Here is a 249,013-nt window from a genome sequence, read left to right as displayed (position 1 = left end):
GCTGGACTTTTATTAGGAAAAGTCATTTACTAACTTAATGCCCTGGATACATCATTTAATTTCCCCATCTCTCACTTTCCTCATTTGTAAAGGGATTAGACTCTATGTCCTTTTTAGTTCTAGTCTACACCCCATGGTTACTTTGTTTGAAGGAATTCCTTACCAAACTTCTTTGAAAATAGAAATAGTTCTGGGAAAAGGAAAACTCTTACTTGATAAAAATGAATTTAAGTCATGTTCTTTCCTGATTGTAGAGGAAAGACAGTACAAGTGTGAGATCAAGACAACTGGGGGAATATTTGGGATAAGACATAACTTTCCACTGTATATTCTTCAGAAGGCTGATGTCATTAGTCATGCATCCTGCTTTTCAAGAGAGATGTGGGGGGTTGCTTATAGCAGAGATGGTAAATGTGTAGTCCCAGCATAGGTGGAACCAGATTAAAAGGAATTGGAAAATATTTGACAAAATAAATAAAAGCACAATAAAACATGGGAAAGCTTTATAAGTTAATGTGTGACCCACAGGGATCCTTAAGTACAGTTTAATCACTTTTAGTACATTTCTATTTAACTAGAGCAGCAGAATAAGGTACCATATACATGTTCAGATATGGTCAATATACTGCTTTGTTCTTCTACCCTGTCCTTTTGTTTTAAGGAAGGATTTTATTAGGACACAGGTAGTCCCTATGTGATGCAGCTAGATGGCTGAGTGGATAAACTGCTAGGTTCGGAGTCAGGAACACTTGAATTCACGTACTTACTAGCTGTATGACCCTGGACAAGTTACTTCACTTAATCCCTGTTTGCCAAATCTACTGGCAAACCACTCCAGTATCTTTGCCAAGAAAATCCCATATGGGATCAGGAAGAGGCAAATATGACCGAAGGACTGAACATCAACAAGTCCCTGGACAATGACTATTGGGGGGAAGAATGCCCAAACTCACAGTTCTTCAGCCTGGTTCCTTTGCCATGTACCTACCCATACAATACTATGGTCCATCCTGCTATTGCAGACACCAAGTTACCCACTAAACTGTCTTGACCAAAAATCTCCCCACTTACGATCCCTGCTCTTATTCTGGAGTCCCAAGACTTCATAACATGAGACTCTTCTCTCCTTAAAGGGTTTGGACTCCCTCATACATTCATCTGGAAAGAAAAATATATTTTCAAGGGAGAATAGAATGTGGGAAACTCTAGAAAAGTTGTTGTCAACTCCAACATATAGGGAAATCTACATTATGCAGACTCAGTTGGGTTTATCAGACTTAGTCTAGAGTTGCCATAGAGTGCAACAAAAGCCAAGAATCCAACTTCTCTGAGTTCTTAAGACAGTTTAAGTAGTAAGTTGGGCACTTCTGAAAATGATTAGCTCTTTCAAGACATTATTTAGTAAATCTAAGGTTCTTAAAATAGTAAAAATATTTCTTGATGTGACCAACGTGTGATCCAATGAGATTGAGAGCTCCATGAGGGTTTTTCTAAAATGTCTTCCCCCTAGTGCCTAGTAGAGTTTTCTGCACAAAACAGGGACTCAATGACTGCAAAACAAGTGAAAGGGAGCAACAGATTGAGAACAAAGTCATTGTTTAGAAACATAATCAGTAATCATAAAATCAAATATAGATCAAGGACCTCAAAACACCCAAGAATGATTTTTTATGTTCAAGATAATGATCACTCACACATGCACACACAGAAAAGATTTTGGGTATAGTTGTATATTTGAGAACTTGTAAGACTACTCCTAGAAGTCCCATTCACCCAGTAACATAATTTTATATGCCACATGACTATTTCTACAACTACATTACTGCACATCTACATCTAGTCTTTTTTATGGTTCCCAAAATAATACTATATCCATCTGTAAGGTAGTTTGAGAAACTGGAACACCATTAATTCAAGTTTTTACTGACTGAAAACTAGATTTTTCTAATTATTTTGCACCAATGTCTCCATCACGCCTCATTCTTTGTCTCCAATAAATCATACAAAACATGGCAGCTAGGTGGTTCCTTAATGCACTGAGCCCTGGGCCTGGAGTCAGAAATATTTGAGTTCAAATTCAAGCTCAGCCACCATCTGTGTGACCCTGGGCAAGTCACTTAACAGTTACCTGCCTCAATTTCCTCAACTGTAAAATGAGGATACTTCACAGAGCTGTTGTGAGAAGCAAATAGGAGAATATTTGTAAAGTATTTAGCATAGTATTGGGCACATAGTAAGTGCTATATAAATTCTTATTTCTTTCCATTTTCATATCTTTCTTTCTTTGTAACAAAAAAGACCTTATTAATAGATATTACCAAACAATTAAATGGATGGAAAGAAAAATCCAAATGAAAAGCAAGGTTTTAAAAACCATTTCAACAATTCTAAAAATTTCAGAAAATGGATATTAACATAAGACATAGGGGTACAGAAAGAGTGGGATAAGGGGCCCTAGCACACCCATGCCTCACATTATCAACGGCCCTTCTTCCCCAGTCCTCAATTCCAAAGGCTAATAATAAGGCCACTGTAGGGTGAACAAGCCCAGCCAACTCTCTACATGAGCCTCTGACTTAATTTAATCTAGGTAATCAAGGTTCAGTACATTATTTTCTGATATCCTTAGGTCAATCCTATGAATGGCTGTTGGTGATCAATGTACCTTTTTTGGACTATTCAAGGATTGATCAAATATGTCACATATATGAAAACATGAATCAGGAACAGGCCAAAAATATAATAGGTATATAAGCTGGAAAATTTTCAAATAAAAAACTGACCTTTCAGTTTATAACATTAATAATTCAAGTTTAACTCAATCAATATGTGAAAAATTCAGATTACATAGTAAGCATTCACTTTGCAAAATGATCTATTATGAAATTCCTAAAAAAGTCAAGATTCCTTTTAGTGAATTCAAAATATTTTGATTTGCTTGATCAAAAACTTGATTTGCTCCTACAGATCTACCTCCTTCTCCATATACATCAAATATATCTATTTTTAAGAATCTGACTATTGCACAGTGTGAGGCACACCTGAATGGAGGAATTAATTTGCTATGGCACAATATTTTCCAAGTGATATTCCAAACTGAAATGGACCAAAGTGATCTGGACTATTTTGTAATATATCTGTACTTCAATATTTATGCACATTATCCTGAATTAATAAACATTAAATCCCTTCCAAATAACATCACAAATGAGTAAAAACAAGCTTGATTTGAAATGGAGAAAAGAGTCTACCTTTTGTAACTCTCAATTGTAAGCACTTGGACTTCTAGCCCTAAAACATTCATTCCAGAGAGCAAAAAGGCAATGCCTTTTGGGAACAGGGCAGTAATGACTGCTTCCAAACAGTAAACAGTCTGCATATTTCTGCAGATGGTATGAAAGAAAGCTTTAAGATCAGACTGTCCTTATCACTGGAAGAGTCCTAATGAATATCTTTCTCCACCAAGAACAAGCCAGTTCAATGATGTTCTTTTTCTGTTTTCATCCGTTAAAAGTGTTCAAATAATTCTGATAAAGTAACATGACAGACAAACCCCCCCAAAAAAACTAAATAAAAAAGGAAGAATGTCAAATGAACAAACTTTTAAACTCTGTAGCTTTTATTATTAGATGCTATTCCTAACTTGTTAAAATTGATCAAATAGAAAGCTGTGAATAGAGAAAAAATTAAGCCAACTAGAAAAGTGTGACTTGGATTTAATATTTTATAATTGCCAAGGGACATACTGAGATCAATGAATTTTTGCCTGAGATGAACGTCAGAAAGAGATGTACTTCAGTCTTTTAGGGAACATTGGTCTATTTAATTCTTGTGTCTGATGCATGTGAAATATGCCTGTCTTGGCCTTCGTTCTTGGCCAGAGGCACTGCTGGAGGCAGACATTACCACTTTTAATAGGCCGCCATCTGAGGAATGGCGAGGGATCCAATAACCCATCCCCTCTAATGGAGCTGCCTGTTTATTCACTTACACCTTTTTTGTGTGGCTAATTTCAGTTTTGCATGCTGAGTTGTTTCACTTTGAATTAAATGAATAGAAACAAAGGAAAGAAGCCTGTGCAGCTAATAAACCATGATTATTTTCGAAGTTCCTCTCAACAGGATTCTCCATATACAAGGTATATCATTTGAGAAGAGATTCACTGCTGTGTTTTTCCACTTGTTGACGAAATTAATATGGGCTATACATTTTCAAATTTAGGAAGAATAAAGCAGGTTATTAAAGTCCTTTATTTGCAGTGTTATTGTTTGTAGTAGAACTACCTAGCCTTGAATCAGGAAGAGATATCTTCAAATTTCTTAATAGAACATGGTATATTCATCTATACGCTGACTAAAATATGATTGCTAAGTCTGGGAGTGGCCAGTAAATCCAGTTAGCTGGGTTACCTGCCCTGTGCTAAGGGATCACACACACAGAGGCATTATTTCTGTGCAGCCATGGGCACAGGGTGACTGAAAATTGCCCCTCCACTGCCATTTGGGGGGGAAAGTCACTAGCATACATCAGTCTCAATATCTGAGCCCCATTCAAGATAAGCAACAGTCATCCAGGTTTAGAACAAGTACCACCCTCAGTGAGACTGATGATGGCACAGGGGAAGCTCTCTAGGAGAATGCCTGCCAAGAAGAGGAAGAGAGAAAAGGACTCCCTGTAGAAGCAGCTAAAAGCAAAACAATTCTAGCCTCACCTGGCTTTCTAAACAAGAACTGTTTCCACCTGCAGGTGGGAGGGAAGCACCTGTGCAGAGCAAATCACAAAGCCAAGAGCATCTTCTCTTCAGGTAAAGGGAGGGACAATCCCCTGGAAGACAAGTCTGAACTCCACAGGCTGGGCAGGGCTGGGCTGGGCTGGGCTGGGGAAGGAGAGTTTGGGAGTCTCCCTACCCCCACTGGATTTCTTGGAAGCCAAGCAGGGCCAAAGCCTCCAAAGGGGCTCCTGGACGGTACTATTAATCAGACCCAGCTCATCCACTGGGGAGCCAAAGGACTCTAGGAGGAAAGACCAAGGCCAGACTTCTTTATCTGCTGATTTTGCTCATCATTGTTAGAAATGCTTTGGTTGTTTTCAAAGCCTCTCTTGGGTAGCTTAAAGGGAAGAGGAGTCATGGTGGCTACATTTAAACCGGGTCCACTGTAGGCCTTTTGTTCCTTGTCCTATCATATACGGGGGCATTAATATGGGAAGGGTTCTTTCTCTCTTCACTAAATGAAAACTTTGTGCCTTGGACATGTTGGTGCTCATTTAAGAAGCTAGTAGCCTTTTTTAAAAAGAGTCTACAGCTAAAAGTAATAGCCCTGAAGCTGCTCTGAAGGGGGAAAAAGCCTCTATCTGGATCATGTAAACCCCCAAATGCTGATCTGATCTTCACGTGTATCCATATCCGATTTCTGTTCATGGGATCCACAGATGAAAGAGGAGCCATAGAGGTCCTTTAGTCCAATGCCTTCATTTTTACACTCAAAGAACCTGAGGTCCAGAAATAATGAAATTCTTCTCTCAAGGTCACAATGGAAGCAAATAACAGAGACAATATTCAGATTCTGGTCTTCTGCTTCAAATCCAATCCCCTTTCTACTACATCATGACTTGGTAAATACAATATGAGAATAACACATTTACATCATGCCTCAACAGCTTGGTAGATAAATAGTATAGGTAGTCCTGCTTTACAGATGAGAAAACTGATTTACCCAAGGTCACACAGTTACTTAGCATTAGATCCGTTTGCTCCTGACATCAAATCCAGTGTCCTCTCTACCTTTTGAAAGCATCTTTCAGAAATACTCCATTAATTCAAGAATAAATAACTTAGCAAAATTTCCATCTATCTTTATTACAGATTAATAATTCTGCTTTTTCCTTCCTGCAAATTCACATGAAAGGAAGGTGGCATGTCCCCGTCATAGCACCCTTACCCCTTGCGATTCTCCTCAACAGTATTTCCAGCCCTGTCATTCTCACTTCACAGTATTCTGAGCCCTGCCTTTCTTTACACAAGCCCCACAGATTAGCCAAAGCAATATAATTATTGCTAAGGGATCTGTTTAAGAACAGTTAAAAAAAAATTTTGGTTGGAGCATTCCCAAATCTTCCATTTCTTTACAATGCTATCCAATCCTTGGTGTTTTAATGCAGCATCTAATGGGGTGTCTTATCACCTGAGTTACAATAAAATAATTTATGAGACTACAATACGTGCCTACAGTATTACCCTAAGTGCATCTGCAAAATACAAGATGCTATACAACTCCAGAATAATTATTTTTTTTTCCAAATAATGTTTGTAGACCTGGATCCTAACTCACAGACACAGTATGCAAAGAAAAATGGGAACAACAGACTGAAGTTGGGATTGATTTACTTCATTAGCTGGGATTACAAGTTTAACTTACAAACCAGAGGTCAAAATTTCTCATTAACAAGGGGGCCATGAATTGCTGCAGGCCTTGGTTCAAGAGGAGACCACTCTTATTACTAACTACACATTTCAATCTGTCTTTGATGTTCTCCTTCTACCCTCCTCCCTTTTATTTTTTGGCAGAGGAGTTGATTTTAATTGTAGCTATACAACACAGCTCCGTTTGCCCGAGAGCCAGCCTCCACATCTGCAGCAAGAGCAGTGCTGGGGATATTGGGTGCAGTCCATAGCTCAGGGCAAATTTTAATGGCTCCCCTTTTCATACAAGGCTCAGATTGTTTTCCACGTGATTCCTGTTAATTTAGCTGCAGGAAAGGGCATCGGTTTTCCTTCTGAGTTTCTGATCCATGCTCCTAAAATAGGTGAAATGTATTAGAAGAAGAGAGATGATAACTAAAAGGAAGGCAGCATTCTAACTTCTTAAACAGCACAGCCAAACCCTGGCATATTTTCTCAACACTGAACAGAAAAAATAAGATTTGACCCAGTCTGTTATTATCATTATATTTTTTAAATAATGCTCTCTGTTCATCACATTTTCATTTCCTCTAAATCAAAGGGTCAGTCTCATTTATACTCAGGGTTCTTTCTCTGCTTCTGCCATGGGTTAAAAAAAAGAAATAGTGGGATTTGGGGTTCCTTTTCTTTTAAAAGGATAAGACATTTGCATCCCATGGAAATCACTGAATTCAACAGAACCAAAGTGTGCCCCAAATAAGAATTTTGGGAAATAAAGAAGCAGATGGTAGTGCATGCCACAAAATAATAACATGCCACACATATACTTTCCATTTATGAAAACTAAGAAATAAAAGGAAACTCGCCCTAGAGTTAGGCTGTAGGAGCAGATTGCCCAGTCTGATGGACCCAAAGCTTTCAAAGGCGATGGCACTATTGGAAGGGATTAAAAAAATTTTTTTAATAAAAAACCCCTCCCTATTTAGAAGAAAAACAGTTTACACAAGAGGCAAAAGCACCATCCCTCTCTATTCTGCTAAAATGGTCACCTTCAAACAGCATAAATGCTGAAGAATCTTCATTTTATACTTATTTACCAGGAGCTTTGATGTCAGGAATTTTCCCTAAGTTGGGGCTAGAGTTGTTTGCGTTTTAATACCATCTGGACAGACAGGGGGGGAAACTTCAACGAGGAGGTGATAAACCCTTTTGAAATGCTCAAAACACTCATTAGAAAGAGACCCTAGGACCTTCCCCCATTTCACAAGGTATGAAACTCACTTTCAAGAAAGCAGCTTTTTTCATATTGGGTTCTATACACACACTCATGCTGTGATTGCAGGAAGGCAATCGGGTCTCTTGGATTCATTCACATCTTAGGTGAGACAGCTTTGCACAGAATACAGTCATACTGTTACGGAAAGTAAAACTAACATTTCAAAACAAGCAAGACAAATCGAGGCTGGTCCCAGACCAGAGTCATTATTCGGGGGGCTGCAAGAATCCTGGTTGGTCCAAACTGCTCTTGCCAGCTTCATATCTCCCCCTCCGAAAAGCCCACGTTGGGCTTCCAATCGCTGGCAGTGATTCCCTGTCTTTGTTTGCTCATAGTAATAATTACCATTAATTTTTCATTTCCCTGGGTTTTCCAACCGCCTTTAATAAAAACACTGATTAAAATCCAAGGGAGCTGCTTTGTACCCTCACCTCTCTGAATATCCACTTTGTTCTGGAGGTGAAGGCCACCCCCTTCTCTGTGAAAGGCGGCCATCTGAGAAGAGCCCGTAACCCATCTGCCCACTGGCACTCTGCAAAGCCTTTGTTGGCTTCTGGGGGCCAGGCTGCGCTGGAGAGGCAGGGCCCCTGCTTCTGGGTGGGTGATCCGTTTCCTGCCTCTTGGCAGCCGAGGTCAAGCCACTGGCCAGGCCTCTGCCGTCACCTTTACAGGATCTGCTGGAGCCTCGGCTGCATCGCTTGCACACGGGGGGCAAGGGGCCTCCTTTAAGTTTCAACAGGGGGTTATCTTAACAACGAGACATCTTAGAAAGGTCATTATTGCAGTCTAATTTCAAACTGGCACCAAAATGAAGGGTTGTCTTTGTGTGGGATTAATTTAAAAACCTCAGGATTTGATGTCAGTGGGAAATAACCAGCGTGGGACTCATAATGCTGCCTTCTCCTGCTTCTGGCCAGTGCCTGGGGCTCATTTCTTAGGAGATGAAAACTCTGACAAGCCCTTCAGTTAAGCTGAAAGCAGGCAGCGGTCCAGTAACACCCACAAGCCTCCGAGGCATCCTGTGACCCCCTTAGAAAAGTCACATTCACTTTGCTCTTGAGAAAGGAAAAATAATCCTGGAGGCATTTTGTTTTAAACCATGTGAAATAAGGAAATGTGAGGATGTGAAAATGAAGTGAAAAAAAGTTAGAATTCATTTCCTCCCTTTTCAATGGGCTTAGAAGGCAAACGGGTTCATTTTGAAAGAGTGTGTAAAAATCTGATACATCCACCAGTAGGCAAAGACTACAAAATGCTTAAGGTAAAATATGTAAATATGTAAAATAATCTCCTGAAAACCATCTCCTTTTGTGCTTGAAAGCATTTTTTAAAAGCATCTTTATTTCTCTGCTGCATTAATATACTGTTGGGCAGAAAAGTTACTTCTTGGCCAAACAAAACAACAGAAAAACAAGGTGCTGACAAAAAAGGATGATTCTGAAATGAAGTCCACAGATGAAGGGAAGGACAAAAAAATAAAATAAAATAAAATAAAATAAAGAACCACTTGGGCTTCACTGCCCTAGCTCTTTTAGCAATAATTTAAAGAATGTTATTAATATAACATAAATTACAGTCTCCACATTTCCGAAAGAACTGTTTGTTTAAACAGCATAGACTTGAAACAAAACTCATCTGTCAAGTCTCTGCTCTCATTTCATTTGGAAACACAGCCTCCCTTCTTTCCTTCCTTACTCCTTTCACCTCAGCCTGTCTTTTCATCTCATAGCAAAGCAGATCTAACCTAATTTCCTCTCTAATATGACAGGGGTCTGCACAGCTGCACATTCAGACACAGAATAATAGGGGGCTGGGAATTGCTCATCTGATCCCCAAATATCCTCAAATTAATTTTAAAAACCCATAGGAAGATCGCAGGACCAATGCACAGTTATTCCATTAATATTCATTTGGACTCATCTTCTCACCCTTGCTTTACCTCAGAAAAAAGCAACCCATGTGGGGAACACCTTCATGTAATTTCCACTCCCAGGCCTGGCCCAATCCAATCTTTCTGATGAGAGGTAGTCTTTCTATTACCATCACTGCTCAATTCAATTCAATTCATTAAGGGCCTCCTGGGTTGCTAAGTTCTATATTAGGTGCTGGGTAAATAAAGGCAAAGACAAAAACTAAATAGTCCCTGCCCTCAATAAGTTTACATTCTACCGAGAGAGGACAACTTGTACACAAAGAAGAAAATTAAATATAGGCATATACTAAAATATAGGAAAAAAACCCAAAAATATATTTATACATGTATCTTCTTATAACTGCAATATAATAATAATAATATATCAAATATATCCCAGACAGCCTTTTTTTTCTGTCTTTCTTCAGTGACAAACAATCAACCAACAACATAATCCCATGTATGGCCAACCTTATTCCAAGTTTGTGTTAACAAAAACAGAACCATGTAATGCCTCCGTCCGAAATAGCCAGAATGATCCTAGCATGGAGCCAATTAAAACAGGACTATGAATACCCAGCCTGAGACTAAGCCAGATCCAATAAGAAAAGGACTCATGGTGTGCTGCTGTAAAGAACATTGGATTTGGAATAGGAGAGTATGAATATGGCCTTGGGCAAATCACTTTTGTGGCCTCAGTTTCCTTATCTGAAAAATGAAGAGGTTGGTGTAGATGATCTTTAAGATTGCTTTCAGCTCTAAATCTAATATTTAAATCCAGATTCTTTGAGAACTAGACCTTAAATGCCCAGACTGACTATAGCCCAGAGCCAATGAGAACATAACTATGTATGCCTATATTAACTCCAGCTGGAAGCCCAACACGAATAGGACCAGGCTGCAATGAATGGGCACATGAGATTAATGAGATTAATTTGAGCTTTTGACTTTCTTGCTATATTAGGGTACCGAATGCTGTCAGATGCTGTGGGGGAAAGATATTACATTAAAAAGATACTTTTATTTATTACAGAAGCATTGTAAAAAAAAAGTATATACTTTTAAATTTTGAGAAATTTCTTGGTTTTTCAACCATTGGGTTGTTTTTGAAAGACCAGACATAGTAAACTATAGGTCTTATCAAAATACCTTTCAAACTCTAATTTCTATTTTAATACCCATCTTTATTGTTTTATAAGCATGGGAGTTATTGCTAGGTTTGTTTTTTTTTAATTTCTCTTTTCTCCAAAGGAGTGTCATCAAAGGACTTTGCCAAGGCTTCACAACCTTATCCACTGCCTCTTTTTCCAGAATAAGGCTAGAACACAGTAAGCAACAAAAATAAAATCTAATGTGGAGTGAGCAGGATCAAGAATGGTCTATACATTTCTAGATGATGTAGTAAGTCAATAAAGATGGAAGAGAAGAGATAAAGAATAGGGTGTGGAAGATAACCCAGTGTCAAACCCAGTGTGACTCCCAATATGCATGAGAAAAAAGGCAGTAACTAAACAAGTTAGAGAATTTTGGTGACCTCTCACCTGGACCCTAAAGGGTTCCTCAATTGGTCCACTGGTTTACTTTGGTAGTCTATGTTGATGTCTATTATTTTATCCAGCTCCCATTTTTTAGTGCAAACAGTTTGTTTAACAGGTCAAGTTGGAGTTTCCTTAATTGCATACTATATATTTTATTTTTATTCTTTCTTCTAGTTTGATATTGATTTTTTTCCATTATTCTAACAATAATAGCTAGTAATTATGTAAGGCTTTATAAAGGGCTTATAAAATGCTTTACAAATATTATCAAATTTTATCCTCACAACAACCCTGAAAACTAGGTGCTATTATTATCTTCATTCTACAGATAAGAAAACTGAGGCAAAAAGAGGTTAACTGATTTGCCCAAGGGTGCACAGCTAATAAGTATTTGGGGCCAGATTGGAACTAAGGTTTTCCTGACTCCAGATTCAGCATTTTATCCTCTGTACCACCTAGCACCTAAGAAGTGATTAGTATGAGTGTTCATATAAACCTAATTCAGAAATAATTCACATTAATACCCAATTATTCTAATAAAATACAATGAATTTAATTTTTTAATGCTATTCAGTACTAACATGTCCAGTACTTCCTTATTCTTTTATCAAATAATATATTCAATATATGGGTGTGATGCTTCTGCATAATCTACAAACCTTTGACTTTTCTTGTTTCTCACTATTGGATCATATTATATTTTAACTTCCCTCCTTCTGTCTCTTTTGCATTAAAGTAATGGAGTTTTGAAATACATATTAATTTGATGTGTGGGTCTTATGGTATTCTTCGTAGAATTCTTCTACCTCTTCATCTGCAAGGTTAACAATTGAAATAGTAATTGCAATTGTTTTCAGGGTGGAATTTTTGTGGTTTGGGGAGATTGGTTGCTTCATTTTGTTTTTTAGTAAATTCTTGTGAGCACTGGAATATGAGATGACCAAATGTCCCATGAAATTAATGTTTCTTGTTGCCTTTGGACGAATAATAAAACTAACTCTTATTGCCTGGAAAACCTGTAAACTACCCTTTCATTTACTTCCTTTTGTTTTTTGGCATTATTTATATAAAAAATGTCAAGACTGATAGAGTTCAGTCCTCCAATGGTATGTTTGTTCATTGGTCACTGGACAAGGATCTTACAACTAGGTTAATATTTATGGATGCTTTCAAAACTATGTGACTTTAATCACCTTCTTTTCCTTTTTCTGTCATTCTGCCAATTTTCCTTTAGAAATTATCCACACGAGGGGACCACAGAAGGCTGAGGACCATTATTATGTATCTTTCCTTTTTTCACAGCTTGCCAAGGCAAAAGAATTCAACACTAAATGGCTCATCTACTGGTGATGAGCCTCTCCTTACTTAGCTATAATGGTCCTTGGAAAGCAGACATTGTCTATTGCTGGGACAATAGTTAAATCTTTCCCATTCCTAACAGAATTTATACTCAGCTGGAATATTCTCAGCCTTTGAGAACCTAAAAGTATCCCAATACCACAATAAGGTGTTAGAGGACTTTCCGGAATAGAAATCTGTTTACCCGCTATTTCATATCTTTGTACTGATATTCATAAATGATAGTAACCTATAGTTTTCTTTAGCCTTATCTTTGCTTGGGTTGGGAATGAAAATCATATTTGGTTTATCAAAGAATGAAATGATTTTCAAAAGAATTTTGTAGAATATCTTTAACTTCCATTTAAAAGTAGTTTACAGAATGTAGAGGTTCTTCTTTAAGTGTTTGGTAAAACTTAACCAAGAAACCATTTGATTCTGGTGTCTTTTCTACATAATGGGATATAACATCTGATAATGTATATTAATAATTAATTAATGTATATGTAAAGAGTGTTGACCCTGGAGTCAGGTAGATCTAAGTTCAAATAACTTTTCCTACAGTTATTAGTTAAGTATTCGTGTACATTTCATTTAGTTTTACTGATCTTTTTTTTTTCTATATCTGTAAAATGATTTATAACCACTCTAGTTGTTACATCATGGGGCTGTTGTGAGGGTCAAATGGAAAAAAAATGTATGTAAAGTGCTTTATAAATTTCAAATTATGACATAAATGTCAGCTGTTATTGTTACTATTAAAATCCATTAAGAGGATAAGGAGAGATGCTGGTGTGATGAAAAAAGATGGTAGACATTGTTGTCCTCAGAAAAGTCTCTGGGACCATAGCTGTGATCTCATTAAGTTAAATGTCTGGTCAGCTTCACATCCACTGATAGAGAAAAGGGATCACTTCTCTAGATACTACTTCCCTCAGGTCATCCCACATATTGGTGAGGGTCAGCAGGATGTAGTGGATAGAGAACTGGCCTCATGATGAGGAAGATTAGGATGGGTTCAAGTCCTGCCTCTGACATATACTGGCTTCAAGACCTTGGATAATTCATTTTACATCTCAGTACCTCCAGACTACTCAATACCATTGTGGAGTTTTAGACCATATGCCAATCTGGGTCAATGGAGAGAGTTCCCTTGCCAGGAATTCTCTCATCGATGAAATCACAAGATTGGTCAGAAAAAAAAGGGAGAAAGAGGAATAGTGGCCTGCTACCAATCATTTTGGAAAAGAATAAATCCCTGCCAAGATAACACCTTCTCCCTATATTTTCTCTAAACCCAAAGCTTTTTTCCTGACCCAAAAAAGAAGAAAAGAGAGAAGTACTATCTCCTAAATTGTCCAGCCAGGTTGATCTCTGAAGGCCCAAACACAGACTAAGTTCAACTCTACCCTATAGGCATCTGTGGCCCCAAATGTATCTAACCCCAAGTGCCTGCAGCCAGACAGAAACTCATGGCCAAAGATCACCAAACATACTTTTGGCCAAATTTTAATAATTGGAATCCACCAGACAGGTTGAAAAATTTTTAATGAAAAATATAATCATGGCCCTATTTCCACTTTTGAATTCTAGCCTTTTCAGATAAGTTCTCTCTTGAGGTGACAAACTGGCAGTACCTGAATTCATTACTGCCTGATTAATTATGCTGCTTTTATACAAAGGAAAGAGAGACTTCAATCGGATGCAATAACCTTCTATGGTACCTGAACAGTGTACATCAGTCCATCAATACAAAGAGTCCTCTACTTTCCATTTGAGGAAGTAGCTAGCAGGGACGGAAGGCCAGGCGATTTTTCTATTACCTGTAGCATGGGAGAGCTGCGCTGATTAGACAAGGGACTAGGAATCAAGCAGCCCAGACTTTGCAGTTATTTTCTACTAAAATGGGACCCCGAAGCCTAGGAAAGGCGCCTGACCCATTCACCCTGTGCTCTGCATGAATCTAGCTGGATCTCGGGACAATCTGCTAGCCAGCACTGCTGGCCTAAAGGCTGCAAGCCCAAAGGAAGTTAGGTTCTAAAGACAACCCTGAATCTCTCTGCTTCTGGGAGGACTCTCTTCACCCCCTAATTAGTTTCTCCTTTGAAAATGACTCATTATCCAATCAGTGCAATAACAACCATAATGATACTCCACCATTCGATAGAACCTACCATGCAAGGATCTCAGAGCACACTGCTAATATACCTTGATGTCTAAAAAAGGGAGAACCTTCTCCCTTTCAGAGAGAAGGACAATAAAATACAGCATATATTTGGCATGTGCCTCCTAGCCAGTCAGAGGCAGAGCTTGGACTCATCTCCAGTTTACAGACTTTTCAGTTTTCTGCTCTCTTGCTACCCCTCCCCCTTTCCTTCCAGGCATTGCTAGCGCCTTCCCTCTGAGATTACCTTCCATTTACACTGTAAATATCTTGCATGTATGGAGTTATTTGCATGTCTAACCCATTAGAATGTGAGTTCCTTGAGGGTAAGGACTATATTTTTGCTTTTATCTGTATGCCCAGCATTTAGCCTAATTCCTGGTTGTTGTTGCTCTTCCATCATGTCCAACACTTCATGACCCCATTTGGGATTTGCTTGGCAAAGAGAAAACAATGGATTGCCATTTCCTTCTCCAGTTCATTTTGCAGAAGAGGAGGAACCGAGGCAAATAGGGTTGAGTGTTTTGCCCAAGGTCACATAGCTAGTAAATGTCTGAGGCCAAATTTGAACTCCTCATGGGAATAAGTCAGTCTTCCTCTCTCTCTCTCTCTCTCTCCTTAAATCTTTACCTTCTGTCTTAGAATTGATATTAAATATTGGCTTCAAGGTTGAAGAGCAATAAGAGCTAGGCAATAGAGGTTAAGTGATTTGCCCAGGATCACATAGCTAGGATATGTCTGAAACCAGACTTGAACTCATGACCTCCCATCTCCAGGTCTGTAGCTTCCCCTGAGAAGTTTTTCCTACTTCAGGGCCCAGCACTCTATGCATTGAGTCAGCTAGGTGCCCAGGGCCTGGTTTTGTTGATTGGCTGAATGACTGACTTACTCAAGTTAGAATTTGTTTTGCTTTGCTAAATCCCTCCTTCAATCTATTCCCGGCACTTAACATAATATCTTGTACATAATAAATGCTTAATGAATACTTATTAACTGATTAACCTATCCAGTAGCCCTCAATTTCAGATGTAATCCCTATCTGAAAGCCCATTGGTATGTGGACTCTCTCCTTCCTGGTGGAAATAAATGTCCTATCCTGAGTGAGGGGTGGGACAGAGTTGGTGAGCAGAGCTCCAGCCTTTGTCATTTCTTTTAGAATTTTGAGAACCTTTGGGTGCTTCTGGCTTCTACCTCTGAGAAGGAACTCCAGGTTGCTGAAAGGAAAGGACTCTGGGAGGACATGAGAGAAGCCAGTCATCTCCATCATGTCCTTATTCCTAGTTTGCTACAGTAAAGACTTCCAGGAATTTCCCTTTGGGTGAGATCTAGAACAATCTCTTGGGTGAGCTAAATGTTCTCCCTCCCAACTGGATAGCTCCTTTACTCTCTATTGTCTGGTGTACATTCACCTATTTGTACCTTCTCTTATTGCTGTTTGCTATGATTCAAATAAATGGGGTTCTTAGCCATTCACCATGAGTGTTCATCATGGGACTGGGATTTGGTGGAAAAGGAGTCAAGCCTTGGATAATAAAGAACTTGGAGTTCTCCTTCCCCGTAATGAGAACTTATATTGAACTCAATCATACCTTCTAACTAATGACATTTAAGGGAGTAGGCAAATGTAATTGCCCCCCTTTTTCTGATAAGAGCTCAGTAGCCTCTGCCAACTTCCTGCTACCCCTTCTGGCAGGAATTAAAGTTTCTCTTAGGGAAGGATGGGACAGAAGAGGCTAGGGATGTCTATACTGTCTCACCTTCAGTCACACAACCAGGCTACAGGTAGAGAGGTGGGGTGGAGGAGCTAGCCATGGCCATGCTTTCACTACATGAAAGACCTTTATAATTCACTTACAAAATTTAGGAGTTCATGGCACAAAAGGGAATCCTCTCATAATATGACTTGTCGAGTACATTTCTATCCCAAGGAGGCATGAGATGTTCTATGGAAGTATCTCACCAACCCCTCTAAACAGAGGGAGGCACTAATGTGAGGCAGTTTGTGATGAGGTAGAAGGCCACCTCTGCCTGCTTGCAGCAATCAAAGGCCACAGTAACCAGTGTCAAGGGCCACCCTTTAACACCACCAAGTATGGCAGATGGAGTCAAGGGCAAAAGCAGTAACAGAGCACAGACAGGAAAAGAGACCTACAGGAGTTGCAAATGACGAAACTAAAGCAAAGATTGGCATTTTCAGGAATCGACTTGACCACAGGGAAGGAATGTGGGTAAGTGTGGCTGTACTACTGAAGATCTGTGAGTCTAGATGGTAAATGCACCAAAGCTTTGTTTGTGAACTCGTCTGGGTTATTGGCTGTGTCAAAACACAACTTATTTTAAACACAAGGGAAAAAAAAGGCATGTATACTAGCGGCTCAGCCAAAGGAGACAAGAAACATTTTCAGCTTTCCTTTTGGGAATAATCAGGGTTGTCCTTTGGAGATTCCAGTTTTTATCTAGTTGGCAATTCCCTAGAATGTTCCCAAAGCACTGTAAATATTTACTAGTTACTCTGGATCAGGTGTGATTCCCATCCTAGGTCACAATGAAAGAAAAAAGGATGACAACAAAGGCAAGCTATGGTGTGGGTAGCACTCTAATAGATTCACTTGGTCTTTGTGTATTTCCATTTTAGTCTCCTTTCTCCTCCCTCAGTGAAAGTTCTTCAATTCTAGAAAACTGAGGGATGCTGAAAAAGCAAGTGAGGTGTCATCTCTGGGGACCTGGCTGGCAGCCGAGACATGGAAAAGGACTTCTTTGAGGAAAGTGCTCTGAAGACTTGGCACTGGGTACACTCTTCAGAAAGCAATCAGAGCTCAGTCATGCTCAGGCTAAAAGAGCTTAAAAATCTTTCTAGGTTGCAGTGTTCCTGACTGTTGCTTAGGTGATGTGGGGCCTTGTTACATGGGCTTTGGACAAGGCCATGTGTGACTTGCTATGTGCTGAGCAGAACCAAGGCCATTCCCTCCAGCTCTGGAATGAAAGGAGGGGGCCAGCCAGATCCTGTGTTCTCTACTGGCAGCCATCCAGGCAGCTCAAGGCCTGAGGGAAACCCTGCTTGACTTTCAGGGTTGAGATCTTAGTGGCTGGCTTCCTGTAGCCCCTCAAGGGGTTGTCTCCTTTATACCCTGGCATTCAGAGTAGGGAAAAGGGTCATAGATTTTAAGGTACACACTAAAGGATCCTTGACTTTATACTCCTAACCTAACAAGCTGACACAATCCCCTGAATCAGGAATCCTGACTGTGAATCAAGGTTCTGGGAACATTTACCTTTTATTTTTTTTTAATTTAATTAATTAATTTAGATATTTTTCCATGGTTACACAATTCATGTTCTTTCTCTCCCTCCTCTCTCCCCCCTCCCATGGCCAATGAGCAATTCCACTGGGTTTTACATGTGTCGTTGATCAAGACATTTTTCCATATTTTTAATATTTGCAATAGAGGGATCATTTACCTTTTAGAATCTCTGCTCCCCCCACTCATTCCTACAGTAGAATCTCTGCTCCCCACTTAGTTTTACAGAAAAGCACAAGTCCAACAACTGTCTATGAAATTTTCTAAGCTCTTTCTGAATCAAAGCTCTTTCTATATGCCAAAACTAGGGATATATTTTTATATTTCATTATTGTTGTCTGCATTTTTTGGTGAAGAATTGGTTTAGTGCTTTCTTTAGGAGGTGAAGGGGAAGCATAAAACCATCATTTAAATACATATTTTCAATAATTCTGCACCGAAACCTGGAAATGTCTGTCAGCAAAGCCCTGACAGACACAAGCAGGCAATGTTTGTGTTAAGGAAACTGGTCATGAAAAGACTGTCAATCATCTCTGTGTAGCCCGCCCATCTGCCCTCCCCTGGCCCCAGGCCAGCTCTGCCTGCAGCACTTCAAACCCATGGCCCATCTTCCAGATGGGGTATCAACAACAGCTGGGCCTCTGCTCACAGCTAATGCCAGGGGGAGATCAGGAGGAGCCAAAGATAGGGCTCAGAGTTACAGAAGCAAGGTGTGGTAAGAAGTTGGGCACTTATTTATCGTGGAGGAACAGGAAGGTTAAAGATAGACTTTCAGGGATGAGAGCTTTGAAAATGAAATCCATCCCTTTGAGAGATCTCAACAGCTGGACTACAGATAGTACAGCACAATCCAAGGCTGGAAAGTGGAGAGAACAGGAAAAGCTACTGGAAAAGTTGTCTTGGGTGCAGAGCTGGCACTAAAGTCTTGTGGGTCCTAGAGATATGTGCATTGATTGCTTTGGGACCCATGAGAGGGAATCTATAGAGCTAAGTATCCTTCAAGGTATGGTACAAGACTGCTACATAACTGATAAATGGTGCCAGTGTGTTCATTTATCCATCTGTCTCACTTCATCACTATTTCTGGATCTTAGGGCGAAACCAAGGAATTCCCAGGTGGGTTGAAAAGACTTCTAGTCTGGAGCCCCCTCTCTGTCCAGCAAACAGTGAATTCCTTTATCAAACTCAAAGGAATCCAGTTCAGATCCCTTTCCAGATCCTAAAGAAAGTAGTAATAGAAGGGGCTCTCTGAAGAGGAAAAATGTGCGTGTGTGTGTGCACGCACACATGTGCACATACATGTGAGAATCAGAGAGAGAGAGAGTCAGAGTCTCAAGGCCATACTGATGACATCCTTATTCTGGCTGCTAAACTTATGACCTTGGAGGTTTGAGAATGAAGTAATCTGCAAAGATTCAAAAGGTACAAAGCATTATTTAGTTTGTTTCTCAGTCCTCATGTTATAGATGGGTCAGACAAATTGAGTTTCCTAATGACAGTAAGTACTCAGCTAGGTGTAAGAGTAGGAAAGATGTCAACATATAAGCCCCCTGAGAAAACCCAAGTTACTGAAACTGAGACCCCATTTAAGCTGTTCCCCACATTTGCAGGATTTCATGACCTGGACTTATGGATTATGTAAATTCTTTGCAGTTCATAGAAGCCAAAATCCAAGAAAAGAATTCTCAATTAGACCACTGACTATGGATCTAGATACAAAGACTAACCAAGAAAATGGGGAAATCCTAAAGCAAGTAGATAATTTTGACTTCATAGATGCCTCTAAAGCTTGGTGGGTCTTGAAAGATATACCTTTTTCTGAAGATCCAGGAAAGGTATGGAGAGGTACAAAGTAGTACTCTAAATATTGCCCCAAAAGATAAATTCATATAAAGAAATGCAAGAACCAAAGGAAGAATGTATAATGGGAAATAAGGGAGGGGAAATAGAAGTAATGCTATCAGAGTGTACTATGTACCAACCAGACAGAAAGAAGAAGTGGATGAGAAATTTAGGAAACAGAGCACAGTTGGGCATAGAAGCATAATATAACAATGAAAGAAGATTTCAATTATTTATCCATCTATAGGTTCTCTCTCTTTCTCTCTCTCTCTCTCTCTCTCTCTCTCTCTCTCTCTCTCTCTCTCTCTCTCTCTCTCTCTCTCTCTCTCTCTCTCTCTCTCTCTCTCTCTCTCTCTCTCCCCCCTCCAAAGCAAATCAACTAATCATTTCACAACTTGCTTTAATGATAATTTTATCCCTCAAAATATGAAGAAACTAACAAGGAGAAATTCTATTCTAGATCTGATTCCAGTTATAGGGAGGAAATGGTTGCCAGAGTGATCTGTGGGAAAAGGAGAGAGGGAGAGACAGTCAGAGAAAGACGGACAGACATTCACACACAGAACATTTATTACCTGCTTACACGGGCTGGGCCAATTAGCCAACTGGCCACTGTTTTGTATTTCTCTGTAACTCTATCATTCCATTTTAGTGTTTGTAATAAAGGAGGAGAAGAAAGCTGGAAATAGTCAGACATACATCTGAGATTTGAAGGCAACATATTTCAAAGGGTTTAGATAAAGAGTCGGTAGGCTTCCCTCAACTAAAATTCGACAGCCTAGGAAAATAGGGAAACTCTTGAGAATTAAATTTTGAAGATACAAAGAAAAATAATTCTGATGAAGAGGAGAAAAAAAAGAGTTTTCTCAAGAGTGATTTGGATGCACATGGAACTCGACAACCAACCTAGATTTTAAAAAGACAGGTAGAGAACATCGTGGCAAGGCTAGGTATTAGAGGAAGAATATAAATAGTACTATTAGAATAGACCTAGCCAGGAGTGCTGGAGCTGAGGCAAGCAAAGCATGCTAAAGTCAACAAAAGAACAGATTCTTTTGTTTTTTTGCTTTTAAGTTGGGTTATGGAAAAGAGAAGGATTAAATAAAGGAGGGGACTGTTACTGGGTGGGTGGGGGGAATAAGATGGCAATAACTAAAGAAAAAGTATGCAGAGCTGCTCAATTCTAAATTTTCTTTTTATTTTCTTTGCCAAAGAAAGTGCCTTTTGCACTGGGATGGAGAGAACAAAATGACTAGTGGGAAGTTGGCTCCCAAGACAAGCAAGAAAATGGTAAGAGAACATCTAGTCCTTGATGAGTTCAAGTCACCTGGCCCAAATGAACTAATACTTGGACCCTGAGATAATTAACAGATGTGATTGCTGAACCATTGTCAGTAAAGGACTATGGAGAATTGGAGATGTACTACAAAATTAGAGAATGGCAAACACTGTCCCAATTTTCAGAAAAGGAAAGGGAAATGGAGCCTCTAAACCATGGGCCAATAAGCTTAAATGCAAGGCAAAATTCCAGAATATAGCATTAAAGTATTGTTTACTGAACATTTAGAAAAGGAAGTAGTGGTCACTAAGGGCCAGTATGGTTTCATTGAGAATAGGTCATGTGCTTGTCCCCAAAAAGGAGTTGAGAAAATATAACTCCCTCCCTTCATTGCAGAGGCAAGAGGCTTGCATATAATATCAGATATGGTTATTGGTTGGTTTTTCTGAATTATTTTTCCTTTAAAAATTCTTGTTGCATAGAGGGCTCACTGACTGGGGTAGGAGAAGGATATTTTAAAAAATAAATGTGATATAAGTTTCTTGAGAGTTGAGATTATATAACAGCAATAATTACTTATTAATTGTATGACCCTAGGAAAGCCATTCAATCCATTTGCCTCAGTTTACTCAGCTATAAAATGGAGTTCATAATAATCTCACCTCCCTTCCACGATTGTTGTGAGGATCAAATGAAAGAATAATTGAAAAGCTCTTAGCACAGTATCTGAAACAAAGTAGGCATTATATAAATGTTAGTTATTATTATTATAAATAATAATTGTTAAAGATAATAGCATTTATAAATGTTAATTATTTTAATAATTGCATTTATAAATGTCAGCTATTAACAACAATAATAATAGCATTTACATAGTATTTACTATGTGCCAGTCACTGTGGCTAAGCACTTCACAATTATTATCTCATTTGATCCTCACAACAACTCTGAGAGAGACGTGCTATAATTATCTCCATTTTACACTTGAGGAAACTGAGGCAAACAGGATTAAGTAACTTGCCTAGAATCATACAGTTAGTAAAAGTCTGAGGCAAGATTTGAATTGAGGTTTTTCTGACTCTAGGTCCAGCACTCATAATGCCCTGCCATTATACCATTTTATGTTTTTGTATTCCAAGTGCTTAGTATAATGCCTGGCACACAGTAGGTCCTAAACAAATACTGATGGGTTGATATAAAAACAAATGGCATCAATCTATCTATCTATCTATCTATCTATCTATCTATCTATTTTTTTTAAAGACGAGGTCATACCAGACTAATCTCCTCTTGTTTTTTGACCAGGTAAGTAAACGAGTTGATTCAGGAAATATAGTAGGTCTAGTCTAGCTAGACTTTGGCAAGACACAAAATGAAGTATTTCTTTTATTTATAGAAAAGATGGAATGATGTGAGCTAAGATGATAATCTACTTAGGAGGGAGCCTGAAATGGTTAAATGGCTGGCTCTGAAAATCAATTGTCAGTGGTTCAGTGTTGTCTTTTTTTTTTAATTCTTACCTTCCGTCTTAGAATCAATACTATGTATTGGTTCCAAGGCAGAAGGGCTGTAAAGGCTAGAAAGTGAGGGTTAAATGACTTTCCTGGGCTCTCAGCTAGGCTACATTTGAACCCAGGATCTCCCATCTCTAGGTCTGGCTCTCAATCCACTGTACCACCTAGCTAGCTGCCCACTCAGTGTCTTCTTAGAAGGAAGTTTTGCAGTGGAGTTTTTGGCTTGTTCTGTTTATCAGTGACTTCCATAAAGACAAGCTATGTTTATCAGATCTGTAGGTAACACCAAGCTGGTAGGACCAGCTAACATACTGAAAGGTAGAGTCAGGAATAAAATCTATCCAGATAGGCTAAAATGCTGGCTTGGATCTAATTAAATGATACTACAGTCAAAAGTAAAGTCTTTGACTTGGGTTCAGAAAAAAACAACTTCACACCTGTTTAATGGGGGAAGCATGACTAATTTTAAATAGGGCTAAAGAGATTGGGGGGGTTTTAGTGGACTGCAAGGTCCCTAGAAGTCAAGAGTGTGATATGACCATCAGAAAAGCTAATGTTATCTTGGGGCCTCATTAAGCCACCAGGGATCAGTCAGATCTGGTCAGACCACATCTGGAGTACTATGTACAATTGTACCATGTCAGGAAGAACTTTAAGTGGAGAACATCTGGAAGAATACCTCCAGTGGAGGAAGACCTGGTGATAAGACTAGAGTTCATGCCATATGAATACTGGTTGCAGGAACAGGGCACATTTAGCCTGAGGAAGCTATAATGTGGGCATGATAGGACAGCTGAAATCAAGCATTTGAAGCCTATCACATGGCATAAGAATTAGATTTTTTTTCTTCTCAGCCCTTCTTGGAGCAAGGAATGGTGAATAGAAGTTGCAAATAGGAAAATTTAAGCTTGATATAACAAAAAACCAAAACCAAAACCAAACTTCCTAATAATTTAAACCGTCCAAAGTGGAATGGGATGCTTTAGGAAGATGAGGGTTCTCCCCTATGTAAGGTCTTAAAGACCTTTAAATACTTTTTGAGTATAGGATAGAATTGATGCTAAGTCAGACACAAGTTAGACTAGATGGCTACTCAGGTGTCTTCTACTCTAAGATTCTATGATTTAGTGATTCATTAAAGGCTTAAGAAAGCATAAAAATGGCAGCAGACGCAGAGAACTGAACTCAATTTGCCCGTGGACTGAGACTATATTCAACAGTTTTTCTAAACTTTTGTGAAGTAGAACTACATCATTATACAGATGCATAGCTGAGAAGAAGAAAAGAGACCAAGTAGATTGCCAGGCAGAGGTCAAGGTCCCTGATTTTCTATCTGGGTCTGAAAGGTGGACAAAAGAGCAATAATTCCTCTGCACATGTTATGAGATACATATTTAATAAATTAGAGTAGTTGACTTAATAGTGAATTCAAACAACTACAAGGAACAAAAAAATACCAGCAAACCTTCCAGTTTAGCAAGTGAACAGGCAAACCTTCCACATATTTTCATAAAATTATAGTTAACTTTAGATTGGCCCCACCCCTACTGCACTTGCCAGCTGATAATAGCTATGCATCAGCAATGGATACTCAAAGAATGGAATATGAAGCTTAGACTCTCAGAAACACAGAATCTCAGATTTAGAAAGGGCTTCAGATCACCTAATTCAACCTTCCTCCCAGGGAAAAAATGCCCCCCACAGCCTCCCTGACTTTGAAGGTGGGTGTCTGCTGTGTCTTTAACCACTTATTAATCCAGTTGGCCAATGGTTTGCATTTCTCTTTAATTTCTTTTCCCTCCAGTGATGTGGCTCATTCTAAAGAGACTAGAAGACAGTCAACAGTGTTCTCACTATAAACCTTCAAGCACCAAAGAAGTGTGTTATTATTACTGAATCTCTCATTACCATTCCATGTACATTTACTAGAAAACTGGGTCCTCAAGCCAGAGGTAAAAAGCAAGAAGGAAAAAGTGGGTTCATAAGAGAAGCCAAAAACATTAGCTCAGGAGGAAATTCCTGTTACTGTCACTAGCTGCTGTTCAGCAGCTAGTTTTCTGCTTTTGAGCTTTAAAGCAGACATTTTACAAATGCCACAGAATTTCTCCCTGGCTTCTCATTTTATACATCTAAGCCGAGTTTACTGTAGGAAAATCTGTTAATTTTTCAAACATTTTAAATATAAAACTCTTAATGCTTTTTATTTCAGGAAGACGTCATATGATTTCATCTGTTTAGAAAATAATTTATAACCATGAATCTCCAGTTATGAAGAAATCTCTTTCACAACCTTTGCAGGATTAGCTATTTGCTCAACTAATGTACTAGGGAGACTCAGCCAGTTAGATATTTCTTTAGTGATTTCGCCATCTTGGGCTGTCATTCAACACGTTCCTATTGCCAACATGCATAAGCCTGGACAATGAGCTTGTTCCATCTACTGGTGTTCTTTTACCATGACATTTTCCCCATGAAACTTATGTTGTATGTGTCAAGATGATATGGTATAATTAGATGAAATGGATCCATCATAACCATGTAGGTTACTATCCCAGAGCAGAAGCCTCCAGCTTAAATCTAAGAAATTTCCAACAAGAGGCCTCTTGGAAGATACGATTTTTACACAAAACCTGACTAAGTCACTGAGGGAGAGGCAAGACTTAGAAAATTTAGACTCCAGCCTTGGCACTGCCAGCTGATTACCACGTGACCTCAAACAAATTGCCATACTTCTCTGATCTCAGGTTTCTAATCTACAAAATGAGAATATTTGCCCTAAATCACATCTGTTGTGAAGAAAGTACTTTGTAAATTGTAAATCACTATAGAAATATGAGTTACTGTTATTATTATTATTACTAGTCTATGGATCTATGATAATTTGGGATAATATGATGGAAGTTTAATTACCCTGATAAGAAAAGAGTTCAGGACCCTTTGCTTTCCAATAGAAGTAGTAAATAGGTAGGGATGATCTTGGAAAGATCTTCACTAGAAAGAAAGAACCATGTGGAATTATGAGGTCCTGAAGGATCTCTAGAAGAGGAAAGCAAAAAGGATTACCAGGATGAAAGATGGAGTGATTAGAGTATACTTTCTGAGTGTGCCAAACACTGCCACTAACCACAAGGAAAACCGAACTTGTTCTGTAACATGGAGTTGTTGTATACACTAATTATCCTGAGATTCTCTATGCACTGCAGCCTAAGAAAAGTTTCCAGGACAGGCTCTTCCATTTGCAAGAAAACACTCTAGGACCATACGGTAATGATTTAGAATAGATATGAAAATGATGGGTTTTCTAGATCATTTAGTCCAATACTTGATTGATGAGGAAACTGAGACTCTGAGCAATTATGTGACTTGTTCAAGGTAAGGAAGGAAGGAAGGAAGGAAGGAAGGAAGGAAGGAAGGAAGGAAGGAGAGAGAGAGAGAGGGAGGGAGGAACCATTTAAATATCAGAACTGAGATTTAAACTGGTAGCCTCTGATTCCCAATTTAATGCTCTCTCTGCCACATTATACTGCCTCTACCCATATTCTCTTATAGAAACCTTCTTTAATTTGGTCAATGAATGCAAATGATGAGCTTTTTTCCATAATAATGAAGTGATAGGGAAATTCTCAAGCAGGAACAGAATATCAAGTAACATAAGTAAACTTCTCCATCCCCTGATAAATGAGATGGTGTCCAGACTAGTAAATGGGACAACACTTTGCAGCTCATCTTGTAGGATAAAAAGAACAAACCCCTTTAATCTTGCAAGCTCATCATAAGTCATTTATCAAATGCAGAGATACAAAGATTCACATAATAAATTTTCTTTCCCATTCCTTTCTATTTCACTAATAATAATAGCAATGTTACCTTAAAATAATAATTCCAAAATTAAAAATAGGGATGTGGGGTATGGAGTAGGAAATTCTGTTTGCTTTACTGCCTGGGCAGGGCCAGAAAATACCAGTTGGTTAACTAATGAGTGGAGTGGGAAATTCTGATTTGCTGCTAAGGGGTAAATAAAATAAACCGAGTCTATAAGATGTAATTGAAAGTTACTATATACATGAAAAAATATGCTCCACTAAACTTTACATTTTCTTGTTTTTTTTCTATTTTTTTTTAACTCTTACCCTCCATCTTAGAATCAATACTGTGTATTCACTCTAAGGCAGAAGAGCCATAAGAGCTAGGCAATGGAGATTAAGTGACTTGCCCAGGGTCACCCAGCTAAGAAGTATCTGAGTCCAGATTTGAACCCAGGACCTCCTGTGTCTGAGCCTGGCTCTCAATCCACTGAGCCACCCAGCTGCCCCCTAAACTTTATATTTTAGACACAATTCAATGTTATCCCAAATCAAAATTCACTATAAGTATAGTCAAAGGAATCAGAACAAAGAGCTAATTTTAGCACATTCAATTTGGACCCATGTCCTCAGCTAGGATTGTGCTATCAATAGGCAATGTGAGGACAGTAAAGAAAAATTCTTGTTTTCCTTGTTCATTGGATTCTTTCTGAGCTAAGTAGAAACCCATTCAAGGAACATCCACCAACTTCTTGGGTAGTCTTATGTGACTCCAAGCACTAGGAATTATTGGTTCAAAGAATATTTTTAAAAAAGAAAGAGGGGTCAGCTGGGTGTTTCAGAGGACAGATAGCCAGGCCCAGAGACAAGAGGTCCTAGGTTCATATCTGACCTCAGACTCTTTCTAGTGTGTGACCCTTGGCAAGTCACTTAAAATCCATTGACCAGCTCTTACCACTCTTCTGCCTTGGAACTAATACACAGTATTGATTCTAAGATGGAAGGTAAGGGGAAATAAAGAAAAAGAGAGAGAGAGAGAGAGAGAGAGAGAGAGAGAGAGAGAGAGAGAGAGAGAGAGAGAGAGAGAGAGAGAGAGAGAGAGGAGGGAGGAAGCAAACAAGCAAGGAAGGAAGGAAGAGAGAAGGAAGGAGGGAGGAAGGAAGCAAGGAAGCAAGGAAGCAAGGAAGAGAGGGGGGAGGGAAGGAGGGAGGGAGGAAGGAAAGAAGAAAGAAAGAAAAAACAATGCCCATTAAAACTAAGTAAGTTCCCTGGAAAGGGAGGAAAGGGAGGAAAAAACCAATTCAGACACATTCTGAAGCACCAGTATTATGGTTTCTGGATTCTCTATATGGAAATGAACTTATAAAGAAAAGGACCTGTATGTGCTCCAATGGAACAACAGACTAGAAGAGCTAATCTCCAAGAAAGTACTGTAGTTTAAGACTTGCACCATCTAATGGAGAACAGAAGAAGGCCAGGATAGACCAAAGATCTGATGCATCCATTATGGAAACATGGCATCAGATATTCTGAAGGGTTGATGAATTTTATATTCAGTGTTAGATATAAAAACTGGTAAAACTCAGCAGAAATTATGGAATAAAAAACAACATGCAATGATGCAATGAAAAATATCTGTCCCCCAAAGAGGCCTGAAAAATCTGAAGTTTTATTAACATAGCACCAATGGATCATACAAATAATACCTGTTCAAATGAGTTCATGCTTGGCAATCTAAATCATTAGATTGATGGTTTTCAAATTTTCTGGTTTCAGGAAGGTCTTTCTTTAAAATTGTGGAGGACAGGGCAGCTAGGTAGCTCGGTGGATATAAAGCCAGACCTAGAGATGGGAGGTCTTGGGTTCAAATTTGACTTCAGATATTTCCTAGTTGTGTGACCCTGGGCAAGTCACTTAACTCCCATTGCTTATTACCATTCTTCTGCCTTGGAACCAATGCACAGTATTGATTCTAAGGCAGAGGGTAGTGATTTTATTTTATTTTTAAATTATGGAGGACCCTTTACCATAATCAGCAAATAATTTCTTAGTATTATTATAAAATAGTTTTGACTTTGTTAAGCCCCTGAAAGGGATGTGGAGGTCTGTGGACCACATGCATCCTTTCTCAAATGCCATTTCTGGGGAATAAAAATAATAATAATGATAAAACTAATAATACTAACACTTAAATAAGGTCTTAAGTTTTGCAAAGCACTTCCCATATATTATCTTATTAATCCTTAAAATAGTCCTGTGAGCTAGTTGTAATTACTAGGCCCATTTTACATGTGAGAAAACTGAGGCTGGCAGAAGTTATCAGACAGCTAATATCTAAGGCAAGATTTTAAGGCCCAATGCTTTATCCACTGTGCTGTCCAACTGTCTCTGTAGTTCTAGCATTTCACATAATACTTGACACAACAGAATATAATAAATACCAAGTGTTATGCTTCTGCTACGGGGCATCTAAGGGCACATCTCAGATATGGTGCTTTGTTCATGGATGGGTTGTGGAAAGAGGAATAGGAAATATGCTAGAGTTAAAAGAGGACTGGTCTTGGTGTTCAAAGATCTGGGTTCTAGCCCTAGATCTGTGGCTGAATAGCTGTTTGATTTTGGATGAGCTGCAAGTCTGGTTAGATGAGATGCTTATTAAACAGTGAATGAACCAAACCAAAGTTTGAGAACATATACATACATCCGCACACATCCACATATATATTATGTTCTTTTTTCTCTCTTTAAATTTATTTAATTAATTAATTAATTTAGAATTTTTTTCCATGGCTACATGACTCATGTTCTCTCCCTCCCCACCTCTAATAGCCAACGAGCAATTCCACTGGGTTTTTACATGTGTCATTGATCAAGATCTATTTCCATATTATTGATATTTGCACTAGGGTGATTGTTTAGAGGTCTACATTCTCAATCATATCCCCATCGACCCATGTGATCAAACAAATGTTTTGGTTTTTTTCCCTGTGTTTCTACTCCCACAGTTCTTTCTCTGAATATATTACATTCTAATGAGAGGAAACTACATATATACATAATTATATGTATATATTCAAAATAAATATAAAGAGAATTCATTTTCATTGTTCAGTTGTTTCAGACTCTTTGTGACCCTATTTGGGTTTTTCTTGATAAAGCTTCTAGAGTGGTTTGCCATTTCCTTCTTCAATTCATTTTACAGATGAGGAACTCGAAGCAAACAGGTTAAGTGACTTGCCCAGGGTCATACAACTAGTAAGTATCTGAGGTAGGATTTGAACTTATAAAGATGAGTCTTCCTGGTTCCTGATCCAGCCTTCTATCCACTGCTCTGTCCCCTTGCTGCCCAATAGAATAAATATAAAGTAGTTAAATATGAGGTAGGGCAGACACTCACAGTTGGCCAGGATTGGGAAAGACTTAATAAAACAGGAAATGAAGTGACAGGGGGAAAGAACAGAGAGAAGTTTGGTTGGCTGGTCTGAAGAGCATAGGAGTGGGAACAGTGATGGCAGCAGACAGCAATGTGGAGGATAGACTAGAATGGGAAAAGGCAAGGCAAAGAGATGAATTACTATTGTGGTAATGCAGTGGATAGGTGATGGGGGCTAGAACTAAGATGGTGGCCATAGGAGTGGGGAAAAGGGGTTGGAAATGAAGATATTGTAGAAGCAGGAACATAGCAAAATTGAGCAACTCGTTGGATATGGAGGGTGAGGGAGAGTGATGGTATTTAGAGGAGGATCTCCATGTAGCAAGAGAAACATCAATTAAGTACTTTTCTGGAAAAACAGTTAGCAAGTGATAAAATCCTACAATCTTAAATTTTTTAAGATTAAATTAACTAGATTCATCAAACGTTGACAAAAATTTTGTTTGCTTCATTTCATGAGTGAGAAAACTAAATCCAAGGCTTTAGGTTAAGGGTTTTAATTGTCCTCTGTCACAATTTTGTTGTTTAATTGTTTTCAGTCATGTCCAACTCTTCGTGACTCCATTTGGGGTTTTCTTGGCAAAGATACTGGAGTGGTTTGCCATTTCCCTCTCCAACTCATTTTAGAGGTGAGGAAACTGAGGCAAACAGGATTAAAGGACTTGCCCAGGGTCACATAATGAGTATGTGTCTGAGGCTAGACTTGAACTCATGAAGAGGAATCTTCCTGATTCCAAGCCCCACTGCACCACATAGCTGTCCCAAGTTAATAGCAAACACAGGACTAAAATCCAGGTCTTCAGATTCTTTCTGTCACATTTACTGGGGGAAAGCAGCAGGAATTTGGGGAATATCACCTTAGATAAAGAAAATTAGGCTTTTCAGGGCCAATAAAATTTAGTTAGGCTCCAAGACTCACAAGCCTGAGGATTAAGTTAGAAGAAAATCCTGCAAGTGACACCTTGCATTAGGCTATGAAGGGGACAAAGGTCTGTTCATCACCCCTTAGCAGGATCCACTTTTTAAAAATGTAACTGTAATCAGGACAACAGCTGACTGAGAATGAACAACTTTGCCATTTTCCTCTTCGTAGGGTGACAATTAGGAATACTAATAGCTAGTAATAATAGCATTAATTAATTAATTATTATTTTATATTATTTATACATAAATAAAATAATTAATTTATTAATAAAATAAATTATATAATATATAATTAATAATAATAATTGCAAGATATTTTTACATAGATTAACTCATTTGATCATCACAAAAAACCTATGAGGTAGACACTATTATTATCCCTGTTTTATAAATGAAGAAATTAAGTTTAAATGACTTGCTCAGGGTCACTTTGCTACTATGTTCCTGAGGCAGGATTCAAACTCAGGTCTTCTTCAATGAAGACCTATTCACCACACCACTTAGTTGTAAATCCAGTCTACCTGAGCTTCAGAGAAAACATTGTTCTTCATTTATCTTAACAGAGCCCAAACTATGCTATGTAAGGTATCTGAGAAGAGCCCTTTGCCACAGGGTTTGTGCTAAAGGTGCAAATTTCCTCTCAAAAATTTTCTCCAATAATCCTGAGGTTTCCCAATATTGGCAATATATGAAAAATTCTTCAAACTTACACTTAAAGATATATGTATTTATACTCTAAAAGGCAAAGATTTGGCCATAGGAAAAAGAAGGCTGTTGATCAGAACAGAATTTAAGACAATGCCTTATAATCTTTCTCATCTCAAAATAAGAATCTCCCAAGGAAATGCGAAGTAAAAAAGTAAAATCAGCTATTGATTTTGCATTTTGAGAAACTGACAAGGTTTTCTGATCAAATGCTCTAGAAAGCATTACTCCAAGTTGAGCCGGGATGCATTTGTTGAGGCAGATAAGGGAATATACTCTGTGGTGTACTCCCTCTGGGTTCTTTACAGGTTGTGGTTTCAAAGCCCTAACTCAATCAGAGACGTTATTTGTTTGAAGGCTGAGAAAAGGAAGAAGATAGTATTTCAAATTCCTGATAGGTGTTTACAAACTCTGAGGTCTGAGGTCTGAGGTCTGGTAAGGTAAAGCCTCCAGTGGAAAGATGGTAGACCCAAGGCTGGGACTGCCACTTCTTAGAGACCAGAGACTTGACATCCCTGTACTTACTGAACAACATTACAGGTTAAGAATGGAATTCTTGCTTTTTAGGTGAAGATGTCATTTTTTAAATTAACATTTTCACTAAAAGAGGGTTTTTTCCTCTTTTTTTAATTCCTTAGAGATTACCTCTGAACCATCCCAAGAGAGGTACAAGGAAGACAATAAAGTCCAACTTCTAAACAGGTCAGTAGGTTTCAGTTCTGCTGGATCAAGGGCTGTGCAAATTCTTGGTTTTGTTTATCAGGAGACCACCTTCTGGTCCTGGGGTCTGGGGGGCAGGGCAGAGAGGGGGAATGGATTTGTTCCAGAGGATAATCCAGAACTGCTGCTCAGTCCTCTGCCCCAAGAGCCTTTGGTGTGGCGTGTTCTATTCTTCTCACATTTGTATGGGTGTTGGGACAATCAGAGTGAATAACTGTGCCTTGTGAGCAAACTGGTCAAAATCCCACTGTAATGACTTTGTTGTGATTGTTTAATTTTTCTGACTTTTTTTTACCCCATTTGGGGTTTTCTTGGCAAGGATACTGGAGTGGTTTTCATTTCCTTCTCCAGGTCATTTTATAGATGAGGAAACTGAGGCAAGCAGTATTAAGTGACTCACCCATGGTCACACTAGGAAGGGTCAGAAGCTAGGTTTGAACTCAGATTTTCTTGACTGCTGCCCCAGTGCTCTATCCACTGAGCCACCATCTAGCTGCCCAATAGAATAAATACAAAGTATTTTGCTTTTGCTAGGGAGCATCTAAGGGCACATCTTATAGATGGTGCCTCGTTCTTGGATGGATTGTGGGAAAAGGAATAGGAAATACCCTAGAGTTAAAAGAGGACTGGCCTTGGTGTCCAAAGATCTGGGTTCCAGTGGCTGAATAGCTTATTGGTTCTCCGATGAATCTCAAGTCTGGGTGGATGAGATGACCTCCAACATAAGCCCCCTTCCAGCTCTGACAATCTAGCTTTCTATATCACAGCCCTGGGGGGCAGTTGCTCTGGGGCCAATGTTGTCTAACCTGTTCTCCCTATTACTGCTCTCCTTCCTTCCCAGCACGGAGGTTTGGAAACTTCCTTTCTTACTGAGGTTTCTCTTGACTCAAAATCCAGTGAGTCAGAGGCTAGAGGGCCCCAAACCTTGGGAAAGTGCCTCACTTCTGGCCCCTTTGGCAGAAAAAGCCAACAGTCTCCTGATCCCCAGCAAACTAACCCCAGGTAATCCCCTGGCCCCATCCAGGCACTGGCAGTCCCCGACTCGACTGCCCTGGGGCACTTTTGGAAGCTGGGCTACACCCTGGACATTGCTACTAGCCAGGATTCGGCTACACTCGATTAACTTGTTCTGCAGAAAAAAAAGAAAGTGGACGGGGACCCGGGGCTCATCTCACCGGCCCTGAAACCAGCATGCGCACCTGGATCCGAGGCTAGGGAGTCAGTCCCTTGCCCGCCGGCGCCGCCTCAGCTTTCCTTCTTGGCTAGTGAGCTAGGCCCTTAGATCGGAAGGCCCACATGGACCGGCCTTTCTCCCCTTCCTCCCCCGGTCCATTCCATCCGCCGAAGCTTTCCATTTTCTCCCATCTGCAGTTGGCTCTCCCCTCCTACAATCCTCATGTCTGCGACTACAGCTGGAGGAGATGGCTGCTGTTCTCCCGCCTCGGGCCCTGGCTGCAAGCCTGTAACTTCAAGGCAAGCAGTAACTTAGTAACTAATAAATAACGAGTCTAAGACTAAAGTAAACAGTGCCCTTCGCTATAATTAGCTAGCACAGACAAGCTGCTGGTGCTGAATGGCTGACACCCTCCGGCATTACCCAGCCCAGCCCAGCCCAGCCCAGCTCGCCCACAAAATCCCTCCACCAGAACACTCCTGTTTGACTGCAGGCAAAGAAAAGGGGGGGGCGGAATCTAGTCACTTACTAAATGAACAAAGTAAGGGGAGGGGGAACCGTGAACAGGAAACTCCCATTTTAGCTGTAATTTAGGAGGAGTGAATTCTTAAAACGGCATTTTCTGTGGGGCCTGAGGTCCCCATACTTCCTTTCTTTTCCCCACAAAATGAGGTGTCCTAGATAGGATTTATATGAAGAAATGGGATGTTTAATAAATCAAGGAGCTGTTTTTCCTTCTCCTCCCCCTCTGATAAGTAGAGAATGGGCTCTGGATACCCAAGAATGACAGTAGTATCATAACTTTGGACCTGAAAGGGCCATGGAGTCCAATGCTTCTATTTTAACAGATGTGGAAACTGAGGCACAGATTTGTCCAGGAAAGGGACTTGCCCAGAATCATAGAACTAGTAAATGTCAGAGGTGGGATCGGAATCCGGGTCTTTCTGACTACAACACTGCTGAATAGCAAAGATGAATTGTGGAAAGTACTGGATTCCAAAGCCTGCCACCCATTTGTCACCGCCATTTCCTTACTCGGTAGAAACTTGCCACCCCACTGTTAGTTCTAAAATGTTAACAATAATACAATGGAAATGATCTGGCCTCCCTTCACAAAGCTCAAACTTCATTACAGTCTAGGACCAGAAATGAGTCCCACCACATACTTCCTTTTAAGATAATCTTACTACTTTGCCTTTAGGAATATTAGTTATTTGACAACAACAATTGGTACAGTGGGGGGAAAAATATGGACTGGGATTCCGAAAGACCTAGGTTCCTATCAGAAATTACTAGGAGTGTGACCCTGGAGAAGTCACTCAACCTTTGTGTGCCTCAGTTTCCTCATCTGGGGAATTAAGGAGTTGAATCATAGAACTTTCAGCTCTAAATCTATGGGCAGGAAATTGATTTTTATGGCATACTATTGGAGGGCTCTTAACCAGGTCTATGAGTAGATTTCAGGGAGTCTGTAACAATAATTTGATGACTACATTTTAACATAATTGGCTTCCTTTGCATATTTGTTCTATGCAATCCTTTGTTTTAAGCCTAAAAATATTATTCTGAGAAAGGGATTATGGGCTTTACCAGAGAGTCCAAGAGGTCCTTGACACAGAAAAAGGTTAAGAGCCTCTGAGCTATAGCCAAAAGCAAATTGGCCTGTGGCAGTGGCATGTTGGAACTCGCTAGAACAGGCTTTCAAGAGTCCATTGTTAAATTTTCAATGTCAGTATCTATACCTTGGAAACCAGCAAATGCTAAAAATCAAGGCTTGATTTATTGTTTTGTTGATTGTCTAGACTTAAGAAAGTGATGGAGAAAATGTTAATAATGCAGGTTAAACTTAAAAGTGTATCATGGATATAAATTCACAAATAAGATGCATCCCAAAGGGCAAGAGCTCTTTTCTCCCTCTGTTTTCCCAACTTGTCAAAGCCAGGTTTTCAAAGTTTGCATTTGTAAAGGATTTCCTGATAGCTTCATGATTTTGTTTATTGTGCTTATCACCAGTGCTAGTAACTTAACCGTTTGCATTCTTTATGTAGTCTTTCTAATATGCAGTTCCTAGACTCATGGAGTTTACACTTTGGTAAGAGAGTTTAGGCATATACACAAAGAGATACCATAGTGCAAATACAGTTAAAAAGGTACAAAATAGTAGATAGCTCAAAGGAGGGAGAAATCTTGAAGAAAATGGTATCTAATATAGATTTTTAACGATGGGTGGGAATTTAGTGGTTAGGGTGGAATGCCATCCCAAGTGAATGGTATCATTGGTTTTTGTTGTTGGTCAGTCATGTCCAACTCTTCTTGGCAAAGATACTGGAATGGTTTGCTATTTCCTTCTCCAGCTCATTTTACAGACGAGGAAACTGTGGCAAACAGAGTGACTTGTCCAGGGTCACATAGCAAGCATCTGAGGCCATATTTGAAAGATGTGCCTTCCTAACTCCAGGCCTATGACTTCATCCACTATACCACCTATCTGCCAAGTATCTTTGGATCAAATGATGTATAGACTTAAGAAAGTAGGGAGAATATTCAAGAACTGGAAGGTAATAACTCAGAGGGACTATAAGCCATAGAAGTGTGAATTTTTGTCAGTAAGACTGGAAGGGTTGATTGTAGATAAATCATGGAAGGCCTTGAATACCAGGTGGATTTTGTGTCTCTATTGGGTCTCTCGGAGTATCAAGTTTCTAGGGATCTGGAAAGTTGAATGATAGAAGACTTATGTTGGACTGATGCACAAAGGTTTCCCAAGGGAGAATTTAGGTTTCTACTGAGCACTCCAGATGACTAAGGACTGTAGGACTTAGATAATAATCATCTCTATTGTTAAAGAATCTGGGTTATACGTTAAAGGTAGCTTGCAAGCCTGTAGATGAGTGTAATGATTTTAGGAAACGAGAACACCAAGACAAGAAGACATGCTCAGTCTGACAGTCAGGCACCATTTTCAACAACACCAATGCACACAATGAGAGTGGAAGAATATTTTTCTTCCAATTACTTTCATTATGCTTGAGGCCCAGGCCTAAAGGAGTCCATATGAATTGTTGAAGAACTGTCTTGGACTGTGGCTAAAAGTAGATCTTTGGGAGTCCCTTGGTTCCTCCAATAACTCCTTTTAATTGCAAACCCTAAGGGGAAGAACCAGATCATCTACATTTGGAGAGCTCCGAGGAAAAATAATAAATAACAATAATTGTAGGTTGGGATGCAATTGGAGAATATGAGCAACTAGTTTAGTGAGAAGTGTCTAATCCTCCTGGGAAAGTGCCAGGATGAGTTGATCATCTTTCAGAGATAAGAGCCAGAAAATGCATTTTACCCTAAGGAGTTACACAGCTTTTGCTTTCCTGTTCCTTGGCTCTCTTCGGTCTGAAAAGGGATGAATTGGATACTACTTGGTATTGTCCACAAGGATCATCAGCAAACCTAAAAGGAGAGCTCATCACCTTTGCTTAGTACAAGTAGTCATTATAGTTCTACCTTCTACTTTCAGAGTCAGCACTGTGATGGGTGTTGAACATTCTATCTTCATGATGGTGATCATGGGAACACCTGATCCAGAGTTATGCTCTTCCACATAAGGCACATGTCAATGCTGTCCTTTGGGTTGTAGCTTTAGCAGCTGTTTTTCGCTTCTGCCGCTCAGACTCAAAGCCAAATCCAAGTCTGTTCAAGAAAAGTCCTCTCCTGGTAATTAGAAGCAATCTTGTGGCAGACACAAAAAGCCTGATTTAGGGTCAACACAAGGAAATACACTTGGAGAGTGAGACTGAAGTCATCAACGTAAAGTCAATGCTTATTCCGTTAACGAAAGCTAGATATAGAGAACATAGGCAGAGACTTCATTTTCTGTTTCCCATTGTTCAGGGACAAAGAGGAGGGAAGCAACCACAAGCAGAGATGGGCATGGTACAATTAATTGAGACAGGTGGCATTAGAGTGGAAACACATTCAGACCATAACATCCTTTATGATAGCAACCGCTTTATTACCCTTTCTGGTGCTTGAATGCAAGGTTTCATGGACCCCTTTTGGCAGTTTGCTAAAGACTAGGGACTCCTCAGAATAATGTTTTTAAATGTATACATTAAAATACATAGGATTGCTAAAAGAAATCAATTATATTGAAATACCATTATCAAGATATTAAAACAACCAAAGGATTTCATGGAACCAGGTCAAGAACCTCTGTTTTAAAATCTCAAAAAAGCATGGTCAAGTCCTTTTGATCAAGAGAATCCCTGAAGTAGGCAGGGCTCACCTATCTTCTCAGCTTCTCTTGTTTTGGCTGGAACTACAGAAGAAATAAGGGGGCAAACAGATAAAAAGGTTCAAAGCTTGACCAACCTGTGACAACATGGTACTTTCAACTTGAAGACATAATGACACAGAAATTAAACTTCCATCTGTTTGGGGGTGGTGGTGGTGGAGGAAGAATTCAATGCTGAGTCACAAACACATTTGCATTCTTCTGATTCAGAAAACAGGAACATTCACAGAGGTATGATGTACTCACCCAAAGTGAGTGACTGTATTTTTATAAATGACAAGAAATTCATAAGTATCTCTTATCTTTATTTCAGGTGAAAAATCTCTTCTCATTCTGGGATTTACAAAGAAATCCTTCCTGGCACAGCAGAAGACTTGAACACACATAAGTATTTGATCTGAATCCATTTAAAAGCCATGCCCTGAGTAAGCAAGAGATATCTGAACAGAACAGATAGAAATATTCTTAACACTGCTTCTGGGTGTTAGGTCAGCTCTTCTCTGCAGTCACATAGAATCAACTACTATTGTCATCTCCAACTGAAGGAGAAGCCAAATTTGCCTTGGCTAATAATGGAAATGATTTCGATCACTAAATCTCTGTCAGAATATTTTGTGCTACAAGAATAAAATGAATACATATAGTATGTAAACCTATTCTACCAGTGGAAAAGGAATCTAGATTGTCACATGGAGCCATTCCTGACTTTCCTGGTATTTTCTCTGACAACTTGGAGATATACCCCTCCCAAAAAATGTGGGGTGCCTGTCTAGCTCTTCTCTGCGCAAGACTTCTCAAGCATATGCATGAAGAAGTCAGCCTGCTGGGGGGAAAGCACAGGAGTATTATCCAGGAAACCCATGCCCAACACAGACACCTTGCTCATCAGAAGTACCAAGATGGTTGGGCAAAGAGAATTGTCTTCCAGTCACTTCATTTTCTGCTGGCTCATAATCTCCTTTAAAAACTACAGAAGGAACCTTGATCATTAATGATTATATCTATTTGTGACTCAAAAAAATACAAGTATTTTACGCTTTGGGAAATATAGGGAATCAAAGGAACACAAAGAAGAATAGATTCTTGGATTTAGAGGAGACCCTGGAAACTATCTAGCTATTCATGCCTGACTTGGAATCCCCTCCCTTTATAATTTCCTGGAGAAGTTATACTAACTTTCCCTGAAGACTTCCAATTAGGGAAAACTCACTATCTATATACTGTTAAAAATGTATATAATTTGGAAAGGGGGAAGGAAAATAATACAGTGGGAAAACAGTACATAGAAAATTATTTAATTTATTTAAACAGAGAAGGGATGAAGGGAAGGAGAGTGGGAAAAGGTGAATCTAAATGTTTTACCCACTAAATCAACACTATCTCACTCACAGTAAACTAAAACCTAAGTTCCTAAGGGTAGGTTCAACAGGGAATAAAAATCTCACAAAAAGAGAGTCCTTGGTAAGTCACATACTGAAATCCCAGGTGTGATGTCCACAGATGGTCTCATCGTAAGAAGGTCAGCTCTCCAGTTACTGTCCAGTAAAAGACTGAAGATAATTTCTTACCACAGCCAGTAGATATTCAAAAGCCCAATAGCTTGATGGTCGGGTTTCAAGATGTTTCAGCCACACACCTTTTCTCCTTTACCTTCCAGGTTCAGAGTGACAGTTAGGGAATTGTTCCTAAGAGTTCTGACTCAACCAGGCTCAGGAAAATTCTGAGTCTCACACCCTGTCAACCATTCTCTTGCACCCTGTAATTTCCTTGGCTACAGTTCCCCTTAGCACAAAGCCTAAATTGTGTTGAAAACACTATTTTGGCATTTGTGCACAAACTAACTCACTTACAGATTACCTAAACTAGAATATCTACCCAAAATAACAAACAACCTACACTCAACTATCTTAACTAAATCTAGGGATTTCATCAAGGAACAGAAAAAGGGGATTAAATAATGAACAAGTACAAATTTCAAATATATGCAAAAGCACAACAAGCAAATAACATCAAAAGTAAAAGATAAACACAACTTCCATGCAAACATTAAACTCATAAATACTACTCTTATCTACGAATACAAAACATTCTACCAGTATTGTAATACATTAACATCAAACTTAGAGAAATTTTTAAAAATTACAATAAACACAACATTGCATAAGTTTTACACAAATTAAACCAAAAAATTAAACTCACTTATGCAAACTACATGTAACAATAGATAAAATTATACATAAGTGATCTATTTACATAAAATTTACATATATACACACACATACATATAGTACATACACAATATATGCATGCTATACATACATACATTTTATATTTACATATGTTATATATATACATGCACTATAATACAATTAATTTTACAATCCTATCATATACACTATTTACATATGTATTTACAATTTGTGTGATATGTGATGTTATGTGTTATTTGTGTTATGTAATGTATGTTGTAATATGTCAGTACCTTATCTTATTTATCTTAAATTTTAATCTTTATCTAACTAAAGCCCTATCTTAATAAAATTCTCCTGTCTACTTATATTTCTATACTAAACTATCTATCTAATTTTTGTTAGTAACTAACTAATTTATAACTACTTATATTGTTAGTACCCTAACTATACATTGTTTCACTAATTCTCATAGTGAATCAATGTAACCTAACCATGTTTATGTATTTATGTTTATGTTGTGTTATGATGTTATTTTTGCCGTTATGTTGTTTTGCTAGTGTTATGTTAGTGTGACTTATGTTAGTATTATGTTACTGTTGCATGTAATATACTTACCACTATTTCAGATTTTTTTCCTCCTGTTTTAATCTCATTTTACTTGAATAATTCTTTTTCTCCAACTCCATGGTAGTAAATATATTTATGAATATTTGTGAATATGTTTTATGTTGTTTTGTGTTATAATACATTACCCCAATTTTCTTAATCCAGTAGTCCATTAATCCTATGATTCTCTTCATTGCAAATTTCTCAAAGTCTTTAAATTTATCAGTTTTCAGTCTTTTAATAATGCCCATTAATTTCCTGTATTCTCCTCTTCATCTACCTTGTCCTCTTCCAAATGTTCTCTTCCATTAGAATGGTCCTCTCCTTACTGATCTTTCTGACTACAGACTCAATTTAACTAATGATTCTCATGTTCTACTATTTATTCTTCTTCAATTTCTTCTTGTTCAATAATTTGTACATTTTCATTATTTATACCATGTGCTAATTTTATATGTGAACAATGATACCATGAATCTCTACTCAAAACTTTTACTGAATATGGATATACTAACACAATTGTGTAAGGACCTACCCAACTCTCTTGTGTTGCTGATGTTTTAGCAAAAATTTTAACATATACCATATCTCCTGGTTTGAATTATGGAGAGAATAATCCAATAGACCAGCTTGAATCAATACTCCCATATCATGTAATTCTTTAAGTTGTCGTTTTAAAACACTTAGCTAAAAGGCAAGTTGACAGTCTCCTCCTTAGAGAGATATATAGACTGTCTTACAAGTCTTTGCCTGTAGTGGAGCTTGTCCAAAGAGCATTTCATAAGATGAAACATGTAAATTTGCTCTGGTCTCATATGTAGGTAAAACAAAGATATGGGAAGAATATCTGGCCATTTTAGATGAGTTTCAGCACAGATCTTCCCCACCATAGTCTTGAGTTCCTATTGACATGATCCAGTTGACCTGAACTTGGTGGGTGATAAGGAACATGATATTTGGGTGTTATTCCTAGATTCTCATAGACTCGTTTCAGGATCTCTTGGGTGAAATGAGATCCCTTATCAGAGTCTATGGTAAGTGGTACTCCAAATCTAGGAATAATTTCCTTAATCAGCACTTTCAACACAAAGATAGCTGTATTTGTATTTGATGGAAATGCTTCAGGCCACTTAGTTACTTTGTCTACAAATAACAGACAAAATGTGTATCTTCTAGCTTTTGGCATGCTGATGTAACCAATTTTCAGACTCTCAAATAGACAACATGCTAAAGGTCTACCACCCAAACCTTTCTGTTTGGATGTCCCTTGATTGAGTTTTTGACAAAGAGAACAGCTTGTACAGATCTTATTAGCTACAGTACTTATTCCAGGAGCTACCCATTGCCTCTTTACAGAGTCTACTACAGCTTGAGTACCAAAATGACCTTTTGTGTGGATGGCTTGACACAAATAGGTATACAAATCTTTTGGATAACAGCAGTTTTCCAGTGTTTGCAACATATATTCCATGTTCTTTCCTTGCTCCAAATTCTCTTTCCACTTTTGAATTTCTGAGTCTACATAAGTTTTTTCTAGATCATCAGATTCAATAGTTGACAAATTAATTACATACATGGGAGCATTACTGGCAGCAAATTTTGCAGTTATATCAGCTCTATGATTTCCTTTAGAGACTGAATCTATGCCACTAGTATGACTTCTACAATGGATCACTGCTAGCTGTCTAGGTTTTTGGATAGCATCTAACAACTCAGTTATTATTTCTGCATGAGTAATTGGGTTTCCCAATGCAGTAATAAAATCTCATTGGTTCCAGATCTGTCCTGTAGCATAACAAATAGAAAATGCATAACAAGAATCTATATAAATATTTGCACTTTTACCATCAGCTGGAAGACATGCTTGCTTTAAAGCAACTAACTCTGCCCTCTGAACACTAAGGTTACTAGGTAATACCACAGTGTCTCAAATTCTGTGACAGGTTGGGTAGAGTCAAGATGGTGAAGTAGAGGCAGTGAAAGTCCAGACCTCTGAAAACCCTTCCTCACCAATTAAAAACCAAATGCTCCTAGGGGATTGAAAACCAAACCTAACAACAGGACAGAGCCAAGGAACAATCCTGCTGGACTTACTTAAAAAGTATGCCCCCAAAGCCTGAATTTGAGAACACTTGGGTTTAAAGGGAAGGAGGAAGGAAGGTCCCAGGATCCCTCCCTCACCTACAGTAATGAGCCTCTAGCAGTGGTTGGAATCTCTGGGCAGGCAAGGGTGCTAGTCTAGAGGTAGTACCTTGTGGCAAAAGCTGTGCAAGGGTCAGGGCCTTGGGGGAGGCAGCCGGAGGAGAACCTCAAAGAAGGTACCCCAATCACAGCTGAGACACTCCATATCTCCCCCCCTTCCTGAGGTTTTGGCCTCAGGGCACCTCCAGATCTGCAAGTTCAACTGCTCTGGGATTAATCTTATCAAGCCTTCAGAGGGCAGGGAAGCTCAAGCTCCAACACTGGTCCCCCACAGACTGCTCTTACAGTCTTGCTAAGCTCCAAGGGTGAAGGTTGACTGAGAAGCCCAAACCCACAGATCCAGCACATAATGAGAGGAGCAAGACTATAGGTATCTACAGGGGGAAAATAAGGGGCAAATATGAGCAAACAACAGAAAAAGAAAAAAGAAGTTACAACCGACAGCTTCTGTCCAGACAATGAACAAAGGAAATGTAACAGAGGAGGATAAAGGAACACCAAGCAAAACCACAGAAACTCCAGCGAATTGGACAGAGGCTTTGGAAGAACTCAAAATACAATTCAAAACACATCTAAGAGAGGTTGAAGACAACTGGGAAAAAACTTAAAAAGCAAGATAAGTCATCTGAAAACAAAATAGTGTCTTGAAAGCCAAAATTAGTCAGCTTGAAAATGAGGCAAAGGAGATGAAAGATGACCTCCAAAGAAAATCAGACTAGAAGAAGAAGGATGACCAAAAAGCCTGGGATGAAATTCAGTCTTTAAAAACCAGAATACAACAATTAGAAACAAGCGACTTCATAAGGCAGCAGAAAACTATAAAACAAAATCAAAAGAATGAAAAAATTGAGGAAAATATGAAACACCTCATTCATAAGACAGAAGATTTAGAAAATCATTCCAGGAGAGACAACTTAAGAATCACTGGTCTACCAGAAGACCATGACAAAAGAAAAAAAACCTGGACATCATCCATAGGAAATTATCCAAGACAACTGTCCCGACATTCTAGAACAAGAGGGAAAAGTGGAGATTGAAAGAATCCACAGATCACCTTCTGTACTTAATCCTCAACTGACAACACCCATAAACATCATAGCCAAATTCAAGAACTATTGAACCAAGGAAAAAACATTACAAGCAGCTAAGAAGAAGTCATTCAGATACCATGGAAATATAGTGAGGATAACACAGGATCTGGCTGCATCTACACTGAAGGACCAAAAGGCATGGAATATGATATTCCGGAAACCAAGGGAACTAGGTTTACAACCAAGAATCAACTACCCAGAAAAACTGACTATAATCTTATAGGGGAAAATATGGCCATTCAATAAAATAGAAGAATTCCAAGCATTTGTAAAGAAAAGACCAGTCCTAAACAGAAAATTTGATGCCCAATTTTCAGTTAAAGAAATAAAAATTATTAATAAGCACATGAAAAAGTGTCCTAAATCTCTTATAATCAGAGAAATGCAAATCAAAACAACTCTGAGGTATCACCGCATACCTAGCAGATTGGCTAACATGACAGCAATGAAAAGAAATGAATGCTGGAGGGGATGTGGCAAAGTGGGGACATTAATGCATTGCTGATGGAGTTATGAATTGATCCAGCCATTCTGAAGGGCAATTTGGAACTATGCTCAAAGGGCAATAAAAGACTGTCTGCCCTTTGATCCAGCCATACCACTGCTGGGTTTGTACCCCAAAGAGATAATGAGGAAAAAGACATGTACAAGAATATTCATAGCTGCACTCTTTGTGGTGGCAAAAAAATTGGAAAATGAGGGGATGCCCTTCAATTGAGGCTGAACAAATTGTGATCTATGTTGGTGATGGAATACTATTGTGCTCAAAGGAATAATAAAGTGGAGGAATTCCATGTGAACTGGAATGATCTCCCAGAATTGATGCAGAGCAAAAGGAGCAGAATCAGGAGACCATTGTACACAGACTGATACACTGTGGTACAATTGATTGTAATGGACTTCTCCATTAGTGGCAATGTAGTGATGCTGAATAACTTGGAGGGATCTACAAGAAAAAACATTATCCACATTCAGAGGAAAAACTGTGGAAGTAGAAACACTGAAGAAAAACAACTGCTTGAATACATGGGTCAAGGGGATATGGTTGGGGATGTAGACTCTAAATGAACATCCTAATGTAAACACCAACAACATGGAAATAGGTTCTGATCAAGAACACATGTAATACCCAATGAAATTGCACATTGGCTGCAGGAAGGATGGGGGGGAAGGGGAGGAGGGAAATAATGTGATTATTATAACCAAGGAATAATGTTCTAAATTGACTAAATAAATTAATTTTTTAAAAAGAAAGAAAATTTTATGCCCAAACACAGAACTCAACAGAATCATCAAAAGATAATTAAGAAAGGGGGAAAAAAGAAAAAAAAACTTTTGAAGGGACCCAATAAGTTAAAATGATATGTATCCCTACAAGAAAAGAGGATACTTATAATACTTAAAAGCTGTTATTATCACCTGGGTAGCTAGAAGAATTATACTTAGAGGGAACAGTGATGAACTGTATAGGATAAAATGCCAAGACATAAATATGTATACATAAATATATATATGTGTGTGTATATATATATATATATATATATATATATACACAACTAGAGCTTTAAAAGAGATTAATACTAAGAGAATTGGGAAAAGAAACAAAATGGAGTAAATTTATATGTCACAAATAAGCGCATGGCCGGGGGTGGGGAGAACATCAATATACTGGAAGGGTAAAGAGGTTGGAGATAGGAAATGCTCAATTCTTACATGCATTGAAATTGACTCGAAGAGGGAAGAACAATCAAATACATTGGGGCAGAGAATTGATTTGTGCCCTATAGGGAAGTAGAAGGGTAACAAATGGACTGGTGGAGAGGGAAGCAATACAAGGGAGGGAGAGGGTGGGGGGGTAGTTTAAAAAGACTGTAAAGAAAACAAGAGGGGAATAAGAAGGGAGTGGGGTAGAAAGGGAATTAAAATAATGATGGGAATTAGGGGGACTGATTAAAAACAAAACACTGGTGTAGAAGGAAATAGTGAAAGAAGAAGACAGTATGGGAGAGATTAGGTTTGGATTAACATCTCACACCCTACACCGAGACAAACTCAGAATGGATGAATGACTTGAATATAAAGAAGGAAACTATTAGTAAATTAGGTGAACACAGAATAGTATACATGTCAGTTCTTTGGGAAAGGACAGATTTTAAGACCAAGAAAGAGTTGGAAAAAAATTACAAAATGTAAAATAAATAATTTTGATTATATTAAATTAAAAAGGTTTTGTACCAACAAAGCCAATGTAGCCAAAATTAGAAGGGAAGCAGCAAATTGGGGGAAAAAATCTTCATAACAAAATCTTCTGACAAAGGTCTAATTACTCAAATTTATAAAGAGCTAAATCAATTGTACAAAAAATCAAGTCATTCTCTAATTGATAAATGGGCAAGGGAAATGAATAGGAAATTTTCAGATAAAGAAATAAAAACGATTAATAAGTACATAAAAAAGTGTTCTAAATCTCTTATAATCAGAGAGATGCAAATCAAAACAACTCTGAGGTATCACCTCATACCTAGCAGATTGGCTAACATGATAGTAAAGGAAAGTAATGAATGCTGGAGGGGATATGTCAAAGTTGAGGCATGAATGCATTGCTGGTTGAGTTGTGAATTGATCCAACCATTCTGGAGGGCAATTTGGAGCTATGTTCAAAGGATTCTTAAAGACTGTCTGCCCTTTGATTCAGCCATAGCATTGTTGGGTTTATGCCCCAAAGAGATAATAAGGAAAAAGACCTGTACAAGAATATTCAATGCTGCTCTCTTTGTGGTGGCAAAAAATTGAAAAATGAGGGAATGCCCTTCAATTGAGGAATGGCTGAACAAATTGTGGTATATGTTAGCGATGAAATACTATTATGCTCAAAGGAATAATGAACTGGAGGAATTCCATGTGAACTGGAACAACCTCCAAGAACTGATGCAGAGTGAAAAGAACATAACCAGGAGTACATTATACACAGAGACGGATACAATGTGGTACAATCGATTGTAATGGGCTTCTCCATTAGTGGCAATGCAGTGATCCTGAACAACTTGGAGGGATCTATGAGGAAGTACACTATCCATATCCAGAGGAAAAATTATGGGAGCAGAAACACTGAAGAAAAAAACTGCTTGATTACATGGGTCGAGGGGGATATGATTGGAAATATAGATTCTAAATGATCATCCTAGTACAAGCATCAACAACATGGAAATAGGTCCTGATTAAGGACACATGTAAAACCCAGTGGAATTGCGCATTGGCTACAGGAAGGGTTGGGGGGAGGGGAAGGAGGGAAAGAATATGATTCTTGTAACCAAGGAATAATGTTCTAAATTGACTAAATAAAATTTTCAGAAAAAATAAAAAAATAAAATGGAAAGTGTTATTGGCTACCTAGAAAAAAAAATTCAGTGACAACTGCAGCACTTGTATATCTAATTCCATTACACAAATATGAAGAACCATCAGTGAATAATACCAAGTCTGGATTTTCAATAGGAGTGTCTTTTAAATCCATCATAGGCATATCCACTAGATCTACTACTTCTCCACACTCATGTAATAGTTCACCATTCTTTGACAAATCAGGAAAAAGTGTAGCTGTATATAATACACTACACCTTCTCAACTGGATGTTTTCACTACCTAAGCCTATAATATACTTAGATATTTATTGGTCTGAATATGCTTGAGTACAAAATTTCCTCATTAGTGCTTCTATTTGATGTGAACAATATACAGTCAATGGACATCCCAAAAGTAAATCTGCTGACTTCTGGACCACAGCTGGACCATAGCCCACAGCTGCTATGCCCCTTAGACAAGGAACTGTACCAGCAACTATTGGATCAAGCTGACAACTATAATATCCAATTGGACAATAATTTTGTCCTAAAATCTGTTTCAGTACACCAGAAGCAATACCTTCAGTTTCATTAACAAATAGTTGAAATAGTTTTGAATAGTCTGGGATACCCAAAGCAGGAACAGATAAAATGGTTTCTTTAAACTTACTTAAGGCTTACAGATGTTCAGGTTTTAATTTCAGAGGTTCTGGTTCTGTATTACTGTTTAAGTCTGTTAAATACTTTGTTAATTCACTATATCCAGGTATCTATTGCCTACAGAAACCAGTTGTTCCAAGAACAGGTCTGAGTTGTTTTTTGGTCTTAGGAGCACTCAGATTCTGGATGTCTGCTAGTCTTTTCTGTGTGATACTTCTGGAACCCTCTGATAATACAAATCCAAGCTATTGCACTCAAGGCAAAATCCACTGTAATTTTGCCTTGGAGATTTTATGCCCACATTTATGTAATTTTGTCAAAAGAATCTTTCTATCTCTGAGACACACTTCAGCACTTGGAGATGCAAGGAGGATATCATCAACAAAATGCACTATATTACTTTCCTTAAATGTTATGGTTTTTAGATCTCTATTTAAAATTTGTGAGAATTGACTCAGTGAATTAGTATGCCCCTGGGGAAGATGAGTCCAAGACCACCGGGTAGTTTCCCATGTAAAAGCAAAGATCTTTTGAGAATCCTCATAAATCAGTATTGAGGAAAAATCTGAGCACAAATCTACCATGGTGAAATATCTTGCCTGACTTGGAATGGAAGAAATTATAGCAGCGGGACTTGGTACAATAGGATATGTCTTTACCACATGATTATTTACAGCTTCTTAAATCCTGTATGAATCTGTATACTACTTTGCCATTTTTATCTAGATTTGGCTTTTTGATTGGAAGTATAGGTGTATTATATTCTGAGAAACAAGGTATTTTGATCCCTTGTTGGATTAAAGATTCAATGATTGGTCTGATACCCTTTATTGCTTCTTTACATAAGGGATATTGAGGTATACAAGCAACTGGTCCTTCCTTAATCCTCACCTTTACAGGAGTAGCTGATTTCAATAGGCCTACATATGTGGAAGATTTTGACCATAAATCTTCAGGGATATCCTCAGGTATAGGATAGATGGAATCCAAGTCATCATCTGTACTGACTTAATCTAACAACAGCAATGGAAAAGCTTTCAGAGATTCTTCTGGTAGATGTAATGAGATATCATCAGTATCACTGCATTAGATTGTTGCCTATGATTTATGTAATAAATCCCTACCTAGAAGATTCATGAACAATCTGGCATACAAAGAAATGCATGCTCCACAGATAAAGGACTTAAAGTAATCATTTTAGGTTGTAATTTTGCTACTCTCTCTGGTTTTCAGTAGCTCCTATTACTTTCATTGTGCCCACAGCTCTACAATTCTTAGGAAGACTTTGAAAAACTGATATACTAGCTCCAGTATCAACCAAAAGATCATATATCTGATCACCTAGAGTCACAGATACATATGGTTCTGTACTGTTTGGAGGTTGAAATGTTTCTAATACTGGTGCTAGCACAGTAACATCAGAACAAAGACCAGTCATTTTGTGTCCATCCAAGTTTACATTTTCTTGAACTACATGATATTCCCAGGATTTTACATCTTTAACTCCATCATCAGCTTTTTCATTACTCCCTTTGGTCCTTATACTCTCCATCTTGGTATCATTGTTCTCATTTACAATCTCATTATGATTATCCAATTTACATTCTCCACTATTTTCCCTTATTTTACATTCATTAGAATTTTCTGCTAATTTTATATTAAAATTTTCTTTTTGTTAACACAATTGTTACAATTGTTAACACTAATTATATCCTTTGATTCAATCAATTCATCTTCATTATTCTTATTACCATTATACTCACTTTCATTTATTCTCAATTCATTATCCCTTGATTTAATTACAGAAGTACACTAGGTAAACCTTCATAAGGAACATGCACCTTTTCTCTGATCATCCTTAACCACCTGACTATATTTAGACCTTTCTCCGGACTTTACCCAGTCTTGCATAGTGTTGAGGTCTGGTGCTTGGGCTCCTTGGCAACAGGAATTTTGACACACATTTCCATTATTTTTCCTTGAGTATTTATTATTCTATTCATTTTTGTTATTATTATAGTTAATATTCTAGTTATTATTCCAATTATTATTCCTATCAAATCCTACATACCTGTTCATTTGCCTTGCAAACTGGCCTCTATAACAACATTCTTTTACAAAATGGACAACCTTATTGCAGAGGAAACAATGTTAGGGTCCTGATTGTCTATCTCTTGGATTATAATAATAATTATTATTAGGTTTCATTGATCTTAATGTAGCCACTGCCTTAACCTCTTTTGTCTCACTTTATTTAGCTTTAATTTCTGCTTCCCTAAATTTTCTTTTAAGATTTTCCTCTACCGTGTCTCTATCCTCATATTTTTCTTCATTATCTGTGGTTAAGTATGTTGCCTTTCATCTAATGTCTTCCAGCTCCATTTCCTATCAGAATAATTGTTTTTAAAAAATAATTTTATCCTGGAATGGCATTTTTTACAAAGATCCTTTTTATGTGTGATATCATCCCTTCTTCAAGGACATGCATATTCAGATAGGTCTCAGCAGCCTCAGTGATTCAGGCTAGAAATGATGTAGGCTATTCAGGGAGTTTTTGTTTTACAGTTTCAAATTTGGACCAAGCATTTGGTCTTTTTAAATATCAACCCATGACCTCAATTATTGTTTGCCTACTTTCCTTCATTACATCATATTGAGCCTTATTGTTCATATCCATGTCATATTGTTCTGTCCAGGCTGTTAAAAAAGGGTCTTTTCTTGTCTCCTCTATGAATTTATTACATTCCCTTTTTGTTAATAGCTCTTTCATTAATAGGGCAAAATCATTATAATATGAGTCAAATAGATCTATAGCTATCTTCATCTCCTTAATTACATGATTTTGTTCATCCACAAAGGCAGGGGTTCTTTTCTTCATGGATTCAAAGTACTCTGGGGTGAGTCTTTTGTGTGTCTTCACCTGGAAGATTTCATCTCTTGAGACTACAGGAAGATAAACAAACAAATAAATAAATAAAATAAAGTAACCATCTGTCCAGTCTCTTCTTGTTGTAACCTATTTAAATTCTCCTTTACACCAGCATTTACCTTTTCCCCACACCCATATTCTGCATTAACAAACTTTTTATCCTTTATATATAGTTCCATCTGGTCCAGCTATTTTTTCATATGTATTGCCATTAGTTTGAGCTCTGAATCCTTTGTCAACCAAATCATAATTGCTTTAAACCATTTGCCAAGAATGCCAGTCTACATTTATATAGGAAACAAAAACAGATACACATTACAGGGATATGAGACAGGACAGTTTGCATCGTAATTTCCATAAACGGTTTCATCCACTTAATTTCTAAACCCACATAACATACATTAGGGAAAAGCACAAATAAAATGTAAGGGATATGCAGAATGCATCCCCAGAACTGTAGAAATAATTTAGGGTTGTGAACTAATCTAAATCTGATTTTTGGTCGCCAGGGGATTTCTCAAATAAAATACCCAAGTCAGTTTGGAAATATATAGTGGTTTAATCAATATAGAGGGAAGAAATCAAGGAGAAGAGAGAGTGAAAAGTATAGGATTCCTCCTGCCCGGCCTGTGCCAGGCAAGTTCTGTAAAAGTGGAGATTTTGAACCCCAGACTTCAATCCCCAGAAGTCCTTGGTGTTTCCCAGAATTCCCTATAATCTCACCTTAGTCCCCAGGTTGGTATTTAACTGGCAGTAACACCTCCCTCGCTCTCTTCCATTCCATTGCAATGATGTAGTAAGTTAGCTAAGTGCAGGGATTCTGAATTGGCTAATCATCCATGAACACGTGGTTATTATTATGTATTTTCTTTATTCCTTGATTTCTAATAATCCTTAATAAACCTCATAAAATATAATATTTTTATGAGATATAATTTAATTTTTAAAGTTTTTGGCAACCACAAGATTGGATGAATACTTCTCAATTTTTTTTAAGGATAGCCTAGATAATTCTTTTAAACCACGTTTCTCCAGCCAAAGTTTTTTGCCTACCCTCACAAAGCTTCTGATCCAGCTTGCTCCTGCTGCCTGCTTCTGCGCTCAAGCCATCCTCTCTGAACCTGCTTGACTCAGATTGCTCTACCACCCTAGCCCCAGCCCCAGCCCCACCCAGGCCCCAGAAATTCTTCCACCTCCAGATCTCCCTGGGCCAGCCCTAGGACCCAGGCTGCTGGTAGCTGTTCCTGTGTCTTTGGAATCACAAACCAACTGGTAAAAACTGGGGTGTTCTTTCCTTAGGCAACAATTAGCCTCCGTGTGGCAGGGGACCTCAGGGGGGTGAACAAGGAGAAGGAAGAGACTTTTCCAAACAGGAAGTTGATTACAAGTGTGGTGTATTTCAAAGGATATCTTTTGAGTGCACTGATTCTTTTACTTATTTTACCTGAGACTCAGGGGAGAAATTCATCTCCCTGCAACTCTTTGCCATTTGGATCTGCCCAATTTGAGATTCCTAAAATCCATGTTAACCCTTGCTGTGGGATATTTGTCAGTTCTGACAAAAGGCATCTCAAAGGATAAAAAACAAAACCCCAACAAACTTTAAAGAGATTGGAGGTTATATTTTTAAGGCTTTTCAGATTCTAATGTTTTATAAAAATCTCTATATTTTGTTGCATTTTGCTGATTGTTTTGTTTAAGATTTAATTTTGTTGGTTTTAAGTTCATATATTAATGTATTCAATAATATTTTGTTACACTGAATCATTTTAATGTACTGGGTTTTAACTGCTGTTATATTCTGTTGCTTTTCCTCGATAACTATACTGAACAAATATTATTGAATAAGCCCATATATTAAAAACAGCCTTTTCTATTTTGACTTTGTAAATTGTCACATAGAGGATGGATGGACTTCATCAAAAACTGGTTACAATTGTATAACAACCTTTGGAAAATTTAATGAGCTAAATATCTCAAATTGATTTTAAGGGGTCTTTAGACATAATTTTTAGATTTTTTTTCAACAACTCTGATCATTTTTCCTGCCTCTAACAGGAGGTAAGGTCCATTTTAGTAGTTGAAGTGAAATACAATCATAATCCCCACCTCCTACATTTATAAAAATGTGAATGGATGGGACATCGCAGTCTCGTACCAAAGGAGCTGGGAAGTTAATCCCAGGGCATAGTACCCCTGGATGACTCCCAAAAGAGGAGCATCTTTCATTTATAACTCTTCAGCTCACTTTACTCTTTCATCAGAATGATATCTAGATTTCTTGATGATGTTGTAGACCCAAATAAGTTTTACTTTGTCTTAAAAATATGTTTTCCAAAGTTGAAACATTGCTACACCTGAAAAACTTGTGACAAATATCCATTTTCTTTAAATGTCATACAGCAGACTCATGTTAAATATGATAGTGGGTTTGTTTGATATTGTCATTAAATGGGCTATTATAACTTTGGGGATTTTGATACCTTTTGAATGTGCACTACCTGTTGTACTACTGTTCTTTATTAAAAAAAAAACAAACCTGTTACTTTGTGAAATTCATTTGCTTGTATTCACAATGGATCATGGCCAGGTATGAAGAGGAAATGGATCTCATTTGTGGTGAGAAACCTTGTATTCTATATTTTCTTAGCTGACACAGTGTGTCAATTATTGTAAGCTATGTACATATTTTTTATTTTTAAAACTTTTATTATTATATTTTCTTGCATGTGCAATATACTATTTCAGTTTTTTATTTTTTCTCTCTTTTTATACTTGAAGCACATGTCACCCATATTAAGATTTTAACTTTTTTGATTTGCAGTAATATAAGTTTAAAATATATTTACTATAATGTCATTGCAAAGCCAAAAAGTTTGAGACTATAAAAAAATTATGCCATTAATTGTTTTAAAAATTTGTGGGACTTTGCTTAATGATTCTGTCTGATTCCAGGACAAGAGAATACAAAAAGAGCCATCGCACAGCACAGTGCCAAAGAAGCACAAAGCTAAACTTCATAGTGCCAATCGAGCACAAGGTCAGAGACCAACCAATGCTGGTGGGAGAAAATTTTGAGCGATGACAAGAGGACTTGAACTTGTTTGTGGTTCGAGATTGTGGCTGTTTAACATATGTTAAAGGCAGGTCTTTCTTGTTCTAAGTATCTCAAATTTGGCTCCTCCTGGCTCCTATAATCTAGTCCCTTTTCTGTCTTTCATAATGTGGTAACTTTCGTAGTCTTGGCTACTGATTGGGTAAATGCTTAAATGATTTTAATTGGGCCCTTATTCTATGACCTGTTATAGATTTATTTTTCCTTTCCTTAGAATTTTTACAGGTAAGACTTTTATAGTCTATATTTCATCCAGAAATTATCTTTTTTATTTGGATCTTTTGGATGTTTTTGATTTCTCTTGCCAATTGATTCATATACCTCATAACTCAGCCATGCATCTCTAAATGATCCCTGTGTTTTTTCAATCATCCTCTTCAGGGGGGGAATGTATAAAATATTATTATTTTAAATTGCAAAGTTTAAATTCCTTTTGAGAGTAATTTTAGGATAAGAAACATGTGACCTCTCCAAATTCAGAAAGTGAACTGTTTGGAGAAGACACCATGAAGACGCCTCCACAGACAACACGCTGAGCCAGAAGATCCAGAGTGAACTTTGGGATGTGGTGATTTGAACTGTGTGGGGTTTGAATGCATTGTTTTGTATGTATACTATTATGCCAAAGGGAACTTCCCCCTAACTGGCTTTTTGTAAATTTGCCTAGCAATTATTGGTTTTGTTCTCTTTTCCTCTTATCCTCAAATTATTGACATTTCCTAGCTGGTATGTTTACAAGACCCCATTGGAGAGACTAGTCTTCCTCAGGCCTCAGGGGGAATGTAAGAATGGAGATTTTGAACCCCAGACATCAATCCCCAGAAGTCCTTGGTGTTTCCTATAATTCCCTATAATCTCACTTGAGTCCCCAGGTTGGCGAGATCACAATTGGTATTTAACTGGCAGTAACGCCTCCCTCGCTCTCTTCCATTCCATTGCAATGATGTAATAAGTTAGCTAAGCACGGGGATTCTGAATTGGCTAATCAGCCATAGGCATGTGATTATTATTGTGTATTTTCTTTATTCCTTGATTTCTAATAATCCTTAATAAATCTCATAAAATATAATATTTTTATTAGTAGATACTAATTTAATTTTTACAGTTTAAAGTCCTCTGCCACAAGGTCCTTGAAGATTAGAGGCTTTCTCTAAGTGGATAGTGTTTGGAAGGTAAAGGAGAGAAAAATCAGCCTAAACAGCTAGAGATCTCAGAGAAGAGCCTCACCTTAACTAGGTTACTAGGCTTCCTCCAGTATGGTATCAATAGCAGCCACCACACCAAGATGCTGACATGCTCAGCAAGCTGCCACCAGCCAGCTTTTCACTGTCAAAGAGCCCAGAGAGAGGAAGTGATACAAAATATATAGACGGTTTTTCATCAGTTTCCTGCATCTCACATGAACCAATGATATCCTAGTCTTGACTTAGGACAGCCTAGGGGTCTGTTAATTGTTTCTGATTTGTCATTTGCTAGCACATGTCTGTCATAGGCCATCCTCCTAACTACTTAATCCTTAAGTATGGGTGTAGACATTTCTGATTTTGTTAGACTAAGTAGGGTAGAGTAATCTAAAGTTTACAATTTCCTGATTTTTGTTAGACTAAGTAGGGTAGAGTAATCTAAAGTTCACGCAACCCAATCAAAACATCCATTACCATATCCTCAAACATGTTGACATTTAAAGATAATACTGTTTACACAAATGAATTAGAGTTGTTATAATCCACTTTTAACTTTTTAACAAACAATTAGTAAAGAGAAAAAATTTCTTTAAAAAATTTGAAAGAAAAAAATTCCAATATGGCCACTAATATGGCTGCCTAAATCATGTGGCAAAAGGTATTTAATGATTAAATGCCTCTACCAGCTTAGCTAGAGACTCAGATTTCCACTGGCCCCTACCCTTGGAATGTACTACTGTCTGAATGGAGATAGAATCTTCCAACCTTAACTAACTGTTCCCTATACCAACTGAAGTAAGTAAATATGAAAACATAAATTAAGGTTTTCCAACCTAGCTGACTCTGCCAACTGTTAAAAATGTATATAATTTTGAAAGGGTGAAGGAAAGTAATACAATATACAGTCCATTCCACTTTTTAAAAATAGTTCTAATTATCAGCAAAATTATCTTTACATATATGGAAATCTGTTTCTCTGTAACTCCCATCTATTGTTCCTAGTTCTGCCCTCTGGGGCCATGAAGAACAAGTCTAATCCCTTTTCTACATGACAGCCCTTCAAATATTTGAAGATAGCTATCATGTCTCCCCTAAAACTTCCATTCTCTAGACTAATAATCCTCATTTCCTTCAAATGACACTTGCATGGTAGGATCACCATCCTGGTTGTCCTTTTGTAGATATTCTCCCATTCCATCAACCCTTCCTTAAAATACAGAAGCAAATACAAATCATTGTCTTACTGGAAGAGGACAGCAGGACTGTCACCTTCTTAGACCTACACACTGTAGTCTTCTTAATGTGGCCTAAATATCACATGGTTGTGTCAGACTGATCTTGCAGTTCATCAAAGGTAGTGGATGATAAAGTGGATAAAGAACTGGGTTTAGAGGCAAGAAGACCTGAGTCCAAATCCAGCCTTGGTTGCCAAATCCACTTATGTTCTAGGTGACTCTGAACAAGTCAATTAAACCACTGTTTGTGTCAGTTTCCTCAAATGTAATGGGGAAAGGATAGAGATAGGATTAGATTTAAGAGAAGTGGAAGGCTCTCTTTAAGGCACATACTAGGAACTCAAGGGAAAGGATTCTAGCAGACAGAAGGCAGAGGAGGAACAGTTTGGAAGTGACAACTGATGGAGAAGTAACTTCCTGTTGGAGGTTGGTCGCTTCCTATCTGGAAGAGTGGAGAAAAGGTGGGCTTGTTGGAACTCATCTTTTTTTTTTTTAATTTTATAATATTTTATTTGATCATTTCCAAGCATTATTCATTAAAGACAAAGATCATTTTCTTTTCCTCCCCCCTACCCCCCATAGCCGACGCGTGATTCCACTGGGTATCACATGTGTTCTTGATTCGAACCCATTGTCATGTTGTTAGTATTTGCATTAGAGTGTTCATTTAGAGTCTCTCCTCTGTCATGTCCCCTCAACTGTAGTCAGGCAGTTGCTTTTCCTCGGTGTTTCTACTCCCACAGTTTGTCCTCTGCTTATGAATAGTGTTTTTTCTCCTAGATCCCTGCAGATTGTTCAGGGACATTACACCGTCACTAATGGAGAAGTCCATTACGTTCGATTATACCACAGAGTATTAGTCTCTGTGTACAATGTTTTCCTGGTTCTGCTCATCTCGCTCTGCATCACTTCCTGGAGGTTGTTCCAGTTTCCATGGAATTCCTCCACTTTATTATTCCTTTTGGCACAATAGTATTCCATCACCAACATATACCACAATATGTTCAGCCATTCCCCAATTGATGGGCATCCCCTCATTTTCCAATTTTTGGCCACCACAAAGAGTGCATCTATGAATATTCTTGTACATGTCTTTTTGTCCATTATCTCTTTGGGGTACAGACCCAGCAGTGCTATGGCTGGATCAAAGGGTAGACATTCTTTTATCGCCCTTTGGGCATAGTTCCAAATTGCCCTCCAGAATGGTTAGATCAGTTCACAACTCCACCAGCAATGAATTAATGTCCCTAACTTTGCCACATCCCCTGCAGCATTCATTACTTTCCTTTACTATCATGTTAGCCAATCTGCTTGGTGTGAGGTGATACCTCAGAGTTGTTTTGATTTACATCTCTCTGATTATAAGAGATTTAGAACACTTCTTCATGTACTTATTAATAGTTTTGATTTCTTTATCTGAAAACTGCCTATCCATGTCCCTTGCCCATTTATCAATTGGAGAATGGCTTGGATTTTTGTACAATTGATTTAGCTCTTTATAAATTTGAGTAATTAAACCTTTGTCACAGGTTTCTATGAGGATTTTTTCCCAATTTGTTGTTTCCCTTCTGATTTTAGTTACTTTGGTTTTGTTTGTACAAAAACTTTTTAATTTGATGTAGTAGAAATTATTTATTGTACATTTTGTGACTCTTTCTATGTCTTGCTTGGTTTTAAAGTCTTTCCTCTCCCAAAGGTCTGACATGTATACTATTCTGTGTTTACCCAATTTACTTCTGGTTTCCTTCTTTATGTTTAAGTCATTCACCCATTTTGAATTTATCTTGGTGTAGGGTGTGAGGTGTTGATCAATTCCTAATCTCTCCCACACTGTCTTCCAATTTTCTCAGCAGTTTTTATTGAATAGTGGATTTTTGTCCCAAAAGCTGGGATCTTTCGTATACTGCTTGCTGAGGTCACTTTCCCCCCAGTCTATTCCACTGATCCTCCTTTCTGTCTCTTAGCCAGTACCAAATTGTTTTGATGACTGCTGCTTTGTAATATAGTTTAAGGTCTGGGACTGCAAAGCCCCCATCATATGTGTTTTTTTTTTCATTATTTCCCTAGATATCCTTGATCTTTTGTTATGCCAAATGAACTTTGTTATGTTTTTTTCTAAATCAGTAAAGAAATTTTTTGGGAGTTCCATGGGTATGGCACTAAATAGATAAATAAGTTTGGGTAGGATGGTCATTTTTATTATATTGGCTTGTCCTATCCATGAGCAGTTAATGTTTTTCCAATTGCTCAAGTCTAGTTTTAGTTGTGTGGAGAGTGTTTTGTGGTTGTGTTCATATAGTTCCTGTGTTTGTCTTGGGAGATAGATTCCTAGGTATTTTATTTTGTCTAGGGTGATTTTGAATGGGATTTCTCTTTCTAGTTTTTGCTGCTGAGCTGTGTTGGAGATATATAGAAATGCTGATGACTTATGTGGGTTTATTTTGTATCCTGCAACTTTGCTAAAGTTGTTGATTATTTCAATTAGCTCTTTGGTTAATTCTCTAGGATTCTTTAAGTAGACCATCATGTCATCTGCAAAGAGTGATAACTTGGTCTCCTCCTTGCCTATTTTGATGCCTTCAATTTCTTTTTCTTCTCTAATTGCTACTGCTAGTGTTTCTAGTACAATGTCAAATAGTAGAGGTGATAATGGGCATCCTTGTTTCACTCCTGATCTTATTGGGAATGCATCTAGTTTATCCCCATTGCAGATGATATTAGCTGATGGTTTTAGATATATACTGTTTATTATTTTTAGGAACGACCCTTCTATTCCTATGCTTTCTAGTGTTTTTAATAGGAATGGGTGTTGTATTTTATCAAAGGCTTTTTCTGCGTCTATTGAGATAATCATGTGGTTCTTGTTGGTTTGCTTGTTGATGTGGTCAATTATGTGGATAGTTTTCCTAATATTGAACCAGCCTTGCATCCCTGGGTTTTCTTTCTCTGTTTTTGACCTGCCTGGTTTTGGAATCAGTACCATGTTTGTGTCATAAAAGGAGTTTAGTAGAACTCCCTCTATGCTTATTATGTCAAATAGTTTGTATAGTATTGGGATTAACTGTTCTCTGAATGTTTGATAGAATTCACTGGTGAATCCATCAGGCCCTGGGGATTTTTTCTTAGGAAGTTCTTTGATGGCTTGTTGGATTTCATTTTCTGATATGGGATTATTTAAGAATTCTATTTCTTCTTCTGTTAGTCTAGGCAGTTTGTATTTTTGTATATATTCATCCATATCACCTAAATTGGTGTATATATTGCTATATAATTGGGCAAAGTAATTTTTAATAATTGCCTTAATTTCCTCTACATCAGAGGTGATGTCCCCCTTTTCATCTTTGATGCTGTTAATTTGCCTTTCTTCCTTCCTTTTTTTAATTAGATTGACCAGTACTTTGTCTATTTTGTTTGTTTTTTCAAAGTACCAGCTTCTTGTCTTATTTATTAAATCAATAGTTCTATCATTTTTGATTTTATTGATTTCTCCCTTAATTTTTAGGATTTCTAATTTGGTTTTCTGCTGGGGGTTTTTAATTTGATCGCTTTCGAGTGTTTTTATTTGCATTTGGAACTGATTGATCTCTGCTCTCCCTAGTTTGTTAATAGATGCACTCTGGGATATGAATTTACCTCTGATTACTGCTTTGGCTGCATCTCAAAAGGTTTGAAAGGATATCTCGTCATTGTCATTTTCCTCGATGAAATTATTATTTCTATGATTTCTTCTCTAACTAAATGATTTTAGAGTATGATATTGTTTAATTTCCAATTAGTTTTTTATTTGGTTTTCCATGTACCATTACTGATCATTATTTTTATTGCCTTGTGGTCTGAAAAGGCTGCATTTATTATTTCTGCTTTTCTGCATTTGTGTGCCATGTTTGTGACCTAATGTATGGTCAATCTTTGTGAATGTGCCATGTGTTGATGAGAAGGTGGTGTATTCCCTTTTATCCCTATTTATTTTTCTCCATATGTCTATTAATTCTAATTTTTCTAAGATTTCGTTCACTTCTTTTACCTCTTTCTTATTTATTTTTTGATTTGATTTATCTAAATTTGATAATGGTTGGTTCAAGTCTCCCACTAATATGGTTTTACTGTCTATTTCTTCCTTCAATTCTCCTAGTTTTTCCATTAGAAATTTGGGTGCTATATTATTTGGTGCATACATGTTGATTTCCTCATTATCTAAAGTCCCTTTTAACAAAATATAATTACCTTCCCTATCCCTTTTGATCAGGTCTATTTTTGCTTTGGCTTTATCAGATATCATGATTACCACTCCTGCCTTCTTTCTGTCAGTTGAGGCCCAGAAGGTCTTACTCCGTCCTTTAATTCTGACCTTGTGGGTGTCTACCCGCCTCATGTGTGTTTCTTGAAGACAACATATGGTAGGGTTTTGGATTCTAATCCATTCTGATATTCATCTACGTTTTATGGGTGAGTTCATCCCATTCACGTTCAAAGTTATGACTGTCACTTGTGGACTCCCTGGCATTTTGATATGCTTCCCTAATTCTAACCTTTCTTCTTCAGCTCTACCTTTTAGTCCAGTGATTTACTTTAAATCAGTCTCCCTTGTCCCCTCCCTTGATATGTTTCCCTTTCTAGTCCCTCCCTTTTTGTTTCCTCCCCCTCCCCCCTCTTCTTCCCTCCCTTTTTTGTGTTCCCTCCCCCCAACCCCCTTGGTTTTCCCTTCTCCCTTCCCTTGTTGGGTAAGATAGAATTCAAGATCCCAATTGATCTGGATGTTCTTCCCTCTCAGAGTTGATTTCCCTGAGAGTAATGTTTAAGTAAAAACTCTCTTCTACGCCTTCTTATAGGAGTTTTCTTCCCCTCCCCTTCCCATGTGAATCTTTGTGTGAGAAAGATTATTCTATTTGGTCTTTCTTTTCCCCCTATTTACACATTACATTTTCCCCACATGTTAGTATACATAGATTGATATAAATGTAGTCCTTATAGAAGAGAGTTTGAGTAAAAGAAAAAGATAACATTTTTTTCTCCTTTTCCGTTTCCTTCATATTTACCTTTTCAGGTATTCCATGCTCTTTGTTTTTCGATATTGAATTTTCCACAGAGCTCTGGTCTTTTCTTTGCAAAAACTTGGAAATTTTCTATTTTGTTGAATGCCCATACTTTCCCTTGGAAGTATATAGTCAGTTTTGCTGGATAGCTGATTCTTGGTTGAAGACCCAGCTCTCTTGCCTTTCTGAAAATCATGTTCCATGCTTTATGATCATTCAGAGTGGAACTTGCAAGGTCTTGTGTGACCCTGATTGGCATTCCTTTATATCTAAATTGTCTTTTTCTGGCTTCTTGTAGGATTTTTTCTTTTGTTTGAAAGCTTTGGAATTTGGCAATTACATTCCTGGGAGTTGTCTTTTGGGGATTTATTGTAGAAGGTGTTCTGTGAGCTCTGTCAGTGGTTGTATTGCCCCCTTGTTCTAGAATCTCTGGGCAATTTTCTTTGATTATATCTTGTATTACGATGTTGAGTTTGCTGTTTATTTCTGGCTTTTCTGGAAGTCCAATTATTCTTAAATTATCTCTTCTTCCTCTATTTTCCAAGTCTGTCACCTTGTCAGTGAGATATTTTATGTTCTCTTCTAATTTCTTGGTCTTTTGGCTCTGCTTTATTAATTCTTGCTCATTGTCTTCGAGTTGCCTGATTCTGACTTTTAAAGCCTGGTTTTCCTTTTCACTTTGGTCAAACTGGTTTTGTAGATGCGTGAATTTCTTTTGCATTATTTCCCACTTTTCCTCCCAATGGGCTTCCATCTTTTTGATCCTTTCCGATTCAAATTCTTCATGGGTTTGTGGAGAGTTTCCATTTCCTTTGGAAGGTTTTGGAGCATTTGCTTGTGTTTCCTCTTCTATCTCCTCTGTATTTTGTATTTTTGCTCCATAAAATGTGTCCAAATTTGCCCACTTCTTCTTGTTTTTCTTGGAATTTTGGGGCTTTTGTGCTTCTGTGAAGTTTGCCATCTCTATCTGAGTGGGGAGGACTGGCTTTTCTTATCTCTGTCTGGTGTTCAGAGGTTTTAGCCCCAGGCAGTTTGTCTATTCTATGCAGTTGTTGTTCTGTCTTCCCGGGGAAGCCAGGAATTGCTGGTGTTTCCGTGCTACTGCCCTCCTGAGGTCCCTCCCGATGCTTCTCCGTTGCCTTACTTCCACACTCTGAGCCTGGCTTGGCCCTTTCCATGGGGTGTTTGTTTCTGTGCCTTAGCCGGCCAGGAGAGCCAGCACTCTGAGGGGGGCTCACTCAGACCTAAGGGGTAGGCAGAAGGAAGGTCCCAGGACCCATCCCCCCAACCCAGAGTGCTGAGTCCGAGGCAGCAGAGGGAACCTCAGAGCCTCAGGGCCGGTTATCCTGAAGGCCACTTCCTGAAAACAACCTGACCCAGTTGTGGGGGCACCCAGACAGCAGGGAAACAGAGAGAGACAGGAGGAGCCTGTAGCCCCCTGACCAGATCCTTCCATCTGAGTCTCACTGAAGGTCCCTGCCTCAGGGCATACTCAGTCCGAGGTTAATCCTATCAGGAGTCCTCAGAGCTCCGGGAAGCCATAGCCCCTCTCCCCTCAGAGAGCAGGGTCTTCTGAAACAACAGTAACCCTCAGGGTTGGTAAAAGGGCCTCAGGAGCCGGCTATTCTGAAGGCTGCTTCCTGAAAACAACCTGACTCAGTCGCAGGGGCACCCAGACAGCAGGGAAACAGAGAGAGATGGGGGGAGCCTGTAGCCCCCTGGATGGATCCTTCCATCCGAGTCTCACGGAAGGTCCCTGACTCAAAGCATAATCAGTTCAACCCAGAGAAAATTAAAATGGACTCCTGATAGGATTAACCTCGGACTGAGTATGCCCTGAGGCAGGGACCTTCAGTGAGACTCAGATGGAAGGATCTGGTCAGGGGGCTACAGGCTCCTCCTGTCTCTCTCTGTTTCCCTGCTGTCTGGGTGCCCCCGCAACTGGGTCAGGTTGTTTTCAGGAAGTGGCCTTCAGGATAACCGGCCCTGAGGCTCTGAGGTTCCCTCTGCTGCCTCGGACTCAGCACTCTGGGTTGGGGGGATGGGTCCTGGGACCTTCCTTCTGCCTACCCCTTAGGTCTGAGTGATCTCGGGTTCTGGCTTTTGTGAGGGGGGCCGTACCTTTTGATCCAGGTCCAGGAGGAGGATTCCCGGGGTTTATGCTGTTGTTCGTTTTGAATTTTGGTGCCTTAGGAGTATATAGTTTGAGTTCGGTGGGAAGGGTTTCCGGATATCTGAACTTTAGCTTTCTCTAAGCCGCCATCTTGACCGGAAGTCTCTTGTTGGAACTCATCTTAACCTGACTGTGGAGAAGGAGTAAACCCCTAAATCATCTTTGGAGGTACTCTATTTGACTGGGAAACATCTAGAAAATGATCTGTCCATACCCACTGTGCTTTCCAGAAGGTTTTTATCTAAAAAATCCTGTCAGATTGGCTTTGAGGTTTTACCTCAGGGGTTGGACCCCCTGGGGTGAATTTAGCCATTTGAGATCAGTCATAATGGTTTTCAGAGACAGCTTTTGAAATAAATCTAACCAACTACTGAGGGTCATAGATAGCTAGCTTAGTCAGCTTTTGGGGAATACCTCAATAGAAATAGGGAGCTGAGAAGTTAGCCAGAAGACCAGAATTCTCCCTCTTGCAAGGGACAAGGAGGATTGTGGTAGACTAGCTAGATCTCTTAGAGTTAGGAACCCCTTGTTCTGATCCTTAGTTTGTATCCCCTCTTACAATAAAAGAGATACTGGTTTTTTATACATCAATTGTCTCCAAGGCATTTGCACAACTGGCCCAGTGAGAGAAAATGATTGTTTCACTCTCACAAACCAGAGATTAGAAAACCTGGAGATCAAGGCTGGGTATTCAGGGGAATCCCTAAGTGGAAATTACGCTGTCCACTCTGGGTGTGGGTCTCCCCATTATATTTTTTTTAATGTAAAATGGATTGAATAATACCTTCCTCTCAGCATTATTGTGAGGATTAAATGTGTAAAAGTGCTTAGCACAGTGCCTGGCACATAGAAGAAGCTATGTAAATGTTGTTCCCTTCCTCCTTTCCTTTTATTAAAGTTAGCATCATTAAAAGCAGCATATATTGAAAAGAACACTAGACTTTGAGTCACGCAAGACATGAGTTTAAATCTCACCTTTCTTACTAAGTGGTGTGACTTTGGGCACATCATTTTACTTCATTGGGATTCAATTTTCTCATCTATAAAATAGGGATAATATGGGAAGTATGTTTGGCTGTATTCTTCCTAGTAGGGTATACAGAACATGTGCAGATATTACCTGCCTAGTTAAAATCCAATACATGGAACTTTGGGGATCAGTTTCTAGCACTGATGAATCAGATTGATACTGTGTGCTAGCTCAATATTTTTGTTGCAGTTGTAAAATTTTTATTTTTTATTTTCTTCTATATTATTAATTTTTGACCTAAACCCAAAACACCCCCACCAAAACAAATGACAAATCACATGTTTTATATGCATTTCTACTCCAACAGTTTTTTCTCTGGAGGTGAAGAGTATTATTTTTCATAAGTCCTCAGAACTGTCTTCAATCGTATTTGCTGTTAGTAGCAAAGTCTATCACATTTGATCATTCTACAACACTGCAGTTACTGTATATAATGTTCTTCTGGTTCTGCTTATTTCATTCTGCATCAGTTCACCTAGATCTTTCCAGATCTTTTTGAAATCATCCTGTTTATCATTCCTTATAGCACAATTATTCTATCACCATCATATACCACAATTTGTTCAGTCATTCCTTAACTGAGGGGCATTCCTTTAGTTTCCAAGATGCCACCATCTTCTAATTGACTATGGAGCTGGAGGAACTAACATCTCAGGAGTCTTGAGCTATAATTCAATGCACATACTAAAGGTGTGACTTGTTAATATATTGGTCTCTTTGTTGGTGGCTCTCGGTGAAGATGACTGTTTTGAGCTACTTTATAGAAGAAAGGGAAACTATCCTATTTCCCTCTTGGGTATCTTGTGTCCATGAGCATGTGATGACTATTTCTTTTATGTTTATTCTTGCTTGTTCTTAAGTGAATGAGAGTTATAAGATTAAAGTGCCTAGGTGACTATAAGTTTGGAAAATCCAGAGTTTCTATCAAAGGTCCCACTAACAACTAGAGGTGGTAGCAGTAGGCAACAGAATAATAATGGATAACTAAGGAAAGTTTGTAGATTAATGTGGAATGTGAGCCCCCAAAGATAATGACAACTTCACTGAGATCACTTGTAGCAGAGAAAAGTGTTAGTTATGGATATAACAGAGATACCAATTCTCAGAGTTTGGAAGAGAGATATGCCTAGGGGGAACATAATGAGCACTCTATGAAGAGAGAAAATGATTTCAATTAATTAGTGAAGTATCCTTTTGCTGCATATATTCTCTGCATGCCTCATAACTGTCACTTTAAATTTGAACTCACTCTCCCCCAGAACCTTGTATGTACAAGGTAAGATTGCCCCTCTTGGGGGCAGCAGGAGGTCCTAGGCTCAAATCTGGCCTCAGACACTTCCAAGCTATATGACCCTGGGCAAGTCATTTAACCCCCATTGCCTAGCCCTTCCTGCTCTTCTGTCTTGGAGCCAATACACAGTATTGACTCCAAGATGGAAGGTAAGGGTTTTTATTAAAACAAAACAAAACAAAAAAAGATTACCCCTCTGATTTGGAGTAATGTTTTATATCAAGTGTTTTTTCTATCCCTTCTCTATTCCTTCTTCTATCCCTTTTCTAAAAGCCAATGAATTTCATCAGGTTAACTGATAATGGGGAACACCACTGGAGGTTTGTGAGAGATAATACTAGAATTCTAGAGCCTCAGAGTTACTCTTAGAATCCTGAGAAAAGTAGGTAATTATCCTCTCTTGTACCCTGACCTATCAATTCAAGCAGGATTGGGGAACTAACCCTGGAAGAGATGTAATAGAGGGTTTAAAAGAACTTTACCATCTACTTCACAGGGGTGTAAGGATCAAATATAAAAGGGCTTTGTACATCTTAAATGTTGAATAATATTATTGTAATTAAAACCAAGCTATTTCTCAGGTATACCACTATTCCGCTTTTACTTAACAAATTGACTTTTTGAACCCAAGCACTGAAATTTATGTTTATCCCTATTAAGTTCCATCTTTATAGATTTGGTCCAGTGATATAGCCTATTGGATCCTGATTCTGTGATTCTGTCCTCCATCATGTTAGCTATCCATCCTAGCTTTACACTATCTGAAACATACCATAAATATACCATAGATGCATTCCTCCAAAATCATGTGTGTTCCACAACATAATGCTAAGTACAAATAGATCCTGGGAGACTCCATCTAGAAACCTTTATGCAAGTTGATACCAACCCATTAACTATCTGATCATTCAACTAGGTCTGAATTCAAGAGACTGTATGATGATATGGCCTACATCCCTTCATAATTGCACACAAAATGGAAAGATGTAAGCTAGATGACAATACCAATTTTTGAATTCTGACCTAGTGATTTTGTATAACACTTTGTTAAAATTGAGTTGAATTGTATCTATTGCATTCTCTTGACCTGCCAGGCTAGAGACTGAGAATTAGGAAATAAAGTTAGTATAGCATTGTTAATGTTCTTCATTCTACCTTTTATCTTGGACCTCTTTCTCTCACACACAGTCCCTCTAATAGACTTCCCTAAAAATTGTTTACCCCTTAATGATACTCTATCTCTGTCCTCTTCTCCACCACTGGCTCTTCCTTCACATGGGCATGCACACATATGCGCACACACACAAACACACACAGAGTTAGTAAAGGGGGAATCATAATTCTACTTGCTTCTCACTGTCATTTCCAGACTTCTTTACCACAATCACTTGGTAACCTTTCTTCTTTTGAAGTAAACAGTAACAAAAATTTCCACCCAATCCAGGTCAAAGTTACTGGATCAATGTAGTTTGGATAGCTAATAATTCAGTTCTTGGGTAATTTTTTTCTTAAGGAGTTTAGCACTTGCCTCACCCTGTTTTTCTCCTCCCCAACTCACGTTCTTATACTAGGGGAATTCAATATTAATGTTGATTCTCACTCAAAATGAACTAACCTCTCAATTCTTCAATCTTTTAAAAAAAAATCTGATATCCAAGTTGATGCTCTCTCAAATGCATTTATTTTACTTTAGTCCCAGGGATGGTCATATACTATACCTCACCATTTACCAGAAGTTTTCTACTTTCTTAATTAAAAGCATCTACATTCATCTATCTATATTCCTTTATCCTTCTATCATCCAATCTTGCCCATTCCTCAACTTCCAAACCTATTCTTGGCCACTATTCCCTCAGCAATTCCTCAGGCCATTACCCCTGCCCTAATTTCTGCCCTATCCAATCTTGAATATTTAATTAGTCATTTTAGCTCTACACCAGTGATGGTGAACCTTTTAGAAACCATGTACAGTGCCCCATCCCACCCTAGACTGAGGGTCACACCCTTACCCCTTACCCAGGGAGGGAGAAAGTGCTCCCATTGGGCTACTGGGCAGAGGGGTAGATGAAGTGAGGAATGTCCTGCTTGTGGAGAGGGAGTGGGGAGTGTCCCAAGCCCTCTGCTCCCCTCCAGCTCTGCTACCTTTAAGCCACCCACCTTAGCCCAGATGGGGGAGGGAGTAAGTGTTTTCATTGGGCTGCTGGGTGGAGGGGTGAGTGATATAAAAACTGTCTTAGGCACAGTAGAGAGGGGGAAGGGAGCAGCTCCACCTAAGGCCCTCTGCATTTCTAGTAACTAACTCTTATGGGGCACATGCCCACAGAGAGTACTCTACAAGCCCTCTTTGGCACACATGCCATAGGTTCACCAGCACAGCTCTAGTCTGATCTCTACTCTCAAATCCCTTATTACCTTGTACTATTGACATTTATCATTTGCCTGACCCTAGGCCTTAGTTCCTCCCATAATCATGTCTCCTCAGTTCCTACTCACAAGAAGCTAGAGGAAGATCATATAATCATGATAACTGGGTACATAATAAAGTTGTAGGATCTGTCTTCAACTGGTCTTCACTGCAGGCAGGTAATCCTTTTATTCTTCTCTGCCTCACTCCCCACAAAAGCTTTTCAAATCTTTTTTCTTCTCCTAAATTCATCTCATAGACTCTTTCTCCTTTGTGTGTCTTATAAAAATTAAATTAATGTACAATAATTATAATTTTAATATTATATATTTTAAGATTTATTAATAATCACTAGAAGTAATAAAATAAAAAGGTAACAAAATAAAACCATGTGCCCATGGCTAATCTACCTGTTCAAAAACCCTGCTCCATCATAGTTGCCAACACGAAGCAAAAAGAGCAAGACCAGGAACCCTACCAAATTTATCCCCCCACTGTCTACATCAGCACATAACAATAGGAAGTCAGTGGGCTCCTGGGAAATATAGTTCAAAGGCACAAGATTTCCATTACACAATCTCATCTCTTGCTTTGAGGCCATTAGACATAAACTCTCTCTCCTTCTTTACTCTTCCTCTTAAAACTCCTTGACATCATGTCCCCCTCTCTCCTCCTTTCCCCACATCTCTAAAAATGAGATAGCCCTTCTCCTTGCCATATTCAACCCTTTTGTACTCCTAATCCTACTCCCTTCTATCTTCTCCAACATCCTTAATCATTCCCTCTCTAATTTTCAAACCCTCCCTACCCACTGCTTTCTTCTTTATTATCTTCTGTCAGCCAATCAGCTAGCATTGATTAGGCACTTCTTATGTGCTAGACATTGTTCAAAACATTGTCAATACAAAAAAAGGTAAAAGACAGTTTTTGCTCTCGAGGAACTCTAAGAGGAAGATATGTAAACAACTGTGGACAAACAAGATACAAACAGGATAAATTAGAGATAACCAGAAGAGGGAAAGCACTAGTATTAAGAGAAATAGAGAAAGTTTCTTTTGTAGAAGGTGAGATTTTAGCTGAGACTTGAAGAAAGTCAGGGAGCCAGGAGATAGAAATGAAGAAGTATTCTAGCCAATGAAAATGCCCAGAATTAGGAGATGGAGTGTTTTGCTTGGATATAGCAAGGAGGATTGTTGCTAGACTGATGAGTACTCAGGGGGATTAAAATGTAAGAAGACTAGAGGGGACCAGGTTATAAAGGATTTTGAATGCCAAATAGGATTTTACATCTGGTCCTAGAAGTGAAAAGGAGTTTACTGAATAGGTTTATTAAAAAAGGAAATGGAATGCTGGAGGGGATGTGGCAAAGTAGGGACACTAATTCATTGCTGGTGGAGTTGTGAATTGATCCAGCCATTCTGGAGGGCAATTTGGAACTATGCCCAAAGAGTGATAAAAGACTGTCTGCCCTTTGATCCAGCTATAGCACTGCTGGGTTTGTACCCCAAAGAGATAATAAGGAAAAAAACTTGTACAAGAATATTCATAGCTGCGCTCTTTGTGGTGGCCAAAAATTGGAAAACGAGGGGATGCCCATCAACTGGGGAATGGCTGAACAAACTGTGGTATATGTTGGTGATGGAATACTATTGTTCTAAAAGGAATAATAAAGTAGAGGAATTCCATGGAGACTGGAACAACCTCCAGGAAGTGATGCAGAGCGAAAGGAGCAGAACCAGGAAAACATTGTACACAGAGACTGATACATTGTGGTACAATCGAAGGTAATGGACTTCTCCATTAGTGTCAATGCAATGTCCCTGAACAATCTGCAGGGATCTAAAAAATACTATCCACAAGCAGAGGATAAACTGTGGGAGTAAAAACATCGATGAAAAGCAACTGCTTGACTACAGGGGTTGAGGGGATATGACTGAGGAGAGACTCTAAATGAACACTCTAATGCAAATACCAACAACAGGGAAATGGGTTTGAGTCAAGAACACATGTGATAACCAGTGGAATCATGCGCCGGCTATGGGAGAGGAAAAGGTGGGGGGGGGGGGGCGGGGAGGAAAAGAAAATGATCTTTGTTTCCAGTGAATAATGTTTGGAAATGACCAAATAAAATAATGTTTAAAATGTAAAAAAAAAAGGAAATGGTCAGTACTGCTCTTCAGGATGATCAGTTTAATGGCTGAATGGAGGATGGATTAGAGAGGGGAGAGACTTGAAGCAGGGAGACCAACCAGTAGACAATAGTAATAATCCAGGCATGAGATGGTGAGAGCCTGCACCAGGATAGTGGCAATAACAAAGAAGAGAAGAGAGCATGTATCAGAGGTATCATGATGTTAACATCAATAACAATCAACGAATGGGATAGGAGTGGATGATGAAGGAGTTATAAGCTCATTAGTCTCTGTCCTTAAAAAACTTCTCTAGGAGGCAGCTGGGTGGCTCAGTGGATTGAGAGCCATGCCCAGAGACAGGAGGAAATCTGATCTCAGAAACTTCCTAGCTGCATGACTCAGGGCAAGACACTTAACCCCCATTGCCTAGCCCTTACTGCTCTTCTGCCTTAGAACCAATACATAGAATTGATTCTAAGACAGAAGGTAAGGGTTTTAAAAAAAATCTTCACTAGACCCTACCATTCTCTCAAGCTGTTATCTTAGATCTCTCCTTTCTTAGCTAATTTGTAGAAGAAGAAGAAAAAAAATCTACATTTGTCAGGTCCATTTCTTCTCTCACTCACTCATATCTCAATCCTTTGCAGTCTTACTTCTGAACTCATCACTTAATGGAAGCTAATCTCTCCAAAGTTACCCCAAAAATCTCTTAATCACAAAATTTGATGGCCTTTAAACAACATATCCTTTTAGATCAATGTCTTGAATTTAATGTTTAATTATCCTCTCTTCCTGGAAACCCTCTTCTCTCTGGGTTTTCATAACACTAGTTTCCCCTGCTTCTGTTCCTACCTGCCTAGCCACTCCTCAGGCTCCTTCATCAGGCTAATTCATCATTTATATCATACTCCCTCAATGTGGGTGTTCCCCAGGACTTTCTCCTAGGTCCTACCTCTCCTTCCCCCTAAACTCTCCTGGCAACCTCATCAGCTCTCCTGGATTTAATTATCATCTCTGTGTGGATGATTCAGAGATCTATATAATCAGCCCCACAGGCTCTCTCCCTTGAGATTCAATCTTTAATTGCCTATTGGACATTTCAAAATGGATATCCTGTAGACATATCAAACTCAACATGTCTAAAACAAAATTCATTATCTTTCCACCAAATCTATGCTTCTTCCAAAATTATGTATTTCTGCTAAAGGTTCCAGTACTCTTCCAATCTTAAGGTTTATAATCTTAACATTATCTTTGATTTTACTCTCTCTCACATTCCACATATTCAGTGGGTTGTAAAATCTTGCTATTTCTACCCCTACAGCATCATTGCTCACCTGGTTTCACTCTTCTAGACTTCATCAACATTTTCCAGAATTTCACCATCCTGCAAGTTCATGTCAGCCTTGAAATTCAAACTTCTTGCTGTGCTTACCCTGGAACCCCTCCATCCTTCTGACTGGAGGGGATAACAAATGGACAGTGGTAAGCCCTCCCAGAGCCTTTGTTTAAGGAAGGTTCCTAGGACAACTTTTTTCACCATTTTCTGCCCAGCTGTACTCCTCTGGATTTTATAATGTCCCTGAGCCAAGTACCAACCCTTCTCCTCTACTCTGGCCCCTTTCAGCTTCTTAGTATGTGTTATCTTCCCCTATTAGATTGAGAGCTCCTTGAAGGCAGGGACTGTCTTTTGTCTTTCTTTGTATCCCAATACTTAGCCACAATGCCTGGTTCACAGAAGACACTTAATAAAAGTTTATTGACTAATTGATTGGCAATATCTCTCATATCTAACACAGCTACTACCTTATTTCAGACTCATCACTTTTCATCTATATTATTGCAATAGTCTCCTAACAAGTCACCAGATGGGAGGTCCTGGATTCCAATCTGGCCTCAGATACTTCCTAGCTTTGTGACCCTGGGCAAGTCATTTATCCCCAACTGCTTAGCTTTTATCAATCTTCTGTTTTGGAACAGATACTTAGATTCTAAGTCAGAAGGTAAAGGCTTAAAAAAAATGTGGTTTTCCCCTATTAGAATGTAAGCTTCTTGTAAGCTGAAATCTTTCATGCTTTTTTGCATCCCCAATACTCATCACAGTGCCTAGCACATGGTAAGTACTTGATAAATGATTTTTCATTTATTCACTCACTCATTACTGATTATCCAGCTAAAATTATCATGAAAATGCTTAGGCTCTTCAAAAGACATCATTAAGCCTCTTTTGGTTCCTTCCTCAGCTCTGCCCCACCAGCCAAACCCAAACTCAAACCAATGTGCTTCTTTTAGAGTCGACTGGTCAAGAGAAGAAGAAAGTGAACAGCTATGTTCAGTCTTTACCCAATCTGAGAAGCAAATCTGGAACTCAGATTGTTCAAAACAGGTTCCAAAGAGAGGGACATGTGAAGAACATAGGCAAGAGAAAATGGAAGGAAATCAGGTACTTTGGAGAGAGAGGAAGTTATAAAAATATTGTTTATTTTAATATTATAATAAATATATAATATATAATAAATTATAAATATTATTATTTATGAAGCCCAGGTTTATTGCTACATTATTTTCCTAACAAAAATTCCTGAGTGGAGAGAAAATATGAAATTTATTGCTTTAAACATACTGATTTCTGCAAAAACATCAGGATTTCATGCATTAAAAAAATTTTTTTTGTCCTCCTAAGGTCTCTTTTGTTACTGTGAGCAAATTTTCCTATTTTCTAGATATATTTTCACCCCAAAGAAGTAAACAACTATGAGGTGTTCAGTATATGCAGCTAGAGAGGCAACAGTGAAAGTCACAAAAAGAAAACTAGAAACAAAGTAGATGCCCATCAATGGCAGAACAGCTAAACAAATAGTAATACTCCAATGGAATGAAGTAATGTCAGCAAGGTATATGCAACAATGAATTTGAAGAATGCAGAGAAGCATGAGATGACTGGTGTTAACTGATGCAGAGTAGAATTAACAAATCAGGAAAACAATTTGCACAATGACTATAACAATTTAAGTGGAAAGGTCAAACAAATTAAATTGCATGATGTTCTATTACATTGACTAAATTTGGCCCAAGAGAAGAGTTGAACATTTTTCAAAATATTTTTGAAAGACATATTCACCATCCTCCAGGCTGTGGTTAAGAGTCCTTCACATTAGTTCACCACAAAGGCTTTACTTTTCAAACTGGTCTATTTGCTTTTTTCCATCTCCGGACTCTAAAGTTTCACAAGCTTCTCTGTATAACTTCATGCTCCCTCTTCACTATCACATTTTTGAATTCTTAAGTCCCTTCAAAAGCTCAGTTGAATTGAAACTTCCTACAAGAAACCTATCCTGATTCCCACTGTGGTTAGTGCTTACCTCTCCAACTCCCATTAAAATCCTTTTATATTTCTTTTGCATATATTTTGCATGTACTTAGTTACATACATGTTGGTTTTCTGCAATAGACTTAACCCCCATGAGGGCAGAGTTTAGTTTTTGCCTTTATGTCATTTTGTGCCTTTATGCCATAGTGTCTGGTACACTTTTATTGTAATTGTTCAATCTTGTCCAACTCTTCAAACTCCATTTGAGGTTTTCTAGGCAAAGATACTTGGCAAAGAAGGAAATGAAGTGGTTTGCCATTTCCTTCTCTAGATCATTTTACAGAGAAAGAAACTGAGGCAAACAATGTTAAGGGACATGACCAAGGTTGCATTGCTAGTAAGTATCTGAGCCTAGATTTGAACTCAGATCTTTTCTTCAGACCCAGTGCTCTATCCATTTGCCACCTACTGCAACCTGGTTATACAGTAAGCACTTAGTAAATATTGGATGAATTTAATTTAAGACAGTGGCCTCCTCACACTGATAGTAAAAGCTCCAGCCTTCCCTCAGTTCTCTTCTCTTCTAAAGGCTCTTCTAGTGTTAACAAATTAACCTTCAATACTAGATTCTTTCCTCTCAAATTCCTTCCATTTGTTGGTGCTTATTGAAACCTGCCTTACCTCTCAAGACACCATATCTCTTGGCACTCTCTCCAAAGCTGGCTTCTTTCCCAGCCCATGACCCACAGGTCCAGGAAGACTAGCATTCTCCTTGATTTCCATGGCCACTTTTAGACCTTTTCCCTGGCACCATTATTCATCAGCCAAGTTCACTTCGTCCTATCCAGGCCACTATTGCTGTCATCTATAGGCCTCCAGAACACTCTCCTCCCCAGTAAATTCAATACCTGTTTCATAGTCTTCTTCTCTACCCTACCACCTGCTTCTTCAATAACCTTCTGGTCCTAGTCCACCTCAACCATATACATACCTTAGATACCAGCTACCATTTCCTTCTGTCCCCATACCTCCTGCCACACTCAAGCAAGTTTGCCCTCCAGGTGGAAGAATTCTTGGTTATGACTCTGGTGGCATCTCAGTTATTAGATAAGTAACATAAGCTTTCATTTTATAGTTTTAACTATCACTATATTTTCTCCTAGTTTCTATGAAAATTATAAAATGGAGAGGGGAAGAGGGAATAAGCCAGGAGATATTATTGTATAATGTTGAGAAAACATTGAGAAATACTCAGAAACTAAAACAAACTGTTTCCCATGTCTGTCTTATGCAAAATACCAAGTTAATAATTGCTTCAGTATCTCAGCTTCCTTGTTTATTTCAATTCTTAACTGCATTTCTAGGTCCTCCTGAGAACTTGAATATGTCAGCTGCTTGGAGTGTCAGTTCTCTCATCTTCAAGATGGAATTAATACTTCTGACTTCCTCAGAGGGTTATAGAGATAATAAATAGGAAATTGCTCTATAGACACAGAGTGTTGCCTATGAGTAAAATGGACAATGGAATGTTTATTATATGGTTTTTAAGAATTAAAATTCAATTAACATGTAGGTTAAGACTTTGTTGGGGTTTTTTTTGGTGTTTATTTTCATATATATATACATACATACATATATATACATATATATATGTGTAATGGAAGTTCCCAGTAAATGGGAAATTATAATTGAAGCACCTGTTGGATGTCCCAAACTCAAACCCTCAATGTCAGAAAGTAAAATGAAAGGGAAATGGCCATCTTACCCAACAGATCCTTCTACTTGGATGTCTAGAGGATGGTACTAAAAGTACATTTATCAATTAGTATCCTATTTACACTATTATTACTAATGCTAATCTTCTGTTTGTTTGAACTAGGTCCTTTTCCTGCTTTCATTCAAGTCATTAATGACTTTCTCAATAAAGAAAAGAGATGAAAATTTCAGAGGAATGTTTAAATGTTACATCTTCTATAACTTAGCAGGGACTCTTTGCCAATCAATACGTAAATACTGAAGCCAGGCAGTCTTTCCTTAACCTTATTATATCAATCAGTAAATTGCTGAGTAGAGACAGAGTATATTTACACTAGTAAAGAGGCAGGGGAGAAATTGAGGGAGTGGTATAGACGGGGTGTCAGAAAGCCTCAGAATCCCAGTCATGAAAGAGACCTCAGAGGTCAAGCAGTCTAACACATGCTTTAAGTAGGAGTTGTCTATAGTATCCAAGATAAATAAATCCAGCCTCTAGTAGTAGGAAACAGTATCCTTCCAAGGAAGCCTTAATATACTTTTCTACAATTTTAAGTTCCAAGGAAATTTTTTGTTATATCAAGTTGAAATCTGCCTCTCTATAACTTCCACTTATCAGTCGCAGAAAAGTTTATTGAGCACCTGCTGTATACAGGGTACTAAGAGATGTGATGAAGAACTAGAAATTCAAATACCCACAATATAAAGGGTACTAGAGGGACTGCAGAAGAAATAAAGAAAGTTATGACTTCGCCCCATCCCTCAAGGAGTTACAAGCTGTGGAGAGAGGTAACACATGTGGTGGTAGTAGTCTCTCGGTAACCGAGGATGACAATTGTCTTTGTGCGTTTTTGTGCACAAAGACACTTGTGCATGAAGATTTAAGTGGAAAAGTCAATGCACAGAGATAGTCCCACTCTCTCGGCGTTGGAAGCCTGGGTCCAGTGGCACAAAAAGTTGTTACATTTGGAGACTTCCTCAGCTGCATTGGATGGCTGTGTTGTCTTTTGTGCTCCAACACGTCCTGAGCACTCCACAGTGCCTTGCTGCATCGCCATCTCAGCTGTTGAACTTTCTTGTTGTTTTTTTCCGTCTGTTCAGCCGAAGCAATCTTCACATGGGTGAGCAAAGCCCTAGTTCACCAGGGGTCGACATCGACCCGATGGCTACCCTCACAAGGTTTAGCCGGCCTGTGGAAGCCATTGCCCGGGGTGTGGCCGCTGCCGCATGCTAGCAGCTACTGGGAGCCACAAGTGAGAGCTGGGTGTCAGGTGAGGGTCAGTGGCTGGAGAGCTGCCCTAGAAGGGCACGACAAGCCCTCCATACCAAAGATATTATTCCTCCCTGAGCACCCCATACACCCCAAAGATAACACAAAATATACAGAAAAATATGACAATAGCCAAATGAATGGCATAGGCAGTAAATGCTATCGGAGTGAGTGCACCTTGGTCTGGAATGCTCAGGGAAGGCTTCATGGTGTAGGTAATAACTGAAAAGGGCTTTAAAGCTGAGTCCCATTTGGGGAGGTGCAGAAATGGAATTCTGAGGGAATCTGCATGCATACACAAGTACAATGATTATCTTTTTGCATGAATGATCAAAGCAGCATAAAGACTTTAACAAATCAGGTTGACTGATGTAAAGGTATTGTTCTGTTGTTTTAGTCGTATCCAATTCTTCATGATCCTCATTTAGGTTTTTCTTGGTAAAGATATTGGAGGATTTGCCTTCCTTCTCTGGCTCATTTTACAAATGAGGAAATGGAGGCAAACAAGGTTAAGTGACTTCTCCAGGCTCACACAGCTAGTAAGTGGCTGATGAGATACAGTTATTCAGTTGAAAAGGAATTACTCAGCAATCAATCACTGTTCTTGCTAACCTTGTTTTCCCTTTCCTCTTTAAGACGAAGAAACTAAAAGGTTTGATTTGTGATCTTCATAATTGTCTACCCACTTCTGTTCAGGTAACCTCGGTTAGCAACAAAGAAGCATAGTATCACAGGGTTGTAAGTGCCCAAACAGATCATCTAGTCCAACCCTTCTGCCCCATGAAGGAAACTCTGCAATGGCATTCAAGAGTGCTAGAACCACTTCAAGTTGTCTCTGAAAATCCATTATTAAAATTTCAGTGTGAGCATTTATACCTTGGAAATTGGCCAAATAGAAATCAGGGCTCGATTTACTGTTTTTTTAAGGTTGTGATCCTACTTAAGAAAGTGATGGAGAAAATGACAGTAATAAAGATTAGATTGTAAAGTGCATCACTTCTCGGCCTTTTGGCTAAGATCAAGTTTAGATTGTAAAGTGTGTCCTGTGTCCATTTTTGTAGAGAGAGACAGTTTTTAAACATCAAGCAGAACCCTGCTGACAACATCCCTCCCAAGTGATCACTCAGACTCTGAACACTTCTGGTGACAAAGAGGGCTCATTATTTTCTCAATATTTCTTTTTTTTCTACTTTTGCAGAATTGTAGTTAATTTTAACAATAGCTAGCATTTATATCACTATGTGCCGGGTATTATGCTATGAGATTTACAATCTTATCTCATTTGGTCTTCACAATATCTCTGGGAGTAGATAGCATTTTGATCCCCTTTTTTCAGTTAAGGAAACTGAAGCAGACATAGGTTAATTGATTTGCCCAGGGTCGTAAAGCTAGGAAATGTTTTAGAACAGATTTGAATTCAGATCTTTTTGACTTCAGATCTAGTTCTCTGGCTTCTGAGCCACCTAAGTTCTCCTTTATGCTAAACCCAAATCTGCCTCTCTTCCTCTTCATCCACTCATTTCTGTTTCAGTTCTCCTGGCTTCAGAACAGGATTAGTCAGCCCCCTGGCTATGTGGAAGTCCTTTAAATACTTGAAAATAGTTATCATGACTCTCTTAACCATTTTCTAAGCCAAATATCCCCAGCTGTTCAGCCAATGTTCTTATGGTATTGTAAGCTGTCAATGGTGATCTCTAACTAATACAATATATCCATATTTAACAAAAATGTTCAAAATACCCATAATATATCCCATGAAAATTAGGAAAGGATGGGCTGGGCTGCCTGAACTGCTAGAGGCACCATGATCCAAGCATAGGTTCACTTCTTCCAATCCCATCTGATTACCTTTTCTTCCTTTTCTAAGTCACATGCCAGGAACAGAAGTGCAAACACTGACCACTTGTTGCAAAGAATTTCAGACAAAAAGAACAATAAAAGAAGAACAAGAATCTAAAAACCCAGTCAGGAACAGAGGATTAAAGGAATGAGCTGTAGCATGCTGACCAAGTACAGCTATCCCCCAAATTGGTAAATTCGCATGTGCAAAAGTGAAAGAAACAAAACAAACCCCAACTTTTCTCAGTTTACAAGCAATGTTGTATCCCATTCTATACAAAAGACATATTCTTATGTAAATAAACTCTGGTAAACTAAATCATCTTACATGCATGAAGGCAACTCATTATTTAAAGGGAAGCAGCACTGAGTTCTTTGGTAAAGTAAAAGAAGCCTTCTAATCTCACATAACACAATCAGAAAATACTAAAGCTGGACAGGACAGGAGTGGTCCAGTTCAACCATCAATCTGATACCAGAAAACACTTTACAAAATCTCTTACAGAAAATCATTTGATCTCTTTCTGAACATCTCCAGGGACAGGAAGTTCACTGTCAGATTGGGATATGCTCTATTTCTATTTTGTGGTGGCAGCAGCCAGGTGGCTCAGTGGATAGAACCTGAAGTCAGGAAGGACTAAGTTCACATATGATCTCAGATACTTACTAGTTGTGTGACTCGGGGCAAATCATTTAACTTCTGTCTGCTTCAGTCTCTTCATCTCTAAACTAGAGATAGTAATAACATTTACTTCCCAGAGTTGTTGTAAGGACCATTTGAGATAATAAAATTGTAATGAGTCTGGCACATAGTAAGCACTATGTAAATGTTGGTTATTATTCTTAGGACATTTCATTTTTTAGAAGGTTCTTTCACATGGTAAACCAAAATCTCCTTCTCTATGATGTCTACCCAATAGCCTTAGTTCTGTCTCTGGAGCCACATATAACAAGTCTAATCCTTTTTCTACCTTACAACCTTCTTTAAATATGGTATCTTCTCCAGGGCATATATTCTTAATTCCTTTAATAACTTCTTGCATGATATGACTTTGAGCCATGGGATCATAGATTTGGAACTGAAAGTGACTTTAGAAAACATCTAATCTAATCCCTCTCATTTTAAAAATAAGGAAACTTGGACCCAGAGGGGTTAGGTGATTTGCCCAAGGTTACACACGTAGTAAAGGGCAGAATGGGGTGTATGGGGTGCTCAGGGAGGGGTAATATCTCTGGTATGGAGGGTTTGTCGTGCCCTTCTAGGGCAGCTCTCTAGCCACTGACCCTCACCTGACACCCAGCTCTCACTTGTGGCTCCCAGTAGCTGCTAGCATGCGGCAGCGGCCACACCCCGGGCAACGGCTTCGACAGGCCGGCTAAACCTTGTGAGGGTAGCCATCAGGTCGTCGACCCCTGGTGAACCAGGGTTTGCTCACCCAGCATGTGAAGACTGCTTCAGCGGAACAGGTGGAAGAAACCAACAAGAAGGTTCAACGGCTGAGATGGCGATGCAGCAAAGCACTGTGGAGTGCTTAGGGCGTGATGGAGCACAAAAGACAACACAGCCATCCAATGCAGCTGAGGAAGTTTCCAGGTGTAATGACTTTTTGTGCCACTGGACCCAGGCTTTCAATGCCGAGAGAGTGGGACTGTCTCTGTGCATCGACTTTTCCACTTAAATCTTCATGCACAAGTGTCTTTGTGCACAAAAACGCATAAAGACAATCGTCATCCTCGGTTCCAGAGACAACCAACAAAGGGCAGAATTTGAACCAAAATCCTCTGACTTTAAAGCCAATCCAAAGAGCTTCTTTTAGGAAAGCTTCATCTCATCAAAAGAGGATTTCCTCTTAAAATGGGGTGCCTAGCAACTGAATGTAGTGGACTTCTCTATTAGCAGCAATGCAATGATCCAGGACAATTCTGAGGGACTTATGAGAAAGAGCGCTATCCATATCCAGAGGAAGAACTGTGGGAGCAGAAACACAGAAGAAAAACAACTGCTTGATCACATGGATTGATGGGGATATGATTGGGGATGTAGATGCTAAATGATCACCCTAGTGCAAACATCAATAATGTGGAAATAGGTCTTGATCAATGACACATGTAAAACCCAGTAGAATTGAGCATTGGATACAGGAAGGGGGTGAGAGGAGGGGAGGGAAAGAACATGACTCATGTAACCATGGAAAAATGTTCTTAATTAATCAATTAAATAAAATTTTTTAATGGGGTGCCTAGAAGTGAACACAAAAAGGTTCAACAAAGGAAGAGTAGAGTGAAACTTATTACGTCTTGTTGTTCAGTTGTTTTTCAGTTGTTTCTAACTCATTATGACCCCGTTTGGGGTTTTCTTGCAAAGATATTGGAACGGTTTGCCCTTTCCTACTTCAGCTCATTTTTACAGATAGCTAGTAAGTGTCTGAGACCAGATTTAAACTTAGGAAGATGAGTCTTCCTGACTCCAGGCCTGGCACTCTATCCACTGGGCCACCTAGTAACTTCTTGGGATCTGAACAATTAAGCAAGTAAACATTTATTAAGGGTCTTCTATACCCAAAACACAACAGACAGTTAACATAATGAAAGATTAAATTAGCTTGAGGTAGGTGACATCACCCTGCTGGGGCTCCCAATGAGTACTGGGCCAATAAGATCTCCAGATAGCTTCATGTTAACTGCTGTTATTATCTGTTATCTCCTGACCTATGTTGTTCAGTTGCCTTTCTAGACCCTAAGTGTTATTTTCTTAAATCATTCCAGCCTGTTGAGCTATTCTGGGATCCTGATTATGCCACTCAATGTTTTAGAAACCTCCTCCCAACTCTGAAAACCTGAGAAGGATAGCTTTACCGAAATTATTAGTAAATATGTTGAACTGGGGTCAGCCCTGTGACTCCAGGCTAGATATTGTCTTCTTGGCCAATACAGAATCATTGCTCTTGGTGTACTGTTGTTGAGCCAACAGCATTTACCTTTTCACGAAATCCAATTTTCAGACCTTGATGATAGTAAAGTGTCCTTAGAGATCTAACACTACCCATCAGTTTGGTGACAAGTTCAACTTTATATTCAAATAAATCATAAAATTATACATTTTGTTACAATTGCATTACAATGTAAAGCGAATTCTGAAAGCTCATTCACTCAGTCAATAAATACTGCCAGTCTAGTGGGGGCCAGGTATTTGGGGGTCACTAAGAAGTAAAAGAAACAGTTCCGACCCTTGGGAAGCTGACATTTGCCCCTGTCTCCCACAGGTGTTCAGTACCTTTGGGCAGTCTTTGTAATCAGTATTTTTTTTTCCCACTCCAGCAAAGGTGATACCACCACGTGTTAACCGCTGACTTTAAGTGCAAACTATACACTTTCAAAATGTGGACCATTATTTTAATCAGCATAATTACTAATACTTTATGTGCCAAGACAAAGGTGAAATTCAAGAGATAGGATTTGCCTGTGGTGGGATCAATTATCATAACTTACTGTGAGTGCAGTGCACTTCCTTCATTACCAGAAGCAATAAATCTTTGCACTAAAGGTTCTCACCTAAATCCTACTGTTATACATCATCTGCAAAACATGTCACTAATGTAAGCATCTCAAAAACACTTACATGTACACAAGTAAATAGCAGAAAATAAACCAAACACAAATTGGAGAACCCTGTGCTCTTTGGGAGAACAAAAGCTAACTCTGCAAAATGCATTGGCATCTTTGACATCATTTCTGATCCCAAACATTCCAATCTCAAACTTCATCAGGGACTATCTGAGGATGGAACGGGGCTATAGTCAGACAATTCTCCTATAATCACTAGCTGGAAGGGTTCAGATCTCCTGCTGAGGCTAAAAGATGCATTTCAGAATCCATATGGACAGCATAAAAAGAATCCATTCACTCTTGTTGGATGGACAAAGCAGTTGGAAATTAAACAAAGGGTTCAGGCACTCCAAAATGCAACCCACGAAGGTTTTGAAGAAGATATTATTGTAATTTTTTAATCCCTTTGTATTTGTGTGATAGAGTTTATATGGTTCCTTTAGCTCTGCTATATTGATAGGCACATATTTTCACACTACATAAACAAAGGGAGAAATTCAGGGAAAACCACTTAGCAATTATTGTAGTCTTCTTATTGGGTTTATTTCAATTGCTAAAATGAATCCAATTATAATGTGGAAAATGTGTGTGTTCCTCTGTGTGTATTTGTGTCTCTGTGTGTGTTCACATTATATGCATGTACTTGCTTACCTCTCCTCTTAAAGAAAGAAAACCAGGTGGGTCTAACTTCCTTTTATTCTGGGGCCAATGGCCACTAACACTGTAAGGTTTGTATCCCTCTCATCAGTACAAGTTCTTGTTGCTGCATCTGTTGCAGAAAGAGAAGGAATTTCATGTTCTGATTTCTTTCTTTCCCACATTAAGAGTGAACAATTATTATATGATGAATTTAATTCCGAGAATTACTTTTGTCCCACATTTAAGCATTTTAACAATAATCCAATAAGTATTTATTAAATACTAGGTACAAGGAACTATGCCAGGTACCAATATACGAAGACAAAAAAATTGAGAGCTAGACATAGAGATGGCAGGTACTGGGTTCAAATATGGCCTCAGACACTTCCTAGATGTGTGACCATGGGCAAGTCACTTAACCCCCATTGCTAGCTTTTATTGTCCTTCTTCCTTGGAATCAATATACAGTATTGAGTCTAAGATAGAAGGTAAGGGTTTTTTAATTAAAAAAAATTTTTTTTGAGTCTTTGTCCTCTAGTAGGGGATTTAATAATATGCTGATTCAGAAGTATTGATGTCAAATAACAAGTCTAATTTCCCCAACTTAATTCCAATACAGAATTCCCTCTAGTTCCTTCTCTAAAGTAATTTTTGCATATCACCAAAAGCTGTTGAATTCTGTCTCTACTGATGTCATCACCACTACCACCCTTTCCACTGCTTTAGAATTACTAAAAAAAATTTACATCTTCAACTAGGGATACCTAATTAGGGGTATACCTTATGTTTAGGATGGAGGTCAAGAAAAACGTAAACAATGAAAACTCTCCAAAAGCATAATGCATTGCTTTGGGAGTTGGTGGATTCTGCTTTACTGGAGGTCTTCAAGCATTATGCTATAGTAAAGATTCCTTTTAAGTTTGGGTTGAATTGGATGGTTGATGAAGGCCCTTCCAATTCAAAAATAATGTGATTCTATGAAAATTTTCCTTAGTAAAGTCTAAATTTGCCTCTGCAATTTGTACCATTTCCCCTACTTTGGTCTTTAGAACAAATCTAATTGATCTGGATTTTTATTCAAATGTTTGAAGAAACATTATCATAGCCTTCTTTTGTCTTCTTTTGTCCTGGCTAAACTTGATCCTCAGCTAGCATGATCTTAAAGCTTTTTACCATCTTGGTTGCCCTCTACTGGACACTCTATAGCTTATCAATGTCCATACTAAAATGTGATACCCAGAATTGAGCTGAATACACATGCTTTGACCAAGGCAGAGGGAGATTGCCTTCCTAGGCCTGGACATTATGTCTTTTTATTTAATGCTACCCAAGTAACAGTTTTCTTGGCTGCCATATTATATTAGTAATGCCTATTGAGCTCACCATCCACTAAGACCCTCAGATCCTTTTCAGATGTACAGCTATATAGCCACACATCCCTTATCTTGAACTTACTGACTTTTAAACTAACCATGCCTTTACATTTATTCCTATTAAAGTTATCTATTTGTATTCAATTCAATGATCTGTCAAGATCTTTTTGTCTCCTGTTTTATCATCAATTGTATTGGCTTCCTAGCTTTAAGTCATTTGCTGATATAACAATCATATAAATTATATCTTTATTGAAGTGACCGATAAAAATATCAATCATAAGAAAGTCAACACTGATCCCTGGGGCTCTCTTCTGAAGATCTCTTTCCAAGTTGGCATTGAACCATTAATGACTTCTCTTTGTGTCTTACTATTCCACTACTTCGAAGTTCAGCTAACTGTACCACTAGTTAGCCCATATTACTCCACTTTTTCCATAAGAATATCATGAAAGACTGGGTCAAATGCTTTGCTACAATTTAGGAAAACTTTACATCCAGAATTCTTTGTTCTACCAATCTAATAACCTTGTAAAAGAGTCTGACATAAGCTCTTCTTGATGGAGCACTATATGATCAATAATATACTCAAATATTCAAATGAATGCTTGGTTTCATCTATTTTAGATGTTCCCTCCAGTGATACAGAACACAATCAAACTATGCCTGCCTATTCTGTACAACTCTTGGCCATGTACTCCATAATTTCATCATCCAGGAGTGGAGATCTGACCTCCATTTTTTTGATGTTACAAATTTTGATGTTACTTCCCCTGGAAGTAGAAAACTCTGGCTATTCTCCTGCTATCTCTTATCCTTGTCATATGGACTAACTCTTCTTTTCTTCCTATCATACATTTCTGGTAACATATTTTACTCTTAACTTTCAATTTCCAATTGGTTATATATTGTCTACCACTCATATACACCATTCACCTCTCCATATTCCTCCGTGTAATTTAATTTTTCAATTCTACAGGAACTATTGTGTTCCATATCTCAGAGCCATACAACACTGGTGAAACGTCAGTATCTTAATAAGGCCTTGGTTTCTAGTAGAAACTTGTGTTTGCACTATAATTTTCTAAAGGAAAATCAGTCTACTACTATCCTTTGACAATTCTGAACCCAACTTATTTGTACTCTCTGTCCTGGACATACATATTGAAGGAAATTTTTATCTACTTGTTCTTTCCTGTGTGGATGGTCAGACCCAACTCTTTTGAGTGGTTATAGGTCTCTTCCAAAAAGCTCCGCAGTCTCCCAGGCTTTGTTGCAACCAGTACAATTTCATCCACAAAAAGGAGTAATATCTATAAGCAATACCGCTTCTATTTGGACTCTTCTCTGGATCTCTTCCATGGCAAGGGCAAATTCAGAAAATTCTCATCTCTTTTATGGATTATTGAAAAGAGTTATTTCTATTATCTTTTCCAAAGAATCTTGAATGATTTTTGATGTATGGGTGGGAAGAGAGCCTTCAAGGCAGCATTTTGCCCTACTGAATTAAACATTTTCTCATAATCAACAAATAACCAAGGGACTTTTATTCTTTACATCTTTCACTCAATTGTGAGATGGTAAAAATGTAGTCCATTAATAAATACTGCTTTGCAAAAGTCTTCCTGCTTTACTAATACTCTTATTGATGCCCTAGTTTGGTGTGAAAATGAGTCTCATGAACAAATGGGAAAATAAGCATATAAGTCTTTTTCTCAGTAGCCTTTTTTATGATGTGCATTAATGAGATTTAAGGCCATTTTCTAATACTTTTGGTGTCTTACTCTCTCTTAGTTACCTTGTGAATTAATTCCTCAATGCCATCACAAAATATAGGCTATATCTACTCTCTACTTGGACTAATATGACTGCTCTTCTTGGCTTTTTTATCTTTGGTATAATTTCTACTTCCCCAATAAGCATATCTAGCAGTGTGATGTCCTTAATGGTAAAAAGCTTGTTTTTAAAACATGTTTTTAAACAGCTTTGCAGATCCTTTCTATTTTTCTTCTGTTTGTTGTCCTTTTCCCATTTTTGTTTTAAAATGCTTTTAGGTTGACTTTGCTCAGTTCTTACCAAATTTTCTTTAAACTGGTTTTACTTTCCACTGCCTATATCTTCTCTATGAGATAATACTGCTCATATCATCCATCATCCTTCTTTGTAATATTTTACAGACACTTTTATATTTTAAAATAGTGTTTTTGTGGCCATAATCTCTCCAGGTAGCAAATCGCTCAAATGATTGATGACTAAGGCACTTGATAGGCTCCTTTGTTTTTTGTTGTTGTTGTTTTTGCTATAGCAATTGATTAACAGCAATATTTAGCTAGAAGACTCCCAACTGAGGCTTTTGTTGCAATCCTAGAAGCTTGTATAAGATAGGTGCTTGATAAATGTCTGTTGAATTGAATTAAATCCTGAAGACTGTTAATGTTTTTGCATGCTCCTAACTTCAATCTGGCTGAGTCATGCCTGTAATTCCCATTTACAATTATTCAGCTTAATGTTTTGACCATGCATTGTTGTCAAGAGATTCATCATATTTCCAAATAAGAAGACATTACAAAATGATTGCTTATAGGAAGAAGATAAGGTATGCATGCTTTCTCTTCGCCATGCTTTATACTGTGTTCCATCCTACTGATGCTAGTAGAACTCCTGCCATATGGCCACATTGTCCTGATTGGTAGGAGTCTCCTATATCTGATGAGTCTCAGGTCTTCACGTATCATTCTATCATATCCCACTTGAACAACTCTCTCCCATATTTACCTCTCCCTGCTTTTCATCTCTTGCTCTAGAAATAGTAATTAAATCAATATAACCATTGCTTCTAAAAAGGGTATGTCAAATAATTGCTCCATATGACTACTCACCATCTCTGTGAACTCCCAAAATGTCCTTCTCTTATAGATACATATACATATATCTTTTTGTCAAGTGATGCCTTCTCTAATGGAAGGAATGGGGAGTTGAAAGGATTGAGGGAGGGAGTTAATTGGATAGTCTAATGTAACAAAGAAACAAATTAATTAATATAAAAAAAAGAACATAAGCTTTTGCAGAAACAGTTTTTCTTTGGTATTTGTATTTCCAATGCTTAGCAAACTGCCTCATCCATAATAAGCCCTTAATAAATGTTTCTTCATTCATTCATTTATTGGTTGAACTGTTGAATCAAATTATTATAATTAGTGATTATATCATTTTGTTGTCCATGATCCATTTTTCATTATCAATTACTTATTTCAATAGTTAAGTATTTAATTGTTTCAATTGTATGCCATATTTTTTTTTAAACCTTTACTGTCTGTCTAAGAATTGATACTAAGTATGGATTCCAAGGCAGAAGAATAGTAATGGCTAGGCAATTAGGGCTAAGTGATTTGCCTAGGGTCACACAGTTAGAAAGAATCTGAGGACATTTCTGAACTCAGGACCTCCTGTCTCTATGCAGGGCTCCGAATCTACTAGTTGACCCTCATAACTTTTTCTTTTTTTATTTTCTCCTAATTTTTTCATTATCTTTACTTGACATAATACATTCAGTATACTTTCTAGAAATCAAAGTTAGAGTCCATTCTCCTTTTTTTAAAAATCAGAATATTTGATCTTTTCTGAACCTGAAATTTTATTCCAGTTCTCAACCATCTGTCAAGGATTACTGAAAATGACTTAGAGATCACATCTGCTGGGTTTTTTTCCAGTTCCCCAGTTCATCAGGGCCAGGTGGCTTGTAATTATGAAAGATAAGTGGTGCACTTTCTTAGCCTTTTTAATCTGAGTACCAATTTCCTATTATTCATTTTTATTTTTTGTTACTTTTTTATGATTGGAAAATAATTTCAATTTATTGAAAATTTACCAGCTCTTTATTAGTCTGGAAAGATTAAGCAGCTTCTTCTTTAGCCACATGATCCTTTTTGAATGATCCCATGATAGCTTTCTTCTCCCCTGGAAGCGACCATTGCCAAATTTGAAGGTGGTATCAATAAACTTCAAGTCAATCTTCTCTGGGGCACAACACTTAGTCTGTACCAGCAGAGACTTTTGCAGGGTGAAGACATGCTTCTTGGTCCCCAAAACACAACCTTTGAGCATGATAAAGTCATTGATCCCTTCACGATAGTGGACAAAGCCTCCCAGAGGGTTGATGCTCTTGTCAGACAGGTCATAATCAGCTGATGTTTTGTTTCTGTTCAGCTTGCCATCCTTGATCTGGTAGCCCTGACCAATCTTATAGATCTTTTTGTTATCTCAGCGTGATGGTGGTAGCCCTTCTGACCAACTTGAGCCACAGAGAAGGCCACATGGGCAGGGTGCCAAGCTTTAATACATGCCACTTTACGCAGGCCTCGGTGAGTTTTTCAGGGCAGTTTCTTTGTATGCCAGTGGCTGGTGACCCCTTTGTAACCTGTGTCCTTGGTCACGCCAATGACATCAATCATCTCATCTTGCCCAAACATGGTGGACACAGGCACCTGCTGTTCCAGCTTCTCACGGGCCCAGTCCAGTTTCTCAGACACACTGCCACCATTCACCTGGATCTCCATCAAGTGAGACTTCTTTTGTCTCAGAGGGAACAGGTGCATCTGGGGGTGAGCAATGACTCAGATGTCCTGAAAGAATTTCTTCATGTTGTTGAAGTCTTTCTCCAGCTGCTTCTTGCAGTACTTGGTGAAAGCCTTCTTCTTGAACTTATGCCAGTTTTTATAGAATCACCTCTTACACTCATCACTGATATGTTTAGCAAAGATGGTTTTGAAGCTCCAGAGGCCTCTGGGAGGTTTGTACATAGCCTAGGAAGCCCACAATGACCATGGTGGGGGGGGGTGTCTCCACAATGGTGACAGCCTCGACAACTTCCTTCTTGTCCACCTTTGAGCCAGGTCTGTCCACCTCTTGAACTATGTGGGTCATTCCTGCCTTATAGCCCAGAAAGACTGTCAGGTGGATGGGCTTGCTGGAATCTTTAGGGAAGATCTTCACCTTTCCATGGTGCCTACTGCTTTGCTTTTGAGGCAAGAAGCCCAGAGACCCATGCCTGGAAGTGGAGAACTTCCGGTGAGACATAATGCTACCGCCTCCGAGGTGAGCTGGAAGAGCCCATTAGTCATTTTTACTGGGTTCTTCTCAGACATGAGTATCTGCTTACAAAGCTATGGCTGCCGTCACATTGACCAGCTTCACTAATGAGGCAGGAGGATATCAATTTTATTACTTAAAATTAATGTTTCTGACAGAAGTAAGACTGAGAAAAAGAATTGATTCCTAGAACCAAAATATTACTTGGACTACATACAGGTAATCTACAAGAAACCCATGAAGGTACCAATCAAAAGGAGGTACAAATATCCTGAGAAGCACAGAATTGTGAATCTCCAAGGGTAAAGTTTTAAAAAGGCAATTAGCCAAACTCCTCATGTAATGTGTGAATCACCACTGGAACCCTTATTTCTGATTCTAATATATTAATTGAGGGGGAGCTCATCCTCATCACTTCATGAAATGGCATGTTTCATTGTGGGACAACTTTGATGGTAACAAAGTTCTTTATATTCCACAGACTTCCTAAACAGAAGGGAATGCTTTGTCACCACATGGAAATGAACTTCTGAAAACAATAAATCCTCCCCAACCTGCTCTAGTTGGGCAGAGACTAAAGAGAGCAATTTATAAAACAGAGGCAGATTTATATACATATATACACACAAAAATACACATATAACATGTGTATTTAGTCACAGAAGTCGCTATGTTTCTGAATGTTTTGTTTTATACTGGCTTCTCTTCTCCTTGCCATATACTGACATATACTGATGTGGCAGAGATTTGTTAGATATGATCTTTTCCTCAGAAATCAGATTTTTGACATCCCTTTCATCATATGAAACATAGTAATATATCTTATGATAAAAAGGTCACATGGGCTGAGGGGCACATTTCAAAAACATCTCAGTGACTAACTTACCTGTATAAAAATCAAAATTTCTGAACAGGACTTGTGGACTTAAGTCCCAAACAAAATCAGAAGTCTAAAATATTACTGACAGACAAGACAATCCCACCACCTTTCTTTGCTAACTCTTTATCCTGGAAATTCCTCAGACTTCAAATGTAAATTTTTAGCAGTGGAGTTAAACAGAATTCATTGAATTGTTTTAGCTTTTTATTGAACAAAGAATGAGACTTCTGTTGTAATCCTTGTGCCTTCTACATGAGAGATGCTTGATAAATGTTTGTTAAAATGAGTTGAATTAAGTCCTAAAAACTGTTGATTCTTTTGCATGCTTTTAACTGCAATCTGGCTAAAGGATGCCTCTACTTCCCATTTAAAATTATTCAGATTAATGTTTAGGTCAAGCATGGTTGTCAACAGGTTCATTAATTCATATATTTCTCAATAACAAGACAGATTAAAAATGATTGCTTATAAGAAGGCAGCAAGGTATGCATGCCATCTCTTCACCAGCTCACGTTCAGTTTTTACCTCAAATATCTTTGGCTCTCTTCCAGATTAAATGCCAGTTAGACAGACCTGCCCGCTTAGCCTTTCAAGGCAGATAGCAGCAGTGGTGAGCTCTAATCATTTACAAAGGTCATGATCGGAAGCTAGCCCGTAAGCAGTCATTTAAAATTCGATTGATCCCTATTTGTAGTCAGGGAAAGAAAATGGACATTTCAGCTGTATTGTAATTATGAGGCTTCGAGGCAACTGTAAATAGATGTGCAAATCTAGATACTGGCAAATACCTGGGAGAAGAAATTATTACTCTAGTATAACACAGAGCCAGAAAAGGTTGAAGATAAAATTGCGTATAAAAAAAGATCAATCATCTTTTGGCTAATTTTCTATGCTCACCAACCCATAAGGGTTATCACAATTATCAGAAGTCTGCTGAATACATTAAAGTTAGGGCCAACTTGCTTAAAGTGATCCGTTAAAAAGCCCAAAGCAGAGGGTCTCGCCTTGGTGGAAATTCTCAGACCAAAGGGCCACTGAAATGTCACAGGAGCCATGGGTCAGGAATACTGGAGAATATAAAGGGGCAAATATTATGGTCTATTCATAATCACCACTCTCTGGCTCAGTGACTCAGAGCATCAATGCAGAGCAGTGTAGGGAGGCAAGTATTAACAGAAGCTATATGTACCACAGTTATCTGTGAGAGACTACTTGGGTAGTAGTTCTTCCTCGTGGAGAGACAGCAGAAGCCGCTGGCAGGCTTTCTCAACACAAACTAGCTTTCCCTTGGCAACACCTACCCAGGAGATAAGTGAATTAATGATATGAGGAATGCTGATTTTTTTTTTTTACCAAATAAATAAGCCTGAACTTTAATTTCCTCCTCTGTAAAATGAGGGGATTGACCTAAATGCTTTCCAAGGATCCTTTGAGTTCTGACATTCTCTAACTCTGGTACTATTCCCTTTATCCAATCTACCCTAAAATGCATTCTTTCTCTTGAGCTCCACAGGAAATGCCAAGGCATTATGAAATATAAATATATATATACATATATGTGGGGGGAGCTGTTTTTTACAGCCCCTTTGTACATCCTTCAAACAGACTAGAAACCTAGGAGAAATGAACTTCAACAACTTGAGCCCAGGAATGGGCGAAGTTCAGTAGCTACAAAGGAAGCAGTCTCACAAAGTCAGTGGATTTGAAATCTTAGCCATCTCACAAACTGTGTAAATAGCACTTGTTAATTTAGCAGAGCCTCCATTTTCATAGGTTCACAAACTAACAGAACTAGAAAAGATCTTAAAAACCTCTCATTTCACAGATGGGGAAACTGAGGTCCCCAAAGGGAAAGATCAGAAATAGTGAGTGAATAACAGAGCAATAATTTGAACTCAGGTCTCTAAGTTGAGTATTTTTCTACCAGGTTACAATTTGAGTATATTTTCTGATTTTGTTTGGTTTTTTTGGAAATTTCAATCTTGGAGTCTCCAAGCCTGGCTAGAGCCATTTGCATAGTAACTGGAATTATAGCTTTGATAATACATATTCATCAATGGTAATCATAATTTTTTTCTTGGTTGTTCTAAAGAGAAAGTGAATTCTAATTAACTGACCAATGATCAATGAATGGGGGATTGGAATGACCTGAGAACATTCACTAAAAAAGCTATATTCTCACCCTGGTACATAAACACATAAAGGATGTGTTTGAATGAATAAAGACCATTTATTTTCACATTGCACCTCCTGATGAACCAGACTGACAGACTGGGTCTCAACATTCATGCCTGCATTCATTCATTCAACATACTCCATGGAAAGCACTGTGATCAGTGCTGTAGAAGGTCAAAGAAGATGAAGCCTCGGCCCCTCCACTCAAGGAGAGTGAACACACATGTAGCTAGTTACAAGAGAAGACAAATATGATCATTATCATGAAAGAGGTACACACAAAGCAATACAGGAACTGAAAGGATGGAAAACTGTGATCAAGGAAAGCTTCCTTTTACAAGGAACCTTTGTGGCTGCACTTTGCAGAATTCAAATTGGTCAGCCACTTAGGAATCATTTACAAAGCACTTATCCTATGCTGGTAAAAGAAAAAAAAAGCTAAAAAAAAGCATAAAAGTTTTGGGGGCAAAAAAGAAAAGCTGTCAAGGAGCTCCCATTCCAATAGGGGAGACTGAGAAGAAACAGATATAAAGTAAGATCTGTACAGATTAGATGTGAAATGATCAATCTTAATTATGTATCTTTTTCTTATTGATGTTATTTGCAGTTAATTGATTTTTCCCTGTAATTGCTTATGCTCTCTAACTGCTTCTGTCCTATCAATTGCTTAAATCAGGGTTCTTTGAATTTAATTCAGAATCAGTTGGTCTATAAGTAGTTAAATCAGGTGCTCTTCTGTTAATCACTGATCTATTCTTGCCCCAAGGAATTTATTTGACCCTGGAAAATGCACATGAACAAGGGAGTTGGGCCTAATATCTTTATGCCACCAGGCTATCCTTCAAGGACATCTGGTTTGCTGTCCAAAAGTCAGGCCATTATCAGTGACCTCACAAGTGGACTTGAACAATGAACACTTCTTAGTCACTGGGAAGGAAGAGTGGAGGAGTCATTGCTAGCGCCTGCTACCAAACTTCCAACTAGTCCTGTGGTTCCCTGAATTTGAGCTCAATAATCAATCTTCCTGCTCCCTACGCTTCAGTTATGCCATAATGTTACCTTCCCTGTTTATTCTCTACTCCTCAGAACCCTATAAAAGATAACTGTTTCCCTCATTTGGGGTTTCAGCTTGCCAAAAAAGCTAAGATTCTATTTATTGGTAGATTCACACCTTCCCAATAAATCAATCATATTTTGAACTTCTGTGCCTTAGTTTACCTTATTTTTTAACTGTTACAGATGACAAGTAATCTCAGAGAGGAAAGCACTAGCATCTTGGGCTGGGAAGGGAGAAGCAAGAAAAGCCTCTTGCAGAAAGTGATATTTGAGCTATATCTTGAAGGAATCCAGAGAAATGTGGGAGTAACTTATTCCAGGCATGAGGGGCAGACAGTGCAAAGGCACCAAGAGGAAGATAGTTTTTTAAAAGGTGTGAGGACAGGTTCACTGCAATGGTCACAGCATGAGTAAAGGTGGGGAGAGGGGGTTAGTAAAGGTGGCTATAAGGAAAGTCAAATATGAGGAAATCAAAAAAGGAACGAAGAAAGCAGAGTTAAAATAAGAGAATACCCAACATTTACAAGGTAAATTAAGACAATACTAGCTGACATAAAAACTCAGATCAAATGCAATAGAAACTGCTGATTTTTGTTGTTTTGTTCTTTTAGATGTGTTTGTCTCTTCATGACTCTATTTGGGGGTTTTCTTGGCAATTTGAAAAGGTGGTTTGCCATTTCCTTCTCCGACTCATTTTATAGATGAGAAAACTGAGACAAACAGGGTTAGTGACTTGCCCAGGGTCACACGTCTAGTATCTGAGTCAGGATTTGAACTCAGATCTCCCTGGCTACTGTAGGCCTGGCATATTATCCATTGGGTCACCTAACTGTTCAGACAATACTGATCCCAAATGATTAAAGTCAAAGTCTCCTTCCTTTCTTCTTATTAATAAACAGTAAATAACAAAAGTATAAAGTGTTGCCAAGAACAATTGCCAGCAGTTTTGTTTAACTGGTTTTTTAAGGGGGCACTTTTGCGTTTGGGAGGGAAGGGAAGTTGATGGGATGGACCTGTTTTTCTGAAACAAAAATTATCAATCAAATTATTTAGTAATGTGCATATTGTCAAAAGACACTTTAGCTCTCAGTAATGAACAAGAATACAACTGTAAATGCAGAATTAAAACATTGAGAGCTGCTACCTGCTTTGTGAAGCCTTCCCTAGTCACCTTGGTCAAGAGTGAATTCCCCCTCCTCTGAACACCAAAATGTCCCCAAACATCCCTCTGAAATGACTCTGAAACTGCCCATGTTCCACCAACTTGTAAATGTCAGTTATAGAATTTGAATCAAATCTGGTATTCTTTCCAGTCCATGGAATAGATTATATACAACTTTTTAATCATACTCATATTTGTACATATCATATCCTCTACTAGACTGTAAACTCCTTGAGGATATAACAATATCCTATGAATTTTTGCATTCCCCATAGCATCAGTATAGTGATTTAAATTAATGTATAATTTAATAAATACTGAACATGAGAAAGAAGGAAGAAAAGAAATAAGGAAGGAAGACAGGTAAGGAGAGAAGGAAAGAGGAAGAAAGAAAGGGAAGGAAGAAGGAAAGAAAAAAAGATTTCAAGAGGCATATTCAAGGAAAATGAATAAACAAATTTAGAATTTAATTTATGTGAAAGGGTGAATAATGAAAGATAAAGACTAGAAAGGTAGATTAAAGTTAGATCATGAAGAAAAACCTGAACTCCACGATGAGAAGTCTGTATTTTATCCTGTGGGCAATGGAGAACCTTTGAAGATTTTTGAGTTTCATGACTTTAAGATATCTGGGTTGTAGAAAGATTACTTTTGCCTGAATGTTGTATAGATAAGATTGGGGTGGGGGCTGGGGACACTAAAAGCAGGGAGATCAGGTAGGAGTCTATCAGGAAAATGGAGGTAAGATTTAATAAGGACTCCAATTAGGATGAAGGCAGCAGAAAATAGAATGATGGGGTAGACACTGAAACTCAAACTGAATTCATCATTTCACTTCTTACACATTTTTCTCTTTCAAACTTTCCAATTTCTGTTGAAAGATCTTCCCACTCACTTATCCTTGAACATAGCAGTCATCTTTGGCTTTTCCCCCTACCTGATGGCCACCCCCCATCCCCCAATCCAATCAGTTACCAAATCTGGTCAGTTCTAGTTTGACAAGACCTCTCTCAAGAATTCTTCCCTCTCCTCTCTACCTATATAGGCCCCACCTTAATCTGGCCCACTTTTCACCATCAACTAGATTATTATAATAAATTCTCAAATGGTCTTCCTCTTTTCAATGTCCCTCCTCTTCAATCTGCTCTTTTTTTAAAAAAAATCCTTTCCTTCTGTCTTAGAATCAGTTGATACTAAGTATGGGTTCCAGGACAAAAGAGAGAGAAGAGGTTTGGCAATTGGGGTTAAATGTCTGATCCATAGTCACACACCTACAAAGTATCTGAGGCCACAGTTGAACCCAGGTTCTCCTGACCCCAGGCCTGGCTCTCTATCCACTGAGCCACCTAGCTTCCCTTCCCCTATTTTTCAAACCATTACCTTCCATCTTAGATGCAATACTGTGTATTGATTCCAAGGCAGAAGAGGGGTAAGGGCTAGGCAGTTCAAGTTAAGTGATTTGGTCAGAGTCACACAGCTAGCAAGTCAGAGCTCACATTTGAACCCAGGACCTCCCATTTCTAGACCTGGCTCTCAATTCACTGAGCCACCTTCTTGCCCTTTCCAATCTGTTCTTGCCCAGTTGTCCAAATAAGTTTGATTCTACCATGTTACTTTCCTGTTTAAAAAAAAATTAGTGTTCCCCATTATGGATGAAATAAAATGCAGAGTCCTTAGTCTGACATTTCAAATAACAAGCACTTACTATGTGCCAGGTACTATGCTAAGTGCTCTATAGAGAAAGAAAGGCAAAGACAGTCCCAGCTCTCTAAGAAGCTCACAGTTTTATTAGGAAGACAACATGTAAACTAATATGAACAAGATAAAGACAGGATGATAATCTCAGAAGGAAGCTACTAGAATTAAGGGAAACAAGAAAATACTTCTCATCAAAGTGGGAATTTGAGACTTGAAGGAAGCCATAGCAACTAGGAGATAGACAAAGAAAATTCTAGGAATAGAAGAAAATCATTGAAAAAGCACTTGAGTCTGGAAACTGTAATATCTTGCACAAGGAACAGAAAGGAGGCCAATATCACCAGATAAGAGTACATGAAAGGGTGGAAGGCAATGAGGTAGAAAAGGGCCAGGTGATAAAAGGCTATCAAAGTCAATAGACTAAAGGTAGCAGGGAGCCATTGGTGTTTATTGAATAGGGTATGACATAGTCAGATCACCTAATTATTGTTTTCAGAGCTAGAAGGGATTCATGCCCACATCTCCCAGCTCCAGATATGGCAATCTTCCCATGCAATGCACACTACCTCTTACAACTCTCTTCGTAAAGTGGGTAGTATAGATATTATCAAGCCCATTTTAGGGATGGAGAAATTATGGCTCAGAAAATCTGAGTAACTTTCTAGTCACTAGTAAACATCCTTTGGCTAGCAAATGTCAGATGTGAGATTTGAACCAATTCTAATATTCTTTCCATTACATAACACTGTCTCATAAAGATTAATAAGACCTGTCCCCTAAACTCAGGGGAGCTGACAATCCAGTGGGGGAGATAAGACATGTATAGCTGGCCAGAATTTATAATATTTAAATTTCAAAAGGATTTTTTTACTTACTCTATTAAACAAAATGCCTACAAAGTCCTTCATGAGGCTAATAACAAGTGCACCCTTGGTACATATAAAAATAGCTTTCAAAAAATAGCTAAAATTTAAAATGAAAAATTATTGAATCAAGAACATGCTCAGATAATTTTAAAGCAAAGCCTGTCTTAAGTTATCCAATTTCATAACCCAAATTGATCCACAGGAGGAAAAATACACTCTTCATCAATCAAACTTCCACATGTAGAACTGAATTATGTTCCACAAACCTTCAACTGGGAGATTCATCACCAAACTCAAGAAAAAGAAGAGATAACTTTTAATGATAGCAAAACTATTTAAAACCAATTTCCAGCTACTGAAAAGTTCTGGTTATCACAAATGTTTCCTAAATCTACAGAGATTACCAGCAGAATCAGGGCAAGAAAATAATGTTAAAGTCATGAATCTGAAAGACCAGTGATGCCTTTGACAGAAAGAGAACAATTGGGGGAAAGGCATGGGGCAAAAGATAAGAAGTTCTGTTTTAGACAGAACAGTTTAAGACAAATTGTTTCAGGGACATCCGGTTTGAAACGTCCAGTAGACAATTGGGAAGGTGGACTAAAGCTCAGGAGAGAGAGTGGAGCTGGTTGCATCTACCCACAAATACACATATATGTATGTATTTATATATGTGTATATATAGGCATGTATAGTTGTTGTTTATCCTTTAAATTGCTCATGAATTGGATTTAAGTGAGGCAGAGTTGCACAAAATCCTCATTTTCACTTTCTTCCAGTCATCCAAGCCCAGTGGCAAGACAAAAGTCAGGATGACTGTCAATGGCCTGGGACGTAGCAGATTGACATGTTCAATGTCTAACCAAGCTCCTACACAGCACCTGCTTCAGCTGCCTTCATGACCCCTGGAATGAATTGTTCTCATCCACCCATTCTACAGAAGGAAAGTCTTCACATGCTTGGAGAAGACCTCCCCCTAACTCACCATCAGGTTGGGGGCTGTCAGTTACTCTCAACCTGGTTTAGCCTATCTGCTGAGACAGTTATTGGGTGTTAGCATCCCGGGGATGCTGCAGCTTCTCGGAGCCACAGGTGAGAGCTAGGAGACAGGTGGATAAGCATCCCAGAAAAGGGCTCAACAAGCCTTTGTACTAGCGATTCTGGCTCTTTCTGAGCATGCCATACACTACACGTCTGTATCTATCGATCAGTCTAATAGGTAGAGAGAGCTAGAAATTTGTATGTGCCATCCACATAGAATTAAACCCAAAGGGAGCTGCTGATAATTGATTGAGGGAGAGAATGTAGTAGAGGAGAAGAGGCCCATGACAGAACCTTTGGGAATCCCTACAGCTAGGCGGTGTGAAATGGGTGGTGGTGAATGAGGCAAGGAGGCAGAGAAGGAGCAGAGGACCAGGGAGAGGGCCAAACATGTCAGGAAAACCCAGGGAGAGTGGCCAGTAGGTGAGGTTAATCAGCAACTTCAAATGCAGTAGCCAGGTTGAGAAGGGGGAGGACTTGAGAAAAGGTGTTAGAGCTGGCACTTATGATTGCTCACTTTGGAAAAAAACAAACAAACAAAAAAGCACTTTCAGTTGAGTAATGAAGTTGAGAACCAGGCTTGGAAGGATTGAAGAGAAAATGAGAGGAGAGAAAGTAGCAAGTGGAGACAACTTTTTCAAGTATGTGTTGAAATCTATTCTGGCCCACTTCAGTATTCAGGTAGACATTTACAAGACACACTAAGAGTCAGTGTACTATTCCATTTACTTTTTAGTTAAAATACTCTAACGAGTAGGTAATTTTGTCAAACAGAATGCTCATAAATAATCCATTAGAAGATCTAATATTAACAGTGTCTCCAAAAAGGAGAGAATTTGTTCCCCGTGTTTTTTTCCCAACCTGAACAAACAAGGTCCTTGATTTTAAAATAAATACCTAGAAAAACCTCATCCAGAAAGTGCTCTGTTTTAGCATTAGATTGATCTATGAAAAGTACCTTTTGGGAATACATTTTCTATGACCCAATCAAAATAAACAGTTAATTGATGAATTAAGCAAGTAGGATACCTGTTAACTACACACACACACACACACACACACACACACACACACACACACACACACACCTGATAGAATATGTTATCAGTGAACTGATGTTAGGCAATTAACAAGTTTCTGCTCTATTAAATACATGTTACATCACTATCACAACGAAGCAGCTGTAAGAAAGAGTAATTTCTCCATTCTATTTCTAACACAGTAGCATTTTGAGCTGATCTATTTGGGGCATATCTGAACAAGTAGCATTTTGAACTTAACCTAGGTTCAATTCTTGTCTCTGGCAACTTACAAGTTACCCAGATATGGACCATGCTGAACCCCTTGGGGCTCCCTGGCAACTCCCTAAAACTCTCCTTTGCAGAGGAGTTCCAGGTTGCATTTTTTTAAAAAAATCTTTATTTTATTCCAATAACAAATGCACACATAAGTTTTCCAGATCCACATTATCACCTTTCTTTCTTCCCTTCCCCTTCTGGGAGCTGACAAGCAATTCAATCTGGGTTATACATGTACTATTGCACAAAATGTATTTCCATATTATTCATTTTTGTAGTCAATAATCTTTTAGAACCCAAACCCCCAAAATATACCTAAACAAGCAAGACATCATACTTTTTTTCATTTGTGTTTCTGCTTCCACAGTTCTTTCTCTAGAGGTGGATAGCATTCTTCTTCATAAGTCCCTCAGAATTATCCTGGATCATTGTGTTGTTGTAAGTAGCAAAGTCTATCACAGCTGATCTGATCGTTCCACAATGTTTCAGTTACTGTGTACACTGTTCTCCTGGTTCTGCTTATTTCACTCCACATCAGTTCATGGAGGTCTTCCCAGTTCTCAGGTTGCATTGTTGAAAGAAGCTTATTTAAAGGAAAGACTTCAACAATAATAGGTCCAGACCAACATACAGCTTCCTTCAAAAAGTCAATCATCTTAGCTACAGAAAGTATCCATACTAACGATGATTATGAAAATGAGAGGTATGAAAGTGGCTTAAATATTGTTTATGAACATATTTTCTGAAGGACTGTAAGTGGCACTTCAAAACCCAAGAAGCAAAAAAGGAAAATGACTCCACTAGTTCCCCATTGTTCTCTTCCTATCTTTGCCTCTTAGAATACTCAGTTTTGCTTCAAGGTTTAGCTTAAAAGTCGCCTCAGGCAGGGTTGTGCCTTTTTTGTGCCATTTGACCAAAGGATAAGGGGAGAGAGAAATGTATGAAGTAATTCACATTCACTTTTAAGCTTAATCTCTCTTGTTAACACTTTCCATAACTGGAGGAAGAAACAATAGATCAAGCCCTAATATTTGGGGTGATTTGTAAATTTCTGAGTATAAACACTCAAAGTGAAAATTTAACAATGGGCTCTTATAGGTGGTTAAAGTGGGTTCCAGCACACCTTTGCCTCTAGGTAAGTATTTTCTTATCTGTGCTTATCTCCTTCTACCAGGGGGTAGTATTCTATCTCTTTTCAAATTATCTTGTATCAATTTATCTGTGAATGCATGTATTTCCCTAATATATGCAAGAATTTCTGTAGAATAGGACTCTTTGTTTTTAATTTATTGGGGCTTGGAGATGGCTTGAGGCCTAGAATAAGGAAGACCCCTGAGTTCAAATCCAATGTCAGATACTTACTACTTGGCATGACTGGGCAAGTTAAATTAACCTCTGCCTCAATTTCCTCATCTCTAAAATGGGGACAATAATAGCACCAACCTTCTAGGACTGTTGTGAAGAGCAAATGAGCTAATAGTTTTGGCACAGTGCCTGGCACGTAGTAGGTGCTACACAAACGTGTGCTATTATTATCACCAGCGCCTAGTACATATTTAATTTAAATGTTTCTGAATGGATTTGAGTTGAAAACTAAATTCATTTCTAGCTGATTCGGAACAAGTGAATTTTCAGTGTTTCCCAATACGTACATGGTCTGCATAATAGTAAACATATACCGATGTACCCAGAGATGTCTGCATTGGTATAGGCTCATAGTTTATTTAAATACTTTCCCCCCATTATGTTAATTATTATTATGGTCTATGTGATTAATGGTTCTTAGAGATGAGGAAACTCCCTTGTCTTGCCTTGTTTAATTTAATTTCAATTTCTGCTTACACAGCACCTAGACAGCCAAACTGCTGTATCTCACTGGATATGAGTATCATAAACTTCCATGAGAAAAGAATCATAGGGGAGAGAGCATTCATTTGTCCATTCTATTCCCAGTGCTTCCTGTAGACTGTAGAGGAATTCCAAGACACTGGGCATCATCTTCCTACAGAAAATTTAGAAGAATTTGCCAAACTGTCTCTACACAGAAGGCAAGGAGTAACCGAGGACAACCCAGCATTTTATTGTTATCCAAGCAGTGATGGACCCCTCGGGAACATTTACAGGAGGCCGTGACCAAGAGTCACAAAGGATGAAAAGGCACAGATACGGATGGTTCAGGCTCCGAATTGCTGAGCATCACAAGATCACAGATCAGTAGAAGCACATTTGGCCTAAACAAGTAGAGACAGCATTATGTTTAAACTGTTTAACAAAATTTTGAAAACATAAGTCATTATTAACTTGTTCCATGAGCATATTATTAAGTTCCATGGAGTATCAGGAGAAAATCTAATTAGTCCGTGTCCTCTAGATGCTAGCAGTCTAGTAAGAGAGATCAATCATAAATACATAGTATGATCATTAACTTCTAAGTGCTAGATTTAGAGTTTTTTGAAAGAAACATTAAAGGTGATCTAATCTAACACCCTCGTTTTACAGGTAAGGAAACTGAGGCTCAGAAAGACCATGCAGGAACAGTCAAGATTTGAATATGTTATCTGATTGTAAATACAGTACTCATTTTGCATGAAAAGATAAGAGAAATCACAAGGAAACTACCAAGTAAATGGCACAGATAGTACCTAAATTTGAAGAAGGATGACAAATTATGGAATAGAATGGTCTGGGAAAGCTTCATAAAGGAGGAAAACGTTATTGGGAAAAGCTATAGGAAATTAATGCTTAATTATTAAATTTTGATTATTTTAAATTCTATTTTATTTCTTGATCTCTTTCTTTTCTGGGAAATAATGAGACCAAGTCAAACTCCATGACAGAGAAACCAGAAGAGATTTCTATGCAATTCAATAAGCATTTTTTTTTTTAAATTAAGCCCTTATTATTTGCAAGGTCCTAGGCACTGGAGATTTAATGCCAAAAATGAAATAGACTCTACCCTAAGGATCTTACTTTCTTCTGGAGGCATAGAATATGTAAACAGTTAAATAAATACAAAGTCATTTCAGATGGGAAACTCCCTAACAACCAGGGGAAATTTACTTGTTGGAAGTGGATTTTGAGTTGATCTTTGAAGGGAGCTAAGGATTCTTGGATTGGTGGTGCAGTAGGCAAAGAGGATTCTGGAAGAACTGGGTTTAAATTTGGCCTAAAACTAGCTGTGCAATCCTGGGCAAGTCACTTAACCCTGCTTGCCTCAGTGTTCTCATCTGTAAAATAAATAAGTTAGAGAAGGAAATGGCAAACCATTCCAGTATCAGTGCCAAGAAAACTAAAATGGGGGTTCATGGAGAGTTGAACATAACTAGAACAACTGAACAACAAAAGATTACTAAAAATTTGTGCATGTGTATGTGTATGTGTATGTGTGTGTGGGGGGGGAGGTGGGGGTGGTTGTGTGGGCTTTAGGCATGGAAGGCAGCTTGTATGAAGGTATAAAAGGGAAGTTGTGTAAAGGGAACAACAAACAGGTCAGTTTAGCTAGGATGTAGAGTGTGAAATGGGAAGTAATGTGAAACAAGTCTGGAAAGATAAGTCCAAGTCAGATTATGAAGGGCATTACAAGTCAAACAGTCCAACACAATATTCTGTAGTTGATCCAAGAGGATATAGGGAACCACTACAAATTCCTGAATAGAGGGAGAAATACAGGGAGAAAGCTTTGTCTCAGAAATATCAACTTGGCAACTGTGTGGTAGGTGTTTTGGGGAGGAAGAAAGACTGAAGGGAAGCAGGGGCAATAATTAGGAGCCAGGAGAGAGATGATTAAGACAGAATTAGGAAGATGGCTAGGTGAGCAAGGAGGCCAAGATTAGAAGAGAGGCTGTGAATAGAATGAACAAGATAGGCAAATGATTAGATAGGAATGAGGGGGGATGAAGAGAACCTGGGGATCAGAAAGGGTGGTGGTATTTTTGATAGAAATTGGAAAATTAAAAGGGGAGAAGGGGCTAAGCTGGGAAGGACAGCTCTTTTGGGAAAATATTGAATATGAGTTGTCTGTAGGGCATCCAGGTAGAAACAGCTAGCACACAGTGATATGGGACTGAAGCTTAGGAAAGAGATCAATCAATCAAATATTTATTAAGCAACTACTAGGCACTGGGCACTAAGACAGAAATGACCTACCACATCACTAGAGTTAGGGGTGTGTCACCCCATGATTTGGAAAATACACATAAAATCTTTTGAACCTTTTGTACCAGAGAAGAAGACTGATTTTTTTCTTTTTTTCTTTTATAGGGTGTTTACAGCACCTAATTGTCAAATTTGGGTTAAGTATTCAGTCATAGAATATATAGTTTCTAAACTTTTTCTGTGTCATCTGCAGCTTCCACAAACTTCCCATTTAATTACCTATGCCATCCTATTATATATTTGCTATGGGGAAAGTCAAAATGTGGAAGGGATATCTATATTTCCTGCCCCCAAGGAACTTTCTTTAGTGGGGGGAGGGAAACAAATATATAATCAAATAAGTACAATTTATATACAAATGAATTCTAGATCATTGGAGGAAAATGGGGGGTTTGGAAGGGGAGATGGAGGAGAGTTTGGAAGGGGAAATGGAGGGGAAATTGGAAGGGGAGATGGAAGTAGAGAAGGGATGCAGTATCAGGAACAAGGAGATACTTAGGTTGAGCTTTGAAGGAAGGTGGGACCCTAAGAAGCAGAGGTGAAGATGAAGTACTGTCCAGGAATAAGAGACAAGAGAACAAACATGTGAAGATAGAGGAGATGGAATGTCATGTGAGAGGAAAAGCAAATACACCAACAGGCCTGGAGTGAGGAATGTGTGATAGGCAGTAATTTAATTTCTATCTTTGTATTTCCAATTCCTAGCCCATTGTCTGGCACATAGAAAGTCCTTAATCAATAACTGATCATAATAATCCTGAAAAGGTAGTCTGGAGTTGATTGTGAAGAACTTTAAATACTAAATGGATGCATTTGTATTTTATCTTAGACACAAGAGGGAGTCAATGGATGTTTTTAAGTTGGGGAGTGATATGGTTAATTTTGTACTTTTGAAATATCACTTTGGCTTCTTTGGATGGGTGGGTGGGAAGAACTATTAGGAAGTTATTATAATAGTCCAGGTAAAAAGTGGTGAGGGCCTGATCCAGGGTGGTCCTCACATGAGTGGAAAGAAAAGAAGAAATGAGACAGACATTTTGGACATAGAGTTGACAAATTAGTAGCTAACTGGATATGATGGGTGAAGGAGAGTAAAGAGTTGAAGATAAATTGGTTATATAAGAGTGGTGTGTAGTCACCTACAGAAATGACAGTTAAACCCATGGAATCTGATTCAATTACCAATCCACCAACAAACATTTATTTAGTTTTTGCCCTGAAGGAGTTTATATTCTAATGGTGAGAGGGGACAACATATATAAATATAGGTATATGCAAGATGCAAATAAAATATGCAGGAGAATCTTATGGTGGAAGAAATTAATGAGTGGAGAGAGAGGGACTAGCAAAAGGCCTCTAACAGAAGATGGGATTGAGCTAAGTCCTAAAGAAAACAAGGGATTCCAAGAGGCAAGGATGAGGTAAAAATGAATTTCTGGGATGTGGAACAGCCAGTACCAAGGCACTGAGACTGGACACAGAGCATCATGTTTGAGGAACTGCAAGCAGGCCAGTATGGTTAGACCACAGACTGAGTGGAAGAGAGTATTGCAAGAGGGCAGAAAGACAGAAAGGGACCAGGTTGGGAAGAATTCTAAATAACATTTAAATTGAGGGAAACAGAAAACCACTGGAGTTTATTGGATAGCACAAGGATATGTTCAGAATTCTGCTTGAGAAAAGTCATTTTGGCAGTTGTGAGGAGGGAGGATGGATTGGAAGGGGGGAGACTCTGAGGCAGCAGACTAATTAAGAGGCTGGAACAACAGTCTAGGAGAGAAGTGATGTGGGCCTGAAGTAGAGTTGTAGTTGTGTGAGTAGAGAAGGAGATGTATACAAGGCATGCTGTGAAGAAAGGAGGACAAGGTTTGGCAACTTGGATGTGTTGGATGAATGAGTGTGAGGTCAGGGTGACTCTGAGGTTTGACCCTGGGTGACTGGAAGGATGAGTTTGGTGGGAAGAATAAAACAGTTCTCTTTTGGGCATATTGAGTCTAAGGTATTTCTGAAGTATGCTGGATAGTGCTCAATTGGACACAGATTTAGGGGGAGGGATGTGTAATTCAGGGAGAAGGTGTCCTTTGACTGGATCCCAGGGATATACAGAGGAAGATCAAAGTGTCATAGATCTGAGGCAGGGGTCCACAGATCATGCTCTCCTCTCCCCCCCCCCCCCCCCGCCCCCACTACCATCTTTATTTTCACTGAGCTCTAAATTAAATTTAGCATTTCCATTCATGATGGATTTTTTTAAACCATCATAAAAAAAGAAAGGAAGAAGGAATTGAGCATCTACTAAGTGCCAGGCACAGTTAAATACTTTACAAATATTATCTTATTTGATCCATTGGCTCTTGAGGCTTTGTCAGGCTGCTGTCCCAGAAATGTGGAGAATCTCTGGACTAGACTTAGAAGAGAACTCAGAGGCCATCTGGTCTAGCTGCCTTATTTTCTGCACACAGAAGCGGTGGTTCAAGGAAAGTGAGTGGCAGAGGTAATGTCAGAAGTTTTTATACTGGTTGGTTAGTTGTTTTTTAATTCTTTGTTATAAAAGATGGCAGGATGGGAGAAAAGGATACATTAAGAAATGCAGGTGATAGCAAAACAAAAGAAGTCAATACTAAGAAGACATTGAAAGAAACCAGCAGAAATCGAAGGAAAATAGAAATTGAGTTGGAGAAGTACAGATCTCTATTGGCGATGGCCTTTTGTGGGCTTCCCATGGTGTCTTGCTTCTTTCCTTCTTTGTGGCGTATGACCACCTACTTGAGCAAGGAGACCTTTTGTGATACAAATGTCATAAGAGCAAAATAGCTAAGTTATAATTCTGCCTCTTGAAATGTAATTTCACAACTAATTTACAAAGCAGCAGAGAGTTTCAAAGCTAAATAATATTTCTCTCTCAGAGTTTTCCCTTCAGCTGGTAAGTCTCACTGAGGTTTGAATAGTTGGATTTTACAGGTTTCCAAATACCCCAGATCTCTGAGTTTTACTTGTCTGGGAGATCTTATTTATTCACTGAAGAGAATAATTCTACTGTCTTTTGGTGTGGTTTCCACCATTTCATTCTTTGGACTTGCACCTCTAGCACAGGGAATGAATAAATAAGTGATGTATTTATTAAGTAGTTACTATATGCCATATATGTATACATATACATATATATGTACACACATATATGTACACACATACATATATATGTACATATATATGTACATATATATATATATATACTACATCCAGCATTTTGCTGGATACAAAAGTGAGAGCTTTTGCTCTCAAAGTTTACATTCTTTTTTTTTTTAACCCTTACCTTCAGTCTTGGAATCAATATTGTATTGGTTCTAAGACAGAAGAGTGGTAAAGGCTAGGCAATGGGGGTCAAGTGACTTGCCCAGGATCACACAGCTATAAAGTGTCTGAAGTCACATTTGAACCTAGGATCTGCCATCTCCAGGCTTGACTTTCAATCCACTGAGCCACCCAGCTGCCCCCAGAGAGTTCACATTCTATTCAGAAAAACAAGATATGGAAAGTTTCAGTGATAAGTCAAGACAGAAACATTCTATGGTCCTTAAAGGGCAGTGGTGAGACAGATGGGAATGCCTCTTCTTTCAATTTCCACTAATAAAAACACATCAATTTATTATAGAGTCATTTGACAATGTCAAGGTCTTTGGTGGCAAGGACTTTTCTGGCATATCGTAGGTGCTTAATAAATGCTTGCTGATTGATTTGATTGATTACGGGGATATCAAGCAATCTTCCCCTCATGCAGAAAGAAGTGTGGGTGAACGAGGACATTCATGAATCATTTTTCATTTTATATTTTGGTGTGCCGAGGAGTGGTCACAACTTTCAGGCTCATCTATCTATCACTTTAATGAGATCTCAGAAACTCTGAGCAGGAAGTAATCGTGGAGGTAGCTAGTCCAGTCTCCTACCCAGTTTGGAAATCTCCTTGTCCATGCCAGGTCATATAAGTGAGTAAGTGTCTCCGGAAGTGTGTCTGCTACTACCATTCGGTCCTCTCTCTCCTCTGGTACAAATCCAGCAGAGTAGTCTGTCACACGTACATTTACACAAGATGCTATCTAGTGTAAGGTACGGATCATCATTTATGCCTTCTATGCACCTTTTTTGGCAATTGTGAATGACATTTTTAAGGATTACTCCACACCTAAAGTTCAGGAAAAAGACGATGCCTAAGAATATGGACATGGATTTTTGGACAAATAACACCCTATCCAAATGTATATGGCAACAAACAGGCCCAGTGTTATTTTGCCTGAAATATTTTGGAGCTGTGATCCTCCATCCACGAGCTCTTCTTTCCCCCACATCTCAATCACCACCACACCCACAGCAGCTGCGAGCAGCCAGGAATGAACGTTAGCTCAGAATCACACCTGAACTCCTTTGCCAAAGAGAATTGAGACATAATTCTCAGACACTATTGAGTACACAGTAACCTGAAGGTTTATAAGACCCTCAAGTGGGGGAATAATGTCTTACCCTCTAATAGAATGAATTTTGAGAACTTTGTTTTTCAAAGAATCAGAATGTTAGAGCTGGGAAGGACCTTGGAAAGCCTCCAGTCGATCCACTCATTGTGTTAAAGAGGAGGAAATAGTAATTAAAAGGGAAATGACTTGCTCAAGGTCGCATAGCCAATTCTTGGCAGAACCAATACTAAAACTCAGATGACTCATAATTCAAAAATCTTGTTACTAAACTGCTGGAATCTAATCAATATTCTATTACTTTACAGATAGGGGAAAAAAACACTGAGAAGGGGTTAGAAATGCCTTCTGCCAGGGTGTCTCAAAGCTAATGCCACAGCAGAAAAATGATCCTGGAGAACTGCTACCCTCGTTTATGTTTTCTATTTCTAAGAACAAATACCCAATAATTTCCTTTTTTCTAAAGGAAATATTTGCAGATCTTTTTGTCACATTTCTCAGCAAGTGAACATATGCTATTACTGCAAACGCTCAAGATGAGTAAAAAGGTTAAGTGTGTTTAAGATATTAATTAACCACAAACACTGGTGATAGACTTTAAAAATCAGGATCCCCAGAAGAGAGACCCACATTGTGTTATCATCCCCACACAACTGTTATGAGAACTCTGTACCTTAACTGCAACCCTCATTTTAGCAAATGAGAAAATGTCGCAATTTACTAAAAGTCATTTGATGGTAATAAGTAATTTTAATCAAAGAGCTGGAGAGAATGTCACTGAAGCTCATTTTGAAATGTCCCAGGCAGATGGGAAATGGGAAATATAGAGAATAGTATAGGGTGGTGCACTGCTGAGACTCACTGTCATTTAGTAGGCAGGATGGTATCTTAGAAGGCATACTGGTGAGGAGAAACTTGGGTCTGACTGCTGCCTTCATCGCTTACTCTTTGTACAACCATGAAGGTCACTGAATTCTCTAGGCCTCAGTTTTCTCATCTATAAAATGGAGACAGTATTACCTGAAACACATCACAGAATTTCTGGGAGGATCAAATGAGCTATTGTATATAAAGGGTTTCAATAACCTTCAAAATCTATATAAATGTCAACAATTATTATTTAGGTGATTCAGTCCAGAGTTTGAGCAGGTCTCAATGAAATGATAAAAAAAAAATTTCAGTTTTCTCTTTATGATAAAAACCTTTAAGATGACATATCCAAATGCTGCTTCCCTAGTAAACACATGTATCTCGGCAAAAAAAAACTATTCTTTCCAGTATCCCCAAATCCCAGGGCTACCAGCATGTCCTAATTCTCCTACCATCTCCCTTCCCTAACTCTTCTTCCTTCCCCCATCATTTCTTAACCTTCTCTGCACCTGATATTTAGGATGGGGATGGAGTTTTCCAGCCATTTTTCAGACTCTGACAAGAAGTAAATTAAGGAATCGTGTAAGTACAATATAGGAGTCATCCCTTCCTATTGATCACATATAATTTACATCTTACAAAGATGTGAATTCTTGCATTCTCACTCCACAAGGAAAATCTCAATGATTTATTCATTTCAAATAAAAAATAGAAGGTAGATGAGAAGAATGACTTCACAGGCTGCGGCTTTCTCAGGGCACTAGTGTGAGGCTCTTCTCTCGCGCCCGAAGGGGCTTTGTGTGCAAGTCCCTCTAATTAACAAGGTGAATCATGCAGCAGTTCTCTAATTAGTGAACATGACAAGCCAATGGAAACAAGCAAGCAGACCTGGCTACAGAGCTGGTCAACAAAAGGCAGAGCAAAATACCAGGAAAACATGCAGATCTCTGAGAAATAAATCAGGAAAAGTCATTAGATGGAGGGGCAAAGCCCCTCATTTTCCTCTTTGTGATTTATGATGTCAACAACTCCTTGGTAAGTCAGGGTTTCCAAACACTCATCACAGCACCTTCCCAGAGCAAGTCCTCTCTGCCCACAAAAAGGGCAGCCTTCCTTGAAATCATCATCATCCGATTATCAAGTTAAGGATCATTTTCAAGTGTTCCAGTTTTCAGAAGCTGAATTTGCTTATGGCCCAAACTCCCTCTAAGTCGTCTTCATTCCTAATGCTCCATGAAAGAACTCAGAACAGCTAAAGACATATTTCTGATGTGAAATCATTTTAGGCAATGCCACCTTAGCTGCAACTGACCTATATGATACACTCATTGACTGGATATTTCCCAAAAGATTTATTCCTATCAACAGACACACCCACACAGCCAGAGATACCTTCGGAAAACAGACTTCTTAGAGAGCCTTGGCTCCCTCTTTTGACACACAAAGCTTTGGTTAAATCAATCAACATTTATTAAGTGCCTACTATATGCCATCTTGTGCCTTGAATCTATTGTCCTGACTGAATTGGCCTAGATGGTCTCTTTGGGGAGCACAAAGGTAAAGCACACAGGTTTAGTATTGGCCCTAACTGGAGGAGACCTGCCACTGACTTTTCATGGTTTATTTTAATTTATCCTGATGTGTGGCTTACCCAGAGCCCTTGGCTCTGGCTCTGGGCAAAAGGCAGTGCTGATGTGGGGATGGGGGGGGGAAGCTTTCCTTTTTGTTATTCTTTATGTACATATGGGTCAGCCTCTCTATAAAAATCAGCCAGCTTGTTCCTTTCTCTATCCCCAATGTTTAGATCCCTTTTTTGTTTTTTAAACTGAAAGGTTTCCCTAAATACATCCATGTCAGATAAGTGAACAAAGCTCCAATTCCCAAGCTTTTAGGCTAAGATTTAAATTCAGGTCTTTAAGCTCTGTTTGCTGAGAAAGCCCCCTCCCTCTGTCTCCCCCTTCTTCCCACCACAACCTCCACTGCCTCACAGGCTATTGCTGCTTTGATACAAATATCACTTGCGAGCTTTAATAAATAATACTAACAACGGAACCGCATCAACCAAGATCTGACTGATGCATACATCAGTTAAAATACAAAGAAGCCGCTCGGTTCAGATAATCCAGACCTCTGAAGATCAGGACAGAAATGCTTTTCCTCTCTTCATCTACTAAATCTGACTTCACTTACTATCTGTTAAATTCCTCCAATTTCTTTAAATGTTATTCACCATAACCCTTCTCAGGACATGGCTTGGCAGCTTTAAGTCTATGAAAAGAATTGCATCTTCATCTTGATTTCAAGGCAGGAGTTCCAGCTGGAATTGATTGGACCTCTCTTCTGTGCCAGGCACTGGACTTGGTACTCTGCCTTTGAGAAACACACAATCTCACAAGGACAGATGGCACGCATGTATGTAGGTATAGATGATATCTTCGAGAGAAAGCACTAGCTCTTCTATCAGGGATTAGGAAAGGAAAAGATGAAGATGGTGCTCTGGTTGAGCCATAAAAGGAAGCTCAGGATTTTAAAAGGTGAGGGCCAAACAGGGGCATATCAGGAATGGGGAGCAGCCAGTGCCAAGACACAGGGACAGGAGATATAGTGCCATGTATGAGGCCAGTTTGGATGAACCACAATATACAGGAAAGGGGATCATGTGTAATAAAAGGCTAGAAAGAATGGAGCCAAATTGTAAAGGGTTTTTAATTAGGGAGGATTTTATATTTGATCCTTCAAGTAACAGGGAACCAATGGAGTTTATTAAACAGGGGAATGAAAAGGTCAGACCTGAACTTTAAGAAAATTAAAACAGGAATTCCACCAGCGTTTATTAGGCCCCTCTTCTGTGCCAGGCCCTGCCTTTGAGAAGTACATAATCTTGCAAGGGAAGATGACATGGACACACAAGGATAGACATTCACTAGCCTACTTGTCAGGGATCAGGAAATATAAAGGAAAAGGTGGTGTTTCAGCTGAGCCTTGAAGAAAGCTGGAGGATAGAGGGGAGAGAGGAGAAGTTTGTGGCAGAGGGATCAATTGGAGGCGCTTTCAATGATGCAAGCAAGAGGTGATGAGGCCCTAAATCAGGGTGGTGGTTGGGTGAGAGGAGAGAAGAGGATGTATCTGAAAGCCTTGGGAAGGTAGAAACCACAGATTCACAACTGATGGATGTGTGGGTTTAAGGTAAGGAGTAGAGAATGACACCAGTGTTGCAAACTTGGGTGACTATAACGATGGAGGGGCCCTCAACAGAAATAGGGAAGTTTGGAAAATCTGTTAGGAATTTGTTTACCATCATTTGTCATATTCGTTAAGAAAGTATTCAACAACCAATATGAAAGCAGACAGCTCATGGTTTTTGCACCAAAGCGTACTTCCCAAAGGACATGGCTTTATAAAGCAAAAATGGTAGAATCAAAAGTCCTTGAAGAAAGAGATTATTTTGGATTTGGTTTTGTATCCCCAGTACCCAGCACGTTGTCTTAAATACAGGAAGTTCACCATAAAATGTTTGTTAAATTGAACCTATGAGCCTATGAACTAATGAAAGTGTCTGATTATTTTTAGAGAGCAGTTTTTATTAAATAATAACATCAAAACATGAAACACATGAACAAATTAAAAAGTTTGCGAATCAATATGGACTTCCTGACTCTTATTTTAAAGAAATCTAAGTGATGTTTTTGGGAAAAGTTGAAAGCATGATATCCTTCCTTCAAACTATCCCTCCTTTCCTGCCAAAATCCAATTTTTGTGTGTGTAAATGATTGATTCCAAGTCAAAGAAATATCTGAAATGATGCTTGAAAAATATAAATTAAAAAAAGGATTTGGAAGCACTGATAATTCAACAAATCTCAATCAAAGAATAAAGGGCCCACAATTCTTCTTCCCAGCATGGTATGGCAATAATATAAAATAAGATGTATAAAGTATTATAGAAATGAGTTATTATTTAATCAGTGAGTCTAAAGTTAAAGGGTCTGTTCCACCTTCCACTGTATGACTGCCAACTATAATATTTCAGGCTAGCTTTTGTTTTGTTTTTATATCATCTGAATTTCTCTTGTATCCTTTCCCCATGCCTTTCTAGAGAGCTACCCCATATAAAAAAAAAAAGAGTATTTTAAAAGAAAAAAAGAAAGTCTTAAATACATTTGAAAATAAGTGTGAACCTCTCCCTTCTGCAAAGGAGAAGTTTCTTCTCTGATCTCTTATTTGGAGCCATACCTTTTCTTTGTAATTTTGCAACATTTACTTTTATTGATTCAGAAGTTGTTCTTTCCATTTACATTGTTGGTGTACTCATGTATATGTTTTGTGTTTGTTTGTTTTTTTGCCTCTGATTATTTCACTTTGCATCAGTTTGTCTCCAAGCTTCTCTGTATTCATATTTATTGGGTTTTTTTCATCATATTTCTGTGCCACAGTTTGTCTAGGAACTCCCCCAATTGATGGGCACATGCTTTGTTTCCAATTTTTTGTTACAACAATCCAAAAAAAGGTTCTCTGTAAATATTTTTGCATATGTGGATATTTTCTTTTTATCAAAGAGATCCTTAGAGTCTAGTAGTAAAGTCAAAGAATATGGAAATTTTAGTCACTTTACTTGCATAATTCCAAAGAGCTTTCCCAAATAGTTGTTTTAAACCATAACTCCACCAACAATGCACAACTTTCAAGGAAAAGTTAAAATGTTCCTATTTTTCCTCCATCCCAACAGCACTGACTATAATATTCCCATTTTTTGGCATCTTTACCAATTTACTATATGGGAGGTATAATCTGGGTGGTTTTAACCACAAATTTTTTTTATTAATTATTTGAAGCATTCTTTTATGTGGTTGTTAATAGCTTGCAATTTTTCTTTCGAAACTAAGTTTGATTTTCTAAGTGGGTTTTCTTAGATTTTCTTAGATTTCTTAGATTCATGATGTCTCTAAAATATTGTATATGAAATGCCACTCTCTCCTGAAAGTTTTTCATCTCCATGGTTTTATCTGAAGCAAAAATGACATCCAATATTTACAAGCAAATCTAAACATTTGTGAGACTTCCTGAACCACAGACTTTCTTAAATTAAAATGAGGTAAAATGAATGCTCCCTAAGACTGGAGAAAGTCAGAATAAACCCTCTTTTGTTCTCTGCTCTATATAAACTTCAACAACTTATTTGCTCTTCTAATGTCTTAGTTTTTCCATCTGTAAAATGGGGAGGGGATGGGGACTATTGCCAGCCTCCCAGAATTGCTTTCAGAATTAATTAAAGCTTGTAAGATCTTTGAGATCCACAGATAAAAGGGACTCTGCATAAAGTATTATTAAGCATTATTAATTATGCAACAAGGACAATTTCAGAAATTTGGGTAATTACAGCATCAACGCTAGTGAATATTAGAGTTACAAATGAAAGTTACTTTCATTATCATTCATATTTTTACCGGCTCAAAATTTTGTGGGAACTTTACTTTTTCATACGGATTGATCCCACATTCAGTTTGTGATGGAGGGGGGTAGGATGAGCTAATTCATTATGGTTGTTTTTGCACTAAATATATGGACTATTTTCATTTTCTTTTTTAAAAATTAAAGTCATTTTTGTGCAAATACTTGGAAAATGGTTCCGCCCCTTTACTAGGACGTTAGCATGTAGGTCCAATACCCCCCCCCCCAAAGAAACTATTAAACAAAGTTAACTAAATTTATGTTTGGAGGACACTAGTGAACACATAATCTAAAGAAATTCCAATTTGCTGGGAAGAACATCTCTCAGAGACCACAATTTCTACTATCCACACTTTCTTGTTGTGCTTATTTTATACAAAGAACTCAACACAAGCAGCTCTAGGTTACATGAATACAGTCAGTTCTGAAGATTGTGCCTGCAATCTGGGAAGGCAGATGTTTGTGGAGGGGAAGGGATTTCCTGACAACTTTGCCAAGGGAACAGCCCAACTAGATGTGATACATTAGGGATCAGAGACTTATTATAAGCTAGATACGTGACTCAAGTTAAAGTACTGGGAAACATATTTAACCTGGTTTCCACCCTAAGTTTATGGGTCCCAAATTCATTCTATCTATTGAGACAGGAAAATCTCATCACAGCAGGGAAGGCTAAGGAGTTACTGGGATCATAGCAAATTCTTAAAGGAAATGGACAGACTAGACAAATTAGAAAATAATTTATAAGAATTTTTGTTTCAATTTATTTCCCCTTTTAAAAATACCCTGGGTATGGGGGCAGCTGGGTAGCTCAATGGATTGAGAGCCAGGCCTAGAGATGGGAGGTCCTAGGTTCAAATCTGACCTCAGACACTTCCCAGCTGTGTGACCCTGGGCAAGTCACTTGACCCCCATTGCCTAGCCCTTACCACTCTTCTGCCTTGGAGCCAATACACAGTATTGACTCCAAGACTAAAGGTAAGGGTTTAAAAAAAATATCCTGGGCCCCCAAGGTGATAACTTCCATAGAGTGCTCTAGCTCTCTTACCATCCAGCCAGTTCTAGCAGGACTGTTTCCATTCTCTTAGTTTCTCAATGAGCCTGTTTCTCAAGGTAAAACCAAATCCCGCCCACTCAGAAGACATGTTTTGAGCCCTACAGGCCCAGAGAAATAGGAAGAGTTGAGACTAATGAAGGAAATCCCTAAAAATTTGTTAAAAGTAGAGCAGTTTGGTTACATTCCCACCATTGCCAAGAACACCTCAGTCCCTTTTGGTAACACCCTTTCTGCCACATTTCCACCTACTTGTAAATAAAAGCATTTTCCTTTGGCACGTTATTAAAAATTCAAAGACATCAATTATTTTTCTAAATGAGCAGACATCTAGACACACATTAAAATAACCACATGTAATTCTTAAGGCCATCAACACATCATCTCTGCATTAAAGATAATGCCTTTTCAGGAAATCAAAAGAATTATTGTTATATATCATGCTCCCATCTTTGAAATCAACTTTCAAAAATTATTGCCCCAAATAAAAGGAATTACATCAAGGAAATAAAATAATTAAATTTAAATCATTTTTCATACTGACACCATCAATCTAACCTCCATTCCATGAACATTTCTTATTAAGAGTGAACATTTCTCTCTTTACTGTCTTCCTGAATACAATTAACACCTGATTTCAGTTTTTATGTTCAGTCTAATTTCCCATTTTGTATCTTTGACACCTCCCTAAAGCCTATTTGACTTGTCTGACACATTTGCCAGATATTATGAGCACTTTTTGCAGGATAGATATTCCTTAATGTTACCTTTTGGGAGAGTTAATAGATTTTCTTGAGGTTTGACATGTGAATACAACCTTTGGCCATAAAGGGTGAAAAGCCCTTAGAACATAAGAAGAGTGATAGTTTTGAAAAAAGGGAAGATTCAGAGAAAGATCTTTGGATGCTAGTGCTTTTTAGAAGTTAGAGGACAAAACATATTAATGATATTTGCATGAGAGCTATGCCAAATTCCTGACAAGACCCACATAAGAGGGTTTTTCATGTCATAAAAAGAAGTCTCCCTCTCTCCTGCTCCAAATACTTTTCCAAGCTTATCTCCCCACTCCTTCCTGATACTGGTATTAGATTGAGAATCATCATCATTATAACTTATATTTTTCTAGTTTTAAGGTTTAAAAAGAATTACGTCTTTTCCATAACTTCAATTTAATATATCTGACAGGCTGCTGGTCATTTCTCCAGCTGTCCTACATGATGTTGTCCCACTAATACCTCACACAAAAATATCCAAGACTTAACCCATCACTTTCCTACTAAACCTATCCCTCCTCCCAGCTTCCTTTTAAAATTCTTTCTTTAATTGATTTCTCCCAGTCATTCAAGCTTCAAAACCTAAGCATAATCTTTGAAAAACTTCCTTTTCTCTCAATTCGCCACATCCAATCATTCGCCAAGCCTTGGTAATTCTGATTAGAGGATATTTCCTGCATCCTCAGTCCCCCTTCTTTCTGTTTACATCACCACCACCCTAGTTCAGGTCCTCTAAATCTCTCGCCTGGATTACTAGAATTCCTATGTGGATTTCCTGCTTCCAATCTCTTTTCTGATCGACTCTTCCTTCATACAGTTGCCAAGATAATCTTCCTACCACCTGGATTTGACCATGTTACTCCTCTGCTCAAAAACCTTTAGTGGTCTCTATTGTGAGGTTTACACACCAACTCCTAAGGCCCAACACTTACAGCCCTCTGTGATCTATCCAGCCTGCCTTTGCAGTCTTGTTTCATACTTCTCCCTTCACACACTACACATTCCAGCCAGACTGTTCTACTCTCTGTTTCCTCAAACTAAATATACCATCTCCTGCAATCAAGCAGGCCTTTCCTGCCCCCTGGAATGCCTTCTTTTTTCCCCTCTGATTTTCCCTTCTTTTCCTGGAAAGATCAGCTTAAATGATACCTCCATGAAGCTTCCTGTGATTCTCGACAGTACAAAGTGATCTCTCCCTCAAATTTCCTTGAAGGCTTTTGTGTCTCTCCACTGCCCCTACCATGTTCCTCCTTACTTTGATTATATTTATCTGTATACATGTTTTATTTTTCCTAGAAATCTGTAAGCAAACTCCTTGAGAATAGTGCCTTGTACATAGTAGGTGATTAATAAATGCTAGTTGTCGGATGAACAGGGTCGTACTTTTTTTTTAATCTCTGCATCTCCAGAGCCTAGCACAATGCTTCACACATTTAATTTTGTTTGTTGAATTGAATTGAACTGAAAATGACTACATTTGAAATCTTGTAAGGCCCTACACAATTATGCTCTGAAAGCAAGAGTAAGATAGACGCCAAAACTGATTGTTGAATAATGATGATTTTTTTGGTAGGTCTGTCTTTGATGTCATAAGGAAAACTGAAGTTTCCCTTGTGAATGGCATGTGGCACTGAGATGCTTGCTGAATTCTCTGGACTGGAAGAGACTCCAGTTATGGAGATCTGGCAACAGGAAAATGGCTAATCTCCCAGTCTGACTTTTTTTTTTAAAACCCTTATCTTCCATCTTGGAATCAATACTTGGAATCAATACTGGTTCCAAGGCAGAAGAGCGGTAAGGGCAAGGCAGTGGGGGTTAAGTGACTTGCCCAGGGTCACACAGCTGAAAAGTGTCTGAGGTCAGATTTGAACCTAGGACCTCCTGTCTCTAGGCCTGGCTCTCAATCCACTGAGCTACCCAGCTGTTCCCCTTCCCCCCCCCCCCCCCCCCAGTCTGACTAGAATAGTTTTTGGCTGCTGTTTTTTCTTCTAAACACTCATGGATCTCTTCAGACCTTTATTTTACCTTAGGAAAAAGAAAAAAAAACAGTTGTGGGATACAGCCAGAAAAATAAAGAGGTCCCTTTTCCTGTTCTAGAAGCATCCATCTTCACTTGCCTGGATTAAATCTAACTGCCTAGCATTCTGTAGACCACAAGCTCACTAACCAAACCTGCATCCTCCTTAATATTTATATAGCACTGCTGAAAAGACAATTAATGAATGTTTATTAATAAACACAATTGGAAGAGGCCATTTAGTGTCACAAAGATCCTATAATAAATACTATGGGAATTTTCTTCCTCTATCACCTCCTTCTGAATTCCCACTAGTATCTGACAACAAACAAGTTCAGCAAGTCTCAGAGGCTTTTAAAAAGACAACACAGAAATCCAAATTTATTTTCCCAAACCCCCAAAATATATAATGACTCCCTTTCAACTATTCAGATTATACAGATATTCATTTATTGCAATAAACACATACTTAAGGGGAAATTTGACCATACTGTTTACATTAGGAATGGTAATAATGCCATTTATTTACTTTTTAAAAAATGTAACTGGAGGGGGGAAAACATTTTTTAGCAACAACATGCTAAGCAGTATCTCATTATTCAATTATGATGATATCCTTGTAAATCAGAAAGCTCTTTAACAGGCTTAAACATTAAGGTATTTTCCATGGAAAAAGAATACTAAAAATAGAAATGCATACAAGATACCTTTGCAGTCTTAACACAAATTTATTGATACACTGTTTGATTTAACAGGTAGAGTTTAGAGAACATGAATGTGACTGGAAATCGAGTATTGAGGAAACTTGGAAAATGGTAGCTTAAAAAAACAGAACTGCCCATTTCTAAACTATCTAGCTGTTAATTTATCTAAACCTATTTTGAATCTATTTCCATTTCAGCCTCTGTCCCCTCTTGGTATCACAAATTCTGCAAGTTTACCTCTTATTCTATCATTTTCTTCCTTCATGCTTCCTTGTTCTACTTCCCTGGATTTAGTGAACAAGTTCAATTTCAGCATGAGCTGGACATCATAGTGAGCAAATGCTTGCTTACTTGCTTGACTGGCCTAGATTTGAAGAAGTGGAAAAGAGCCTGTTGGATTGTATTTGGGAAATTGTGAAATGCTTGCCATGATTCCCAGCTACTCTCCACCACAAAAGCCCAGTTGTTTTGTTGTTGTTTTTACACAAGTATTCGACCAGTCATGTCATATGACTGGGAATCATGGAACACAATGACGTCAGAATAATCAAAATTTCAGGTGATTTAATAACCAAAAGAAATATAGTGGGTGTGAGGAGAATGCAGCGGATTGTCAATGATAACTTGCTCTTAGGGAGAGATAGTAGAAGATATGTCAGTGATTTGTTTGATTAGAAAAGGAGGAGGGTTAGTCACATAGTCAAAGTGATGGGGAACGGAGAGTCTGAATGTTGCAATAACATTCACCAAAATACAGGGTGTCTCAAAAGTCTTAGTGTAGTTTTAAGCTAGCTTTTGGAACGTCCTATATAATCATATTCACACAAAGGCCTTTCCTATGTCAGGTAGATTCTATAGCAAGAATTTATAGAAGAATTTGGACAAGAGTTGCACAGGCCTCATCTTTTTATCCTGCTGTAGAATAGCAATCCCTCATCTTCCTCATTCTTTTAATTATCAATCTTTAATTTGTTGATATCCTTCTTGAAGGTAAATAACCTACACTACTCAAAGATAATGCTTTAGGTTTGACTTCCAATTCATTTCTGACAATGTCAGCATTTTGTTCACATTGTTGGACACAGTAGCAAACTTGGATTAGGTTTTGAAGGAACAGTTTACAATAAATATTTCTAAATGCTAGCTCAATAGTCATTATCTTATAAAAGACACAGGTAGGTGGTACACCGAATGTGCCATTCTAGACTTGGAGTCAAGAAGACCTGTGTTAGAATCTTGCCTCTAATACTTAATATATGTGTGACCCTGGGCAAGTCACTGGACCTCTCTCAGCCTCAGCTTCCTCTTCTATAAAGTGGGAATGATAATAGGACCTCCCTCCCACCCAAGATTGTTATGAGGATCAAAAAAAAAACATATATGTGAAGCACTTGGTAAGCCTTAGACTATTATACCAATGTCAGCTATTATTATAAGTAAAATTCAAGATATCTAAGTACATTTGAGATTATTTTTCACTAAACGCACAGTGAAATTCACTGCTACTTTTCTTTCCATTCATACCTTCCGACAGCTTGCCCCATTGCATTGGTTTCTCATTTTGCTACCTGGAGAACCTTAACTTGGAGGTTTTGCTATGTACCATTTTCACAAACAGGGAGACAGGTTGAGTTTTAGGTTAGGAAGACAGCAGCGGATGCTAATGATCCTTAAGAGTGCATCATCCTCTCTCCCACTCTAAGGTTGCCTCAAGGCAGCAGAGAAAAGCAGGGAGAGCCCAGGCCTCTCAGATGATATTCCTAAATTGGTCCTTATCATTGTGACTGCAGAACTGACAATGTTGACAGTCAGGAAAGCAAGAGAGTGTGGAGAGACTTCACTATGGCAGAGACATGGGGCTTGGGAGTCTGGTTATTTGGTTAGCATTTCCTATGCTATTTTGGTTCTTGGAAAAGATTTTATGCATTGAGCAAAGTAGCAAACTGTCTGAGGCCTTGGGCACAGAATAGACAAAGGAGCTGGGTGATGATGGCTTTGTGTCACAAAAATCTGTGGCAGTTTTGTCCTTGATAATACCTTTCCAGCCCTTTCCTACTTTCTCTGGCAAATCTGTGTCACAGATCATAGGATCCTGGCAGCCAAAAGCCAAGAGACCCTGACATATATTCCTCTTTCTAGATCATTTGTTAAAAAGGTTAAATCATGTAATTCTCAGTACTAATCCTTAAGAGAACATTGTTAATGACACAGAGCCTTCATTAAGTCCATTTGCCAGAAGGACAAAGCAAGGCAGTAATGGGAATGGTTCAATCAAGATTATACAACAGAGACAGACCACAAAAGTACTGAAAATATTAATCTAGTTTGCCAAAGATTGGTATTATTTCAGATAATTGAAATCATAGTGTACAAAGAAACATAAAGTAATTCAAGATTACTAAAAAGCTATAATATTTATCATTTTCTCTTCACATCTAAAAAAACTAGTTAAATGAATGATAGTCTTTTAACCTGCTCTCTGAACATTAACAAGAAGCAAGAAAATAAAAATAAAAGTGGCTTCAAACTGTGTTATATCTAAAAAGGTAACTGAGTCCAATTCCAGAAGCAATAATTCAGAAAAGACAAATGTGTCCAAATTAAAATCATTAAGATCTCCTTTTTTCTTCTTCTTTCTAGAATTGCTCAATATATGCTTGCGGCAACCATTTTTGTACATAAACACTAACATAGTCAAAATGTTCTCCTGACTTTAAAAGCTTTAGACCACTTATCAGATTATTAGTGTTCTGGGGTGGGGATAATTACTGATACTAATTATTTCAAGAAACTCATTAAATTGTTCTAATAATTTAGGATTGTGCTTCAGTAGTAAAGCATTGCTAAAGCTCTAGTAGACCTCATAGTTACCAAAGTGATAAGTTTGTGATATTTCTCTCTGAAATATTTCATGTACTATAAGTCATTTACTAAATCTTGAGTGTTAGCATTTAAAACCTGAAATGTAAAATTTGCAGGTGAGTCTGTCTGTCAACTATATATGTTCTCAGTCTCTCCTTCTGCCCATATATGATTTTTCTAAGGTCTTTGGATTTATCTGTGTCATTCTTGTCTGTCTTCACCTAAGATGATGGTCCAGCATCACTATGAACATAATGGCACTTACTCTCTGGAAATTGACTGAGCCAAGTCATCATTCACCTGCTCCTTTTATTAGATCTTGCATTCTCTATCCCTCCAACCATTTGGTTATGCCCAGGACAGAGATGGTGTCTCGACCAGGATTAGATCTAGGATCTAGGATAGCTAATCTAGGAAATCTAGGATAGGTTAGCTAAAGCCCACTTAGAGCTGCTCCCTGACTCCCATATTCCAGCTTTTAGCAAGGTAGAGACATGAAGTACTATTGAACATGCTTTTCAGCTTTCCTCAGGACGTAAGGTAGAATAAAGGGTCTCAACTTTAAGGCCTTACCCTTATAATACAGCATAACCAGGTACAAATATATTTTCTTTTAAGATTAAATATTTCTAATAGTAAAGACTATAAGAAAACTACTGTAAATTCAAACTCAAGTGATGACATATTTTATTTACTGAAAAAATTATTTTTATCCTTTCATTCCAAAGATTCTTCAACACACACACACACACACACACACACTCACACCTTCCTTCCTGTAGTTTACCATGTAGTCATTTCAAAGAAGTAGAAGTAGAACCTACCTAAATTGTTTTCTTTTTCTACCTGAATAAGACAGTAAATTCTGTCATTAATAATGTTTTGGGTAGCCAATCAATATTATTTATTTATTTATTATATAATTTTATATTAAGTACATACTATGCTAAGTGCAAAGCATACAAAGACTGGTAGAAGACAATTTCTGCTCTCAAGGAAACCACAGTCTAAGGGGGAAGGTAACATGCAAGCAACCTATATATAGAGGATAAATTGGTGGTAGACTCAATTTTTAGCTTTTAGTCCTTTTAGCTTAATTTTATTCTTGATCTTGGATCTTCAATGACCACTTATTAGGTATCTACTCTGTGCAGAGCACCATGCTAAATAATTAGATAAATGCAAAGATTAAATAACAAGACATGAACTTCAAGAGAATCTCTTCTTCTCTTCAACTTCAGTTTACCATCTAGCAAAGGATACAAAATATAAATATAAAACAAAATGATTAAATACAAAAAGAGAGCTACAAAGTAAGGACTAGCTGAAGGTCTCAGGACAAAAACATCTCATGAACCATTTGAGGGACAGGATAACCAAAGAAAATGAAGCCATGCCTGGATTTTAAAGAATGGTGAGGATTGAAAAAGGCAGGGATGTGAGGGAGTGATGACAATCTAGAGACAGAGAAGAGATAGAGAGTTTGGATAGCATAGGATGGTGTGTGAAGCAGATGGTAGATAACTGAGATCAGCTGGACACCAGAATGTGTAGTAGGGAGAAGTAAGGTTGGAAAGATAGGATGCAGTCAGTGTGCAAAGCACTGAATGCTAAACCAAGCAGTACAAATTTTACTAGCTAGGCAATAGGAAACTACTTGAAGGGTTTTACTGATATAGTCAATTATGTGGATGGTTTTCCTAATGTTAAGCCAGCCTTGCATTCCTGGTATAAATCCCCCCTGGTCACAGTAGATAATCCTTGTGATGATTTGCTATAGTCTCTTTGCTAGTATCCTATTTAAGATTTTTGCATCAATGTTCTTTAAGGAGATTAGTCTGTAGTTTTCTTTCTGTTTTTGGTCTTCCTGGTGTGGGAATCAGTACCATATTTGTGTCATAAAATTATTTTGATAAGACTCCTTAAAGGTTTTTTGGTAGAGAAATCTCATGATCAGACCTGTGAATAAGGAAGATTGATCTGGCAGGGGTGTGGACAGTTTGGAGAGGAAAGAAATGGAGATGAATAAACACGCTCTCACTTTCCCAAATGATTTATACATGATCAAAATTATTCTATTGGCAATATACTCTATATAGCAATAACAAGGATATGGAAACTTTCTCCATGATTCATGCCACTTTTATCCCACTATATCTCAGGGGAAGGATTTGGTCAACTTAATATCTGCATTTAATACAGAAATATATATCTTATACCAAAAGGGAAATGAGTGTTATCACCAAATGTTTAGCCAGTTCCTACTATAGGTAAGGCCTAGGGAGATGGTGTTTATTCAGAGTGAAAGGCAGTTCTTATACAACAAAGAGCTTACATTTTAGTAGGAAGGAAAAAAGGACCAATTTGTAAAGATTTGGACAATAAAAGAAGAGAAAAATTGCTAAATATAAAGGTAACACAAGAACAGTTATAGGATATTGTGGTAAGTGTCCAGTGAGAGGTGCTACAGGAGCTCAGAGACAATCAAGACAGAGAAAATCAAGGAAGACTATACAAAAGGTTATGTTGCTTTATCAAGAAGTGTGTTTAGGAATCGATACCAAAAGATGAAAATCTGCCATTGCAAACTGAAAATTATATCTCTTACAAAAAATATAGACTGTTTTCATTTGAAGCTTTAAGTTTCAACCTTTATCTGAAGAGGGCCCATTTATATCATGAACAGACTTTTTTGTAGACTAGTTGACTATAACCTGAGTTGACTAGAGTAATCCAGATGAAGGCTGTAATTCTCTACTTCCTTCTGGCTGTAGAAACTTCAACTCAGTTCAATAAACATTTATTCTGAATTCATGTGAAAGGGGTAAGGGATACAGGAACTTGTGTTCTGCCATCTATTGGAACATATGATATATGCACAAATAAGTGTATGATTCTGAGTAAATAATCTAACTCCCTTGAGCCTCCATTTCCTCATCTATAAATTGAGGGAATTGATTTGTTGGCTTCAGATGTCCTTTCTAATTCAAAATCTATAATCCTATGACAAGTAATGGCAAGGTAACTGAGGAGAGCAGAAGTGCTAACAACCAGTGAGGACAAGGAGAGAATTGGACCAGGCTTGGAGTAGGAGGAGAGAGATGAACTGAAACTTAAAAGTCAAAACTAATTCTAAAGGCACAGTTGAGGAGAAATAGTATTCTAGGTCTAACAATGGTATTAAAATGCTGAACTTGTTAGCAGATGAATAGATGTCAGTCACTTTTACCCACCTTTTTCTGGGGTTCACTACATTTGCAAATTGACTTTCTCTTCTACCACTCCTTCAACCCCTCAGAGTGACTTTCAAACTAAACCCTTAAAAGATGGCAGATCCAGACCAGTCTGTTAGCTAGCTATTGGACTGCTCACCTCATTTGCCTAAAGAAATCCCATAAAATATTCTTTTTTCTGTTGTTACAAATATAAATTAACAGCTATTTCTTTGACTCTAAGCCTTCAGCCAGAGATCATGCTTTGGCAAAATACCATAGTTTTTTGCCCAGCTCTCTCTCTCTCTCTTCCCTGTATTCCTCTGAAGTCCAACAATAACACAAACAATTTAGCAATTCAAAGGGTTAACAGCTTGATCACTTGGCTTTTAAGAGTCAAAGTAAATATTTAAGCACAAAATGGTACATTTTAAGAAAGATAAAGTTGAGGTTAGGGGATAAGAAGGAATCAGACTCAGAGGTGGGGACTTTGCCTTCTTGGGAGAGAAGCTGAAAGGGAAAAGGGAAGAAAATGAAAAATCAACCAAGTCCATCTATAGCTGCAAGACTTAGCAGCAACAGAGCCTTCCCAACAAACGACAAACCTCATATATGTTTCACTCACACAGCCTTGGTTTCATAGTCCAGTACTGGACTGTGCCTGAAATCCCTATTGTTTTCACCTCTTTTGGCTTCTCTGTATGAAGGGTTGCTCCCCTTTCCATAAATCCAAAGGTTGTCAAAGTCAAGGCCTTTGACCAGGCTATGACCAGAGGTTGTAGCAAAACTCCATAAGAAGGGTATTGGGAGACATCTACCTAAAATCAGTAGGTATCCATCATCTTGATCTCCTGAAGATTCCTGGAAAAAGAGAGACCAGTGTGCAAGGGATACAAATCAAAGCCATCTGTAACAGGAAGTTCCTTCTTTTCTCTTACTCTACATCTTAAAATCCTTTGATATTCCCCATTCTCTCCTCCTTCATTCCAGCCACTGATGAAGTGATGGCCCTACTTCTCTACAAGGCCAATCCTGCCATACTTGTATCCTCAATCTCATTTTCCCCATCTCCTCCATTAGATTGCCTCAGTAATCATTCCTTCTTTTGTTTCTCTAAATTCAATTTTTTTCCTTATTTACTGGCCCAATAGAATGGGCTCCTTCAGATCAGGGATTGTTACATTTTTGTCTTTGTCCCCAGCATCTAACATATCAGGTGCTTGTTGAATGACTGATTTAGCCAATAAAAGATCCTTACAAACCTTGGAGAGAAAAATAGAGTGATAGGATTGAATGACAGAACGCAAAGCACTGAGAAGTGACTGAGTGCTGAGAGAGTAGAGATATTAAATGTAGATGACATTCTTCTAGAGTCTAGCTATAAAAGAAAGAAGAGAACTATGTTATATAATGATCATGAAAAGGTCAAGCAAAGCTGTTCTTTTGATTTTTGTTTTGTTTTAAAGATGGGGGAGTTTCAAATATGTTTGTAGGCATTGGGGAAGAAGTCAATATATAAGGACAGACTGAAGATGTGAGAAAGGAAGAATAATCAAGAATATAAGCTCCTAGATAAGGTATGAGAATAGAGGCTTGACCTCTGACTTCTGGTCACTTTTATAGATTACCACCTAAATGTCTATCCAATGAAATTCTGCTGGAACAAGTTCAATTCTGAAACTTAAATTCAGTAGATGGGGAGACTCCAATCATGCTAAGAAATCATATGCAAAGACATAATTTTCACTTTTATTGTTCCAGCTGTTATCCTGTTAATTGATACAACCTATTTATTCATAAATAAATGTATTCATAGCAAAAATATGGATAATCAGATCTGATGTAACCTTCTGTCTAAACATTTTTAGTTCTTCAACTAGAGATTTTTTCCTCCCCATGTAATTATTATCTACAGGGTGGAAAAAAAATCCTTCATTATTGATACTACTTCTCCTATAGATATAAAAATCATGATTCTTGATTTGGCAATTTGGAATGGAGTATCTTGCTTTGTGATATCAATCTATTGTGTCAATATTGACTACTGACACATGGTGTCTTTCAACATATTGACCTGACATTTGCATATAATGCTAATGTAATGTCAAGGGAAATCTTAAAAAATTAATAGAATTTAATAGATATATTATTGTCGATCAAAATTTATGGATTCTGTATCATTTAGAAAAACATCTTGAAAAAGTTAAATTAAGAGATTAACATAGAAACCCCCCATTCTTTACATACTAGTTGGCTTACTACAAAATATGGGGTGCCATATGACCAGCCCCATATTTACTCCCTATAGCATAGGTATGTATACAAAAGAACCTTTGAATGCAGGCTGTTTATAAAATGAGGAGATCTGATTTTCTAGTTTTACAAGTTATGGTTGAAGACCCCAGGAAACACCACAGGCTATGTAAGTGATTTACAGAGGATATGTGCCACATGAGGATAAAGACTCAGAAATACTCCCCTGCAAGGCAATCAAAAGCCCACAAATAGGCCTTAACATGCCTGGGAAGGAGCATACTTAAGGTTGCTAGTCTTAAGTGGATTCTGTCACTATAAAAATTCTTAACTACTTGTATATGTCAATATGGAACATTAGTATAATTCTTAGCACCTCTTTGGTGTCTGCATCTGAAGGAGTCAAGGAAAATACACTCAACCAGGAATAACTAAACATAACATCATATTAGTTATTTGAGAAAACATTTGATATAGTATTTTGATATTTCTTTTCATTGTTGTGAATCATAACATTAGTAACATATCAACAACTTGATGAGATGGGGAAATAAATTCTATATGCTTTCTCTCTCCCTCCATCTCTCTCTCTCTCTCTCTCTCTCTCTCTCTCTCTCTCTCTCTCTCTCTCTCTCTCTCTCTCTCTCTCTCTCTCTCCCCTACATGAGAATGCTTACTCAAGAATAGATGGACATAGACAGAGCCCAGAAGGTATGAGAATTTCTTAGGGGCTTTAAGCCATGAGAACTGTGCATCCACAAGTAGGAGAAAGAGTCTTTAGGCATACAGATTGCTGCAATGCAGGTCATATTTTTTTTAATACTTATACAACCAACTGTCTCTCAGTGCTGCTAAGTTCATTTCAATTGCAAAACCAGAGTGCCAGTCATTCTTTCCCAGGTAGTAAGTGTTGTGTTTCCATACACAAAGTAAGAATGCCTGTATGTACATAACAGACAGCCAGGGGCACTTCTCTGGGACAGAACTGCTGAGATAACAGAATATTCTACACTGAAGGAAGTACTTTTTGTTCCTATGTGCCAATATTGACAGGGATTCTTATGGCTTTTAGAAAAGAAGGAACTAGTGTTCTTTGGTGACCAGACAGAAGACAGAACATCCTGAGTTCTAACCTGACCAAATATGACCTCTCTCTTGACATTGCTATCCTCTCTCTCTCTCTCTCTCTCTGCTTTGGGAGAACTGGCTCCTCTCTAGAATGTTAATTTCTGAATTACTGATTGGCTTCAGAACTCCACAAATTGCCCTCCGGTGCAAACTATAGGACTTAAAGATGTCTACATACTTTGATGGACTCTTTTATCCATCAGGAATCTTGGAACCTCTGCTGTGAGAGGCTCCTCTCTAGGAGATGAACAAGAAGCAGCATTCCTATAGACTCCACATCATCAAAACCCTTGACAGGCATTAACTGACTGACCTTCCCCTCAGGCAGGCAAGTGATGCTATCCTATTCCTCTGTCACAGATGAGGAAACTGCTGCTGAGAGATGGGATGAATGGCTGACCCAAGGCCACAGAGGGCAGAAATATTTAAGGTTGAGATTCACATTCTGGCATCCATTCTCATGGGGATTGACCAATATTCTGGATCTCACTGACCACGGAGAGAAGCAGATTCATACAATCTCTGAGGAATAAGATCTGGAGCATGAGTTAAGATGAATTTTTGTCTTTACATTGAAAAAGTCTGCCTTTTATCAAAACACAAATCTTAGCATAGTGAGGTGTGAAATTACAAAACAAAAATTTCAGTAGGGCAAAAGCTCTTACTGCCTTCTTAATTGTAATTCAAGATCTGCCTCAGAAGCAGTTTTCAACCTGAAGCAAAGTACCTGGTGCCTATTCCAGACGGAGATGAAAGCCAATCTCTAAGTGCAGGAAAGAGCCAATCAGATTCTCCTAAGGGTGGGAGATAAAGCAGAAGAGGAGGAGGAGGAACACCTTCCCTCAAGGGGAAGCAAACAGGGTTAGGAGTAGTTATTTGCCAACTTTCCAAAACCAAGTGAAACCACCTCGGTGCAGACTTTAAGGGGGGGTCTTGGGTTTGACCGAGAGGACAAAAACTAGGTTTAGCATGTCAAAAGCAAGTAATAGGAGTGGGGAGGGGGGAAGAAGTAGGAGGGTGATAACATGAAGAGCTTTCTGATGGGTTTCTTACTAATTGGTCAATATTCTGCACTGAATCTTTTTTTTTTTACATCCCCCTTTTCCCCTCCTCCACTCCCATCAATGCTCTTTATTCTTTCTCTTTATTTTTAAATGCATTTTAACCCTTCTGGTAAGTGTGGAGCATTACATTCTACTGAGAGGGCAAACAAGCCTTTATTTGACTGGAGAATTAAAAAGGAAGAAAATGCTTTGGCAGCTTACTAAGAGAGCTGCTCCACCTCCAGGAATTATTAATGATGCATGGACAGAGTCTTGGGAAACAGAGCATCTAAATCACTGAAAACTGAGATTTTATATTCAGCAAATTGAATGACATGTCCAATAGCTGATTAAATAATTTCTGAGGTGTAATGCTACCAAAGGAAACAGAATTTCCCACAATTGACATTTAGAGGAATAAGTGACTGACAAGTGATGTCAAAGGTATGCTGGGAATCCCTTATCCAGGTCTCACTTCTTTCTCACTCTTCATTCATCCTGTCTGTATCTAGGGCTTCCTTTGCTACTAGCACTAAGTCACCTCATCTCACAGACATTCCATCTATTTTTTCTCTAAAGCAATACCTGTTCAAGAGCCTCTCATGAAAAATCACATTAAATCACATTTCTTCTCCTTCTCCTCTTTCTCCTTCTCCTTTTTTCTCCTCCTCCTCTCCTCCTCCTTCTTTAATTTTAAACCCTTACCTTCCATTTTAGAATCAACACTAAATATTAATTCCAAGGCAGAAGAGTGGTAAGGGTTAGGCAAGGGGATTAAGTGGCTTGTCCAGGGTCACACAGCTAGAAAGTCTGGGGCCAAATTTGAATCCACAACCTCCTATCTCTAGGCCTGGCTCTCTATCCACTGAGCCACCTAGCTGCCCCAAGAATCCCATTTTTTAAAGCAGCATAGGGGGTAGCTGGGTAGCTCAGTGGATTGAGAGCCAGGCCCAGAGATGAGAGGTCCTAGGTTCAAATCTGACCTCAGACACTTCCCAGCTGTGTGACCCTGGGCAAGTCACTTAACCCCCACTGCCTAGCTCTTACCACTCTTCTGCCTTAGAACCAACATACAGTATTGATTCTAAGATGGAAGGTAAGGGTTTTTAAAAAAAGCAGTATAAAGCCAATTATTTCAGGCACTGAAAACTTAGCTCCCTAAGTAAGACAGTAACTTCTTCATGAGTCTTTCATATTAATGGTTCAAAAGGCTTCACTCCTATGTAACTTTTTTCTAAAGTAAAAAAAAAACTTTTATATCTGTCTTAGAATTGATATTTTGTGTTAGTTTCCAGGCAGAAGAGTGGTAAGGGCTAGGCAATGGGGGTTAAGTGACTTGCCCAGGGTCACACAGCTGGGAAGTATATGAGATCACATTTGAACCCAAGACCTCCCATCTCTAGGCCTGGCTCTCAATCCACAGTGCTACCCAGCTTCCTCCTTTTTTAAAGTTTTCATCAGATGTTGTACTAAATATTAAACTACACAAATACACATACATAACCACATATACAAGTACACAAACAGAATCTTCCTAGCCTTATCTCTCACCACTCCCCCAGGTTCTAGCCAAACTGGAGCCAAGCCTATTCCCTGAAGATGCCCTACTATAATTTTCCACCTCTGAACCTCTGGTCCCCTCCTCATCCCCAAATCCCTCTTTCCATCTCCCTCTGCTAAAATCTTACTCATCCTTCAAGGCCCAGGTCAATTCCCCAGTTGGAAAGGATCTCTAGTGAATGCCCACAGTACTTAGAACCTTTCTTAGGAAAGAAAGCATAATCCCTCATATGGTAGTTAATTGAGTACAGTATAACTCCCCTTTGGGGATGTGTGATGGAACCCCCCATTCCCCAATTGTACAACAGGCACAGCTACCTGCCAGTGCTCTACCTCTGACCTCTTCTTGTCAGGTAAGATGACTCTTTTAATTGGCTGCTGGGCAGAACTCCTTGGAGCTGGAAATTTCCACCCCTCAGCTTTGCTTCCTGCTGGCCTCAATAGCCAAGGACTAAACTCTGAGCTCTGGAGTAGCAGGAAGACAAGTTTTTCTTCACCCTGGGCTGCCAGTCACGGACCTCCTAGAGGAAAACCTGTGTCTTGGATGGGGCTGCCTTTTGTTGCTGTCTTACTTCCTGTGGTGGAGGGCCTTCTGAGATGCGAAAGACAGCTGGCTGGCTGCCACCCATGCAGTGGGGCACCAGCCACCAGAGAACTTGCATCAGAAATAACAGTGGAGGCTGGCCATCTGAGAGGGAGTTGAAGGTGACTCCAAGCTTAGGAGCCTGGGTTAATGGAAGTATCCTGGGACCCTCAAAAGTTAGACCAAAGTTCTGAAGAGGGATGGCTTCTGAGGGAAAGATAATGAGTTTTGTTCTGGACACTGTGAATCTGAGATGCCTATATTCAGTTTTAAATGCCCATCAGATAGATGGTATTTCAGACCTGGAGCTCAGGAGGTACTATTCCCTAATTCTGTTGGGTTCCAGAATCACCTTCTTACATATTTCAAATTCTACCACCGTCTCCTATTACTATCTCTGGATAACTACCTTCCCATATTTTTAAGGTGAACTTCTAGTCACCCAGTTCTTCACATTTCCTTTAAAGCTCTCCTCGATCATTTTTCCTTCCTCAAGAAATATTTTCTAAACATAGAATTTAGTATTGCATTTGATTTTTTTTCTCTTCATAGAGTAGTTATATGACACAAGTGTCCTGCATGAACTCAGAAAGACCTAAGTTCAAATTCAGCCTCATATATACTTATTAGCTGTGTGACCATGGACAAGTCACTTAACCCCTGTTCACCTCTATTTCTTCATCTGTAAAATAAGGAAAATAAGAGCACCTACAACCAGGGTTGTTGTAAGGACCAACTGAGATAATAATTATAAAGTGCTTAACATAATATCTGGCACAATAAAATTCTATACAAACATTAGCTATTATTATTATTAATGTTCTACATTTTGATACAATAAGAACCCAATATATTAGATTAAGCCCAGTTCAAAAAGTTTTTCCTGGGTGTTTTCTAAGTGCCTCACACCCTAATTCTACTCTGTGAGGAACACAAAAGGATAATACACATTCTTTGGTTACAAGGAATTTACAATCAATTTGGAGAGACAAAACACACATACATGAAACAGCTAACAATAGGAGGAAGGGTATTATTAACTACCAACATGAATGGGGCAGATAATAAATGCTTGTGAATCACGAGAAGATTTCAGTTACTTTAACACAGGCACATACCATACCTGGTGAGCATTTTCAAGAAATGAAAAATGAACACACAGTAACCACCTCATAGTGGTTTTGGTCCTGCGGGTGGGATCAAAACAGCCTCTCTCGTAGGAAGCCCTTATATTATTAATTACCTTGTGGTGACTTAATTATTGCTAATCCTTCTTTCAGCCTGCTACCGGTGATATGGTCTGTTTTATGTCCTATTTAATGAACCATTTTTATGGAAGTTGGAAAATTTGTATCTCTAATTCATGCTTGTGATTAACTTTCCCTTTCTTCCTGCACAGAATGTGTAACTGATGCTACTTTCTTTTACTTTAAGATAGATTAAAAAAACACATAACATATGCATTTCCCAAGTCTGCCCCATAATCCTCATGGCCTTTCCTTATTTCAAGCTGATCATAGATGCACATTTGATTTTCACATGCAAAGACTGTGTCAACAACAATTTTTAGAAAGATCAGGCTGTTGAATCTGGGACTAGAATCCATTTCTCCTGATTCTCTGGTTCCTGGCTATTTCAACTGTAACATGCTGCTTCCTTTAACACAAAATTAGTATCCCAGGATACTTGAAATATTTCATGACACAAATACTCAAAATTCAAGCCCCAAATGAAAGAGAATAAAAAATTCAGTACATGAGTCTCATCCTATACCCTATCAGCCAAGCCTAAAGACTGGTGGATAAGCCTATAAATTCCAGAAAGAAACTTGAAATCTGGGAGCTTGGTCTCTGATCATCCAAACTCAGGAATGGCATAGGAATAATAAAAATGATGGTAACTAATTTTTGTGTAGCTCTCAAAGTGCCTTCCTCAAACAACAAAAATCTGGTCGGTATTGAATTCATATTCTGAAATTGATAAAACTGGGGCTCAGGGAAATTCAGTTTCTTACTAATGGCGAAACTGTTAAGTACTGCAGCTTAGATTTCCATATATTACATCATTCATCTAGTCATTTAATCATGCATTCAAATATTTACTAAGCTCCTATTCGGCACTGAACTAAGCTCTAGAAGAAAAAGTTTGTTAGATAAGACAGCATATTTGCTCTCATAGGACTTACACTCTAGTAAAGAGACAATACAAAAATGCAAATAATTAGATGAGGGGAAAACAAAATGCTACAAGAGGTTCGAGAGGGATGGAGGAAGTTACGAAGACTACGTGCTATTTGAGTTGGGCTTTAAAGGATTTGTTTAGATACTGACTATAACAATTTCCTAAAGAAGTTTAAGGAAAATAAAACAACCATAATAATTCAAAAGATCTTAAAAGCCATCTCCTTAAGCAAATGCTTTAACTTCTCACCAAACAGATAGCTATGTCAGCCAAGGACAATATCAGTTTAAACTCATTTAACCTTGTTCGCCTGAGTTTCCTCATCAGTAAATGACAAATCTCTCCAGTATATTTGCTAAGAAGACTCTAAATAGGGCCACAAAGAGTCAGATGTGACTGAATAACAAATGGAGGTGGACGTTTGAGTGGACAAAAGCTAAGGTATGAGAGATACTTGGCAACAAATAAATTACAGAGGAGAATGGCAGGAGATTGTGGGCTCCATCACCTAACAAAAGAGCAAAGAGCAGGGAAAAGGAAAATGACCTGTAGAAAATCTTGCATAAGACTCGCCTAAACCAAAGCATCCCAAGAGCATTTATTGATGAAGCTCGAATGTGTGGAAGAGGAGAGATTTACAAGAGATCCCAGAGACTGTGAAAATGAAAAGAGCAAAGGTTCCAGCAGCAGCGGGAGATAGATCAGAGAGATTTGGCATCTTAAGGAAAAAGGAATCCAGAGGGCAGGCAGTTGGGTCTCCTCTCTCTCTCTCTCCCCCCGCCCCCTCTCTCTTTCTCTCTGTCTCTGTCTGTCTGTCTGTCTCAGTCTGTCTGTCTGTCTGTCATTCTGAGACAGCTGAGATAAAGTCCAATTTTGACTAGCTGATCCCAGTAAAACCTTCTTTTTCTGAAATCTTGATTTCCATCCTCTCAAAACCCCAACAAGTGGATAAAGACAGAAAGAAGAAAAGTCCATAAGAAGAATCTCCACAGTCTCCCCACCTGAATTGAAGCTCCTGCTGGGCAGGGCCAAAGCCAGGGTTCGAAGACTCTGAACCCCTTCTGGGACTTGAGACAATGCATTGAGCCCAAGTTCCCCACAACTTTTCGGGGAGAGAATAGACAGGATCTCCTTCTTCCTCTTCCCTTTTGCCTCAACTTACCAACCTTTCCCCACTCCATCCTGTTTTATTACCACATTAGAATAAATTTGTGATCTTTTATAACTGGCTGAAGACTGAGTAAAGGGGCAGCTTAAACTGAAGGGGCCTCTCTCCCTGCTAGGAAGAGGAGCTTGCTGAACAGCAACAAAGTGATAGAGGGGAGTAACTTGGCAGGCTAGGTGAGGGGCCATAATTTTAGGGAATGCTGAAGGAGGAAACAAACAGACTCACCCTCCTCCTTCCTGGTCAATCTTAGCAACAGATATCCCTCCTTTGCCTTGCCTTGAGGGGGAGAGTATTCCATTCTCCCTCTCTCTTTTACCACCTAAATACACCCTCTATTACAAATGGCAAAAGATAGACCACTCCTCTCTCTCTAAATAAAACCTTTCCCAAAAGCAAAAAATAAAAGTAAGATAGATTTTCTTCTATTATCACAGGGATCAATTTTCAGCGTCAGTGACAGGAGAATGACCATATATATGGGCGTACTCCTTATCCCAAGCATTACAATTCTTTCACATATGTGATATTCTCTTCTTTCTCTGCACCCTTTTGTAAAGTATTTTTTTTAACCCTTCTGTCTTAAAATAGATAATAAGTATTGATTCCAAGGCAAAAGAGTGGTAAGGGCTAGACAGTGAGGATTAAGTGATTTATCCAGGGTCACATAGCTAGGAAGTATCTCGGGCCATATTTGTAACCATAACTTCTTATCTTTGGACCTGGTTCTCTATCCACTGATGCTATGAATTCAACTATCATTTCTATATAGAAGACTCCTAGATCTAAATAACACCATAGATTACCCACTGACTTTTAGATATTTTCAACTGAATGTCCCATATCTCAAACTCAACATGTCCAAAACAGAGTTCATTATCTATCCTCCACAAATCCTCCTTTCTTCTTAATTTTCCTCTTACCATTTAGGACACAATCAACCTGGTCACCCATGTTTGCGCTTGGAAAGTTATCCTTCATTTTTTATTCTCCCTCTCTTCCCATATCCAATCAGTTGCCAAGTATTAGTGATTCTACGCCCATAAAATTTCTAACACCTTTGCCCTTTTGTCCACTCTATGGCCACCTCATTCATTTTTCATTCATTTTTCAGTTGTGCCCAACTCTTTGTGGCCCCATTTTAAGCTTTCTTGGCAGATACTGAAGTGGTTTGGCATTTCCTTCTCCAGTTCATTTTTGTAGATGAAAAAACAGAGGCAAACAGGGTTAAGTGACTTCCATGTCTGAGGGCAAACTTGAACTCATGAAGATGAGTCTTCCTGACTTCAAGTCTAGTACTCTTTCCATTGTGCCCCCTAGCTGCCAGTCCACTTCATTCACATTCTCATGATTTCTTTATTGGAATTTCACAATAGCCTTCCAATGGATAAAACTGATTCTAGTTTCTTTTCGCCACAATCCATTCTCCAAACAGCTGCTGAATTTATATTTCTAAAGTAAAGACGTGATTGTGTCTCTTTCCTATTAAAAAAGCTCTAATGGTTCCCTATTCTCTCTGATATAAAATACAAACTTATCTGTTAAGTATTTAATTTTTTTCACAACCTAGCACCAACCTATCTTTTAGGCTTACTATATATTACTCTCCTTCACACTCTCTTTGTCTACCTAAGTTGGACTACTTGCTGCTCCCCGTATATGACATTCTATCTCCCATCTACCTATGCAAAGAATGTCTCCCATGCTCAAGAGGCTCTGTACCTTTGAAAGTCCCCAATTTCCAAAAATACAAAACAAAATTAAAAAAAAAATGCAGCTCAGCTGCCATCTTCTTCTTCTTTTTAAACCCTTACCTTCCATCTTGGAGTTAATACTGTTTATTGGCTCCAAGGCAGAAGAGTGGTAAGGGCTAGGCAATGGGGGTCAAGTGACTTGCCCAGGGTCACACAGCTGGGAAGTGTCTGAGGTCAGATTTGAACCTAGGACCTCCCACCTCTAGGCCTGACTCTCAATCCACTGTGCTACCCAGCTGCCCTCAGCTGCCATCTTCTTACACAAGATCTATCCTATTTTCCCTAGTTTCTAACACTCTCCTCACCTCAGAAATTACTTTGAAGTTACTTGCTTTGTAGACATTTTGCATTTACTTTTCTATGAACATATTGTGCCAGCCCTCAAAAGACTGTAAGCTTCTTGAGAATAGGAACTGTTTTGCTTTCTTGCCTGTGATCCCCAGTATCTATCCCAGCACACAGTAGGCACTTGTAGAATGAATATTTGGACTTTGACATTTTAGGGGCTGATGTTTTATTTGAGGATGAGAAAACGATACCTAAGAAGATGAAGTAAAAAAGAAAACTTGGGCTGTAAGAACATGCTTATAGTTTAAAGACATGCAAAAGAAATCCATGCTGAAGGCAGCACAATTTTTAAAGCAACAAAGGAACATTTATCAAGGTATCTGAAAGAGTGAGGAGATGAAATTGGAAAAAAATCATAGAGGAGCAATCCATCCATCAGTAACTATTCAAAAGTACCTTCTTTTCATCTTCATAAAATCTTTATTAAAATTATCTAAACATATAAAAGGGGTAGCTAGATGGTGCAGTGGATAGAGTGTTTGACCTGGAATCAGAAAGACCTGAGTTCAAATCTGGTCTCAGACACTTTCTAGCTGTGTGGCCCTGGGCAAATCACTTAATCCTGTTTGCCTCTGTTAAAAGGTAATTTAGATGGGTAACTGGGATTTTACTTAACCCAATCTAAGGCGAATGATCTTCTCTGGTGCTGAGAGCTTAAATGGCTTCTCTTTGACCAAGGCCAGTAGATAACAATATGACTCCACTTAAATGATAACAGGGTTTAATTATAAATTGTTGATTGGGATAGGGTAAGGTATGTGGGCTGAGGAGTTTCCCTAATACTGACTGAATCTACCTTTGTCCCACCATCTGGCTTTACACCATCTTCCTCATTCTCCCCATCTAATCTGAACTAACCTAATCTAAACCCACATAGAAAATAGTCTCAAGAGAAGGTTGCAGATTATAATAGTCAGGTGCCAGGTGTGACCTAGCCCACCTGGATAAGGCCAAAGCCCAACAAGGCAAACTGAGTAGTTCAGGTCACTGTCATTCGAAATGCCTGCTTGAGACTTCTTCAGATGTAGTATCAGAGTAAAGGATCAAAAAGATATTCAGGAACAGACTGGTTTCTCTCAGGAACAGGTTGGAGGTCAATAGGAGGAAAGAGCTGAATTTTGGAGATGCTTTCTTCTCCAGAGTCTCAACCCAACTAGGGAGTTACTTTCCAGAGAATTCTCACCTTCCCCCCCCCCCCCAAAAAAATTCTGAGGACTTCTCCACTTCCTGGTTCCCTTCATTCCATCAACTCTGTCTCCTTACTCTGGTTCTTCATTTCCTTCCAAAATTCCCCTTAATGCCTCAGTATCCTTATCCATAAAAAGAGCTGGAGAAGGAAATGGCAAACCATTCCAATATTTTTGGAATACACTAAATGGGGTCACAGAGAATCAGATGTGACTGCACAACAACTGCAATACAACAAAAAACATGTAAAAAGAGTATTCCTAATGATAATGTAAAACATGCATGGCTTCACAGGTGAATTTCCACAGCAGACTACATCTTCATAGTCACATAAAAGACTGACTGAGAATGTAAGATCTCATTTTGTTTAGTCTTTGTTGGTTTTTTTAAAAAGGCATTGTGAAACAAAATACAGTTTTAAAGGCTTTCCTCCAATAAGGAGTCTCTCATATACATATGGACCATAAAATACTTCTTCATAGATGCATCTTTCATCTATGCCCATGTTGGAAAATCTATGGCACACGTGCCAGAGAGGGCTGCTCCCTTCCCCTTCTCCTGCTACATGGCAACCCTTTTTGTCTCTCTATCATATTCCCCATACTTAGTATTCCAAACTGTTCTTCTCTGATCAAGTCCTGTATTCCCCTACCTCTCAATAGAAGATCTTGTCTCTTATGTTGATAGGATAGCAGCCATTTGCTGTGAGCCCCTTCTTTCCTGTTGTATACCTCTAGTTTTTCTATATTGTTACCAGTCTCTTTTCTGCTTCAATTTTTGAGGAAGAAATAACTTCTCTTCTTTTGGGCAGACAATAAAGGGGACTAGAACACATGTATTTAGTCTGTACAGGAAAAATGCATATTTCTATTTTACTAATAATACCTGACATTTATCTAGTGCTTCAAAATGTATATTCTCTTATTAGCTCCTCAAAACAACCTTATAACTCTAGGTAAAGTCCTCCTCCATTGTGCCATCTAGACATGGAATTAACCTAGAGTTGTCAGTTTGCAAGCTCTGACAAGTTCTATAATGCTAGAAAGATTTTTTTATTATGGCCCTAGAAACAGATAATGTTTATTTTACAAGGATTAGTATGATGAGATCATCAATATTGTAGCTACTTGTTGATGAGTTCTTTAGCTCTGATGACCAATGAAACAAAGAAAACTATAAAATGGCCTTCTCACCTATGCATTTCCAATCTGCTTCTGTAGTTAAAATGACAGTTTTAGGAAAGAGAATGAAGAATCACACAGTTATCATACCATTTATAAACCTTAATTTGATGCTCTAAGTGGAAAATTCCTGTCCAGTGAATCTTGAAATTCTTGCTATAAATGAAACCAGAAGGCAGTTTACACTAAATGGAAGGATGACCCACAGTTTCTCTTTGGAGAGCAATTAAATGAGTTGATCAAGTTGGTTTTATCATGTGTCCAAAGGCAAAAATAAACAACATTTCATGTGGCATTTTGTCATCTCATCTAGCAATATTCATGATAGGCATGTTGTAACATATTAATTTTATGGAATAGTACTGTGTCATAAGATACAACAAACTAAAGGAATTCAGGAAAACTTGGGAACACTTGTATGAACTGATGCAAAACAAAGTGAACAGAACCATGTAGTCAATATACATGATAATTACAATACTATAGAAGAAAACAACACTAAAAGACATCATTTTTCAGGTCAAGGGAATGGCTAATCTTGACCTTTTAAGACTGATGTTGAAACATGACTTCCTCTTTTTGGTTGATGTGTTGGTTTATTCTTCTTGGCTTTACTTTTTCTTACAATGAAAGGTGTTGTTATAGGATGGGGTGATTGACAAGTTATGGATTTGGAAAAAATGCAAAGTCAAAAAATTTTTAAAGAAAGCCTTTTTTTGTTTGTTTTTGTTTGAGATGGATGGAGTTTCCCTGTCTTCCCTTGACTAGAAATGCAATTGCCACTGCCAGGCAAATATTATTTCTGTGTGGCACAGGAAGTTTGATCTATTCTATTGGACCGCATCACCTATTCTTAGGAAGCTAGATCCTCCCCATCCCTTCCCTTGACCAGAGATTTCATCATTTTAGTGGCAAATCTTTAGCCCATCAAAACTCTGAAATCCTGATTTCAAAAGATTTGCCAGGCTGTCTTCCCAGTAGTAGGGATCACAAAGTGTACATCTTTATACCTGGCAAGAATGCCCATTGTTTGGTCTGTTGTTTTGGATGGACAGCCCATATAAACAATCCAATAATACATATATCTTGGATTGTCTCTTTGGATGGACAGGGAACTGAACCTAGAACTAAAGAAGAGAAAGAAAGAGGGGCTGAATTGATTTGGGAAAACTGCATAGTGCTTTAACAACTCTGAGCTTCTCCATAAAATAAAAGGTTTATCTTCTTAATATCATTATTCTTCTTACGATGCTGTCTATGACAGGGAATCATGGAATGCCAGTCTCCAAAGAATTATAAGTTTCAGGTCACCCAGAAAACAAAAAGATGCACAATGGGCACAAATAATCCATCAGAATTGTCAATGAAGCAAGCATTAAAAACATAAAAAAATATTTTAAAAAACTAACAAAGATATCATGGAAAAGATATGTGACCAGTTGAGAAGTTTAGCCATTTGCAAGGCCAGACTGAGTGAAAACAGATCCCCCGTCCCCGGTGTGCTCTACTGGCATCTGTATAATGTCAAGGTCTAAAGGAACCCTCTCAGCACATGGGATGCTGTTGTGCCTTCTGTGAAGGATGTATAGAAGGGCATGAGAAAGGATGTGTAAGTTAGTTGCACTCTTTGTGGTGAACATACTGGTAATAGTGCAGAAATCTGAGAATTTAAAGCTATACTCTCTCCCTTCCAATGACTACACCCCTGGCCCCTGCCCCCTTCTACCACCACTAGCAACACAGCAGATATGAATCCTTCGGCAGCATTAAAAGATCCCCATGTCCCAAGGCTAGTTTCCTTTGCCAGGATGGCACCCTGGGAAATCTCTCTCATTACCTGCCCCCATCCCACAACTGCTTGCCCCAGGTGAAAATATTGCTAATTATGGCTCTACTGAGTTTATCCGCATGTAAGAAAAAAATTTAAACACAGACTGAATACATGGCTTTGTGACTGACCTTTAAAAAAAATCAGACCTGTAATTTCATCAGTGTAGGGAGCTCCTGGGGGAGAACTCCCTCTGCTAATGCAGATCAATGCCTTCTCTGCAGCTGGAAGTCACAGAGAGTTGCCTGGGGTGATGAGAGGTGAATTAGCATGCCCAGGGTCACAGAGCCAGTATGTCTGAGGGAGAATTTGAAACTAGATCTTCCTGACTCTGAGGCTGGCTTTCAATCTACCTCACCATGCTGCTGCCCTCTCAGTGATTTACTTTAGATGACTTTTTTAAGGATAAATAGATGTGAATTTCTACTGAAACCTCTCTCTTAAATCTCATCAACTTCCAGGAATACTACTTTGACACACACAACACATATGTACACACATGTATGTCTATGCATGCATGCATACACACATGTACAAAAATACATAAATGTGTGTGTCTGTCCTTAACCTTTCCCTCCTGCACTTCCTTCCCTCACACCATCCCTTTATTCCCTTTAGTCCCCCCTTTCTCTGTTATCAACATCACACTTCCCTTTGGTATCTGCTGTCCTGTGGCCAACAAACTCCCTTCTTCACTTCTCTCTGAGTCCTGGTGATTCAGTGTTTAAGGCTGCTTAATAAAAAATTCCCTCCTCCTGGTACCATCTCTTGTTCCTTTATTCCCATTTTCTACTGCCCTACCCTTCTTGGGTTCTTATCCTACTCCATTGTATCCCTAGTAGAATGTCAGTGGCATGAGAGCAAGGACTATTTCCTTTTTTGTTTCTGTATCCCCAATGTTTAGCACAATATCCTAAACAAAATGTTAAATGAATGTCGAAGGTCCTATAGAACCCTCAATCTAGTGTTAACAAATTGTCCTTCATATTTAGCCTCTCCTCACGCTCCATCCATCTCCTTACAATCATGGGAATCTGACTTTCTGTGGAAGATACTACATCCCTGCCTTCATTCAATACTGCATGATCCTCGTCTCATGTTTCCATCCATACTGAGCCTAGAGGAAGAGGAGCAGGCATAGTTCTAACTCTTTAAAATCACATCCAGATCTCTTCCTCCAGATTTATCACCTTAGCCAGAACATGGCAGTAGTTATCTACCAGACCTCAAATCATTCTCCCTCCTTTCTTTTTTTAGAAATCCTTACCTTCTTTGAATCAGTTCTTAGGATTGGTTCCAAGGGAGAAGAATAGTAAGGGCTAGGCAATGGGAGTTAAATTACTTGCCCAGAGTAAAAAATAGCTGGGAAGAGTCTAACTTCTAATTTGAACCCAGAATCGCCCATTTCTAGGTCTGGCTCTCTATTTACGGAGTCAAATAGATGCCTCCTCTCTCCTTTCTTAGAGAGTTTAGTCCTTGGCTCAAAGTCTTTCTCTCCTGCTTAACTGTTACTCTTATACCTGGGACTATTGATGTATCCTTGAACATGCTGGCTACTCAAGTTTAACTGCCTCTGTTTACTTCCCATGACCTATACCTTCTTTCTGCTTCAGCCCCAAACATGGATTATTATGTCCTGCATCTCATTATCACTCATAAGTTTTCACCTCCAAAATCAAAGACTGAATTTCCCCTAGCTAACCTTCCTGTTTGTCCATCTATCACTGAGCTTCACTTCCTCCAAACCTATTCTTCATCCTTATCACAACTTCTATCCTTCCTTGCTTTCCAAAGCTATCATCTTTGCTCTGATCTCAATTTCTTCTCTTCAAAATCATGATAGTCTAATTAACTAGTTCAGTTTTATCCTATTACCAGTCCTTTCCCCAATGCCTTTTCTAACGCTATTTATCTTTATCCAAACCTCAAGCCTGGTTTGCATCTCTCTTCTCTGCTACTACTGTTACATTGAGTATTACTACTGGAGGAAGTATCATAGTGGTGCTGAGAGAGTCGTTTATGAATTTACGCTATCTAATTTTGACTCTGACACAGAAATTCTTTTATTCCTTTCTGATTGACTTCCTATTGCATTGATTACAGAGTCTATTCCAAATCTTCTTTTCAAGCCATATCTATCACTTCCTTTGCTCTTCCTCTCAGCAAAGGACCATTCCTTATACTTTTCCAAGAAAATTGAGGGCATTCGTCAAGGCTGTCCTCTTCTTACTGCCTCTTTACTTCAAAACCTTTCGCTCTTTCCTCACTCTCTATTCCTTTCCTCTGGTCTCAGAGGAAGAGGTGATCATTTTCTGAGCCAAAGTCAACCCATCTACCCCTGCCATTCATCCAGTTTTCTCTTGTCTCCTCCACAAGCCCATCTTTCCTTTTCTTTTTTTTAATTGGGAAAATTTTATTTAATTAATTTAAAATATTTTCCATAGTTACAACATTCATGTTCTTTCCCACTCCCCACCCCCATAGCCAATGAGCAATTCCACTGGGTTTTATGTGTGTCATTGATCAAGACCTATTTCCATATTATTGATATTTGCACTAGCGTGATTGTTCAGAGTCTACATTCCCAATCATATCCCCCCATAAACCCATGTGGTCAAGCAGTTGTTTTTCTTCTGCATTTCTACTCCCACAGTTCTTCCTCTGAATGTGGATAGTGTTCTTTCTCATGAGTCCCTCAGCATTGTCCTGGATCATTGCATTCATAAGCCCATCTTTTCAATCACAACCTCCCACTATATAAAAATCTTTTGCCTCTATCCAATGGATCCTTCCCTATGCCCTAGGAATATTCCCAAAGCTTACTCATTTTTAAAAAACTTCCCTTAATCCTGTTATCCCTTCATGTTTTTTACTGTTATCATTTTCAGTCATATCTGACTCTTCATGACCCCATTTAGGATTTTCTTGGCAAAGATACTCAAGTAGTTTATCATTTCTTTCTCCAGCTCATTTTACAGATGAAAAACTAACTCAACAGGATTAAGTGACTTGTCCAGGGTCATACAGCTGGTGTGTGAGGCTGGATTTTAACTCTTGAAGATGAGACTTCCTGATTCTGGGTCCTGTGCTCTATCTACTGAACAATCTAGTTGCTTCTTCATGCTTTCATCCCATAGATTTCTCCTCCATTTTGTTGTCAAGTTCCTAGCAAAACCTTTCAGCACTCTTTTCCTTTTCTCTCATTTGTGTTTTAACCTCTTAAACTGGCTTTTGACCTTACCACTTGACTGCTGCTGCTCTTTCCAAAGTAATAATAATCTCTTAATTTCTAGATTTAATGTTTTTTTTTCTCAGACATCATCCTTTATAATTTCTTTGTAGCTTTTGAAAAATTTCCTGACCATTCTTGGTCTTATTTGTTAGATCATCATAAATTGTTCCAACCCCCCTTTACTTGGTTGTGTCCCAGGGCTCCAACTGGACTATTTCTCTTTCTTTCCCTCTCTCTCTTTCTCTCCCCTTCTTCCCCTCCACTCTCAATCTCTCTCTCTGTCCTTCCTTCCTTCCCTTCCTCTCTCTGTCTCTCTCCTCATAAGCTTCTATAGGTTCAACAACCATGTTCTTCCCATACCCACACCCATCACCTCTAGGCTTATACTCAACTTTTGCTGAGTTCTTGGTTCTAAGTCTATGTCTGTTATCTTCTGGAATATAGTATTCCAAATTTTCCACTTTACACTGGTGGTAACTAAGTTTTATGGCTCCTTGCTATTTGTACTCTTTCTTTCTGACTACTTACAATATTTTTCTTTGAGCTGGAAACTCCTGTTTTGGGCTATGTTATTCTTAGGAGTTTTCATTTTGGTATTTCTTTCAGAAGATAACTGGTAGAATCTTTCAATTTTAACTTTGCACTTTGGATCTAATAGATCTAGACAACTTTCATTTGTGATTTCATGAAATATAATTTCTCGGCCTTATTTTATTTTATTTTTAATTGGGAAATTTTTATTTAATTAATTTAGAATATTTTTCTATGGTTACAAGATTCATGTTCTTTACCTCCCCTTTCCCATCCCTCTCCTGTAGCTGACGCACAATTCCACTGGGTTTTATATATATCATTGATCAAGACCTATTTCCATATTATTGATATTTGCACTAGGGTGATCATTTAGAGTCTATATCCCCAATCATATCCCCATTGATGTGATCAAGCAGTTGTTTTTCTTCTGCGTTTCTGCTCCCACAGTTCTTCCTCTGAATGTAGATAGTGTTCTTTCTCATAAGTCCCTCAGAATTGTCCTGGATCATTGCATTGCTGCTAGTAGCGAAGTCCATTACATTCAATTGTACCACAGTGTATCAGTCTCTGTGTACAATGTTCTCCTAGTTCTGCTCCTTTCACTCTACATCAATTCCTGGAGGTCGTTCCAATTTTCATGGAATTCCTCCAGTTCATTATTCCTTTTAGCACAATAGTATTCCATCACCAACATATATCACAATTTGTTCAGTCATTCCCCAATTGGAGGGTATCTCCTCATTTTCCAATTTTTTGCCACCACAAAGAGCGCAGCTATGAATATTTTGGTACAAGTCTTTTATCCCTATTATCTCTCTGGGGTACAAACCCAGCAGTGCTATGTCTGGATCAAAGAGCAGGCAGTCATATAGCACCCTTTGGGCATAGTTCCAAATTGCCTTACAGAATGGTTGGATCAATTCACAACTCCGTCAGCAATGTATTAATGTCCCAATTTTGCTACATCCCCTCCAACATTTATTACTTTCCTTTGCTGTCATGTTCGACAATCTGCTGAGTATGAGGTGGTGCCTCAGAGTTGTTTTGTTTTGCATTTCTCTGATTATAAGAGACTTAGAACACTTTTTCATGTGCTTATTAATAGTTTTAATTTCTTTATCTGAAAATTGCCTATTCATGTCCCTTTCCCATTTATCGACTGGGGAAGTAATTTAGCTCCTTAAAATTTTAGTAATTAGACCTTTGTTAGAGGTTTTTGTTATTAAGATTTTTTCCTAATTTGTTGCTTCCCTTAATTTTGGTTGTACTGGCTTTGTTTGTACAAAACCTCTTTAATCTAATGTAATCAAAATTATTTTATATTTTGTAATCTTTTCTCTTACTTGGTCTTAAAATCTTTCCTTTCCCAAAGATCTGACAAGTATACTATTCTGTGTTCACCTAATTTACTTATAGTTTCCTTCTTTATATTCAAGTCATTCACCCATTTTGAGTTTATCTTGGTGTAGGGTGTGAGATATTGATCTAAATCTAATCTCTCCCATACTATTTTCCAATTTTCCCAGCAGTTTTTGTCAAATAGTGGATTTTGGTCCCAAAAGCTGGGATCTTTGGGTTTATCACAGACTGTCTTGCTGAGGTCACTTACCCCAAGTCTATTCCATTGAACCTTCATCCTATCTCTTAACCAGTACCATATTGTTTTGATGACTACTGCTTTGTGGTACAGTTTAAGATCTGGTACTGCAAGGCCACCTTTCTTCATTTTTTTTTCATTATTTCCCTTGATACTCTTGATCTTTTGTTCTTCCAAATGAACATTTGTTATGGTTTTTTCTAATTCATTAAAAAAGTTTTTTGGTAGTTCAGTGGGTATGGCACTAAATAAGTAAATGAGTTTGGGTAGGATTGTCATTTTTATTATGTTAGCTCATCCTACCCATGAGCAATCTATGTTCTTCCAATTATTTAGATCTAGTTTTAATTGTGTGGAAAGTGTTTTGTAGTTGTGTTCATATAATTCCTGTGTTTGTCTTGGCAGATAGATTCCTAAGTATTTTAAATTGTCTAGGGTGGTTTTAAATGGAATTTATCTTTCTAAGTCTTGCTTGGGATGTGTTGGAAGTATGTAGAAATGCTGATGATTCTAGGTCTTTTTTAAAACATGATTTCAGGTACTCTAATGATTTTTACAATCTCCTTTTTTGAACTGGTTTCCAGGTAAATTGTTTTCGATAAACTGTTTAAATTTTTTTCATTTTTTTCAATATTTTAATTTTTAAAAATATTTCTTATTGTTTCATTGAGTCTATTTGTTTTACTGTCATCTATCTAATTTTGTTATTTCTCAACTTCTAATATTTGCTCTTCCATTGTGGTGCAGTAGAAAAGAGGGATGAATTTGGAATCAGACACAGCCCTGGGTTCAAAACCTCACTCTTCTACTTATTGCCTATGGTCTTGATCAAGTCATTCAACCTCTCTGGGCCTTGGTGTCTTAAAAACTGTAAAACGAAGGGGTTGGACAATATGACCTTAAAGGTCCCTCTCTCTCTAAATCTGTATTTCTGGCTCTGCTCTCAGGAGCTCTAAATCTTCTCTCTAACCCTTCTACATGACTGTCCTGCAAATACTTGAATCAGCGTAGCTATCATATCCCTCCCTGAGTCTTCTCTTCTTCAGGCTAAACGTCCTCAGTTTCTTTAATTAATAGTCTTAATATGGACTCAAGACTCTTCACCATTCTGGTTGTCCTCTTCTGGAACCTCTTTAGCCTACCAATATTGTGGAACTCAGAACTAAACCCAAAACTCTATATGTGGTCTGGTCTAGGAGCACCCAGGACCAGTATCATCTTATTCCTAGATGCTATGCATCTCTTTAATGCAGCCCAAGATTACATTAGCTTTTTTGGCTGCCTTATCAGAGTGCTGACTCATCATGAGCTCATAAGCCACTGAAAAAATCCAGATATTTTTCTTTCAAACAAACAGCCTCCAATGAAGGCTCCCTCATCTTATAAGCAGGATGAGGATGTTTTTTAACCCAAGCACAAGGTTTTCCATTTATTCTTATTAGAATTCATCTTTTTAGATTCTATCCAGTGCAGTCTTCATCAAGCAACTCTGACCTTTGTTGAGACCTTTTTGGCTCCTGACTTTGTAATCTAGTGGTTAGCTCTAGTCTTTCCAGATTTGTGTGCTCTTCCAATGTGATAAGTTACCTATGCCTCTAACCAATTGATTTTTTTAAAATACTAAACAACATACAGCCAAGGACAAAATCCTGGGGCATTCCACTGTACTATTGAATTGTTAATGACAACATTTTAAGTCCAAAAGCCATTCAATCAGTCCTGAGTTCATCTAATTATATATTACATTACGATCTAGTCCATACCTCTCCATCTTTTCCAGAAGAATAATCAAGGTAATTTAACAAATGCTTTGACAAAAATCCAGATAAACTATACTCATCAGCAGACTTTCTCTTATCTATTTAATTAGTAACCCTTAAAAAAATAAGTTTAGTCTGGAGAGAACTTATCTTGATGAAGCCAAGTTGACTCTTTATAATCACAATCTCCTTTTTCTAGATGCTCACTGATCATCTCTTTAATGGTTCATTCTAGAATCTTTCCAGAAATAAAAATCAATTGCACTGGCCATATTTTGCAGACTCTACTCTCTTCCATGTTTTGAAAACTGGCACATTTGCCTTTCTCTGGGCTTCCATTACCTTTTCCAAGTTCCACAATCTTTAAATTTTATTGACAGAAACTCAGGATTCATATTCCTCAATTCTTTCAGTCTCTGAGGATATATTTCAGAGGTTCTTAACCTTTTTTCGTGTGTGTCATGTATGCGTGGCAGTCTGTTGAATTCAGGATAATATATGCATAAAACAAAATACATAGGATTATAATGGAAAATCATTACATTGAAATAAAGATATGATTCCCACCCCCGATCTAAGTTCATAGATCCTCACAAAATCTATTGATGGACAAGGGATTCTTGTCCATTATCAACCTCTGAGGACCCTAGGTTAAGAATCCCTATTGAAATTCATCTAGGCCTGGTAACTTGAGTTTGTCAAGAGCAGTTCAGTGCTCTCTTAGTACCTCCTTACTTATCACAGTCATCAACTCCAGTCAGCAATTTTTGCTCTTTCTTTTCCAATGCAAAAATCATTCAGCCAGGGAGAGTGATTTTTGCATTGGAAAAGAAAGAGGAAAAAAGAACTGAACAGTTTTGCTTTCTTGCTGTTATGAGCTATCATCATCCCAACTACCTCATGTAGCAATTCTGAGCTTTCTTTGATTTTCCTCTTTAACCCCAAAAACTTAAAAAAAAAAAGAATAAACTTGAAAAACATATTTTTTATTCTCATCTCTTAACAGCCTTAACTTGTGCTGACCTTTTGCAGAGCCAACACTATTTCTTTCTTTTTTTTTTAAATGCCTACTATGGCTAAATGGTTCAGTGAATAGAACACTGAGCCTGGAGTCAGGAAGATCTGAGTTCAAATCTTATCTCAGACGTTTACCAGCTGTGTGACCCTGAACAAATCACCCACCCTGTTTGCCTCAGTTTCCTCATATATAAAATAGGGAGAATATTAGAACTTACCTCTCATAGTTTTTGTGAGTATCAAATCAGATAATAATTGTAAAGTACTTAACGAAACACTTGGTTTATAGTATGCAATATAAATTTTATATATTATTATTAAAATTTTTCTTTTTTTAAATTAAGCATTTACTTGTTCCTCCTTCCCACTTACTCCCATTAAAAAAGAAAAAAAGAAAAAGAAAATGCTTGTAAAAATATGCACAATCAATCAAAATGAACTCCCATGTTGGCTATGGTCCACCTTGTGTCTGGAATATATCACTTTTTTGTTAGGAGGTCCCCAAGAATCATGGTTGGTTATTGCATTGATCAGTGTTCTTAAGTCTTTCAAAATTATTGATGGACTCTTTTACAATGTTATTTTAGAAGTTGTTCTGATTCTGCTCACCTGCTATATAAGCTCATACAAGTCTTCCCAAGTTTCTCTGAAACTGTTCCTTTAGTTATTTCTTAAAGCACAATACTATTTCATTGTATTCATGTACCATAATTGTTCAGCAAAAATTCAACCATGGGTCCCTGTTAGTTTCCAGTTCTTTGCCACCCTGAAAAGAATTGCTATAAATATTTTGGTATCTTCAAGTACTCATGCTATTTCTACAGAGCCATGCATACTATGCCTGTTACATATCCTTGCTTCCATATTCTGCTCATAACTTTTAAGAATCTAAATTAGAAACCATGAGTTCAAATGACTGAAGATGAAATAAGCTATTCACTTACTACAAGAAAGACTTAAAATGAAGAGAGGCATAGTCTTTGTATTTTCAGGCATAGATAATGTGGAAATATGTTAGACTATGCATTTATGATGAAGATTTATTTTTTTGTTTGCATTTGTTTTTCTATTAGGGTGAGCCAGTGGAAGACTTACATACAAATACATACAAAATTAACAGAATTTTTTAAAAAGTCTAAGTTATTTGAGGAGGTATTTTTTGTATACGTATCAGGCTCTTCAAACAACTGTCATTTGTTTCCTTCTGAGTGGAATCATTGCCCTTTGTGTCCTCAGAATTTGATTTTTGACTTTCCCTTCTTTTCCTCCTGAGCTGATTTCCCCCATAGAATTTTAGTCTACAGAACTTTGCCTATCCTACCTTTGAACTCTTTTAAATCTACCTTCCCAGACTCTAAGAGGATGTTAGGCTATGCCTGACTTTCTTCTTTTGCAAACTCTGAGAAGGAGTGATCGCATCTCCCCAAGGTTCCCATCATGTCCACTCCTACAGCCAATACCTCTCTGTTAGTGAGAATCATACTGAACATAGAATTTTCCCTTGATGATTCTTCTACCTTTTGAAGGGTGAAATTATTATTAAGGCCAGTCAATAAGTTATTAGCTTCTTTGCTTTTGGCAAAGTGAAAGCTCCTTCGTGTCTGGATAATTGAAGCCCCTTATCATTACTATAACATGTTTCACTCTACTCTGCAACTGCTGCTTTGCCTGGTTTCAACTCTTTGAAAAAGGATGCCCCTCCAAGGGTAAGCTCATCACTTCTAATCTCATCACCAAGCTGCTAACTCAAGCCTTGACTGACATCACCTCCTTTAGCCTCCTCTCCCCTCCGATTGGGAGGCTGGAGTATAGAGTATCAAACTCCTCCCAATGCCTTCCTTCAGAGAGGATAGAACCTGGACTTTTTGGGTTCTCTCTGCTCTTTATCTGTGGTTCTTCCTGGTTTCAACTGTCCCTTGCTAAACAACTTTTTTTTTTTTGTATCCCTTGCCCTCTATAGGCAACAGTAATTAAGCACATCATGTGTCTTGAGTTTCTTGACTGAGGCTCTCAATGGTCCAACTATACTGGCCTATTACCATTTCTCACACATCTCTTATCTCCATGCCTTTGCATTACTTTTCTTCCATGCCTTCCTTGAAAATTAACTGTCTTTATTTCCACCTCTCAGAATTCCTGGCTTCCTTTAAGACTAAGCTCATAGTCCTCCCAGCTGCTAGTGTCTTCCCCTCTAAAAATCATCTTCTATCTACTCTGTATGTGTTTTTTATGTGTTGTTTCACCATTCAAAGGTAAACTCCTTGAGGGCAGGTACTACTTTTTCTTTTTCTTTGCAGCCATATGTGCTTAGTCTACTGCATGTCCTATAGTAAGCCCTTAATAAATATCTGCTTATTGATTTCTATCTATCATCTAATGAATACTTTCTTTCTCCTTTTTTTTTAAGCCTTTACCTTCTGTTCCATCTTAAAATCAATACTGTGTATTGGTTCCAAGGCAGAAGAGAGGTAAGGGCTAGGAAATGGGGGTTTAGTGACTTGATCAGGGTCACATAGCTAGAAAGTGTCTGAGGTCAGATTTGAACCCAGGATCTCCCATCTCTAGGTCTGGTTCTCAATCCACTAAGTCATTCAGCTGCCCTGCAATGAATACTTTCTTATGTATCATTCATTCCTTTAGAAGTGAGTATCTAGGAGTGGGCAACAGCTATCCTTTTGAGTAATCTTGATGTGAAAGGAGATTTGCCACTTGGTATGTGCTCTATTGGGGCAATTAGGTAGCACAGCAGATTAAGTGTTGGTTCTGAAGTCAGGAAGGCTTATATTCCTAAATTCAAATCTGGCCTTGGACTCTTAACTAGCTATGGGACGCTGAGCAAATTAATTAACTATATTTGTCTTCGTTTCTATAAAAATGAGCTAGAGAAGGAAACAACAAACCATTCCAGTATCTTTGTGAAGAAAATCCCAAATGGGGTCATAAAAAGAAAGCATCATCAACATCTTTTGCCAGTTACCTGAACTGCAGGCCCAAATCCTAGGGAAAGAAACAAAGATCAGAGAAGGCATACCTAATGAATTTAATTATATTTCTGTGATGTAAATATCAAAATAAGTATCTCAGATTAGTAATCTGCTACATCACAGTCAAATGGCTAGTCTTCTGACCTTAGGAAAAAAATATATATATAATTTCTAGTTTTATGAAATACCCTGAAAAAGTCTTGATTTATATCAAAGTGAAAGAGCAAAATTAGCTATAAATATGCTTTGATTTAAAATGGAATATATATACACATATACATATATTATGGTTCTTTTTGGCAGGAAATATATAAATTGGAATGGCATTAATGAAGTTTTAGTAAAACTTCTCAGGCTACTTATGGTCTAAGTAAAAAGATAATTTTTAATCATATAGGTTTGAAATTAAATTTTAAAGAATGATGAAAGGGAAAAAATGGTATTTGTTGTTATTTTTCAGGAATATGCATCTGTTCATGACCCCATGGACCATAATACATCAAACCCTTCTGACTTCCACTATTTCCTGAAGTCTGTCTGTTGCTTCCTTGACATTCCATTTATCATCTTCTGTCATCCCCTTTTCTTTTTGTCTTCAATCTTTCCAGCATCAGAGTCTTTTTTAATCAGTCCCATCTTCTCATTACATGGTCAAGTAATTAAGCTTCAGCTTCTGAATTTGTCCTTCCAATGAATAGTCAGAGTTAATTTAAGTTTTGGCTGACTTGATTTCCTTGTTGTCCAAGGACCTCTTAGAAGTCTTTTTTTTATGTCCATCAATTGGAGAATGGCTGAACAAGTTGTTTTATACAATTGTAATGGAATACTATTGCGCCATGAGAGATGATGAACAACTGTGAATGACAACTATTATTAGCAAGGATCCAGGACAACCCTAAGGGACTTATGACAAAAAAGGCTATAAAGGCTATCTCCCAACATGAAGGAAATGATGGAATCTGAATGCAGATTGAAGTATATCATTCTTCACTTTATTTCTTATATGAATTTTTCTCTAGTATAAGCAACATGTATATTCTTTCGCAACATGACAAACATGGAATTATGTATTGCATAATAATACATGCACAATCTATATCATATTACCTGCCATCTCAGGGATGGAGGAGGGAGAAGGAAGCAAAAATGCACATAGATCAAAAATGATAGAAAATTATTATTAAAATTGCATCTATATGTAGTCTCAAAACATATAAAAAATAAAATATGCATTTAAAAAGTCTTTTCTAGAACCACAATTTGAAAGTGTCATTTCTATCACACTCAGCTTTCCTTATATTTTTCTTATAGTTCAACTCTCACTAGGATAGATTCCAAGTCTATGAGTATATTAAAATAACTATGATGTTATTCACTAGTATCATTATCAGAGATTGAATACTGGGTTGGGGAGAACATTAGTGGTATGGAATTTCTGATACTCATATGTTTTCATAATACCAAGTGCATTTTCCTAAAAGTTGAAATAGAAATTAAGTTGTAATAATTTATTCCTCATCATAAAAATTAACTATAAAGTATGGAATTCCTTAAATAACTGAAGGCAGAGAGTCTTGATTTATCTTTACCTCTTTATTTTTGCCTCTCGGAAATTCCTAATAATTTTCAAGACTCATTTCAAGTTCCATTCCCTTCAAAGAGGTCTTTCCAAGGCTCCGTAGGTGTTAGTTTATCTATACATATCCTAAATCTCTTTCTATTTATTTTGTATATGCTCTGTATTTACCTATTTTTGAACATGATATACTTCCTCAGTAGAAGAGAAGGTCCATGAGGATAGGGACTGTCTTACATTGGAATCCCCAGAGTCTAGAATAATACCATACCTGGCACATAGTGAGCATTTAATAAATATCTGTTGATTGATGAATTTCTCCCTTGGACCTTCCACGATATTTGTGCCTCCTTTAATGGTGCTCAGTACATGATATTCCATTTTGTATCATGGTCATTTGTCCTCATATCTTATCTTCCCCACCAAATTATAAACTTCATCAGTGTAAGGAATACATTTCCTCTACCTATGTAGCCTCTATAATGCTACAGGCTCTGCACATAGAAGGTCTCCAGTTCTAAAACATGAACCTGTGAATTGAATTGATTCTCAAAAACTTCTGTTTTTGAAAAATGAAACTTCTCTGCATGTTACAGCTGCCTGCAAGGCAATATGTATAAGTCAGAAAACTAAATAGCTTCATTTGAAGGGAGCAAAAGAAAAAGGCCAATGAACAAAAGAAGCTATGTGACCTTGAGTAAGTCATTTAACCCTCTCTGGGCCTAAGCTTTCTCATCTGAAAAATGAAGGGGTTGGCTTAGATGACCTCTCAGGTCCTTTCTAGCTCGAAATCCTTTTAACCTATTAAATCTGAATCTAGTTTAAACTTCCCCGCCATAAGGAAGTAGTGGCCTAATTCCAGAAGAGTAAAGTCTGTTCAAAACCACCATGGCTTTTTGGTTTGGGAATGGCTAAGGTGTTTATCACCAAAATATTTACAAACTCAAGGTTTAGCATGTAAATGGTCTCATTTGAAATATATATATATATATATATAATATGTATGTATGTATATATGCCCATATATTAATATATCATTACTCCCTCTAGTGGGATTAAAAATTAATCAGGTTTGAAATTATTTCACCTCTTGGAGAAGCAGTCAAGAACTATTCTGAATGCTAGAGTGAATTAATTTTATTTTTCCTGAAATTATATAAAGTGGTAGAATAATGGTATTCTTCATCTCCTCCAAGGGAATAAAAAAGTGACCATTAACCTGAATCATTAGTTACACATGACCTCAGAAGATAATAGTTTTTTTTAAAAAAACTTTACTTAGAAGAAGAAAACAGACAAGCCATGAGCTTGATATAAATTGATATAAACATCGATGGCTAAAGAGGATCCATTTTTACTGTCAAAGTGCAACCTGAATTGTCATTGTGTTAGCTGACTTCAATTTTCCTTGCATGTTGAATGATTTGACGTTTGGAAGAGAGATCTTAGGACCTATGGTTTCAGAGCTGTGAGGAGCTCCTAATATGGAAATTCATGGGGCATTGAAAGGTTAAGTGGCTTGCCCAAAGTCACACAGCTATCAAGCCTCTAAGGGAAGACTTGAATCCAGAACTTCTTGCCTGAAAGGTCGGTGCTCTATCCACTATGCCATGCCACTATGCTAATGACATATGAGGATAAATGATATTTCAAGTGCCATGTGCATTTAGTTAAAAATAGTTTAACTATATTCAAGACATTTCCAAGTTTCACATGATAATCCAAAGCTTACATGATGTTATTTCATTTTAGATTTTTAAACTCTTCATGTAGAACAGTTTTCTCAAACAAAGCCCACACCTCCCAACAAAGCTAAAAACAAAAACAAAGCTCAGCCTTACTTATTACCAAATATATATACCAGAATTATAAAATGTTAACAGAAAACAAATTAGAAAAATAGATAGAACATAATTTGTCATATGCATCAGTTTGTAATTCATTGCCCTTAATGCAATGGAATTTAATACAGCTGTTACATTACCAGGAAACAGAAATTTAGAGGAAAAGAGATAATTACATTTGGCTTTTGTCTTTCTTCATAATGTAATCTAAGTGAAACTTCAATAACCAAAAAGCAAACACACTTATTTGATTATTTTTTTGGACAACATTGACTCTGGCTAATGACTAAAACAGAACGCCAAGTATCTCCCGCAAAATGCAGAACTCTAAGCAACCACATTGCTCACTGTTACAGAAATTAATTTAGCCCTGAAATTGATGACAAAGTTTCACATTCTTAGGAAGTGACATTTTATAGGCAGACAAAAGGATATGCCTCCCACCAAAAGCTAATGCTGCGGTCATCAACAACCAACAAAGGCTATGTCTACCTCCATGAAAATGAACATGTAATGGATGGAAATATTCTCTTATAAAAGCTCCTTAGGCTTCACATGTATTAACGTATTCGTTTGCAAACATTAAGATCAAAGGCAAAGCAACAAATACACCCTAAAAAGTTTTTAGTCAGATTTTTATTAACGATATACAAGTAGCAAGGCATAAAAAATTAATAGGTTCAAGCCTTGAAATGTCAAATGTAATGATCTCCAGCTCTGCTTACCTCCTTTGCTTTTTTGTTTCAGTCTTGCTTGCTCTGGGTCTTCTTGCCTTAAGCGACTCTGCATGGTTTTTAAAAAAAAAAGAAAAAAAAAAGGTTAACAGATGGTTTAAGAGCCCCTCGTCTGTTGCTGCAAGTTAAAAAATAGCAAAGACAGTGGAACAGGATACAAAGGTGTTGAAGATGGGCTGCTTAAATTCATAGATGTGCAATTTCAAGCCTGTAGGCCTCACCCAATAAACTGCTAAATATTCAGCTGTAAATAAAATCTACAGTAGGTTTAAAAAAAATTCAACCCAATTTACTTATATTATTATCAGTTCTTAGGTTTTTAATTCTCTTTTCCTTCCATATGTGAAAAACTCCCTGTGAAATAACTGTATCATAACTACAAAAAAAAAAAGCCTGAACCCTCAAATACCAGGCAATCTATATTTCTTTTTATTGCTTCTGGATCCTTTATTTCAGGTCAGCCTAATCCAAACAGTAGCAAAGTGGGTCCAATAAAATAGGGAAAAATTCACCTAATGCCTTCGCTAGATCTTGCTTAGGCCTCTGATAGTAAAATTCCAGGCCTCCAGTTTCCAGGACAATAGACTGAGACCTCCATTGCTAAACAATGACATCATCACTCCTGGTACCAAAGATGGCCTACCAAAACTAAGTGACATTTCTCTTTCCCATTAATGCTGTTGTTAATATACTGCCAGAGAGACTCCATCCTGAGGGGATCACCCTTAAGATTTGTGCTAATAAGAAAACAGTAATAAAATATATTTGTTTGGTTTCAAATCCTGAAAGAAAATCTTTAGTTCTTTGTAATCTGTATTTATTACCTATACATTTTTAAACAGAAAAGATGTAAGGCTTGCAATGTAAACTGACTCCTTAAAACAACAATGCCAGAACCTTAAATATGACTGTAAATATTAGATTATCTCTAGAAATTCATAATTTGTCTTTTGACAGAAAAAAGATAAGCTTGTGTTATCACAAGAATCAAACTTCCTAGAAATTGAGTCAAATAGTGATTTAGATCTCTTTCATGTTTCTCCACTGCCCCCCACCCAATCTTTTTCCCTTCCTTCTCTCTTTTATCTGAAACTGTTGCTGGGGTTTCACTGCCCCATACCCACTGCGCTGCTGCTGTCTGGCAGCCCCCATCTCGGGACCACAGCTGCTACCCACCCCCACCCCCAGTATTTCTTCTGCCTGCCATGCCAGCAGTTGCCCCGTTTCAACTGGGCATACAGCGGCTGCATGTGCCAGAACTACCTCCTGAGGCCAGTTTTTACATGTCTGAATCACCTGCATTAGGTTTTCCCAGGATATAACAAGGGCTGACATTGCCAAGAGAATGTAGAATACAATGGGGTGGAAATGTCGCTGCATGTTTCACAGGGGATGTAGATTTCCTTCTGAGGGGCCATCAGAAGCCAAACAGCCCAGAACTCCAAGTGCAGGTTAGGAAAGTCCCACTGAGCACGTCTGCCCAGCCAGCCGCCAGAGTCCTTGCTGCCACCCCTTCACTAAAGCCATTCACTTTCTGGATTAGATCCACAAGAGGAAAAGAACAGGAAGAAGGAGTCGTTTCTACACGGCAAGGCCAGAACCAGGCAAGTCAGGGAACAAAAGGAACAGTCCTAAGGAAGCATCAGCCACTCAGTGAGCCAACAAGAATGTATTATTATCGGACACTGCCCCAACCAGGAGAGAAACAACTTAGCAACTGAGGACAAAGATACACGAGTATCCTCTGGAATTTTGTGGAATAATTTCTTCAGCTAGCGATGAACACAAAATCAAAGTAAGAGTATCCGAGAACAAAAGCAATGTAGAACATTCCTTCATTTATTTAAAGGAATGTTTTTAATTGAGAGAATTGTATATAATTAACTCTTTTTCAAACAGGAAATTGAAATAATCTGTAAATCCAAATAACCATGCTTTGTTGATGTATATTTATACATTCATACAGGTATGAGCTACACTCAACTTTGATAAGCTATAAGTGACAGAAAAATAAATTGATATTTGCAATGTCTTTAAGTCATTGTTATGTACTACAATAACCACAAGGCATTGTTATAAGTTTAGAATGAGCTTTTGTACTGATCCCATCCTGAAATCTGCTATTTTCAAAATACATCCTGACCCCAGTTATTTTCTCATTTTTAACTTCTTTATTCTAAAAACAAATCATTCAGAAGTCTGGAAAAAAGATTCCAGGCTGCTGGGTTCTGGTTATTTTGCCATTTACTTCATGAGGCAGGTCCTTTTTTCATTCTACCCCAAAAATTGTGTTACAGATCTCATCCCCAAGACAGTCCTGTGATAAGAACCTTATGGACAGATAACATTACAGTATTGACTAATGCATTTAGTGCTGAAATGCTGGGTGAAAAACAAGCTATTCAGGAAAAGAAAGGACAAAATTTAGGAGAAAACTTCCTGAGGAGAAAAAGTCAAATTTCGGATTTGTTCTGAGTTCTCTTCTTATTGGAACCCAGGACAGTTTTTACTCTGATGATTTAAATAATCAATTCAATTCAACAAGCATTTATTTATTAAATATCCACTGCATGTTAGACACTAAGCTAGGTGCTGGGGATTCAGAGACAGAAATAAATGTCCCTGCTCTCAAGGAGCTTACATTCTATTTGTGAGTGGGGAATACACAAAAAGATAAATATAAAATATGAAAACATTTAAAATATACAAATATACACAAAATATAAAATAATAAAAATGTAAAACAAAAGTAATATTTGAGTGGAAGACACATACAACAAGAAGGGTTCAGAGAGATTTCCTTCAGAAGGAAGTTAGCAATTCTAAGAGGCAGAGAAAGAAGTGCCTTCAAAGCACACAGGTCAGTCCGTGTAAAGCAAAGAGATAAGAGGTTGAATAAATAAGTTTATGGAGAACAAGAAATAGGACAATTGGCCTGGAATATAGGATGTATGAAGGGGAGAAAATAACAATAAACCTATAAATGCAGGCTGGAAATAGATTGGGAAAAGCTTTAATTGCTTAACAAAGAATGCTATATCTGAGCTGAGAAACAATAGGGAGCTAATGCACCCTTACTGTGTATTGGTTCCAAGGCAGAAGGGTGATAAAGGCCAGGCAATGGGGGTGAAGTGACTTGCCCAGGGTCACATAGCTAGGAAATGTCTGAGGTCAGATTTGAGCCTAAGGCCTTCCAGTCTCTGGGCCTGGCACTCAATCCACTGACCCACCCACCTGCCCCATCTAAAGGACCTTCTTAAGCAGGGGAATGATTTGATCAGACCTGTGCTATCAATTTGATAGCATAAGGAGAAAGAATTGATAAAAAGGGAGAATGGAGGCAAGGAGATCAGAGGCTATTGCAATATTCCTGACAAGAGATGATGAGGGTCTGAACTAGAGGGTTGGTTGTGTGAATGAAGAGAAGATGAGAGATTAGAGATATGTTGTGTAGGTAAAACTTTGGCAAGAACCGGCAACTAAATGGGCATGAAGGATGAGGATGAGGGAAGAGAAGCAGGACACTTCTGAACTTTGGATGGGGGTGATATGAGACAATTTATGAAAGTTTAACATTTGAGCATTTCAGGAGGGCTTCATGTGTGCAGGGTATTTTTTCAGAAGGTTCCTCAAGGTGATATAGAGTAGAAGATACTCACACAGTCCTAATTATCTAGTACAAAGCATAGATATATGAAGCAGTTTCAGTTCAAATGCCAAATGATTATCACAGACTCAACAGTCTATGTGGAAGACCTGAGCTCAATTCAAGCTTAAAAAATTCTGGTTGTTGGTTCTTATTATCCCAATTCAATTCAACAAATGTTTAAGAATAGTCTATTTTAACAACTTTTTGTAGAGGCAAAGAACTGGAAAGTAAGGGATGGGAATGCCAATCAGAAGGGATGAACAAATTATGATATATCCGTTTATATATATATCAATTATTATTATATATTATATATATTATATTATTATATATCAATATAATTGTGTGATAAGACATGCTGAGACAAATCACGTCTCAAACTGGAAGGATTTGTATAAACGGCACATGAATGAAGTGAACAGAACCAAAACAATTTATACAACATTGTCAAAATGAATCGTTATGAAAGAACTAAGAACTCTGACCCATGCAATGATCAACCATGATTCCAGAAGACCAATGATAAAGAAAATGCTGTTAATTAATGGGTTGTATATGCATAATGAAACACACTTTTTTTTTTTAATGTGGCCATGGCGGTGCTTTGTTTTGTTTGAATATGGATACTTATTTTTATTTTATTTTTATTTATTATTTTTTTAAACCCTTACCTTCCATCTTGGAGTCAATGCTGTGTATTGGCTGCAAGGCAGAAGAGTAGTAAGGGCTAGGCAATGGGGGTCAAGTGACTTGCCCAGGGTCACACAGCTGGGAAGTGTCTGAGGCCAGGTCTGAACCTAGGACCTCCCTTCTCTAGGCTTGGCTCTCAATCCACTGAGCCATCCAGCTGCCCCCTTATGGATATTTATTACAAAGGTTTTTTTCCAGTGAATGCAGTGAGGAAAGTTGGGAGGGGGAAAAAAAACCAAATGTTTGATAATTTAAAAAAAAAAGAAACAGTGGCATTATGCTTGCGCTGGATATAGAAAGGTGAAAAAACTACATAATCCATGCCCTCAAAGATCATATGATCTATTTGTGAGGAAAAAAAAGGCATCTATACAAGTAAGTACAGAAGTTAGAATGTGAGATCTGACAGAGTGCTCTAGGAAAATCTAAAGGGATTTCACTTTCAGCAGAGGAGTTCCAAGAGGCTTCATGAAAGAGACAGCATCTGAACTGAGCACTGAAAGAAAAGAAGTGTTTCATCAAGCAGAAATAAAGAGGGAATGCATTCCAGATTTGGAGGGACAGCCAGTGTGACTGTGGATATAGGGAAAGGCAGGATGATATGGGAAATAGCAAGTGAAGCAATAAGAAATAAGGTTAGAAAGATAAGTTCAAGTCTGATTGAGGCGTCTTTTAAATGCCAGGAATCTGCATTTTATCCTAGTGATAACTGGGAGCTCCTGGAAATTTTGAGTAAGAGAGTAGCATGGTTGGACCTGCCATTTAAAATTATTATAACAGCTGTGTGAAGGATGGGTTGGAGAGGTAAGAGACTGGAATTTGAGGCCAGTTAAAAATCAAGGCTACTGCAGTAGTCTGACTGAGAAGTGTCAAGTGCCTACAGGAGGGAAGGGTGGAGTGAATAGTGGGACATAGGCACATATAAGATGAGGAGGATAGGGAGGACTGCCAAGGCTTGGCAACTGAATAGAGGTGAGACGTGAGGCAGACAAGAGACAAAGATGATGTAAGGTTACACGCCTCAGTGACTGGAAACATAATGGAGCCATCATTAGAAATCGAGAAATTGAGGGGAAGGTCCATTTAGGGTGGTCCAGACTGAGAATGTGGCAGAATATCATGGTGGAGATACCAAACAGGCCTCTGAAAACATGGGAATGGAACAAAAAAAGGAACTGGGGCTAGATACATAGATGTACGAATCAGTTGGTAGAAGAATAATAAATGAGCCCAAAACTATAGATGAGATCACTGACAAAAAAAATAGAGAGAGAAAGCATGAGGCAGAAGGAAGAAATCAGACCAATTTAGAAGACCAAGATGAACAGGAAAAGAAAGCAAAATTATGAAATCCAAAGGAGAAAGTCCTTATGAAGCAAAAGAGTGTGATTAAGGATGTGAAATATTGTAGCAAGCAAAAACGGATGAGGATTGTGGAAAGGCTATTGAAGTTAGCAATAAGATGTTACTGGAATGAAAATAAATTCTGCTAGAACTCTGGAGAAATAAATTTGCCTTTTCATTGCTGGTAGATTTGAAAAAAATTTTTTTTGGAAAGCAATTTGGCTGTCCTTACAGTAAATAATAACCATACCCTGCAAACCAATAATTGTATTACCGGCAATACAACATGAAAAAAAAAATTCTATCCCAGGGTTGTGGGGAACAACTAGGTGGCTCCGTGGATTGAAAGTCAGGCCTAGAGATGGGAGGTTCTGGGTTCAAATCTGAACTCAGGCATTTCCTAGTTATATGACCTCAGACAAGTCACAACCCCCATTGCCTACCTCTTATCACTCTTCTGCCTTGGAACCAATACATAGTATTGATTCTAAGATGGAAAGTAAATGGTTTTTTTAAATGTTATTTCAAAAAAGTTTTTTTCAGGGCTATCTGTTCAAAGACTTTTGTAGGAATTTACGAATTCAAGATAACTAAAATCAAACTAAATCTCTAATTATGACAATAGTTAAATAAATCATAGTATGTTCATGCATATATATTGGCTGTGCAACCATCAGCAAGTCATTTAAGCTCTCAGTGTCCAAGGTGAGTCTTGAAGCCAAATAATTTGCAGAATGGTGGTCAGTTTGCATTGGTGAAAGAAAAGTGAATGGGAATGGATGGCCAAAGCATCTTGATAGAGACTGACAGGTATTATTTAATTTGATATTTTATGTATTAAAATTCATTGATTTAGATTTAAATAGTTGTTTAGAAGTACATTTAATTGGTTGTACTGATATTTAACGTTGTTTGTGATGAATGCATTTTAGTATTCTGTGAAGGTCTTGGAGAGAAGTTTCAGTAGAGTGCATGTTCTGGATATGGAATGAAAGGGGGTGAAGCAGATTAAAATGTAAGGAATGAGAGAGTGTGGCAAATGAAGGCCACCTTTTTCTATATGTTTAGCAGTAAAGGGGCCCCAGATTGTCTTCCTCTTGGCCTCTTTGGCTGCTGATGGCACAGTGGACAGGACAAATATAATCAGACCTGACAAGAAGTGGTCAGAGGTAGAGCACTGGCAGGTAGCTGTGCCTGTTGTACAATTGGGGAATGGGGGGTTCCATCACATCCCCAAAGGGGGGGATTTAATTAACTATCATATAAGGGATTATGCTTTCTTTCCTAAGAAAGGTTCTAAGTACTGTGGGCATTCACTGGAGATCCTTTCCAACTGGGGAATTGACCTGGGCCTTGAAGGATGAGTAAGATTTTAGCAGAGGGAGATGGAAAGAGGGATTTGGGGATGAGGAGGGGACCAGAGGTTCAGAGGTGGAAAATTATAGTAGGGCATCTTCAGGGAATAGGCTTGGCTCCAGTTTGGCTAGAACCTGGGGGAGTGGTGAGAGATAAGGCTAGAAGGTGAGTCTATTTATGTATTTGTGCATGTGTATATGTTTGTGTATTTGATATTTAATACAACTGACAAAAACTGAGGCAGCTAGGTGGCTCAATGGATAGAAAGCCGGGTCTAGAGATGGGAGGTCCTGAGTTCAAATCTGATCTCAGATAATTTCTGGGCAGGTCACTTAAATCACATTGCCTAGTCCTTATCTCCCTTCTGCCTTAGAACTAACACATAGCATTGATTCTAAGGTAGAATGTAAGGTTTAAAAAAAAATAGAAAACTTATAATCAGTGAAGTCTTTTGAACCATTAACATGAAAGACTCATGAAGTTACTGCCTTACTTAGGAAGCTAAATTTTCAGTGCCTAAAACAGTTGGCATTATACTACTTTAAAAAATGGGATTCTTGGGGGCAGTTGGGTGGCTCAGTGGATTGAGAGCAAGGCCTAGAGTTGGAAGGTCCTGGGTTCAAATGTGCCCTCAGACACTGCCTAGTTGTGTGACCCTGGACAAGTCATTTAATCTCATTGTCTGAACCTGGAGTCAGGAAGAACTAAATTAAAATCCAGCCTCAAACATTTATTATCTGACTCTAGGCAAGAAATTGAAATTTTCTTTGTCTCCGTTTCCACAATTGTAAAATTGAGACAATAATAGCACCTCACAGGGTTATCTGTAAAAGTGCCTAACACAGTACCTGGCACATAGTAAGTGCTATGTAAAAGTGCTAATTTCCTTCCCTTTCCCACTTTCTCTTACCCTACCTTAACGAATTCCATACAAGAATGAGTGATTTAGATATAGAAATAAATCCTTGGGTTGGAACACTGACTATGATACAAAAACCCTATGAAGAAGAAATCTAAATTCTGTTTCCCACTCCAAAAATCATAAATAGTAAATGTCAGCCCTCTAGCAATCCCAGTATTAATTCCAGGAGAATAGAGTTGTTCAATTCCAGCAAACTAGTATTACTGGTTACAAGGCTGAATACTGGTTTCTAGGCTTTCTGGTGGGGAAAGGATGAGATTACATGGCACAGGAAAATGTTAACAGTTCAGGAAACAAGTCATTTGCCATTATCCTTCCTCTCTCCTTTTTATCTCAAAACTTTTTGACCTCATCTCTATCTTTCCTCCTTTAATTCCAATCCCAAATGATGAGATGGCCTTCTTGCTAGCTTCTTTACATGTGCTCCTTGATTCCACTATCTTCTTCAGTGGATTGCCCCTCAAACATTTCCCAGTCTCTAATATGGAATTTATATTTTATGGTTCCCTCCCTGCTGACTACAAACATATTCAAATCACCCTGATCTTTAAAAACAAAGCAAAACAAAAAAATCCTCTATCCTAAGTAAGCTGGGCAATAATAATAATAATAGTATATAAACAATGATTACAACAATGTAAATAAAAAGAGCAACCATAAAACAATGGAAAATAAATGTTGTAAAACTAAAAAAGAACCAGCTTTGCCCCAAAGAAAAGATCAGAAGATACTGTCTCCTTGTTCCTTTGCAGAGGTGGGGTCCTCCGGTGTGGAACATTGTATATGCCAGGTTTTTTCAAAGTATTGATCAGTTTTGCTTATTATTTTCTTTTTCTTTCTCTTCTTAGTTTTTCTTATTTCTTTGTTATAGGAAAAGCCTTTTTATTTTTAAATTCAAAGATTTTTATTTTCCCAATCACATGTAATAACAAATTTCAACATATCTTCCAAAATTATAAGATCCAAATTGTCCCTCCCTCCCCATGGTAAGCAATTTGATTTGGATCATACATGTATCATCATGTAAAACATACTTTCATAGTGGTCACTGTTAAAAGAATACTCACATAAAACCAAAACCCCCAAATAAAACCATACATAAGCTAATGTGAATGATAGTCTGCTTTGATCTATCTGTATCTGACTCCAGCAGTTCTTTCTCTGGAGGTGGATGACATTCTTTGCCATAAGTCTTTCAGAATTGTTCTGGATCACTGTATTAATTAGTAGCTAAGTCCGGAAGGATGCCCTGCCAAAAATGGCTTCTTTCTTTGGACCCAGCACTTCCCAAATCTAATGGTATTAGATTTTAGAGCCCAAAAGTATAACAGAAGGGAGACAGATATTTGAGGGTGGTGAGTCTTTCAGCTCCTCTTCCATCAGATCCCTACTCTGGTACAGCAAGGCTGAAAACAATAAAAGGAATCAGTGTGTCCCTCTTATTCAGAGAAAAGATAAGGGTGCCATGTTTCTGACCTTAAGGCCTCTGGTGTATACACAATCTGCATCTCTTACTAAAACCATTACAACTTCCAAAATGCCAACTAAAAGCAAAACATTCCTTTAAAAAAATGTTGAGCAATTAAAGAATCAAATTCACTTTTAAAATATTTGGTAAAATGTGGTTCTATTGGGAAAGAAAGGAACTAACCCAATTTCCTCTGTTGAAAAATACTGCCTTGAATTTGGATATTCACTTGGCTATTCATTTGGATATTAATGATGAGCCTCAGCAAGCAGAGGCATGCTAATGAATCACAAGGGGAATGAAGAAAACTCAATACTGCGTGGGATTCTGCAGAGGGACACAGGCTAAGGACAAATCCCAAAAGCCGTCAAAAGTAAAAAAAAATGTTTGAAGTGGAGAAAGATTTTAATTTTCATTGTCCTGCCCACAGTATCACAGACCAAGAGCTATGAATTATATAGCTCATAAAATGTGTTATAATTCAAGCTATCACAACTAGTATTTTAAATGATCTTTAAGGTAGTTTTTTGAAGGTGTCCTGAAAGGAGTACACAAAGATAACACTATTCTATCTGGTCAGGCAAAGCCTTATTCACAATAAATATATAGTTCTTGAAATGGAAATTAGCAACCTATGGAAGAGAACTTTAGTAAGATATTAGCTGGATTGAGAAGGGACTGATTCTGTTCCAAAGAATAATAGCACTACTAAAAAAAATCAGATTTATATAGCTCTTTAAGATCTTCAAAGCACATTGCTTGCAAAAACTGTGTGGCATTAATATATTCATTTTACAAATAAGAAACTCTAAGAGGTTAATAATAATACCTCATATTTATCTGGTGTTTAAAGATCTGCAAAAGCACTACCTTCTCTTAGGCCTATCTTGACCACCTCAGCTGCTTCCTCCCTCACCCAGAAAATGTTTTATATTTGTATTATTTCATATTTATATTAAAATATAGATATAAATATGTATTTTGGGCACAAATATTTTCTATATCATTTATTCATATTAATATCTATTTTGTACCTAGTTCACATGTGTGTGTGATGTTCTAATATAATATCAGCTCCCTGAGCACAGGTGTTGTTTCATATATTTTGTTTTTGTATCCTCAGGTACTAGAATTGTTCCTGGCACACAGGCAACATGTGCTTTAACAAAAGCTTGTTGATTGATTGGCAAAGCATTTAACATACATTATTTTTTGTCTGAATCCCAAAACAACATTGTGAGGTAGATACCATAAGTTATCATTCCTACTTTACAAATGAGGAAACTGAGGCCTAAGGAAGTTAAGAGATTTGCCAATGACCACACAGTTAGTGTTAGAGGTAGGCTTTGAGCCCAGGTCTCTCACTGATTTCAAACCCAGGGTTTAGATTTATTTGTACAATAGGCATGTTTAAAAATATAGATTGGAAAAATCCAGGAAAATTATTTTGGGAGATTATTAATTAATTCTTTGATGCTTTGTTGTCTTCTGAGAGCTCCTAGACTGGTCCTCTTTTGCCAGAAAAAGCTAATATTGTAAATAGCCCTCACAAATCATTGAGCCTCAACATACAGCAGACATGGACAAATGGCACAAAATAATCATGGCTTTATGGTTCTTTTCTGTTATTAATTTGACAGGGTTGGTCGGAGGTATAATGACCTCGAGGTCAGGCATTTCCTGGCTGTTAATGACCGGCTGGGTTCAGGACTCTTGGCTTTGCCTTGGGCATCCATCCAAATGCTTTAGCTGGTCATTAACTGTCAAGAAATGCCCTCTCTGTCAGTCATTATTGCTTCAGCTTTAAATGTAAGCTTCTGAAAAATGCCTATGCTCCTGGGATTAAATGTCTATAAGCTAACTAAAACATGTCAAAGAATCCTCAATGTTGGGATTTGTATGCTTTAGGGGGAAAAAAAGTCCTAGCTAGATAACTAAATAGTATAGTGAAGTTTGTTTTATCGAATTTCTTTGACTTTCAGGTCCTTAGTGACCATACTATGCACAACAGATGACGATGGTACCTAACTGAGAAGATCCTTCAACTCCTCCCCTCACTTTAAATTTCAAGGATAATAAATTACTGTGAAATTGATTTAGTTTTACTATTACATACATCCTTACCGTGAGTCCTCAGCTAGGACATTTTTATGTTCAAGTCTTTGTAGATGTAACATTTTATATGCTTGATATCCTACAGCTGAAATACTTCTATGCATAATACTAAAATTGGAAAACCTATTAATACTTTGTAAAATGACATGTCTGGCATGGCATTTGCCTTTGTCCAAAAAAAGTACATAATTCCATGAAATATTAACCTCTCTCACATGTGCCCAACACTGGCCAAATAAAAGAATGGGTCCCTCAACTTAAGGGAATGAAGGCCTTCAATATTTCAAGGATCTGTGATTTCATCAGGGTGGACACTCCCTTTACCAAGGCATAACACAACATCTCTATGACTCAGAAAATGGTCATCATGAGTTACTGTGGCAGAAAAAACCATTCATTACCATGAGCCCCTTCACCCTTAGCTAATTAAGTCAGTCCTTGGATAATGGACATGTAGTTGGACTCTAGTCCTATAATCAAAATCCTTTTAGCTTGGCAGAATAAGCTAGAGTTTATACTCTACTGGCCTCAGACTCCAAGGATGCAGGCTGACAACCATGTCACCATCAAGTACCAGGGAGGATTTTAATGGGGGCAACCTTCGCATCAGGGAAATTGTCTTTTTAATAAAAACCCTTACCTTCTGTCTTAGAATTAATACTAAATATGGGTTCCAAGGCAGAAGAATGATAAGGGTTATGTAATTCAGGTTAAATGACTTGCCCAAGGTCACACAACTAAGAAGGGAAATAAATTATTTGAGAAAAGTAAAACATATTCAAAATCCCTAACACTTTAAAAGAGTTAATGAAAAATATTTTTAGTTTTAGATTTTTATGTGTGAAAAAAGGGAAAAGTTTTCATTTTGTTATGTCCTCTTTAAATGTCACAGACATGCATGCCAAAAGAACTCCACTTTTTGATTCCCCTGCAATTGGGATTTAAAAGTCAAGTCAATGAGCATTTATTAAGCACATGCCCTGTGTCAGACCCTGCTACAAAGGAGGGAAAGAGCAGTCCCTGGTTTTGAGTATAATGAGGGAAACAACATGGAAACTACTATAGACATACAAGATATATAAAATATGCAAACCAAAGAGTATCAACACAAGGAAGGAACCAATATTGTCAGTTCAGGAAAGCTTCCTGTAGAAGGTGGTATTTTAGATGGAACTGAAAGGAAGCCAGGGAAGCCAAGAGGTAGAGATGAGGTCATAGAAAATTCGAGGAATGGGGGACAGAATGAAAATGTAAAGAGTCCAAAGATGGAATGTCTAATAAGACAAACAGCAAGTGGGCCAGTGTCACTGAATTAGAGATGGGGATGAAGTGAGGAGGAGAATAAAGTATGAGAAAAATGGAAAGGTGGGAGAGAGCCAGACTGTGAAGGATTTCAGGTGACAAAAGAAGGCTTTTATATTTAATTCTGGAGGTGAAAGAGAGCCACTAGAGTTTGTTGACTAGAGAGGTGATATGATCAGACTTATACTTTATAAAGGCCAATGTGAGTGGAGGATGGACTGGAATAGGGAGAGATTTGAGTCTATTCTAACAGTCAATTTCTAATGTCCTCCAAATCCATTTCCAGCTTCCCAAGGTTGATCAAACAAGGGAAGAATTCTGCTTTGTTTAGTCCTTGAAATAAAGGACTGTTGTACCCCAAAGAGATAATAAGGAAAAAGACTTGTACAACAATATTCATAGCTGCGCTCTTTGTGGTGGCCAAAAATTGGAAAATGAGGGGATGCCCTTCAATTGGGGAATGGCTGAACAAATTGTGGTATATGTTGGTGATGGAATACTATTGTGTTCAAAGGAATAATAGAGGAATTCCATGGAGACTGGAACGACCTCTAAGGAGTGATACAGAGCGAAAGGAGCAGAACCAGGAAATCATTATACACAGAGACTGATACACTGTGGTACAATCGAAGGTGATGGACTTCTCCATTAGGGTCAATGTAATGTCCCTGAACAATCTGCAGGGATATAAAAAACACTATCCACAAGCAGAGGATAAACTGTGGGAGTAAAAACACTGATGAAAAGCAACTGCTTGACTACAGGGATGGAGGGGATATGACTGAGGAGAGATTCTAAATGAACACTCTAATGCAAATACCAACAACATGGAAATGGGTTCGAATCAAGAACACATCTGATACCCAGTGGAATCATGCGTTGGCTATGGGATAGATGGGGGGGGGGGGAGAGGAAAAGAAAATGATCTTTGGTTCCAATGAATAATGTTTGGAAATGACCAAATAAAATAATGTTTAAAAATAAATTAAATTAAATTAAAAAGAAAAGAAATAAAGGGCTGTCAGTCACTTTGGAAGCTGAACTCCAGGGTATTCCTGCTACTTTTCTTCAGCCTCTCACCTCCATGGGCAAGTACCCACCTTCTGCTCTTAGCAGCACCTTTCTCACGTTTGTGCAACTCATAGCTTTATGGCATTTTTTTAAAGCAATGGTGGAGAAGTTAATGCTTCAGATTCTGCTTTTTCATTAAATAAAGTTAAGTGTCACAACTCCAGGTGCTACACTATTGGGAATCACCACCGTGCCAACAGTTTCAATTATAAACCCATTTTTCTACTGACGACATTAGAACTTCACCCATGGCACTCTTGACTTATAACTTTCACTTTTAATTAAATAAGTTAAATTGGCAACAGGAAACACTTTACCCTCACATTAGCTTTGTGAATAAAAAGTGAAAGTTAAGATCAGAGCAACTATGTGAAAAGCCCAGTTCTCTATTCTCACCTTTATCCCAGAGAAGGAATAAGTCAAAGGTAGAGGTTTAAGACACCTGAAAAAAAATCAAGGAGTGGAAGATGAGAATTGAAATTTAAATAAGTTCAACAGTGAATCAGTGAAGTTAGAAACTTCCTAAGCAAACGGTTCCCAGCATTAAAAGATTCCAAAGGAGACACCTACAAAGTACCATCCCCACAAAAAAAAGTCATAGCAGATATACAACAAACTAGCTCTTCTAAATGGAGACAAGATCAGCACAAATCAGGTAGTTTAAAAATTATTTCTTGTCTCTTAGTGCTAAATCCAGTGTTTTCTCAATCCCTATCCTGCTGGACCACTATGCAGAATATGACACTTTTGGCCATTCTCTCATTTTGAATGGTGTCTTTTTCCAAGGGTTGTTGTGAGACTGCTCTTTCTTGGTCCTCCTTGTACCTATCTGATGCTCCTCAGCCTATATGCTAGATCAACTCCCATGATATGCCCCTTATCTGTGAATGTTCAATGCTCCCAGTGCTCAATCTTAGGTGTTATCTTTTCTATCTATAATCTCCTTCTTAATGATTTCAAATATTATTTCTAAAATGACTACTCTTCAGTGTACATATCCATCCTCAGCCTCTCTCCCACACTCCAGTCCTTTATCACCAACTTCCGACTGGATATTTCCAACTGGATGTCCCTTAGGTATGTCAAAGTCAACACATCCAAAACAGAACTCATTGTATTTCTCCCCAATGTCTACCCCTCTCCCAAATATTTCTATTTCTGGCAAGGACACCACCATCCTTTTAATCACTCAGGATTGCAATCTCGGGTCATCATCTTTCCAGTCTCCTCCTCTTGCCTCATAGCCAATAAGTTGCCAAGTTTTCTCATTCTATTTACCTGACATCTATTACATTTGTCCCCTTATCTCTGCTCACACTGCCACAACACTTGTTCAGGCCTTCATCACCTGTTATTTGAATTTATCAAGGCAGCTCTAAAGCTCAATGGACACAGTACTGGGCTTGAAGTCAGGAAGATTTAAGTTCAAATCCAGTCTCAGACATTTAACTAGTTGTGTGAACTTGGGCAAATCACATAACTCTCTGTTTGCCTAGGAGGCAGCTAGATGGCTCAGTGGATAAAATGCTGGTCTGGAATCAAGAAGACCTGAGTTTACATCTGACCTCATGAACTTACTAGCTATATGAACTCTAGGAGAGTCATTTAACCTCTGTTTATCTTAAAGCACCAGAGAAGGAAATGGCAAACCACTCTAGTATCTTTGTCAAGAAAACTCCATGGGGTCACAGAGTCGGGCACAACTGCAAAATATGAATTTATCACAGTCTCCTAATTGGTCTGCATGCCTCTGGGCACTCCCCCTCTACAATCTACCTTCCACACAGCTGTCAAATAAAACCCAAGTCAATTCTGTTCACTCTACTGCTTTAAAAAGCTCTAATAACCCCTGAGTGCTTCTAGGATCAAATACGAACTCCTCTATTTGTCATTTAAAGCCTTTCATAATATAGTTCCAGTTTGCCTTTCTAAGCTTATTGTATGGGGCACTGGGCCTGGATTCAAGAAGATCTAACTTCAGTTCAGCGGGGTGGCTCAGTAGATTGAGAGCCAGGCTTAGGGACAGGGGGTCCTAGGTTCAAATCTTGCCTCTGATACTTCCTGGCTGTGTGACCCTGGGCAAGTCACTTAACCCCCATTGCCTAGCCTTTAACTACTCTTCTGCTTTGGAACCAATACCCAGTATTGATTCTAAGACAGAGGGTAAGGGTTTATGAAAGAAGGAGAAGAAGAAGAAGAGGAAGAAGAGGAAATTAATCTATTTGCCAGTTTCTCATATATGATAAAAACCTCATCTCCTTTCTCCATGCCTTTACATGGGCTGTCCACCATACTCTATCTGGTTCTAAAAATGCTTTATCACCTAACCCCTTATCACCTTTCTAATTTTCTTACACTTTACTCTTTGCCACATTCTCTGGGATCCAGAGAACCTGGCCTCTTTGCTCTTTTTCACACAAGACATTCCATCTCTGGGCTCCATATATTTTACCTTGATCTCGGAGTTTTTGCATTTTGCTATAGTAGTCCTGGGTATATGGAGTGCTCAGGGAGGGGTAGCACCTTGGTATGGAGGGCTTGTCATGCCCTCTTAGGGCAGATCTCCATCCTCTGACCCCTACCTGACACCCAGCTCTCACTTGTGGCTCCTAGTAGCTGCTAGCATGTGGCAGCAGCAACAGCCCGGGCAACGGCTTCGACAGGTTGGCCAAACCTTGTGAGGGTAGCCATCGGGTCATCGACCCCTGGTGAACCAGGGCTTTGCTCACCCAGCATGTGAAGACTTCTTCGGTGGAACAGGCGGAAGAAACCAACAAGAAGGTTCAACGGCTGAGATGGCGATGCAGCAAAGCACTGTGGAGTGCTTAGGGCGTGATGGAGCACAAAAGACAACACAGCCATCCAATGCAGCTGAGGAAGTCTCCAGGTGTAACGACTTTTTGTGCCACTGGACCCAGGCTTTCAACGCCGAGAGAGTGGGACTGTCTCTGTGAAACGACTTTTCCACTTAAATCTCTTTCACACACAAGTATCTTTGTGCACATGCACAAAGACAATTGTCATTCTCGACTTCTGAGAGACTACTACTAATAGTAGTCCTGAGATGTTTTATACCTTTCAGAAGGTGATTGGTAGATTCCTGTAATTTCTATTTTCCTCTCTTGTTTGAGGCTATCAAGGCAGTTTTACTTGATGATTTTTTGTAATATGATGTACAGGCTTTTTTTTTTTTGAGTATAGCTTTCAGGTAGTCTTAGATTCTTAGATTGCCTCTCCTATATCTGTTTTCCAAGTCAGTTGTTTTTCCAGTGAGGTATTTCAGATTTTCTTCTATTTTTTTTTTAATTTTGCCTTATTGTTTCCTGGTGCCTCATGGAGTAATTAGCTTCCACTTGCTCAATTCTAATTTTTTAGATTGTTATTTTCTTTCTTGTGCTTTTGTACTTCTTTTTCCATTTGGTCCATTCAAGTCTTTAGGAAGATTTTTTCTTCAGTGTTTTTTTTTTTGCCTCCCTTTTCATTTGGTCAAGTTTTCAAGCTGTTGAATAGTTCAATATTTCTTTTATTATTTTATTTTGAAACTTTTCAAGTTCTTCCAAGAGTTCTTTTGGGGCTTGACATCCTTTCTCATTTTCCTTTGAGGTTTCAAATATTTCCTTTTTGCTATATTGTTGTCCACTTCTGAATTTATATTTTCATTTTCTTTGTCTCTAAGTAACTTTCTAAGGTTAAGTTTTTTCTTTGTCTTCTACTCATTTTTCTAGTTATCATTGACCCCCATTACTTTGTCTATCTGTTGATGTTCTGCATTACAAGCTTACAGAATAGCTTTGTCTGCTGCTTGGGGCAAGCCTAGATATCTTGGGGTTTCTCAGTGTGCACTTCCAGGGGATAGAAGAGCTGTCTCCTTGTGGGCAGGCTTGCAGTTTTTTCCCAGCTGGATTGGCTCCTCTTGCTTTCAGCTATCCTTTTGTCTCCTGTGTTGGGCTCCTCCTCACTCTGTCCCTTTTATTATCTCATATTGCTTGGCAGTGTGTCCCCTACTCTGCCAGCCTCAGGCTCTTTGGTAGCTCCTAGGGTTACTCTCTGCTCTATCTTTTTTTTTAAAACTCCAGCCACATGGAAGCAGTTAGGGCTAACAATAAGCTAGTCCCCCCACCAATTTCCTTGCCTCAGGCCAAATGTAGAGCTGCTCCTAGTTCTGAAGTTTCCTTACCTCAGGAGGGCTGGTCTTGGGCTGCTCCCTGACTAATGTTTTATTGCCTCAGGCTGCTTAGCAGTAGGTAGGGTTGCTCTCAGACCAATTGCCTTGTTGCTTCTGGCCATGGAGAAGCACTCAGGGGTAGTGTGTACTCTGCAGCCTAGCTCATTACAGCATTCACTGGGTTATTCTCTCCTCTTACTCCAGTGAGATGTATCCCTCCCACTTTCCACTGTTTTGAAGTGCTTTATTTTCTGTTCTTGTGTGTTTGGAGAGTTTGGGTAAACTGAGCACCCTTACTCTGTCATCTTAGCTTCCAGCAAGCAACTGCAACCCCTTCTCTCCATATATTTTAGCTGGCTATAACTTATTCCTGGAATCTCTCTCTTCTCATCTCTGTCAAAACCTTACCTTCTGCAAGAAACCTTTCCTGAAGTCTCTTAATTCTAGTGTCTTTCCTCCATTGACTATTCTCAATTAATCTTGGGTACCATGTTTGTATGTAGTTATTTGCATATTATCTATTTATAGTGTGAGCTCCTTGACAGAAAGGACTGTTTTGGGCCATTCTTTATGTCTATTTGTTGATTTGGCAACTTAGAACTACATGACTGATCCACCGAACTTTCTGGTATGTATGCATGTGATGATGCCTTTTATGTCACTTACCATATGCATGGTGGTGTTGGTAATATACTATAAGCTATTTGTACCTATGATGTGTCTCTCCATTGTCCTTTGGGTCACCCAATATTCTGAATTTTCTGAGGCCATGACATTCCATAATTTAGTCCCATAATTCATCACCAAATAAATACTTTGAAGCTTCCATGGATTTTTGATTGATGTAGGGGTCCTTCCAACATTGTAAATTGCAATCCATTCATCCCCTGTCATCCTGTGCAACTATTGTCCAATTCTTTTCATAAATCTTCCAAAGGGGGATCACTGAGCATGGTAGGAACCTACCGTAAGTCTACTATCATTGTGTGAATAGCAAATAGTACAGTTAGTCTCATTCTCCTACATGGTTGGCACTTTTCCCTTTCCTATCTACATCTTTCTGATGGCATATTTTATTATCACTTTTTGTTTGTAATACTTCATAATCTTTTATCGACTTTCTCCATAAAATTTTATAAATGGGCTTATATTTTAAACCAGAACTATCTTTGACTAACATATTTCTCTATTTGGCATAGAAATGGAAGGTTTGTTGGCTGTTGTAATTGTAATAAATAGTTTGTATCAGCAGTTAAGTATAAGTCAGAGTGGAGTTGCATCTTAGTTGCACACTAGATCTTATTTTTATTTTTATAAAGTTATTGATTTTGAACTTTTCTATAAAAAGTTTGACAGCTCACAAAAAAGTAACTCCCACAAATTATTGAATTATAGGCATGCTAAGGCATTATCAGTGGAGTTATGGATTGATCCAATCATTCTGAAAAGCAATTTGGAATTATGCTAAGAAAGTATTTAAAATGTCCTTTCCCTTTTAACTAAGAGTTTCTAGTGCTAGGGAGTAAATGAAAAAAAGAAAAGAAATACCATATGATACATCAAAATATTTACAATAGTATTTTCTGTGGTAGCAAAGGATTAAAAACAAATTTCATGTCAATCCAGTTGGGGTCCAAATAAATAAGTTTTGGCATATGAATGTAATAGAATAGCATTTCCCTATGAATATGGTGAACATAGAAAATCACAGGAAGGTTTAAATGAACTGATACAAAGTGAAGTAACTGGAACCATGAAAAAATATACAAAATTGCAACAATGTAAACATAAAGAAGAACAATAACAAAACATCAAAAGTCAACAAGCACAATGCATTGATATCAATGTTGCATGTGTAAAAATGGTGAAACATATAAATGCTTAAAGGAAAAGTTAATCAAAACCTTAATAAAAAATAAATTAAAAGCATAAAAAATCAACAAGCTTTTATTAAGCCCTTACTATGTGCCATGTATTATGCTAAGCATGGGGATTACAAATACAAGCAAGTAGAGATGGTCTTTGTCATAGGAGCTTACACTCAAAATGGATTGGGGGTAGGAAGAGGAACACTTAGAAGAAAGTTAAAAAAGAAGAGAGAAGGTGCCCACAGTGGAGAATGTAGCAGAAGGTCTGGAGAAATAGTATAGTCCAAAGAGAAATGAAAATGTATCTGGTCTGGGCACTTCCTTTAAAAGAGAGTCTGAGGAAAACTGACCAATCAGGGTAGGGGCCTTAGGGATGGCAAAAAATTTATTACCCTAATGGTGATGAGCTTCTACAAAACTTATGCAAGCTAGTTTTTGGGAAACAGGCATATCCTGCATGGCATAATGGTCCTGAGTTTGGAGTAGGGAAGATTTGTATTCAAATTCCAACTCTGATACTTTCTAGTTATTCCACCCTATGTTAGCTTCAGTTTCCTCATCTGTAAAATGAGTGAGTAGGACTTTATGGTCTCTAAACTCCTTTCAGCTCAAAATCCATGATCCTCTGATGAATAACAATATTCAAAATCTTTCTAACATAGTAAAACCTATCATGGCTTACACTGTACTGTCATACTTTTGCAGAACCCATGGTTACACTCAATGCCTTGAGGCACCAGGGTAGGATTTTATAGTGACACTGGTGAAATTCTAGTTTCCGGGATAAGAAGGCTGCTGTGGCAAAGTAGATAATGCCTAGAGTCAAGAATGGTTCCTAGAAAGGAATAAAGAAACAATATACTGGGAAAGTATAATGACTAGAATTGGCCCCAAATAAGAAATATGTGATTATAGATGTAGGATACCACATATATCAGACTTTTAAAATATATTGATTGGTTTTACCGAATTGTGGGATCTCGTAAAACATTTTTTTCATATTAGTCATTTTGTAGAAGAAATCTTAAACCAAGAAAAGGGGGAGGAAGAAAAAAGAAAGTGACATATAATATGTTTTGGTCTGCATTCAGATCAATTTGATGTTTCTTATTGCTTTTGCTCACATTATAAAATCAAATCTGCTAACTCTTTTATTTGTCCATTAAAGGATAACCTGTGAGCCATTCTGGCACTTAGCTTCAACTTCTTTCAGTCCTATGGTTTCATTAATAGCAAGCATGTCAAGATTATAGGTTTAAGCACCTCTAGTAATATTTCCACTTGACAAAGGTCTCACTTTTAGAGTAACAATTTCTAAGTTAATATTTATGGCTTTAAAATTGTGTGACTCTTAGCACCTTTTATCTTACTTTCTATCACTCTGCCAGTGTTGCTGCAGGTGTAGAAGGGAGACTGAGGAGACTAAAGGCCATTTTGTATTTATCCCTCTTTCATGTGTTACCATATTTAAAAATGTATTGCCCTAATAGCGATGAGTTGCTATAAAACTTATGCAAGCTGGTTTTTAGGAAACAGACATATCCTGCATGGAATAATGGTCCTAAGTTTGGAGTAAGGAAGATCTGTATTCGAATCCCAACTCTGATACTTTCTAGCTATTTCACCCTATGTTAGCTTCAGTTTGCTCATCTGTAAAATGAGTGAGTCTATGGCCTCTAAACTCCTTTCAGCTCAAAATCCATGATCCTCTGATGCATAACAATATTCAAAGTCTTTCTAACATAGTAAAACATGGCTTATATTGTAATGTCATACCTTTGCAGAACCCATGGTTACACTCAATGCCTTGAGGCACCAGGGTAGGATTTTATCATGACACTGGTGAAATTCTAGTGTTAAAAATATGTTTTTGTCAAGAAATATTTTGGGGTAATTGGAAATGCTACACAATTTCCCAAATGCTGACCAGCCTACTCTGTTATTATTCATTTCTGGGCTTGGCTCCTTGTCCATCTATAGAACCTATTCAAGACACAGGCACTATGCCACTTAATGGCTACTTATCCAACACCATGTTATAGATAATTCTTCATCTATTTTGTCTTTCATGGGTGGATTATTAACCTGATCTTTTGAGTGGTCATATCAATCAGTCAATCAACAAGTACTGGTTAAGCACTAACAGAGGGAACATGTCTATATATGCAAGTGCATGTTAAATAAATAGAAGATAGTTTAAGAAGGGAGGACACTGACAACTGGAGAAAATCAGGAAAAACTTCATGTAGAAGATGATACTTGAATTGAGTTTTGAAGGAAACCAGGGATTCCAAGGGGCAGAGGTGAGGGAGACAATCAATGCAAAGGTGCTAGAGCTCAAATATTATATGTACAAAATGGGAAGACCAGTAGGATTGTGAATAGAAAGGAGTAATATTTATGGACTAGAAAAGTAGGGGAAAACCAGCATATGCCAAATAGAGGAGTTTACATTTGGTCTTTTGGTTTGACAAGATTTTGCAACAAATTGAATATGTAACATGAGTAGTAAGAGGGAACCACTAGAATGTATCAAGTAGGTAGATGATATGATCAGATATGTGTTTTAAGAAAGTTACTTTGGTGACTGTTTGGTTGATGGATTGTGGGAGTGGAGATTTGAGGCTAGGAGATAAAATAGGAGATTGTTTCACTCTTCTACATGACAAAGAACTGTTCTAAAATGATGACTATGTGAGTAGAGAGAAGAAATATGAGAGATGTTGTAGAAAGAGAAATTGCAACTGATTGGATTGGGAAAGGTGAAAGTGAGGATACCCAAGTTGAAACCATTTTAATAATGTGAGTATCCAAAGTAATAGACAAATTCAAAAAAAAGTTTAAGTTTGGAGGATAATATAAATAGTTCTGTTTTGAACATGTTGAATTTAAGATGCCTATAGGACATCTGATTTGAAATACTTGAAAGTTATTTTGTGATTTTAGATTAGAATTCAGGAAGGAGATAGAGATAAATATATAGATTTGTGAATTATATAGAGAGATATAATTGAACATATGAGACCGAAGTCACCAAATGAGAGAGTATAGAAAGGAGAGAGGAGAGTATTAAGGAAGATCTATCATTAGGAGGCATACATGGATGATGATCCATCAAAGGAGACTGAGGGGGAAAAAAGATAGAATGAGAATGAAGGCAAAAAAGTATTTTTTAAAAGAAGAATTTTCAGGAGGAAAGGATGGTCAACAATATAAAAGACTATACAAAGGTCAAGAAAATGAGAATTGAGAAAAAGCCAACAAAGATGTCAAGTAAGAGATCACTGGTAACTCCAGAGAGTAGTTTCAGTTGAATGAGATTGAAGGTCAGATTGTAGGGGAGTTAGAAAGGAATGAAAAAAGAAGCAGAAAAAATTGAGGCTCATGATCATATATCTAGTATATCTGAACTAATATCTGAGCTCAAATTTCTCCCATTTCATACTCTGGATCCTCATTTCTTTATAAAATTAGGAGATTAAGTTAGATAGAAGTGTCAAATTTACAGCACTGAGCTGCTAGTAGTCAACACAACTCAGCTGGTTCCTTTCAGAGGACATCACTGGACTAAATGATTATTACAGTTCTTTTCTGCTCCAAAGTCTTCATAGTCTGCTAGTCCATTTGACTTCCAATGGACTCCCAATGTGTGCCTTGGCTACAGTCAAGGGAATCTCTTCACTAACTAACTGATTTCCATTTCTATGCTTTTGCTCACATTAGTTTCCCTGCCTGGATGCCTTATTTCCTCTATTCAAATTTTACCCATCCTCCAAGATCCAACTCAAGTCTCACCCTTTCAAGAAAGCCTTTTCTAATTACGACAGCCAATAGTAGCCTCTTTCCTTATCACATAATTTAGCACAAAGATCTTAAACCATTATATTTGTCTTTTTAAGTAGAAGTTCTAAGATAGCAAGGACCATGTCTTATCCATCTTTTCATGTACCACAGAGTGCTGGGCAAAGGAGAAGTCCTAAATGAATACTTAATAAGCTGACTGAATTGGTTAGTTCTTAAGCATGTACTTTTACATTCCAGCTAAAGCTCATCAACCAATCAAACAAAGCTCATTTATAAATTCAACAAAATCAACATATTACTGGACTGTGATTTTGACATTTTTATCATCATTCAAGTATGATGAGTTATTCAACTGTTGGAGATTAGCTGGGACATGTATACCGTTCACATTTTTCTATGACAGGGTTTCTCAACCTTTTTTGTTTTTGTGGATTCCCTTGGCAGTATGAAAACCAAAGATTTCTCAGAATATTTTTCCTTAGAATAATGCTTTTAAATGAATAAAATGAAATATATAATATTACAAAGGAAACCATGTATAATGAAATACAATTATAAAAATTTTTTTTAACCAATTCAAGGACCCTTGGTTAATAGCCACTGCTCTAAATAATCTGACTTCACAGGTTTTTCAGCAAAATCCAAACCAAAAATACAGTCTTGTCCTATATTTCCTTCATAAAGTGACAGGAAGAAAATAATTTAATAAATGAGCCAAGAAAAAAAAAGACTCAAGTTGTTCTGAGGTAAAGCTACTGGATTATTCCAGGTTAACCTTCCTATTCTAGCATCTAGCAATCAGGGTTCTAAGTAGCAATAAACCCCACACTGAGCGCAGGCAACAGATTACAAAAATATAGCCTTTTATGGTAACTGCACTATAATGGCTTCATTGCCACAGGCCACATTAGCTGAGGATGGAAGATTCAATTTATAGTATCTAGTGAATGTGTGTATGCTCAGTGACAGCTTTACAGATTTCTTCAGAGAAGGGCTTGCTTTCTTGTGCCAGAAAAAAAAAAATCATCACCACCATTGGAATACATATATAAAGGACCAGAACAATTTTTACTCCTCTGAAGAAAATCAAAAGTTTTTTTAGTCTCTTTTCATCTTCTAGCCAAGAAAGGAGCAAAGCTGACATTTCCTATTTCCAACTTGGGAATCAGTTCTGATCATGAATTGCTCTTTTGTGATTAGGAAGGTCCTACGACCATGGTTGTATAAATAGAAATCATATGGTTTAAGTGCTCTTTAAAGATGAGGAACCTGAGTCCCAGAGTAGGTAAGTGACTTAGCCAAAGTCACACAGGTAATAAGTAGGAGAGCCAGGATTTAAAGCCATGTCCCCTGATCCCAAACCCAGGATTTCCCCCACTATATCATATAGTCAAACAGAAGGAAAATAAGACTGACTCTCTATCTCAAAACACCATTATCTTCCGTCTTAGAATCAATACTATGTATTGGTTCTCATACATAAGAGTGCTAAGGGCTAGACAATGAGGGTTAAATGATTTTCCCAGGGTCACACAGCCAGGAAATGTCTGAGGCCAGACTTGAACCCAGATTGTCTTATCTCTAGGCCTATCTCTCTATCTACTGAGTCACCTAGCTGCCAGGCTACTCTCCCTCTCTTTTTAAAAAATGAAACTTATAGTAGATAAATAACTAAAAATGTCTCTACTCTACTTCTACTTTGAATGATCCATGATTTCACTTATTCAATTTAGCAAATATTTGTTAAGTGTCAAATATGTAAAAGATACTATGTTAGAGTCTGCATCAATACATTGATGGTTCTGTGATCTCACAATACACAGGCACTACAATCTTCTGTTTAACATTTCTCCATGTCCTTGCCTTAAATCTTCTATAAGAGATCCATACAAAATTCTAAATGTCTTCCTCTTGATCTCTTTTTTAATTTGAAATTTTTTATTTAATTAATTGATTTAGAATATTTTCCCATGGTTACATGATTCATATTCTTTTCCTCCCATCCTCCCACCCCCTTCCTGTAGTCAATGAGCAATTCCACTGGGTTTTATATGTGTCATTGATCAAGACCTATTTCCATATGATCAACATTTGCATTAGGGTTATTGTTTTCCCTCTGGATCTCTTGATATCATATGGATACAAATGGAACACAGAGCTTTCAGTCAGTTATCTCTTGCTCTTACTATATAACTAATCAGTCAATCAGTAAAAATGTATTCAATACCCATTATGTGCCAGGTATTGTCCTAAGCTTTGGGAATCCAAAGAAAGGCAAAAGATAATTCCTGCTCTTAAGGAATTCACAGTTTAATGATAATGAAACAATATGCAAACTGCTAGGTACAAAACAAGCCATATATAGGATACACCAGAAAGATTCAAAAGTAGGAAGGTCCTAGAATTAAAGGAGTTTGAGAAATGTTTCCTATAGAAGATAGAATTTTAATTGAGACTTGAAGGAAGCCAGGAGGCACAGATGAGGATAGGGAGTATTCCAGACATGGGACACATACAGTGGAAATGCCCAAAATTGAGAGATGATCTTGTCTGGAGAACAGCAAGGAAGCCAATATCGATGGATGACAAGGTATGTAAGGTGGGAGAATAGAGTGTGAGGTGTAACAAAGAATGGAAAAGTAGAGGAGTCCAAGTTTATGAAGAGCTTTGAATACTAAACAAAGGATTTTATATCTGATTCAGGAAATCATAGGGAGCCACTGGAATTTGTTTAGTGGGAGTCAGGGTTTGGGGGGAGGGGGTGATATGATCATACTCATAGGAAAACAATAAGGTTTTCACTGGTCAAAAGAGAACACCAAAACTAGGGGATTTGATCATGAAAAACGGGCATAATAAGGGGAAGAATATGGGTAAAGAACAATATTTAATTTGGAGTAAGATGCATTTGTATGCCAAGTGTAGCAGTTAAAATTAGTTTCTCTGCTATAAGTATTATATTTTTAGAGGTTTATTAAAGATTAAGAAATAAAGAAAAATACAAAAATAAGAAAGCATGTGTCTAGGCCTGGAGAGCCCATTCACAACCACTCACATCTTGCCTGCTAGGTAGAAAGCTACGTGTGCTTGGAAGCGGAAGTAGGGAGAGCCAGTAGGCTTTACAGCCAGTTTAAATAGAAATTTTGATCTCATGCAGGTGGGAATTCAGGTGAGATTAGAGGGCATCTTGGGAACTAGAGCAAGGACTTCTGGGGATTGAAATCCAGGGTTCAAATCTCCATTTTTACATTTTCCCATATGATCATTTGGGAAGAAGAATTTCCCCAAAGGATCATGAAAACATAATCAACTTAAAGATTACAATAATTTGAGGATAAGAAGAAAAAAGAACAAAACCAATAATTGCTGGATGCATTGACAAAAAGCCAGTTAGGGGGCAGTCCCCTTTGACATGAAAGTATAGATACAAATAAATGTTCAATCAATCACACCCAAAGTTCATTTTGATCTTCTTGTGCAGCTTGTGGTCTGGAAGCATCTTCATGGTGTCTTTTCCAAACAGTTCGGTTTCTGGACTAGGAGAGGTATCATCTTTCTTTATCTAAAATTCTTCTTAAAAGGAATTTAAACTTCGCAATTTAAAATAATAATATTTTTACATTTCCCCATGAAGAGGGTGATTGAAAAAAAAACAGGATCACTTAGGGATGCATGGCTGAGTTATGAGGTATATGAATCAATTGGTAAGAAAAATTAAAAAGACATCAGAAAAATCCAAATAAAAAAGAAAATTACTGGATGAAACTATAGACTATCAAAGTCTTACATGTAAAAATTCCAAGTAAAGGAAAAATAAATCTAAAACAGGTCCTTGAATCAGGGCCCAATTAAAATGATCTAAGCAATGATGCATTTACCCAGTCAGTAGCCAGGATTACAGAAAGTTGCCACACTATGAAAGACAGAAAAGGGACCAGATTATAGGAGCCAAGTAGGAGCCAAGTTTGGGGATACTCGTATGTATTTTCAGAGTGAGTGTGGACACAAGGAAGGCCTATGTCTTAACAAATGTTAAACATCGCAACCCTGGGTCTTCACACTAGGTTCAAGACCTTTGTATTGGCTTGGCAGTGCATCAATCCGTCTTGGACTGGTTTATCTATGGCCCTATGCAATGGCTCTTTTGTGTATATCTTATCCTGGAATCAGACAGAAGTATTTAAGCAAAGTCCCATAATTTTTTTTAAACAATTAGTGGCATCATTTTTATAGTCTCAAGCTTTTGGGGGGCATGCATTGACATTATAGCAAATGTATTTTAAACTTATAGTACTAAATAGCTAAAGAAATACTAGTGACATGCGCTTCAAATATAAAAAGGAGAGAAAAAATAAAAAACTTAAATAGTATATTGCACATGCTAGAAAAATATAAGAGTTTTAAAAATAAAAATGTAGCTTATAAATCATTGACACACTGTGTCAGCTAATAAAATATAGAATACAAGGCTTTCTCACCAAAAATGTGATTCATTTCCTCTTCATATCTGGCCATGATCCACTGTGAGTATGAGCAAATGAATTTTACAAGGTTTTTTTTTTTAATAAAGAACAGTAGTACAGATATGTAGTTATCAATATCCCCCAAATTCTCAATAGCTCAATTAAGTACAATAGCAAACAAACCACTATCATTTTTTTCACATAAGTTGCTATATGGCATCTTTTTAAGCCTGTGAACTGATGGATATTTGTCACAATTTTTACAAATGTAGAAAATCTTTCAACCTTGGTAAACATATTTTTAAATAAAGTAAAACTCATTTTTGGTTTAGAACATCATCAAGAAATCTAGAGATCATTCTGGTGGAAGTAAAATGAGCTGAAGAGTATAAATGAGAGAGGCTCCCTTTTGGGGGGGGAGGCTTCTAGGGGTACATGCCCTGGGATTAACTGCCCAGCTTCAGTTCACATTTTTTTAAATGCAGAGGTGGGGGTTATAAATGTATTTCAATTCAGCTATTAAAATGGGCCTTACCTCATGTTAGGGGCAGGCAAAAATGACTAGAAATTGTTAAGAAATTTTCTAAAAATCATGTCTAAAGAACCCTTAAAATCAGTTTGAGATAATTAGCTCTTTAAATTTTCCAGAGGTTGTTGTTGCACTTTACTGATGGAGTCCATCTATCCTCTATGTAACAATTTACAAAGTCAAAAATAGAAAAGCTGCTTTTTATATGGGCCTATTCAATAATATTTGTTCAGAATGGTTATAAGGGAAAGGCAACAGAATTTAACACTAGTTAAAACTCAGTACATTAAAATGATTCAGTGTTACAGAATAGTATTGAATGCAGTAATATATGAACTTAAAATCACAAAGTTAAACCTTAAACAAAGCAATCAACAAAATGCAATACAGAGATTTTTATAAAACATGGAGTCTGAAATGCCTTAAAAATATAACCTCCAGTCTCTTTAAAGTTCCTTGAGTTTTTATACATTTAGATGCCTATTGTCAGAAGGCAGGAGATTGGTAATGGGTAGGCAATGGGGGTTAAATGACCTGATTTCAACCAAGGACCTCCCATTTCTAGGCCTGGCTCTCAATCCACTGAGCCACCTAGCTGCCTCCCCAAAGTTGGCTAAAGAGTTGCAGGGAGCTGAATTTTCCCCCTGGATCACATGTGATATAAAGAAAAGGATCAATGCAGTGAAAAGATATCCTCTTAAAGTAGCCATGCTTTTAAGTTCCTGTTTGGAAAAGCCTCTACCTTCTTTCCCTTTCTTTCTCCCCTCCTGTTATCCCCTGCCCCCAGTAGAGGCTAATTGTAGCCTAAGGAAAAATTCATCACCCCATTTTTACCAGCTTGTGGAAGTGAGTCCTGGGCCTGGGGCAATGAGTCAGAATTGCTGGGCCAGGCAGTTCATCTGGGTTGGGATTGCAGGCAGCAGGGCAGGTGGGCCAGGGCTGGGCCTGGGGTGATGAGCAGTCTGCTCCAAGGCTAGAGTTTGCTGGGCAGGCGGGCAGGTCACCAGGAGATCAAGATCTGGGTCAAACAGGTCTGGATGCTGGGAACAGGAGCTGAGCCAGCAGGGCCAGAGGGAAGGGCTCAAGAAAGTCCAAAGTCCAGTAAGACTCAGTTCCTGAGAGAAAAGTGTGATGTCATCCACCAGAAGACAACAATCTGAGAGTGTCAAATTTGTAAATTGCTCCTACAATATGGGTTTCCTACATGTGTACTTCCATACATGACCCTCACATATGTTCATTCTTTCCACTGTGTATTGTTGAGAAGATGTGCCTCTGGATTTTGGAGTTGTGTGAAATTCTTTTGCATTAATTCCCACTTTTCCTGCCAGAAGGCTTCCATCTTTTTGATCATTTTCGATTCAAATTCTTCAAAAGTTTGTGGAGAGTTTCCATTTCCTTTGGAAGGTTTCGGAGCATTTGCTTGTGTTTCCTCCTCTATCTCCTCTGTATTTTGTATTTTTGCTCCATAAAATGTGTCCAAAGTTGCCCCCTTCTTGTTTTTCTTGTTGTTTTGAGGCTTTTTTGCTTCTGTGCTGTTTGCCATCTCTATCTGAGTGAGGGGGGCTGGCTCTTCTGTTATCTGTCTGGTGTTCAGTGGCTTTAGCCTCAGGCAAATTGTCTGTCTTCCCCAGGAAGCCCGGAATTGCTGGTGTTTTGGTGTTTTGGTGTTACTACCCTCCTCAGTTCCCTCCCAATGCTTCTCTGTTGCCTTACTTCTATGCTCTGAGCCTGGCTTGACACTCTCAGATGTATTTCAATGCCTTTGCTGGCCAGAGGAGCCTGCACTCTGAGGGGGAGGGGCCGTGGTTTCCCAGAGCTCTGAGGGCTGGTGGTAGGATTAACATCAGTCTGAATATGCCCTGAGGCAGGGAACTTCGGTGAGACTCAGATGGAAGGATCTGGTCAGGGGGATACAGGCTCCCCCCCCCCCCCCCCCCCCCGTCTCTCTCTGTTTCCCTGCTGTCTGGGTGCCTCCACGACTGGCTCAGGTTGTTTTCAGGGTGCGGCCTTCAGAATAGCCAGCTCCTGAGGTCCTTTTGCCTGCCCTGAGGTTCCTGCTGCTGCCTCGGATTCAGCGCTCTGGGTTGGGGGGGATGGGTCCTGGGACCTTCCTTTTGCCTACCCCTTAGATCCGAGTGATCTTGGGTTCTGACTTTTGGGGGGCCTTACCTTTTGATCCAGGTCCAGGAGGAGTGTTCCCAGGGTCTATTCTGTTGTTTGTTTTGAATTTCGGTGCCCTAGGAGCATTCAGTTTGAGATCGGTAAGGAAGGGTTTCTGGAGCTCTGAACTTTAGCTTTCTCTAAGCTGCCATCTTGACCGGAAGTCCTGGATTTTGGAAAGAATGTTCCACTGTCATTTTTCTTACAATGCTATTTCTTTAAGTGTCTTTGTTCTGGGTTCTCTAGCTGACTGGTGAAAATAAACACATTCATGGGGGAAGGAAGAAGGTGGAAAAGATGGTTTTAATAGATGTGGATCTACTAAGATGGCAGTTCCTGCCCCAGGTGCTATGTATATCTATTATATTCTTTATACCATCTCTCCTGCACAATCTTTTGTTCATTATCCATCTATCATCTCACCCTTGCCACATGACTGACCCTCATTTTCTTGTTGTGTGTCTCATCCATTATATCTTTTATACCACTTCTCCTGCTTCTCCATGTGACCGCGAAACATATGGTTTTCAAGACTGTGAATTGCCAAAACTGTAAAGATAATTTTAGTGTCTTGATTTTTATCAAAAATAAGTGGTCGCCATGGGAAAATTCCCAAATATGAAATACTCAAGTCAGCTGGGTTTTATGGAGATTTTAATCAATATGAATGAAGGAATTAAGGAAAGAGAGACAGAGAGAATAAGAGAAAATGGTATGAAGGGCCTAGGACAAATGGCCTAGGCCTGAGTCTTAAGAGAGACTAGTCAGTCTTCACCACAAGACTTCACCACAAAATTACCACAAGATTTTGTCCCAAGCAAAACTCCAACTAAGTTCAGAGAGCCAGCTCCTCCACACTAACTCCAAAACTCCAACTAGTCCGAACTCTCTCTAAGTTCAGAGAACCAGCTCCTTTTAAAGAGAAATTTCTCTTATGCTACCTCCCCTAAATTTTCACATCTACCAATCACAGTAGATGTTTTCCCCAGTACTGACCATTCTTAGTTCACATCTTCTTTTGGGTAGACTAAAACTTCACACCTCTTGCTAAGTTTGCCTTTTGTAAGTTGCTTGACCTTTTAGTGATTAATTAACCTTTATAGGTACTTAGTATCCTTTTGTATTAGATCTAAAAATAGACCTAGCTTAAGGGTTTTTGCTTCACTATGAGTTGGGGACTTTTCATTGTTCAGTAAGGAGTTTACAACTTTATCTTCCCCTAAGGTATGCCTAAGTATGGATGGAGTAATGTAAAGTTCCCAATACATTCCTGATTAAGTACTTTCATTTGTTACAATAAGGGAATAGCCTTAACCAAATGTTCTAAGATAGAGTCTGAGCAGTTTTAAGATTCACATCCAATAGTAATATCTTAGAGCTTACTCACATTCACCATGGGCCACACAACTGCTCTTTGGGTGACTCACAACTTGAATTCTTCAGAGAAGGTAGAATTCCATGAGTCACAGGCATATAATATTAGTGGGAAAAAAAATAATGGCCTTTATAAGAAACAGTGAATATGAAGAATTCAGAAGAAACATGGAAAGACAAATGAACTGCTACAAAGTAAAGAGAACCAGGAGGAAATTTATATATGTATATAAACACATGCACACAATGAAGAAAGTAGTATAAAGGAAAACAATACTAAAAGACATCTGAACTCAGATACAATTACCAATTTTCATTTCAAAGATGGAGGATGAAATATACTTTTCTCCTCTCACTAGAGAGTTGTGAGACTGTGAGTGTTAGATGATATATGGACTCTAAAATAAAATTATGTTAGTTTTGTTTAATTTTTTTCTTTGTTACAAAGAAGGGTTCTGAGTGAGAAATGTATTGTTGTGTAGGAAAGGTATCTATAAAATTTTAAAATAGTACTAATAAAATAATTTGAAAAACGATATGCTTAGGCTTATTAAAAGCATTGCATAATTTCCCAAATGTAATACAATCTATTCTTCACCTCCTATAGGATTCTGGACTCGGTTCATTATGTATCTGAAATGTCTCTATAAGATATCTATACTATATATCAGTTCTATGGCTGTCCATACAACTACATATCACTATCTGAACTATAGACATTCTTTATCCACTTAGTTTTTCTATGTAGATAGGGCAAATTCTTTTGGGTGATAACGTATTTTTAGTAGGCTCTACAATGTTCTAGAATTGAATGCAATCAGCACAATGCCATCTTCAAACAAGTGGATCTATAGATAGGCATAGACTGTGGGCTAGTAATCCCCCATGACAGTAGCACACACATTTAGCCATCATACAACTAACTCCTCTTTTTTTTTTTACTTGTTTTATAGTAATCTCTGAAGGGCCATCAGAGAAAGTTACTTCTATTGTTCCTTTTTTAAAGGAACCTGGTTTAATTTTTATCATTTGCATTGGAGATGCTTTGTAGAAAAGTACTTAAAGCTAAATTTTGTTCTGCCAAATTTTAAAAAATTGTAATTATCAACAAATAATAAGCACAATAGATAGTTGCATTATTTAAAATTCTCAGTTATCTGTGAAACTGTAAAGTTGTGGCATGTCATAGAATATTATTTGAGAACGCCTGCCTGGTCCCCTCACATACCTTCATCAAGGATGTATTCATTGGGTGGGTAGATTACTCTCAGATTTTGTAAAGAGAGAAAAAATAGGCATATGGGTTTGTAAATATTTATATTCTCTTTATCTTTTTTTGGCAATGAGTGACACAAGTTTTTTCCAGACATTCAACTATCTTGAGAATTGATCCACAACACCCCTAAAATTGTATGATATCCAGCATTTATCTCTTATGCATGTCTATTTGATCTAGTCTAGTTGCTTTTCCCATTTTTGATTTTGCTCTGCCCATTTAGGACACTGTAGATTGTGATGTTAAAAGCCTAAATGTCCACTAACATAGGAAAATGAAAGAATTTATTTTGAAAATAATGACAGATCCTTTCCATTTTTTGTTTGATGTTGTCCTCATTTCAGTATCACCCATAAATGCTTTAAAAAAAGTTTAACTTAAGTGAGTATCCAGCCAACTCTTCTCCAAATTTGTTTTTCCTCCATGGCTTCCTTCTGTTTTATAAAGTGATAGTATCCTCTAATTTACCTCCACCATAAGATTTTACATTCTGAACTAGCATTACCCTTGGCACCAATATCTGGTGCTAGGAACACAAAGTAAAATATAAAATAACCATGACCTTCAAAGAATTGACAAGTTTTGGGGTGGATAACCTATAGACAGAAAGTCAAATAGGAGGTAATTTGAAAGCCTTAGAAAGGATATCTCCCATCTGTTTATCTAACCAAGTCTGACCATATTACTTCTCTACTTGAGAAGTTTTAGTGACTCCCTGTTGCCTCTAGGATAAAATGCAAACTCCTTGTTTGGCATTTTAAGCCCTTCTGGCTCCAAAGTATCTTTCTAGTCTATTTCACATTACTCCCTCTCATGCACTCTACATCCTAGCTAACAGGCCCATTTGTTGTTTCTCATGAGAAAGGCAGACAACCTCTATCCCTAGATACATTCCTTCCCCACCTCAATCTCTTGAAATTCTTAGCTCCCTTCAAAGCTCATTTCAAAAATGACTTCCCAGAGGAGGCTTTTCCTATCTCTCCCCCATCCCCAGATTACTTTTTATTTGCTTACCATATATTTGGTATTTACTTATTTATGTTGTTTGGCTCCCTGTATAATGTTGGGCTTTCTAGGGGGAAGAGGTCCTTCTGCTTTGTTTTTTATATGCCCACCATCCAGCACATTGTCCGGTATTTAATAAATGCTTGTTAAACTAAATTGTTAAAGAAAACCAATAAATAGGGTATTTGGGGAAGTATCTTAGCAGAGGTCCTTCAGTAGACCTTTGTCTTAACAGAATTTTAGGAGTGTACATAGGGAAAACACATAAGGGATAATATTTAAATAGTAATATTTTATTGGAGGTTGAGGAAAGATGAGGATTCTGATGGGTAGCAGAGAAGAAGGCTTGCTTTCTAGGCATTCACACAAATATGGTGATTGGATGGGAGGTTGAGGGAATAGCTCATGAACTAATTTGACTAAAGTAGAGAGTACACAAAGTGGAGTAACATGAAATGAATCTGAATTGGTATGAGTACTCTCTCTCCCTGAGTAGAGATAACAACCCATCCATACTTTTTCTTCCTGGACAATTCTTATGTGTCTCATAAAGATAGACAGACAGACTGAAAGATAGACAGACAGACAGACAGACAAATAGATAGATAGATAGATAGATAGATAGATAGATAGATAGATAGATAGATAGATAGATAGATAGACAGACTGAAAGATAGATAGACAGACAGACGGAAAGATAGACAGACAGACAGACAGACAAATAGATAGATAGATAGATAGATAGATAGATAGATAGATAGATAGATAGATAGATAGATAGATAGATAGACAGCTTAGTATCTGCCAGGCACTGTGCTAAGCCCTGGGATGCACAAGCAAACAAGGCAGCTCCCTCAAAGAACTTACATTGTAATAAGGGAAGATAGCTATAATCCAAGGGAGGAAGTGAAGTATACTCATAAAAATGAAGCCTAGGGTGAGGTGGTCAGGTGCAGAGAGAGTCAAGCCAGAAAATCAAGGATAGTCAGGTCTTTTCATGAAATAGTAGTATGGACTAGGGACTCAACAATGAGAAGAATGAGCTTCAGATTGGAGGTATCTTTGGAGTGGCAAGGCAATTGAAGAGGTGGAGGAAACCAGAGAATGAGTGGAGCTAGGAGAACCTCTATGGAGGTTCTCACTAATATGTTTGATAGAGGTCTAACTTGGAGTCTTTTAATATTTTCTTAAATACTTAAACTGTCCATCTGCTATCTCTCTTTCACACTATATAACTAATTCACTTCCTTTTATACCATACATGCCTTGTTATGTTGTCATTCACATCATTTTATCCACACTAGTTACTGTTAGTATGTTGCAGCCTACCTAGATTTATGTGTATTTCTATATCACCTATTCCTTCAATCATAATTTCGATTCTTTGGAGATCAGTGTTCCCCGATATGCAGCCACATAATACCCTAAGACTATTGGTACTTAAAATATGGATTTGGGGTTCAAGGAGTATCTTCTGATCATTAAAACAAACTATCACATGATTTCCCAAATGTCTCCAACCTGCTCTCCTTAGTCTTTGGTCCACCTCAGTGTCTGCCTCCAGTATATATCTAAGACATATGTATTGATGGACTAATTCAATGTACTATAATACTACTTTGTGGCAAATCATGGAGACCACAATTCCCAAAGAATGAAAATTGACCCAAAGGGCAATGGAGAGATCTGTGATAGTGGTAAGTTAGTTATAAAATTTTAATAACAATGAGTTGGAGATATGTAGTGCCATAAGGATATCAACTAGGACATGTATTACTAGACAACGAGTTGTTCATATAAAAAATTCATAAGGATAGCAAATAGATTATCTGAGTGGTTAACTGGTATTCAAGGAATATTGGAAAACCATAAGCATGCTGGATGGGAAGACAAACAGAATAATACAGAATTATGTGTCATGGATGTAATCAGTCACTGGAGTAGATATATATGCAAACTGGTGAAACCATGGTTCCAATGAAATGCTGACAGTGTGATAAGCATCTTATGATATTTTCTTCTAGGAAAAACTATTATCTTCTGACATTCTGACAAAATAAAACACTAATAACTTAATGTCAGTGGTTTTTTACTCCAACTTTTGCTTTATCTAGAAGTACATTTTTGTTAGTTATCCTTCATATAAAATGAAAGAATGAATGAATTTCCTTAGCATCTTAAAAAATTGTTGCCTACATAGAAATGATGTTCACTTTGCAAGTGAACTGAATATTTTCCTCAAAGGAATTTATCCTTTCATGATCTTTATTAAGAACAGAGGCAGTATGGTACAATGGGTAGATGAATAGTCTTGGGTTCAAAAAAATCTGATCTAGTCCTATCTCTTTCACATATTAGCTATGTACCCCTGAGCAAATTACTTAATTTTTTCAATACCTAAAGCAACTTTCAAAGACCAGAAGTTGTAGATAAGTTACTAATTGTCATGGGTGCATCTGGAACTCCCTACACTAATGAAATCTTAAGTCTGGATTAATAATAATAGTTTCATATTGATGTTTATTTTCTAATAATAATAATCACAGGTTAAAGGCACAATTGTTCATAGTACACTCTTTTTGAATATAAGCAATTCATACCTCTCAATGACTATATGATAGAATTGGTCCCAATTTAGATACTACTCATTCTTGTAGAATAGGGGAAGACATCATACTCTTCCTCAGTTCTACCTGAAAGCCATGATTACCATAACTCTTCCTCCTTGATAAATTGGTTCAAATTTACATTGTATTATGGTAACCCAAATACAGTTCTATGAAATTTTCTACCATGTTATCTGAAAAGCTCATGATTTGACAGGTTTCTTCTCTTATCTCTTGCCTGACCCCCAATGCTTGCATTCCATTTTGTCATATATATTGTGATAAAATGACAAGGGAAGGGTCACCCTAAGAAATCAGAAAACTCTTAAAGACCAAGTCGAATTAGGATTTTTTAAAAAGTAATTTGTGGTCAGATTTTTCTATAAAAACCTGGCCTTTACATCCTTAAAATCAGCATGTATGTCTTTTTGGTCATATATATATATATGTATATATATATATATATGTATATATAATACAATGATACAAGATGAACAATAGCAACTCATTTGATGAAGTATGAAATAAGCAGACACGCCTTCTTCCTCTGTACTTAAAGAAACATGGAAGTGCTGCTGTACTCTGGCCAAAAGGAAACTATTTCCATCTGTGACCTCCCTTGTCAATTCCATTCATTTGTTTATTTAGTAGTTAAAATACAAGAAACACCCACTATATGCAAGACCATGAAGCAATAGGCAGAAAAAATGCTGCTATGGTTCTTGTCTGTACACTGGCAACTCATCTTCTAATTGGATAGCTTTGATTCAACAAAGTTATTTTTGAGCATTTACTGTTCTTTCTGCCCACTTCTGGTGTAGCCCTTGGGGTTTCCTGGGATCCTACACTTTGATATCTATAGTGTAATATGAATGTCTCATGAAAACAGCTGCATGGCCCCCACAGATAACTTACTCAATGGACTCTGCTTTTGATTGGGGTAATTTAAAACTCTATGATGAGTTGCCCTCTTCATATCATTATAGCATGAGATAAAATACATTTTATTATTATATTCACAAGATGAATAATAATAATATATTTACTGTGGAATGTCTGTTGTGTGCCACCCACTGTTTGCTGGTGTGGAGTCCTACAAAAAAGGTCATAAAAGGGCTCTTGAATTCTATTTTAAAGGACATCTAGAAGATCTGTCCTGTTTATCCTACTACTCATTCTACTTGGAGATTAATTTCCCTAAAACATTATATGAATAAAAGATTCTGAAAGGTAATCAAATTCTCAAAAAGAGCATACTTTTAAAAATTCTAATATTCTCAAAATATGTTTTTTAAAATAAATGTTGTAAATGGGAGGGATTGTGGTATAGTGCATAGATTACTGGACTGGGAGTCAGAACATTTAGGTTCATAACCTGGCTCTGGTACTTGGTATCTTTAAGCAAATTATTTCTATGGACCTCAGTTTCTTCATATGTAAAATGAGAAAGGGAGATTGGATTTGATGACCTCTAAGTTCCTCTCTAGTTCTAAACTAATGATACTATGATCTATGAAAAGAATGTAAGGACAATGATGAATATAAATTTTGTAATTATGGAACTAAGAATCTCACAAGAATTTGGTAAGAGTTTTCAGTGACCCATGATATTAAATAATTAATTCAAAAGGTCTTGGCCTACTTTACCATAGTGTATAAGTATGTACAAATATGATGTTTTTATAAGCTGATTTTAAAATACAAATTTCATAGAAAGGGAAAATAACAAATGAGCCAGTTTAAAAATGTTTTTTTATTCCAAAGAGAAATAAAAGCATTTCCATAGAACTGAATACAAAAGAAGATTCTCTATAAAACCATAAATCTCAACTTTATACCTCATGCTTTTTTTAAAGTATATAATAAATTCTACATATTACTTTCAAAATTGTCCTTGCTTGTCTGCACTTTCTTCTGAACTTACATCTCTTCTCTTCTGTGCATTATTAAAAATAAATTTTTGATATATTTTGTTTTCACATAATCTAAATTTCCCTCTGTATCTTGCCCGCCATCTCTCCCTGAAAGCCATCCTATGTAATGAAGAATATCAACTTTGAATTTTCAAAAATATTTGAATGACTCTCTCACTTTCTTCGGCTTTCTCACACACACACACACACACACACACACACACACTAACTGAGGAAAAGAAATAGGTGGGGAAAACTTTTATAACATAGAACCATAGTCAAGTAAAATAAATCTACAAAGTGGCCATCTCTGAAAATATATGTCTCTACTTTCCCATCTTAAAAGCCTTAGGACAGAGTCAGTTTGCTCCAAGGACTTCTTTTCTTCTTATTTAACTCCCTTAATACCCTGTTAAAATATTAAAGTTCTGTAGGGACATTTATTTCTTCTTCCCTAATATAGTGTTAACACTAGATCATCATACAGCCTCTTCTAATTGCTCACATAAAGTTACTTTTCTAGATTTCTCTGGACTATTGTGTTTCCCTTTGAAAATGCTTATTCAGGTCTGATCTTCTCATGAGAATCTTGAAAGTCTTCTTTTCCATTAAAATACATTTTTCCCCAGTAGAATCATAATCAGTTTTTCAAGCTAACTTATTATTAGTCATAGGTCTCTATATTTTGCTTTTTTTGGAATATGCATTCCATGATCTCCTCTCATCTCTAGTTGAAGTAGTTAGGCCTTGTGAAATCCTGACTGTGGTACTTGAAATATTTCTTTCTAGATGCTTATAGTATTTTTCTTTGATATGGGAACTCTGGATTTTGATTATAATGTTCCTATAAGTTTTTATTTGGGAATTCCTTTCAGGAAGTGATTGGTGGATTTTTTTTTCCTTTTACTTTGCCCTTTGATTCTATTTTTTTTAAACCTTTACCTTCTGTCTTGGAATCAATACTGTGTATTGGTTCCAAGGCAGAAGAGTGGTAAGGGCTAGGCAATGGGGGTCAAGGGACTTGCCCGGGGTCACACAGCTGGGAAGTACATGAGGCCAGATTTGAACCTAGGACCTCCTGTCTCTAGGCCTGGCTTTCAATTCACTGAGCTACCCAGCTGCCCCCCTTGCCCTTTGATTCTAATAGATATGGGCAGCTTTAATTTATGATTTCTTTAAATATGGCAACTAGGCTCTAAAAAAACATAGTTTTTAAGGAATCCATTGATTCTGAAATTATCTCCACTTTACCTATCTTCTAGATAATTTTTTAGATACCATATTAAGAATTGGTTCGGTTTTTTTTAAGTTTTATTTTTAATGTTGTTCTAATTTTTCTTTCTGTTCATAGATTACTGATTTTTTATTTGTTCCATTCTAGTTTTCAGGAAGTCCATTTCTTGAGTAAAGTTTACTTCTTTCTCTCTTAAGCAATTTTTTGCTTATTTTCCTTCCATTTCTTTCCTCAAGAGCTTTTACTTCAAGTTTTATCTCTTGCTTCATTTCTTCTAGGTACTCATGTATTCCTTTGTAGAAAGCTCATGTTTTCCTTAGCGTCTCTCTTGATGTTGTTACAATGTTATAATCTTTCCTCCTTTGGGAGCATCTTTAAATTTGCTATATTTCTTATATTGGTCAGTGTTTTCTTTGGTTTTTTTTTTCATTTCTCCACATTTAGTTCCTGACCTGAAGTTTTATGGCAGGTCCAGTTCTGTGCCCTGCAATGCTTTGGAGTGGGATGTTGGGCCCTGTTTCATGGATCACCTGATTCCTTAGTTGACTCTACCTTCTGGGGTTAGACCATCTACCTGAGGTTAAGAGGTCTAGATCTTTGTAGTTCTCTCTGGCCTTCTAGAAGAAACTGCTTTGCTAGGAACCTCAGGGCAGGCATGGAGTTTCTTGGTCTGAGCATTACTACATCATGTAATGGTCTCTGTTGCTTCCCACTAGCACCACCTTTTACCTCCAAAGTCTTTACTTCTGGGGTTTTCTTATCTTGCTGGGGCCTTCTCTGAAGAGTCCTACATTCTTGTTGCCTAAGACACAGTACTTGGAATAACAAAAGATCAAGGATATCCAGGGAAATAATGAAAAAAAACACAAATGATGGGGGCCTTGCAGTCCCAGACCTCAAACTATATTACAAAGCAGCAGTCATCAAAACAATTTGGTACTGGCTAAGAGACAGAAAGGAAGATCAGTGGAATAGACTGGGGGAAAGCGACCTCAGCAAGACAGTATACGATAAACCCAAAGATCCCAGCTTTTGGGACAAAAATCCACTATTCGATAAAAACTGCTGGGAAAACTGGAAGACAGTGTGGGAGAGACTAGGAATAGATCAACACCTCACACCCTACACCAAGATAAATTCAAAATGGGTGAATGACTTAAACATAAAGAAGGAAACCATAAGTAAATTGGGTAAACACAGAATAGTATACATGTCAGACCTTTGGGAGGGCAAAGACTTTAAAACCAAGCAAGACATAGAAAGAATCACAAAATGTAAAATAAATAATTTTGACTACATCAAATTAAAAAGCTTTTGTACAAACAAAACCAATATAACTAAAATCAGAAGGAAAACAACAAACTGGGAAAAAATCTTCATAGAAACCTCTGACAAAGGTTTAATTACTTATATTTATAAAGAGCTAAATCAATTGTACAAAAAATCAAGCCATTCTCCAATTGATAAATGGGCAAGGGAAATGGATAGGCAGTTCTCAGATAAAGAAATCAAAACTATTAATAAGCACATGAAGAAGTGTTCTAAATCTCTTATAATCAGAGAGATGCAAATAAAAACAACTCTGAGGTATCACCTCACACCTAGCAGATTGGCTAACATGACAGCTATGGAAAGTAATGAATGCTGGAGGGGATGCGGCAAAGTGGGGACATTAATTCATTGCTGGTGGAGCTGTGAACTGATCCAACCATTCTGGAGGGCAATTTGGAACTATGCCCAAAGAGCGATAAAAGAATGTCTACCCTTTGATCCAGCCATAGCACTGCTGGGTCTGTACCCCAAAGAGATAATGGACAAAAAGACTTGTACAAGAATATTCATAGCTGCGCTCTTTGTGGTGGCCCAAAACTGGAAAACGAGGGGATGCCCATCAATTGGGGAATAGTTAAGCAAATTGTGGTATATGTTGGTGATGGAATACTATTGTGCAAAAAGGAATAATAAAGTGGAGGAATTCCATGGAGACCGGAACGACCTCCAGGAAGTGATGCAGAGCGAGAGGAGCAGAACCAGGAGAACATTGTACACAGAAACTAATACACTGTGGTATAATCGAACGTAATGGACTTCTCCATTAGGGGCGGTGTAATGTCCCTGAACAATCTGCAGGGATCCAGCAGAAAAACCACCATTCATAAGCAGAGGATAAACTGTGGGAGTAGAAACACTGAGGAAAAGCAACTGCCTGACTATAGCGGTTGAGGGGACATGACAGAGGAGAGACTCTAAAGGAAACTCTAATGCAAATATTAACAACATAGCAATGGGTTCGAATCAAGAACACACGTAATACCCAGTGGAATCACGCGTCGGCTATGGGGGATGGGGGGGGAGGAAAAGAAAATGATCTTTGTCTTTAATGAATAACACTTGGAAATGATCAAATAAAATATTATAAAATTTAAAAAAAAGAACTATAGAAGGAAAATAAAAGGGAAAAAAACAAACAAAAAAAAGACACAGTACTATGAAGGCTATAGCTGTCTTCTGTCTATCTCTGGTCACTCTGGGAAGCCCCCATTCCTACTATCTTTGGACTTCTAGATAACTTCTTTTGAAGGTCTTGGGCGGAAAGAGCCACTTACTATAGTTTCTTGTTGGATTTCTTACTTGTTATTTCATCTAGTGTGAGATTCAGTATTTTTCTAGAATAGGTATATAGAAGTTGGGAAGGCTGTCTCTTGTTTAGGGTAGGTCTCTTGGTTTAGGTATCTTGGCCAAGAGTATTCTATAAGCACAACTCAATGGCAAGGAAACATTACCCATCAGACACTTTAACAAGAAAGTTACTGGGTTTCAGAGTAAGATGAATTTAAAAGTTGAGAAAGCAAGTGTTTAGAAATGTATTGAACTATTCAAGGAAGATAACCTTGGATAAGAGAGAGACATACTAGAAAATAACATAGAGCTGGGAGCCAGTGTATATGAATTCTGGTCTTTGCTTTGTTAGTGATTATTTGTGTGATGATGATCAAATTGCTCCTCTTTCTGGGCCTTAGGTTCCCCTCTGTAAAATAAGTGGATAAGGCTAGGTCTTTTTTTATTTACAATATTCTATGTAATTATGAGGTTTAACAGAGTAAAATAATACTGAATATACTGAACATACTGAAAGAAAATAGTCAATGAAAATAATACTGAACATATTGAAGCAAGGCAAAAGTGAATTATACTTTTAAAACATAAAACATTCTAATGTTTTTCTTTTTTTAAAAAAAGACAGATTTTTATTATGGACTTAACTGTCAATGCTTTTCTATAATTTGGTTTAAAGTACTTAGTTGGCCCTTTTGTATTTAAAACAGAAAAATTACTTGATGGAAAAAGTGACAATCTCAAGCTTTCTGAAAGCCCCAATGGGTCAGACACTCCCAGATCAAGAAGAACACTGTACCGTCAGAGTACGAAATAAACACAGAAGTCCCCTGAGAGAAGTAATGCGGTTAAAAAACAGCCTATGGGCTTAAGCAGCTGTATGATCACCCACTAACAGTGCTCACTTTAAGAGTATGGCACAAAACAAGAAAGCTAAAACAACTACATTCCCTTCTCCATGCTCATCAACAGCGAGTAATGAAGGCTGCCCTCCAGGGAAAATTAGAATGAGATTTGGGGAATGGCACCAAGCACACAATAAAAGAACAGGAAACATGCTGAAGAAATGCAGGGTTTGTTACCAAAGAAGCATGAAAATCCAAAGTAGGAAAGGATCATTTCTTCAATGACTATTTTCTTTTACAGAAGATAATTTTTAGCGGGGTGGGGGTGGAGGGACCAACCCTAAGGATTAATATGATCAGAAAAGACAGAAAAATGCAAAGGAAAAATGATAGAGAGAACAGAAAAACTCTGCATCTTCATAAATTGGCTTGGGCAGGACCAACAGCAGAATCTACTCATAAGTCTGAAAGTGTGATCTCAAAATAAATCCATTAGTTTTTCTGCTAAGCTTCCCAAGGAAGAATAAATCAGCAATTTCTATTGCCCACAGCTTGAGTGGTTATGCCAGAAAAATAAAATGTTCTGAGGACAGAAAAAATGTATTTTAATTATTGTTGGTACAATGTTTTAGATGCAGAAAATTTAATATGATACTAAGTGGTATTTCAATCTATGAAGACAAGGTTTTAAAATTTCAACACAATGGGATGACTGGAGTTGTTAAAGGGAAAAAGAACTTCTCATTCCCTAAAATCATTCCTCAAGAACTAATTCACTAAAGGAAGAACACCATCACAAACAGAGGTCTGCCTTCCTAAGAGTTGTGTGACAGAGTGGTATACAAACAAAAAGAAATGTCATGTTCTCTAAAGAAGATATCATTAAACTTAGCCTTCAAAGCTTTAGCTCATTATCCTAAATTAAATTTTTTCACTGATTTCTGAGGTGCCAAACTTACTAAAAGAAGATACCAAGTAATGTCACATTAGTAAGAATATTAGTCTTTGAAATTTCTACAATATAATTACTAGGCAAGAAATTCAAACCTATAAATCTAGAAAAACAAATATTAAAGATGAACCTTTGAGACAATTTATTCGAGACAAAAAAAATCTCTGAAAATTTTAGACTATTTCTTATAATGCCTAAATCTAGAAAGATATCAGTTTCATACTACCAATTGGAAGACACCTTGAGGATCACATGATCCCAAAAAGAACCCATCATGACTTTGTGAGTAAATATGAAGATCTCATTAATTTGAAATGTCAGGAAGCTGAAAAAAAGGCTTTGAATTTATTAACTAGATTTCTTTCCAATATTTTGATTCTAAAGGAGGCACTGAGTTGGATGGGGAGTTGCAGCTGATGTAAATTATACACTGCTCTGAATAAACTAACATTTGGCTTAATGATGTTTTGTTGTAATTTCAGATCAATCTCTAAATTTTCTTCTGTTGAGACTAATAGGTATTGTGGTTATGCATAGTTAGACTTCAATAAGAAATTGTAATTCTTCCTATATGATAGTGCCATCAACACAGCAAAGAAGGTATGGTATATAATCAACCTGTATCAATCAATGAGTATTTATTATTAATTGTTTACTAAAGTGTTAGACTGTAGTTATGAGCTGAGGATACAAAAACAAAGAAAAACAATTCTTACTCTCAAGGAGCTTTTATTCTAATGAGAGAATATACAAATTATCATTTGGAAAATATATACAAGGGTCCCATGATATCAAAGAGTACCCAAATAGCTTGGTGAGCAAATACCAAGATCTCATTCATTTGAAATTCCTGGAGCATAATACTTTGAGAGGTGGATTGACAAAAGTGTGGCATGATTATACCTCAATACCACAAACACCACTACAGAAGAAGCACACAGGATAAGTAGAGGAAAGGAAGTCACTAGAGATGGGGAGATCTTCAAGAAGACTATTGCAACAGTCCAAATAGAAAGTGTGAGGACATGAATTAGGGTAGTATCTAGATAAGGAACAGACACATGCAAAGGCATAATTAACAGGTCTTGGTGACTGATTACTCAGGTGGCCAAAGGGAGAAGAATCAAAGAAAGTTCAGTAGTCATTCAACAAGGATTTGTTTACTTTCTTACACTTATGTGCCAGGCACTAACCTAAGTGTTAAGAATACAAAGAAAGACAAAAACAGTCCCAGTCCTCAAGGTGTTTACATTCTAATGGAAGGAGACAATATGTAAATAAATAGGTAATACACAATTTACAACATGTAAATAAAATGAAAATCTTACAAATAAATGAAATTTAATTTTAAAGGGCATGACAGCAAAGGAAAATAATAAACGTTGGAGGGGATGTGGCAAAATTGGGACATTAATACATTGCTGATGGAGTTGTGAATTGATACAACTATTCTATAAGGTACTAAAAGATTGCCTGCCCTTTGATCCAGTCATACCACTGCTGGATTTATACCTCAAAGAGATAATAGGGGGAAAGACTTGTACAAAAATATTCATAGCTGTGCTCTTTGTGGTAGCAAAAAATTAGAAAATGAGGGAATGCCTTCTGGATTGGGGAATGGTGGAACAAATTACGCTATATATTGATGATGGAATACTATTGTACTGAAAGGAATAATTAACTGGAGGAATTCCATGAAAATTGGAACGACCTCCAGGAATTGATGCAGAGTGAGAAGAGCAGAACCAGAAGAACATTGTACACAGAGACTGATACACTTCTCTACTGGCAGCAATTCAATGACCCAGGACAGTTCTGAGGGACTTATGAGAAAGGACTCTTTCTACATCCAGAGAAAGAACTGTGGGAGTGGAAACGCAGAAGAAAAACAACTGCTTGATCACATGGGTTGATGAGGATATGATTGGGGATGTAGACTCTAAATGATCACTCTAGTACAAATATCAATAATATGGAAATAGATCATGATCAATGACACATGTAAAACCCAGTGGAATTGTGTGTTGGTTACGGGAGGGTGAAGGGGAGGGGAGGGAAAGAACATGAATCTCATAGAAAAATATTCTAAATTAATTAATAAAATAAAAATTTTCAATAAATTTTTTGGAGGGGATGATTCTATCAGTGAGTGGGACAGAAAAATCTTCTAGCAAATGGTGGGCTTTGAACTGAGTCTTAAAGGAAGTTAGGTATTCTAAGGGCAGGTAGGTGGCACAGTGGATAGAATAACAGGCCTAGAGTCTGACCTCAAACAATAACTAGCTCTGTGACCTTGGACAAGTCACTTAATCCTGAGGTCACATTTGAACTCAGGTCTCCTTAACTCCAGATCCAGGGCTCTGTTCACTATGATGCCATCTAGATGGCAAGAATAAGAAGATCACTTGGATAATGAAGATTAGAAAGGGGGAAAGACTATATACGAAGAAACCAGTTAGGATATTATTAAAATAGTTTATAATTACAACTGTCAAAATTGTGGATTGAGCAGTAGGAGTAGAAGGCAGATGAAGGGGTCAGAGAATAATAAAGGACAAGACTTGGTCATTGAATGTTGCTCATTTTTTTAGTCATGGAATTTGAAGTTGGTCATTCAGGTGAAGATGTTCAGTATACGGTTAAAAATGTTAGTGTGAAACTCAGGACAAAGATCAAGACTTAAAGACTAGAGACAGGAATGACCTTCAAAAAGTGACAACTGAATTGTACAAAAGGATGAAACTGCCAAAGAAAGCTCCAGTCCCCTTTTGTTGTTCACTCCAATTCAACTCTTCAATGACCTCATTTGGAATTTTCTTGGCAAAGATAATGGAGTGGTCAGTCATTTCCTTCTCTGGCTCATTTTTACCAATTTAGGCAAATAGGGTTAAGTGACTTGCCCAAAACTACATAGCTAATAAGCCTCTGCAGCTAGATTTGAATTCAGGAAGAAGAGTCTTCTTGATTCTAGGCCTGGTACTCTATCCACTGTACCACTTAGCTGCCTCTAGACTTCTTTGGAGGTCTTCAAAGCAGGGACTGAGTGGCAATTTGCTCAGGCATGTAAAAGTAAAAGTATCTTATTTCAGGGTTAGATTGAGGTAGATGGCTGTTGAGGTAGCTTCCAAAATAGAAAATTCTATGATTCTGTGATATTTCCTCGTCCTTTAGATTTGTGACAACAGCTTCCTGATTCTCCTATTTCTTTACATGTTCCTTCTCTGGCTTTATTTTCATATCTTCACCCTTTAACTGAGATATCCTCCAAGACCCTAGTTCTTGGGCCTTCATTTCTCTTCTTTCTTAGTGATTTCTCCGCTATATCAAATGTTACAGAGAGGTCAAGGAGAATGAGGGCTTGAAAAAGGCACTACATTGATGCTTAGGAGTCACTGATAACTTTGGAGAGAAAAATTCCAATATAGTAATAGAGATAGAAGTCAGATTGTCAGGGGGAAGAGAAAAAAATAGGTAATAGGAAATGGAAGCATTGAATAGCTGAAAGGTTTGATAGTGAAAAGGGGAAAACAAAAAGAAATGAAATAATAGTTTGAAGAAATGGCAAGACAAAAGGGAGATTTCAGAGCTGTTTGAAATAAGAAGAAATAAAAACTTTGAAGGCAGAGAAATAGACTTTTATTTTATGGATAATAAAAGGCTCTAGAAAAAGACTACAAAGCATCAATGTCTATTTTTTTTTAATATATGTAATTGGGAATTAAGCTTATGGGAATAATAACATGAGAATAAGGTTCTAAAATTATTAATCTTTTTGTTTATAAACTAGATGGTAATTAAACTTTATTTTTGCTGTGCTGTGTGTTTAATATTTTGAAAAGCTATTTTTAAGACCTTGAAATAGCAAGATAATAAGTAAGTTTATTAATTTTATTGCCCTTACTAGTCTGTGGATTCACAAATGAATAAACAGTTCAGCCTTAATATATAAATCATGTTTTGTCCTATCAATTCATGATATATAAATGGTATTTGATCATTGAGCTATTTTTAAAATACAACAGACCAATTATCTTGGCAGCCTTTAATAAAATTTCTCTCTCTTATTCATCTTTTCTTTGCTTCTCCAAATATTCCAACTGTTCAAAAAGTTTTAACTATGACCAGACATCTGTCACCTTCCCATTCATCATCCCAGGAAATGAAGAACATGTTTCCAAAAAAGTGTGTAAATTTGTGAAAATTATATACATTTTAAAAATGTAGGCAGCAGAGCCAAGATGGCAGAGTAGAAACACAGAAAGTTGGAACCTTTTTGAGAATCCCCTCCAACCAACCATAAAATAATGCTTCAAAATGAATAGTGGAGTGACAGAGGACAGAATGAAGCAATTTTCCTGAAGAAAACTTGGAAGGTAGGCAGAAAGTATCTGTTTCACTGGGGTAAAAGGGGAACATAGCCCAAAGCAAGACTATACAAGGAAGTACTGGCACAAAGACAATAGCAAGCCCCCTTATCCCATCTCTACTGCTCCAGGTTCTGAACCTGTGCCCAAGTCAACTTTGAGACTCTGAGACTCTGCCTGAGCCAAAAGCAGAGCAAACTGTGTCCATCCTTAAAGTTATAAACCCTAGCACAAGCCTACAGTGAGGTCCCAAGCCCTTGTGCAAGGTAGTTTGCAGTGCTCCTTGCCTGTGCATTCTTAAGGGAATGTCCAGAGCCCCTGTCCAAGCCTGTAGTGAGGCTCCAAACCTCCAAACAGAGCCCCTCATCAGTGTAAACCTAGAGTAAGGTCTTGAGCTCCAGCATAAGGCAACACAGTCCTCTGAGCTCTGCAAGCCTTTAGTAGGGATTGGGGGAGATTGAATCAGGAGTGGGAAGTGGCTTTCAGTGTTCCCAGCCCAGAGGCCATCATACCACCTTGGAAGACCTGAAACTTGCAGAAACCCAGAATAAGCGCTAAGGGTAACAGCAAGGAAAAAACTGAAGTTTAAGATAGTGCTTCATCTACCCAGAGAACAGAGCCCAGCTTTAATATATAAGTAAACATCAAGAAAAAAAGCTAAGAAAATGAGCAATCATTTTTTTTAAAAAAGTCCATATCATATAAAATTATTATGGAGACAGAGAAGAGCAGGGCACAAACTCAGAAAGGAAAAGTGAGATCAAAGGATGTATATGCAAAATTTCAAAGAAAAAATATTAATTGATCTTCAGTTCTATAATTGGTCTTAGAACTCAAGAAGGATTTCAAAAATCAAAAAAAAATAGGGAAGAGAAATAGAAGCAATGTGAGAAGAAAATAATATCTTAAAAAGCAGAATTGGCCAAATGAAAAAAGGAGGCTCAAAAACTCACAGAAGAAAAAATTTCTTAAAAATTAGAATTGGACAAGTTTAATCACTTCATAAGGCATCAAGAAACAATTTTTAAAAATCAAAATAATGCAAAAAGACAAAAATATGAAATATTTCATTGGAAAAACGAATGCCCTGGAAAACAGAACCAGGAGAGATAATTTAAGAATTATTGGACTACCTGAAAGCCATGATTAAAAAAAGATCAACTAGATACCATATTACAAGAAATTAACAAAGATAATTTCCCTAATATTTTCTAACAAAAGGGCAAAATAAAAATTGAAAGAATCCACCAATCACCTTCTAAAATAAATCCCCAAATGACAACTCCCAGGAATATTAGAGCAAAATTCTGCAGCTCCCAGGCCAAGGAGAAAAAAATGTAAGAAGTCAGAAAGAAATAATTCAAATATCGTGAATCCATAGTCAGGATTACACAGGACTTAACAGCTTCTACATAAAAGGATTAGAATGCTTGAAATATGATATTTTCAAAGGCAGAGGAACTAGGCTAATAATCAAGAATCACCTACCCAGAAAAACTAAGTATATTCTTTCAGGGGGGAAAAATGGCCATTGGAAAAAACTGAATAGGAATAAAAAGGAATAGACCTCCTACTCCGCAATATACAGCATCTACACAAATTGACTATGTATTAGGGCATAAAAACTTTACAATCAAATGAAGAAGAACAGAAATAATAAATGCATCCTTTTCAAATGATAATGCAATAAAAATTATAATGAACGAGAGTCCATGGAAAGAAAATTTAATTAATTGGAAACTAATCTAATTTTTTTTTAAAAGGGGTGGGTCAAAGAACATGTTATACAATCAATCAAATTCAATAAGGAGAATGACAATGAGGAGACAATATATTTTGATATATAGATTCATGGTATAAATTCAAAGTAGTACTTAGGCTATATCTCTAAACACATATCAATAAAATAGAGGAAAAAGTGGATCAATAAATTGAGAATGTGAGTAAAAAAGCTAGAAAAATAACAAATTACAAATCCCCAATTAAAGTCCAATTTGGAAATCTGAAAAACCAAAGGAGAAATTAATAAATTTGAAAGTAAGAGAACTATTGAAATAATAAATAAGATTCACTTTATTAAAAAAGAATAAAATAGAACATTGGATAATTTTACTAAAAAAAGAAAGAAGAAAATTAATTAGAAGTATCAAAAATGAAAAGGGTGAATTCACCACCAATAAATAAGAAATCAAAGCAATCATTAGGAGCTTTTTTACCCAAGTGTGTCAATAAATCTGATGATTTAAGCAAAATGGATAAATATTTATAAAATATAAATTGCCCAGATTAACTAAAGATAAAATAGAACATTTGAATAATGTCACAAAAGAAATTGAACAAGTCATCAATGAATTCCCCCCCAAAAAAATCCCCAGGGTCAGATATATTCACATATAAATTCCATCATACATTTAAAGAACAATTATTCCCAAAACTACATAAACTTTTTGGAAAAATAAGCAAAACAGGAGTTCTAACAAATTCCTTTTATGACATAAATATGATGCTGATACCTAAGCCAGGAAGAACAAAAACAGATAAAGAAAATTATAGGCCAATTTCCTTAATGACCATAGATGTAAAATTTTTTAAATAAAATACTAGCAAGGAGACTATAGCAATATATCACAAAGATCATTCATGATGACCCAAGATTTATAGCAGAAATGTAAGGCTGGTTTAATATTAGGGAAATTACTAGCAACAATAACAAAACTAATAGAAATCACATGATTGGGGGCAGCTGGGTAGCTCAGTGGATTGAGAGCTAGCCCTAGAGACGGGAGGTCCTAGGTTCAAATCTGGCCTCAGACACTTCCCAGCTGTGTGACCCTGGGCAAGTCACTTGACCCCCATTGCCTAGCCCTTACCACTCTTCTGCCTTGGAGCCAATACATAGTATTGACTCCAAGACAGAAGGTAAGGGTTTAAAAAAAAAAAAAGAAATCACGTGATTATCTCAATAAATGCAGAAAAAGCCTTTGAAAAAATACAACACCCAATCCTATTCAAAACACAAGAAAGCAGAGGAATAAATGGGCCAATCCTTAAAATGATAAATGATATTTATCTAAAACCATCGGCAAGTATCATCTGCAATGGAAATAAGTTAGAGGCTTTCCCAATAAGATCAAGTAAAGATTTTCATTGTCACCATTATTATTTAATATTATACTAGAAAAACTAGCAATAAGAGAGGAAAAAACAATTGAAGAAGTTAAAGTAGGCAACAAGGAAACTAAACTATCATTCTTTGCAGATGACATGATATACTAAGAGAATCCTAGGGAATGAACTAAAAAACTAGTTAAAATAATTAATAACTTTAGCAAAGGTTCAGAATACAAAAAAAAATCCATATAAATCATCAGCATTTCAATATATTACCAACAAAGTCCATCAGCAAGAGATAGAAAGAGAAAATAACTTTAGACAAAATAAAATTCCTGGAAATATACTTGCTAAAACAGACCCAGGAGTTAATTATATGAACACACTTACAAAACAATTTTCATTTAAATAAAGTCAGATATAAACAATTGGAAAAATGTTAATTGCTTATGGATAGACTTAGCTAACATAATAAAAATGACAATTCTACCCAAATTCATTTACATATTCAGTGCCATAACAATCAAACCACCAAAACTATTTTATAGAACTAGAAAAAAATAAGATTCATCTAGAAGATCAAAAGTTCAAGAATATCAAGCAAATTAATGGGAAAAAATGTGAAGGGAGGTAATCTAGAAGTACCAGATCCCAAACTGTACTATAAAGTAGTAATCATCAAAACAATCTAGTATTGGCTAAGAAAAAGAATGATAGATTAATGGAATAGATTAGATGCACAATACAAAGGAGTAAATGACTTTAGCAACTTAGTGCTTGATAAACCCAGAGATCCCAGCTTTTGGGATCAGAATTCAATATTTGATAAAAACTGCTAGGAAAATTGGAAGAAAGTATGAAAAAGGGTAATATCATAAGCAAATTAGAGAAGCATAGAATAGTTTACCTGTCTTATCTATGGAAAATTAAAGAATTTATGACAAAACAAGAGACAGAAAACAAAATATAAAATAAATAATTTTTATTATATTAAATTTTAAAAGTTTTGTACAAATAAAACTAGGGTAAACAAGAAAGGAAACAACACACTGGGAAAAAACTTTGCTGCAAATTTTTTTGATAAAGTTCTCATTTCTCAAATATATAGAGAATTTAGTCAAATTTATAAGAATCCCAAGTCATTCCCCAATTGATAAATGGTCAAAGGATATGAATAGGTAGTTTTCAGGTGAAGAAATCAAAGCTATCAATAATCATATTAAAAATGTTCTAAATCACTCTTGATTAGAGAAAGTCAAATTAAAACAACTCTGAGGAACCACTTCACACTATCAGATTGGCCAATATGACAGTAAAGAAAAATTAATGTTGAGGGGGATGTGGCAAAATTAGGGCACTAATGCATTGCTGGTGAACTTGTTAATCAATCCAACCATTCTGGAAGGCAATTTGGAATTTTGCCCAAAGGGCTATAAAGTTGTGCCCACCCTTTCATTCTGTAATACCACTAGATCTATATCCCAAAAAGATTTAAAAAGTGGGGGAAAGATCTACTTGTATAAAAATACTTATACCACCTCTTTCTGTAGTGGAAAAGAATTGGAAATTGAGGAAATGTCCATCAACTGGGGAATGGCTAAACTAATTGAGGTATGGAGTGATGGAATACTATTGTGTTATAAGAAATGATAAGCAGATGATTTCAGAAAAAGCTGAAAAGACCTGCATGAACCAATACAGAATGAAATAAGCAGAACCAGGAGAACATTTGTACACAGCAATAACAATATTATGGAATGATCAGCTGTGGTAGACTTAGCTACTCTCAGCAATACAATGATCCTGGATAATTCTGAAGGACTTATGACAAAGGATGCTATTCACCTCCAGAGAAAGAACTGTTAGGATTGGAATACAAATCAAAGCATACTATTTTTTACTTTAATTATTTGTGTTTTTATTTTTTTATGTGAATTTATTTGGTTTTATGTGAATATTCCCTTATAATAAGGACTAATATGAAAAAAAAAGTTTTGTATGATAATACATGTATAACCCAGATCAAATTGCTTACTATCTCTGGGAGGGAGGATGGAATGGAGGGAGGGAGACTATTGGATCTTAGAATTTCAGAATATGTATGCTCAAAATTGTTATTACATATAATTGGGAAAATAAAATATTAAAAAATAAAAAATTTAACTACTTTACATTACTGTTTCTTTAAATTTATTACAAAAGACTACCTCAGGACCTTGTGATATATTGTTTACTTTTCTAAAAATAATAAAGAGAATTTCAATTTATATGAGAAGTCAATATCAAATTAAACTATTAGTATTAAGTCCAAGTACAATTCACAGGGAATGAGTAGTTTTGTGGAGAGATTCATGATATCTATCTTAAACATAGTTAAAATTAAATGGCATTATTAATCTATATTCTAAAAGTACAGTATATAAAATTATACATAGTATTATTATTATTTAAGAAACGTTTTAACCTTATGATTCTAAACATCTATATATGTAGTAAAAAAAAGGCAGATCTAGTTACTAAAAAATAATTGTAATTATCAAAGTCATCTAGAGATATTTTTAAGGTGTCAGTGTATATTCTTTTTCTCCAAAACACAGATTATTTGTTCTTTAAATGCATAGACTGTGGTTTAAGAAATACTTGTGGAGCAATTATAACCAAGGGAGGAAAAAAATATGAAGGGTTTCATAATTATAAAATTAGATGAAAAAATGAGTGTTTTGTTGAAAATTTTCAAATTCTTAACCTGAAAAAGAAGTCAGGAGAGCTGGATAAGAATTTTATTTCTTAGGGAAGGAAAAAAAACCACATCTTATTTAGAGAAACGAACATATTGTAGGACAGTTTACAATTCAACACATTTTTTTTAGTGAATGTTACTTTTTCTTCTGATTCACATTATAAAATTGTTCTACATAACAATGTGTGCTCTTTAAACAACACTTAAAAACTAACCTTTTAAAAATCACAACTGAAAGGAAAATTACTTTCTGATAAAACATCTAAGTGCTTAGACTATTAATAAGTATATCCAAGATACTGGTAATAATGTCATGCTTTACTTCCAAATAACTACTAAGCTGACATACTGAAAGTAAAGCATTGGTTTCAAGAGTTCTAATAGTACATTGCCTCTATCACATATACTTCCTATTGCAGGACTGCTCCTGTGTTTTTTAATCAGCATCCATACAAAACATTAAAGCACTCCAAACTTTACACCCAAGATGATTTGTCAATCTTGTAGGTTTTTTGCATTTTTCTTATCACTTGAAATTATTTGCCATTTTCTGTGTATATTTATCTAGTATTGCCTATACATTTTGTTCTAGAAACTTTGGACACGAGCGGTTACCACACCATTGGTAAAGTCTTGTTACTATTGAAAACAGAAACTTTTTTATTTTGTTTTTGTGTTGTTAATGCCTCGCACAATGCCTTAAATCAAGTGAATGTTTAATTATTTTTTTTCAGACTTGAATGGATATCAAATGGACTTCAATGAATTCTCATGAAAAAAGGATACCTACATTTTGATTGATCACATTTTTCCCTCGATATTTACTTTTTTATTCAATAAATTCAGTTCAATTTGACAAACACAAGTTCTAACTGTATATAACAGTTAACTATTAAGGTTACAAAGACTTACCCTCAGAGAGCTAACATGCTCAGAATATACAAGGTATATTTGCAGGTAATTCAGGGGAGAAGAAATGCTATTAACTGAGGTAATCAGAAAAGGTCCCAATTAGGAGAGGGCACCTAAGCTGTGTTCTGAAAGAAGATGGAATTTATACAAAGTGGAGGTGATGTAGTATATTCTAGAAATAAGGGAACAATTATGCAAAGTCATAGTGGTAGAACACAGAATATTATGAATAGAAAATATTAAGGTCAACTTTATTGGAAGGGAGAGAGAGAGAGTAAAGAGAAGTTACATGAAATAAGACTAGAAAAGTATATGGGAACTTGATTGTTGAGGACTTTAAATGCCAAGCTAAGGATTCTATACTTTATCATAGGCTTAACAGGTGGTATTAAAGTTTTTAAGTGGAGGAGGAAGCTAGGGAATTAATATGAAATTACTGAATATGTAAGATGGCATGGATGTATCTAGAATTATGAACATGGTAACTGCATAGAATTGGAGAAGGAAGAGATTAGAGACAGGGAAACTTTTTAGAAAACTACTGCAATGAGAAAGGTATTCCTTTCAAATTGTTTGAATGGAAATTTGAGACACCCAGAATTTAGAAGAGACATCCAAAGGTCCCCAGTAGACAAAAGTCAGGAAAGAAATCAAACCCAGGGACTCAGATCTTTAAACACAAATTTTTTGTTAACAAGTTAACAAGATAACTAGTCATCCTAATGAAGGCAAATTTGATGTTTTGTATATGACTAAGGTAGTTCAAGCATAAAAAAGACATCAATAGATAATATAACATTTAACAAAAGGAATTTACTTAGCAACAGCTTGAGAAGTCTATTCAACAAAGATATAGCATTGATTCAGTTCTGTCAAATTCCCCTCATCTCACTATTTGACATGGTAGCATGCCTGGTCAAAAAGACATATATACACATCTCTCTATATCTCTATCTACATACACACACTTGTGTAAGAAATATGGTGGTGGAAAAGGAGTCAAAAAGGAACAAACAAGGGGGCAGCTGGGTAGCACAGTGGATTGAGAGTCAGGTCTAGAGACGGGAGGTCCTAGGTTCAAATTTGGCCTCTTCCCAGCTGTGTGACCCTGGGCAAGTCACTTGACCCCCATTGCCTAGCCCTTACCACTCTTCTGCCTTGGAGCCAATACACAGTATTGACTCCAAGACCAGAAGGTAAGGGTTTAAAAAAAAAAAGGAACAAACAGTGGAGAGCACCTGGATGAATATGGATTAGAACATAAATGGAAATCTTGTCAACTGGACAGAAGAAATGGATGAGGAGGAAGGAAACAGTACTCTTTGTTTCAAAAGCAGAGGAGATATTAATTTTGTGACTGGAATTAATGGTATTTTGTACCTTCAAAAGGAAGAAGGAACCAGAAAAGGCAAATAGTGAGATGAGAGGAATTTGACAAGTTTCACCAACAGAGAGGAACTGACTGTTGAGATGAGATTTATTTTTTAAAACTTTCCCAAAACCCTTGTCAAGAGAAGTCCAGATAAACTTGTAAGATCTGGACATTTTCATCAGACTCTAAAACCTTCAACAAATAAAATTTTTTTTCTGGGGATTGTTTTGCATCTATCAGACTTGTCCTCATAAACGGAATGGTGAACTCTGATAAATAGATTATTATATTGATCATCAGAATGTTTCATGAATTACAGAAATTTCCAAATGAATATGTAATATTTCAACCCAGGTTTGCCCCAGATTGCATGTAGTGAAACATCGAGAAATATCCAAGAAATGAAGATAAGCATTTTCAATGACTTAGGAACTCAGTTTAAAAACTGTTGAAAATCTATGGGTGATAATAAAGGCTAAACTTAAAAAAAAGGTGACCATCAGGAGGTATATTTAATATACAACCTGGTAAAAGTAAAATTTCATGATGAATTTAAAAATATAATAACCCTGTGAAATGAGTGACAAATTTAAAAACAAGTGATGGAAGCACAAAAAGAATATATTTCACTTTTTAAAGGATTTTTTAAAGTGATAAGATTTACCATGTATCACTTTGCATAACACTTTAGTCTAAAAAAATTCTTCATCCATTTAGATTTTCCTATGTAGACAGTTACATCAAACTCTTTAGAGTGACTGTATCTCATTTAGGAGACTATAATGTTCCTGTAGGCTGATAAAATCAGCACAATGTCTTTCAGAAACAGGAGTATCTAGAAGACTCCACCATCTAACTGACATAAGAAAAAGAGAAAAAGAGGGGGCAGCTGGGTGGCTCAGTGGATTGAGACCCAGGCCTAGAGATGGGAGGTCTTTGGTTCAAATCTGGCCTCAGACACTTCCCAGCTGTGTGACCCTGGGCAAGTCACTTCACCCCCATTGCCTAGCCCTTACCACTCTTCTGCCTTGGAGCCAATACACAGTATTGACTCCAGGACGGAAGGTAAAGGTTTAAAAAAAAAAGAGAAAAAGACCCTAAAAACTATCTCAGTCAGCAATCACATGACCAAGTGACAGTTAAGGGTAACACCAACTTTGAACATAAATTCATTTGTAAAATCTTACTGAATATGGTGAAATATTATGAATAGTATTGCCTAATAAACAGAGGGAAAGTCTTCTGAGTCATGTGACCAACAAAGTGGCTGACTAGACATTTTCTCCAGACCTCCTGAATGCTCAAATTTCTCAAAATAATAATTATGTGTAAGAGGCAAAGTAATTGTAGCATCTCCATAGTTTAAGACACCAAAAATCTAATGATTTAACAACTGAAAAAGATAATCCCTAATATCTACCTTCTTTACTCAGCACTTCTTCCCCTAATAACCCCACATTCCGACAAAGCAGTCCAATGACCCACAGGCAAATGATCTGGGATATATTCATCAATTTCCTTGATGTTGCCATAGTCTCTATCAGCATCCAACCATCCACCACTCTGTGGCAACAAGCACCAAAGTGTAACCCTATCCCCCACTTTGTACAGAAGAGGTAGAGGTATAGGAAAGAAGAAGCACACTGACTGGGGCTGCAGCACTCTGCTGTTACAATATTCAGGAAGAGGAAACTAAAGATCAGAGAGACCAGAGGTAGGGTAGCAGCATGTGGGAGAAGGGGAAGGTACCAAGTCTGAAGGAAAGTCTTCTGTAAACCATGTAGGGCCAATATTGACCCCTCCCCCAGAAGTTGCCTGGGGCAGAAATTTAAGGCTGGGGAAAAATGAATTACCAACATAAAAAAAAAAGGTTAAGATAACTTTGAAATCCAGCTTTTAAGGTATCCATGATTAAAGGAAAAGGAATAAAAAATGAGTGACAAAGGGGGCAGCTGGGTAGCTCAATGGATTGAGAGCCAAACTTAGAGACAAGGAGGTCTGAGGTTCAAATATGACCTAAGATAATTTCCAGCTGTGTGACCCTGGGCAAGTCACTTAAACCCCACTGCCTAGCCCTTACTACTCTTCTGCCTTGGAACCAGTACATAGTATTGACTCGAAAGTGGAAGGTAAGGGTTTTTAAAAAATGAGTTACAGGGAAAATAAGAGGAAAAGTCTGAAATTACTACTGAAGTTCCCAGAAAGAAGAAAACTCACTTAAAGAGTTGAACAACTAAATCACCAGGAAAGAAATTAAAACAGAAGAAAAGATGTTCACTAGGGCATCTAAATGAATCCAAACATCACTGAATAAATATTCCAAGACAAAGGAGATTGAATGAACACCTGATAAGGCAGAGAACTCTCTATATTACCAAGAGAGCATGGAACTAATGCAAGGAGTTTTCAAATGGTTCAAGAAAGAATTGTAAGAGCATAATTTATGGCCTGCATAGGCAAAAATAATTGTCAGAAGAAGAAAAGCTTGAATCCATAGTGATGTTTCTTTACATATCAGCAAAAGAGAGAATAATTCTTTTGGGAATACAAAATGTATAAAGGAAAAGCAAAAATCAATCATGTTAAAAGAACACGATCTTTATTCAAGCAAAATGTTTTCAAAGACAGGCTATGCAGGAACAATACAAGAAGTATAGGTCTCTCAGAAGAAAACAATAAGACAAAAACATTCTGAATTCCATAATATAAGAAATGATACAAGAAAACTGTCCAGAACTTCTGAATGCAAAAAAAAAAAGTACCAATCAAAAGAAACCACAAATCTCTCTCAGAAGGATAAAAAAATAACTATGCTAAAAACACCAAGACACAGTGGTTTAATCCAGCAATTCCTATGACAGAGAAAGGCAATAGAAGCAAGCAATAAATAAATAAATAAAATCAAAAGAAAGCTGAGAGACTCAAGCAAACAAAATCATCTGAAGGATGAATCTAGAAGGAGGACAATAAGCAGATAAAAATGAAAAAGGTGTACAGATATTTTATAACAAACCAAAGGACTTTCAAGGAAAGTCAGAATCATTGCACTTAGTCCCTAATGTCTTTATCCTTCTTATGTTTTTAAAGTAAGTGGAAATGGCACTGAACAAAATAAAGATGGGAAGAGAAACTAAACTATACTAAATATATACAGGAGAGGTTGATGCTAGAAAAGATAAAATTTTGCAAATATTTAAGTTATCTGGAAGTAGTCCCTAAGCATCTGAAGGGAGGGAAAATACCAAAGGAATAGAAAAAGTCTAGAACTTTATTATTGCCAAAAGAAGTGCCTAAGAAAACACCCATAATTCCAAGATAATTCCTAGGACAGGAAAAAAGGGTGAACTCTTTGAATCATAATGTCCCTAATTCTAAGGCTCCAGGCTTCAGATGTGGGTCTCATTTAACTGGAAGTCATTTTTTTAGCAAATTCAACTGCCTGGAAAAAAAAACAAAACAAAACATAAGTGAAAAAAAGTCTCTCTGCAGTCAAAAAGAGGAGTGTCAGAGACTATGTCTGAAATCTTCCTGAGGGTAGACCCTGTCATAATCAGCTTGTTTGTGTCTTCAATCCCTAGTCTATACAGAACTATAGTTACACAGAACAGGTACTTAATGATGAATAGAAATGTTTGTTGAAAGCTCATGCATTTTATTAATATGGAAGTTCTTTAGGCCCATTTTAGAAATCTAGTTTTTCTTATTTCAGAAACATTAAGTATGGTTATCTGGTTTACAAATTTATGAGATCAGAAACAGAAACTTAGAAGAGAAAAGTAGCTGGAATCAGGAAATAGCTAGAGCAAAAGTTGGAAGCTGGCAAAGATGAAAGAGACCCCCAAAATCCATCCACAAATCCTAAAAAAGTATATATAAGGCCTGAAAACAATAACAAACTGGGACCACTTGGTGAAGGCACAAACACACACACACACGCCATTCAACAACCTAAAGTTGTTACCATATTATTCACAGCCCAACAGTTGATGTGGACTGATAATTAAATAAACAATATTATTGCTACTATAAAGAGCAGGACAATTTCTTACCCTTTTGTGGTTCAGTCATTTTCAGTTGTGTCTGATGCTTTGTGATCCCTTTCGGGGTCTTCTTGGTTTACCATTGCCTTCTCCAGCTCATTTTACAGATGAGGAAACTGAGGCAAACAGGGTTAAGTGATTTGCCCAGAGTCACACAGCTAGTAAGTGTCAGAGGGCAGATTTGAGCTCACATCTTGCTGCCTCCATTCCATCTTTTGAGTCACCTAGCTACCCACGTCTTGTCCTTTTAGCTCTATCCACAATCTCGTTGATTCTGAACTATAAGCTATATAGGCCTAAGCTTCCTTTTCTAGACACTATTTCCCACTTTCTCATACCTATCCATGAAAGCTCATTCCTCTTATGAACCTTCTCCCAGTCTATCTTACTTTTTCTCTAAATAAAATAATTATCTTGGAGTCAGGAAGATCAGAGTTCAAAACCCAGTATCAAACATTTGCTAACTGTTGTGAGAATCAAATAGATAACATTTATAAAGTGCTTATCACAGTACCATAGTAGGTCCTTAATACATTTTTATTTATTTATTAAAATATGCATTATATATATATAAATATTTCCTTCCTTCCATGTTGCCCTATATATGTATAGACAATAGAATAATAATCTTTCAATAGAATATAAACTATTTGAAGGCAAAGATTTTTTTTTGGTCTTTACCTCTCCAGTGCCTAGCAAAGTGCCTCCATGTAGCCAGCATCCAAAAATGTTGCTGAGGTGAAATGAAGAAAAGTCTGAATTATTTTAGCATGCTTTATTTAAGAAGGGAAGTCTGTAAAAATATTTTATAAAGATTTCTATCAAAAACAGTTAACATTTTTTAAAAAGTGATGACTTCTACTTATGTGGGAAAGCTCACTCTCCAGTAATGCTACATCAAGGAGGCATTACAATCAATGAAACACAAACACCCCATCATCAGTCTTTTCAAAAAGTCTCTTCTGTTCAAGAATGGCAAACATTCAGAAAACATTAAATATTTTGCTTCAAACATTTTGACATTTAGGAAAGATGACAGCTACTAAAATGGATTTTTAAAAATACATTTTCTTGAGGCTTGGGTTTTGTTTTGTTTTGTTTTGTGTTATTTTTTACAAATTGTTGCAAAGCATCCTTTTTCGACCATCTGCACGTCTCCTTTTTTAATGTAGCTCTGAAACAACAAACAGCAAGTCTGGTGTGGTGACTAAACAACTAAGCAGCTTCACAGTAAACAATGATCCCCTGGTACTTTAAATTTAGCAGCTGCTCAAAGAAATTTTGATAAATGAACTACAACAGAATTTTACAAACTGGTTCTACTTGGTTCATCTCCAGTCAAACCTTTTGAAAGACCAATAAAGGGAATAGTTTTATGTACTGCTGGTGTAGGGAAGGAGGCGGAGAGGTAGGAAAAAATGATAGAAAGGTAAAAGAAAGACTGGAGGGGAGGAAAGAAGGGAGAGATTGGCCGAATGTGTTTACCAAATATCTTCTCTCTTAAGCTGTTTCACTAGATTTAGCCTTTTTGGGCTGTACTTACTTTGTATTCCATTTAATGCTGTGTTATTATTGTGACTTTTTCAATAACTTCTTCATCTAGTCTGTGTTACTTGAGAAATAAAGGTCATCATTTCAGTTGATCTATCTGTAATTCCTGATTTTCATGCTGAAGCATAAAATAGAAGAAAATAAATATCTGTGAATTTTACAAATGCAATAATTAGACCACAATTTAGTAACTCTAAAACATTTTAGGTTCTTTCTTTAAAACACAACTTAAAATACAAAGTTCAAATAGTTAGTAACCTACATAGTTAAAAACAAGGTGCTCTATTATTATAACCTTATAGCAGCCTTAGAGAAAATGTGAAAGAAAAGATATAATATGCCAAAAAGACTGATAAGTGAGGAACATTTCAGAGCAAAGCTTATTTGAATTTGATGTAAATCTAAAAGGATATGTGATAAGTTGATGAATTATTAGGTGACCTTTGAAAATAATGTGAATTTCATAAATGTTACCAATTTTATTGGTCAAAAAAAAAGCTTAACTTCTCCACATTAATCAGCTAATATTTGTAAAGAGCTTTAAGATGTAAAGTACTAAACACAGGTTATATTTTCAAATTCTTGATAGTTCATCTAAAATATCTTCCGTTTTTCACAATGAGGTTTCTCAGAATGAGCAATTCATCCATATAACAATCCAACTATTTTACATAAATAAGATCTATGCATGAGTTATTTTAAATGTCACATCAGAACTAGGTGTCATATAAGTTAAGGACTACTTAAAAGAGCAATATTTCGCAAGGCCAGACCAAAAAAAATGGTCAAAGTAGCCATAAATATTTTAAATGTACCCCCCATAGTTTAGATCACTTAGTAAACTTCAGGGAATAACAGGTTTTGTAGGGGAGAGATAGGAAAATAAGGAAGAAAGGAGAGGTCATCTCTCAATCTCCATCTCTTGGTCCTTTTCATCCTCAGTGTGTTTCTCTGACCTCTTCCTTCCCTAATAAGTCCATCTAGTTCATTTATACACATAACACTTATTATACCAACTCAGTAAAAGTTTATAGTCTATTATACGATTAAACTAACAGAAAACCTCCTTTCCTATTCCATTGACAAACATAACTTTTGATTGTGTGAGACACAAGACAGCTTATAGCCATAGCTTACAGTTGACATGCCATCAAAATTCTAGTAAGATGATTCAACGTCTTATTTTGAAAAACACATACCTGAATTTAGCTCAGGTAATAATATCCCACACATTCCTATATAACCTAACAAAGATAACAGGTTTGACCCGTCAAAATGTCCGATATTGTTATGTTTATATCTTATTCTGAATATATGTGACATATTAGAAACTTCTCATTTCTATAGGTGCAAGACTTTAGTCACATGAGCAGCATTTCCTCTCCCATCTTCTCTATGGTAAGTGGCAATAACATTCTCACAGGAAAAAGAAAGGATACACTGTTAATAGGCTCCCTGGGGTTTGGCGTCTTACAATTGCATTTTCGGTGATTACATCATGGTTTGGGCAAATTCAAATAGCATTGCTTATTCCCAAATGCATGGCACAGCAAATGTTCTTCAGTGAATCCATTCTTAATCCTGCCTCTTGTATTCTTTAAAGAGAAAATGCCTCCACATACTATCTCAGCAGGAGGCGAGGTAAAAATCAGGGTGCTTCCAAGCATTTTTGTCATTTTGTCATTTGCTGTAGCAAAATCTAGAGTGCTTTAGAGTAGGCTAACATGATACTGATGCCGTCTAATTTGAGGCACTTGGGCGACCTCCTCCTGTCTCAGTTTTCATTGTCTCATGCCCATTTCTGAAATGAATGCAACGTTGATAAATCTCTCAGTTCAGCTTCCTATCTAGGATCTCATATTTTCTTCTTATCCAGACACATGCTTAGATTCAGTCTTCCCCTTGATTTTTACTTTTTTGTTATGTGGAGCCCTTGACTTGATTCTGACAACTTTTATAGGTCAACCAGACTGAGGTAGAGAAGGAGAAAGAGAGAAACTGAAAGTTTCAGGGATATATAATCTAAGAAATGGCTGGAGAAGGCAGAGCAGGAAGGGAACTTGAGCCCAGGCAAGTCACAATTTCCCTGTGCTATAGTTTTTTCATCTATAAATAAGGGTGTTAGACTCTTCTAGATCTAAATCTAGAATCCTTAGAGCCCATGATTGTGCCCTCAACTTTGCTCTTAGGGGGATGCAGAAATGCTGAGGGCAAGAGGCAGGAATGAGTAATTACCCAAGGGAAAATACTAGAGAAGGATGCTATGAAACATCACTACTCCATTGTTGAGTTAGCTAAGGGGCTGACCAGAGCCATTGTTGGCAGCCTCTAGATCTATAGGATCCCAACAGGGTAATCCAACCCTATCAAGAATGTTGTCCAGAATCAATTTTATTATCAGATTTATCAAATTTATGTTTTAATGGAAAATTTTTTTGCTATAGGGCCAGGAACTTGGCCTATTAAAATTTAATATCAAACTTTCTGAACTGTAGGAAAGACAGATTTGGGAGTTTTCATATTAAACAAATTGAATTTAAACTAAATTAATTTATTAGCTCGTAATAGTTACATAACTTAAGTCGAGCTTTTTAAGATGGTAATTTGAAAGACATCCAAAAAAATTTAGCTCTAGCTAGAGTTGCTTTTTAAAAATCCATACTCTGGCAATTCAACAGGCTCTGAGTATATTTTGTTTCAGTTACTCTAGGCAATAAATATAAAACAACTATAACACACACAGACATATCCCTTAGTGTCGTCCGAGGTACTATCTCATTTGAGCTTCACAACAACCTCCTGAGGAGAGAGGCAAGGTGGAGATTATCATTTGTGCTCTACAGATTAGAAAATTGAGAACAAAGTTAAATATATTCTTTGCTGAATATGTGATGGCATATCAGGGTTCTGTTCTGAGCCCTCTTCCTCTTTCCTTTTATACTCTCTTCTTTAAGCATCTTATCTACTATCTTGGATTCAACTATCACCACCGTTTAGTATATTATACACAGATCAATATATCCAGTCCTAGTTTGTCTCCTGAATTCTAGTCCCATGATGACTAGATGCTGGGCATCTTCATCAAGATATTCTATTAGTATCTCAAAGTCAACGTGTCAAAAATGACCATATTGTCTCTTCTTCTGAGCTCACTCCTTCTAATTTCCCCATTTTTGAGGAAGATGCCACTGTAGTGCAAGATACCCAGATTTTACATCAGCATCATTTTTGACTCTTTGCTCTCTCTCTCTCACCCTACATATCCAATCACTTATCAAATCTGGTCAGTCCTACTGCTTGAATATCTTTCATATCTGTCCCTTTCTCTTCACTTGCACAACCACAACTCTACTCTGGACCCTTCATCACCTCTGATCTGAATGATTATAATATCTTCTAACAGACCTCCCTGACTCCAGTCATTCTTTTCTCCAATCCAACCTGTCTAGAGCTTCCAAACCAGTATCCCTAAAGCACAGACTAACCATGCTATTCCCTTGCCTAAGAAGCTTCAGTGGTTCCTGATAGCCTCCATGATAAAATACAATCTCTTCAGTTTGGCTTTGGAAAGCCTTTACAATCTAACTCTACCTTATATTCCAGACCTCTCCAGACCCCACTCCTCACAACAATCTGATCAAGCCTTCCTACTTATTGTTTCCCATAAACCTGCTATCTGTGGGTCCTTGCACAAACTGTTCCATGCTTAGAATGTTTCCCTTCTCACTCCTGCCTATTTTAATTTCTCTCTCTAGCTGAGGCTTAGCTCCTGAATAAGGTGAGATTTTTTATTGATCCTTCTAGTATTCTCACTCCCACCTCCAAAATTACTTTGGATCTACGGTATCTACATCAACATAAAATGGCAGCAGGTAACACCAGTTTAAAGAAAGTCTGACAAGGGAACCAACCAATCAGTCATCCAAAGGGCATTTAAAGATGAAAATAGAAGAATGACAACAAGAAGAAAAAGATCTCAAACATTTTTATAATACATTTTTTTGGTGTGTCATCAAAGATGGTAAAGACATCACACCTAGACTCTAACAGTGTAGTCCAACATGTGCAATGTAGAGATAGAAATAACAGAAAAAGAGAACAAACACAGGAAGTGCAATTGGATTTGACCAAGTATACAAAGAGGACAGCTGGGATGGAGCTGACCCAATTGCGAGAGCATTGACAGAGTGTTTCATGAAGTATCTAAAGGAAGGGAAGACATTAAAGGTATGGAACTAAGTTTTAAACTTTATTAATACTGAAAAAAGGTGACCAAGGAACATCAACAAATACCAATTTATACTCCTAATTTCCTTTCTACATAAAATTTTAGTAGAATAATTTATCCACAAATTGAAAGCATGCCTGAAGAGGGTACTAGAAAGGAATAGGCAGACTTAAAAAAGACATTTTACATTACGCCACACCTTTACTGCCACACAATTAACTGAAAGTTATAGACAATACAAGAACCCTGGCTATTTATTTGTTGATAATAATCAATCAATAAACATTTATTAAGTGCTTACTATATGCCAGGCACTGCTAAGTGCTAGAGAAACAAAACCAAAAAAAAAGGAAAAAATGCAAAGATAGTTCATGTCCTCAAGGAATTTGTATATTCTAACATGGAAGACATGTACATGAACAGATAAAGCAAGATATGCTCAGAGTATCTGGAAGGTAACCTTAGTAGGGAAGGCCTTTGATTTAGTAGAATAAAGCACCTCCCCAAAGACTCTTCTCCAGTAGAGTGCCTTCTATCCACACATATCACAGTTGCTCAAAATTATTTGAAAGATATAAGAGATAATTGTATTCACTGACCACATGATTATTTCAGGCAAGGAATAATAACAGGAAAACATATTTGCCAATGGTGTTTTCTACTGTCCTGTAGTAAATCTAACCCAGAGTGCAAATTGAAGGAAGTAGTGATTCTTTGTGGATGGTGTGGTCTTTCATGTGCTCCTTTTATTGTAAGGTGGCATGCTGGTTTCAGCAAGCCAGAACATTACAAATACCCCTGGGAAAAAATCAAAATCACTTGAAATAATTTGCCTATCTATCCGTGAATAAAAAGGAAGGTGGGCTAGTCCTAAATAAAGAGCAAAGAATGAATGATAGAGAGCCTAGGCATTCCACTGATATTCTCAAAATGTCAAGAGAGAGCAAGTAAGATGCTTCATGAAGGAAGGATCGTTCAACTGAACTTGCTCTCTTCAAAGTTACCAATGATTTTTTTACTTGCCAAACCCAACATCCTCTTCTCTATCTTCATCCTTCTAGATATCTCTGCAGCTTCCAACACTGTTGATCACTTTCTTGTCCTAAATGCTCTTTTTTTTCTCTAGGGTTTTGTAACACTGCTCTGTTCTGGGTCTCTGTCTGTCTGACCACTCTTTCTTAAGTATCTCTTCTTTATTCTGATTCATTCCCACTAACCTAGGGGATCCCCTAAGGGTTTGTCCTGGGTCCACTTCTTCTGTCCCTCTACTATCTTACTTGGTCACATCATCAGCTCCCACTAATTCAATTATTATCTCTATGTAAATTATTCTTGGACCTATTTATCTCAATCTAACCTCTCTCCTGACCTCCAGTCTTGTATCACCAATTGTCTACTGAATATCTCAAACAGGATGTCCCACAGGCATTTAAATATGTCCCAAACAGAAATTAGTCTCTTTCCTTTCAAAGCCTTCCATCTTGTGAAATTCCCTATTTCTCAAGGGAATCATCATTCTCCCAGTGACTCAGTCTGCCACTCAGGTTGGAAACCCTGGTGTCAGTCATTCTGGGTACTCTACTTGCATTCACGCTCCACATATTCCATCTGTTGCCAGTTTTTGTCATTACTACTTTCACAGCATCTCTTCTGTGTATCCCCTTTTCTTCACCCTCACAGCTACTATCCAGGAGCATGCTCTCACCACCTCACATCCATAATATGAACTGCTGAAATAGTCAGCCTCTTAGTCCACATGCCTCAAGCATCTCTCCATTGCAGCCTATCTTCTACTTCATGTCAAAGTGATCTTCCTAAATCATAAGTTTAACCATGTCACCCCACTTTCCTCCTCATTAACTCCAGCATTAAATCTCTGGCATCAAAGTCTTCCCTTCTCTCTTAGAATCTAGTCTAAGTATGAATTCAAAGGCAGAAGAGCAGTAAGGGCTAGGTAATGGGGGTTAAGTGACTTATCCAGGGTCACAAGGTCAGAAAGTAGCAGACCACAATTGAATCCAGGACCTCCCATTTCTAGGTCTGGTCTGGTCTGAATCACCTAGATGCCCCTTCTACTTGGCTTTTAAAGCCTCTTCCAACCCTGGCTTTTCCAGCTTTTTCCCTGCCTATCTCCATGCCTGTAACACTGCCTATTGGCTTTCATCAAGACAATTCAGAATGTGGCCTCAGACATTTCCCAGCTGTGTGACCTTGGGCTAGTCACTTAACCCCAATGCCTGACCCTTACCACTCTTCTTTCTTAGAACCAGGATTGGTTCTAAGACAGAAAGTAAGGGAGGGGAGGGAAGACAGCTCAAAGATCACCTTCTGAAAAGGATCACTCCCAATGCCCCTGACTACTAATACCTCCTCATTAAGATTGTCTCCCATTTACATTATATACATCTTCCATATTCGTAGTTGTTTGTATACTATCTCCTTCATTAGGATATGACATCTTTTTTTTTTAATCCTTACCTTCTGTCTTGGAGTCAATACTGTGTATTGGTTCCAAGGCAGAAGAGTGGTAAGGGCTAGGCAATGGGGGTCAAGTGACTTGCCCAGGGTCACACAGCTGGGAAGTGTCTGAGGCCAGATTTGAACCTAGGACCTCCCATCTCTAGGCCTGGCTCTCAATCCACTGAGCTACCTAGCTGCCCCCTAGAATATGATATCTTTAAAAGAAGGGAGAGTTTGTTTTTGTTTTTCCCCTCATCTCTATATCCCTAGACTTCAACATAATAGCTGGGACATAGAGAAAATCTAATAAATCTTGTTGATTGGTTGGTTGCACTGGTGGGAGAGCATTTACAAGAGCTTCACAGGATGGGCTGCCATGAATGGGTTGCAATTTGCAATGTTGAAGGAATAGTCACATCTATTAAAACACAGATCCATTAGAAAATGTGAGAATTTCAGTATATTTTGCATTCATCTAACTATGTGCCTGTTCTTTCCTAACAGCATAATAAAAGTTCCTTGAGAGCAAGAATTGTTTCATTTTTGTGTCCTCAAACCTAGCACTCCCTAGTAGTACACAGTAGGTTTACTACTGGGGGGAGGGGATGCAAAAGACTACTATTCTGGAATATTCTTCCCCTTTTTGTTTCCCCTCAACCCCTTCCCTAGTCCACTCAGGAGAGCCCTAAGGTTCCCATCACCATCAAGGACACCCAATCTCCTTGCCTTCTCCTTTTTACTGATCATTCAGAACTCAATCTGAGTAATTTACTGTTCTCGTGGCTTAGATGAGATGGAAGCCATCAACTGTAATATAAAGGACTACCAGGCCTTACCATCTGCTTTGACTCTATAACCTGCTGACTCCCAACATTTTCATATGACTATTGACATAGAGTAAGGACCCCTGGGTCTTGCCATCCATCCAGCTGCTGAACCCTTAGGATTTTCAGGCCTTTCCAAGGACCCTGTAATTAAATTTTCTTTTATGTGTTTTCTCCCTACCTTTTATGTGTGAGCAACTGGAGAGGAAGGATTTTCTTGCTTTTTCTTTTTGTATATCCAGCACTTAAAATAGTGCTTGATACAAAATATAGCTCTTGATAAATACTTTTTTTCATTAATTCCTTCACTTAAAAAATATTTCTTGTATTACTTGAAGTGATTTGCACAGGTGTCAAAGAATTAGAACCCAGTTCTCCTGACTCCTAGGCCAGTGCTAACACTACGAAACATTAAAACTATTTATGAACTTATTTATACTTGAGGCAACATATAAAAGACCAAAAACAATTTTTTAAAAATATAATTTTATATTTATAAAAAGTCTACAAACTCAATGGAAAATCATTTCATCACTAAATATTTTAAGTATTTAAATCGGGGAAATCAATGTGGTAACAATATTTTAAGAGGATATGCAGCTTTTTTTATTCAGAATCTATAATGACACTAATAAGCCATTTAGTGCTTAAAAGAGAGAAAGGAAGGGAGAAATGGAAGTTTGAGGAAGAAAAGAGCCTAACAAAGAGCAAGGAGGGTTAAATGGTTTATTTTTGATGTATAAAGCTTAATTTGTAAATACTTAATACAAAACCCAAAGAATTTAAATAACGTCTAAAGAACAATAACAACAACTAAAAAAGCATCAAGGTCTCCATTTAGTAACCAGCAGGCTATGATTTCTCACCCAGGAATAAAAAAGAAACATAGAGAAGTTTTAGGTCAATGGCAAAGCCTGTCTGCCTGTCTGGGAAATGTGAATCCTAATTAATGTGTTGTAGTTCTAAATTAGAAGCTGCCAAAAAGAGATTGTGCTGCAATAGGTTCACCTTAGCTGCAGACAAAGCAATGCATCCCTCCTGATATATTAACATAATTAAATGGATAACTGTTCACTAACATGTTCACCATCACCACTGGCCAGAAGCAAAATACCAAAACACTCATCTAGTCCTTTGAATTTGCTTCCTCTATAACTGCTTATAGGAAATCTGCCAAGAGGACCCTCTCATTTAGACAATTACACTGAAGCATCTGGTTCATACCACTGTGAAGATGCAAGCGAATGGACCTTTTTATTTTAAAACAGACATATCTTTCAAATGCATTTCCAATGTATACAACCCTGAAGCCTTTGCTACATAAAGCTTCACTTAAAAGGTTTAGATTTGGCTTTGCTCTTGGGAGAGAATGAGGACCTTGGGAAGAGAGGGGAATGGGTTAATAAAATGTAACAAGATGAAGGCAGAAATATGGAAACACTTTTTTATGAAGGATTCATATTTTTGCAGCCAAACTCAAGAACAGTAAACCATCATGTCTAAAAAATATAGGGAAATCAGTGAGCAGTTCGTTTTCTATTGAAATATCCTTCTGTTATTTTAATGATCTGATCTGAAAGGAAGTGGCAGGGCTCCGCATCACCCTGAGCTTGATGTCAGCAATAGGCTTGGTCCAGTCAATCACTGACATGATGGAAACACTGAGCTGCCATTCACCAGCAGGGGGCACTGCAGTGTCTTCTTTCTCTAGGCAATACCATTCAAAATCTGACGATATTTTAAAAAAGCATATTTCAAGAGACTGGAAAGAAATCTGTCATCATTTTAGACATATAACTATCCTGCCACGAAATTCCTAGGGCATCTTTTTCATATGTGTCTCAGTTACCTACACGTGATACCCTCTATACCTGGGTGTATTTCAAACCTCAAAAATGGCACCAATTATTTGTCATTAGCATCCAAAGTAAAAGCCTACCTCTGAATTCATTCCGTGAACGTGACCATCATAACTGTTCATAAGTTCAAACCGTTTAATGTTTCATTAAGCAATGTTTAGCTCTCATTTACCTACACTGATAATTCTAGTGAATCACCCCAATTCAACAAGTATTTAGTAAGTTCTTACTGCTATGTGCAAGATACTGTTAGGGGTACTAAGATAAACATGAAACTCTCCCTGTTCTCTAGCGGCTCATGTCCTAGTGGAATAGGAAAACACTTAGAAAAATCAAATACAAAATATATACCACATAACAGAGAAAGTGGGGGAGAAGGCAAGCCAACAGACATCTATTAAGCACCTACAATGTACCAGGCAGTGTGCTAAGTTCTGGGAATAAAAAGAAAGGCAGCAAGTCTCTACTCTCAAGCACCTGCTAGGCTAATGAAAGAGACAGCATGAAAATAAAAATGTCTAAATAAGATATATACAGAATAAATTGGAAATAATCAATAGAGAAAAGGGATTAGCATTAAGATGGATGGGGAAAAGGTTTTTTAGAAAGTGAGATTTTTAGCTGGGACTTGAAGGAAACAAGAAAACAGAGATGAGAAGGAAGAGAAATGCAGGCATGCAAACATTTGGTGGAAATGCCCAGAGATGAAGTGTCTTATACCAGAAACAGCAAAGAGGCCAGTGCTGCAGGATTACTGAGGACCAGGGGGGCAGTAATATATAAGGACAGTGTAAGGGTAGGAGGGAACCAGACAGGAAAAGGCCTTAAAAGTTAAACAAGATATCCAATTTGATCTTAGAGGTAAGAGGGAGCTGCTAGAGTTTATTGAATGGGGTATGGTAGGGGAGAGGAATGTAAGGGAAGGGATATAGTCAGATCTGAAATTTAGGAAGATTAATTTGACAGCTGGGCAAAGAATGGTCTGGAGTAGGGAGAAACTGAAGGCAGAGAGACCTCTCAGTGGGCTCCTGTAGAAGTTCAGGGATGATGACCTGCATCAAGATGGTGGCGGCATCAGAGGAGAGAAGGGGCATATATGCAAGAGCTGTTATGATATGTAAAACTGTCAGGATTTAGCAATCTATGTTGGAGAAAAAACTGTGTGAGAACAGAAAAGACTTCATAAACATAGCTCTTAAACCTAGCTTTGAAGATATGACTCATACCAGGAAATAAGAGGTCATTCCAACTATGGGGAATGTTCTACATAAAGGCACAAAAACAGCAGAGAGCTAGTTCTATAAGGGAATTAATCAGTCGCTGATTTAGTGGGATGTTTCATGACCTTTGTTTCTATAGATAGCCACTTGCTTTTGTTCTCAATTACTTCAAGTCATAATTTGGCTAATTCAAGATCTTCATTTTTAAGGCAGCCATCCAAATATTACTATTTAAAACATGTTTAAGAACATCAGTGATCTAACCTGACATTCCAACTTAGTAGATGCCCTGTTTTTTGGCTTTAGGATTGCTATCAGGAATTATAAATGTGACTACTACTGTCTTTATATTCAAATAAATTAAATAAAAATTAAATACTTGCTACGTGTTTAAGGCACTATAGGCTAAGTAACTGGGAAACAATGATGTCACCTAATGCGAACCCATATTTTTAAAGCATAGTTTATTTAGCAATCATTAATATGCAAAAAACCACTTTAAATAATAATCCCATTAATAGATCAAAGATCAAATGGATTAATGCTTAATATCAATATACTTCCCAATTATTAGATCTCTCCAAAAATTGAATGGACTTCCTCAAGAGTAGCAGATTCTCAAAGTAGAGGCTAGATGACTACTTGCCATAGATATTACAGAGGGACTGCTGTTGGAGTATAGGGCAAACATTTAGAGGCAGCTAGATTGCTGGTCAATATCAATCAATCAATAGGTTGCTGCACTGGGCTGTGAATCTTGAAATTTCTCAGACTTGTGAATGTTAAAAAATTCCCCATTGGGGAATTCTCCATTGGGACAATTCCCTTTAGGGACCATTCCCCATCTAAAATGTGAGAACTCTACTTAGATCAGAAATGGGAAGACCTCTACTCCACCCATACTTAAGACTGCTTTAGGGAAAAAAATTCCTTGCAGAACAATGAAAAGTACTTAAACCCATACTTATAATAAGGCAAAAAGGGTGCTAAGTCTAAGTCAAGTCAAGTCAAGCAACTTGTGAATTTACAAGGAACGAAGAACTGGGAAACTTACTCAGAGCTTTCCTGGTGTGAATTACTCAAAAATCCACACCTTCTTAGGTTGGACTAAGAATGGTCTGTCCTTTGAAACACGTCTACTGTGATTGGTGGATGTAAGAATTTAGGGGAGGTGACAAAGGAGAAAATGCCCTATATAAGGAGATGAGAAATCCGAGTAGAAAACAGTCAGCTGGGAAAGGCTGAATTGAAGTGTCTTTCTCTCGGGACTCTCTCGGGGACATTGGGCACATTCAGATTCAGGCATTGAGCTGGTGGAGTCAGCTGAGATGGAGCTGGCCTGGTGTCACTAGAATCCTTGCTTAGACAGATCTTGTGGTGAGTGATAAAAGACTGACTGATCTCTCTCTCTTAAGACTCAGGTCTAGGGCATGTTGGCTCAAGGCCCTTCATACTTATTCCTTTCTTACTCCTTCTCTCTTTCTTTGATTCCTCATTGTATTATTAATTAAAGTCTCTATAAAACCCAGTTGACTTGGGTATATTCATAATTGGGAATGTTTCCCTGGCAACCACCTTATATATTGATTTAAAACAAGACACTGTGGTGAAAACATATTTCCTGCAGTCACAATTTACTCACCCACTCTTATATCTATCACAATTTATATCTTCCACTATTTTAATCACTACAGTTTATGACCCTCAACCATTTTAACTATTATAGTTTATGGCTCCCACTCTTTTAAATGCCACAGGGCCTGGGGTCAAGAAGACTCAAGTTCATATCCTGCCTCAAATACTTACTAGCTGTGTGATCCTAGGCAAGTAATTTAATCTCTGTTTGCCTTAATCCACTGAAGAAGAAAATGGCAAACCACTCTAGGATCTTGCCAAGAAAAACCCATGCACAATAATGGCATTCTGCAGTCTATATGACATATGTAGTCCACATGAGGAGTTGGACACTACTGAACAATAGCAAGGATGACCTTTAAGACATTTTCAAACTTTGAAAATATTGCCTTTCTAAAAAATCATTCTGAGAAGGAGCCAGAGAAGAGACAGTTTGTTACAATGCACTGACTATGGAGTCAGAGAAAATGGGTTCAAATGTTACCTCTGATTAGTCACTTTAACCTTCTTCATCTGTAAAACTAAGAGGTTGGATTAAATAGTCTCTGAGATTTCTTTCAGTTCTAAGTCTGTGGTCCTACACTTTCTAGGTTCCTCTCCTCTAGCTCCTACTTTAAAAAAAGAATCATAGAAGATGAGCTTTGGAAGGAACTTCAATGATGATCTATTCCAAAACCATCTTTTTACAGATGAGGGAACTGAGTCACTGGGAGAAGTATGATATTTCAGAAACACAATGGAAAAACAAGGATGTAGATTGTATTTAACAGTAAGTATTTAATGGATTAATAGTTGCTGTCTGAAGAGACTGATTATTAACCATTGCCTGAAGCCAAAATTAATTTGTGAAAAATTGAACACTTTGTTCTAACATTAAAATCATAACTGTTTTTAGTTTATCACATAACGCTTAAATAAAATTTTAACATATGCATATATAAGCTTCTATATGTGTGTATATTACACACACAAGAAATAACTATTAAAGTCTTATACTCTGATGCTTCACCACAACTGGGAAGAGATACTGGATTACTGAAAGCTATTACTATAGATCACAAGTTCTAACAGGTTGTAAACAGCTGAAACGACTTCAAGTGAAAGCACAAGCTTAGTTAAATTCAAAAAGGGGATGAATTCTTTGACCAGAACAACTCTCAAAGACCATTGACTTAAAGGAAAAGGGATTTGGAGACTGTCAGAGGCGGAAGTTCCCACTCTAAAGAAATTCCAAATCATTCATTTCTTTAAGATATATTGAGAGACCAATAGAGATGGAGGAATAGGAGGAAGCAGTACAGCCTGGATCCTCCAACAATATTCTGAAGTTTCAGAAACAGCTCTAATACTAGAACTCTCAGTTCAGGTTTGATGTTGGGACAAAATGGGGTACTTGAGAGTCACTGAACAATTAACAAAAGGAGGTTTAATATGCCATGACACCATAATGATATGCAATAAGGCCAAAGGGTCACATAGCTTCTCTGGAAGCAGTCCCCATCGTCTCCATGGGGAAATGTTTCTGGTCAGCAGAACAAGAAATAGAAAGAACTTATCTAGTCTTCAAAAATCCACTCTATTCAGGGATCTTGAATTCCCAGGAGCAGAGACTTTTTATGCCCTTTAATGACCAGGATGCTATATCAGGGAAGCCAGGGCCAGTCACTTTGTCTCATCTTAGATAAAACCTCTCCATGTTGTGGGTGGGAAGCAAAAAGCTGTGTCAGGAGAACATTGCTCATATCACACTAAGAAAACTTTGGACAGAATTGTGATTGGAAAATTGAAGGAAGAACTACAGTGGAGCCAGTCCAGTTTCCAGTCCAAGATGACAAATTTGGCCTATAGGAAAGTAGCCAGGGCAAGAACTATGGAACAGTGGTGGGCCATGATCAACAGACTCAGTTCCCAGAACCCTAAGCTATGCCAGCAGTAAGGGGAGATCTAGAACTGACCTTGGACTTTCCTCCCAGCCCAGTACTCCAGTTTGGGGTCTCTAAGAGAGACCAAGAAGAACTCAGCACCAAGAGCCCAGAGCTCAGGGTCACCCAGATTAGATTGTAATCACAGTTGCTATGCAGGAGTACAAGCCAACAATGGGGTAAAGAATCTCTCAGAAGGGCTAGAATCATATACCGTATTAGAATTGTATTGGAGAGGGGAGTTTGAGAAAGATGATAAGGGGAGTCAAAAGATGTTACTCCAGGAAGTAATTGAAGGAAGGAAGCTGATTTCTTAGCCCCTCCTTTACTTCCTGTTCTTCCTCACTAAGTAAATTAATCCAGAACTTCTCACAGATGGTAAATCAGCTCCTACCTCTGATAACAAAACCCTTCAGACCAATTTCTTTAGTTAAAGGATCTTTTTATTCTCTTGGGGGGAAGGATATAAGGAGAAGACTTAGAAGGAGGGAAAGGGTTTCCCTATTTCTAAATTGTATCAATTGTTGAAGGCTGTGAAGAAAGTCTCTTAAAAAAAAAAGAAATGAAATATCTTCCTCTGAGGGAAGATGGCAATAACCCTGCCAGGGTCTTTTCTGGGCTCACAATAGGAGTAGAAAGGTAATGGCCAGAGAGAAGATGAAGTGGTCTGTCTTCAAACCACCTTCAAGCAGAAGTCAAGTCCAGTCAGCTGGGGGGTCCAATTGTCCCTTCTTCAAACTTCCATGGAATTCTCTCTCTATCACCTCCCCCAATGATCTGGGTTCCATGTGTTCTTGAGCTCTCCTTGCTTTGTATATCATTATTCTGTCTGTGCCCATATTTCCTCAATCACAATACTCAGTCTCCAAAGCTCCCAATTTGGCCAGTAAAACTGAAAGAATGACTTTTTTAAAAAGATAAAACAGCATTATGAAGAGAGGAATACCCAAGATACTAATCTAGAGCAGAATAACTCTGAAACCCCTACAAGCAAAGCCTCCAAGAAAAACACAGCTTGTCCATTAGATCACTTAGAAATCTTAGAAGAAATCATGCAAGAACTAAAAACTGAATTTAAAATTTTAAGTTAAAAGAGAGCAATAGAAGAAAAAACTAGAAAAGAATCAAAGAGCTATAAAGAGACTTGAGGATAGAATTAATAACTTTCCACAAGTGGTACAAAACCTTGAGTAACAGGCTCTCAAATTATTGAAAATCAAAAGATTGAAAAACAGAAAGAAAAAGGTGAGGTTTATCTCCTATTTTCTAAAAACAACAAAATCAAATGGTAAAATATAAACAAGCAATAGGAAAAAGAAGAAAAGAAGGGGAGAGGGGAAAGGAAATACCATAGAAAAATGGGGGAGGAATAGAGAGAGGCATTGTCAGATAGAACTGGAGGAAGGGGGCAAGCAGAAAGTTATAAGAATGAAAAAGATCAGGCATTTTAAGCCATACTTTGAACTGATGCAGAATGAAATGAAAAGAACCAGGACAACAATTTACACTGTAAGAAAAATATTGTAAAAACAATTCATTTTGAAATACTTAAACACTCTGATCAATACAATAATGAACTATTCCTAAGGACCAATGATTCAGAATTCTGCTCATCTTCTGGAAAGAAAGGTGATCAACTAGATATATTCAGAGTGAGATACACATTTTGGACATATTCAATGTAAGGATTTGTTTTCACTATGTGTATTTACTGGAGAGAGCTAGGCGATATGGTGGATAGAGTGCCAAGCCTAGAGGTGGGAAGATTGATCTTCCTGAGTTCAAATCCTGCCTCAGATACTTACTAGCTCTGTGACCCTGGGCAAGTCATTTAACCCCATTTCCCTCAGTTTCCTCATTTGTAAAATCAGGCTGTAGAAGAAAGTGACAAAACATTCTACAACATTTGCCAAGAAAACCCCAAATGGGGTCACAAAGAGTCAGACAAAACTGAAAGACAACTGAATAATTTGTTGGAAGATTTTAGTTTTCATTTTTCAGTAAGGGTTGGGGGTGACAAGGAGAAAGTCAGATGCTTGTTCATTGAAAAGAAATTTTTTAATGCAATAAAATGTATTGAAAAAAATAGTCTCCCAATAATGGCAGATAGCTACATATCTCATAATACTATGAACTCAGAAGAATTAAAATCATGAATAACTTAACAATCTATACGTATGATGGACATAATTAGGCTGTCAAATGTTAACAAGAGTGACATAAGAGAAATCATGGAATATAAATACAGTTGAAAAGGAAGGTAGACTGGACAACACGTAGTAGAAATTTAAGATATAAAGTAGACAATTCAAAGAGTCTTCTTGAATGTACATGGTGAGTGGATCTTCTCCAACAAATACAGTATATGGGAACATATGGGCAAGAATCATAAATGGGAAATCATAGGAGAGTTTTGGCCTGCATTGGTTCAGGAAACACTAATACCAGTGAGATCACAGATTCATTTAAGTACCAAAGCAGTAAGAAATTTTAAAAAAGAAATTTAAAAATAAAATCTGACAAGTATTGAATAGATTAATGGATACTTTATTATAGAACAAATGCATATTTCCCCTTGCACCCCTCAGTTACTCTTTTTGACTCTTGAAGTTGAATTAAGGTTCCTGCTGATAAATCATTTAAAAATCATATTACATAAAATTTTGTCTTCGAAAGCTGAAGCAGATGCTATGTAAATCTTTGCATCAAAGGCTGCCAAAAAGCTACTTAGCAAATGTAAACTGGAAGAATACTGAAGGGAAATGAGATGGAAAATATAGGGAACAGAGTGTTCTCCTTTGTTTTAACTAACAGTTCATTATTTGCTGAATAAATCATAACAGCAGGAATTAAAAAAGGATATTATCTTCTATAATTATAGCTAGAGACAACTAGAATAATGGAAATAATGGGAAAGGAATTTAAATTGCATAACTAGGGAAAAGATTCTTAATGCAGAGTCTATGAATATATTTTTCTAAATATTTTTATGGTTTTACTTCATTATAATTGGTTTCCTCTGTAATATATTTTGTTTTATGTGATTATTCTGAGACGATGACCACAAGCTTTACCAGACTGTCAAAGGTGTCTATTACACACAAAAAAGTTAAGAATCTCTGAATTGATAATAATGATGATAGCTAACATAAAGTTTGCAAAACCTTTTCAGATGTTGACTCTTGATTCTCAGATTCATCTTTGTCTCTTCCATGACTCCTAACATAAGACCTTGAACACAGGAGAACTGCAATAATATTTGCTGAAAGAACGAATTATGCAACTATTCCAATAATATCTTTATCACCAACTCCCATAGTTCCAAATTACCTACCCTTCTGTCTCTCCAAATCCAATCCCAATTTTAAGGCATAGCTCAAAAAACCTCCTCCATTAAGACTTTCTAGACTATGTTGGTATTCATGGATTTCCCGGATTAACTGTATTGCTTTTTATATTGTCCTCTAGGCATTTTATGTTTAGCCTAATCTCCTAGACTAGAATGGGAGATCCACTAGGATGGGAAGTAGTAGACCCTTTTACTTCTTTTACATCCTTGGCAGAGTCTAGCTTAGAGCTGGACACATGGTCTACTTTAAGTAAGTAGTAAATACTTTTTGATTAAAGTCATTTTCTCCCAAGTAATTATAGCATCACGGGACTGAAAGGAATGTTGAAATGTCATTTGGTCTGGTTTAATATTCTCAGTAAAAGACATCAAAGCTATAACATGGTGGAAAGAGCACTGAAACTGGTATTGAGAATCTTGTGTTCAAATCCTGACTATACTATTTATGACTTCTGAAAATCAGTTACCTCAGTGGGCTTCAATTTTCTCATCTGCAAAATGAAAGTTGTACAAAATAATCTCTTAGGTCAGTCAAGCAATAAACATTTATTAACCACCTACTATATGCCAGGCAACATGGCCTCAAGGATCTTAAGAATCTAATGGGGGAAGACAACACAGAAAAGAAAGCCCAAAAGAGAAAATTGGAAGGAGTGCCAAGCACAGGGGCAAGATGGAGAAGGGAAGTGCTTAAAAGTGGAAATAGGGTTTTCTTAAAGTAAATTAAGCGAATAAAGTTCTAAATTGACTAAATAATTTAATTTTAAAAAATAAAGTAAATTAAGCTAAAATGACTAAAGAAACAAAGTGCTATGTTTATAGAGGAGGGTGGATCTTCATTTGGGGTAGTTACTAGAATTTCTACTCCCTGAACATAGCCTCCTTATACATCAATAGATCCAGTTTGTGTGGGCCCTATTTCTCTATTTTTTGTTTATTCTATTCTAGAGCCAATCATATTCAGGTAAAGAAGCTGTTTTCAGATAGATTTATTGTACCCATCCAATTTCCCTAATTAGATTGTAGGATCTCTGAGGACAAGGACAGTGTCCATTTTTCATCTTTTATTGCTAGTACCTAGACAATGTCCTGTATTTAATGAGTGCTTAGTGATAGTTCACTTAATTAAATTGAATCAGCACAGGCTGAAAAAGAAGCACAATATTATTCCATTTTGAAAAAATAGTAATCACACCTTTCTATTCTCATCTTTGGAAGGAAATCTTTATTCACATATGATTATATCTGACATATGAATTCATAAATCACTAAAATGAATATAATTTTCTTGTTAATAAAACTACATAAAGCACAAATGTTTATCTGGTTCTAGATATCAATCAAACAATAAGTATTTTTATTAGGTACTTACTCTATTCCAGGGAAGATAAGGATCCAAAGCAAGGCAAAAGATCCTTGCCCTCAAGGATTCTGTATTTTAATAATAAGTAAATAGAAGATATGGGTTATTTTTCAGTCATTTTTCAGTTGTGTCTGACTTTTTGTGACCCCATCTGGGATGTTCTTAGTAGAGATAACTGGAATAGTTTGCCATTTCCTTCTCCCACTCATTTTTCAAATGAAGAAAGAGGCAAATAGTTAAGCGATATGCTCAGAGCCTAGTAAATGTCTGAGGGAAGATGAGTCTTCCTGACTCCAGGCCCAGCACTCTATATTCTGGACCACCTAGCTGCCCTTAAAAAAAAAAAAAATATATATATATATATATATATATATATATATATATATGGTACATAAAGATGAGAAGAAAGATAACTTTAGAGGAGAAGGATCAAATGGCTAAAAAAAAAAACAAGGAGAATCCCTATTGTTATGGGAAATTTAAGGAAGAGGAAAGGGTGAAGGAAAAGCAAAACAGTTAAATAAATGTTTATTAACAAATAGGGAATGATGGGGAAGGGAAGAGGATAATGGACCAGCTTACTAATTAACCCCCGATACTTAACCCCCTATAGTTATTTTCTAAACTTGTCTAAACTAAACTACACTGAAGCTAGCTAAGGATAAGTCCACTCAAAAAGCCCAGATTCTCACAGAGTCCTTAGTGGGTCAGGCAGCAGAGATCCAGTCACAGAGTCCTTAGAAGCTCCAGAGAGAGGGAAATCCTCTTCCAAATCACTCTGTCCGCCAGAATGAAGTGGGGAACTTCCTCTTCACCTTTGCTTGATGTTATTATGAGGGTAGGCAGCTTGATAGATGGGCTTGTCCAGGGAGAGTCCCAGATCCACACCTTCAGGCTTGAACTCCAGACTCCAGACAGACTGAGAGTCAGTTGAAAAACTGCTTTCTCTAACCCCTTAGAATTCTGACCCAGCCAGCTCATGTAGAATCCATGGCTTGAGGGCTGTCAATCAGTCCTTTGCAACTTCCTTTGCTACACTATGGAATGTGGCCATTAGGGCAGGATCTACAAGGAAGCTAGGAATGTCAAGAGGAAGAGGTGAAGAGGGAAAACATTCTGGGCAAAGGCAGAGACAGATGTTTGAGAACAGTAAGTAAGCCACTATTGCCTGGAAAGATAAGAATATTATAGGTTGTAAAGAACCTTTAAGACCAACCAAGCTTAATAGGTACTTTAAAAACCTGTAATGTATGTCTGTTTAGACAGGCAAAAAAGCCATTTAAGAATTGGAAGGAGGCAGTTGGGTGGCTCAATAGATTGAGAGCCAGGCCTAGAGACAAGAGGTCCTAGGTTCAAATCTGGATTCAGACACTTCCCAACTGTGTGACCCTGGGCAAATCACTTAATCCTTATTGCCTAGCCCTTACCACTTTTCTGCTTTAGAACCAATATTTGATTCTAAGATGGAAGGTAAGGGTTTAAAAAAAAAAAGAATTGGGAGAGTTGCATCTCTTCTAATTTCTAGATTGTGAGACTCTAAAAATCTACTGTTTAGATCTTCCTCATGTTTTCTTGAGTAACACATAAAAAGTTAAAAATCAAATTACATAAAAGATGAAGTTTTAACAACATACAAACCATAAACAAAAAGGAAATCATTACAGACTTAGCTTAAATCATGAATAGTTTGGGAATACAGAATTAAAGACCACATTGATAGATGGGACATCAAAGCACAAAATCCTAACCCCTGAATATTTTTGCATATTTCCATTTCTAGCATTGCTGATTATTGAAGTATTTGTATGTAAACATAAACATTCTCCTATATAATCAGCCACTCTCAGTCTGACCAATATATTCTCAACTGGCATGATCCAGTGTTTGTGGCACAACAATTACTTCCATGGTTATGAATTTTAATGTTTCAGACATAGAATTTTAACATTACTTAATGAATGGGGCAATTAGAAAAAAAAACAACAGGAAGATTATGTTTACAAATCTCATAGCAATCAGCAAGAAGGGGAAAAGAAATATTGAAACCACATATATCAGATGCTGTGTTAGTAACATTCATAGACATTTTTTAATGGTCTTGTGTGATGTTCCCACCTTTATCTTTGACTTTAAATCTCCTTTCCTTCATAGTCTTTGCTATTTTTTTTAGTTAATTAAGCAGTAGAGTGCAGTGTCGAGAGTAGTGGATATAAAGTCAGGAAGATCTATGTTTGAATCCCATCACAGACACTATCTGACCCTCGGCAAATCATTTAGCCTTTCTAGAGCTCAGTTTTCTCTTTTACAAAATAAAGGAGATTGGCTTGATGCCTCTCCAAGATCCCTTCCATCTCTAAAACTACGATTCTGTGATAAAGTCTTTATTATTTGGCAATACTTTTTTATCAATATAACTAAGTTATGGACATTTTTGTTTCTTGATTTGCACAATTTCAAATTGATTTCCAAAATGATTGTATGGATTTATAGCTCCACCAGCAATGTACTAGTGTATCTATCTTCCCATAACCTCTATTCCCATTAGTACAACATATTGGTCATACATGGCAAGTCATGAAGTCTTCTACTGAGGCCTGGAGAGTTTATGATCTGCATAGCAATGGAGGGAGTCCATACTGATGAATTTCAGTGAAAGAAAACATTTTAAGTACCTACTTGCTCCAGATCACTATAATATGATTAATAAATTAAATCAGAACAGCTCTGAAATTTCACTTCATAGCCAGTAAATTAGCAAAAATGACAAAAAGCAGGAATAATCAATGTTAAGGGGGTTATAAGAAGAGCACTAGTGTATTGTTGGTGGAACTATGAATCAGTACAACCACTTTGGAAAGCAATTTGGCATTGTACAAATAAATCATTTTAAATGTCCATAACCTTTGATCTAGAGATTTCACTGTCAATAGTCAATAAATATTGATTAAGCATCTACTACAGGCTAGGAAATGTGCTAAACTCTGGGGATACAAAAAGAGGCAAAAGGCAGTTCCCTGCCCTCAAGGAGTTCACAATCTAATGGGGGAAACAAGCAAACAAATATGTATGAACAAGCTCCATGTACAAATAAATAATAAAGAGAAGGAAGGCACTAGAATGAAGAGAACTTGGGGAAAGCTGCCTGTAGCTAATGGGGTTTTAGGTGGGACTTAAAGGGAGTCAGGGAAGCCAAGAGGGAGAACATTCTAAGCATAAGAGACAGCTAGAGGAAATGCCTAGAGCCAAGAGACAGAGTGTTATTTTTGTAGTACAGCAATGGGGCCAGTGTCACTAGCTCTAAGCTTAAGTGGTAGGTAAAAAGGTGTAAGAAGAATGGAGAGATAGGAGGGGGCTAGGTTGGGAAAGACTTTGAATGCCAAACAGAGCATTTTGTATTTCAACCTAAGACAAGAGGGAACCAGACCTGTGTTTTAGGAAAATCACTGATTGGCTGAAGGGGGAATGATTGGAGGGAGGAAAGAGATTTGAGGCAGGAAGACCTACCAACAAGCTGTGGCAATAATCCAGGTATGAGGTGATCAGGACCTCTTCCAGAGTGGTGAGGTGTCAAAGGAGAGAAGGAGGTGCACTGGAGAGATGTTACAAAGATAAAATTAACAGACCTCAACAATAATTGGCATATAGGGAGTGAAAGATAATAAGGAGATATGGATAGTTTCTAGGTTGTGAGCCTAAAGGACTAGGAGGATAGTGAAGGCCTTGATGGTAATAGGAAAGATAGGAAGAGGGAAAGGTTTAGGGGTAAAGGTAATGAATTCTTTGTTCTAATGAGTTCTAATTTTTTAAGTAAGCATCTAAAACATATTTAACATGGTAACTCATCTTAAACATGAGTTTAAGACATCTTTTGGATATCCAGTTTGAGATATCTGAAAGCCAATTAGATATATGAGATTGAAAATCAGCAAAGAGTTTGGGGGAAGATAGGTATATTTCAGAATTGACAGCATAGAGATGACAATTCAATCCAATGGAGTTGATGAAATAATGAAGTCTGAAGAAGTATAGAGGGAGAAGAGAAGAGGACCCAGGAAAGAATTCAATAGGGCACCTACTCTAAAAGGTTGTAATGGATCCAGCAAAGGAATCTGAAAAGGAGCAGTCAGATAGGTAGGAGAAAAACCATGGGAGAGCAGTATCCCAAAAACCTAGAAAGAAGAGGATATCAAAGAGGAGAAAGTGACCAACAATGTCAAAGGCTTCAGAGAGGTCACTAATAGCTATATATCCAAAGAAGGTTACTGATGAAAAAAAAGGCCTCAAATACATTAAAATATTTACAGCATCACTTTTCATGGTAGCAAAGAATGAGAAGTTAAGTAAATGTCCATCAACTGGGGAATGGCTAAACAAATTGTACATGAATGGAATATTACTGTGCTGTAAGAAACGGTAAATATGATGAATATAGAGAAGCACAAAAAGACATATGAATTAATATAGATAAAGTAAGCAAAGCTAAGAAAAAATATGCACAATGACTACAGAAATGTAAATAGAAAGAACAAGACCAAAACAATTGAAAATTAATGATTCAAAATTACAAAGAACAAGCCTGGACCCAAAGAAAAAATATGAAAAGAGACCATCCCTTTTTCCTTTCCAGATGCAGGAAGTTCACTAAAGTGGAAATTGCATGTATATTTTCAGATTTAAACATTATTTCTATATTGGTTGTTTTTCTCCTATTCTCCTTTTTTCTTTAAAATATTCTTTTTTAATATGACTGGCACTCTGGGAAAAATGGTAAGAAGGAGGGATTACTGGGGGAAATTTAGATTACATCAAAACAAAAGATATTAATAAAAATTTGATTTTCTAAAAAACACCTACTACATACAAAGTATGATACTAGGTAATGTGCTTACTGAACAGTTCCTGCCCTCAAGGAATATAATTGCCATGTATTAATGGTATACACATAAACCTGATAAAGGCAAAGGACACATCTGCACCAAAGATTGTAAAAAATCTGAAGGAGTGATTACTTTAGCTCAGAAAAATAAAGAAGAAAGAGGTGGCACCTATGTTGGTAACTTAAGAGGGAAAAAAAGATTTCACTGAATTATAGGAGCATAGACCAAGAATTGGAAGAGACCTTAGAACATGTCTAGCCCAACCCCCATTTTACAGTTGAGACAACTAAGGCTCAGAGAGGGTAGTCTACAAATTTGCCCTTGGATGCATAGATTATTACCAAATTCAACAGTCTTTCTGCTATATAATATCACCTCATTTCAATAGAAGGGGATGAAGACAGAATATATTTCAAGTATATCTGATCTACCACAAAGATACATAGAGGTGGAAAACTACAGATGAGATCAAGCAATAGCTATTAGTAAGTCTAGTTTGGCACGAAGGACAATGTGGGTGATTCTCCTAGGTAAAGGGAAACAATATGAAACATGTCTAGAAAATTTGATTAGAGGATTATGGAAGTGCTTCACTTCTATTCCAATGTTACTGAATGAAGCTGGAGAAAATTACAAAACAATACTGACTGGATCCACTACAAATTTGTGTTTCATCATCTCAATTGGATTCTCACTGACTCAAGACAATTCTTTTACACCTTCCTAACCAATTTGCTCTCTTAACAGCTTTTCCAAATCTTTTCGTCTCTCTTTAAACTTCTTATGGCGACCTCTCCCCCAACTTTCTTAGCTGAGAAGTCCGCCTCCTATTTTAATGAAAAAATTGAAATCATTGTGGAGATCTCTCTCTTTTTCTCCTCATCTCACTATTTAGATTATTTCCACTGAGAATGCCTTCAAGTTTTCACAGATAGATAAATAATTTGCTTATATATGCTTATATGTTATATACTAATAGTTGTTTGCATATACATAATTATCTCCCTCTTTAGATCATAAACTCCTTGAAGACAAGGACTGTCTTTTTGCCTTTCTACCTGGCACATAATAGGAAATAAAAATAAATGCTTATCAGCTTAACTTAAAATGTCAGTCTAAGGATTCTACCTTTTATTCTATAGGTATTAAGGAAACCCTGGATTATTTTTGTGCAGGGAAGTGTCACGTCAGAGCCAAGCATAAGACAATTGTTTCTGCATAAGAACGTATTGAAGAGAGGAAAAAATAAAAGAGAAACATGTAATAGTCTAGGTAAGTGATAAAGAGCACCTCAACTAAGGTAATATGACTGTGTGAGTGATTGGAGATGGGGTTGGTAAGGGGGGGGGGGCATGTGGGGAAAATATTGTCAAATAAGAGCCTCAGAGGACATGATAACTAATTGGATTGGGAGATAGGGGTAGCCATCAGGAAAAGGGAAAAACAAAGGTGACTGCTGTGTTCAGACCTAAGTGAGTGGGAAGATATTTCAACAGAAATTGAAAAGTTTACAAGAATGTCAAGTATAAGAGATAAGATGATAAATTTAGTTTGTACATGTTGAGTCTGAGATGTCAGCAGGATACCCAGGTGTAGATTCTAGCAGGCAGTTGGAAAAGCAGAACTAAAAATAAGAAGGGAAGACCTGAGAGTGATTTACAAAGAAGTGACAAAGTTTCCTTTGTGAATAGAATCATAAGAAATAAAATGCTAAAGAAGAAGGTAGAGAAAATTTCTGCCCTTAAGAACCTTTAAATAAAACATTAGATATATAAAACCCTTAAATTCTCTAGAATTTGGATCTTAGATGGACCATCTCTAAGACTATCCTAATTATATACCTCAAAGACACCAAATTTGTTAATGATGAAGACTTCATGCAGAAGAGGAGCCCAAAAACAAAAGTGAAAGACCCAAGAATTTTGACCCAGAATTACCATCGTGCACAGGGCTAGAACCCTGCATAGTGCCTCAACAGATTTACATAAGCCTTCTGGTTTGTTTATTTTTCATGATAAACTCTGGGAAAAAAATGTCATCATGGTGATAACTTCTCTGAAGTAATAAGAGACAAAATAAATCCACAAAAATCATTAGTTTTTCAAAAGCTTACCAACTAAACATAGGAAAAAGAAACAAGTGGGAAAATTCCATTTAAGATAATGACAGGGGGCAGCTGGGTGGCTCAGTGGATTGAGAGACAGGCCTAGAGATGGGAGGTCCTAGGTTCAAATTTGATCTCAGACTGGTCCCAGCTGTGTGACCGTGGGCAAGTCACTTAACCCCCATTGCCTAGCCCTTACCACTCTTCTGCCTTGGAGCCAATTGACTCTAAGAAGGAAGGTAAGGGTTTCTAAAAAAAAAAAAAGATAATGACAAAATGCATCAGATTCCTGGGAATTTGCTCACCAAATCACAAAGAATCATGGAATCTCCAATGATGATTGCACCCTGGGACAAAATAGTCAAAGACCATCTTGTCTAAGTGGCTATTCTGCCTGGGCTTGAAATTCTCAGATGAGGGGAAATGGTACTACCTCCAAAAGAAGGGACATTCCATTTTTCAATAGCTCTAATTTTCAAGAAATTTCTCTTTCCTTCAAACCTAAATTTTCTTTTTTGGTAATCTCTTCCCATTGTTCCTTGTTCTATCCTCTGGGGCATAGCAGAATAATTCTAATCCCTCCTCTCCAGGACAGCCCTTTAATTATTTGAGGACAGCTATCAGGTTTCCCCTAAAGCCTGAACTTCCAGGGAGAAAAAAAAAAGTGATGTATAATTTTGGATTTCAGGACATTCCATGCACACCATGCTACACTATGCCCATGCCTGTGGAATATCAAATTCTGGCTTGCTCTTTTAGTAAGTTGGACCTCCTTGCCCAGAAGGTGTGTATATGAATCAGTAGTATAATGAATCACTTTCAGTGGGCTTCCACTGTATTATTTATTGTGTTTCAGACTCCTTAGCTGGGTCAGATTTGCTGAAGTATTAAAATCACATAATGGACTGCAACAGAAGAATAATAGATAAATTCATATGAGTGATCAAATTAAATCTCGAATATTTTTACAAATCAGGATCTCCATTGCTTTCTAAGAGTAAGAAAATCTTTAATCCTACTCTTAAAATCTTGTTTAAAAGTTAAGCTTTGTTAACATTTTGTTGTTTTAAGAGTAAAATCAACAGCATCAGTTATTTCTGTATCTAATGCTTTTCAATAATGCTGTCAGGTTAGAATTTTTGTTTTCTATCTAGTATGTCTGTTGAGTTTAAGTCCAAGAGGAATAAAAAAACATATTCTAACAAGAGTTTCATATTCTTTGCTTCATTCTCAAGCCTGATTATATAGAAGTTTATCTCCTTCAATCTTAGCATATGTGACCAAACCATCCTTTTTTAATGAGATTGATGAGCTCTTAAAGAGCTCTTAAAATTCTCCTCCTTAACTCAAAACTTCACTGTACCTTCTACCTCTTTCTCCTCTTTCAATCTTATCTTTAAGAATGATACTCAATGTCATTCAAGTCTATAAACATTTATTAAGTGCCTACTATGTACAAGGCAATGTGTCAGGCACCAGGGAAAATTCACATTGTCCCTGCCCTCTAGAAGCTTATAGGGATATGGGTTAACTATCCAATATCTGTTACCTATTAGATGGCGTTCTAGTCAATCTAGTCTTCCCTGCTATTCATATGGACTGTAATGGTAGAAATTTAGGGCTTTTGGGAGAGGTTATAACATTGTAATGGTTAAAGTGTGGCTACAGGATTTATGTAATATTGAACAATGGCCGCCAAGGAATTTACTTATGAAATTCCTAAAAATGAAACACTCAAGTCAGAATGGAGTTTATGGAGGTTTAATCACACTGGGAGTAGGGAAAAGGATAGGGAGAGAAGGAGAGAAGAGAAAAGGGAAAGGGGCTACTCAACCTCTGACCAAGGCAGAGGGAGTTTTAGGCCCAAAGGCCCAGGTGGAAAGAATCAGTCCTTAACTCACGTGACCAATCTGAAGGAAAGCTGTCTGCGGGCATCCTCCCTCTCCAAGCTCCTAACACCAACTCCTCTCTAGCTCTCTACACAGGAAGTGAGCGAATTCCAGAGGCTGTTCCCTACCTCACTTCCTGTGTCTCACAAATGCCAATGGTTGGCTCTAGCTTGGCTTAGGACAGCCCAGGTGGGCAGTTAGTTATTTCTGATTTGTCATTGACTAGCACATGCCCGTTTAGTGTGGGTGTGCACGATTTTTTTGGGTGCTAGACCAAGATGGAGACTTTTAAAATTCACAGGACCTCCTAACAGTTTGCAGGTAACTTAAAGGTATTAAAGCCTGAAAATACCTAGATGCCTCCCCTCCCATGAAGGAGCCTTTAATATTCATTTATATTCATTTCAAAAGTTACTTGTAACCTCATATTTTCCTGAGTCATAATAGAGAGAAAAATATTGGCAAAATATTAAAATATTAAATTACATCAATTATATTTTGGTTCCAGGCCCCCCATATCTTGGGGGTAATTCATTCAGTCATGTCTCTTCTTGGTACCAATTAGAAATTAAATATTTGATCACAGTATTTTATCATACTTAGAATAAAGTGACATAGAAAATGGGTAGCACTCTCCTTCATTTGAGGAAAGGTGGTCACTATTAACTATCTAGTTCTCTTTCCTGTTCCTTTTCATCAGTCAAGATTTTCTCTATGGATGGGGCAGTTTCCCTTGAAGGAAGAAGCTTTCATTCTCCCCTCTCATGGATAAAAAAAAAATACCAAAGGGAAGAGGTTTCCCTTCCCCTTGTCTCTGATAACCATGACTATAAAAAGAATTCATTAATAGACATGGTTAGCCACAGATTCCAGATCATGAAGCAATATCTATCTGTTGTCTAGATTTCCCCTATAGGTCATCTCTTAAATACCAAAGCAGCTTGCCTTAAGAGATCATATACATATGATATCTTTTTTACTTTGGAATAACTGGTTGCTGTACTCACCACAAAGGAATCATTGTACCTTGAGGGAAGGAAATATAGAATCCATTTCTTGTGTATAATCTCAAAATTTGCTCCACCAAGACTCATCTTCAAATTTCCCTGGACCCTTGGATGATGCAGAGAGGCTACAACAAGGGAGATGGGGAAAGACTTCTTGTGGGAGGTAGTACCTGAGTTGCACTCTAAAGGAAGCTAAGTGTACTATGAAGCAGAAGGAAGAAGATAAAGTCTTCCAGATTCTTAGACCCACTTGAGCAAAAGCAAAGAACATGGAATTGGAATGGAATGTGATCTACACTGGGAGCAGTTTATGTAGCAGAGATTATGGGAGGCGAGTAATAGGAACTAAGTCTAGAAAGTTCTTGGACTCTACTCTCTCTCTTCACAACTGATAAGTCAAAAAGTTCTGTCAACTGTACTTCCAAGATATATTTTCCTTTCATCTCTTCCTTTCTATTTCCATAGCCACCTCCCTAGTTCAGGTCCTTATTAACTGTTTCATGAGCTATTAAAAAATGTTACAATTGATTTCCCTATGAAATCTCTTTTCTCTCTCTAAATGTATCCCTATGTACCATTGCTAGACTAACCTTTCTAATAAACAGCCCCAATAATAATGGTAGTTCCCATTTACAAGGTGCTTTAAGGTTTACAAAGTGCTGGCTTCAAAACTACTCTTTCTACAATAGATAGTACAGATGCTATTATCACCATTTTGCAAGTAAGAGACATGTATGGAGAGATGAAGCTGTTTAGCCAAGGTTAGCTAGTAAGTGGCTAAGCCAAGATAATTTAAGCCTTCTGATTCTAAGGTCAATAATCATCCATGGCCCCAACATTCGGTAAATTCAGTGCCTACAAAATTTAATTGAAACTCCTTAACAGGGTTCCACAATATATTCATGGCTTCCTCCCCCTGTCCCACCCTCTGCCATTCTTATATACATTCAATATATTCTAGCCAAACTAGACTTCTTTTTATGGTCCAAATATACCTTTACACTTTCCCACTTCTTTTGCTTTGCTTTCATTACTAGAATGCTCTATGCCTGTTCCTCTACTGCCGCCTGCTAATTATCCAATTTATTCTTCAAGTCCTATCATATGCTACTTTCTTCATAAAACCTTT

The 249,013-nt window shown here is 37.6% G+C and overlaps 1 long non-coding RNA gene and 1 pseudogene across 1 annotated transcript; both read right to left on the bottom strand.

Annotated features, from left to right (window-relative positions):
- Positions 1-45,304: 45,304 nt before the first annotated feature.
- On the bottom strand, positions 45,305-238,001 carry LOC130453527 (uncharacterized). The gene is made up of 5 exons (XR_001626495.2): positions 233,329-238,001; positions 219,140-219,265; positions 156,319-156,376; positions 82,656-82,773; positions 45,305-50,644 (listed from the first exon to the last, which is right to left on the bottom strand). It is a non-coding gene; the product is annotated as an uncharacterized LOC130453527 (long non-coding RNA).
- On the bottom strand, positions 87,909-94,344 carry LOC130458285 (60S ribosomal protein L3-like; annotated as a pseudogene).
- Positions 238,002-249,013: the final 11,012 nt, after the last annotated feature.

The sequence above is a fragment of the Monodelphis domestica genome, chromosome 1, assembly GCF_027887165.1.
Source record: "Monodelphis domestica isolate mMonDom1 chromosome 1, mMonDom1.pri, whole genome shotgun sequence".
NCBI classification, from domain to species: domain Eukaryota; kingdom Metazoa; phylum Chordata; class Mammalia; order Didelphimorphia; family Didelphidae; genus Monodelphis; species Monodelphis domestica.
This window is presented reverse-complemented; position numbering and strand designations above follow the sequence as displayed.